Source organism: Bombina bombina, chromosome 10 (assembly GCF_027579735.1).
Source record: "Bombina bombina isolate aBomBom1 chromosome 10, aBomBom1.pri, whole genome shotgun sequence".
Taxonomy (NCBI): Eukaryota; Metazoa; Chordata; class Amphibia; order Anura; family Bombinatoridae; genus Bombina; species Bombina bombina.
This window is the reverse complement of record NC_069508.1, coordinates 24,912,243-25,200,600: the sequence shown is the minus strand read 5'-3', so window position 1 is coordinate 25,200,600 and position 288,358 is coordinate 24,912,243. Positions and strand designations below refer to the sequence as shown.

Genomic DNA, 288,358 nt, shown 5'->3' with positions numbered 1-288,358 from the left:
ATCCAAGAAAACTTTGAACTTGTTTTCTGGAAGTAGGGACAGGCCAATTTACTACAGATTTTATTTTAGTATCATCCATACGTATACCCTTATCAAATATAATATATCCAAGGAATGGTATACTGCTGGCATGAAAGATGCATTTTTCTGCTTTTACGTATAAAGAGTTACTTCTGAGTCTAGTCAATACCTGGCGGACATGGATTTTGTGGTCTGCTAGAGATTTGGAGTATATTAAAATGTCGTCGAGGTAAATGACTACGTAGGTATCCAGGACATCCTTGAAAATGTCATTTATGAGATGTTGGAAGGTGGCAGGAGCGTTACAGAGACCGAATGGCATGACTACATACTCGTATAACCCATAACGGGTACGAAATGCAGTCAGCCATTCGTCTCCTGCCCTCATCCTGATCAAGTTGTAGGCTCCCCTGAGGTCTAACTTGGTGAAGATTTTGGAACCTTCTAGACGCTCAATTAATTCACTGATAAGGGGTAAGGGGTAGCGGTTTTTTATAGTAACCTTGTTTAACTGCCTGTAATCGACAATAGGTCTTAAGGAGGCATCTTTGTTTTTAACAAAGAAAATCCCTGCTGCTGCAGGAGAGGTTGAAGGTCTTATAAAACCTTTTTTAAGGTTTTCTTCGATGTAGGATCTAAGGTGTAACAGTTCTGGTTTAGACAGAGGGAAAATGTGCCCACAAGGAATAGCCGCCCCTGGAAGGAGATCGATTGGGCAGTCATACGGCCTGTGTGGTGGAAGATTTTCTGATTGTTTCTTACTGAACACATCGGAAAACTCTTCATAATCAGGGGGCACCTTTGTTTCTACACCTTCGGGTGATGGTTGAAGTAGCAATTGAGGGTAACAAGTGGTCTTGCAGTAATCTGAAGTAAACTGTAAAGAGAGGGATGACCAAGTGATGGTAGGATCATGTTGCCTGAGCCATTGTAGCCCTAGAATTAAGGGGAAGTCTGGTGACGTAATGACATCGAATTTTATATATTCCCTATGGTGACACTCTGTTGACATTAAAATAGGAATTGTCTCAAACAGAACAGGTCCTGTGGACAAGACCTCACCATCTATTCCTCTCAAATGAACAGGAGACAGTTTCTTGTGCAAGGGAATTTTATTAGTTTCACAAAAACTTTTATCAATGTAAGAGAGGGAGGCTCCGGAGTCAATAATCCCTGAGATGGTCACCCGTGTTTGATCCCACTGTAAAACAAGAGTGGTTTTACAATACTGGTTACATTTGAGGACAGTCTTAATTGAATGATAGTGAGTCAACAGCTTACCCTTTCTTTGGCGGGTGAGGTTGGGGCACTCTCTTATCCCATGCTCTTCAGAGGCACAGTACATGCACAGGTTATGGGTGCGACGTCTTGTTTTTTCCTGGGAACTTAGGGGTCCCCTTAAAAAGGCGATATCCATAGGTTCTGGAGGGGGTTTTGAGTGTGTACTGGGTGGATTGTTTGTGAGTCTGGGCCTAGAGAATGAATCATGGCTAGACCGTTCGTGATGTCTTTCCCTAAGCCGTCTGTCAATGCATATACATAGGTCTATAAGTAGTTCCAGAGTGGGAGGTATTTGGGTACGAGATAACTCGTCCTTAACTGCATCTAACAACCCTAACCGGAATTGGTTTCGGAGAGACAAGTTGTTCCATTGGGTGTCAGGAGCCCACCTCTTGAATTCCGCTATATATTCTTCTACATCTCTCTTTCTCTGCCTTAGGGACCTCATGGCATTTTCAGCTGTTTGCTGCTTAAAGGGGTCCTCATAAAGTTGTGATAAGGCAGAGAAGAAAGAGTCTAAGGAGTTAAGAATGTCATCATTGTGCTCCAGGAAACTATTTGCCCATGCCCTTGGCTCTGCCCTCAGGTAGGAGATGGTAGTCATAACTTTTACCCTATCGGTAGGATATGTATAGGGTTTAAGAGTAAAAAGTAAATAGCATGAATTTTTAAATTCCCTAAACATCTTCCTATCTCCTGAGAAAGGTTCAGGGGAACTAATATGGGGTTCTATGGGAGGAGGTTTTCTATCCACAACCTCCTTGATATAAGTTTTTAAATTATCATTTTCAAGTTTTAAAGCAGTAAGACCTTCAGTTAATATGTCTACTTTGTTACTTAGTGTTTGTATGTGTGTATTCACATCAGTTGGGTCCATTTTGTTTTAGGCTTGGTATTTCTGTAATGTCTGAGAAAAGACAGGAGTTAGAGTGGACCACAGCTACTGACAATTAGGTATATAAATAATATAGGTGTAGCTAAGTGTGTAGCAGGGTGTCACACGGATATTACACACAAGTAATATGTGGCAACCTAGCACACACACAAGAAGCAGTTAATATGTGAAGAAAATAAGAAAACAAAAATAATGATAATAAGCATCTGCACAACACTATTGCTGATAAAATGCAGGAGTAGACTAAACAGCAGTGTGAATAGAAACTTAAGCCTCTTTAGCATGAGTAGTTAATAAACACAAGCTCATTTTATGTTTGTGCACAAAACAGAAAAAATAATGGAGGATGCTTGTTTAACATGAGTTCAGGAATAACTGCGTGAACTTAGGTATAAGTGCAAGTGTGTGAAGCAGAAAATATAAGTGTGTAAATATGAGCAAGGATATATCCCCAAGTACCGGTACCTTGAATTCCTAATTTGCAGGATTGGTTATGAGAGGAACCGCAAGTAGGATAGACAGCGGTAAGCGGTTAGAAGCAGCCGGTCTCGGCAGGAGAGTGGCGTGTGACGTCACAGAGGCGCAATTCCGGAAGCGAAGCAGGTCCTAGCTCTGCTTTGGAAGTAACAGGAACAGAGCTCAGTGAGCGGTTGCTGCAGGAATTACAGGAAAGGTGTGCAGCTCAGGACTGGTCCCAGTAGAGAAACAATACCAAGCAATGAATGAGTGTGAATTGCAGGTATTTATGGTAGTTCCAAGCAGTTAAAGGGGCAGAGCTAATATAGAAAGGAGTATGCATGACAGGGAATATCTCTTCCCCAACAGGAAATGGCAAAGACTACAGCAAAAGCTGTCCATATAGTCCCTCCTAGGCTCCGCCCACCCCAGTCATTCTCTTTGCCGTTGCACAGGCAACATCTCCACGGAGATGGTGAAGAGTATGTGGGGAAGGTTCCACATGTCTCACTTATCCTCAAACCAAATAAAGAGACAGGCATTCTTACATTGTGTAGAAGACCTGTTAAAAATGGGAGTGATACACCCAGTTCCAACCGTGGAACAAGGAAGGGGGTTTTGCTCAAATCTGTTTGTGGTTCCCAAAAAAGAGGGAACTTTCAGACCAATTCTGGATTTAAAGATCCTAAACAAATTTCTCAGAGTGCCATCGTTCAAAATGGAAACCATTCGAACGATTTTACCTACAATCCAGGAGGGTCAATTTATGACTACCGTGGATCTAAAGGATGCGTATCTACATATTCCTATCCACAAAGATCATCATCAGTTCCTAAGGTTCGCCTTTCTTGACAAACATTACCAGTTTGTGGCTCTCCCATTCGGGCTAGCCACTGCTCCAAGGATTTTCACAAAGGTACTCTGGTCCCTTCTAGCGGTCCTAAGACCAAGGGGCATTGCAGTGGCACCTTACTTGGACGACATTCTGATACAAGCGTCGTCTCTTTCAAAGGCAAAGGCTCACACAGACATCGTTCTGGCCTTTCTCAGATCTCACGGATGGAAAGTGAACATAGAAAAAAGTTCTCTGTCTCCGTCGACAAGAGTTCCTTTCTTGGGGACAATAATAGATTCTTTAGAAATGAAGATTTTCCTGACAGATGTCAGAAAGTCAAAGCTTCTAAACGCTTGTCAAGTTCTTCACTCTATTCTACGGCCTTCCATAGCTCAGTGCATGGAAGTAGTAGGGTTGATGGTTGCAGCAATGGACATAGTTCCTTTTGCTCGAATTCATCTAAGACCATTACAACTGTGCATGCTCAGACAGTGGAATGGGGACTATACAGACTTGTCTCCAGTGATTCAAGTAGATCAGAAGACCAGAGACTCGCTCCATTGGTGGCTGACCCAGGATCACCTGTCCCAGGGAATGAGCTTCCGCAGACCAGAGTGGGTCATCGTCACGACCGACGCCAGTCTATTAGGCTGGGGCGCGGTCTGGGACTCCCTGAAAACTCAGGGCCTATGGTCTCGGGAAGAGTCTCTTCTCCCGATAAACATTCTGGAACTGAGAGCGATATTCAATGCTCTCCAGGCTTGGCCTCAACTAGCAAAGGCCAGATTCATAAGATTCCAATCAGACAACATGACGACTGTTGCTTACATCAATCATCAGGGGGGAACAAGGAGTTTCCTGGCGATGAGAGAAGTGACCAAAATCATAAAATGGGCGGAGGATCACTCCTGCCACCTATCTGCGATCCACATCCCAGGAGTGGAAAACTGGGAGGCGGATTATCTGAGTCGTCAGACATTCCATCCGGGGGAGTGGGAACTCCACCTGGAGATCTTTGCCCAGTTGATTCAATTGTGGGGCATTCCAGACATGGATCTAATGGCGTCTCGTCAGAACTTCAAGGTTCCTTGCTACGGGTCCAGATCCAGGGATCCCAAGGCGACTCTAGTGGATGCATTAGTAGCGCCTTGGACCTTCAACCTAGCTTATGTGTTTCCACCGTTTCCTCTCATTCCCAGGCTAGTAGCCAGGATCAAGCAGGAGAGGGCCTCGGTGATCTTGATAGCTCCTGCGTGGCCACGCAGGACTTGGTATGCAGACCTGGTGAATATGTCATCGGTTCCACCATGGAAGCTACCTTTGAGACAGGATCTTCTAGTACAAGGTCCATTCGAACATCCAAATCTAGTTTCCCTTCAGCTAACGGCTTGGAAATTTAACGCTTGATTTTATCTAAGCGTGGGTTTTCGGATTCTGTAATAGATACTCTGATACAAGCCAGAAAACCTGTAACTAGGAAGATTTACCATAAAATATGGAAAAGATATATCTGTTGGTGTAAATCCAAGGGATTCTCATGGAGTAAGATCAAAATTCCTAGGATCCTTTCTTTTCTCCAAGAAGGTTTGGATAAGGGATTGTCAGCGAGTTCTCTAAAGGGACAGATTTCTGCTTTATCTGTCTTATTACACAAACGACTGGCAGCTGTGCCTGATGTTCAAGCTTTTGTTCAGGCTTTGGTCAGGATCAAGCCTGTTTAGACCTTTGACTCCTCCCTGGAGTCTGAATTTAGTTCTTTCAGTTCTTCAAGGGGTTCCGTTTGAACCTCTACATTCCATAGATATCAAGATGTTATCTTGGAAAGTTCTGTTTTTGGTTGCTATCTCTTCTGCTAGAAGAGTTTCTGAATTATCTGCTCTGCAGTGTAATCCGCCCTATCTGGTGTTCCATTCAGATAAGGTTGTTTTGCGTACTAAACCTGGTTTCCTTCCCCAAAGGTTGTTTCCAACAAGAATATTAACCAGGAAATAGTTGTGCCTTCTTTGTGTCCGAATCCAGTTTCAAAGAAGGAACGTTTGTTACACAATCTAGATGTAGTTCGTGCTTTAAAGTTCTATTTAGAAGCTACAAAGGATTTCAGACAAACGTCTTCCCTGTTTGTCGTCTATTCTGGCAAGAGGAGAGGTCAAAAAGCTACTGCTACCTCTCTTTCCTTTTGGCATCATCCGATTGGCTTACGAGACTGCCGGACGGCAGCCTCCTGAACGCATCACAGCTCACTCTACTAGGGCTGTGGCTTCCACATGGGCCTTCAAGAACGAGGCTTCTGTTGATCAGATATGTAAGGCATGATATGTAAGGCAGCGACTTGGTCTTCCCTGCACACTTTTGCCAAATTCTACAAATTTGATACTTTTGCTTCTTCTGAGGCTATTTTTGGGAGAAAGGTTTTGCAAGCCGTGGTGCCTTCCGTTTAGGCAACCTGATTGGCTCCCTCCCTTCATCCGTGTCCTAAAGCTTTGGTATTGGTTCCCACAAGTTATGGATGACGCCGTGGACCGGACACACCAATGTTGGAGAAAACAGAATTTATGCTTACCTGATAAATTACTTTCTCCAACGGTGTGTCCGGTCCACGGCCCGCCCTGGTTTTTTAATCAGGTTTGATGAATTTATTTCTTTAACTACAGTCACCACGGCACCTTATAGTTTCTCCTGTTTTTTCTCCTGTCCGTTGGTCGAATGACTGGGGTGGGCGGAGCCTAGGAGGGACTATATGGACAGCTTTTGCTGTACTCTTTGCCATTTCCTGTTGGGGAAGAGATATTCCCACAAGTTATGGATGACGCCGTGGACCGGACACACCGTTGGAGAAAGTAATTTATCAGGTAAGCATAAATTCTGTTTTTAAACAACTTTCCAATTTACTTTTATCACCAATTTTGCTTTGTTCTCTTGGTATTCTTAGTTGAATGCTAAACCTAGGAAGGCTCATATGATTTCTAGGCCCTTGAAGGCCCCCTCTTATCACATGCTTTTTATTTGCTTTTCACAACAGGGGAGAGCTCGTTCATGTTAGCCATATAGATAACTTTGTGATCACGCCCGTGACTTGTGGCAGACACTGCACTAATTGGCTAAAATGAAAAGTCAATAGATAATAAATAAAATGTCATGTGATCAGGGGGCAGTCAGAAAATGCTTAGATACAAGTTAATCACAGAGCTAAAAAGTGTTGGTTATGCAAAAATAGGGAATGAGTAATAAAGGGATTATCTATCTTTTTAAACAAAAACATTCTGGTGTTGACTGGCCCTTAAAGGGACAGTATACAATAAAATTGTTTTTCCCTTAATGTGTTTCCAATTACTTTTTTTACCAGCTGCAGAGTATAACATGTATGAGATTTGCTTTTTTTAAGGCTTATTTGTGTATAGGAATTAGCTGATTTTGTGTTTTGAAGCCACAACCTAATAGCATGGCCTCAAGGCCAAAAACTTTCAGGATGGGTGGGGATACCACAGGCTAAATAAACTATTTAAAATGCCAATATAAGGTTAATGGAAATACTTGTAAACAATTTAATTAGTGCAAATCATTTGAACACCAGAGACCCTTTGCAGGGGTTTCACACATAGTTAAAAGTAACTTTCGGGAGCTGTAGAGAACTCCCAGCAGGTAAAGTGGATCATTGGGAACAAATTAAAGGGGAGAACATTTTTGAGTAAATTGTCCCTTTAATGAATATATAGAATACACTGTGAAGTGTCCTATTTTAGATGCAACAAAGAGAATACATTACTCTAAAGGGGTATTATAGTGTAAACATAACATGCTATTATTGTTTAGAGTATGTGATGTTAACACCAACAACCCTGCAATGCTGCCGTGTTTTGATATCTGCAAAATGGTTAAAAACATAGTTAAGTCCAGTGCAGAAGCCACATACCGATGGTCACATAGCAGAATTGTGTGACTACCACTGCTAATTAGAACATGGGCCTTGTCAGCTCAGGACCAGGAGTTATCTACAGCTCCTGAAAGTTACTTTTAACTATGTGTGAAACCCCTGCAAAGGGTCTCTGGTGTTAAAATGATGTGCTCTAACAAATTAGTGCATGCAACTTATCCTCTGTAATGTCCCTTTAAAAGCACCCTAACCTAGTCTTCGCTATCACTGCATTGTCACTTGCGTATTAGAGATGGCTTGGCTCTGACATTCTCACAGTGCAGTGTTATTGGGCAGGGAGATCTCCACCCATAACGTCTGTCTGTGACATTTTATTGGCAACTACATTACAGCTACAAAATACAGATAATGTATTATTGTGTTATACACGTGTCGCCTGCTGCGGAGTCTACTAGACTTTTTATGCTTTGTTGCTCCTGTATTGTAACACATTGGTGTGTAGTTGCTCCTTCTGCACACTTGCTGTCGATTCGTACCATTATGGGCGCACATCTTGTATGGCGGTTTGACTAGAGTGCTTTAATGTGAGTTTGTGGAGTCTGGTTCTGTGCTTGATACATTCACATCTCCATCTGGACTTCCAGAACAAAAACAAAACCCCACCACCACAACTTATTTGCAGCCAGGGATAATGAATCCCAGAGGCAGAACTTTTCCTCACTTTCTGCGATAAGAATTTTTTTTTTTATGAAGCATTTTCTCCAGGTCATTTTGAAGTCAAATTCAATTTAAATTAGGCAGTTACACTAAAGCACCAGTTGAATTGCATTTCAAATTATCTGCAGACCACAAACGAAATTTTTAAAATGTTTCTTGAATAAATATATTACCTTTTTTGTGGTCTAACATCACAAGGAAGAAATGTAGTACTAAAAAAGGTGCATTTCTCACAAGAACATCTTCAGAAGTCACAGCTTTACAGACTGGGAATGGCTAGAGGGCGGGGTTGAAAAATGCCTAAGAGACAGTCACCAATCAGTGCGCTGCAGCTTTACAGCACTGATCCATATTTAACTGTTCTCTACAAAAAGCACTTAACTCTGGATGCACTGTGTTAAGGAAAACTTACACAGTGCAGCCAGAGCAAAGCTCTGTTTGAAGAGAACTACCTAATGTGGAGCATTGCTGTAAAGTGTAAGTGCTAACCGTTCCTGCATGTTTCCCACTCTTTTTGCAGGCATGCTGCATTTTCTGCGATTACATCTCAGATCACAGCATGTTCTGCCTTAGAGATGAGTCCTCTGAATTACTGTCTTGAAAGGACCGGTAAACACCTTGCAGTTTTTATATAAAATGTTTAGTTACATTACAAGTATTTCTTTTACAAGATATGACGAGTCCACAGATTTCATCCTTACTTATGGGATATCGCCTCCTGGTCAACAGGAGGAGGCAAAGAGCACCACAGCAGAGCTGTATATATATCTCCTCCCTTCCCTCCCACCCCAGTCATTCTCTTTGCCTGTGTTAGACTAGGAAGAGGTAAAGTGAGGTGTTAGTTTATTTTCTTCAATCATCTTCATTATTGTTGTTTTTTTCCGGAAAACATAGGGGTCAGAAGGCTACGGCTACCTCTCTTTCTTTTTGGCTGAAAAGTATCATCCGTTTTTCATACGAGACTGCTGGACATGATGCTTCTGTTGCACAGACTTGTAAGGCGGCAACTTGGTCGTCTCTTCACACTTTTTACAAATTTAATACTTTTGCCTCGGCTGAGGCTGTTTTTGGGAAAGGTTCTTCAAGCAGTGGTGCCTTCCGTTTAGGTTCCTGTCTTGACTCTCCATTTCGTCCGTGTCCTATAGCTTTGGTATTGTATCCCATAAGTAAGGATGAAATCCGTGGACTCGTCATATCTTGTAAAAGAAAAGGAAATTTATGCTTACCTGATAAATTTATTTCTTTTACGATATGACGAGTCCACGGCCCACCCTGTCATTTCCTAAAACAGGTCTTTATTTGTTAAACTTCAGTCACCTCTGCACCTTGGCTTTTCCTTTCTCTTCCTAACTTCGGTCGAATGACTGGTGTGGGAGGGAAGAGAGGAGCTATATATACAGCTCTGCTGTGGTGCTCTTTGCCTCCTCCTGTTGACCAGGAGGCGATATCCCATAAGTAAAGATGAAATCCGTGGACTCGTCATATCGTAAAATAAATAAATTTATCAGGTAAGCATAAATTTCCTTTTTCATTACATTTATGTTGCCCCCTTTTAATGTAATTTGGCTCTGAATATGAGGGATTTCTAATTCTCAGAAGTTGAAACACACCTGTTAACTTCTCATGGCTAGCACTGCTAAATCTCGGTCCCTAATTGGTTTTCTCAGATAACTGCAAAACAAAGAACTTTATACTACATTTATAACAGCGACAAGCCTTGTTGTCTGGGGACTAAAGCCCTGATTGGCTCCTCCAAATAAGGCAAACAGTGGGTGGTTATTAAAAAATAATTGCAGTAAAAAGGATGTTTTATTTGTTTTAACTTGACTGATATGTTATTCTATAGAACAGAACTGTCTGGTAATAACATGGTGTTTACTGTCCCTTTTAGGAATTCTGTGCACAGGCTAGGAATTAATGGTGCATAAAAGAGAAAAAAGCAAATACTTTGTTATATGCAAGTACTAGTGCAATAGTAAAATGTTCTGTGTGCTTAACCCCTTTAAAGAAACAAGACAATAGGACAAGGTGTTTAGGTAAGCAGCTGATGAGTTGCATTCAAAGCAGCTGCAGAATACGCTTTCAAATAGACTGGGGTCTCTTTCCCACCCCCACTGAAAGGTTGATTTCTGCTGCTGCCTCTTGATTCCGTAGGTTTTCTATAGCCATTACTGCTGTGTTGAAAATGTACGTAAAGATATCGAGCAAATGCAGCTATTTCAGAAGACAAAATAACCGTTTAAATGGACATGAAACCCATTATTTTTCTTTCATGATTCAGATAGAGCCTGCAATTTTAAACAACTCTCTAATTTACTTCCATTATCGTTGTTCTTTGTTCTTTTGGTATCTTTTGTTGAAAAGCAGGTACATATGCTTAGGCGCCGCCCATTTCTAGAGCACTATATGGCATCAGTTTTGCAAGAATGTAATCCATTTGCAAGAGCACTAGAGGGCAGCACTATTTCCTGCCATATAGTGCTACAGATGTCTACCTAGGTATCTCTTCAACACAGAATATCATGGGAACTAAGCAAATTTGATAATAGAAGTAAATTGGACACTTTTTTTTTTTGAATTGGTTTCCTCTGTCGGAATCACAAAAGAACATTTTGGGGTTTTATATCCCTTTAAAACACTTTAGTAAAAAAAAAAATCCCTGTTGGCAACACCAAAAAGGTAAAGGAATTTTTACAATACAGGTAGCCCTCAGTTTACGCCGGGGTTAGGTTCCAGAAGGAATGGTTGTAAATCGAAACCGTTGTAAATTGAAACCCAGTTTATAATGTAAGTCAATGGGAAGTGAGGGAGATAGGTTCCAGACCCCTCTCAAAATTGTCATAAGTAACACCTAATACATTATGTTTAAAGCTTTGAAATGAAGACTTTCAATGCTAAACAGCATTATAAAGCTAATAAAATAATCACACAACACAGACTTAACTTTTTCTGCAAACAGTTCTTTCTATGCATTCTAATCTGGACTGATTTATAGACGGGAAGATCTTGTTCCTTTGAAATCTGCTCGATAGCTCAGGTCTGGTTTAACTGATTCATTTTAGCTTGCTTGGCTTTGCTGCAACACAAGTGGACAGCTCCACCTACTGGCTATTTTAATAAATGCACTGCTTCTCAATGCTTTTCAATAGCAGTCACATGACTGGAAAAAAAGGTTGTTATTCTGAAACGGTGTAAATTGAACAGTTGTAAAACGAGGGCCACCTGTACTACGATGTGTCGTTAAATTTTCAAGGAAAAAAAAAAAAGCATGGACATTTTTTTTCTCTTTTTAACTTTATTGCCAAATTGGGGCACAAGCTCAGTTTTGGTAACAAGAGACAAGAAGCTATAAGGTTCGTATAATTCCGTGCCGCCGCTGGTGGTTTCACATGTGCGTTAGGATGTTGGGTGTACGTGTTTTGCATGATGTGGGACTCCTACAGAATCAGCGGTACCTGCCAGACGATGTAGGATAAACCGGTTTCTCTAGCAAACCTTGTTTTGTCTATCACTGTATTTTTCCTTCAAATGAAACTCACATTTTTATGTTGGTACAAGTTAATATTAAAAATGAAATTGCTTATTTCTGCAGGAATACAATTAGTAATGTAAATGGACTAGAAAGCTAGATAGATAATATAAATATATAGATAGATCAGTACTTTCATAAAAAAGCTGTGAGTTTCTTAGCGCAGAATCCCCTTCCTACAAAACAAAGAAAACCTTTCTATTGCACTAGGTTGTGTTTTTCTCTGTACTAAATATTACATCACATAACCCAGATCTAACAACAGAAACTCTTCCATCAGAAATTTTACTGACAATTATATATTAATTTGGCTGCGATCTGTACTGGCTTTTTAGTAAAGGGACATTCATAATGCAAAAATATTTTTCTAAATCTATTTTTTTTTTTTTGCATTATTAACTGTGCATTTTAACCCCTGCCATAACGTTACACACATGAGTAAAGTTCTGCTGGGGAGGGACCATCAGTGCAGCACCTGAGCAGGACCCAGGTGGTGATTTGGCTTCAGTTCCTGATTGGTTTATGGCTCAAGAGCTGCATTTGGCGGCTGCTGTGCGGAACATTACTCTGGTGTTTAACTCCTTTGTGTGTGTTAGACACAGTTATCTAGGGTTAGGAGCGCACACACACCCACCCTCTCACTCATACTCACCCACTCGCACGCACCCACGTTTCTAAGACTTCCTTATTACTATCGCTTTTCAGGCAAATGTTTTATAACTGCTGGAAAACTAAATCTGTTTTTTAATTCAATTTCCCTTTGATCTGTGTTTGTAGGAACCTGACGGGATCACTTCTTGTTCCTATGCGGCCCCTCAGATTCTCTCTGTGTTGGTGCAATATGTATAGACTGTCCAGTGACTTTTCTTAGTTCCAGGAATCGTTACCGTGTAGTTGGTTGTCAGTATCTGTGAGTTGTAAAATGCGAGCACGGGTACTGAATAGACTGTCACGCGGCCTATCTGTGTCAGTAATCCTTTTACGTGGGAAATCATTATTTATGCTCTAAACCAGGATGTAAATATAATGCAGTCAGGAACTTGCCAGCTATGAAGCTAAGCTTTTTTTTTACTTTCTGCAATGAGATATTAGAATGGCTCAGCTAGATTAAAAAGTAAGTTACAGCGCGTCTTTATTAGAAGTGATCAATTAAAGTCCATCTAAAATATCGCTTAGAATCTGGACCAAATTTTACAACTTTTAAAGTTTACCATCACTTTAAAGGGATAGTGTACTGTAAACTTTTTCTCCCATTAAATGTGTTCCCAATGATTCATGTTACCTGCTAGACTGTAAGAAATTGTGTACAGAGAGCTCCTTTAGCTTTTTTGCCACTTGAAATAGCTGATTTTACCCACTGCATCTGATACCTATACAAAAAAACAAGGTAGTGCAGTTTTCTCTTAGACAAAAATTATATAAACAAGGGGATGCAGTCGAAATTGGCCTCCAAGTGGGGAGTGGTAGAGCCAAGTCCTTTTGAAATGAAGTGGTATTCCTGCAGCTGCTATGAATAAAATTAAAGTGAATGTAAATTTTGATGCTAAAGTGCCCGGTTTTTAAAAATTTGATTAAAAACAGGGGCACTTTAATTTACATTTCACTCGTGTTGTGAAAACAAAATTACCTTTTAAACTTGACAGCAGCTCCAGCTTCCTCCGGTCGTCGCAAGCCATTTCTGATGTCAGAAATGATGGATAGGTCATCCTCCAATCACGGCTTCCCCCCCCGTGGGAATCAGTGTCTGATTCAATGCCGTGATTGGAGGAAGCCGGATTCCTTATTTTAGACCCAGGGAGAGGCTTGCGACGGGTGGAGGAAGCTGGAGCAGCTGTCAAGATTAAAAGGTAAGTATTTCTTCACAGCACAAGTGAAATGTAAATTTTGATGACTTGAAGTGCCCCTGTTTTTAATCAAATTTTTAAAAACCGGGCACTTTAGCATCAAAATTTACATTCACTTTACATTCATTGCCCCTTATATATTTAAATTTGAGTCTAAATGGCCATGATTCAGAAAGAGCATGCACTTTTTAAGAACTTTCCAATTTACTTCTATTTTTAAATGTGCTTTGTTCTTTTGGTATCCTTTGTGTGTGCAGAATGTGTAGAATCCTAATGTAAGGGAGTGCAGGTTACATGTCTGTCTGTCTATCTATCTATCTGTCTATCTTATTGCTTACTACTGAGTTATTTTTGGGGCCCAAACCAAGAATTGCTCCAGGGCTCTCTGTTGAGTGGGTCCTCTTCTGATTAGAAAGTCGTTTATGATGTCACACTCTATCTGAATCTTGAAAGAAATTGTTTGTGTTTTGATGTCCCTTTAATATGATCTTTGAGTTTCTGTGTAAATTCCGCCACGCTGTTTGATCATTTTCACTTCCTGGGTGAAAAATCCAGCTGAGTTGTTTCCTCTTAGTTTTCTTCTGCATTTCTGCTTTTTAATCTATATACTTTATATTTTGCTACTATTTAATCATCTGGGCATTTCACTGGCTAGTTATGTATTTATATTCCTCAAACTGTTATTGATAAATACCCGGTTTTAGTATTGTTTATACACTGATCATCAAACAAGAAAAAAACATTTTATCTTTGCCAAAAAGTTATTTCAAATGCTGCAGAAATGTACATTTTACTACGAGATTAAATATTCAGTAAATCGCTTATTCATTTATTACAATTTTCTGACATTTTTCCCATATACTTTTGAAGTAATTTAAAAAACAGCACAAAAAACACCTTATTTCTCCAACATAGGTGTGTCCGGTCCACGGCGTCATCCTTACTTGTGGGATATTCTCTTCCCCAACAGGAAATGGCAAAGAGCCCAGCAAAGCTGGTCACATGATCCCTCCTAGGCTCCGCCTACCCCAGTCATTCTCTTTGCCGTTGTACAGGCAACATCTCCACGGAGATGGCTTAGAGTTTTTTAGTGTTTAACTGTAGTTTTTATTATTCAATCAAGAGTTTGTTATTTTAAAATAGTGCTGGTATGTACTATTTACTCTGAAACAGAAAAGAGATGAAGATTTCTGTTTGTATGAGGAAAATGATTTTAGCAACCGTTACTAAAATCCATGGCTGTTCCACACAGGACTGTTGAGAGGAATTAACTTCAGTTGGGGGAACAGTGAGCAGTCTTTTGCTGCTTGAGGTATGACACATTCTAACAAGACGATGTAATGCTGGAAGCTGTCATTTTCCCTATGGGATCCGGTAAGCCATTTTTATTCAGACAGTAAATAAGGGCTTCACAAGGGCTTATTAAGACTGTAGACATTTTCTGGGCTAAATCGATTCATATATTACACATATTTAGCCTTGAGGAATCATTTAATCTGGGTATTTTTGTTAAATAATATCGTCAGGCACTGTTTTAGACACCTTATTCTCTAGGGGCTTTCCCTAATCATAGGCAGAGCCTCATTTTCGCGCCGGTATTGCGCACTTGTTTTTGAGAAGCATGACATGCAGTCGCATGTGTGAGGAGCTCTGATACATAGAAAAGACTTTCTGAAGGCTTCATTTGGTATCGTATTCCCCTTTGGGCTTGGTTGGGTCTCAGCAAAGCAGATACCAGGGACTGTAAAGGGGTTAAAGTTAAAAACGGCTCCGGTTCCGTTATTTTAAGGGTTAAAGCTTCCAAATTTGGTGTGCAATACTTTTAAGGCTTTAAGACACTGTGGTGAAATTTTGGTGAATTTTGAACAATTCCTTCATGTTTTTTCGCAATTGCAGTAATAAAGTGTGTTCAGTTTAAAATTTAAAGTGACAGTAACGGTTTTATTTTAAAACGTTTTTTGTACTTTGTTATCAAGTTTATGCCTGTTTAACATGTCTGAACTACCAGATAGACTGTGTTCTGAATGTGGGGAAGCCAAGGTTCCTTTTCATTTAAATAAATGTGATTTATGTGACACTGAAAATGATGCCCAAGATGATTCCTCAAGTGAGGGGAGTAAGCATGGTACTGCATCATTCCCTCCTTCGTCTACACGAGTCTTGCCCACTCAGGAGGCCCCTAGTACATCTAGCGCGCCAATACTCCTTACTATGCAACAATTAACGGCTGTAATGGATAATTCTATCAAAAACATTTTAGCCAAAATGCCCACTTATCAGCGTAAGCGCGACTGCTCTGTTTTAGATACTGAAGAGCATGAGGACGCTGATGATAATGGTTCTGAAATGCCCCTACACCAGTCTGAGGGGGCCAGGGAGGTTTTGTCTGAGGGAGAAATTTCAGATTCAGGGAAAATTTCTCAACAAGCTGAACCCGATGTGATTACATTTAAATTTAAGTTGGAACATCTCCGCGCTCTGCTTAAGGAGGTATTATCCACTCTGGATGATTGTGAGAATTTGATCATCCCAGAGAAACTATGTAAAATGGACAAGTTCCTAGAGGTCCCGGGGCTCCCAGAAGCTTTTCCTATACCCAAGCGGGTGGCGGACATTGTAAATAAAGAATGGGAAAGGCCCGGTATACCTTTCGTCCCTCCCCCCATATTTAAAAAATTGTTTCCTATGGTCGACCCTAGAAAGGACTTATGGCAGACTGTCCCCAAGGTCGAGGGAGCGGTTTCTACTTTAAAAAAACGCACCACTATACCCATAGAAGATAGTTGTGCTTTCAAAGATCCTATGGATAAAAAATTAGAAGGTTTGCTTAAAAAGATGTTTGTTCAGCAAGGTTACCTTCTACAACCAATTTCATGCATTGTCCCTGTCACTACAGCCGCGTGTTTCTGGTTCGATGAGCTAGTAAAGGCGATCGATAGTGATTCTCCTCCTTATGAGGAGATTATGGACAGAATCCGTGCTCTCAAATTGGCTAATTCTTTCACCCTAGACGCCACTTTGCAATTGGCTAGGTTAGCGGCGAAGAATTCTGGGTTTGCTATTGTGGCGCGTAGAGCGCTTTGGTTGAAATCTTGGTCAGCGGATGCGTCTTCCAAGAACAAACTCCTTAACATTCCTTTCAAGGGGAAAACGCTGTTTGGCCCTGACTTGAAAGAGATTATCTCTGATATCACTGGGGGTAAGGGCCACGCCCTTCCTCAGGATAGGTCTTTCAAGACCAAAAATAAACCTAATTTTCGTCCCTTTCGTAGAAACGGACCAGCCCCAAGTGCTACGTCCTCTAAGCAAGAGGGTAATACTTCTCAAGCCAAGCCAGCCTGGAGACCAAGGCAAGGCTGGAACAAGGGAAAGCAGGCCAAGAAACCTGCCACTGCTACCAAGACAGCATGAAATGTTGGCCCCCGATCCGAGACCAGATCTGGTGGGGGGCAGACTCTCTCTCTTCGCTCAGGCTTGGGCAAGAGATGTTCTGGATCCTTGGGCACTAGAAATAGTCTCCCAAGGTTATCTTCTGGAATTCAAGGGGCTTCCCCCAAGGGGGAGGTTCCACAGGTCTCAATTGTCTTCAGACCACATAAAGAGACAGGCATTCTTACATTGTGTAGAAGACCTGTTAAAAATGGGAGTGATTCATCCTGTTCCATTAGGAGAACAAGGGATGGGGTTCTACTCCAATCTGTTCATAGTTCCCAAAAAAGAGGGAACGTTCAGACCAATCTTAGATCTCAAGATCTTAAACAAGTTTCTCAAGGTTCCATCGTTCAAAATGGAAACCATTCGAACAATTCTTCCTTCCATCCAGGAAGGTCAATTCATGACCACGGTGGATTTAAAGGATGCGTATCTACATATTCCTATCCACAAGGAACATCATCGGTTCCTAAGGTTCGCATTCCTGGACGAGCATTACCAGTTCGTGGCGCTTCCTTTCGGATTAGCCACTGCTCCAAGGATTTTCACAAAGGTACTAGGGTCCCTTCTAGCGGTGCTAAGACCAAGGGGCATTGCAGTAGTACCTTACTTGGACGACATTCTGATTCAAGCGTCGTCCCTTCCTCAAGCAAAGGCTCACACGGACATAGTCCTGGCCTTTCTCAGATCTCACGGATGGAAAGTGAACGTGGAAAAGAGTTCTCTATCTCCGTCGACAAGGGTTCCCTTCTTGGGAACAATAATAGACTCCTTAGAAATGAGGATTTTTCTGACAGAGGCCAGAAAAACAAAACTTCTAAACTCTTGTCAAACACTTCATTCCGTTCCTCTTCCTTCCATAGCGCAGTGCATGGAAGTAATAGGTTTGATGGTAGCGGCAATGGACATAGTTCCTTTTGCGCGCATTCATCTAAGACCATTACAACTGTGCATGCTCAGTCAGTGGAATGGGGACTATTCAGACTTGTCTCCGAAGATACAAGTAAATCAGAGGACCAGAGACTCACTCCGTTGGTGGCTGTCCCTGGACAACCTGTCACAAGGGATGACCTTCCGCAGACCAGAGTGGGTCATTGTCACGACCGACGCCAGTCTGATGGGCTGGGGCGCGGTCTGGGGATCCCTGAAAGCTCAGGGTCTTTGGTCTCGGGAAGAATCTCTTCTACCGATAAATATTCTGGAACTGAGAGCGATATTCAATGCTCTCAAGGCTTGGCCTCAGCTAGCAAAGGCCAAGTTCATACGGTTTCAATCAGACAACATGACGACTGTTGCGTACATCAACCATCAGGGGGGAACAAGGAGTTCCCTGGCGATGGAAGAAGTGACCAAAATCATTCAATGGGCGGAGACTCACTCCTGCCACCTATCTGCAATCCACATCCCAGGAGTGGAAAATTGGGAAGCGGATTTTCTGAGTCGTCAGACATTACATCCGGGGGAGTGGGAACTCCATCCGGAAATCTTTGCCCAAATTACTCAACTGTGGGGCATTCCAGACATGGATCTGATGGCCTCTCGTCAGAACTTCAAGGTTCCTTGCTACGGGTCCAGATCCAGGGATCCCAAGGCGACTCTAGTAGATGCACTAGTAGCACCTTGGACCTTCAAACTAGCTTATGTATTCCCGCCGTTTCCTCTCATCCCCAGGCTGGTAGCCAGGATCAATCAGGAGAGGGCGTCGGTGATCTTGATAGCTCCTGCGTGGCCACGCAGGACTTGGTATGCAGATCTGGTGAATATGTCATTGGCTCCACCATGGAAGCTACCTTTGAGACGAGACCTTCTTGTTCAAGGTCCGTTCGAACATCCGAATCTGGTCTCACTCCAGCTGACTGCTTGGAGATTGAACGCTTGATCTTATCAAAACGAGGGTTCTCAGATTCTGTTATTGATACTCTTGTTCAGGCCAGAAAGCCTGTAACTAGAAAAATTTACCACAAAATATGGAAAAAATATATCTGTTGGTGTGAATCTAAAGGATTCCCTTGGGACAAGGTAAAGATTCCTAAGATTCTATCCTTTCTTCAAGAAGGATTGGAGAAAGGATTATCTGCAAGTTCCTTGAAGGGACAGATTTCTGCCTTGTCTGTGTTACTTCACAAAAAGCTGGCAGCTGTGCCAGATGTTCAAGCCTTTGTTCAGGCTCTGGTTAGAATCAAGCCTGTTTACAAACCTTTGACTCCTCCTTGGAGTCTCAACTTAGTTCTTTCAGTTCTTCAGGGGGTTCCGTTTGAACCCTTACATTCCGTTGATATTAAGTTATTATCTTGGAAAGTTTTGTTTTTGGTTGCAATTTCTTCTGCTAGAAGAGTTTCAGAATTATCTGCTCTGCAGTGTTCTCCTCCTTATCTGGTGTTCCATGCAGATAAGGTGGTTTTACGTACTAAACCTGGTTTTCTTCCAAAAGTTGTTTCTAACGAAAACATTAACCAGGAGATAGTCGTGCCTTCTTTGTGTCCGAAACCAGTTTCGAAGAAGGAACGTTTGTTGCACAATTTGGATGTTGTTCGCGCTCTAAAATTCTATTTAGATGCTACAAAGGATTTTAGACAAACATCTTCCTTGTTTGTTGTTTATTCTGGTAAAAGGAGAGGTCAAAAAGCAACTTCTACCTCTCTCTCTTTTTGGATTAAAAGCATCATCAGATTGACTTACGAGACTGCCGGACGGCAGCCTCCTGAAAGAATCACAGCTCATTCCACTAGGGCTGTGGCTTCCACATGGGCCTTCAAGAACGAGGCTTCTGTTGATCAGATATGTAGGGCAGCGACTTGGTCTTCACTGCACACTTTTACCAAATTTTACAAGTTTGATACTTTTGCTTCTTCTGAGGCTATTTTTGGGAGAAAGGTTTTGCAAGCCGTGGTGCCTTCCATTTAGGTGACCTGATTTGCTCCCTCCCTTCATCCGTGTCCTAAAGCTTTGGTATTGGTTCCCACAAGTAAGGATGACGCCGTGGACCGGACACACCTATGTTGGAGAAAACAGAATTTATGTTTACCTGATAAATTACTTTCTCCAACGGTGTGTCCGGTCCACGGCCCGCCCTGGTTTTTTAATCAGGTCTGATAATTTATTTTCTTTAACTACAGTCACCACGGTATCATATGGTTTCTCCTATGCAAATATTCCTCCTTAACGTCGGTCGAATGACTGGGGTAGGCGGAGCCTAGGAGGGATCATGTGACCAGCTTTGCTGGGCTCTTTGCCATTTCCTTTTGGGGAAGAGAATATCCCACAAGTAAGGATGACGCCGTGGACCGGACACACCGTTGGAGAAAGTAATTTATCAGGTAAACATAAATTCTGTTTTTCCTGCTAAAAATTAGCTCAATAAAGCTCTGAAGTAGGACGGCAACACCTGGGGCAAGATTACATATACGGCGCATATATTTCACCCATCGCCCGCAATTTTTACTCCCATAAACTAACACAGAATCCCACATCGCAATATACCTAATAAATGTATTAACCCCTAATCCGCCATTAACCCACAATGCAATAATCCTAATTAAACTATTAACCCATAATCCGCCAAACGACCACAACGCAAGTACTACCCTAATTAACCTATTAACCCCTAATCTGCCAAACCCCCACAACGCAAATAACATTTCATTAATAAGCCCCCTAACCTAACCCCCACTAAATTAACCCCAAATTACATAAAATATACAAAATTATAATCAAAATAGAAAATCCTAACCGTACTTAGAAAAATAAACCCAAGATTAAATTAAAATAAATTAAATTAATCTAAAATGACCAAAAATTAAAAAAAACAAACATTACAGAAAATAATAAACAAAATGATCCAAAATAAAAAAAATTAAACCTAATCCCTATGAAATTAAAAAAGCCCCCCCCAATAAATCTAATGCTAAACTACCAATAAGCAAGCACTATCCAGGGTGCTGAACATAAAATGGGTTGACTCCTAAGCTTTACATTCCTGCTTTTTAAATAAAGATAGCAAGAGAACGAAGAAAAATTTATAATAGGAGTAAATCAGAAAGTTGCGTGAAATTGTATGCTCTATCTGATTCATGAAAGAAAACACTTGGGTTTAGTATCCCTTTAAATAATCAAACTTCAAAGGAGACCTTGCATTCAAATAACAATTTTTTCTAATATATAGTATGTGCGTATATGTGTATGCATGTGTGTTTGTGCGTATATGTGTATGCGTGTGTGTGCGTATATGTGTATGCGTGTGTGTTTGTGCGTGTTTATGTAAAAATATATAAATTTAAAAGAAACCTTTTTAAATGCCAAAGCCCTTTATCCTTCTGTAATGGGATTGCCCTTGTTTCAGCCTTTATTGGATAATGTGTAAGGGGCCGTAATTAGTGCTAAATGATCAGGCTGGCTCACAGCTCCGTGTCTACGTAAATCTGTAATGCTGTAAGCTTTTAATGGGTCAGACCGTCAGACGGGTGGGGCTGTAAAACTGCACTGATCAGTTAGAAACCTGTAAAAGGGTTTATAAATTACACATTCCTTCATACAGATCGCACATAGTCTTAGCAGTTTTAAGGGGTTGAAGACAACCCTAATGATAAGGGTTTTTACCTTTAAATTAAAGGGATTCAGATAGGGCATGTCAATTTTTAAAATGAAGATAAACTTGAGCGTACTTCTAGGATATAGTTTTAAAAAAAGAGTGAGACTTTCATTCATGAAATCTGTAATTTATCCTCCTGATCTTCTTAGATTTTTACATTTTATTGCCGGAACGATAAACAAAGTTCCTCTGCCTGCCATAGTCCTCAATTGATTGAGAGATGACTCCTCTGCAATCCATTAATCGTTGTTTCCCCCCCCCCAGCCCCTTTGCACAAACGTCACGGCCCCAGGGGGAAACAACGATTAGTGGATTGCAGATGAGTCATTTGTCATCAACTCCTCCCGACTATGGCGGTAGGAATGGCGCTGATCTTTCTGCCATTAAAATGTAAAAATCTAAAAATATCAGGATAAATTAGCAATTTCATGAATGAAAGTCTCACTAATTTTATAATTTATAGAGCGAGTACGCTCAAGTTTTTCTTCACTTTAGACAACTTTCTCATTTACTTTTATAATCAAATTTGCTTTGTCATCTTGGTATTCTTTGTTGAAAGCTAAACTTAGGTAGGCTCAAACTGATTTCTAAACCATTGGAGGCCGCCACTTTTGACACTTTTTTTTTTTTTTTTTTTACAGCTAGACAGTGCTAGTTCATATGTGCCATATAGATAACATTGTGCTCACTTGCCTGGAGTTATTTGTGTGTCAGCACTGATTGTCTAAAATCAAGTCTGTCAAAAGAACTGAAATAATGGGTTAATTTAAGTCTCGCTTTATAGACTGTGTGATGGTAACTGTCCCTTTAACGTCTCCCTTACCAAACTACCCAGTGAGTCAGATGTGTCAATACTAATTTACACCCTGCCACATAGACGTATCTCTTTGGTTGAGGATTTGCCGAGATGCACTTTGGTCTGTAGTTTTTCCTACAGAACGCGCAAGTTTAAGGTGACCTGAGTGTCAATATTTAGTCAGCTAAGCAAATCACCGGATTTCTTAAGTGTTTCTTAGTAATGCAGCGACACATATTTAATTTCAGTTTGTTTGCTGCGTACATCAAGTCTGATGCGTTTATACAGTTGGCACATCATTTATTTGAGGGAAGGAACCAAACTTAAATGGACAGAAACCTTATATGTAATTCCCTGTAAAATGTTTAATGATGGTAAAATGGAATTGTATGTCCCTTTTGAGCACTGCCTTACAGTCTATAAGGCCGATTTATTAATGTGCGGACAGACATGATCCGCTGTAGCCATCATGTCCACAGCATACTCTATCGGCATTTATCATTGCACAAGCAATTCACTAGAAATGCTTGTGCAATGCCGCCCCCTGCAGATTTGTGGTCAATTGGCCGCTAGCAGGAGTGTTAATAAACACATAGTTAAAGTAATCTCTATAGCTGCAGTGGGAGATAGCTGAACACGTCTGGTAAGCCAATGACAAGAGACAAATGTAAAGCCACTAAGCACTAGCTAGTTTCCAGTAGTGCATTGCTGCTGCTGAGGATATGTAGGTATGCTTTTCAACAAAGGATACAATGTAAATTTCATAACAGAAGTTAATTTGAAAGTCTGAAAATTACATTCTCTATCTAAATCAGAAAGATTAATTTTGTTAATGCTGTGTGTCTATGTTAAAAGGATCATTTTCCATCTGATGTGTTATCTCATAATCTATATGTAGTAATAATCCAGTGATACATTTAAATAACTCATGTGACTTGCTGAAAACATTCTGTGAATAAGACATTGACACTATTGCAGCATTGTGTGGAGTGAATGAAAAAACAACTTGCACTAAGCACGTCAGATTCATATTGGTTTTTGCCAGTGCCATATACAGTTGTATGCAAAAATTTAGGCACCCCTGATAATTTCCATGATTTTCATTTATAAATTATTGGTTGTTTGGATGAGCAATGTCATTTTGATCTATCAAATAACTGAAGGACACTGTAAAATTTCAGTAGTGAAATGAGGTTTATTGGATTAACAGAAAACGTGCAATATGAAATTAGACAGGTGCATACATTTGGGCACCCTTGTCCTTTTGTTGATTTGAATACCTGTAACTACCTAGCACTGATTAAAGGGACATTATACACATTTTTTTCTTTGCATAAATGTTTTGTAGATAATCTATTTATATAGCCCATAAAGTTTTTTTTTTTTTAAATTAATGTATAGTTTTGCTTATTTTTAAATAACATTGCTCTGATTTTCAGACTCCTAACCAAGCCCCAAAGTTTTATGTGAATACGCTCGACTACCTACTCCAGCTTGCTCCTGTTTGTGTAAAGGGTCTTTTCATATGCAAAAGGGGGAGGGGGGTGGTCTTATTTGCCACTTGCAGTGGGCTTTCCAACTACCTTTTCAACAGAGGTAAACTGACAGCTTCTAAGTAAGTTTTTAAACAGTTTTATACTGGATTTTTATATCAGTATCTGTGCATCTTATTCTTTATAGTAGTGTCTATTACATGCAGTTATATGAAAATGAGTGTATACTGTCCCTTTAATTGAAACACACAATTGGTTTGGTGAGCACATTAAGCCTTGAACTTCATAGACAGGTGCATCCAATCATGAGAAAATGTATTTAAAGGGACAGTTTACTCAAAAATGTTCTCCCCTTTAATTTGTTCACAATGATCCACTTTACCTGCTGGAGTGTATTAAATTGTTTACAAGTAGCTCCTTTACCCTTATATTGGCATTTGAAATTGTTGATTTAGCATGTGGTATCCCCACCTATTCTGAAAGTTTGTGGCCGCACGTACCAGCTATAGATAAGCTTTGTAAACACAACCAGCAGAAGAAATTACACTCCCAGTGGGTTATAGAAGAGATAAGGTAATAAAATGTTGATTTTCCATTGTTCTCTCAAAGTACTGGTGATTGTCTTAAGGACAGATATAAGATAAAGAAGCAGGTATATGTGCACACTGTGATACAGTAATGAGATCTGATTATACCTACAAGCTCAACCCATTTTATTAGGTTGTGGCTTCAAAACACAAAATCAGAGCTTTAATATACACAAATAAGCCTTAAAAGCTCATTTTCATACATTTTTTACTCTGCAGTTGGTAAAAAAAGCAATTGTAAACACATTAAGGGAAAAACTATTTTACAGTATACTGTCCCTTTAAGGGGGCCAATTGCAAGTTGTTGTTCTCTTTGACTCTCCTCTGAAGAGTGGCAACATGGGGGCCTCAAAAAACAACAACTCTCAAATGACCTGAAAACAAAGAATGTTCAACATTATGGTTTAGGGGAAGGCTACAAAAAGCTATCACAGAGATTTAAGCTGTCAGTGTCCACTATGAGGAACATAGTGAGGAAGTGGAAGACCACAGGCACAGTTCTTGTTAAGGCCAGAAGTGGCAGGCCAAGTAAAATATCAGAAAGGCAAAGGATGGTGAGAACGGTCAAAACAGCCCACAGACCACCTCCAAAGACCTACATCATAATCCTGCTACAGATGGTGTCACTGTGCATCGTTTACCAATTCAGCGCACTTTGCACAAGGTGAAGCTGTATGGGAGAGTGATGCGGAAGAAGCCTTTTCTGTACACACGCCACAAACAGAGTCGCTTGAGGAATGCAAACGCACATTTGGACAAGCCAGCTTCATTTTGGAAGAAGGTGCTGTGGACTGATGAAACAAAGATTGAGTTCTTTGGTCATAACAAGGGGCGTTATGCATGGCGGCAAAAGAACACAGCGTTCCAAGACAAACACTTGCTAGCCACAGTAAAATTTGGTGGATGTTCCATCATGCTGTGGGGCTGTGTGGCCAGTGCCGGTAATAGGAATCTTGTTAAAGTTGAGGCTCGCATGGATTCCACTCAATATCAGCAGATACTTGAGAATAATGTTGAGGAATCAGTCACAAAGTTGAAGTTACGCCGGGGCTGGATATTTCAACAAGACAACAACCCAAAACACTGCTCAAAATCTACTCTGGCATTTATGCAGAGGAACAAGTACAATGTTCTGGAATGGCCATCCCAGACCTGAATATCACTGAAAATCTGTGGGGTGAGTTGAAGCGGGCTGTCCATGCTCAGCAACCATCAAACCTAACTGAACTGGAGATATTTTGCAAGGAGGAATGGTCCAAAATACCTTCATCCAGAATCCAGACACTCATTAAAGGCTATAGGAAGCATCTAGTGGCTGTTATTTCTGCTAAAGGGGGGGCTCTACTAAATATTGATGTAATATTTCTGTTGGGGTACCAAAATTTATGCACCTGTATAATTTCGGTTTTTCATATATTGCACATTTTCTGTTAATCCAATAAACCTCATTTCACTACTGAAATATTACGGTGTCCTTCAGTTATTTGATAGATCAATATGAAATTGCTGATCCAAACACCCAATTATTTATAAATGAAAATCATGGAAATTGTCAGGGGTGCCTAAACTTTTGCATACAACTGTAATCCTTGCTGCTCCTAATCCCTCAAGATCACTGTGCACGTCTGCTTCCTATTGGTTTAGACCAATGCCATACACCCTGTCTGCCTCTCTAATCCCTCGGTTTTTGTACAAGCTTGCTTCCTATTGGTTTAGACCAGTACCATAGATCCTGTCTGCCTCTCTAATCCCTTGGTCTTTGTACAAGCTTGCTTCCTATTGGTTTAGACAAGTGCCATACATGCTGTCTGGCCTCTAGTACCACTTACTCTGCACAAGCTTGCTTCCTATTGGTTTAGACTAGTGCCAAACATCATGTCTGCCCCCCTAATCCCACCTACGCTGCACAAGCTTGCTTCCTATTGGTTTAGACCTGTGACATACGTCCTGACTGCCTCCTAATCCCACCTAAACTGCACAAACTTGCGTCCTATTGGTTTAGACCAGTGCTATACATCCTGACTGCCCTCTAATTCTACTTACGCTGCACAAGCTTGTTTCTTATTGGTTTAGACCAGTCCCATACATCCGGTCTACCCTCTAATTCTACCTACGCTGCACAAGCTTGTTTCTTTTTGGTTTAGACCAGTGCCATTTATTCTGACTGCCCCACTAATCCCACTTACGCTGCACAAGCTTGCTTCCTATAATTTTAGACCAGTGCCATTTAGCCTGACTGCCCCCTAATCCCACCTACGCTGCACAAGCTTGCTTCCAATTGGCTTAGACCAGTGATAGTCTTTGGCTACATCTAATCTATCTGCAAAAAAAAAAAGAAAACAAATGACCTAGTATTCCTCTTGTTTGAATTTTATTAGTCCTTATCTGGGGTATCATTTTACTGAACATATGCACCTGTTTTGAGCATTTCCACAACTGAACTCCGCTGTATAACCCATTAGATGTGCATTAGCTCTACGTTTTGAGACAGGACATGCCTTTGTTTTCTTTGGTAAACTGTTTCTCTCTAATAGAAGATAAACAAGTAAAGTGTTTCCTTTTGTATTGTCTTTTCATATTTAGTCATCAGTATGTTCGAAGATTGTGCAGCTTCTGGGGCAAAACGAGGTCGACCATCATCATAAGCAGGTGGTGATGCTGAGTCAAGACAGTTTCTACAAAATATTAACTCCAGAACAGAAGATTAAAGCCCTAAAGGGACAGTTCAATTTCGACCACCCAGGTAAGACGGAATACATGTTTGGGTTGTCATTGTGTAGCATGGGGATGGGTGGGCTAAGCTAGAAGATTATATCTCCCAAGCTTCATGATATGAAGATGTCAACAAAGAAACATTTTAAATTTTTTCTTTTTCATTCAAACACTCTCCAAACTAGCCACGGATAGTTCCTATATAAGTGCTCAGTGTTGTATATTTCCAGGAGAGCAGCAAGGTAGAACCTCATGAAAGTCTCCATAGATAAATAAAGCTTTATGCAATTAGATGTCTCTATTTTCTGTATGTAGATGTTTTGTTGTTTCTCATTACGTTCCTACAGCTGAAACTGGTTGTTTAAAGTGGCGTTTTTACAGCACCACTATTGTATTGTATTGGGTACTTGTAAAGCGCGGCTAATCACCCGTAAGCACCTTAGCTGTATAGTAACTTATAGTGTGAAGTATTTGACTCTTGAGTTTCCAATGAAGTAATCATTAAAGGGATACTAAACCCAATTTTTATTTTCATGATACAGATAGAGCATTCAATTTTAAGCAACCTTCTAATTTACTCCCTATTATCAATTTTTTTTCGTTCTCTTAACCCCTTAACAACATGCGTCGTACAGGGTACGTCGCACACAACCTGGTCTTTAAAGACAAGCGACATACCCTGTACGACGTTGGGGATTAAAGCGGCTGGAAGCGATCCTGATCGCTTCCAGCCGTTTTACGGTTATTGCAGTGATGCCTCGATATCGAGGCATCCTGCTATAACATTTTCCCTCATCCGTTGCAGAGAGAGCCACTCTGTGGCCCTCTCTTCACCGGCATCGATGGCCGCAATCGTTGGTGGCTGGGAGCCGACGTCGGAGGCGGGTGGGTGGCCATCGATGGAAGACTGAAGAGAGAGGGGGGCGGGATCGGGGCGGAGTTGTCAGGAGCGCGCGCGTGTGCACGGGGAGGGAGCGGGTGGGAGGGTTAGAGAGCTGTTTGGGGGGGTATCAGGGAGGTTGGGGGCTAAGGTAGATCCTACACAGCAGCATATGTAAATATGCTATACAATTTAAAAAAAAAACAAAAAAAACATATACCTTTTTATTTTAGTACTGGCAGACTTTCTGCCAGTACTTAAGATGGCGGGGACAATTGTGGTATGGGGGAGGGAAGAGAGCTGTTTGGGAGGGATCCTGGGGTGTGATGTGTCAGGTGGGAGGCTGATCTCTACGCTAAAGCTAAAATTAACCCTGCAAGCTCCCTACAAGCTACCTAATAAACCCCTGCACTGCTGGGCATAATACATGTGTGGTGCACAGCGGCATTTAGCGGCCTTATAATTACCAAAAAGCAACACCAAAGCCATATATGTCTGCTATTTCTGAACAAAGGGGATCCCAGAGAGGCATTTAAAATCATTTATGCCATCCTGGCAAAAGTTGTTTGTAAATAATTTCAGTGAGAAACCTAAAATTGTGAAAAATTGTACTTTTTTTTTTTATTATTTGATCGCATTTGGCGGTGAAATGGTGGCATGAAATATACCAAGATGGGCCTAGATTAATACTTGGGGTTGTCTACTACACTAAAGCTAAAATTAACCCTAGACGCTCCCTACATGCTCCCTAATTAACCCCTTCACTACTGGGCATAATACACGTGTGATGCGCAATGGCATTTAGCAGCCTTCTAATTACCAAAAAGCAACACCAAAGCCATATATGTCTGCTATTTCTGAACAAAGGGGATCCCAGAGAAGCATTTACAACCATTTATGCCATAATTGCACAAGTTGTTTGTTTATAATTTCAGTGAGAAACCTAAAGTTTGTGAAAATATTTGGGAAAAAGTGAACAATTTTTTTTATTTGATCGCATTTGGCGGTGAAATGGTGGCATGAAATATACCAAAATGGGCCTAGATCAATACTTTGGGATGTCTTCTAAAAAAAAATATATACATATCAAGGGATATTCAGGGATTCCTAAAAGATATCAGTGTTCCAATGTAACTAGCGCTAATTTTGAACAAAAGTGGTTTGGAAATAGCAAAGTGCTACTTGTATTTATTGCCCTATAACTTGCAAAAAAAGCGAAGAACATGTGAACATTGGGTATTTCTAAACTCAGGACAAAATGTAGAAACTATTTAGCATGGGTGTTTTTTGGTGATTGTAGATGTGTAACAGATTTTGGGTGTCAAAGTTAGAAAAAGTGTGTATTTTTTCCTCATATTTTATATTTTTTTTATAGTAAATTCTAAGATATGATGAAAATAATGGTATCTTTAGAAAGTCCATTTAATGACGAGAGAAATTGTATACAATATGTGTGGGTACAGTAAATGAGTAAGACGAAAATTACAGCTAAACACAAACACAGCAGAAATGTAAAAATAGCCCTTGTACTTCAGGGAAAGAAATTGAAAAATGGCCTTGTCCTTAAGGGGTTAATATCTGTATTTGAAAAGCAAGAATGTAAGCTTAGGAGTTGGCCCATTTTAGGTTCAGCACCTGGGTAGTGCTTACTGATTGCGGGCTAAATGTAGACACCAATCGGCAAGTGCTACCCAGGGTTCTGAACCAAAAATGGGCTGGCTCCTAAGCTTAAGTTCCTTCTTTTTCAAGTAAAAATAGCAAGAGAATGAAGAAAAATTAATAGGAGTCCGTTAGAAAATTGCTTAAAATTGAATGCTCTATCAGAATTGTGAAAGAAAAAAATTTGGGTTTAGTGTCCCTTTAAATCATTATGACCCATTATGAAGTATCATAGGTACATTTTTTACTTGTTCCTTCTAGTGAGCCTCTATCCATGCTTAAAATTTTATTTTACCAGAAAAACATTTTCACCATAAAATGGGAGGCATAATGCTAATGTAATTAGTGATTGAAATGAATGTGATTTGTTGAATTTGACGTCAGAAAGTCGTCTTTTAATTAGATTTTAAATGATGATGATTGCCTGTTTGGAAATAATTTAGTTTAGTATTTGAAGAGTTAAACACTCTAAAACTATGTCCCACCCTGATTATTTCCTTGTTTCCATGTTCCAAGGCCAGTCTATCACTTTCTCACTGGCATGTGCAGGTTCTTCCATAACTTTATACTATGCCTTCTTTATTGAGGGATCAGTCATGCTGCGCCTCATCGCTTATCCCACTGTTAAATTAGTTGCCCACCAATAGTTTATATCACCACCATATTAATGCCAAATCTCTTATAACTGCTGGCGATTTCCTTGCCAGGCCCTCTGTTCTATATGCATATTCCTTGTAGCCTATCTGCTAGTTAAGCTTCTTACAACAGGTACTTACCACCGGCTTATTTCTTGCTAGTGTTGTTATAAAAACCCATAAGTTGTACCGTGAGTGAATCCTTTACTAGGTTTTGTTACTGCTAGCTAAGCTTCTTACAACAGGTACTTACCACCGGCTTATTTCTTGCTAGTGTTATAAAAACCCATAAATTGTACTGTGGGTGAATCCTTTACTAGGTTTTTTACTGCTAGCTAAGCTTCTTACAATAGGTACTTACTACCTGCTTATTTCTTGCTAGTGTTATAAAAACTTATAAGTTGTACCGTGAGTGAATCCTTTACTAGGTCTTGTTACTGCTAGCTAAGCTTCCTACAACAGGTACTTACCACCAGCTCACTTCTTGCTAGTGTTGTTGTATAAACCCATAAGTTGTACCGTGAGTGAATCCTTTACTAGGTCTTGTTACTGCTAGCTAAGCTTCTTACAACAGGTACTTACCACCGGCTTATTTATTGTGTTTTCATAAAAACCCATAAGTTGTACCGTGAGTGAATCCTTTACTAGGTCTTGTTACTGCTAGTTAAGCTTCTTACAACCGGCACTTACCACCGGCTTATTTCTTGCTAGTGTTGTTATAAAAACATATAAGTTGTACAGTGAGTGAATCCTTTACTAGGTCTTGTTACTGTTAGTTAAGCTTCTTACAACAGGTACTTACCACCGGCTTATTTATTGTGTTTTCATAAAAACCCATAAGTTGTACCGTGAGTGAATCCTTTACTTGGTCTTGTTACTGCTAGCTAAGCTTCTTACAACAGGTACTTACCACCGACTTATTTCTTGCTAGTGTTGTTATAAAAACCCATAGGTTGTCTTGTTACTGTTAGCTAAGCTACTTACAACAGGTACTTACCACTGGCTTATTTCTTGCTAGTGTTATACAAACCCATAAGTTGTACCATGAGTGAATCCTTTACTAGGTCTTGTTACTGCTAGTTAAGCTTCTTACAACAGGTACTTACCACCGGCTTATTTCTTGCTAGTGTTGTCATAAAAACCCATACGTTGTACCGTGAGTGAATCCTTTACTAGGTCTTGTTACTGCTAGTTAAGCTTCTTACAACAGGTACTTATCACCGGCTTATTTCTTGCTAGTGTTGTCATAAAAACCCATAAGTTGTACCGTGAGTGAATCCTTTACTAGGTCTTGTTACTGCTAGTTAAGCTTCTTACAACAGGTACTTACCACTGGCTTATTTCTTGCTAGTGTTATACAAACCCATAAGTTGTACCATGAGTGAATCCTTTACTAGGTCTTGTTACTGCTAGTTAAGCTTCTTACAACAGGTACTTACCACCGGCTTATTTCTTGCTAGTGTTGTTATAAAAACCCATAGGTTGTCTTGTTACTGTTAGCTAAGCTACTTACAACAGGTACTTACCACTGGCTTATTTCTTGCTAGTGTTATACAAACCCATAAGTTGTACCATGAGTGAATCCTTTACTAGGTCTTGTTACTGCTAGTTAAGCTTCTTACAACAGGTACTTACCACCGGCTTATTTCTTGCTAGTGTTGTCATAAAAACCCATAAGTTGTACCGTGAGTGAATCCTTTACTAGGTCTTGTTACTGCTAGTTAAGCTTCTTACAACAGGTACTTATCACCGGCTTATTTCTTGCTAGTGTTGTCATAAAAACCCATAAGTTGTACCGTGAGTGAATCCTTTACTAGGTCTTGTTACTGCTAGTTAAGCTTCTTACAACAGGTACTTACCACCGGCTTATTTCTTGCTAGTGTTGTCATAAAAACCCATAAGTTGTACCGTGAGTGAATCCTTTACTAGGTCTTGTTACTGCTAGTTAAGCTTCTTACAACAGGTACTTACCACCGGCTTATTTCTTGCTAGTGTTGTCATAAAAACCCATAAGTTGTACCGTGAGTGAATCCTTTACTAGGTCTTGTTACTGCTAGTTAAGCTTCTTACAACAGGTACTTATCACCGGCTTATTTCTTGCTAGTGTTGTCATAAAAACCCATAAGTTGTACCGTGAGTGAATCCTTTACTAGGTCTTGTTACTGCTAGTTAAGCTTCTTACAACAGGTACTTACCACCGGCTTATTTCTTGCTAGTGTTGTCATAAAAACCCATAAGTTGTACCGTGAGTGAATCCTTTACTAGGTCTTGTTACTGCTAGTTAAGCTTCTTACAACAGGTACTTACCACCGGCTTATTTCTTGCTAGTGTTGTCATAAAAACCCATAAGTTGTACCGTGAGTGAATCCTTTACTAGGTCTTGTTACTGCTAGTTAAGCTTCTTACAACAGGTACTTACCACCGGCTTATTTCTTGCTAGTGTTGTCATAAAAACCCATAAGTTGTACCGTGAGTGAATCCTTTACTAGGTCTTGTTACTGCTAGTTAAGCTTCTTACAACAGGTACTTATCACCGGCTTATTTCTTGCTAGTGTTGTCATAAAAACCCATAAGTTGTACCGTGAGTGAATCCTTTACTAGGTCTTGTTACTGCTAGTTAAGCTTCTTACAACAGGTACTTACCACCGGCTTATTTCTTGCTAGTGTTGTCATAAAAACCCATAAGTTGTACCGTGAGTGAATCCTTTACTAGGTCTTGTTACTGCTAGCTAAGCTTCTTACATCAGGTACTTACCACCGGCTTATTTCTTGCTAGTGTTATAAAAACCCATACGTTGTACTGTGAGTGAATCCTTTACTAGGTCTTGTTACTGCTAGTTAAGCTTCTTACAACCGGTACTTACCACCGGCTTATTTCTTGCTAGTGTTGTTATGAAAACCCATAAGTTGTACCTTGAGTGAATCCTTTACTAGGCCTTGTTACTGTTAGTTAAGCTTCTTACAACAGGTACTTACCACCTGCTTATTTCTTGGCTTTTTTTCCCCTTCAGATGCCTTTGACAATGAACTCATCTTAAAGACACTCCGAGAGATAATGGAAGGAAGAACAGTTCAGATTCCAGTCTATGATTTTGTTTCTCATTCCAGGTAATTAAAAAAATCCTATTGACAATATGGGGAGTGTCAGTAAGTAGGCTGACATTTTTTTATTGTTTGGTACACAATAGATTATTACAATGATAAAAGGGACACTAAAGTCAATATTAATCTTTCATGATTCAGACAGAACATGCAGTTTTTTTTAAGAATTTCCATTTTACTTCCATTATCTAAATGTGCACAGTCTCTTTATATGCACATTCTGAGGCACAAGCTTCTACTGAGCATGTGCAGAGTTCACAGTATATACGTATAAGTCTGTGATTGGCTGATGGCTGTCACATGATACCGGGGGCCAGCAAATTTGTCAATTTTGAAATCTCTCAGAATAAAAATCTACTGCTCATTTGAAATTCAGATTAAGTGCTATTGCACTGTCTTTTTATTATGCACTTGACAATCATGCAATTCTACCATATTTAATGGTCCTTATAAGCTTGAATTTTATTTTCATTTTCAAAAGTAGAAAAACACTCTAATTGCAATGTCTGTGAACTAATTACTTACGCTGCTGTTTTTAAATAATCAAAACATGATGTTCTTCTGATTCATATTAGAAAGAAAAAAATAAATCGGTTTTATATTCCTGCCCTAATGATGATTCACCAAGAAATGAAATATTGACTTCCCTGGATATCTATGTACCTGATACATTGGGTTTTAGCATTGCGTGAGAGCATTTGTAAGATTATTGAAATTTCCTAAATCATTATACTAAATTTTTTTGTTTTGTTTAAAATTTAAAGAACCATTAAACTGATTGTAAACTATCCCCTTTTTAAAAACAGACCCAGAATGTTTGATATTTTAGATGGAGTTTAATTTGTCAGTTGTAACAAAGATGCTCTATAAATTACTTTTTAATATAGATATGAAATTCTAATGCTCCTCCGCCCACTTCAAAAAACAATTTTTCTGTGAGCTAAAGATTTGAATTGATCTCCAATCAGTGCTCTCCCCATATGGCACTTTTGTTGTAGCTAGAGCGCTTATTGCATAACCAAACCGTTAGCTCACAGAAAAACTGACTTGTGAAGTGGGCGGCGGAGCACAGGGTATTGGAATTTCATATCTACATTAAAAAGTAAGTTATAGTGCAACTTCTTTATAACTGATGAATTTAACTCCATCTAAAATATCACTAACATTCTGGATCAGTTTATAAAAAGGGGAGGGTTTACCATCACTTTTAATCTCAAAATTTCATTCCCCATACAATTTGTGTTTGTTTATAATAAAAATAAACACCTTGAAGGGACAGTAAAACATTTGAGATTAGAATATAAAATGCTTAAAGGGACACTAAACCCAAATTTTGTCTTTCATGATTTAGGTACGGCATGCAATTTAAAGCAACTTTCTAATTCACTCCTATTATCAATTTTTCCTCGTTCACATGCTATCTTGATTTTAAAAAGCTAGACTGTAAGCTTAAGAGCCATCCCATGGTTTTGGTTCAGCACCTGGGTAGCACTTGCTGATTGGTGGCTAAATGTAGCAAACCAATCAGAAAACACTAACCAGGTGCTGAAGCAAAAATGGGCAGGCTCCTAACCTTACATTACTGTTATTTACAATAAAGACAACAAGAGAACAAATAAAATGTGTTAATAGGAGCAAATGAGAACGTTGCTTAAAATTGCATGCTCTATGTGAATCCAGAAAGAAAAAAAATGGGTTTAGTGTCCCTTTAATAATGTATAGTAACACAACTTTGCAATATACTTTAATTATTTAACCCCCCTTTCCTGTTAATGTCTGAAATTTGTGGTTAGTGTTTGACCATTGAAAAACAATTGCATCAAGCAAGATTTTAATCCATCAAATAACTTCAGACCCTGCTGATCTGTTGATCTATTGAAAGTCTAAATAATAATATTGTAATTACAGGGTGTTTTTATTTTATTTTAATGTCGTACAGAAACTTTGAAATTCAGGAATCTACTAATACAATAAGATAACTGGGAATTAATGTATATTTCAAATGGAAACCTGATCACTAAAATGTGACACTGCTGCAGATGCTATACACACAAAGTGAATACACTTCACAGTGGATATAAAAAGTCTGCACTTCAAAAACCTGCAATTTCCTAAGTGTGTAAAGACAGAAATAACAGCACTGTAAATGTATGTCTCTCTCCATCTGTAATGTGATCTTCCAGCACGAAACAAAAATCCAGAGTATAAACAAATACTTAAAGCGACAGTCTAGTCAAAAGTAAACATTCATAATTCAGATAGGGTATGCAATTTAATACAACTTTCCAACTTACATCATCACATTTGCTTTGTTCTTTTGGTATTCTTAGAAATTAGCACATGAAACTTTAGCTTTCGACTAAGCCCCAGAAGGCTGCCTCTTATCTCAGTGCACTTGACAGTTTTTCACAGCTAGACAGTGCTAGTTAATGTGTGCCGTATAGATAACATTGTGCTTGCTCCTGTAGAGTCACTACTTATTGACTAAAATGCAAGTCTGTCAAAAGAGCTGAGATAAGGGGCAGTCTGCAGAGGCTTAGATACAAGGTAATCACAGAGGTAAAAAAGTATATTAATATAACTGTGTTGGTTATGCAAAACTGAGGAATGGGATATATAGGGATTATTTACCTTTTTAAACAATTCAAAATTTGGAGTAAACTGTCCCTTTTATTTATTAGTAACATTTTTAAATAAAAACTACAACACCCAGATTGCATAAGTCTGCACAGCCTTTTATAAAGGGGCTCTAGCTGTGTCTACTGTTAACCAATCACATTTTAAATTATGCCTGTAGGTAAATAGTACCTGCCATCAATTAAAGGGATTTTGATTAAACCCAGATTAGAGTCAGCTGTTGCTGCAGAATTTGCTTTAATGCTTGTGGTTGTTTCCTACTGGTAGAGCCATAGTCCTCAGAGTTGCCAAAGAAACTGCAAGAGCTAATTGTTGAAAAACACCAATCAGGAGAGGGATATAAAATAATATCAAAGGCACTGGACGCACCATGGAGCAATGTCAAAACCATCATCAATAAGTAGAGAAAATGTGGCACCATAAAAGATCAGGACGACCCTCCAAAGTTGATGAGAGGATGAGGAGAAAACTTATCAGGTAGGCGACCAAGGGGCCGACAGCAACGCTGAGGGAGCTAAAGGTATTTCTTGCAGGTACTTGTCACTCCTTGCATGTGACCACTATCTCTCGTATTCTGCACTTCTGAGCTATGGGGTTAGGGTGGCAAGATATAAATCCTTTCTTACAAAGGGAACATCCACGCCCATCTAAATTATGCCAAAAGATTCATTGTCACCCCAAACCATATGGGAAAATGTGCTATGGTCTGACGAGACAAAGGTTGAACGTTTCAGCCTAAATTGTAGAAGATGTTTGTTGCAAAGACAATATAGCTCACCAAACCAGCTTTGTAGCACAGTGATGATCGCATCACTCCTTGGGGCTGCTTCTCTTCAGGGTCTCTTGTCAAGATACATGGGATAATAAGCAGCTCCAAATATCAAGGTTTTTTGGCACAACACCTGCTGGGCTCTGTCAAAAGCTGAAGATGAAGAGGAATTTCACATTCCAACATGACAATGACCAAAAGTAAATCTAAGTCGACCAAGACATGGCTTCAGATAAGAAAACTCAAAGTCTTAGAATGGCCCAGATCTCAATCCCTTTCGGAAACCCCTGGAATGACCTAAAGAGAGCTGTACACAGGAAATCCACGAATGCTGCACTTTTTTACAAAGAAGAGTGGGATAAATTTCCAGAGACTGTGTGTAAAGGTAATAGAGACGTATTCACAAAGACTCGCTGCTGAAATAAATGCAAAAGGTGCCTCCACAAATTATTAGTTGATTTATGCAAACAGGGTGTTGTAGGTTGTCTTTTCTCTTGCAATATGTATCAAGTCCACGGATTCATCCCATACTTGTGGGATATTCTCCTTCCCAGTGGCAAAGAGAGCACCCACAGCAGAGCTGTCTATATAGCTCCTCCCCTAACTCCACCCTCTAGTCATTCTCTTTGCCGGCTCTAAGCAATAAGGAAGGGTAAAGTGATTGTGGTGACAAAATATTAGTTTTATTTTCTTCAAGCAAGAGTTTGTTTTTTTAAATGGTACCGGTGTGTACTATTTACTCTCAAGCAGAAAAAAGGATGAAGATTTCTGCCTAGAGGATGATGATCTTAGCATTTGTAACTAAGATCCATTGCTGTTCCCACAGAGGCTGAGGAGTACAGGAAACTTCAGTTGAGGAACAGTTTTGCAGGCTATGCTGCATTGAGGTATGTTCAGTCATTATTTTCTAGAAAGACTGTGATATTTCCAGAAAAGGGCTGACATTATCCCCATGAGGGGAAGGGTAAGCTGTAATCAAACACTTGGATAGTATTTCAAGCTTACATAAGGGCTAAGTTACTCTGCTGGTTGACACTTATATAATGGAGCAAACGTTTTTTGGAGAAATTGGATTAAACGTTTTGGGACTTTTTATTGAGAGGGTTCATTTGGCTTATTTTTGGGATTTACATCCCACATGGCTGTTTTTAACACTTGAGGTGTCACGTTAAGGCCCAACAGACATCGTGTAAGAGGTGGGTGGGGCCCAATTTCGCGCCTTAGATGCACAGTTTTTATTCATTTTGGACAGCAAGCTGCAACACTGGAGGGTCCTGAAGCTGTTTTGGGGCCAAAATGAAGCTTTATTACCTCAAATTCAACCCCTAAGGGCAGGTAGGCGCCACAGCAGTGCTGTGGCAAGGTGCTGACTGTATTTATTCCAGGGTTTTTTTACTCTTGTCAATCCGGTTTGGGTATTAAGGGGTTAATTTCATTTTTTACTGGTGGTGCAACCTTACTAAGGCTTACTACATATACTGTAAAAAATTTGAAGGATTTGGTGCATTTTTAAGCAGTTTTGCAGAACGTGTACATGTTTTTTTCTCTTAAAGGCACAGTACCGTTTTTTTTAAATTGTTGTTTTACATTGAATAAAGTGTTTTCCAAGCTTGCGTGTCTTATTACTAGCCTGTTAAACATGTCTGACATCAAGGAAACTCCTTGTTCAATATGTTTAGAAGCCATTGTGGAACCCTCTCTTAGAATATGTCCTACTTGTACTGAAAATGCACTTAAAAATGTAGCGCTAGAGGATTCTCAGAAAGAAAGAAATGAGGTTATGCCATCTAGTTCTCCCCAAGTGTCACAACCAGTTACGCCCGCACAAGCGACGCCAAGTACTTCTAGTGCGTCTAATTCATTTACCTTACAAGACATGGCGGCAGTTATGAATTCTACCCTCACAGAGGTTTTATCTAAACTGCCTGGGTTGCAAGGGAAGCGTGATAGCTCTGGGTTAAGAACAAATGCTGAGCTTTCTGACTCTTTAGTAGCCGTATCCGATATACCCTCACACTGTTCTGAAGTAGGGGTACGGGATTTGCTATCTGAGGGACAGATTTCTGATTCAGGAAAGACGCTCCCTCAGACAGACCCTGATATGACGACCTTTAAATTCAAGCTAGAACACCTCCGCTTGTTGCTCAGGGAGGTATTGGCGACTCTGGACGATTGTGACCCTATTGTGGTTCCAGAGAAGTTGTGTAAAATGGACAAATACTTAGAGGTTCCTGTTTACACTGATGTTTTTCCGGTCCCTAAAAGGATTGCGGATATTGTTTCTAAGGAGTGGGATTAGACCAGGTATACCGTTCGCTCCCCCTCCTACTTTCAAGAAAATGTTTCCCATATCTGACACCATGCTGGACTCGTGGCAGACGGTCCATAAGGTAGAGGGAGCTATTTCTACACTAGCTAAGCGTACAACTATACCTATTGAAGACAGTTGTGCTTTCAAAGATCCTATGGATAAAAAAATTAGAGGGTATCCTAAAGCAAATTTTCGTTCATCAAGGTTTTCTTCTCCAACCTATTGCATGCATTGTTCCTGTAACTACTGCAGCTGCTTTTTGGTTTGAGGCTCTAGAGGAGGCTCTCCAGGGAGAGACCCCATTAGATGATATTCTGGATAGAATTAAGGCTCTTAAGCTGGCTGATTCTTTCATTACTGATGCCGCTTTTCAATTGGCTAAATTAGCGGCAAAAAAATCAGGTTTTGCCATTTTAGCGCGTAGAGCGTTATGGCTTAAGTCCTGGTCATCAAAATCAAAGCTTTTGACCATCCCTTTCAAAGGTAAGACCCTATTCGGGCCTGAACTGAAGGAGATTATTTCAGACATCACTGGAGGGAAGGGCCATACCCTCCCTCAGGATAAAACAAATCAAATCAAGACCAAACAAAATAATGTTTGTTCCTTTCGGAACTTCAAGAGTGCTCCCGCTTCAGCTTCCCCTGCTGCAAAGCAAGAGGGGAATTTTGCTCAATCCAAGTCAGCCTGGAGACCTAACCAGGCCTGGAACAAGGGTAATCCTCAAAGCAAAGTGTGGAAAACAGCACCAACAGATATGTGGCTTGTGGGGCACGGAACCCAGGATCTGCCTTATCCTGCAAATACTTCAAGTAGCAAAAAAGATTTGTTCCAGCCACCAATAGTTAAAAAACCTTTATTTCTTCATATAGGGTCTTTTGACAAACATACAACGTTTCAGACCTGCTATAGGTCCTTAGTCATGTATACTGAACATACACTGATTCATCATTTAAATACTTTACACCTGGTCAATTGTTCACCTGTTGTCATGTGACTACTCATTATTGTATCACTGCCATCTTGTGGCCATCTAACATATATATTCCTATTGAAAAAAAGCATTCTGAATAGTCACATTGAAAAGGTTTAAGTATCAAACAATGTTAATAAATAAAATCATATGTACAAAATTAAAATAGAAGAAATCTTACGCACAATATGCAGATATGCCATTGCTGTTTACTTGTTATTTAAATGTTAATTTGGACTCTTTCATTTTAGAGTTGATTTCAAAAAATTGCTGCTAAAGATTATATGGATTACTGTCAATTTGAACACTGTAGGCCTATTTTGAAAATAATCTTTTACTTTTCTCTTTAGTCTTTTTATGTGTAAAGATAATTTTTGTAAAAAAAAATTTTCCAAAAAAATCTCCCTTCAATTTTACTCAGCCCATTAAAAGGGGTTGTTAGAAAATTATTTTAGATTAAAGAAATGCAGGTATCATGATACTCAGCCCATTAGAAAGGGAAGATTTACATATTCATAGAGATGTTTTAGAAAAAACAAATATTTAGTAAAACAAACTCCAATCGAATTCTTTGTTCATACCCTTAGGTATTAAGCTTTCCAATTTGTATATCCAAAACATCTCTCTTGTTTTTAGTATATGTTCTCTATTACCCCCCCTCCTTGGTCTCTCAATCTGTTCAATTATTTGGAATCTGAGCTGGCTGATGTTGTGACCCATAGAGAGGAAGTGAGAGGATACAGGAGCCTCTTTGTTCTTACATCTAATATTGGACTTATGTTCTGTTATCCTCTCCCTTACCTCTCTACAGGTCTCGCCCAAATAGATCAGACCACATGGACACTTGATCAAATAAATACAGTAACATGACCTGCAAGTAAGATATTTATTAATTTTGTATTTTCTACCATTTGTGGGGTGAGAGAAATATTCGCCTTTAATCATTGAACTGCAGTTACTGCAGTTCAAACAGGGATAACATCCATCTCTCCTAGGGCCTATAGTCTTCTGTATGTTCAATCTGTTACTGCCTATATCTGAATGTACAAGGCTATCTTTGATACTTCTATTTCTTCTGTATGCTGTCATAAAATTTTCTTTAAACTCATTCACTTGAGGGTTACAGTCCCTTAGGATGTGCCAATGCTTTCTTAAAATACCATTGATCTTCTGACTAAATTCATTGAACTGTTACAAACACTAGACGATCTGTTTCTTTACTTTTGTACCTTTTAGGTAATTCTTTATTGTTAACTACATCTAGTTGTTCCTTAATTAGTGATATTGGATACCCTCTATTGATAAATTTGTCAGCCATCTCCTCCAACCTTTGCTTGCATCTATTCTCCTCAGACACTATGCGTTTAACCCTTAAAAATTGGCTCTTTGGAATGGCCCTGAAGATACTATCTGGATGGTGACTTCCATATTTCAATATGTTGTTCTTATCTGTATCTTTTGTATGGATATCTGTTTTTAAGAAACCATCCTTAAAGTATACATAGGTGTCTAGGAACTCAATTCCAATTTCACTCATATTCAAAGTGAATTTTAATCCATTGACAGAATTGTTAAGATCTTCAACAAAGGACAATAGGCTACCAACGTCACCCCCCCACACGCCAAACACGTCATCAATGTACCTCCACCAGGAGGCGCCATAGAGCTGGAACAAGCCATGAGGGTACACAAAGTATTCCTCAAAGCTATTCATGAAAATGTTGGCGTATGAGGGGGCAACGTTGGAGCCCATTGCTGTACCCTGTTTCTGCAGATAATATGTATCCATGAACAGAAAATAATTCTGATAAAGAATAATAGATAGAAGTTCTATTAGAAACCAGATATCTGCCTCAGTATAACTCTTACTAGATCTAAGCATATGTTCCACAGATGAGATCCCTGTTGTATGTTTGATAGATGTGTAAAGGCTTGAGACATCTAATGAAAACAAAATACATTTATCACCTACATGTCCTAAGTCCTGTAATTTAGCCAAAAAATCATTAGTGTCCCTAATGTAAGATGTAGTGTTCTTAACTAAAGGCTGCAATACTTTATCCAAGAAGATGGAAATATTAGAAAATACTGAACCCATCCCTGCCACAATAGGGCGTCCTGGGGGATTTCTTAAGGATTTATGTACCTTTGGTAGTACATATATTACTGGCCTAATTGGATCTGTTACATATAAGGCCTCCTTAAACTTGTCTGTTATAATATCTCTTTGTGTAGCCAGAGTTAAGATGTTATTTATCCCTTTATTAATCTGTATGGTGGGATCTCTAGTCAGTATTTCATAAACTTGGGTATCTTTTAGTTGCCTATTGATCTCATCTATATAATCAGATTTGTTTAAAATCACAATGGCCCCGCCCTTATCGGCCTCTTTGATGATTATATTTTTATTCTCTCTCAGAGATCTAACGGCTGACATATCCTCTTTATTATTTTTCCTATTTCTTTGCACCAATTTTCTTTTTTTCTCTCTTTTAAATAAGTTGTCCACTTCCCTCTGTACAAGATTAACATATGTGGCTGCACTATGTGTGGATGCTGGTGAAAAAGTGCTTTTTTTAGATAGACCAAAGTGCCTAATGTCATTAAACTTTATTTTATTAATTGTGTTGGTGTCATTTATGTTATCCCTTTGCATAGAGAAATAAATCTTTAGCCTCAGTTTCCTATAGAACCTCTGTAGATCTTGTTGAATTTTAAATTCATCACAATAATTCTCTAGGCAATAGGATAATCCTTTATTAAGAGCTGTTTCTTGCTCTTTTGTCATTTTCAAATTAGACAAATTAAAAATTAAATTCTCTTCTAAGTGCTGTGTGTTATACTGTGAATTCTGGTGTGTAATATCATGTAATGATTTATTTAAACCTTTAAAAACAATATGTGAATCAACCTGTGCATCAACCTTTTCAACATTAGACATTTCATATCCATTCTGTGAGTCATTAGATACAATAGTGGTATTAGTGTTACAGTCCACATTTGCATATGAGAGTTCTGTGCAGATCCCCTGTTTGGGTGATAGTCCCTTTATAACAGCCATATCCCTCAAGACAGAATGAGATCCATCATTTATACCTTTCGTGCATACATCCATAGTCTCTGTTACAGGATTTTGGTCTATAGGGTTACAGGTCTGGTTATATCCTGGAGCATCTAATGAGCTTAGATAAGATATTTTTTCTCCATGCTCACTAGTTATGTCAAGGCAGCCCAGCCGGTCATTGGAGTCAGTCACTCTCACATAGGAACAAACTGCATGCATGTTATTGGAAAATATTTTCGCATCTCTTACCCCATATTCATTTGTGCCATCCATTCGTGAGGAGCGTCTATACCCATTAGCGTCTTCCGTTTTTACATTCATGCTGAGTGCCTTCTCTGGAACTAGTAGCGATAGTGTCCTCGTTGATTTCCGCGCGTCCGTCGCGGACGCTGTCGCTCTGACGTCATCGGTTGGCGCGGTAGGCTTTCTCTTGTGCTTCCTACCGGCCCGGTGGCATCGATGTCGGAGTCTTCCGTTAAAAAACTCACCGATGATTCGGAGCCACTGTGACCTTCCTCCGGGGTAGATTTTCGTGTGGCCTGACGTTTTTGCTCTCTTGATCTATAATTGAAGCTCCTACCAGTGCCTGTGTTCTGTCGCCACCTATAGACCAACCCATGGCAATAATCCTGCTCATCCCTGATGAACTTAAGACGCTTCCGACTCTCCAATTGCTTCTTATAGTCGTTAACGGATTTTTCTACCTCCATCACCAATTTCTTGTACTCATCTAAAGGTATTTTCTTCACCATTTCTTCTTTCTGTTTGTTAATGGTTCCCTTGTATTTCTCTATTTCTTGTTGGGCATATTCTACTGTCCATGTAATTATATCGAAGGAGCATTTGTTTAAAATACTTTCAAACTTGTCAGTATACTCCTTACGGTCTGCAAATAAAGTAGGACAGGTAGACATTCTTAGCCCCCTGGGAATCCTTTGCACTTTATGGTATTCAGAGAGTGTGATGGCATGTAGCTCCAACACCATTTTCCTCTTGCAATCTTTTTCCAAATTCCTGCTTGAAACATCAGAGGAAGCAATTTTAAGAAAGTCTCTGTTTCCCAGTACTTTAGCATTAATCTGCTGTGCAGTTTCTTCATCATAGCCAAAAGTCTTAGGACCCTTTATTGTATCTGTCATATCTTCAGTCATACCTTCAGCCATAATTTGATGCAAGTATTTCCAATGGCAGAAATCAAATCCTCAAAGCAAAGTGTGGAAAACAGCACCAACAGATATGTGGCTTGTGGGGCACGGAACCCAGGATCTGCCTTATCCTGCAAGTACTTCAAGTAGCAAAAAAGATTTGTTCCAGCCACCAATAGTTAAAAAACCTTTATTTCTTCATATAGGGTCTTTTGACAAACATACAACGTTTCAGACCTGCTATAGGTCCTTAGTCATGTATACTGAACATACACTGATTCATCATTTAAATACTTTACACCTGGTCAATTGTTCACCTGTTGTCATGTGACTACTCATTATTGTATCACTGCCATCTTGTGGCCATCTAACATATATATTCCTATTGAAAAAAAGCATTCTGAATAGTCACATTGAAAAGGTTTAAGTATCAAACAATGTTAATAGATAAAATCATATGTACAAAATTAAAATAGAAGAAATCTTACGCACAATATGCAGATATGCCATTGCTGTTTACTTGTTATTTAAATGTTAATTTGGACTCTTTCATTTTAGAGTTGATTTCAAAAAATTGCTACTAAAGATTATATGGATTAATGTCAATTTGAACACTGTAGGCCTATTTTGAAAATAATCTTTTACTTTTCTCTTTAGTCTTTTTATGTGTAAAGATAATTTTTGTAAAAAAAAATTTTCCAAAAAAATCTCCCTTCAATTTTACTCAGCCCATTAAAAGGGGTTGTTAGAAAATTATTTTAGATTAAAGAAATGCAGGTATCCTGTATCCTCTCACTTCCTCTCTATGGGTCATAACATCAGCCAGCTCAGATTCCAAATAATTGAACAGATTGAGAGACCAAGGAGGGGGGGTAATAGAGAACATATACTAAAAACAAGAGAGATGTTTTGGATATACAAATTGGAAAGCTTAATACCTAAGGGTATGAACAAAGAATTCGATTGGAGTTTGTTTTACTAAATATTTGTTTTTTCTAAAACATCTCTATGAATATGTAAATCTTCCCTTTCTAATGGGCTGAGTATCATGATACCTGCATTTCTTTAATCTAAAATAATTTTCTAACAACCCCTTTTAATGGGCTGAGTAAAATTGAAGGGAGATTTTTTTGGAAAATTTTTTTTTACAAAAATTATCTTTACACATAAAAAGACTAAAGAGAAAAGTAAAAGATTATTTTCAAAATAGGCCTACAGTGTTCAAATTGACAGTAATCCATATAATCTTTAGCAGCAATTTTTTGAAATCAACTCTAAAATGAAAGAGTCCAAATTAACATTTAAATAACAAGTAAACAGCAATGGCATATCTGCATATTGTGCGTAAGATTTCTTCTATTTTAATTTTGTACATATGATTTTATTTATTAACATTGTTTGATACTTAAACCTTTTCAATGTGACTATTCAGAATGCTTTTTTTCAATAGGAATATATATGTTAGATGGCCACAAGATGGCAGTGATACAATAATGAGTAGTCACATGACAACAGGTGAACAATTGACCAGGTGTAAAGTATTTAAATGATGAATCAGTGTATGTTCAGTATACATGACTAAGGACCTATAGCAGGTCTGAAACGTTGTATGTTTGTCAAAAGACCCTATATGAAGAAATAAAGGTTTTTTAACTATTGGTGGCTGGAACAAATCTTTTTTGCTACTGGAACAAGGGTAAACAGGCCAAGAAGCCTGCAGCTGCCTCCAAGACAGCATGAAGGGGTAGCTCCCAATCCAGGACCGGATCTAGTAGGGGGCAGACTCTCTTCGCTCAGGCAAGAGATGTTCACGATTCCTGGGCTTTAGAAATTGTTTCCCAGGGATATCTTCTGGACTTCAAAGATTCCCCCCCAAGGGGGAGATTTCACATTTCTCAAATTTCTGCAAACCAGACAAAAAGAGAGGCGTTCTTTCGCTGTGTAGACGACCTACATTCCATGGGAGTGATTCACCCGGTTCCAATGGCGGAACAGGGGCAAGGATTTTACTCCAACCTGTTTGTGGTTCCCAAAAAAGAAGGAACTTTCAGACCAATTTTGGATCTCAAGATCCTAAACAAATTCCTCAGAGTCCCGTCATCTCCTCAGAGTCCCGTCTTTCAAGATGGAGACTATTCGGACTATTCTGCCACTGATCCAAGAGGGTCAATATATGACCACCGTGGACTTAAAGGATGCGTATCTGCACATCCCTATCCACAGAGATCATCACCGATTACTCAGGTTCGCCTTTTTGGACAGACATTACCAGTTCGTAGCCCTTCCCTTCGGGTTGGCCACAGCTCCCAGAATTTTCACAAGTGCTTGGGTCACTCCTAGCGGTTCTAAGACCGCGGGGCATAGCAGTGGCGCCTTATCTAGACGACATCTTAATTCAAGCGTCAACTTTCAAACTAGCCAAGTCTCACACGGACATCGTGTTGGCTTTTCTAAGGTCTCATGGGTGGAAGGTGAACATAAAAAAAGAGTTCTCTCTTCCCTCTCACAAGGGTTTCCTTCCTAGGAACTCTGATAGACTCGGTAGAAATGAAAATATTTCTGACGGAGGTCAGGAAATTAAAACTCATAAACACCTGCTGAGCTCTTCATTCCATGCTGCGGCCGTCAGTGGCTCAGTGTATGGAGGTAATCGGACTTATGGTAGCGGCAATGGACATAGTTCCATTTGCTCGCTTACACCTCAGACCACTGCAACTATGCATGCTCAAACAGTGGAATGGGGATTATGCAGATTTATCTCCTCAGATGGATCTGGATTAGGAGACCAGAGATTCTCTTCTCTGGTGGTTATCACAGGTTCACCTGTCTTGGAGAATGTGTTTCCGCAGACCAGGGTGGATCATAGTTATGACAGATGTCAGCCTGTTGGGGTGCAGTCTGGAACTCCCTGAAAGCTCAGGGGTTATGGTCTCAGGAGGAGACTCTCCTCCCGATAAACATTCTGGAACTGAGAGCGATATTCAATGCGCTTCAGGCATGACCTCAACTGGCTGCGGCCAAATTCATCAGATTTCAGTCAGACAACATCACGATTGTAGCTTATATCAATCATCAAGGGGAACAAGGAGTTCTCTAGCGATGATAGAGGTTTCCAAAATAATTCGATGGGCAGAGACTCACTCTTGCCATCTTTCAGCAATCCATATCCCAGGAGTAGAGAACTGGGAGGCGGATTTCCTAATTTCCTAAGTCGACAGACTTTTCATCCTGGGGAGTGGGAGCTCCATCCGGAGGTGTTTGCCCAACTAATTCGGCTATGGGGCACACCAAAATTAGATCTGATGGCGTCTCGTCAGAACGCCAAACTTCCTTGTTATGGGTCCAGGTCAAGGGATCCCCAGGCAGTGCTGATAGATGCTCTAGCAATGCCCTGGTCCTTCAACCTGGCCTATGTGTTTCCACCATTCCCTCTCCTTCCTCGTCTGATTGCCAGAATCAAGCAGGAGAGAGCTTCGGTAATTCTGATAGCACCTGCGTGGCCACGCAGGACTTGGTATGCAGACCTGGTGGACATGTCATCCGTCCCACCATGGACTCTGCCGCTGAGGCAGGACCTTCTGATTCAAGGTCCATTCAAGCATCCAAACCTACGTTTTCTGCGTCTGTGGTTTCTCTGAATCGGTCATTGATACCTTGATTCAGGCTCGAAAGCCTGTCACCAGAAGAATCTATCATAAGATATGGCGTAAATATCTTTACTGGTGTGATTCCAAGGGTTACTCATGGAGTAAGATCAGGATTCCTAGGCTATTAGCTTTTCTCCAAGAAGGATTGGAGAAAGGATTATCAGCTAGTTCCTTAAAGGGACAAATATCTGCTTTGTCTATCCTTTTACACAAGCGTCTGGCAGATGTTCCAGACGTTCAGGCGTTTTGTCAGGCTTTAGTTAGAATAAAGCCTGTGTTTAATCTGTTGCTCCGCCATGGAGTTTAAATTTTGGTTCTTAAAGTTCTTCAAGGGGTTCCGTTTGAACCTATGCATTCCATAGATATTAAGCTTTTATCTTGGAAAGTTCTGTTTTTGGTAGCTATCTCTTCGGCTCGAAGAGTTTCTGAGTTATCTGCTTTACAATGTGACTCCCCTTATCTTGTTTTCCATGCGGATAAGGTGGTTTTGCGTACCAAACATGGGTTTCTTCCTAAGGTTGTTTCTAATAGGAATATCAATCAGGAAATTGTGGTTCCTTCTCTGTGTCCTAATCCTTTTTCCAAGAAGGAACGTCTGTTGCACAACCTAGATGTGGTTCGTGCTTTAAAGTTCTACTTACAAGCAACTAAAGATTTCCGTCAAACATCTTCATTGTTTGTTGTCTATTCTGGAAAGCGGAGAGGTCAAAAGGCTACGGCAACCTCTCTTTCTTTTTGGCTGAAAAGCATCATCCGTTTGGCTTATGAGACTGCTGGCCAGCAGCCTCCTGAAAGAATTACTGCTCACTCTACTAGAACGGTGGCTTCCACATGGGCTTTTAAAAATGAGGCTTCTGTTGAACAGATTTGTAAGGCGGCGACTTGGTCTTCGCGTCATACTTTTTCTAAATTTTCCAAATTTGATACTTTTGCCTCTTCGGAGGCTATTTTTGGGAGACAGGTTCTACAAGCAGTGGTGCCTTCCGTTTAGGTATCTGTCTTGTCCCTCCCTTCATCCGTGTCCTAAAGCTTTGGTATTGGTATCCCACAAGTATTGGATGAATCCGTGGACTCGATACATCTTGCAAGAGAAAACAGAATTTATGCTTACCTGATAAATTTCTTTCTCTTGCGATGTATCGAGTCCACGGCCCGCCCTGTCTATTTAAGACAGGTAGTATATTTTATAAAAAACTTCAGTCACCTCTGCACCCTATAGTTTCTCCTTTTTCTTCCTAGCCTTCGGTCGAATGACTGGAGGGTGGAGTTAGGGGAGGAGCTATATAGACAGCTCTGCTGTGGGTGCTCTCTTTGCCACTTCCTGTTGGGAAGGAGAATATCCCACAAGTATTGGATGACTCGATACATCGCAAGAGAAAGAAATTTATCAGGTAAGCATAAATTCTGTTTTTTTTAATGTTCCTAATAATTAACTATTTAGTTTATTTTCCTTAGATTTTGTGTTTGTTGGAAGATCACATTACAGATGCAAAAAGTATAATTTCCACAATATCAATAAGCGTAATTAATGCTCTTCACCTCAGCTTTGTGCTGTACAAACAGGAATTGTTGCAAGCATGGAATTTAGCAAGTAGGTTCTATAGCTTTCTTCTGACCACACTGGGGAAACATAGAGGGCCCCGCAGGACCCAAGAAAATGCACTGATCAACTTTTTCACAATCTCTGTTCAGGATTTATCATTTACTCAAAATATTGGTTTATTCTTTAATGGGTTTTTTTTGTCTTTGGGGGGATTAAAATGTGCCATAGAATAATTACATGCAGCCTTAGATTATTTAAAGCCTATGAATAGAGTTGCATATTTTATACAGTCTGTTTCATTTATTATATTTTGTTTTGTTTTAATGGCGCAGTTGGGTTTTAGGTCTGTATTTTGAAACTTGTACTCTAATCTGTTCTCTTTAATTTTAAATACATTACTTTTGTTTTCAAGAATTTCTCATTAAGTTACTGAAATAAGTTTCCTAAAGTTTAAAAACCTTTTTCTTAATTACAAAACTCTTGGCAGTTTTCTTTTGTTCCGTCACTAATATTTGTCCTAGTTCACCGTAACTCAGTATCCTACTATAGACAAAGCATCTGGCGGCCATCCTGACAGTCTCACTGGTGGGAGCTGGCTCCTGCACCAGAAATAGCTAAACTGTCTTCCCTACACATAAATTTTGTGTCCCAAGACTACCGAACTAGGTATACAGACCCATGGGTTGTCAAACTGTGAACTTTTTTTTCAGAATCAGTATAAACCTAGTGACAGGGAGATCTACAGGGAAATATGTAATTGTGTGTTTAAACAAGGTGACAGTTTAAATAAATACATCAGTATCTCAGTAAATCCCTTTTTATAGTAATATATAGTTAAAATTTCATATATCTCAAAAACATGATGATGTATTATTATTATCCTAGAATTCTGTAAAGATTTTAACCAAGACCTGCAATGGGTAGTAATTGATATTTTTCATATCCTTTTGGGTAAAATGGTGTAGCTAGTCAGGCATGATTAAGGGCAGACTAGTGCAAGACAGTTGTTTTACTTCCCAGACTCAAGGTGAAACAATTAAGATTTTTTTTTAAAAGAAATTGAGAGCAGCAAAACTTTTGTAGATTTTTAAGCCTGGATTTAAACTGATTTTCTATTTCATTTTAATTCAGACAGAAATATTATATTTTTCATAAATATCTGCTGATTTTTGTAGATAAATTCTGTGAAATTTAAAACCATTTTTAGTCATGAAAATGAATCTCTTCTAGTCGTACTTTATCCCATGTTTTTTGCTCTCTTTCTAGGAAGGAGGAGACTGTGACCGTATACCCAGCAGATGTGGTGCTTTTTGAAGGAATCCTGGCGTTCTACGTTCAGGATATCAGGGACATGTTTCAGATGAAGCTATTTGTAGATACTGATGCTGATACACGGCTCTCTAGGAGAGGTGAGAATTGTCAGATGCAAAATGTGTGTGTGTGTGTGTGTGTGTGTGTGTGTGTGTATATATATATATATATATATATATATATATATATATATATATATATATATATATATAAACGTGTGTGTGTGTATATATATATATATATATATATATATGTGTGTGTGTGTGTGTATACGTGTGTGTGTGTATGTATATGTGTGTGTGTGTATATGTATGTGTGTGTGTGTATATATATATATATATATGTGTGTATATATATATATATGTGTGTATATATATATGTGTGTATGTATATGTGTATGTATATGTGTGTGTATATGTATACATATATATATGTGCGTGTGTGTATATATATATGTGTGTGTGTATTTATGCAGGTGTGAAATTCTGTAAAGCAAAAATGGTTTAAAAAATAGAAATGTTAATATTTATTTCTTCTGTTATGTGTGATCAGTCCACGGGTCATCATTACTTCTGGGATATAACTCCTCCCCAACAGGAAATGCAAGAGGATTCACCCAGCAGAGCTGCATATAGCTCCTCCCCTCTACGTCAGTCCCAGTCATTCTCTTGCACCCAACGACTAGATAGGATGTGTGAGAGGACTATGGTGATTATACTTAGTTTTTATGACTTCAATCAAAAGTTTGTTATTTTAAAATAGCACCGGAGCGTGTTATTACTTCTCTGGCAGAGTTTGAGGAAGAATCTGACAGAGATTTTTTACTATGATTTTAACCGGAGTCGTTAAGATCATATTGCTGTTCTCGACCATCTGAGGGAGGTAAAGGCTTCAGATCAGGGGACAGCGGGCAGATGAATCTGCATTGAGGTATGTGGCAGTTTTTATTTTCTGAATGGAATTGATGAGAAAAGCCTGCCATACCGTTAAAATGACATGTATGTATACACTTCAGTATTCTGGGGATGGTATTTCACCGGAACTACTGTGTTAAGGTCACTAATCCTTTTAATAACTATTCTCATGTTAAACGTTTTTGCTGGAATGTAGAATCGTTTACATTGCTGAGGTACTGTGTGAATAAATGTTTGGGCATTATTTTCCACTTGGCAGTTTTTTGCTTTAATTGTGACAGTTTCGTTTCTCTTCACTGCTGTGTGGGAGAGGGAGGGGCCGTTTTTGGCGCTCTTTGCTACGCATCAAAAAATTCCAGTCAGCTACTTTTATATGTCCTGCATGATCCGGTTCATCTCTGACAGATCTCAGGGGTCTTCAAACTTCTTTGAAGGGAGGTAAATTCTCTCAGCAGAGCTGTGAGAATTCTTATAGTGACTGTGTATAAAAAACGTTGTTTTGTTTTTCTTATGTACAAATTTAATTAGTGTTGTTTTTTACTAATGGGAACAAACCTTTGCTAAAAGTTGTGTTGTTTTAAAATTTGATGCAATAACTGTTTTTCAGTTCATTATTTCAACTGTCATTTAATCGTTAGTACCTCTTTGAGGCACAGTACGTTTTTTGCTAAAAAAGATTATAACCAAGTTGTAAGTTTTTTGCTAGTGTGTTAAACATGTCTGACTCAGAGGAAGATATCTGTGTCATTTGTTCCAATGCCAAGGTGGAGCCCAATAGAAATTTATGTACTAACTGTATTGATGCTACTTTAAATAAAAGTCAATCTGTACAATGTGAACAAATTTCACCAAACAGCGAGGGGAGAGTTATGCCGACTAACTCGCCTCACGCGACAGTACCTGCATCTCCCGCCCGGGAGGTGCGTGATATTTTGGCGCCTAGTACATCTGGGCGGCCATTACAGATAACATTACAAGATATGGCTACTGTTATGACTGAAGTTTTGTCTAAATTACCTGAACTAAGAGGCAAGCGTGATCACTCTGGGGTGAGAACAGAGTGCGCTGACAATGCTAGGGCCATGTCTGATACTGCGTCACAGCTCGCAGAGCATGAGGACGGAGAGCTTCATTCTGTGGGTGACGGTTCTGATCCAAACAGATTGGACTCAGATATTTCAAATTTTAAATTTAAATTGGAGAACCTCCGTGTACTACTAGGGGAGGTCTTAGCAGCTCTCAACGATTGTAACACTGTTGCAATACCAGAGAAACTGTGTAGGTTGGATAAATACTTTGCGGTACCGGCGAGTACTGACGTTTTTCCTATACCTAAGAGACTAACTGAAATTGTTACTAAGGAGTGGGATAGACCCGGTGTGCCGTTCTCACCCCCTCCAATATTTAGAAAGATGTTTCCAATAGACGCCACCACTCGGGACTTATGGCAAACGGTCCCCAAGGTGGAGGGAGCAGTTTCTACTTTAGCTAAGCGTACCACTATCCCGGTGGAGGATAGCTGTGCTTTCTCAGATCCAATGGATAAAAAATTAGAGGGTTACCTTAAGAAAATGTTTGTTCAACAAGGTTTTATATTACAACCCCTTGCATGTATCGCGCCGATTACGGCTGCGGCAGCATTTTGGATTGAGTCGCTTGAAGAGAACCTTAGTTCCTCTACGCTAGACGACATTACGGACAGGCTTAGAGTCCTTAAACTAGCTAATTCTTTCATTTCGGAGGCCGTAGTACATTTAACCAAACTTACGGCTAAGAACTCAGGATTCGCCATACAGGCACGCAGGGCACTGTGGCTAAAATCCTGGTCAGCTGATGTTACTTCTAAGTCCAAATTACTTAATATACCTTTCAAGGGGCAGTCCTTATTCGGGCCCGGTTTGAAAGAAATTATCGCTGACATTACGGGAGGTAAGGGCCACGCCCTACCTCAAGACAAGGCCAAAGCTAAGGCTAGACAGTCTAATTTTCGTCCCTTTCGGAATTTCAAAACAGGAGCAGCATCAACCTCCACTGCACCAAAACAGGAAGGAGCTGTTGCTCGTTACAGGCAAGGCTGGAAGCCTAACCAGTCCTGGAACAAAAGCAAGCAGGCCAGGAAACCTGCTGCTGCCCCAAAGACAGCATGAACCGAGAGCCCCCGATCCGGGACCGGATCTAGTAGGGGGCAGACTCTCTCTCTTCGCCCAGGCCTGGGCAAGAGATGTTCAGGATCCCTGGGCACTAGAGATCATATCTCAGGGATACCTTCTAGACTTCAAATTATCTCCCCCAAGAGGGAGATTTCATCTGTCAAGGTTGTCAACAAACCAGATAAAGAAAGAAGCGTTTCTACGCTGCGTACAAGATCTGTTAACAATGGGAGTGATCCATCCGGTTCTGTGGTCGGAACAAGGACAAGGGTTCTACTCAAACCTGTTTGTGGTTCCCAAAAAAGAGGGAACTTTCAGGCCAATCTTAGATTTAAAGACTCTAAACAAATTCCTAAGAGTTCCATCGTTCAAAATGGAAACTATTCGGACAATTTTACCCATGATCCAAGAGGGTCAGTACATGACCACAGTGGATTTAAAGGATGCTTACCTTCACATACCGATCCACAAAGATCATCACCGGTATCTAAGGTTTGCCTTCTTAGACAGGCACTACCAGTTTGTAGCTCTTCCATTCGGATTGGCTACGGCTCCAAGAATCTTCACAAAGGTTCTGGGTGCCCTTCTAGCGGTACTAAGACCGCGAGGGATTTCGGTAGCTCCGTACCTAGACGACATTCTAATACAAGCTTCAAGCTTTCAAACTGCCAAGTCTCATACAGAGTTAGTTCTGGCATTTCTAAGGTCGCATGGATGGAAAGTGAACGAAAAGAAGAGTTCTCTCTTTCCTCTCACAAGAGTTCCATTCTTGGGGACTCTTATAGATTCTGTAGAAATGAAGATTTACCTGACAGAAGACAGGTTAACAAAACTTCAAAATGCATGCCGCGTCCTTCATTCCATTCAACACCCGTCAGTAGCTCAATGCATGGAGGTGATCGGCTTAATGGTAGCGGCAATGGACATAGTACCTTTTGCTCGCCTACACCTCAGACCGCTGCAACTATGCATGCTAAGTCAGTGGAATGGGGATTACTCAGATTTGTCCCCTACTCTGAATCTGAATCAAGAGACCAGAAATTCTCTTCTATGGTGGCTTCATCGGCCACACCTGTCCAGGGGAATGCCATTCAGCAGGCCAGACTGGACAATTGTAACAACAGACGTCAGCCTACTAGGTTGGGGCGCTGTCTGGAATTCTCTGAAGGCTCAGGGACTATGGAATCAGGAGGAGAGTCTCCTTCCAATAAACATTCTGGAATTGAGAGCAGTTCTCAATGCCCTTCTGGCTTGGCCCCAGTTAATAACTCGGGGGTTCATCAGGTTTCAGTCGGACAACATCACGACTGTAGCTTACATCAACCATCAGGGAGGGACAAGAAGCTCCCTAGCAATGATGGAAGTATCAAAGATAATTCGCTGGGCAGAGTCTCACTCTTGCCACCTGTCAGCAATCCACATCCCGGGAGTGGAGAACTGGGAGGCGGATTTCTTGAGTCGCCAGACTCTTCATCCGGGGGAGTGGGAACTTCATCCGGAGGTCTTTGCCCAAATACTTCGACGTTGGGGCAAACCAGAGATAGATCTCATGGCGTCTCGCCAGAACGCCAAACTTCCTCGCTACGGGTCCAGATCCAGGGATCCGGGAGCAGTTCTGATAGATGCTTTGACAGCACCTTGGAACTTCAGGATGGCTTATGTGTTTCCACCCTTCCCGCTGCTTCCTCGATTGATTGCCAAGATCAAACAGGAGAGAGCATCAGTAATTCTAATAGCACCTGCTTGACCACGCAGGACTTGGTATGCAGATCTAGTGGACATGTCATCCTGTCCGCCTTGGTCTCTACCTCTGAGACAGGACCTTCTGATACAGGGTCCATTCAAACATCAAAATCTAACTTCTCTGAAGCTGACTGCTTGGAAATTGAACGCTTGATTTTATCAAAACGTGGTTTTTCTGAGTCGGTTATTGATACCCTGATTCAGGCTAGGAAGCCTGTTACCAGAAGGATTTACCATAAAATATGGCGGAAATACCTATACTGGTGCGAATCCAAAGGTTACTCCTGGAGTAAGGTTAGGATCGCTAGGATATTGTCTTTTCTACAAGAAGGTTTAGAAAAGGGTTTATCAGCTAGTTCATTAAAGGGACAGATTTCAGCTCTGTCCATCTTGTTACACAGACGTCTGTCAGAAAATCCAGACGTCCAGTCCTTTTGTCAGGCTTTAGCTAGGATCAAGCCTGTGTTTAAAGCTGTTGCTCCACCATGGAGTTTAAACTTAGTTCTTAACGTTTTACAGGGTGTTCCGTTTGAACCCCTTCATTCCATTGATATAAAAATGTTATCTTGGAAAGTTCTGTTTTTAATGGCTATTTCCTCGGCTCGAAGAGTCTCTGAGTTATCAGCCTTACATTGTGATTCCCCTTATCTGATTTTTCACTCAGACAAGGTAGTTCTGCGTACTAAACCTGGGTTCTTACCTAAGGTAGTCACTAACAGGAACATCAATCAAGAGATTGTTGTCCCATCCTTGTGTCCAAATCCTTCTTCAAAGAAGGAACGTCTTTTACACAATCTGGATGTAGTTCGTGCCCTCAAGTTCTACTTGCAGGCAACTAAAGATTTTCGCCAAACTTCTTCCTTGTTTGTCGTTTACTCTGGACAGAGGAGAGGTCAAAAAGCTTCTGCTACCTCTCTCTCTTTTTGGCTTCGTAGCATAATACGTTTAGCCTATGAGACTGCTGGACAGCAGCCTCCTGAAAGAATTACAGCTCACTCCACTAGAGCTGTGGCTTCCACTTGGGCCTTTAAGAATGAGGCCTCTGTTGAACAGATTTGCAAGGCTGCAACTTGGTCTTCGCTTCATACTTTTTCCAAATTTTACAAATTTGACACTTTTGCTTCTTCGGAGGCTATTTTTGGGAGAAAGGTTCTTCAGGCAGTGGTTCCTTCTGTATAATGAGCCTGCCTATCCCTCCCGTCATCCGTGTACTTTTGCTTTGGTATTGGTATCCCAGAAGTAATGATGACCCGTGGACTGATCACACATAACAGAAGAAAACATAATTTATGCTTACCTGATAAATTCCTTTCTTCTGTTGTGTGATCAGTCCACGGCCCGCCCTGTTTTAAGGCAGGTAAATATCTTTTAAATTATACTCCAGTCACCACTTCACCCTTGGTTACTCCTTTCTCGTTGTTTCTTGGTCGAATGACTGGGACTGACGTAGAGGGGAGGAGCTATATGCAGCTCTGCTGGGTGAATCCTCTTGCATTTCCTGTTGGGGAGGAGTTATATCCCAGAAGTAATGATGACCCGTGGACTGATCACACAACAGAAGAAAGGAATTTATCAGGTAAGCATAAATTATGTTTTTTATCTGTTAACGGGATATGATACAAAAATGTTTAAAGGGACACTGAACCCAAATTTTTTCTTTTGTGATTCAGATAGAGCAGGCAATTTTAAGCAACTTTCTAATTTACTCCTATTATCAATTTTTTTTCCTTCTCTTGCTATCTTTATTTGAAAAAGAAGGCATCTAAGCTTTTTTCTTTGTTCAGTATTTTGGACAGCAGTTTTTGATTGGTGGATGAATTTATCCACCAATACGCAAGGACAACCTAGGTTGTTCACCAAAAATGGGCTGGCATCTAAACTTACATTCTTGCATTTCAAATAAAGATACCAAGAGAATAAAGAACATTTGATAATAGGAGTAAATTAGAAAGTTGCTTAAAATTGCATGCTCTATCTGAATCACGAAAGAAAAAATTTGGGTTCAGTGTCCCTTTAAGCACTTGGAAGTGATGCAGCATAGCTGTAAAAATCTGACTAGAATATATCACCGGAACATATCTATGTAAAATGTACCTCAGTATTTCAAAGAATATACATATATGCATTTGTGATTGGCTGATGGCTGTCACATGATACAGGGGGAGTGGAAATAGACGTAACTTTGAAATTTGTCAGAAAAAAAACCTAGTGCTACTGCATTGTCTTTTTATCATGCATTTGTTTATTATGCAAATGTACTGGTCCTTTAACTATATATACATTGGAAATAACGCTATATACATAAAACTTTCATTTTGTTATACCGAGAATTGTTCTAGGAGCCCCAGCATCTGTGGTTCAGCTTACTCGTTGGCGTTAGAGTAAATTCAATGGACATAAAAGTGCCAAAAATTAATACTCTGTGATTAACCCCTGCAAAGGATATCAAGAGAACAAAATAAATTGCATAATAGAAGTAATTTGAAAAGTCTTCTTAAATTGCATGCTCTATCCTAATATACAAGTTTGTGTTTGACTGTCATGTCCCTTTAAACACATCTTTACATAAGATCTCACCTGTGTATGTTTCTGCAACCTCAAATACAACTGGGTAATGTGAGACTAGTGACTGACGTGCGTGTTGTCCTACCAGCCGTTCCAGCATAGGCAGGTGACTGTGCATAGTGGGTTATCTGTAAGGATATTATATGGCTCACACACGCATTTCGCTTTGTCACAGATATACTGTGCAGACACTCAACCAATATCCATTTTTATTTTTTGATTTTCTTCTAATCCACTTGCAGTTCTCAGGGATATTAATGAGCGAGGACGGGATTTGGAGCAGATTCTTTCGCAGTACATCACGTTTGTGAAGCCGGCCTTCGAAGAGTTTTGCCTCCCGGTTAGTGATCTGTCTTATCCGTTCTCATTGCATGCTCTATCTTATCCATATGCCACGGGCAAAAGGGACGGTATGTAGTTTGTAAAGGCTTAACAGTGGTTGGCAAGTCGGCAACAATTTCTTTATATACATAGCTAAATGTTTATCTCATGGGACTTCTGCAATGATATTTATTTAGTATTTTTCACTCACTGTCTGTCCCTGTCTGTGTGGGTTTCCCTTGCTGTCTGTCTCTATCAGTCTCGACTCCTCTGCCAGACGTATTCAAATTTAAAGGGAAATTAAACAAAAAAAAATTTATTTTTGTAATTCTACAAAAAGCTTCCAATTTACTTCTGTTATCAAATTGGCTCTGTTCCCATGATATTCTGTGTTGAAGAAATACCTAGGTAGGCATCTGGATTACTTAGTGCTCTATCAAATGGATAACATTCTTGCAAAACTGCTGCCATATAGCGCTCCAGAAATGGGCTGGCTCCTAAGCTTTACATCCCTGCTTTTTAACAAAAGATACAAAAAGAACGAAGGGATATTGATAATAGAAGTAAATTAGAATATTGTTTAAAATTGCTGCTCTATCTGAATCATGAAAGAAAAAATGTAGGTTTCATATCGCTTTTAAGTCTAAAGATATGTGTGAGGCAGGATGGTAATCTGAGTTCTGCTGCCCTTTGTTAACATTAACCTCATTTTTCTATAGTTTTTAGGGGGGCTAACCTATTGCTGTTTTAAGAATATTTTAATTATACATTTATATGAATTTTAGTTTATTCAGATTATTTAGAAAAAAAATTATGAAATTATCTATCTGCAAAAATTATCATTGCTTTTTTTTTTTATTGCAGCCTCACCCCCCCCAAAACCCCCCTCCAAAAAAAATAATCTGATAAGTATTCCTAAAGACACTAGCAAAATAATTCAGCACAGATGTTGATTGAGAACATTTACTTTACAAAACAAAAATAATAATCTTAATTACGTCTCTTTTCCGATTGTTTGGTAGAGCAAGAAATATGCTGACGTGATCATTCCTAGAGGTGCCGACAATCTGGGTGAGTGAGCAGCGTGCGGACGTAGGATAAGAGGTTGCTTTAGGGGAATTGTCACAGTGATCCTGCGTGCACAATCATTTATTTGTCTGACTCAGTTTGCTCTCACGCACAGGCTACTAGGCAGCTCTGAATGCTAGGAGAACTAAAAGGGCAAACATCTCATGCACTGAGCTATGCCCTCTAGCAAATATTCAGCAAGTTTGAATTATGATAAAAAAAGTGTCGGCAAACTGAATGAGCCGTGCAGCTCAGGATGATGTCCTTGTCTACGAGAATTACAGATGTAAAACCCATCAAATATAGATATATATGTGACCTGTAGTGTATTTATATTTAGCAACTTCACAGTTTGATATAAAAAAAACAAAACACAAAAAAAAATCCCTGTTCTTAATAAAAGAAGATCTAACATAAGAATGAACGGAGAATCTGATTGGTAATGACAAGCATGCATGTTTTATGCGCACCAATCAAGTGAAAGCTGTGCACACCAATCACATTCTCTGATATTCGTGTTCGGGAGAGTATAAATGTTTTCAATAATACAATATTGTTAATGCTGCAAACAGTCTTAAAAGGTGCATATAGCCAATTTGGATTGGGGCTTTTTGTTCCTTCTGTGCCCTCAAGTCTTAGAGGAGCAATTCCATTAGAGGCTAAAAAAAATGTTACCTGGTGTGACCCCTGTGATTAGTACCGACCAATCAGTGGCATTTTTAGAGACACCCCAATTACAAGTGGACAGTTAGATTACTTTATTATGAAGCTCCATTTACATTTCATGTAATTCAAGGTTCATTGTTCTATTTACTGTATTTATTATTTTAAGAAAGCTTTTAACGCAGAGTGTACTCACCTTAATTAACACTCCAGTAGTACAAAGTGTAATCGGCAAACCGATCTGGTTAAAAAACAAGGACTTGGTACACAAGGGCTAATTACCCGGCTCTACTGCTAAGAGAATGCTAACGATCTCCGATAATCTCAGATCTATTGCATGTGACTCAGAGAAAATCCCGTCCCCTGTGACGTATCAGTCTGTATTCTGTATAGACAGCTCTGGCGTACACTTCACAAATAACTTAGGCTTTTTTCCCAATATATATACACATACAAACACATATATACACATACAAATACATATATACACATACAAACACATATATACACATACAAATACATATAAATACATAAATATACAAACACATATAAATACATAAATATACAAACACATATAAATACATAAATATACAAACACATATAAATACATAAATATACAAACACATATATATATGTATATATATACACAAACACACACACACACAAATACATATATACACACACACACACATATATATATATATATATATATATATATATATATATATATATGTATGTGTGTGTGTGTGTGTGTGTATATAAATATATATATATCTATATAATATAATATAAACATACGTACATATATGCACACCACCAGGATAAAATATTACAACTCTCTGAAGGCTGAGATGGTGGATAGCATTTTTTAGAAATAATGCTATTGCACACCTAATACCCTACAGTATAGTTTAAACATAACTTTTTTATGCACTGGGAAACAAAAATAATTGTCTGACTCACTTTATTGCTATATTCGCTTTATTGCGGTGGTCTGGGACCAAATCGGCAATATCTCTGAAGTGCGACTGTCTATATCCTCTTCTATCCTTTTTTTTTTTTTTTTTTTTTTTTGCTTTGAAAAACTAATTTTCTTGTCCAGAATAAATGGACACTTCTTCCTCTCCACTAGTTTGGCAGAGACAGTTGTCCTGATTTATTGGGATTTGTAGAGGGTACAAAACTAACACAGTATTTGTTTTTATCTAAGTTTAAATTGCATTTACTTAACATTAATTCAGTCAGAAAAGTATTTTAACCTATTTAAATGCAATTTTTTTTATAAGCATGTTAAAACACCTTTGTATACAATGTCCCTTTTAAGGCTGACATTCATAGGGCGTGTCCTTGGATTGCCCTAAAAGATATATATATATATATATATACTTATTTACACACATACATACTTGCATTATAGCTCAATGGGAAATTCTGGCCTATGACTTAGCAGAGGCCACTTCATTGTGCAGGAAGTGGCTGGCGTTCTGCTGGTAACCTAGATGAGACACTGACTTGTTTTGGCTCCGGTTGGCTTCCAGCAGCCTTATTGGGGACATTGCCAGGGATCCCGGCCAGGGCCTCTGGGATGTGGGCTGAACAGACACAATAACTGAAGTATCTATCTCATTCAGGCCTGTTTTGGTTAATAACAGGGACAGTTCGGCCTTGTCTGTTGCTTGTGACCTTGCAGTCCCTTGGGAGACAAACAATACTCCTCTGACTCTCTGTGTTGTGCAATTAGGATGGTGGGTGAGATCTGTTCACTGTCTACCTCCCAAGGAATGTGCTGAAGAACAGAACTTGTGAATAAAATAGTTTTGTGTTGATTATGTGACTCCGATACGGAGCTCCTGAAACGTTAAACCAAATTTGTACAATTATATATAAGCAGAATAAAAGTGGGTGTTGTCATGTGGCACGTTTGTGTTTGCAGTGTTTCCACTGTTGCTGTCTCTACACATTAATTAGGAAAGGGGATTGACTTCTTTCAGGGTGCTCCTGTACTGAATAAAACTGATTATCATTTTAATGAATGTGGAGGTGTCGTTGTCCACCAATAGCTATCAATCAGTAAGCAATACATCTCCAAGGGTTAGTTATGTAGAAGTGACTAGCCTTGTTGTCTGTAGACTCAAAGCGGGATTGGCTCCTATAGATAAGCCAAATGATAGATGTAGTTTGGCTATTAATAACAAAAATAGTAGTAAACAAGATGTTTGTTTTAAAAATGTTTAGACTTGGCTGATAAGTAATTTTATAGTGACAACAGAAGTACCTTGTACCTACAAAGTATTTACTGTCCTTGATATCTTGTAAAAGGGCTGTTTGGTACATTTTATGTATTTTTTTATGACATCTAGCGTCTTCTAATTGTGGTGAGATCCAATTCTTCCTCTGCATTAATCCAGCATATTTTTTGTTTTCTTTCGTACAGTTGCGATCAACTTGATTGTCCAGCACATCCAGGATATCTTAAATGGTGGTTTAACCAAGCGACAGACCAACGGCTATATGAACGGTTGCACGGGCTCTCGGAGCAGACATCCCTCCGAGTCTAACAGCAGCCGTCCTCACTAAGTGCAGTCCATGCCAGGGATACAGCTGTGGAATATGTACATACTAATACAAAACAAATTAAATACACAGTGCCCCTTCACTCCTGGAGAGCTTAGTGGGTGTTTTCTTTGTCGGAGAATGTTGCCTTTATTGGCCAATAAAATTGTGCCAAGTGCGCTACAGGAAGCTGGGAGATGCTATAACTGGAACCAAACCAAACTCTTACAAGACTTTGCTTATCCATCTGGAAATTGGTTAAAGGAAAAGAAAAATCTTTGAACTAATAATGTGCTGATGCTTTTTTTTTGTGTGTGTTTTTTTTCTACTTTTAATGGGTGTGGGGCATTAAGTGGGAGCCAATGGAGGTTTGACAGACAAACAAAACTTGAAACAGTAACTACTGCAATGATGACATTCAAAACATCACCTGGGAATCCATTATCTTTACATAGAAACAATAGATCTCTATATTTTTTCTCTCAAAATGTCTAATTCTGTAAAATTATTTACCACAAAAGTATTTTACAAGCTTCAGATATTTTTGACGTGAGGCGGATTCTTCATACTCTGTCTAAGAGCTGTAACCGTTATCATAAACTTGAAGACTTTACAAGTTGTTTTTTTTGGGGGTAGGTTGTAAGTGTATTTGGTGTTAGCGGGTGGTTTAGTTTAATCTACTTCACAGGCCAAATGTTTGTTTTCCTGCCAGAAAATGTTTTTGTTTTCCTCGCCCTGCGCCCACCCCGATACTGTAATAGTGATAATTCCAGTTATGAGATTCTTTGTATAAAACAAAATGGTTGCCACACTCTTGTGAAATCGATTTAGACTCAAAAGTGTAATTGTTAAACAGAGAAATAAATCAATTTGTCCTTTATATTGAGGCTTCGGTAAAGGGACGTGAAGTAAAATCCTCATTCAGACGGAGGATATAGTTTAAAACAAAGACTTTCCAATTTACTTTTTATTGTGAAATTTTGTTTTTTTTAATTTAGCTGCTTTCCATGAGAGCATACTGGTGTAGACTCTGTACTTATATGTATAATAGCATTGTTACATTCTTGGGAACTTATCATCTTGTAATGCACAAGACACGTGCACGCTCTGAGCCTAATTTAGTACGCTGTCATGAAAAGGAGTAATGTTTCAACACAGTAGCTCAAAAACAAGGGGTTCATTTAAAGGGACATAAAACCCCAAATTTGCCTTTCATGATTCAGATAGTGCATACAATTTGAAAATTTCAAATCTACTTCTTTTATTGATTTTGCTAAATTCTATTGGCATCTTTTATTGAAAGAGCAGCAATGCACTGCTAAGAACCAGCTGAACACATTGGTAAGCCAATGGCAATAGACATATTTGCAGCCACCAATCTGTAGCTAGCTCCCAGCTCCTGAACCTCCCTAGGTATGCTTTTCTACAAACTATACCAAATGAACAAAGCAAATGAGATAATAGTAAATTAGAAATTTGTTCTAAATTGTATGTTCTCTCTGAAATAAAAATGTTGGGTTTCATGTTCCTTTGATAGAAGTTAATTGGAGAGAGGTTTTTTTTTTTAAATTGTACGCTCTATCTCAATCATGAAGCTATAATTTTGATTGCCACGTCCCTTTAAGCTGAAGTTGAATATTAATCTATTTGGGGTTTCATTTGGACCCAATTTTGTTCAGTGCTTTTCTGCTGTAACTCGCAATACCCTGTGTAAAATATTTTGTTTCATTTGTGCCAAAAGAAAAGTCGTTTGGTGCAGTAAAATGCAGGTATTTGATTTACGAATTAAACAAAAAAATATATTGAATGAAATTGCTCTCAAGCCTTAGCTGTCTAACAATGGCAAAATTTCCATCTTTCTAGAAGTTGCATCAGAGACTTTATCACTTGAGGTGTGAGACTTCCAATGCAAAAAAAAAAATAATAAAAATATTGAAATGTTTATGAAAATGACGTGTTTGAGTTTTCTTTAAAATAAGGAGATTACTGGAGTGTGATGATTTATAGAGCGGCTTTGGATATTCATTGTTCGGTTAAATCCAACCAAATACTGTCATTTAAACAGATACAGTGAAAAGGATAACGACAAATATTTTAAAGCACTTTCTAATACAAAATACTAATTTCTCAGAGTTTTATTATTTTTTTTGCATTACTTACCCTTGCTAAACATATATTGACCTCAGAAGTAAAGGACATAGATACATTCCTGCTTGTAGCTGCAACACATTGCATATCCTATACTTAACTGGCACTACCTGTGTTTTGTACTGGAACTGTAATGTGTTGTCGCTCACAAGTAGACTTTGGGTATGTATTTTTACATCTTTTGCAGGGGCATAATACACTAGTGATAACCATAACATGCTTTAACAAATGAGTGTATTTGTATTAAAATGTTCCTTTAAGTTTTACAATGCATTCAGTGCAGTTTGATTAAAGTCCATCAGAGGTGGGGGCACATTTATTGATGGCCAATTTCCTAAATAGTGTGTTCCGCAGAGCCATATTTTATTAAACAGTAAACATTTCGAGACATAGTGTTGTATTTCAAGTAAAGATTAGCCTTGGAATAATATGTAGATGTGTTTGTACAATTACATTAGCTATTTAAATATTGAAGATATACGTGTAAAGGTTAAAGGGACAGTCTACACGGGATTAAATATTGCCTTGTGCCGTGGACACCCCATGGTTGACAAAATGAAACTTTTTTTTAATCAAATAGTTTGTTCTGCCGTTATGGCCCCATTACCCTTCCAATACAATCAGTGGCACGTCTATGTGTGAGCTGCGTCCAATTAAAAGACTCACTTGTAAAATTGATGATGCACACTCAGTTTTGCGCATGTGCAATGCAACTAAACGTGTGTCTCATGTCCCCTGGATAATGTTGAGCTGTGACATCACCTGCACTGCCTGGAGCGGTTGCTACCAGACCCACAAGGAGGAGGGAGGAGTTTGGGGGCCATATTAAAACGGACAAATAAAGAAAGTTTCCCTACCATACATGATTCACTTTGACTTTGCATGATGTTGCATCGGGTGGTGTGGGGTGTACCTGGGACAGCAATTCATTTAAAGTGCATGTGAGTGTCGTGTAGACTGTCGCTTTAAGTTTTTATAACGTACTATTCTTTCTATAAAGTAACGGGTGCCGCCATATTTAAACTTAACTCTTTCACTGCTAAGCCTTTTTTTCAGCCCTATCAGCCACTATTGAGCTTTATTTTTGCTACTTACATTTAAACACTGTTGTAAGTGACTCTCTAATACCACCATTTGAAAACGCCTCTTTCTAATGAGGTTCTTGGAGGTTTGTGGCTGTTAAGGGAGCTGATATCTAGGTTTTTGAGCAACCTCTCCCCCATCCAGTTCCTTTACCTGCCTGTCACATTCTGGTCCCGCCTCCCTCTGTGATGTCACCACGCATGTTCGTGGTGACATCATCAGTGCTCTTTTGTAGCTCTGAGAGCACCAGCCATCATTACCACCACTGATCAGGCCTGCAGTCCAGGGGATTTCTGATCACAGCATCGGATTGGCGGTTCCCGTTCATGAGTAGAGTGAGTCGTCATGTAATCACAGGCAGAGACTTGCTTGATGACCCATTCTCATCACACACGGAAGCGGTTAGGTTTCCCCTTATCTATTTCCCTCTGTTGAGGACATTTCGGGATGGATATAAAACAGGCAATAAATGAAACCACTAACAAGACTGTGTGGAAACCCTGTTACATGATTACTTTAACAATCCTATGTTTCACACACCCTTATTTGCACAGTCTATTTTATTGCCTTTTTCATTCTTAATATAAGGAGAGTCCACAGAATCATTCCTTACTGTTAGGAAATACTGAACCCGGCCACCAGGAGGAGGCAAAGACACCCCAGCTAAAGGCTCAAATTCCTCTTCCACTTCCCCCATCCCCCAGTCATTCTTTGCCTTTCGTCATAGGAGGATGGCAGAGAAGTGTCAGAAGATTTCGGAGTAGTTACTTAGGAGGGGTATCTGCCCTTCGAAATGGGACTGGAGTTTTAAGTAGTCTTGTTAGCCTCTCAGTGAGAGCATTGACGAAAGTTAGTCTGGAGATGCAGGGAGAGTCTTTCTGTGAACTCATCCAGACTGCCGGCTAACCGCTCCTAAGCAATCAGTGTTGACGAGTTTCACTGCCTGCTTGTTTTTCTCACTCAAGTCCATGTCAGGAGCGATGCTATAAGACTATCACACTTGTGAGGCTGTGTTTCTGTTCCACAGCTTGGATTCTGGTAAGATCGTTTCAATTTTTACATATGTTGAAAACGCTGAAGACAGGGTCACAGTGTGGCTCCTTTTATCTTAATAGAATTATGGGTTAATATCTCCTGAGGGAGATTATTGAACAGTGGGGTTTTATCAAATGTGATGCTTTGATTTTATTCTGCTTTATGTGTGAGATTTTATTGGGCTCATAGGCTGTTTGTTATAGGGTTGGAACGCATAAGTTTTTACTTTCACTTTGAGTGCTGCGCAGCTTGTAGCTTGGTGCGCTTTTTCTCATAGCAGAAGAGGTCCTGCCTTGCGCACCATGTGACCGGGAGTGGTCTCACTTTCATTTCCTCTTTCCTGACCGAGCTGGCTGTCGGAGCAGATGCTATTTCTCTGTATTGTCTGGGTCTAGGAGGTGATGAGTGCTCCAGCCATTGGGAGTATAACTGTGCCGTTTTTTGAGAAATAAAAATCATTTAATTTCTGTGTCCTGCTGTTATTAGCTTAAGCTATGGAGGATTCTGAGATACTAGAGGGTACTCCCTCTATTCCAAATAGTAATACCTGTTTATATTGTGAGGAGGCCTTGGTATACCCGCCCTCTCAACTATGTTCCACCTGCCTTGACAACGTTATTAGGTCAAAGAAGGTTAAACCCTTTAGTACCACTGAGCCATCCACCTCTGAGGACTTGCCGTCCCGTGAGGTGCATACCCAACAGTCATCTTCTTCTACATATGCAGCTTCCCATAGCATGCTTGATCCTCCATCTAGAGGGGGCTTTTTACCATCAGATTTTACCGCACAGTTAAAAACGGCGGGGTGTCTGAGGCCCTCAGTGCTTTACCTCGCCCTGCTAAAAGCAAGCGGAAGATTAAACATAGCTCTCCTGCCCAGGGGTCATCATGTAATTTACTGTATTTCTCTGCTTTGTCGCAGTTATACGAGGATAAGTCGCACTCTGAGGCTTCAGAGGGTGAACTTTCTGGGATGGAGTCTGCTGTCACTAAGCCTCTTGCTTAGATTAAAGATTAAACACTTATGTTTTCTTCTAAAACCAAGCTGCCTGATGAACCTTTGATTCCTAAATTGGACAGAGTTTATGATGACACGGTAGTGCCTTTAACTTTTCCTCTGCATGTAAAGATTGCGAACATTCAGAATGAATGGGACAGAATTAGATCTTTTCCCCTACATCTTCCTTTAAAAAATGATTCCCGGACTCTCAATTGGAGTTGTGGGGTTCCGTCCCTATGGTGGATGGTGCTATCTCCACGCTTGACAAACGTACCACTATCCCGCTTGAGGATAGCTCGTCGTTCAGAGAGCCAATGGATAAGAAGATGGAAACTCTTCTAATAAAGACGTTTCAACATATGGGATACTTGTTTCAACCGGCAGCGGCCGTTGCTGCGGTTGCTGGAGCAGCTACCTACTGGTGCGACTCCTTATCGGAATTGATCAAGGTGGAGGGTCCCTTCGATGTTATCTAGGAAAGAATTAAAGCCTTGAGAATTGCTAATTCTTTTATCTGTGATGCAAACATGCAGATTATTCGCCCAAATGCTAAGGTTTCTGGCTTTTTGGTTCAGGCCGTCGTGTACTCTGGCTGAAGACCTAGTCTGCGGATATGAATTCTAAGTCCAGACTTCTTTCCCCTTTAAGGGAAAGATTTTATTTGGTCCAGGCCTGGACTCCATTATCTCCACGGTTTCAGGGGGCAAAGGTGCCTTCTTACCGTAAGATAAAAAGAGGGACAAAGTTCTAATTTTCGTTCTGATAAATCCCAACGACAGCAGCCCACCACTAAGCCCGAGCAAACCAGGAGTGCTTGGAAGCCGGCTCAGTCCTGGAATAAATCCAAGCAGAGCAAGAAGCCTGCTGAGACTTAATGGACATGAAGGGGTGGCCCCCGATCCGGCGCTGGATCATGTAGGGGGCAGACTGTCGCTCTTATCAGAAGCTTGGTTCAGGGACGGGCAGGATCCATGGGTCTTGGAGGTCAAAGCTCAGGGATACAAGATAGATTTCAAGTGTCATCTACCCAAGGGCAGATTTCTCCTCTTAAGCCGTCTTCCAGACCAGAAAAGAGGGATGCCTTTCTGGGGTGCGTGCGGGATCTGTCCTATCGCAGAAAGAGGTTTGGGATTCTATTCAAACCTTTTTCGTGGTCCCAAATTACGGAACCTTTCGCCCGATTCTGGACCTAAAGTGCTTAAACAAATTTATAAACGTCCTCTCGTTCAAGATGGAGACGATAAGGTTCATCCTTCCTTTAGTTCAGGAAGGACAGTTCTTGACCACTATAGATCTGAAGGATGCCTACCTTCACATTCCAATCCACAAGGATCACTTCCAGTTCCTAAGGTTTGCGTTCCTGGACCAGCACTTCCAGTTCATTGCACTTCTGTTTGGTCTAGCTACTGCTCCAAGAATTTTTACGTAGGTTCTAGGAGCTCTTCTAGCCGTTGCCAGAACCCGGTGTATAGCAGTAGCTCCCTACTTGGACGATATTCTGGTACATGCAGCATCTTTTTGTCTGGCGGAAGACCATTCGGAATCTCTTCACTCTCTTCTTCGATCTCATGGATGGAAGATAAATCTAGAAAAGAGTTCGCTTATTCCAAGCACCAGGGTAGAATTCCTGGGTACTATAATAGACTCCATATCCATGAGGATATTTCTAACAGAGCAGAGATGTTGCGAGCTTTCTTTGGCATGTCTTGCCCTCCGGACCTCCTTAAGGCCCTCTGTGGCTGTGTATGGAGGTGATTGGTCTTATGGTGTCCAGCATGGACATCATTCCCTTTGCCAGGTTCCGTCTAAGACCGCTGCAACTATGCATGCTGAGGCAGTTGAACGGCGATCATTCGGGTCTGTCTCAGCAGATCTCTCTTGACAACCAGTCGAGAGAATCGCTCTCTTGGTAGCTCTGTCCAGATTATATGTCCTGAGGAACATCCTTCTTAAGACCATCCTGGGAGATTGTGATTACAGACGCAAGTCTATCAGGATGGTGAGCTGTTTGGGGTGCCAAGAAGGCACAGGGCCTGTGGTTTTAGGAGGAACGCTCCCTCCCGATCAATTTTCTGGAACTTTGAACAATCTTCAATGTTCTGAAGGCGGCTTGGTCCCTTCTGGGTTCGTCCCGGTTTATCAGATTCCAATCGGACAATATAACCTCAGTGGCTTACATCAACCATCAGAGGGGAACGAGAAGCTCCCTAGCAATGAGGGAGGTATTTTGAATTCTGGAGTGGGCGGAGGCCCATAGCTGTTCGCTGTCAGCAATCTACATTCCCAAGTGGGGGATGCCAGAGATAGATCTCATGGCGTCTCGTCTCAATACCAAGCTACCCAGATATGGGTCGAGGTCCAGGGATCCTCAGGAGGAGCTAATAGATGCATTAGCAATGCCTTGGAGTTTCAGTCTAATTTACCTTTTCCCGCCGTTACCACTTTTTCCTTGTGTAGTGGCCCGCATCAAGCAGGAGCAGGCATCAGTGATGCTGATTGCTCCATCGTGGCCATGAAGGATGTGGTTTGCGGATCTGGTGTGGATGTCATCACCTCCTCCGTGGAAGTTTCCTTGTTGCAGGGATCTGCTGGAACAAGGTCCCTTTGTTCATCAAAATCTAGATTCTCGGAGGCTGACTGTGTGGAGATTGAACACTTAGGCCTAGCCAAGAGAGGGTTTTCTGAGAGGGTGATTGATACTCTCATTTAAGCTTGTAAGCCGGTTACTCGTCACTTCTATCATAAGGTGTGGAGAACCTACTTATTTTGGTGTGAAGAGCGTGGATTTTCCTGGCATAAAGTTAAGGTTGCCAGGATCCTATCGTTTCTCCAGGATGGACTGGAGAAGGGCCTTTATGCCAGTTGCCTGAGAGGATAGATTTCAGCCCTATCTGTTTTACTGCACATGAGGCTCTCCGAGCTTCCCAATGTACAGTCCTTTATTAAGGCTCTGATTAGGATCAGACCTGTGTTTAGATCTAAGGCTTCTCCTTGGAGTCTAAATCTTGTTAAGGTTTTGCAACGGGCTCCGTTTGAGCCTATGCATGAGATTGACAATAAATTGTTGTCCTGGAAGGTTCTTTTTCTACTGGCTATTGTTTGTGCACGCAGATTATCTGAGATTGCCGCCTTGCAATGTGAGCCTCCTTATCTGGTGTTCCATTCAGATAAGGCTGTCTTACGTACTAAGTAAGGTTTTCTTCCTAAGGTCGTGTCAGACCGCAACATCAATCAAGAATTCCTTCCTTGTGTCCAAATCCTTCTTCTGCAAAGGAACGTTTACTTCATAATATAGACGTGGTTCGTGCCTTGAAGTTCTACCTTCAGGCTACTAAGGATTTTAGACAAACTTCATCCTTATTTGTTGTCTATTGCGGGAAGTGTAAGGGACCGAAGTCTCTTCGACTTCCTTATCTTTTTGGTTAAGGAGTGTTATCCGCTTTGCTTATGAGACATCGGGGCATTAACCTGAAAGGATTACGGCTCATTCTACTAGAGCAGTGGCTTCCTCTTGGGCCTTTAAGAACGAGGCCTCTATGGATCAGATTTGTAAGGCGCCTACCTGGTCCTTACATACTTTTTCTAAATTTTACAAGTTTGATGCTTTTGCTTCGGCTGAAGCTGCTTTCGGGAGAAAGGTTTTGCAGGCCTGTGGTGCCCTCAGATTTGTGTCCGCCTCTCTTTTTGTCCCTCCCGTTATCATTAAGTGTCCTCTAAAGCTTGGGTATAAGCTTTCCAACAGTAAGGAATGATGCAGTGGACTCTCCTGATATTAAGAAGGAAAACATAAATTATGCTTACCAGATAATTTAATTTCCTTCTGTATAAGGAGAGTCCACGGCCCCCGCCCATGTTCTCCAATGGGCGGCCCTCTAAATTATATTTTTTTTCTGGCACCATTTATACCCTGATATTTCTCCTACTGTTCCTTGTTCCCTCGGCAGAATGACTGGGGAATGGGGAAAGTGGGAGAGGTATTTGAGCCTCTGGGTTGGCTGGGGTGTCTTTGCCTGCTCCCGGTGGCTGGGTTCAGTATTTCCCAACAGTAAGGAATGATGCTGTGAACTCTCCGTATACAGAAGGAAATTATCTGGTATGCATAATTTATGTTTTTATATATGTTCCCTATTGACCTCAGCAGGAGCGATAGATGAGAGGAAAACCTACGTTTAAATATGGCGGTGCCCATTACTTTAAAGAAATTCAGTGTCATTTAGAAAACAACAATTTTCAGTTATATTATAGGAAAAGGGGACAAAATAAATAATGAAAGTATGTTTCTAAATTTAACGAAACATATTTGAACATTTTAGATTAATCTCATATTTTAAATATCCCTTTCCTGGCTATTATATTCACAATAATAATAATATCAGTGGCACAGAGCTTGATTTAAGTAAGGCTGCATGTCTGCTGTTTTCCCCTCTGGAGGGTCTTTTTGAGTTGTGGAAACCTCCTTTGCCCACCAGAAAGGCCTATAGCTTTTTCATGGGGCTACAAAAACTACAAGACACTTTCCAAGTTCTGTTTATCCCCCTAGGGGACACAAAAACTAGTGCAGAGGGCCCTTGAAGCCTTCAGGCTCCCAGCTGACCATACCTGCCCTAGATCAAAAATGTCCTAACCAGTTTGGCCATCAATGAATTACATGTGGCCCTCTCTGAACCAGTGCCATATCTCAGTGCACATTGCTTAAAGGGATAGTAATGTCCAAATTAAACTTTCATGATTCATATAGGGCATGTAATTTTAAACAACTTTCTAATTGTATCATAACATTTGCTTTGTTCTCTTGTTATTCTTAGTTGAAAACTAAACCTAGGTAGTCTCGTATGCTATTTTCTAAGCCCTTGAAGGCCGCCTCTCATCTAAATTAATTTTACATTTTTTCACAACTAGAGGGCGTTAGTTCATGTGTTTCATATAGATAACAGTGTGCTCACGCAAGTGAAGTTATTTAAGAGTCAGCACTAATTTCCTAAAAAGATCTCAGATAAGTAGGCAGTCAGCAGAAGCTTAGATACAAGGTAATCACAGAGGTAAAAAGTATATTTCTATAACAGTGTTGGTTATGCAAAACTGGGGAATGGTAAATAAAGGGATTATCTATCTTTTTAAACAATAACATTTTTGGTGTTTACTATCCCTTTAAGAGCAGTATTCCTCTGTAAATAGCAAATATGCACCGGTAGAGAATGTACTAAAAAATAAAAGGAACAACCATAAAAAAACTAATGCATTTTGAGAGATTCTCTTTTATTTGGAACAAACGTCATTTTATTAAAATGTCCCTTTAAAGGGACACTGAACCCAATTTTTTTTCTTTCGTGATTCAGATAGAGCAGCAATTTTAAGCAACTTTCTAATTTACTTCTATTATCAATTTTTCTTCATTCTCTTGGTATCTTTATTTGAAATGCAAGAATGTAAGTTTAGATGCCGGACCATTTTTGGTTAACAACCTGGGTTGTTCTTGCTGATTTGTGGATAAATTCATTCACCAATAAGTGCTGTCCAGAGTTCTGGACCAATAAAAAAAAGCTTAGATGCCTTCTTTTTCAAATAAAGATATCAAGAGAACAAAGAAACATTAATAATAGGAGTAAATTAAAAAGTTGCTTAAACTTGCTGCTCTATATGAATCACCAAAGAAAAAAATTGGGTTCAGTGTCCCTTTAAGTGCAGATCGGTTCCCTGCAGCTGGAGTCTTCCCTATGTGATCTATAGTGTAATATCTGTGTTTCTTTAATAGATATATCCTGATACTGCGCATTTCACCTCTATCCTGGGTACGCGTCTTCTCCGTTTATAGCAAGTTTTTTACGCACTGGGTGTCGTTAATGGTCACACGTTGTTGAATGTGTCCTCGTTGTGTAATTGCTAGTAAAACTGCAGGTGCCGGGCACTAGTGGTGACACATAATAGCCGAAAAATGACATGCTCTAATTTGTTAAATCGCGCAAGACTAGCGACCTTAGACTACTGTGTTTAACCCCCACATTTTTTAACTATTATGGCCCTTTAAAACTTCCTAACACACGAGAACCACGGATTAGTATTTTAGAATTTATAAAGGGACATGAAACACAGTTTTTTTTTCTTTCATGATTCAGAGCAATACAATTTTTTACTTTTTTTTTTTATTTTTATCAAATTTGCGTTGTGCTCATGTTTTTCTTTGTTGAAGAGATATGTAGATAGGTAGCGTGCACATGCCTGGGGCATTACATGACAGGAAATAGTGCTGCCATCTAGAGTTCTTGCCAATGTATAACATTCTTATAAAACTGCTGCCATCTAGTACTCTTGCTAATGTATAACATTATTATAAAAACTGCTGCCATCTAGTGCTCTTGCTAATGTATAACATTGTTATAAAACTGCTACCATCTAGTGCTCTTGCTAATGTATAACATTGTTATAAAACTGCTGCCATCTAGTGCTCTTGCTAATGTATAACATTATTATAAAACTGCTGCCATCTAGTGCTCCTGCTAATGTATAACATTATTATAAAACTGCTGCCATCTAGTGCTATTGCTAATGTATAACATTGTTATAAAACTGCTGCCATATAGTGCTCTTGCTAATGTATAACATTGTTATAAAACTGCTGCCATCTAGTGCTCTTGCTAATGTATAACATTATTATAAAACTGCTGCCATCTAGTGCTCTTGCTAATGTATAACATTGTTATAAAACTGCTGCCATCTAGTGCTCTTGCTAATGTATAACTTTGTTATAAAATTGCCGCCATCTAGTGCTCTTGCTAATGTATAACATTATTATAAAACTGCTGCCATCTAGTGCTCTTGCTAATGTATAACATTATTGCAAAACTGCTGCCATCTAGTGCTCTTGCTAATGTATAACATTATTATAAAACTGCTGCCATCTAGTGCTCTTGCTAATGTATAACATTGTTATAAAACTGCTGCTAGCTAGTGCTCTTGCTAATGTATAGCATTGTTATAAAACTGCTGCCATCTAGTGTTCTTGCTAATGTATAACATTATTATAAAACTGCTGCCATCTAGGGCTCTTGCTAATGTATAACATTATTATAAAACTGTTGCCATCTAGTGCTATTGCTAATGTATAACATTGCTATAAAACTGCTGCCATCTAGTGCTCTTGCTAATGTATAACATTGTTATAAAACTGTTGCCATCTAGTGCTTTTGCTAATGTATAACATGTTATAAAACTGCTGCCATCTAGTGCTCTTGCTAATGTATAACATTGTTATAAAACTGCTGCCATCTAGTGCTTTTGCTAATGTATAACATTGTTATAAAACTGCTGCCATCTAGTGCTCTTGGTAATGTATAACATTGTTATAAAACTGCTGCCATCTAGTGCTCTTGTTAATGTATAACATTGTTATAAAACTGCTGCCATCTAGTGCTTTTGCTAATGTATAGCATTGTTATAAAACTGCTGCCATCTAGTGCTCTTGTTAATGTATAACAGTGTTATAAAACTGCTGCTAGCTAGTGCTCTTGCTAATGTATAGCATTGTTATAAAACTGCTGCCATCTAGTGTTCTTGCTAATGTATAACATTATTATAAAACTGCTGCCATCTAGGGCTCTTGCTAATGTATAACATTATTATAAAACTGTTGCCATCTAGTGCTATTGCTAATGTATAACATTGCTATAAAACTGCTGCCATCTAGTGCTCTTGCTAATGTATAACATTGTTATAAAACTGTTGCCATCTAGTGCTTTTGCTAATGTATAACATGTTATAAAACTGCTGCCATCTAGTGCTCTTGCTAATGTATAACATTGTTATAAAACTGCTGCCATCTAGTGCTTTTGCTAATGTATAACATTGTTATAAAACTGCTGCCATCTAGTGCTTTTGCTAATGTATAACATTGTTATAAAACTGCTGCCATCTAGTGCTCTTGGTAATGTATAACATTGTTATAAAACTGCTGCCATCTAGTGCTCTTGTTAATGTATAACATTGTTATAAAACTGCTGCCATCTAGTGCTTTTGCTAATGTATAACATTGTTATAAAACTGCTGCCATCTAGTGCTCTTGGTAATGTATAACATTGTTATAAAACTGCTGCCATCTAGTGCTCTTGTTAATGTATAACATTGTTATAAAACTGCTGCCATCTAGTGCTTTTGCTAATGTATAACATTGTTATAAAACTGCTGCCATCTAGTGCTCTTGGTAATGTATAACATTGTTATAAAACTGCTGCCATCTAGTGCTCTTGTTAATGTATAACATTGTTATAAAACTGCTGCCATCTAGTGCTTTTGCTAATGTATAACATTGTTATAAAACTGCTGCCATCTAGTGCTCTTGGTAATGTATAACATTGTTATAAAACTGCTGCCATCTAGTGCTCTTGTTAATGTATAACATTGTTATAAAACTGCTACCATATAGTGCTGCAGACAGGTGCACACTCCTGAGCTTAAATCCGGCTTTTCAACCAAAAATAAAACGAAGAATATTTGATCATAGAAAAAACAATTTTAAAAAACTTTCCAATTTGCTTCTATCTGAAACACGAAAGAAAACATTTTGGTTTTATGTCCCTTTAAACAACTTTCTAATTTACATCTGTTATCAAATTTTCTTCAGTCTCTTGGTATTTTTTGTTGAAAATCAGGGATATAAGCTCAGGAGCAAGCACGTGTCTGGAGCAGTATATGGCAGCAGTTTTGCAAGAATGTTTTCCATTTGCTAGAGCACTAGTTGGCAGCACTGTTTCCTGCCATATAGTGCTCTAGATGTCTACCTAGGTATCTCTTCAACACAGAATATCATGGGAACGAAGCACATTTGATAATATAAGTAAATTGGAAAGTTGTTTAACCCGTTCACGTCGGATCTAAATTGTCTACAAATTGAAATCACCCTATCGTGCATACGATTGCGGGATTTCAATGTTGGGATCGGGTCAGGGGGCGACCCTATGATGCTAGGCACACCATCCATGCCGTGATCCCAATCTGTAAGCGACGTTGGCTTCAGTTCCATGCCGTTCTAATGGCGCTAAAGCCCAGCACAGATAGGACGGCATGGAACGTCCTAACGGCGGGAAAAGGTTAAAATGGTCTGTTCTGTCTGTAGCTTGATAGAAAATATTTAGTACTAGAGTATTAGCCACAAGTAATCAATACACATTAGATGTTTTCAGAGATTGTATTGCAGTTACAATGAACTCTACGTTATTTTATCTTGCAGTGTCCCTTATAAACAACTGTTAGTTTACCTTGAGCCACTGCACACATTTTTATTTTAAATTTTCTTGCACATCACTGGGTTTTGCATAACCCAATAAAACTGCGCAGAAATCACAGGGAAATATTGAAAGTAACTTTAGCCTATTTATGTCTTTTTTTTATTTCCTCAAAACAAATTGTAAAAGGAAGTGGACAACATGATTAGAATAAGAATTAAATAATATATCAGGTTGAATCCACATTTGTTATTTCATTAATTGCTTTGCCTATTTTATCTGTAATCTACCTCTTTCAATTGTCATTTCCACTTTACCAAAAAGGCTACAGTGTATCCTGCAGTTTGCATAATTCTAACCCCTATAACCCTCTACACAGTGATTGGTTAGTAAAGGGACTCCTCTATATCTTTCTCCAGCTAGCCACAGCAAATGAAAAAAAGATACTCAAATTGGTCTTCAAGGGGTGTATCCCCGGGCTGCAAAAAATGCGAATTTTACTTACAAAAGGACAGTTCCAATGTTTTTAAATTTATTTTCTATGCAGACATTTTGTAATGCCTTGCTGCTAATATATACAATACAAGGTACACTTTAGGTAATCGTTTAAACCAATTATGTTTTAATATAAAGAAAAAAAAATGAGTTAGGGTTTTAAAGAGGCAAATTAAATGAGCAAGTTCAATAACGAGTAAACAATAATCACTTCTATTGCATTCTAATGAGCATTTATATGCATGTGTGAATGTGCATATATGACTCCAGCCTCAAGCCTTTGTTTCTCCAGTGTTAGTGGCCTGAGCTTCCAATCATTACCAGAGCCACTATTTGCTGTGGTAGAAGCAAAGCTGGAGGATGATGCTTGTTACTAAGGGGATGTTGCTAGGACTGGTCATGTGCTTCTGTGCTACAGGAATTGTATAGAGTAACATGAACCACACTTGCATAGTAGAACATCTCTGGTTTGTTACTGCTGTGAACATATTCCAGCTCTGGGCCTCTGATTGGCTGCATCTCCCCAAGCGCAAAACAATTTGTCTAATGCAGGTGACCCGAAAAAACGGCATAACTGGCTAATTTAAAGGGACAGTCAAGTCATAAACTTGCGTTTTAGATAGGACATGCAATTTTTGCAGTTGAAGGCCGCCTCTTATTTTTGTATTTTGATAGGTTTACACAGCTAGACAGTGCTAGTGTATGTGTGCCATATAGATAACATTGTGCTTATTCCTGTGGAGTTATTTATGAGTCAGGACTGATTAGTTAAAATGCAAGTCTATCAAAAGCACTGAGATAAGGGGGAAGTCGGCAGAGGCTTAGATTCAGGGTAATCTCAGAGGTAGAAAGTGTATTAATATAACTATGTTGGTTGTGCAAAACTGGGGAATGGGTAATAAAGGGATTATCTATCTTTTTAAACAATACAAATATTTTACATATATATGACTGATCAGAGCAGGTTAGCTGCATGTTTAAGCAGAAGTGAATAAGAGATGGGCTATATGTCTGACTGGACCTAGGGCTGCATAACTTATATGAACAACAGTATATGTGCAAAAGTGATAATAAGAATCAAAGGGATTTTTTATATACAGTATGTAGTGTTGCTTTATATATATATATATATATATATATATATATATATATATATATTTATATACAGTATGCAGTGTTGTGTGTGTATATATATTTATATACAGTATGCAGTGTTGTGTGTGTATATATATTTATATACAGTATGCAGTGTTGTGCGTGTATATATATATATATATATATATATATATATATATATATATATATTTAGAAGCAGTGTATACAAGGTAGTGTTGTTGTGTTTATAAATATATAACTTGTTCTTATGATTGTGGGGTGTGTCGTCCATGAGAGTTTATATTACCAGCCAGCGAGATTTGTTGAGTGTAATTTTCCCAATAAAAGTACTTCTAGCTGCAGGCGGATAATTGCAAAATACCTGTGTTTAACTGTCCAGTAATAAAATATTTTAACTGAAAAGTTAAAAAAACAAAAAACAAAACTACAAGTCAGATTTCATAAACTGATTGATTTAATAAGCTGTCTACAATTATTTTCCCGCTCGGGCTGTGCCTATAATTACATGAGCTTGGGTGCAGTAAATTAAAGGGACACTCAACATCTAATCTCGCCATAAAACAGCAGTGCAATATATTCTGCTGTATCTCTATAAAGTGAGCTTGCTTCAGACAGAGCCTGTACTTTTATCACTAATGATGCTACAACGCTTTGTTTTTAACCCCTGCAACGTGGTAAAACACATAGTTAAAGTATCACACAGTATCTGCAGCTGTAATGACAAGTTCAAAGCAGGGATGGGGAACCTTGGCCCTTCTGATATTTCAAAGCTACTTTTCCCAAGATGCTCTACTGGCGTTCAGAGGGCCTAAGCATCATGGGTAATGTAGTTCTGAAACATAAGGAGTGCCAAGGTTCCCCATCCCTGATTTAAAGCGATAATGTATTCAAAGCAGCTCATAAAAGTTTTGGCTGGGTTCTCTCTCCCATCCCAGTGGGACGATCATTTCTATTGCTTAAAGGGACAGTCTAGTATAAATTAAACTTTCATTATTCAGATAGGACTTTTAATTTTAATCAACTTTCCAATTTATTTTTATCATCAAATTTGCTTTTTTCTCTTGGTATTCTTAGTTTAAACTAAACCTAGGTAGGCTCATATGCTAATTTCTAAGCCTTTGAGGGCCGCCTCTTATCACATGCTTTTTAAATCTCTTTTCAACACAAAGAGACAGAAAGTACACGTGGGCCATATAGATAACACTGTGTTCAGGCACAGGGGGTTATTTAAGATTTAGCACAATACAATGCTAAATTTAAGACAATAGACAACGGTCACAGTCATGTGATCAGGGGGCTGGAAGAAGGTTCCTAGATACAAGGTAATCACAGAGGTAAAAAGTATATTAATATAACTGTGTTGGTTATGCAAAACTGGGGAATGGGTAATAAAGGGATTATCTATCTTTTAAAACAATAACAATTCTATGGTAGACCGTCCCTTTAAGTGTCTACACAGCTTTTCTATAGAGAATACTGCCGTACTGAAATTCTTGGTATAGTAGCAGCTTCAACAGGCAAAACAGCCATTTGTATTGACAAAATAAAGATAAAGGATGCATTTTTTATTTATTTTTTTAAAGACTTGAATACACTCCAGCAAGTGTATTGGACCATTGGGAATATATTAAAGGGAAGAAACATTTAGAGTACAATTTCAGTATATTTTAACTTCCTACTGATAATTCCAATATAAATGTAAATAGATTTGCACTTAGGCAACGATTGTACCCAGTAATCTGTGATTACAGGACACAAATGAATCATGTGATTTGTTTTTACATAAACAGAACTGAAAACCGGTTGCTCACTTTTTATGTTGCGCAGAATGGGACATAAAATTAGTTTAAAGTGTTTCCTGCTTTGCTGATATAGTCAGACCCCACATGAGAGCTGAATATTCTGGTGATGTAGCGCCATCTAGTGGGAAGAGAGGGTTCTGTTCAGTAAAATCACTCAATATATCAGTAGTTGTAGCCTCAGAGTGCAAACACATTATTCCACTGATTAGAAAAACAACTGCCAAACAAACAAACTGTTTCTGCTTGAAGGTGTGAGGAAGTGATGAAGAAAAAAAGTTAAATGTATTTTTTTGCTTAGTTCTCTTTGTATCCTTTGTTGAAAAATCACACCTAGGCAGGCTCAGGAGCTTGGATCTAGCAGGTGATTGGTGGCTGCACATATATGCCTCTTGCCATTGGCTTAGCTATGTGTTCAGCTAGTTCCTAGAACAGATGCGCCTTCATCACAAAATTCTAATTTACAAAACAAATATCCGAATAAATGCAACAACAAAAGTAAAGAAAATGAAAACATACAGACAAAAATCATCAGTATTCATTTGTTTACTATATTATTATTTTTTAGCGCTTAATACTTACCTTAAAGGGACACTAAACCCATATATTTTCTTTCATGATTCAGATAGAGCAGCAATTTTACTACTATCATCAATTTTTCTTTGTTCTCTTATCTTTATTTGAAAAAGCAGGAATTAAAGTTTTGTAGCCAGCCCATTTTTTGTTCAGCACCCTGGATAGTGTTTGCTGATTGGTGGCTACATTTAGCCATCCAATCAGTAAGCGCAACCCAGGTGCTGAAGCTTTAATTCCTGTTTTTTCAAATAAAGATACCAAGAGAACAAAGCAAATTGATAATAGGAGTAAATTAGAAAGTTGCTTAAAATTTCATGCTCAATCTGAATCACAAAAGAAATTTTTTGGGTACAGTGTCCCTTTAACGTACTCTCCAAGCTCTGGAAAGCGAATTAAGGTAAGTACTGTAGCTACAGGGGAACTTGGTAGCTTTGCAGTATTTATATTTGTTTTAACAAAAACTAATGTAAATGTTTAACGAGAATTTTATTTTTGTTTCATTTTAAACTAAACAAAAACAGAATAGTGCAGCAAATTAATATTTGGGAAATAAATTCCCTGAATGTCTGTAAAGAGAGTCTCACACAGTGGCCCCCCCCCCCCTTTGGCGAAACCTTCAAGATGAGCCCCTCCCACCATTGATGTTACTAATTTTTTTTAACAAATGTGCATTGAATTGCTTGTAGTTTATTATTAAAATTGCAGGATTATGATGATGTAAAGAAATATCACACACTTACACAAGCACACTCACACAAGCGCACACTCACACAAGGACACACACTCACACAAGCACACACACTCACACAAGCACACACAAGCACACACAAGTGCACACACACTCACACAAGCGCACACTCACACAAGCACACACACACTCACACAAGCACACACACACACTCACACAAGCACACTCACACAAGCACACTCACACAAGCGCACACTCACACAAGGACACACACTCACACAAGCACACACTCACTCACACAAGTGCACACACACTCACACAAGTGCACACACACTCACACAAGCGCACACGCACACTTACACAAGCACACACACACTCACACAAGCGCACACTCACACAAGCACACACACACTCACACAAGCACACACACACACAAGCACACTCACACAAGCGCACACTCACACAAGCACTCACACAAGCACACTCACACAAGCACACACACACTCACACAAGCGCACACACTCACACAAGCGCACACACACTCACACAAGCGCACACACACTCACACAAGCGCACTCACACAAGCACACACACACTCACACCAGTACACACACACTCACACAAGTACACAAGCACACACACACACACTCTCACAAGCACACACACTCTCACAAGCACACACACACTCATACAAGCGCACACACTCACACACACACTCACACAAGCACACACACACTCACACAAGCGCACACACACAAGCGCACTCACATAAGCACACTCAAACACTCACACAAGCGCGCGCACACACACTCACACAAGCGCACACACACACTCACACAAGCGCACACACACACACAAGCGCACACACACTATACGTTTAACCCTCCAATACAACAGGTACATTTTAGCCTCCCTTCAGACAGTATACATCCCTTTATTTTTTTATGTGTACTACATAATAGCACCCCAGTCACTATTACTGGCCCCAGAGAAGACTACCCAGAAGCACAATTAATACGTTGTCTTTTCCTTTTGACTAATAACTTTTGTCAGAAAAAATAAAAATCATTTCTGTAATTTTTAGATGTAGGAAGCTTATGTCTCATTATGCACTCTTCAGGGAAGATTGTCTTTCTTTTTTGTGATCCAAGTGATATTTATGTGAATGCAACAAAAATACTTCTTCAGATGTACATAAAAGTTAAAAGATCATTTATAATATTGACATTATTGAAGAAACAGTTAAATGGGTGACTTCATTGTAATATTAACATTTTAACCCTGTTTATTACAATAAAACACATTCTTATGGGTTGTGTATTAAGATTTGAATCTCTTGCCCTGTTTTTATACAATAAAATGTATGTTATGTTTCTGATCTGACCATTTGTACTTACGGCCACACAACGATCTTCACTGCACTGCAGTCTCGTTCAGGATGCAGACAGGCGCCAAAAAAATGTTGTGCACACTCTCCTCGCAGCGCTGCAAACTCTGGAAGCTGTCAGGTGCCAAAGAAATGTTATGTTTAAAAAAAACACAAAAAACACTTTGGCTCCTGCTCCCGCACCTCCCCTTAAGAGCTCTGGCACCCCCAGAGTTTGGGAACCGCCGATCTATCTATATATCTCTATCATCTATCTATTTATCTATCTATATTATGCATCTATAAAATTACTTTAGTATTCTCTAAAGCAGTGTATGGTCATAGATGTTTCATATTTGCAGGTTTTAAAATAAAATAGCATACACTACTTTTACAGCTATTTAAGTTGCTTCCTTTATGGCTTTATTTTTCTTCACCCAAAAGCTGGGACAAAAGCATTAAATAGGCTGTCAGTACAGCAACCATTTTAAAACATTTGTTACATATACCTGGTGCATGACATGGGTCTGCTCTTTCTGACACATTTATTGGTTATAGTTAGGGTGACCATATTGCTGCTTTAAAAAGGGACACATATGAAAAATACATATGTCAGGGTTCTTATACAAAACATTTCTTTAAACAGCCCTGACATATGTATTTTTCATATGTGTCCCTTTTTAAAGCGGCAATATGGTCAGCCTAGTTATAGTGTACAAAGGAAATAGCGAGGGTCAGCTTGTTTTATTTTCTATTCCAGCCACTGAGAGGCACCAAAGTACAGGTCTCGCAAAAATATTCCTTTGTGATACAGATTAGGCATCGGTATTCAAAGGGTTCATTATCACCTGAATACAGAAAAAGGCGTCGCTCGCACCATTAGTCTTTTTCGTAGCCAAATTTATTTTTGCGAAAGTGCAGCACAATTAGATCCATCTGTAGAAATCCAGATCTTGGTGTTGACCAAAGACGAAATCCGTCTCCGGAAAGAGCCTAAATGCGACTCGCGGCCACCTTCCTCTGCAATCGATTATTCAATACAAGCTCTCCTTAAAGGGACATGAAACTCAAAATTTTACTTTCATGATTCAGACAGAGAAAACAATTTTTAAACAACTTTCCAATTAATTCTATCATCTAATATGCTTCATTCTCTTGGTATCCTTTGTTGAAGGAGCAGTAATGCACTACTGGGAGCTAGCTGAAAATCATTGAGAGGTATATATGTACCGCCAACAATCAGCAGCTTCTGAGTCTACCCAGGTATACTTTTCAAAAATGGAAATAAAGAGAATGAAACAAATTAGATAATAGAAATAAATTGGAAACTTATTTAAAATGGCTCTACCTGATTCATGAAAAAAAAAACATTTAGGTATAACGACCCTTTAAAGGGTCAGTACACATCTTGAGATTTTTATAAGAAATATTTAGTATGTGTAATAAAACTATTCTGCTGTGTACTTACATATTGTTTGCCCATTTCATGTAATTTAGCACTGAAAACATTGAAGATTTTCTAATTCTCAGAACTGGAAATACACCAACTACCTTCTCAAGGCTAACCATGCTACATATTTTGTATCTGTCTTCTTCTGATAGCAGCTGTAAAACAATGATTTAATACAGCCATAATGACAGTTACTCGCCTTGTCTGTGGATTAAAGCCCAGATTGGCTCCTACAAATAAGGCAAATGGTAGAGTTTGATTATTTTAAAATAATTGCAGTAAAAAGTAATTTGTTTTAGAACCAATTGGATTTAGCTGATATGTTATTTTTTAGCAACACAACAGAAATGTAATTACTAGGTGCTTACTGACCATTAAAGGGACACTGTGCTGAAATAATGTTTCCTTAAGTGCTTCCAATAACTTGTTATTTTAGCTGCTATGTATAGGAAATGTAACATTTGTGTCGTATCTGTAGTCTGTACCGTCCATTCACCTAGTACTATCATTTACCTGCCTACTACAAGTTTATTCTCACCCATTCATCTGTCTAGCCATATAATATTATTCTGTTGCTGATGTATATTGTTATTATTAATCTGTTGCTGATGTATATTGTTATTATTATTCTGTTGCTGATGTATATTGTTATTATTATTCTGTTGCTGCTGTATATTGTTATTATTATTCTGTTGCTGCTGTATATTGTTATTATTAATCTGTTGCTGATGTATATTGTTATTATTATTCTGTTGCTGATGTATATTGTTATTATTATTCTGTTGCTGCTGTATATTGTTATTATTATTCTGTTGCTGCTGTATATTGTTATTATTATTCTGTTGCTGATGTATATTGTTATTATTATTCTGTTGCTGATGTGTATTGTTATTATTATTCTGTTGCTGATGTATATTGTTATTATTAATCTGTTGCTGCTGTATATTGTTATTTTTATTCTGTTACTGCTGTATATTGTTATTATTATTCTGTTGCTGATGTATATTGTTATTATTAATCTGTTGCTGCTGTATATTGTTATTTTTATTCTGTTGCTGCTGTATATTGTTATTATTATTCTGTTGCTGCTGTATATTGTTATTATTATTCTGTTGCTGGTGTATATTGTTATTATTAATCTGTTGCTGCTGTATATTGTTATTATTATTCTGTTGCTGGTGTATATTGTTATTATTAATCTGTTGCTGCTGTACATTGTTATTATTATTCTGTTGCTGGTGTATACTGTTATTATTAATCTGTTCCTGATGTATATTGTTATTATTATTCTGTTGCTGGTGTATATTGTTATTATTAATCTGTTGCTGATGTATACTGTTATTATTAATCTGTTGCTGCTGTATATTGTTATTATTAATCTGTTGCTGCTGTATATTGTTATTATTATTCTGTTGCTGGTGTATATTGTTATTATTAATCTGTTGCTGCTGTACATTGTTATTATTAATCTGTTGCTGCTGTATATTGTTATTATTATTCTGTTGCTGGTGTATATTGTTATTATTAATCTGTTGCTGCTGTATATTGTTATTATTATTCTGTTGCTGCTGTACATTGTTATTATTAATCTGTTGCTGCTGTATATTGTTATTATTAATCTGTTGCTGCTGTATATTGTTATTATTATTCTGTTGCTGGTGTATACTGTTATTATTATTCTGTTGCTGCTCTATATTGTTATTATTATTCTGTTGCTGCTGTATATTGTTATTATTATTCTGTTGCTGGTGTATATTGTTATTATTAATCTGTTGCTCATGTATATTGTTATTATTATTCTGTTGCTGGTGTATATTGTTATTATTAATCTGTTGCTGCTGTACATTGTTATTATTATTCTGTTGCTGATGTATATTGTTATTATTAATCTGTTGCTGCTGTATATTGTTATTATTAATCTGTTGCTGCTGTATATTGTTATTATTATTCTGTTGCTGGTGTATATTGTTATTATTAATCTGTTGCTGCTGTACATTGTTATTATTATTCTGTTGCTGATGTATATTGTTATTATTAATCTGTTGCTGCTGTATATTGTTATTATTATTCTGTTGCTGATGTATATTGTTATTACTAATATGTTGCTGATGTATATTGTTATTATTATTCTGTTGTTGCAGTATATTGTTATTATTATTCTGTTGCTGCTGTATATTGTTATTATTAATCTGTTGCTGATGTATATTGTTATTATTATTCTGTTGCTGATGTATATTGTTATTATTATTCTGTTGCTGCTGTATATTGTTATTATTATTCTGTTGCTGATGTATACTGTTATTATTATTCTGTTGTTGATGTATATTGTTATTATTATTAATCTGTTGCTGCTGTATATTGTTATTATTAATCTGTTGCTGCTGTATATTGTTATTGTTATTATTATTCTGTTGCTGATGTATATTGTTATTATTAATCTGTTGCTGATGTATATTGTTATTGTTATTATTCTGTTACTGCTGTATATTGTTATTATTAATCTGTTGCTGCTGTAAATTGTTATTATTAATCTGTTGCTGCTGTATACTGCTATTATTAATCTGTTGCTGATGTATACTATTATTATAAATCTGTTGTTGATGTATACTATTATTATTAATCTGTTGCTGCTGTATATTGTTATTATTAATCTGTTGTTGATGTATACTATTATTATTAATCTGTTGCTGCTGTATACTGTTATTATTAATCTGTTGCTGATGTATACTATTATTATTAATCTGTTGCTGCTGTATATTGTTATTATTAATCTGTTGTTGATGTATACTATTATTATTAATCTGTTGCTGCTGTATATTGTTATTATTAATCTGTTGCTGCTGTATACTGTTATTATTAATCTGTTGCTGCTGTATATTGTTATTATTATTCTGTTGCTGCTGTACATTGTTATTATTAATCTGTTGCTGCTGTATATTGTTATTATTAATCTGTTGCTGCTGTATATTGTTATTATTATTCTGTTGCTGGTGTATACTGTTATTATTATTCTGTTGCTGCTGTATATTGTTATTATTATTCTGTTGCTGCTGTATATTGTTATTATTATTCTGTTGCTGGTGTATATTGTTATTATTAATCTGTTGCTCATGTATATTGTTATTATTATTCTGTTGCTGGTGTATATTGTTATTATTAATCTGTTGCTGCTGTACATTGTTATTATTATTCTGTTGCTGATGTATATTGTTATTATTAATCTGTTGCTGCTGTATATTGTTATTATTAATCTGTTGCTGCTGTATATTGTTATTATTATTCTGTTGCTGGTGTATATTGTTATTATTAATCTGTTGCTGCTGTACATTGTTATTATTATTCTGTTGCTGATGTATATTGTTATTATTAATCTGTTGCTGCTGTATATTGTTATTATTATTCTGTTGCTGATGTATATTGTTATTACTAATATGTTGCTGATGTATATTGTTATTATTATTCTGTTGTTGCAGTATATTGTTATTATTATTCTGTTGCTGCTGTATATTGTTATTATTAATCTGTTGCTGATGTATATTGTTATTATTATTCTGTTGCTGATGTATATTGTTATTATTATTCTGTTGCTGCTGTATATTGTTATTATTATTCTGTTACTGATGTATACTGTTATTATTATTCTGTTGTTGATGTATATTGTTATTATTATTAATCTGTTGCTGCTGTATATTGTTATTATTAATCTGTTGCTGCTGTATATTGTTATTGTTATTATTATTCTGTTGCTGATGTATATTGTTATTATTAATCTGTTGCTGATGTATATTGTTATTGTTATTATTCTGTTACTGCTGTATATTGTTATTATTAATCTGTTGCTGCTGTAAATTGTTATTATTAATCTGTTGCTGCTGTATACTGCTATTATTAATCTGTTGCTGATGTATACTATTATTATAAATCTGTTGTTGATGTATACTATTATTATTAATCTGTTGCTGCTGTATATTGTTATTATTAATCTGTTGTTGATGTATATTGTTATTATTAATCTGTTGCTGCTGTATATTGTTATTATTAATATGTTGCTGCTGTATATTGTTATTATTATTCTGTTGCTGCTTTATATTGTTATTATTATTCTGTTGCTGATGTATATTGTTATTGTTATTATTCTGTTACTGCTGTATATTGTTATTATTATTCTGTTGCTGATGTATATTGTTATTATTATTCTGTTGCTGATGTATACTGTTATTATTAATCTGTTGCTGGTGTATACTGTTATTATTAATCTGTTGCTGGTGTATATTGTTATTATTATTCTGTTGTTGATGTATATTGTTATTATTAATCTGTTGCTGCTGTATATTGTTATTATTATTCTGTTGCTGCTGTATATTGTTATTATTAATATGTTGCTGATGTATATTGTTATTATTATTCTGTTGCTGATGTATATTGTTATTATTATTCTGTTGCTTATGTATACTATTATTATTAATCTGTTGCTGATGTATACTGTTATTATTATTCTGTTGCTGATGTATATTGTTATTATTATTCTGTTGCTGATGTATATTGTTATTATTATTCTGTTGCTGGTGTATACTGTTATTATTATTCTGTTGCTGATGTATATTGTTGTTATTATTCTGTTGCTGATGTATACTGTTATTATTAATCTGTTGCTGCTGTATATTGTTATTATTATTCTGTTGCTGATGTATATTGTTATTATTATTCTGTTGCTGGTGTATACTGTTATTATTAATCTGTTGCTGATGTATATTGTTATTATTATTCTGTTGCTGATGTATATTATTATTATTAATCTGTTGCTGATGTATATTGTTATTATTATTCTGTTGCTGATGTATATTGTTATTATTATTCTGTTGCTGATGTATATTGTTATTATTATTCTGTTGCTGCTGTATATTGTTATTATTATTCTGTTGCTGATGTATATTGTTATTATTATTCTGTTGCTGGTGTATACAGTTATTATTAATCTGTTGCTGCTGTATATTATTATTATTCTGTTGCTGATGTATATTGTTATTATTATTCTGTTGCTGCTGTATATTGTTATTATTAATCTGTTGCTGATGTATATTGTTATTATTATTCTGTTGCTGATGTATATTGTTATTTTTAATCTGTTGCTGATGTATATTGTTATTATTATTCTGTTGCTGGTGTATACTGTTATTATTAATCTGTTGCTGATGTATACTATTATTATTAATCTGTTGCTCCTGTATATTGTTATTGTTATTATTCTGTTACTGATGTATACTGTTATTATTATTCTGTTGCTGATGTATATTGTTATTATTATTCTGTTGCTGATGTATACTGTTATTATTAATCTGTTGCTGCTGTATATTGTTATTATTATTCTGTTGCTGGTGTATATTGTTATTATTATTCTGTTGATGTATACTGTTATTATTAATCTGTTGCTGATGTATATTGTTATTATTAATCTGTTGCTGATGTATACTGTTATTATTAATCTGTTGCTGCTGTATATTGCTATTATTATTCTGTTTCTGATGTATACTGTTATTATTATTCTGTTGCTGGTGTATATTGCTATTATTATTCTGTTGTTGATGTATACTGTTATTATTAATCTGTTGCTGATGTATATTGTTGTTATTAATCTGTTGCTGATGTATATTGTTATTATTAATCTGTTGCTGATTTATATTGTTATTATTAATCTGTTGCTGCTGTATATTGTTATAATTAATATGTTACTGATGTATATTGTTATTATTATTCTGTTGCTGATGTATATTGTTATTATTAATCTGTTGCTGATGTATATTGTTATTATTATTCTGTTGCTGGTGTATACTGTTATTATTATTATGTTGCTGCTGTATATTGTTATTGTTATTATTCTGTTACTGATGTATATTGTTATTATTATTCTGTTGCTGATGTATATTGTTATTATTAATATGTTGCTGATGTATATTGTTATTATTAATCTGTTGCTGATGTATATTTTTATTATTAAAGGGACACTAAACCCAAATTTTTTCTTTCATGATTCAGATAGAGCGTGCAATTTTAAGCAACTTTCTAATTTACTCTTATTATCAATTTCTCTTCGTTCTCTTGCTATCTTTATTTACAAAGCAGGAATATGAGGCATAGGAGCCGGCCCATTTTTGGTTGAGAACCTGGGTTATGCTTGCTTATTGCTGGGTAAATGTAATCCTCCAATAAGCAAGTGCTATCCATGGTGCTGAACCTAAAATGGGCTGGCTGCTAAGATTTACATTCCTGCTTTTAAAATAAAGATAGCAAGAGAACGAAGAAAAATTGATAATAGAAGTAAATTAGAAAGTTGCTTAAAATGTCATGCTCTATCTGAATCAATAAAGAAGAAAATTGGGTTCAGTGTTCCTTTAATCTGTTGCTGATGTACAGGGAGTGCAGAATTATTAGGCAAATGAGTATTTTGATCACATCATCCTCTTTAAGGCATGTTGTCTTACTCCAAGCTGTATAGGCTCGAAAGCCTACTACCAATTAAGCATGTTAGGTGATGTGCATCTCTGTAATGAGAAGGGGTGTGGTCTAATGACATCAACACCCTATATCAGGTGTGCATAATTATTAGGCAACTTCCTTTCCTTTGGCAAAATGGGTCAAAAGAAGGACTTGACAGGCTCAGAAAAGTCAAAAATAGTGAGATATCTTGCAGAGGGATGCAGAACTCTTAAAATTGCAAAGCTTCTGAAGCGTGATCTTCGAACAATCAAGCGTTTCATTCAAAATAGTCAACAGGGTCGCTAGAAGCATGTGGAAAAACCAAGGCGCAAAATAACTGCCCATGAACTGAGAAAAGTCAAGCGTGCAGCTGCCAAGATGCCACTTGCCACCAGTTTGGCCATATTTCAGAGCTGCAACATCACTGGAGTGCCCAAAAGCACAAGGTGTGCAATACTCAGAGACATGGCCAAGGTAAGAAAGGCTGAAAGACGACCACCACTGAACAAGACACACAAGCTGAAACGTCAAGACTGGGCCAAGAAATATCTCAAGACTGATTTTTCTAAGGTTTTATGGACTGATGAAATGAGAGTGAGTCTTGATGGGCCAGATGGATGGGCCAGTGGCTGGATTGGTAAAGGGCAGAGAGCTCCAGTCCGACTCAGACGCCAGCAAGGTGGAGTACTGGTTTGGGCTGGTATCATCAAAGATGAGCTTGTGGGGCCTTTGCGGGTTGAGGATGGAGTCAAGCTCAACTCCCAGTCCTACTGCCAGTTTCTGGAAGACACCTTCTTCAAGCAGTGGTACAGGAAGAAGTCTGCGTCCTTCAAGAAAAACATGATTTTCATGCAGGACAATGCTCCATCACACGCGTCCAAGTACTCCACAGCGTGGCTGGCAAAAAAGGGTATAAAAGAAGAAAATCTAATGACATGGCCTCCTTGTTCACCTGATCTGAACCCCATTGAGAACCTGTGGTCCATCATCAAATGTGAGATTTACAAGGAGGGAAAACAGTACACCTCTCTGAACAGTGTCTGGGAGGCTGTGGTTGCTGCCGCACGCAATGTTGATGGTGAACAGATCAAAACACTGACAGAATCCATGGATGGCAGGCTTTTGAGTGTCCTTGCAAAGAAAGGTGGCTATATTGGTCACTGATTTGTTTTTGTTTTTGAATGTCAGAAATGTATATTTGTGAATGTTGAGATGTTATATTGGTTTCACTGGTAAAAATAAATAATTGAAATTGTTATATATTTGTTTTTTGTTAAGTTGCCTAATAATTATGCACAGTAATAGTCACCTGCACACACAGATATCCCCCTAAAATAGCTAAAACTAAAAACAAACTAAAAACTACTTCCAAAAATATTCAGCTTTGATATTAATGAGTTTTTTGGGTTCATTGAGAACATGGTTGTTGTTCAATAATAAAATTAATCCTCAAAAATACAACTTGCCTAATAATTCTGCACTCCCTGTATATTGTTATTATTACTCTGTTGCTGATGTATATTGTTATTATTATTCTGTTGCTGCTGTATATTGTTATTATTAATCTGTTGCTGATGTATATTGTTATTATTAATATGTTGCTGATGTATATTGTTATTATTATTCTGTTGCTGCTGTATATTGTTATTATTATTCTGTTGCTGCTGTATATTGTTATTATTATTCTGTTACTGCTGTATATTGTTATTATTAATCTGTTGCTGCTGTATATTGTTATTATTATTCTGTTACTGCTGTATATTGTTATTATTAATCTGTTGCTGATGTATATTGTTATTATTATTCTGTTGCTGGTGTATATTGTTATTATTATTCTGTTGCTGCTGTATATTGTTATTATTATTCTGTTGCTGCTGTATATTGTTATTATTATTCTGTTACTGCTGTATATTGCTATTATTATTCTGTTGCTGCTGTATATTGTTATTATTATTCTGTTACTGCTGTATATTGTTATTATTAATCTGTTGCTGATGTATATTGTTATTATTATTCTGTTACTGCTGTATATTGTTATTATTAATCTGTTACTGCTGTATATTGTTATTATTATTCTGTTGCTGCTGTATATTGTTATTATTATTCTGTTGCTGATGTATATTGTTATTATTAATCTGTTGCTGCTGTATACTGTTATTATTATTCTGTTACTGCTGTATATTGTTATTATTAATCTGTTACTGCTGTATATTGTTATTATTAATCTGTTGCTGATGTATATTGTTATTATTATTCTGTTGCTGGTGTATATTGTTATTATTAATCTGTTGCTGATGTATATTGTTATTATTATTCTGTTGCTGCTGTATATTGTTATTATTAATATGTTGCTGATGTATATTGTTATTATTATTCTGTTGCTGATGTATATTGTTATTATTATTCTGTTGCTGATGTATATTGTTATTATTATTATTCTGTTGCTGGTGTATACTGTTATTATTAATCTGTTGCTGATGTATATTGTTATTATTAATATGTTGCTGCTGTATATTGTTATTATTATTCTGTTGCTGATGTATATTGTTATTATTATTCTGTTGCTGATTGTGAGTGAGGGATGCCCTGCATTTGTACCTAGGATTGTGAGTGAGGGATGCCCTGCATTTGTACCTAGGATTGTGAGTGAGGGATGCCCTGCAGTAGTACCCAGGATTGTGAGTGAGGGATGCTCTGCATTAGTACCTAGGATTGTGAGTGAGGCATGCCCTGCATTAGTACCCAGGATTGTGAGTGATGGATGCCCTGCATTAGTACCCAGGATTGTGAGTTATGGATGCCCTGCAGTGTTACCCAGGATTGTGAGTGAGGGATGCCCTGCATTAGTACCCAGGATTATGAGTGAGGGATGCTCTGCATTAGTACCTAGGATTGTGAGTGAGGGATGCCCTGCAGTAGTACCCAGGATTGTGAGTGAGGGATGCTCTGCATTAGTACCTAGGATTGTGAGTGAGGCATGCCCTGCATTAGTACCCAGGATTGTGAGTGATGGATGCCCTGCATTAGTACCCAGGATTGTGAGTGATGGATGCCCTGCAGTGTTACCCAGGATTGTGAGTGAGGGATGCCCTGCATTAGTACCTAGGATTGTGAGTGAGAGATACCCTGCATTAGTACCCAGGATTGTGAGTGAGGGATGCCCTGCATTAGTACCCAGGATTGTGAGTGAGGGATGCCCTGCATTTGTACCCAGGATTGTGAGTGAGGGATGCCCTGCATTTGTACCTAGGATTGTGAGTGAGGGATGCCCTGCATTAGTACCCAGGATTGTGAGTGAGGGATGCCCTGCATTAGTACCCAGGATTGTGAATGAGGGATGTCCTGCATTAGTACCCAGGATTTGAGTGAGGGATGCCCTGCATTAGTACCCAGGATTGTGAGTGAGGGATGCCCTGCATTAGTACCCAGGATTGTGAGTGAGGGATGCCCTGCATTAGTACCCAGAATTGTGAATGAGTGATGCCTGCATTTGTACCTAGGATTGTGAGTGAGCGATGCCTTACATTTGTACCTAGGATTGTGAGTGAGGAATGCCCTGCATTTGTACCCAGAATTGTGAGTGAGGGATGCCCTGCAGTGGTACCCAGAATTGTGAGTGAGAGATACCCTGCAGTGGTACCCAGGATTGTGAGTGAGGGATGCTCTGTATTAGTTCCTAGAATTGTGAGTGAGGGATGCCCTGCATTTGTACCTAGGATTGTGAGTGAGAGATGCCCAGGATTGTGAGTGAGGGATGCTCTGCATTAGTACCTAGGATTGTGAGTGAGGGATGCCCTGCATTAGTACCCAGGATTGTGAGTGAGGGATGCCCTGCATTAGTACCCAGGATTGTGAGGGAGGGATGCCCTGCATTAGTCCCCAGGATTGTGAGTGAGGGATGCCCTGCATTTGTACCTAGGATTGTGAGTGAGGGATGCCCTGCAGTAGTACCCAGGATTGTGAGTGAGCGATGCCTTGCATTAGTACCCAGGATTGTGAGTGAGAGAGACCCTGCATTGATACCCAGAATTGTGAGTGAGGGATGCCCTGCAATGGTACCCAGGGTTGTGAGTGAGGTATGTTCTGCATTAGTACCTAGGATTGTTAGTGAGGGATGCCCTGCATTAGTACCCAGGATTGTGAGTGAGGGATACCCTGCATTTATACCCAGAATTGTGAGTGAGGGATGCCCTGCAATGGTACCCAGGGTTGTGAGTGAGGTATGTTCTGCATTAGTACCTAGGATTGTTAGTGAGGGATGCCCTGCATTTGTATTAGGATTGTGAGTGAGGGATGCCCTCCATTAATACCCAGGATTGTGAGTGAGGGATGCCCTGCATTAGTACCCAGGATTGTGAGTGAGGGATGCCCTGCATTAGTCCCCAGGATTGTGAGTGAGGGATGCCCTGCATTAGTCCCCAGGATTGTGAGTGAGGGATGCCCTGCATTTGTACCTAGGATTGTGAGTGAGGGATGCCCTGCATTAGTACCCAGGATTGTGATTTTGGGATGCCCTGCATTAGTACCCAGGATTGTGAGTGAGGGATGCCCTGCATTTATACCCAGGATTGTGAGTGAGGGATTCCCTGCAATGGTACCCTGCATTAGTACCTAGGATTGTGAGTGAGGGATGCCCTGCATTTGTACCTAGGATTGTGAGTGAGGGATGCCTTGCATTTGTACCTAGGATTGTGAGTGAGGGGTGCTCTGCATTAGTACCTAGGATTGTGAGTGAGGGATGCTCTGCATTAGTACCTAGGATTGTGAGTGAGGGATGCCCTGCATTAGTACCCAGGATTGTGAGTGAGGGATGCCCTGCATTAGTACCCAGGATTGTGAGTGAGGGATGCCCTGCATTTGTACCTAGGATTGTGAGTGAGGGATGCCCTGCATTAGTACCCAGGATTGTGAGTGAGGGATGCCCTGCATTAGTACCCAGGATTGTGAGGGAGGGATGCCCTGCATTAGTCCCCAGGATTGTGAGTGAGGGATGCCCTGCATTTGTACCTAGGATTGTGAGTGAGGGATGCCCTGCAGTAGTACCCAGGGTTGTGAGTGAGCGATGCCCTGCATTAGTACCCAGGATTGTGAGTGAGAGAGACCCTGCATTGATACCCAGAATTGTGAGTGAGGGATGCCCTGCAATGGTACCCAGGGTTGTGAGTGAGGTATGTTCTGCATTAGTACCTAGGATTGTTAGTGAGGGATGCCCTGCATTAGTACCCAGGATTGTGAGTGAGGGATACCCTGCATTTATACCCAGAATTGTGAGTGAGGGATGCCCTGCAATGGTACCCAGGGTTGTGAGTGAGGTATGTTCTGCATTAGTACCTAGGATTGTTAGTGAGGGATGCCCTGCATTTGTACTTAGGATTGTGAGTGAGGGATGCCCTCCATTAATACCCAGGATTGTGAGTGAGGGATGCCCTGCATTAGTACCCAGGATTGTGAGTGAGGGATGCCCTGCATTAGTCCCCAGGATTGTGAGTGAGGGATGCCCTGCATTAGTCCCCAGGATTGTGAGTGAGGGATGCCCTGCATTTGTACCTAGGATTGTGAGTGAGGGATGCCCTGCATTAGTACCCAGGATTGTGATTTTGGGATGCCCTGCATTAGTACCCAGGATTGTGAGCGAGGGATGCCCTGCATTTATACCCAGAATTGTGAGTGAGGGATTCCCTGCAATGGTACCCTGCATTAGTACCTAGGATTGTGAGTGAGGGATGCCCTGCATTTGTACCTAGGATTGTGAGTGAGGGATGCCTTGCATTTGTACCTAGGATTGTGAGTGAGGGGTGCTCTGCATTAGTACCTAGGATTGTGAGTGAGGGATGCTCTGCATTAGTACCTAGGATTGTGAGTGAGGGATGCCCTGCATTAGTACCCAGGATTGTGAGTGAGGGATGCCCTGCATTAGTACCCAGGATTGTGAGTGAGGGATGCCCTGCATTTGTACCTAGGATTGTGAGTGAGGGATGCCCTGCATTTGTACCCAGGATTGTGAGTGAGGGATGTTCTGAATTAGTACCCAGGATTGTGAGTGAGGCATGCCCTGCATTAGTACCCAGGATTGTGAGTGAGGGATGCCCTGCATTAGTACCCAGGATTGTGAGTGAGGGATGTTCTGCATTAGTACCCAGGATTGTGAGTGAGGTATGCCCTGCATTAGTACCCAGGATTGTGAGTGAGGGATGCCCTGCATTAGTACCCAGGATTGTGAGTGAGGGATGCCCTACATTAGTACCCAGGATTGTGAGTGAGGGATGCCTTACATTTGTGCACAGATATTGGGGGGTAGCTCTGCATTCATTCCCAGGTATTGATGTAAAATGTAGCCCTTTATTAATGCCCAATACCTCTAAGTATTACAAATATGGCCCTCACAAAAGGACAAATGCGCTACACATAGAGTATTTTGTATTATTGGCAGCCAAAGAGGGGAAAATAATGTTTTATGTGTTACTGACAGTTACATGGATGTTAAAACAATGTTTTTTTGTGTGTTCCATAAAGACACTGGAGTAAAACCTCTGCTCTGTGTGTCTCACTGAAGCAGGTGAGGGTCAAATAGCGACTCTGCATGATACTGACAGTCACAGAGGGACAATCATTGATTTGTCTATTACTGGCTGCCTAGGGGATAATATTACTGCTCACTTGTGAAAAATATATAAGGTGTAGCTTTGGGGAAACGTAGAAACAGAATTTGACAGTAGATAATAACCAAAAAGGCTCATCATAGACTTATGTGTGTTGCTGTCATTTTTGGATTCTTTTACAGTCCTTGACTAACCTCATCTATCACTTACAGATTGTCCAGAATGTTTGCAGAAGAATCTGGCATCCCTATCCTGCTATAAAATTCCTTTTGAGAATCCAGGGTGGGCGCTTGTTTTACATTCCAGTCATTTAGATAATCTTATCTAGGTGGTGAATTTATAGAATCTTATAGAATGTTCCGTTTGATGTGAGTGGGGTTTAGCATTAGAGGCCTAAAATATTGTGGCCCTCGTGATATGTCTTGGACGAATCTGTTCTTCAAAATTTGCTAATTGGAACAAAGAAATGTTGAAGGTAGCACCCCCTTTTCATGTTCTTGGTTTGAAATGTCATTAATTTTTTCCCATAGGGCCGTTGTTAGAAGTTTCACATGTTCTGTGACATTTAAATGCCTGAAAAAATAAATATGGTTGTATGCTATTAGAACATTCCCTGGTAGTAGTTGTCATGGAAACGTAATGTATTTAATTAAATAAAACATGTTTTGCCCTTACAAGATGCCTATTCCATCCCTATTTCTCCACAAGAAGGTATCTATGCACTTTCAAGGCTGCATTCAATAAGATTTTTGTTGAAATTATTAAAAATGTATTTGGTTGCAAATAAACCAATTATAATAGTTTATGGTGTTTATTTTACAATGATTGGAGTGAAATGAATGGTATTCTAGGGTCATTTGAACTGTCGTGTACTTGTGTTCTGATGTTTAAATGTAATTTGATGATAGCTTTTTGTTGAATAAAGGGAGAAAATTCTTTCATTTTTTAGTGAATATCAATTTTGCATTAATTTTTGTTAACTGTGTTTAACCCTCTCCTGCCTGGGAGCTGCGACAAATTGTAGATCCTAAAGCAGGACATAGGGCCCAATGATATAAAGGTCTCTGGGCTGGTGAGATTATTAAGGAATACTCACCAGTACATCTATTTCCCTGGTGAAATTATCTAAAGCTTCTTTTTACCCTGAAAGCAGGGTGTCTCGCTAAGGGGCGTATACTGCATTTTCGAATTGGAAGCAGATGCATAAAGTATAAAACTGAACAATAAAATTTGTAATTTAAATATCTGACAAAATGAATAATTGAACCATTCACACAAAAATATGCAGAAAAAAATGAATTGTTAAGGTGCATCAAAAATCATAACAAAATTCTTCATCAAAAACGAAAAATGTGTATGTAAATTACACAGGAATAAATCGTATTAAATATTAACAGTGTAAATCACAATTTAAGTGCACTGAATGCTCAGAAAGTTGTTCTTATAAGTACAAAATACAAAGTGTAATTGTTGTTTTTTTTGTAAAATGGGCTGAATATGGGCGTTTCAGGGGCGTATATGAAATTGTCTCTCTTATCCAGCGGAATTCGGTAAAGATTTTCGCATTAAATATCTCATACCTTTTTTCTTGCAAACTAAACAATGGGGATTTTTTCTTAAAACACTCAAAATACAATTAGCCCTAATAGAAAAAAATGCATTAGAAAATGTAGGTGATTGTAAGATGCTATACGCAGAAAACAATGTTAATGTCATTTATATTGGTTGCAGTTTTTAATTTTTAAAGTGCGTCCCCTGCTCACTGCTAAAAACCGGGCACTGATTCATCAAACATGACATTCACTTTAAGCTCAGGAGCGTGCACGTGTCTGGAGCACTACATTGCAGCAGTTTTGCAAAAATGTTATCCGTTTTCAAGAACACTAGATGGCCGCGCTATTTCTATGACTCCATATCTCATCCGTTAAAGTGAAGGGAATAGTAAATCCAAGCACCTTGTTTCTGTGGTATCTGTAAACTTGTAAACAGCTTCTCTAAATCAACGCGTTTCACCCAGAAGGGGCTTCCTCAAGATAAGGTGAAGCTAGAATCTATTATGTCTTTTAAACCTTATACTTGTATTTGATTGGTTCTATTCCAAAATGAGGTTCTGCTTTCTTAAAGGTTGTATCAGTATCGACTAGTCTGTGATATGATTTTACAGGATCAGTATTTCCATTTAAAGGGACAGTCAACTAATAAAACTGTTATTGTTTAAAAAGACAGATAATCCCTTTATTACCCATTCCCCAGTTTTGCATAACCTACACAGTTATATTAATATACGTTTTACCTCTGTGATTACCTTGTATCTAAGCCTCTTTTGACAGCCCCCTGATCACATGACTATTTATTTATTTATTATCTATTGACTTGCATTTTAGCTGTGTTATGCAGAACCCACGGGTGTGAGCACAATGTTATCTATATGGCCCACATGAACTAGCAGTCTCCTGTTGTGAAAAGCTAATAAAAAAGCATGTGATAAGAGGTTGTCGGTAGTGGCTTAGAAACAGGCAGACAGTTAGAGGTTTAAATGTTATAAAGTCTATTAATATAACAATGTTTGTTGTGCAAAGCTGGGGAATGGGTAGTAAAGGCGTTATCTAACTTTTTAAACAATAACAATTTTTGTCTTGACTGTCCCTTTAAGGTGGTATTTTCTTACTTTAAAGTTTATAATAATCTTCGGTTTGCTTTTCCCCAGTTTTGATTTAAGACATTTAATGCATCTATTCTTGTTCACTTCAGAATTCTTTTAGTATATCTTTTTTTTTTTTTTTTTTTTAATCTTTCTGATAGACTTTCTTTCTAACACACTTTTTAAACTATTTCCATCCTTTCTTCTCGTTCTTTTGTTATTCTTATGAATTCTGACATTTACTGTACAAATTACAGGAAACATACAAGGAAATGCTATTAAATGTATTCTATATGGATATGTTCAGCTATCTACTTTTAGTTATTCATTGATAAAAGGGACAACATCTAATTCAGAGTTTAGTCCTGCTGGAAATAGTGTTTTTATTTTATAAATATATTCTGCTTCTTTTTTTAAAAGCTTATTCTCAGAGTTATCACCCTCCATTCATGTTTAACTGCAAATGATAGGTCTTTTAATCTATTCTGATGTACTTCGCTAAAATGTTTATATAGATGGGTTTCTTTGTTCCCGTTTTCTATAATACATAGATGTTCTCTTATCCTTTCACGTAAAGTTTTCGAGGTTTGGCCTATGTATTGTTTTTTACAGCTACACTCTATTATAAAGATTACACTTCTATCAGTGCATCTAATTGTGTCATCCTATATTAAAAAAGGCCAGGTACGTAAGAAACAGGGTCCGGCGATCAGAAGGGGACTGCGCGCATGCTGTGAGGCTCAGTAGTGTCTGCGCGAGAAAGGCCGCAAGGGCTTACGTGGGTGGGTTAGGAGGGAGTTGGGTGGGCAGATCATCGCTGGAGGGGAGCGGGTGGGACCACTATGTGGCTAAGTTGGTGGCGTGGGAGGGTTATGAGGGAGGCAGGTGGGCGGATCATTGCTGGAGGGGGGGCGAGAGCAGGTGGGATGCTATGCGGCTAAGTTTGCGGCTTTGGAGGGTTAGGAGGGAGGGGGTGGGCGGATCATTGCTGGAGGGGGTCGGGAGCGGGTGGGACCGCTATGCTGCAAAATAAAAGTTGAGAGCGGCTGGGAGGGGGGATGAGGGAGAGGTGATTTTGGCCCGTGTAACAAGCTTTAAGACTAGTCTAGTGTATTATAATAGACCTTCCTGTTTGACTTGCAGTAAATTCTTTAATCTTTTTACTGTAGTGGCATGGCCTAAAACAGAATCAGGGATAGCATCTTTTTACCTCTTTGTCAAACAGGTCCAATTAATTCTTCTTGGCTACATTCATTTTAAACTCACTCTGAGCTAGAATACTTTTAATTTGTTTAGATTGTTTTGGTTTGGATAAAGGTTTATGCCCTAGTTCTTTAAAGGGCTAGATTTCGTCTCGCTCAGTCTTGTTTTACTAAACTTCCTGACATTTAGAGTTTTGTTCATACCTTAGCCAGGATCAGGCCTGTGATTAAGCCAATTCCTCCTTCTTTGAACCTTGCTTGGTTTTAGGAGTTTTTCAGGTTTCTCCATTTGCTGCACAATTTGGATATTCAGGTTTTGTCTTAGAAGGTTCTGGTTCCTTTAGTAATTTATTCTGCTTGAAGAGATTCTGAATTGTCTGCTCTTTCCTGTAAGCCACCTTATCTGGTTTTCCATCAGGATACAGAGCGTTTAATAACTATTTGATATCTTGCCTGAAGTGCTATCTTCTGGCAATATTGATTGCAAAATTGTTGTTCCTTCCTTTTTGTCTTGTGGACTCTCACCACCTTTATGAATGAAAATATAATTTATGCTTCTTTGATAAATTTCTTTCTTTCATGGTGGTGAGAGACCACAAGACCTGCCCATTTTTTTCTCATTATATTTTTTTCTGGAAGCAATTCAAGTGTGCACCTCTTTTTTTTTTATCCTTTTTTCTCTACATGAGACTAGATTACCAGTGACGTGGGAGGGTTTACCTCCTCCTATTAGCCAGGAGTAGAATTCCCTGGAGTAATAGCTTGTGGACTCTCACCACCATGAAATAAATACATTTAAGCATAAATGATATGTTTGCAGTTGACAATGTAATTGCTGATAATAACTATCCATATATAAAGACATTTCCCTTTAAGTCATACTGGGCTAGATTCAGCCTCTCCAGTCTGTTTAGTTGCTTCAGTTATTGTTATTCTGTGCAGTTTTTCACATGACAGGTTAGAGGGCGCTGTCCGTTAGTCAGCTGCAAACTATATTTAAATGACATAATCAGCAGGACATGTGACCTTACTTTTTATTCTTTTACACAAGTTTTAACACGTTTTGGCTACAAAAAAGTTGGATAAAAAAAAAGTTTGACACTAACAAGAAATGTATGTATGACTGCTCACTGTCTGATAGACAGAACTACTGCTGCTTTATTTATTGGTAGCGGCGCAACACAGGCGTAACAACTAAAAAATGTGCTCAATACAGCAACATACACACAAAAGCTACTCTCTTTTAGAAAACATATTTAAATTGTTGATATATGCTAAGAGGCCTATTTATTAATGTACCAACGGACATGATCCGATATTGAGGATCATGTCCGCTGCACATCGATAAATGCTGACAGCATACGCTCTCGGCATTTATCATTGCACCCGCAGTTCTTGTGAACTGCTGGTGCAATACCGCCCCCTGCAGATTTGCGGCCAATCGGCCGCTAGCAGGGGGTGTCAATCAACCCGAACGTATTCGATCTGGTTGATTTCTGTCCACCGCCTCAGAGCAGGCGGACAGGTTATGGAGCAGCGGTCTTTAGCCTCGCCGGAAACACGGGGCATCAACCTCCATACGGAGCTTGATAAATATGCCCCTAAACATAAATATTGTGTGTATGTATGTGCCCACTGTGTGTGTGTATTGTGTGTATGTATGTGCACACTGTGTGTGTATTGTGTGTATGTACGTGCACACTGTGTGTGTGTATTGTGTGTATGTACGTGCACACTGTGTGTGTATTGTTTGTATGTATGTGCACACTGTGTGTGTATTGTGTGTATGTACGTGCACACTGTGTGTGTGTATTGTGTGTATGTATGTGCACACTGTGTGTGTATTTTGTGTATGTACGTGCACACTGTGTGTGTGTATTGTGTGTATGTACGTGCACACTGTGTGTGTGTATTGTGTGTATGTATGTGCACACTGTGTGTGTATTGTGTGTATGTACGTGCACACTGTGTGTGTGTATTGTGTGTATGTATGTGCACACTGTGTGTGTATTGTGTGTATGTACGTGCACACTGTGTGTGTGTATTGTGTGTATGTACCTGCACACTGTGTGTTTATTGTGTGTATGTACGTGCACACTGTGTGTGTGTATTGTGTGTATGTACGTGCACACTGTGTGTGTATTGTGTGTATGTACGTGCACACTGTGTGTGTATTGTGTGTATGTACGTGCACACTGTGTGTGTGTATGTGCACACTGTGTGTGTGTTGTGTGTATGTACGTGCACACTGTGTGTGTGTATTGTGTGTATGTACGTGCACACTGTGTGTGTATTGTGTGTATGTACGTGCACACTGTGTATGTATTGTGTGTATGTACGTGCACACTGTGTGTGTATTGTGTGTATGTACGTGCACACTGTGTGTGTGTATTGTGTGTATGTACCTGCACACTGTGTGTTTATTGTGTGTATGTACGTGCACACTGTGTGTGTGTATTGTGTGTATGTACGTGCACACTGTGTGTGTATTGTGTGTATGTACGTGCACACTGTGTGTGTATTGTGTGTATGTACGTGCACACTGTGTGTGTGTATGTGCACACTGTGTGTGTGTTGTGTGTATGTACGTGCACACTGTGTGTGTGTATTGTGTGTATGTACGTGCACACTGTGTGTGTATTGTGTGTATGTACGTGCACACTGTGTGTGTATTGTGTGTATGTACGTGCACACTGTGTGTGTATTGTGTGTATGTATGTGCACACTGTGTGTGTGTTGTGTGTATGTACGTGCACACTGTGTGTGTATTGTGTGTATGTATGTGCACACTGTGTGTGTATTGTGTGTATGTATGTGCCCACTGTGTGTGTGTCTGTGTATTGTGTGTATGTATGTGCCCACTGTGTGTGTGTGTGTGTATTGTGTGTATGTACATGCACACTGTGTGTGTGTATTTATGTGCACACTGTGTGTATTGTGTGTATTTATGTGCACACTGTGTGTGTGTTTTGTGTGTATGTACGTGCCCACTGTGTGTGTATCGTGTGTATGTACGTGCACACTGTGTGTGTGTGGACTGTGTATATGTACATGCACACTGTGTGTGTGTATGTACGTGCACACTGTGTGTGTATGTACGTGCACACTGTGTGTGTGTATTGTGTGTATGTATGTGCACACTGTGTGTGTGTATTGTGTGTATGTACATGCACACTGTGTGTGTGTATTGTGTGTATTTATGTGCACACTGTGTGTGTGTGTATTGTGTGTATTTATGTGTACACTGTGTGTATTGTGTGTATTTATGTGCACACTGTGTGTGTGTTTTGTGTGTATGTACGTGCCCACTGTGTGTGTATCGTGTGCATGTACGTGCACACTGTGTGTGTGTGGACTGTGTGTATGTACATGCACACTGTGTGTGTGTATGTACATGCACACTGTGTGTGTGTATGTACGTGCACACTGTGTGTGTGTATGTACGTGCACACTGTGTGTGTGTATTGTGTGTATGTACGTGCACACTGTGTGTGTGTATTGTGTGTATGTACGTGCACACTGTGTGTGTGTATTGTGTGTATGTACGTGCACACTGTGTGTGTGTATTGTGTGTATGTGCGTGCACACTGTGTGTGTGTATTGAGTGTATGTACGTGCACACTGTGTGTGTGTATTGTGTGTATGTACGTGCACACTGTGTGTGTGTATTGTGTGTATGTACGTGCACACTGTGTGTGTATTGTGTGTATGTACATGCACACTGTGTGTGTATTGTGTGTATGTACGTGCACACTGTGTGTGTGTATTGAATGTATGTATGTGCACACTGTGTGTGTGTATTGTGTGTATGTATGTGCACACTGTGTGTGTGTATTGTGTGTATGTACGTGCAATCTGTGTGTGTGTGTATTGTGTGTATGTACGTGCACACTGTGTGTACAGTATATTGTGTGTATGTACGTGCACACTGTGTGTGTGTATTGTGTGTATGTGCGTGCACACTGTGTGTGTGTATTGTGTGTATGTACGTGCACACTGTGTGTGTTTTGTGTATGTAGGTGCACACTGTGTGTGTTGTGTGTATGTACGTGCACACTGTGTGTATTGTGTGTATGTACGTGCACACTGTGTGTATTGTGTGTATGTACATGCACACTGTGTGTATTGTGTGTATGTACGGGCACACTGTGTGTATTGTGTGTATGTACGGGCACACTGTGTGTATTATGTGTATGTACATGCACACTGTGTGTGTTGTGTGTATGTACGGGCACACTGTGTGTGTTGTGTGTATGTACGTGCCCACTGTGTGTGTTGTGTGTATGTACGGGCACACTGTGTGTGTTGTGTGTATGTACGGGCACACTGTGTGTGTTGTGTGTATGTACGTGCCCACTGTGTGTGTTGTGTGTATGTACGGGCACACTATGTGTGTTGTGTGTATGTACGGGCACACTGTGTGTGTTGTGTGTATGTACCGGCACACTGTGTGTGTTGTGTGTATGTACGTGCCCACTGTGTGTGTTGTGTGTATGTACGGGCACACTGTGTGTGTTGTGTGTATGTACGGGCACACTGTGTGTGTTGTGTGTATGTACGGGCACACTGTGTGTGTTGTGTGTATGTACGGGCACACTGTGTGTATTGTGTGTATGTACGGGCACACTGTGTGTATTGTGTGTATGTACGGGCACACTGTGTGTGTTGTGTGTATGTACGGGCACACTGTGTGTATTGTGTGTATGTACGGGCACACTGTGTGTGTTGTGTGTATGTACGGGCACACTGTGTGTATTGTGTGTATGTACGGGCACACTGTGTGTGTTGTGTGTATGTACGGGCACACTGTGTGTATTGTGTGTATGTACGGGCACACTGTGTGTGTGCATATTGGGGGTAGCGGATTTCTCTCTCACACTCTACCCTCTCTGTCACTATCTCCCCTTCGCTCTTTCTCACCCCTCCCTCCCTACCTCTCTCTACACCACCCTCCCCCCTCTCTCTTTCTCTTTCCACAGTTCACACCCTCTCTCTCACTCTGCCCTCACACCCTCCCTCTATCCCACTTTCTCTCCACTCCCTCCTTCTCTCTCTCCCACTTTCTCTCCACTCCCTCCTTCTCTCTCTCCCACTTTCTCTCCACTCCCTCCTTCTCCATCCCCACTCCCTCCTTCTCTCTCCACACCCTCCTTCTCCCTCCCTTCCCACTCCCTCCTTCTCTCTCCCACTTTCTCTCCACACCCTCCTTCTCCCTCTCCACTCCCTCCTTCTCTCTCTCCCACTTTCTCTCCACACCCTCCTTCTCCCTCTCCACTCCCTCCTTCTCTCTATCCCACTTTCTCTCCACACCCTCCTTCTCCCTCCCTTCCCACTCCCTCCTTCTCTCTCCCACTTTCTCTCCACACCCTCTTTTTCCCTCCCCACTCCCTCATTCTCTCTCTCCCACTTTCTCTCCACACCCTCTTTATACCTCCCCAATCCCTCCTTCTCTCTCTCTCCCACTTTCTCTCCACACCCTCCTTCTCCCTCCCCACTCCCTCATTCTCTCTCTCCCACTTTCTCTCCACACCCTCCTTCTCCTTCCCCACTCCCTCATTCTCTCTCTCCCACTTTCTCTCCACACCCTCCTTCTCCCTCTCCACTCCCTCCTTCTCTCTCTACCACTTTCTCTCCACACCCTCCTTCCCCCTCCCCACTCCCTCATTCTCTCCGCACCCTCTTTCTCCCTCCCCACTCCCTCCTTCTCTCTCCACACCCTCCCTCTATTCCTCATTCTCTCCACACCCTCCTTCTTCCTCTCCACTCCCTCTTTCTCTCTCTCCCACTTTCTCTCCACATCCTCCTTCTCCCTCTCCACTCCCTTCTTCTCTCTCTACCACTTTCTCTCTACACCCTCCTCCTCCCTCTCCACTCCCTCCTTCTCTCTCTCCCACTTTCTCTCCACACCCTCCTTCTCCCTCTCCACTCCCTCCTTCTCTCTCTACCACTTTCTCTCTACACCCTCCTTCTCCCTCTCCACTCCCTCCTTCTCCTTCCCCACTCCCTCATTCTCTCTTTCCCACTTTCTCTCCACACCCTCCTTCTCCCTCTCCACTCCCTCCTTCTCTCTCTACCACTTTCTCTCCACACCCTCCTTCTCCCTCCCCACTCCATCATTCTCTCCGCACCCTCTTTCTCCCTCCCCACTCCCTCCTTCTCTCTCCACACCCTCCCTCTATCCCTCATTCTCTCCACACCCTCCTTCTTCCTCTCCACTCCCTCTTTCTCTCTCTCCCACTTTCTCTCCACATCCTCCTTCTCCCTCTCCACTCTCTCCTTCTCTCTCTACCACTTTCTCTCTACACCCTCCTCCTCCCTCTCCACTCCCTCCTTCTCTCTCTCCCACTTTCTCTCCACACCCTCCTTCTCCCTCTCCACTCCCTCCTTCTCTCTCTACCACTTTCTCTCTACACCGTCCTTCTCCCTCTCCACTCCCTCATTCTCTCTCTACCACATTCTCTCTACACCCTCCTTCTCCCTCTCCACTCGCTGATTCTCTCTCTCCCACTTTCTCTTCACACCCTCCTTCTCCCTCCCCACTCCCTCATTCTCTCTCTCCCACTTTCTCTCCACACCCTCCTTCTCACTCTCCACTCCCTCCTACTCTCTCTACCACTTTCTCTCCACACCTCCTTCTCCCTCCCCACTCCCTCATTCTCTCCACACCCTCTTTCTCCCTCCCCACTCCCTCATTTTCTCTCCACACCCTCCCTCTATCCCTCATTCTCTCCACTCCTTCCTTCTCTCTCTACCACTTTCTCTCTACACCCTCCTTCTCCCTCTCCACTCCCTCCTTCTCTCTCCCACTTTCTCTCCACACCCTCCTTCTCCCTCCCCACTCCCTCATTCTCTCCACACCCTCCCTCTATCCCTCATTCTCTCCACACCCTCCTTCTCCCTCTCCACTCCCTCCTTCTCTCTCTACCACTTTCTCTCTACACCCTCCTTCTCTCTCTCCACTCCCTCCTTCTCTCTCTACCACTTTCTCTCTACACCTCCTTCTCCCTCCCCACTCCCTCATTCTCTCTCTCCCACTTTCTCTCCACACCCTCCTTCTCCCTCTCCACTCCCTCCTACTCTCTCTACCACTTTCTCTCCACACCCTCCTTCTCCCTCCCCACTCCCTCATTCTCTCCACACCCTCTTTCTCCCTCCCCACTACCTCCTTCTCTCTCCACAGCTTCCCTCTATCCCTCATTCTCCCCACACCCTCCTTCTCCCTCTCCACTCCCTCCTTCTCTCTCTCCCACTTTCTCACCACACCCTCCTTCTCCCTCTCCACTCCCTCCTTCTCTCTCTACCACTTTCTCTCTACACCCTCCTTCTCCCTCTCCACTCCCTCATTCTCTCTCTCCCACTTTCTCTCCACACCCTCCTTCTCCCTCCCCACTCCCTCATTCTCTCTCTCCCACTTTTTCTCCACACCCTCCTTCTCCCTCTCCACTCCCTCCTACTCTCTCTACCACTTTCTCTCCACACCTCCTTTTCCCTCCCCACTCCCTCATTCTCTCCACACCCTCTTTCTCCCTCCCCACTCCCTCCTTTTCTCTCCACACTCTCCCTCTATCCCTCATTCTCTCCACACCCTCCTTCTCCCTCTCCACTCCTTCCTTCTCTCTCTACCACTTTCTCTCTACACCCTCCTTCTCTCTCTCCACTCCCTCCTTCTCTCTCCCACTTTCTCTCCACACCCTCCTTCTCCCTCCCCACTCCCTCATTCTCTCCACACCCTCCCTCTATCCCTCATTCTCTCCACACCCTCCTTCTCCCTCTCCACTCCCTCCTTCTCTCTCTACCACTTTCTCTCTACACCCTCCTTCTCTCTCTCCACTCCCTCCTTCTCTCTCTACCACTTTCTCTCTACACCCTCCTTCTCCCTCCCCACTCCCTCATTCTCTCTCTCCCACTTTCTCTCCACACCCTCCTTCTCCCTCTCCACTCCCTCCTACTCTCTCTACCACTTTCTCTCCACACCCTCCTTCTCCCTCCCCACTCCCTCATTCTCTCCACACCCTCTTTCTCCCTCCCCACTCCCTCATTCTCTCCACACCCTCTTTCTCCCTCCCCACTACCTTCTTCTCTCTCCACAGCCTCCCTCTATCCTTCATTCTCTCCACACCCTCCTTCTCCCTCTCCACTCCCTCCTTCTCTCTCTCCCACTTTCTCACCACACCCTCCTTCTCCCTCTCCACTCCCTCCTTCTCTCTCTCCCACTTTCTCTCCACACCCTCCTTCTCCCTCCCCACTCCCTCATTCTCTCCACACCCTCCCTCTATCCCTCATTCTCTCCACACCCTCCTTCTCCCTCTCCACTCCCTCCTTCTCTTTCTACCACTTTCTCTCTACACCCTCCTTCTCCCTCCCCACTCCCTCATTCTCTCTCTCCCTCATTCTCTCCACACCCTCCTTCTCCCTCTCCACTCCCTCCTTCTCTTTCTACCACTTTCTCTCTACACCCTCCTTCTCCCTCCCCACTCCCTCCTTCTCTCTCTCCCACTTTCTCACCACACCCTCCTTCTCCCTCTCCACTCCCTCCTTCTCTCTCTACCACTTTCTCTCTACACCCTCCTTCTCCCTCTCCACTCCCTCCTTCTCTCTCTCTCCCACTTTCTCACCACACCCTCCTTCTCCCTCTCCACTCCCTCCTTCTCTCTCTACCACTTTCTCTCTATACCCTCCTTCTCCCTCTCCACTCCCTCCTTCTCTCTCCCACTTTCTCTTCCCACCCTCCTTCTCCCTCCCCACTCCCTCATTCTCTCTCTCCCACTTACTCTCCACAACCTCTTTATACCTCCCCAATCTCTCCTTCTCTCTCTCCCACTTTCTCTCCAAACCCTCCTTCTCCCTCCCCACTCCCTCATTCTCTTTCTCCCACTTCCTCTCCACACCGTCCTTCTCCCTCCCCACACCCTCCTTTTCCCTGCCCACACCCTCTCTCTCACTCTCCCACTTCCTCCCCACACCCTTCTTCTCCCTCCCCACACCATCCTTTTCCCTCCCCACACCCTCCTTTTCCCTCCCCACACCCTCCTTCTCCCTCCCCACACCCTCCTCCCTCCCCACACCCTCCTTCTCCCTCCCCACACCCTCCTTTTCCCTCCCCACACCCTCTCTCTCACTCTCCCACTTTCGCTCCACACCCTTCTTCTCCCTCCCCACACCCAATGGCGTTCAGTGCTTCTAATCTGAGTCTTGTACGAGTCACTGTGGCATCAAAATGTGAGTGAAGCTTCTGTTCCAAAAATCATATGATTAAATGTACCATGAGACTGTATTACCCAGAGCTGTGTGAGTATAATGTGATATAACATTACTTTATTGCTGTTTTTGTGCCAATTCCAAAACCCTCCAATACAAAAAGCAGCTGATCTTAACTGAGGATGGGGAAATGTATCACTTTAAATTAATAATAGATGAGCCCATGGTAATTAACATTCATGATTCCTTTTAGGGAAAGAATAGGATGGTGTGGGTAACAGATACCCCCCCATCCTGACACACAGCTGGTGTACTGGCTGTCATTATAGTCCTGGGGTAATTAACTCTTCCTGTGCCAGAGAGGCCGCAGTACATTTCTGGAAGGTCTAGTAGAAATGCCTGAGGGAAAAAAAACAGATGATTGTTAGAGACATGGATAAAAGGTGCATTGTTATATTAGATGATGAAGAAAATGGATTGGTGAATAGATATGATAGAAGATAGGTAGATAGATAGATATATAGATAGATAGATAGCGAGAGAAAGAAAGAAAGAAAGAAAGAAAGAAAGAGAAAGAAAGAAAGAAAGAAAGAAAGAAAGAAAGAAAGAAAGAAAAGGAGGGAAAATAAATAGAGAGAGAGATGGATGGATGGATTGATAGAGGGATAGATAGATAGATAGATAGATAGATAGAGTGGGATAGATTGATAGAGAGAGAGAGGGAGGGATAGATAGAGAGAGGGAGAGAGGGAGGGATGGATAGAGAGATAGATAGATAGATATATAGAGTGAGATAGATTGATAGAGAGAGGGATAGATGGATAAATAAAGGGATAAATAGATTAATAGATAAATAGATGGAGTGGGATAAATTGATAGAGAGAGAGAGGGATAGATTGAGAGAGAGATAGAGAGAGAGAGAAAGGGAGAGATAGAGGAAGGAAAAGATAGATAGAATTGAGTGGGATAGATTGATAGAGAGAGAGAGAGAGAGAGGGATAGATAGATAGAAAGATAGATAGAAAGATAGATAGATGGGGATAGATAGATAGGTGATAGATAGATAGATAGATAGATAGACAGACGAACAGGCAGACAGATAGATAGAGAGAGGGAGAGAGAGAGAGAGAGAGAGAGAGAGAGGAAGGGATATATAGATAGATGGATGGATGGATAGAGAGAGAGAGAGAGAGAGAGGAAGGGATATATAGATAGATGGATGGATAGATAGAGAGAGAGAGGGAGGAAGGGATAGATAGATAGATAGATGGATGATAGATAGAGAGAGAGAGGGACAGAGAGAGAGAGGGAGGGATAGATAGATAGATAGATAGATAGATAGATAGATGGATGATAGAGAGAGGGAGAGAGAGAGAGAGAGAGAGAGAGAGAGGGGAATATATAGGGATATATAGATAGATATACAGATGGATGATAAATAGAGAGAGGGGGAGAGAGAGAGAGAGAGAGAGAGAGAGAGAGGGAGGGATATATAGATAGATAAAATAAAGAATTTTATAATTAAACTCATTCCTGTTCTTATCCATCATCCTTTGTCTTTATAGGAGTCTAGACTTAGAATAAGCGAGCCTTGGAGGTAAAAGCTAAACAATATATTTTTATTAATTGGATGATAGATAAATCTTACCCATACAACAGGAGCTATTAGGATAATGTGAGTGTAAAGTCACATAAAAGGATCTAACAGGACAGGACCCATACTGTGCAGCAATTGGATCGTGGTTTTTATGGCATTGGACAGAAAGGCTCTTAATATATTGCATGCAATAGGTGTCTGACCGTATAAATACCAAACTCTCTAGAAAACCCTTTGCACGTTATGTACAGATAAACGTTAGGGGACTGAAGTTTTTGCCTAATAACTCTATCTGGTGAATAACAGGTTAAACAACTTTTAACATAATATGCTTAATTATGCAGAAAACAGAACCTTTCCATTATATTTACGTTATTTATTTTGTCCCCTTTCCTGACATTTATCTCAGAAAATTGTGGGGTTTCCAGTTCTGAGATATGGACGTGTTCACTACATATTTCACAAGCCTAACCCTGCTATATATCTGTTCCTTATTGTATTCAGCAGAGGAGATTACATTTTGCAAATAACAACAATTTTGCAAACAAGATGATTAAAATAAAAAAGCCCCCCAAAATAAAAAAAAACCCTAGCCGAAACTAAGCTACCAATAGCCCTAAAAAGGGCCTTTTGTGGGGCATTGCCCCAAAGTAATCAGCTCTTTTACCTGTAAAATAAAATACAAACAACCCCCTTAACAGTAAAACCCACCACCCACACAACCAACCCTCCAAATAAAATACTATCTAAAAAAACCTAAGCTCCCCATTGCCCTGAAAAGGGCATTTGGATGGGCATTGCCCTTAAAAGGGCAGTTAGCTCTTTTGCCACCCAAAGTCCCTAACCTAAAAATAAAACCCACCCAATACACCCTTAAAAAAACCTAACACTAACCCCCTGAAGATCAACTTACCGGGAGACGTCTTCATCCAAGCCAGGCGAAGTGGTACTCCAAACGGGCAGAAGTCTTCATCCAAGCCGGGCAGAAGTCTTCATCCAAGCCGGGCAGAAGTGATCCTCCAGACGGCATCTTCTATCTTCATCCATCCGGCGCGGAGCGGGTCCATCTTCAAGACATCCGACCCGGAGCATCCTCTTCATCCGACGACTAACACAGAATGAAGGTACCGTTAAGTGACGTCATCCAAGATGGCGTCCCTAAGATTTCGATTGGCTGATAGAATTCTATCAGCCAATCGGAATTAAGGTAGACAAAATCCTATTGGCTGATCCATGAAGATAGAAGATGCCATCTGGATGAAGACTTCTGCCCGTCTGGAGGACCACTTCTGCCCGGCTTGGATGAAGACTTCTGCCCGTCTGGAGGACCACTTCGCCCGGCTTGGATGAAGACGTCTCCCGGTAAGTCGATCTGTATTGGGTGGGTTTTATTTTTTAGATTAGGGTTTGGGCGGTAAAAGAGCAATGCCCCGCAAAAGGCCCTTTTAAGGGCTATTGGTAGTTTAGGCTAGGTTTTTTTTTGGGGGGGGGGGCTTTTTTATTTTAATAGGATTATTAGATTAGGTGTAATTAGTTTAAATTTCTGTAATTTGTTTATTATTTTCTGCAATTTAGTGTTTTTTTTTTTTTTTGTACTTTAGATAATTTAATTAAATTTATTTAATTGTTTTTAATTTATGTAATTCATTTAATTATAGTGTAGTGTTATGTGTTAGTGTAACTTAGGTTAGGTTTTATTTTAGCTAGGTAGTTATTAAATAGTTAATAACTATTTAATAACTATTCTACCTAGTAAAAATAAATACAAACTTGCCTGTAAAATAAAAATAAACCCTAAGCTAGCTACAATGTAACTATTAGTTATATTGTAGCTAGTTTAGGGTTTATTTTACAGGTAAGTATTTAGTTTTAAATAGCAATAATTTAGTTAATGATATTAATATTATTTAAATTATATTTAAGTTAGTGGGTGTTAGGTTTAGGGTTAGACTTAGGTTTAGGGGTTAATAACTTTAATATAGTGCCGGTGACGTTGGGGGCGGCAGATTAGGGGTTAATAAATGTAGGTAGGTGTTGGCGATGTTAGGGCTGGCAGATTAGGGGTTAATAATATTTAACTAATGTTTGCGAGGCGGGAGTGTGGGTTAATATGTTTATTATAGTGGCGGCGACGTTGGGGGCGGCAGACTAGGGGTTAATAAATATAATGTAGGTGTCAGTGATGTTGGGGACAGTAGATTAGGGGTTCATAAGTATAATGTAGGTGGCGGCGGTGTCCGGAGCGGCAGATTAGTGGTTAATAATTATAATGTAGGTGTCGGGGGTGGAAGATTAGGGTTAATAAGTGTAAGATTAGGGTGTTTAGACTCAGGGTTTATGTTAGGGTGTTAGGTGTAGACATAACTTTTATTTCCCCATAGGAATCAATGGGGCTGCGTTAAGGAGTTTTACGCTGCTTTTTTGCAGGTGTTAGATTTTTTCTCAGCCGGCTCTCCGTTGATTCCTATGGGGAAATCGTGCACAAGCACGTACGACCAGCTCACCGCTGACTTAAGCAGCGCTGGTATTGGAGTGCGGTAATGAGCAACATTTTGCTCAACGCTCTCTTCTAGTCTTTTAACGACGGGTTTCTGAAAACTCGTAATACCAGTGCTGTAGGTAAATGAGCGGTGAGAGAAAACTACTCGTTAGCACCACATAGCTTCTAACGCAAAACTTGTAATCTAGGTGTTTGTTATTAAAAGCAGATCAAATAAGTATTACACGTACAATAAACATAACACAAGAGTAAAAAGACATATATACTAAATCATCTATACACAGTGTATATTCCAAATTAGAAAGTGGAGAAATTATGTAATTATCAGTTTATTACCCAAAAATGTCCAAAAAATGTGCACAAATTGATAATATATACAAAAAGTGAAAAAATGTGTACAAAAAGTTTTTTTTGTATTTAAAGGGACATAAACCCCAATTTTTTTCTTTCATGACTCCGATAGAGCATACAATTTTAAACAACTTTCCGATTTACTTCTATTATTAAATTTTCTTTGTTTTTTTGGTATCCTTTGTTGAAAAGCAGAAAGGTAAGCTCAGGAGTGTGCACGTGTCTGCAGCACAATAAGGCAGCAGTTTTGCAACAATGTAATGCATTTCCAAAAGCACTAGATGGCAGTGCTATTTCCTGTCATGCAGTATTCTTTATCTGAATTATTAAAGAAAATTTGGGGGTTTTACGTCCCTTTAATATACATTATCCTTTTGTGTACATTTTTGGATATATACTGTGTATTGATAAATTAATATATATGCGCATATTACTATTTTTACTTTTGTATTATTGTGTGTATTGTATGTGTAATACTTTGACTGGATTGTAATTAATGTATTAACCCTTTCACACCTAAGCCATTCTCTCTATCGCTTCCTTATATATAATCTAATACTAGCTGTGCCTAGTCAAGTAACAACTCTGGATTGGCTCCTACAAATAAGGCTAGTGGTGGGTAGAATTGGCTATAGAAATAAACTGCAGCAAACAAGGTGTAAATGCATTAAAAAATCACACTCAGCTAATATGTAAATTTGTTGAGCAACTGCAGAAAATCCTTGTAATAAATGGTGTTTACTGTCTATTCTACCACCATACCTGTATTCAGTATTCTAGTCATTCTTTTTAATCACACATTTTAAATATCTTTGCAGTGTAGTTTGCTGATTTATTTTGCAGCCTTTCCCTGTAATTTTGTATTTTCCACTACCCCTTAGTGAGGTTGGATTGCATCCTGCAGGATTTAAAACATACTATACAGTGATTACTTAATCAGTGTTGCAGCTGATTTTTACCTGTCTGCAGATAGCCACATCTGCTATAATAAACATACTATACAGTGATTACTTAATCAGTGTTGCAGCTGATTTTTACCTGTCTACAGATAGCCACATCTGCTATAATAAACATACTATACAGTGATTACTTAATCAGTGTTGCAGCTGATTTTTACCTGTCTACCGATAGCCACATCTGCTATAATAAACATACTCAACTGACTTTTTTTTAAAGCGTATGTCCTTGGCGTGCAAAATTATTTTGCTAGCAAGTATATATCACTGTTTAATAGATCAGGCAAATATGAACAAAAGTGTTGAAGTATGGGGTTTGGGGATAGCAGATTTCCTAGAGCAGCACAAAAAATAAAATAAAACCCTGGATTGTAGAATGATCTTGTGTTCGATTGGCTGTGCTGATAGCCGTGTTACCAACACATGGAAAAGAAAACTAAGGATTGCCAACTGCATCATTTTAGTGCAGCTTTATTTGCCTATGTCTTGCTGGGGGTATTTTTCTCCCTCTTGATTTATATTGGGAAAGCTGATCAAGTGGAAACTAATACTACAGTATAGGTTTTGCATTTCCTACTCATTTTCATTGACTGATAAGGCCACTGTTTCCACTTTACAGATGGAAGGGGCCACACCTCTGAACGTTTTATTCAGGACAGGAACAGGATTCATTTAAATAACAATAATATTGAAATAAATTTTGAAATGCTCCTCTTAGTACAATGTTCCTTTAAAGGGACAGTCTAGGCCAAAATAAACTTTAATGATTCAGATAGGGCATGTAATTTTAAACCATTTTCCAATTTACTTTTATCTCCAATTTTGCTGTGTTCTCTTGGTATTCTTAGTTGAAAGCTTAACCTAGGAGGTTCATATGCTAATTTCTTAGACCTCGAAGGCCACCTCTTTCAGATTGCATTTTAACAGTTTTTCACCACTAGAGGGTGTTAGTTCACGTATTTCATATAGATAACACTGTGCTCGTGCACGAGAAGTTATCTGAGAGCAGGCACTGATTGGCTAGACTGCAAGTCTATCAAAAGAACTGAAAAAGGGGCAGTTTGCAGAGGCTTAGATACAAGATAATCACAGAGGTTTAAAGTATATTATTATAACTGTGTTGATTATGCAAAACTGTGGAATGGGTAATAAAGGGATTATCTATATTTTAAAACAATAAAAATTCTGGTGTAGACTGTCCCTTTAATTGTAGTATAAAAAGCAGAGTCGTTGTGCTCTGGATGCTTTGCCTTAGAGGACAGGCTTCAGTACAAATATTTTTTAAAATTTGCTTCTGAAGCTTGCCCTTTAAAGGTAAAGTAAACACACAGGCGCCCATTTAACAAGCTCCGTAGTGAGCTTCTGGGCACGTGTTTCTGACGAGCCTTCAGACTCACCAGAAACAGTAGTTATGAAGCAGCGGTCACAAAGACCGCTGCTTCATAACCCTGTCTGCCTGCTCTGAGCAGACGGACAGACATCGCCGGAAATCAACCCGATCGAGTATGATCGGGTTGATTGACACCTCCCTGCTGGCGGCCCATTGGCCGCGAGTCTGCAGGGGGCGGCGTTGCACCAGCAGCTCTTGTGAGCTGCTGGTGCAATGCTGAATACGGTGAGCGTATTGCTCTCCGCATTCAGCGAGGTCTTGCGGACCTGATCCGCACTGTCAGATCAGGTCCGCAAGACCTTTAATAAATAGGCCCCCAAATATGTTATTGTTTAAAAATATATAGATAATCCCTTTATTAGCCATTCCACAGTTTTGCATAACCGACACTGTTATATAAATATACTTTTTTACCTCTGTGATTACCTTGTATCTAAGCCTCTGCAGACTTCCCCTTATATCAGTTCTTTTGACAGACTTGCGTTTTAGCCAATCATTGCTGACTCTTAAATAACTCCATGGGCGTTAGCACAATGTTATCTTTATGGCACACATGAACTTAATAGCTGTGAAAAACTGTCAAATGCATTCAGATAAGAGGTGGCCTTCAAGGGCTTAGAAATTAGCATATGAGCCTACCTAGGTTTAGCTTTCAACTTAGAATACCAAGAGAACAAAGCAAATTTGATAATAAAAGTAAATTGGAAAGTTGTTTAAAATTACATACCTTATCTGAATCATGAAAGTTCAATTTGGATTTTACTGTCCCTTTAAGACAAAGCATTTGCAACACAATAATTCTCTTATTTTATCAAGATCTAGAGTTCATATAGTTCCACTGAAAAGCTAAACAGATAGATACTCTGTGCTTTATGTGGAAATTCTGAAGCGTACGTTGAATGTGAAGCTATTCTCTAATTAAAAAACATTGTTTGCGTTGCTACAAAGACCATATCAAACACTATAAATATGTTGTGTTTTAGTATAATCTGTCTTTCATCCATGATCATGAAAAAGAAAATTTTCATCAAATGAATTATTCATGCCGTTTCAGAAATTATTATTCTACTTTCATGTTTCCAGTTCTTGGTATTTATTCTTACTGTATAAATCTATATGTTCAGGGGGGCTGGGATAGGTAAATTATAGCTTTCCTGAATTCTAACCTAGACGCAAAACAAGAATACGTTTATGCACCAATAGTAGAAGTCACCATCTTTACTGATACGCCAGGAATCTTATATTTGCCAAAATCCTTATGGCTGTCAGCTCTCCGAGCGCAAACTTGTGGCTAGAATGATCTAAGTGGGAATCTCAACTATAGAGACATTTTGCCAACCATGACATAATGCTGAAAGGTTGTTGTGATAGATCAATTCAATGTCAGAGTAGTTGTGTGACATTTTGGCTGATAGTATTAAAGGGACATGAAACCCCAAATTTTTCTTTCATAATTCAGATAGAGCAGCAATTTAAATTTTTCGTTATCTTGGAATCTTTATTTGAAAAAGCAGGAATCTAAGCTTAGGAACTGGTCCAGGAGAAACAATTCACTACTGAGAGCTCGCAGCTGATTGGTGGCTGCACATGTATAGCTCTTGTCATGGGCTCACCAATGTGTTCCGCTATCTCCCAGTAGTGCACTGCTGCAGATTTTGACTTTAAAGTCCCTTTTAATGACATATTCAAGAAAAAAACAGATGAATCCCTAAGGGGGGTTTATTATGGCGTTTCACAGACCCTCATTGCACAAACGATTATCACATAAATGGAAAGTAAACCACAACAGATAATTAAGTCAATATTGATCATGGGGATTGCTAATTTGTTTAAATATAGTTAATTAATGACGTTCAGATAAGAAATGGAGAGGAAAACTGAAGCAACGGCTATTTTACAAGGAAAAAATGGAATACGCTTGTGGCAATAACTAAAAAGCATAACTTTTTATTAATCATAATATTAAGGGCCAGCTTATGAGTGGAGTTCTAACAGTTACGCGCAAGCGGTAAGGGGTTTATCTTGATTTTATGCACTCGTCAGGTTTACCGCGGGTATTACAAGTTGAAAGTAAATGTGATTGCTTGAGCGCAATCGTGATTTACGCTTGAATGATTACCGTTTCCTCAGAGCTGTGGTTAACTGTTTCCCAAAACAAAAAAGTTGCATAAAACAAATTAAAAATACATTACATAGTACAGTTACTCTCATAATAACACCATCTAATAAAAAATATTATTATATATATATAATATATCTGTTGTTTTTAATTTAATTTGTTGACTCACTACCTTATTTAAATGACAACGCAATAATGGTATAATGGTATAAAAATCTTGTTTGCCGCATCAGCGGTGTGTAGTGTAAGCGATCTAGCCATACCGGCTATACTAGAAACTTTGATTAATCATAGGTAACACAAATATGGGATCAGACTTATTTTGACCAATATATTACCAAAGATATTTACAAAGCCATAGAAAAAACAAGGTTAACTTTATTTACGGTATTATAAGTGGTATCTATAAGGCAATATTGATGCAAAGGCCTGATCTCCTTGAACCTAGATACTAAATAGTGATATTCAATAAACGGTCTAAATGAGGCAACTCACTGTCAGAGTTTATTAGTAAACTCCTTATAACGATACTCATGGAAACCAAAGTATAATTTATCACGGTATTAATAGGTACAACAAGGAGTTTATCAGACTTCTTACTCTCTATAGTATCGTAGGTATCACAATATTTACCTCTATGGATCTATATATTTATCAGTAATGACAAAAACGGTAATAAAAGGTAACCTATATATTTATCAGTGATAATTTAAATGGTAACAAAAGGCAACCCAATATCAAACTGACTCTTTACCACAATACCTAAGTAAACCCAAGTTTAATTTTGTGTGGTATTAACTGGTAATAACAAAGAGGTTACAAGACCTCTTACTCTCTAGAGTATTGTGGGTAACATAATATTTATTTAAAATCACAATTCACTGAGTCAGGTTTTGCAAGGCTAGATTGTTTATTTAAACCTACACGAATAAGAGACTATCTGTACTCAGAATAATATACCAAGGGATAGCCTTGTCATTTGATTTATAAGGAGACCATACATTAACCTAACGTGGGTGTGTGTCTCTATTAGCCAGTAACGATATTATCTGGCGAACAGGTAGTGGATCCAAATTTCTATTTTTTTTAAAAATGTTTGTAAATCCCCTGTTTTTAATTTGATCTAATAAAAGTTACATTTTATATTTCTTTCACCTCCTGTGATACACAAATACATTCACTGAGTGCTACATTTGTACCCCTTTTTTCAGTTTCTTAATGATTTTCTGTAAAAGTTACCCATAGGTACAAGCACCTATCCCTATCAGACATATTATATTGGAGTATACAAATACTAAGTATACTCATCACTGTATGAATTAGTAGGGGAATGTAAAAAACACACTAATAAACTGAGTAGTGCCATTGTCTCCCTCTTTGTCTATATATATATATATATATATATATATATATATATATATATATATATATATACTGTATATATGTGTGTACATTTGTATTTATGTGTGAATTAATGTATTTACAGACATAAATACACATATAAACACATAAATACAAATGTACACACATACAGACATAAATACACATATAAACACATAAATACAAATGTACACACATACAGACATAAATACACATATAAACACATAAATACAAATGTACACACATACAGACATAAATACACATATAAACACATAAATACAAATGTACACACATACAGACATAAATACACATATAAACACATAAATACAAATGTACACACATACAGACATAAATACACATATAAACACATAAATAGAAATGTACACACATACAGACATAAATACACATATAAACACATAAATAGAAATGTACACACATACAGACATAAATACACATATAAACACATAAATACAAATGTACACACATACAGACATAAACACATAAATACAAATGTACACACATACAGACATAAATACACATATAAACACATAAATACAAATGTACACACATACAGACATAAATACACATATAAACACATAAATACAAATGTACACACATACAGACATAAATACACATATAAACACATAAATACAAATGTACACACATACAGACATAAATACACATATAAACATATAAATACAAATGTACACACATACAGACATAAATACACATATAAACACATAAATTCAAATGTACACACATACAGACATAAATACACATATAAACACATAAATACAAATGTACACACATACAGACATAAATACACATATAAACACATAAATACAAATGTACACACATACAGACATAAATACACATATACACACATACAGACATAAATACACATATACACACATACAGACATAAATACACATATAAACACATAAATACAAATGTACACACATACAGACATAAATACACATATAAACACATAAATACAAATGTACACACATACAGACATAAATACACATATAAACACATAAATACAAATGTACACACATACAGACATAAATACACATATACACACATACAGACATAAATACACATATAAACACATAAATACAAATGTACACACATACAGACATAAATACACATATAAACACATAAATACAAATGTACACACATACAGACATAAATACACATATAAACACATAAATACAAATGTACACACATACAGACATAAATACACATATAAACACATAAATACAAATGTACACACATACAGACATAAATACACATATAAACACATAAATACAAATGTACACACATACAGACATATATACCGTATATAAGTGCAGTGCAGCCCTTTGCAGTCAAGTAGATGAAAACATGTAAAACTATATTTATGCAATATTCATATTTAATTAAGGTTTTTACTATATATTTACTGTAAATATTTCACATTCCAATGTTCTGCACATAGAATATGTTCTTTGTATTTATAAAATAGATATTCCTACATATATCTGAATTCATTAACATAATGGTGGAGATAAAAATCTGCAATTAAAATCCTCCATGTCACTAAAGTAAATCAATATAAATTGTTGCACAGGAAATTAGCACATCTAGGCAAGTGTCCCCGCTTGCTTTCACCCAGAAACACTCCATATACACTGTTGCCAATGCACAAGAGGATTCTGGGTGAGATATGCAAATTAGATATACAACATATCAACACTTAATTGCTGTGTGTTAACACAGTATTGGAGCAAAAAATCTGAGATGTTGTATATCTAATTTGCATATATCACCCAGAATCCTCTTGTGCATTGGCAACAGTGTATATGGAGTGTTTCTGGGTGAAAGCAGCGGGGACACTTGCCTAGATGTGCTAATTTCCTGTGCAACAATTTATATTGATTTACATATATCTGTTTATATTGTACCAAAATACCATCAGATATATGTATAAATATGTATTTATGAATAAATAGAACATATTCTTCTATGTGAAGAACATTGAAATGTGAAATATTCATATTTTCAGGTCAGGATAGCGCAGTTCTGAGAACTGGAAGTATACACCAAACCCTGCTAGATATCTGTACCTTATTGTGCTCAGTAGAGTTTATCTGTTAACAAACTGCAAAACAGACATTTTGCTAACAAAGGCGTAGATCGTAATCCTTTAGATAAATTTATCAAATTATTTATTTACAAAAATCTCCTTATATTTTAATGGTGAATTTGTTTGAAAAATGATTAGAAAACCTGGTGTAAAGGATTCTGGTTGACCCCAAAATGACAGTGTCTAGCTATGTGTACTCCAGTTGCAAATCTGAATTTGCTCTTCCAAGTAAAGCAAAAAGTGGTGGGTGAAAAGGGGTGAAGTGTTTAAGAGACATAAAACACAGTGTTTCCCCTCTTATGATTCAGGTAGAGCATACAATTTTAAACAACTTTTCATTTTACTGCTATTATCAAATTTGCTTCATTCTCTTGGTATCCTTTTTTAAAGAAGCTGTAATGCGATTGGGTAAGCCAATAACAAGAGGCATAAGGACAGTAACCAATTAGCAGCAAGCTCCCAGTAGTGAATTGTGCCTATCTAGGCATGCTTTTCAATAAAGGATACCAAAAGAAAAAAGCAAATTAGATAAAAGAATTTAATTGAAAAGTTCTTTAAAATGATATCCTCTATCTGAGTCATGAAATAATTTGTTTGGGTTTCATATCCATTTAAAACAAGTGCAGCAAACAATGTGCTAATGTGTTAAAGAAAATCACATATTATGTTCATTTATTGTAACAGCAGAAAATCTAGAGATTACAAGGAATCTACTCTTCATATGAAATGAGTTTTGACAAAAATGTTAGCAATGTAAATAGACAAAGTTAGAAACAAAATGCAATTCAAGGCCAGTTAAAATGAGGTCTCAAGGGGGCAAGAAAATATCAAACAAAGCCATTTTTTTTAAATATGAAATCATTCACCAACTTTTAAACCCTGGATGTGGTTTAAAATCAGCTATGAAAATATACAGCTAGGGAGACAAATTCTTTTGAATAATGGAAATTCTATTGCAACCTCATAATTTCTTTTTCTCTCTCTCTCCTTAATATAAAATGTAAAACTTCTCCCCTGTCTAACCTTCCCCAGAGAAACATTTATTTCCCAGATGAACATCTCAGCACTTGCTTTTAGCTAATGTGCTATTGCAACATGATTGGTCATATCCTTTTAGTGTCTTTGAGATCTGATTACACCTTAAGTGACTTCAAAACCCTCTGAGTATAGCCACTTCTCCATCTTCATCTATGTGAGCAATTTAACAAATTCTTTAAATGTCTTTAAATTGATGATAAATACTCCTCCCTCCTTTGATTGAAAGTGTAGTATAGTCAGGCTTTCCCAATACCAGCTGAAATGTCTCTTCAGGATTTCTCTCTCTTTTAAGTTTGATTAGAGAAACATAATAAATAAATCAAAGCTAACAAAGTGTCAGAGAGAAACAGTTGAACACAGACAAAAATACTTTGGTTACAAAACAACATTATTTTCAGCACCATAGACAGTTCCTCAGAAAAGATAATTATATATATATATTCTTGTGTTTATAGTCTGAAATATTTTGTAGCCTTTATAGTCACACTTTAGCAGCACAAAAATACCCCAAATAGAATGTTTTCATTTATTTCACTGCATCTGCATTGTTAAAGCCACCTTTTTTTAGACAAACAACAATAAAAATAACACTGTTCTTTCAAACAACTAGTTTAATCTTTTCCTACATATCTATCTGATTTAATTTTATTTTTAAGGCGGTAATATCTTCAGGTTTGCTATTATACATCACAGACTGATATTACTATTTAGTAAAAACTTGGCTCTTGTCCTAAAAATTAATTTAATTTGAGGGAAAGTGTTGAACGTTCTAACCTCAATTAAATATATTTTACCTTGTTAGTATGAAATGTCAGTAACACTTAAATCAGAATCAATTTATGAGATATTTTATTCTCAAAACATATTAGCCAACTTTGCATGACTAACTTGAATTTACTGTAGGAGATGTGTAACCATCATATAGCATAGCTTGTTTTAGAGAATATTGATACTTTAAATCCCAGATCCATTAAGCCATGGGTTTTTTTATACTTAAACTGTTATCATTAACCATTGCTTGTAACGAGCCCTTAAAGGGATATACAACACAAAATGTTTCTTTCATGATTCAGATAGAGCAACAATTTTAAACAGCTTTCTAATTTACTTATATGATCAATTTTTTTTCTTTTGTTATCTTTTGTTGAAAATCAGGGATATATGCTTAGGATGCTTAGGAGCACGCCCATTTCTGGAGCACTGTATATCATCAGCTTTGCTAGAATGTTATCTGTTATCTGTTACCTGCCTATTTAGCTTTTTTAGCGCCGACTCCCGCCTCTATTATTTGTATATCTTTTTTCAGTGGCGTCACTAGGGTTGGTGTCACCCGGTGCGGTAAGTTATGGTGTCACCCCCCCCCCCCCCCCCCCCCGGAAAGCAGACACACACAAAAACACAGGCACACACACATACAAACACTCAGACACACTTAAAAACATACTCAGATGCACACACAAACACTCGGAAACACACTCAGACACACACACACACAAAAACTCAGACACACACTTACAAAATATGTAAACTGCACTGCATTCATTATAAAGCGCATGCCTAGAGCTGCTCCCTGGCTCAGCAGAGCATCAAATGAAAGATAAACAGAGCACTCTAAAAATAAATCACTAAAGAAAAGGTTTAGGCGCAAACTATGAAAATTCTGCTCTCTGACTCTGTTCCAAGCCTGTCAGTGCACAGCCCCGGGCCGCGTGCCTACCGCTTCTTATGGCCAATCACCTCTGCACTCTGCCCACCCCCAGACCCCCGCCCGCCCTCCTACCTGTTCAGTGTGCACTTAGTGTACCGTAACCGTAATGGTCTGGTGGGCATCATACGTGGCTCCTTCACTTTAAAGACAGTGTCAAACAGTCATGCGGTCAGGTGCCAGGCATCCCCTCATGATTTGCCAGTTCCCGTTTAGAGAGACAGCACAGCAGTGAGTGACTCCACTGCTCCACATGCCACTGAGCAGTGAGCACAGATAGGCAGGCAGGTTTAGGCTAGCAGCGCAACTTTGCAAGCCCCACGGCATGCCCACAACATTCATAGCGAAATTGGGCAGGGGAGAAGCAAAGTACAAACAAGCAAAAGCAGCCGGGAAAACTATTTGTTGAAATTGCAGCACTGGCTCAAGGGGCAAAAAAATTGTGTGTCTACAACTTCCCCAGTCCCACCAATGTTCACAAATGCCAGCCCCTCTAATAAAAAAAAAAAAATCTATACATTGTATTTCTTTGAATTTCAATAAAATTAAAAAAAAAAAAAAAAAAATTTTTTTTTTGGTGTCACCCCCTTGAGGGTGTCACCCGGGTGCGGCCCGCCCCCCCCCTAGTGACGCCACTGTCTTTTTTCAGTCTGCTACCGTACTGATCTGGGATCAGGCTTTAGGCTGTGCCACGTGCGCTTAGGACATCCAACACCTTTTTTTCACTAGAATGTTATCCATTTCACAAGAGCACTAGAGGGCAGCACAATTTCCTGCCATGTAGTGCTCAGATGCCTACCTAGGTATCTCTTAAACACAGAATATCATAGGAACTAAGCAAATTTGATAATAGAAGTACATTGTAAACTTTTTTTAAATGGTCTGTTCTGTCTGAATCACAAAATAATTGAGTTTCATGTCCCTTTAAGTTCAATAGTGTGTGCACTGTTTTAAAAAGAATAGAGCACCTAGTGACTTGAAGTTTAGAATACTTACAGTAAAAGATAAAGTATAGTATATGGTGCCTATTTCTACATACTTGTCATACAATATGCAATGGGACTAAGCATTGGGTGATTCCTTTGGGACAAGTCTTGCACAGTGTCAATGAAATATTGTGCACACATAAGATGGTAATAAAGCAGTTCACATATATAACTTCATAGAACTAAGATAAACAGCAATTAAAGAACATCAGTCTGGTATCCACATTTTAATAGAAGTCCAAATTTCACATTTGCCGTGGACTGATTATAATAACCCTCACTCAGTTGCTCATGTGGAGCTCTTCTGCTTTAAAGGGACAGTAAAGTCATAATTAGACATTCATGATTTACACAGAGCATACAATTTTAAACAACTTCACAATTTACTTCTATTATTTAATTTGCTTTATTCTCTTGTTATCCTTTGCTGAAAGGTTTATCTAGGTAAGCTCAGGAGCAGCAAAGAACCTAGGTTCTAGCTGCTGATTGGTGGCTGCATATATATATATATATATATATATATATATATATATACCGATTGGCATTGGCTCACCCATGTGTTCAGTTAGAAACAAGTAGTGCATTGCTGCTTCATCAACAAAGGATACCAAGAGAATGAAGCAAATGATAATATAAGTAAACTGGAAAGTTTTTTAAAATTGTATGTTCTTCTTAAATCATGAAACAAAGCTTTTGGGTTTCATGCCCCTTTAAGCAGCACTGTGACTAAATTGTGTTTGAGAAATCATGGAACTAAGTCCCACAATGCAAAGTTCTACAGTGCAGTACAGGGCCAGATAGCTCATTATTGCCAATTGCCTAGGGGCACCAATAGCAAACTGTATTGGGGAATATATATAGCGCTGCGGAATCTGTTACAAATAACCGATAATAATAACAATACTACTACTACTACTACTAGTAATACTAATAATACTACTACTACTACTACTACTACTACTACTAATAATAATACTAATAATAATACTAATAATAATAATACTACTACTAATAATAATAATATTAATAATAATAATAAAAGTAATAATAATAATAGTAATAATAATAATAATAATAATAATAAAAGTAATAATAATAATAGTAATAATAATAATAATAATAATATAATAGTAATAATAATAATAATAATAATGTAATAATAATAATAATAGTAGTAATAATAATATAATAGTAATAATAATATTAATAATAATAATAATAATAAAAGTAATAATAATAATATTAATAATAATAATAATAATAATAAAAGTAATAATAATAGTAATAATAATAATAATAATAATATAATAGTAATAATAATAATAATAGTAATAATAATAATAATAATGTAATAATAATAATAATAATAGTAGTAATAATAATATAATAGTAATAATAATATTAATAATAATAATAATAATAAAAGTAATAATAATAATATTAATAATAATAATAATAATAATAAAAGTAATAATAATAGTAATAATAATAATAATAATAATATAATAGTAATAATAATAATAATAGTAATAATAATAATAATAATGTAATAATAATAATAATAATAGTAGTAATAATAATATAATAGTAATAATAATAATAGTAGTAATAATACTACTACTACTAAAAATAATACTAATAATAATAATATATTGACTCTTTTAAAGAGGAATACTAAACATACAAAACACAACTTTGCTGGTCAGTTTTATCCTTTACCAGAGACTAAACACATTGGGGCCCATTTATCAAAGGGCTTGCGGACCTGATCCGACACTGCGGATCAGGTTTGCAAGACCTCGCTAAATGCGGAGAGCAATACGCTCTCCGCATTTAACATTGCACCAGCAGCTCACAAGAGCTGCTGGTGCAACGCCGCCCCCTGCTGACTCGCGGCCAATCGGCCGCCAGCAGGGAGGTGTCAATCAACCCGATCGTATTCGATCGGGTTGATTTCCGGCGATTCCTGTCCGCCTGCTCAGAGCAGGCGGACAGGGTTATGGAGTAGCGGTCTTTAGATTGCTGCTTCATAAATTGTGTTTCTGGCGAGTCTGAAGACTCGCCAGAAACACGGCCCTTCAAGCTCCGTACGGAGCTTGATAAATGGGCCTGATTGTGCTCAGGGGATGTTGCTTAATATAAACTGCTTTGACAAAACATTACTGTTCATTTTTTTCTCATGTTTATTTTTGTGCCTGTCAGTGATGAGTCCTCAAGTTACTGGGGACATCTCAGGACCCTGGGGTGAGTTAAAAAGCCAGAACAGGTCTAATTAATCTGTACTAAAGGGTCATATAACAATAAAGGGAGCTTAAACTAAACATGAAACTCCTTATAAAATATGTAGTTCTGCATAGTGAAAACCACCTAAGTAATGCACTTTCATGATTTATTATGACATTGTCACCTGTCATTTAACATGAAAATATTTTTTTCTCCCTATTTCCCTTAAGAAGTTGGAGTGGATTCTCTAAACTTAAAGGGACAGTCTACCATAGAATTGTTATTGTTTTAAAAGATAGATAATCCCTTTATTATCCATTCCCCAGTTTTGCATAACCAACACAGTTATATTAATGTACTTTTTACCTCTGTGATTACCTTGTATCTAGGAACCTTCTTCCAGCCCCCTGATCACATGACTGTGACTGTTTATTATCTATTGTCTTAAATTTATCATTGTTTTGTGCTAAATCTTAAATAACCCCCTGTGCCTGAACACAGTGTTATCTATATGGCCCACCTGTACTTTCTGTCTCTTTGTGTTGAAAAGAGATTTAAAAAGCATGTGATAAGAGGCAGCCCTCAAAGGCTTAGAAATTAGCATATGAGTCTGCCGTTTAGTTTAAACTAAGAATACCAAGAGAAAAAAGCAAATTTGATAATAAAAGTAAACAGGAAAGTTGATTAAAATTAAAAGTCCTATCTGAATAATGAAAGTTTAATTTATACTAGACTGTCACCCTGCAACATGCTACAGAGTGACTGATCAATGCAGAAGATCATTATATCTGTCCCTAATTGCCCACTCCAACAGAAATAAGATAAAAATACTCATGAGGCATTTCAAAAAGGGGTATGTCCATGGACTACAAAACTGAAGATTTTACTAAGTAAATGAAAGCTTTTGATTGTTTATAAAAACTAATAATTATTTTGTATGCAGATCTTATACAAAACAATACTGAAGTGCTGCTGTGTGTGCATAAAATACAGATTTTAATCCTTTAACACAACATAGTGTGCAAGACTTGTATAGATATCATATGTGTTTGCACCTTAGGGAGACAGCCCCTTCTGTACAACTATTAGGATTGATATCTCTAATACATTATTATTGGCTTTACACTTGGAGATGTTTTATGAGACATGGGTGCAGGGATTAAATAGCTATATTTGTAATAGCATGGAAAACCAGCTTTGTTTCCCCCATGGGGATCATATACTTAAAAAGAGAATTGTACTGCAGCTAGTTGAAAGAAAATATCGCATTTAATAATGGAAAAGTGTTAAAGTCATATTTTGTGAAGGTTTATACGGATAGGAAAAATGCACAGCTTGATATTGCACTAATATTACAAAATCTGCGATTGCTAGAATCGCCCCACAGTGCAAGTAGGACAGAGATAATGAGAGCGCTACCAACCCCTCCCCCCAAAAAAAAAACCAACACAAAGTGCAGAGACCCCCAACACCTAATTTTATCTCATCTTTAATTTGGTACTAAAGCTCAAAATATCATAATGTAACCCCAGGCTGCCAAAGAAGTCTGCAATGCTTTGCTATAGAAATAAAACTTCAAGATGAGACATTCATGAACCATTGAGTGCATTGATGGTCATAGAGGTGGAGACTAAAAAAGTGCTGCACTGTGCTGCAGGATAAACATGTCAGATTAGGCATTTGTCATGCAAAAACAACAGTCATACGGTGAACTATTTTACTATATATATATATATATATGTGACAGAAGCAAACACTCACTATGAGAACATTTAACCAAATATAGAAGAACGCTAACGCCTAGATCACGAGTTTTGTCGGTAAGGCTGTGTGGTGCTAAAGCTCCTTTTTTTCTTACGGCTCACTTAAGCCAACGCTGGTATTACAAGTTTTCTGCAAGCCGGCGTTAGCCTCAGAAAAGTGAGCGTTGAGCAAAATTTAGCTCCACATCTCACCTCGATACCAGCGTTGCCTACGGTAGCGGTAAGCTGGCTAAACGAGCTCATGCACGATTTCCCCATAGGAAACAATGGGGCTGAGCGGGCTGAAAAAACCTAACACCTGCAAAAAAGCAGCGTTCAGCTCCTAACGCAGCCCCATTGTTTCCTATGGGAAAGAAAAGTTATGTCTGCACCTAACACCCTAACATGAACCCCAAGTCTAAACACCCCTAATCTTACACTTATTAACCCCTAATCTGCTGTCCCCGACATCGTTGCCACCTGCATTATATTATTAACCCCTAATCTGCCGATCCGGACTTCGCCGCCACCTACATTATACTAATGAACCCCTAATCTGCTGCCCCTAACATCGCCGAACCCTACATTATAGTTATTAACCCCTAATCTGCCCCCCCAACGTCGCCACAACTATATTAAATTTATCAACCCCTAATCTGCCGTTGCCAACGTCACCACCACTATAATAAAGTTATTAACCCCTAAACCTAAGTCTAAACCTAACACCCCCCTAATTTAAATATAATTTAAATACATCTAAATAAATTTACTAAAATGAAATAAATTATTCCTATTTAAAACGAAATACTTACCTATAATATAAACCGTAAGCTAGCTACAATATAACTAATAGTTACATTGTAGCTAGTTTAGGATTTATTTTTATTTTACAGGCAACTTTGTATTTATTTTAACTAGGTACAATAGTTATTAAATAGTTATTAACTATTTAATAACCACCTAGCTAAAATAAGTACAAAATTACCTGTAAAATAAATCCTAACCTAAGTTACAATTACACCTAACACTACACTATCATTAAATAAATTACCTAAACTACCTACAATTAATTACAATTAAATTCATTAAACTAAATTACGAAAAAAACCACACTAAATTACAGAAACAATTTTTTTTACAAGAAGTTTAAACTAATTACACCTAATCTAAGCCCCCTAATAAATTAAAAAAGCCCCCCAAAATAATAAAATGCCCTACCCTATACTAAATTACAAATAGCCTTTAAAAGGGCCTTTTGCGGGGCATTGCCCCAAAGTAATCAGCTCTTTTACCTGTAAAAAAAGAATACAATACCCCCCCCAACATTAAAACCCACCACCCAAACACCCAACCCTACTCTAAAACCCACCCAATCCCCCCTTAAAAAACCTAACACTACCCCATTGAAGATCACCCTACCTTGAGCCGTCTTCACCCAGCCGGGCACAAGTGGTCATCCGATCCGTCCAGAAGTCTTTATCCGATGGGGCAGAAGAGGACATCCAGACCGGCAGAAGTCTTCATCTTATCCGGGCAGAAGAGGACATCTGGACCGGGAGAAGGCTTCATCCAAGCAACATCTTCTATCTTCATCCATCCGACAAGGAGCGACTCCATCTTGAAGACATCCGGCGCGGAGCATCCATCCAGCACGACGACTAACCACGAATGATGGTTCCTTTAAATGACGTCATCCAAGATGGCTTCCCTCGAATTCCGATTGGCTGATAGGATTCTATCAGCCAATCGGAATTAAGGTAGGAAAAATCTGATTGGTTGATTTAATCAGCCAATCGGATTGAAGTTCAATCCGATTGGCTGATTGGATCAGCCAATAGAATTGACCTCGCATTCTATTGGCTGATCCAAACAGCCAATCCGATTGAACTTCAATCTGATTGGCTGATTAAATCAACCAATTGGATTTTCCTACCTTAATTCCGATTGGCTGATAGAATCCTATCAGCCAATCGGAATTCGAGGGACGCCATCTTGGATGATGTCATTTAAAGGAACCGTCATTCGTCGTTAGTCGTCGTGCTGGATAGATGCTCCGTGCCGGATGTCTTCAAGATGGAGTCGCTCCTCGTCGGATGGATGAAGATAGAAGATGCCACTTGGATGAAGCCTTCTCCCGGTCTGGATGTCCTCTTCTGCCCGGATAGGATGAAGACTTCTGCCGGTCTGAATGTCCTCTTCTGCCCCATCGGATGAAGACTTCTGGACCGATTGGATGACCACATGTGCCCGGCTGGGTGAAGACGGCTCAAGGGGTAGTGTTAGGTTTTTTTAAGGGGGGATTGGGTGGGTTTTAGAGTAGGGGTGTGTGGGTGGTGGGTTTTAATGTTGGGGGGGGTATTGTATTCTTTTTTTACAGGTAAAAGAGCTGATTACTTTGGGGCAATGCTCCGCAAAAGGTACTTTTAAGGGCTATTTGTAATTTAGTATAGGGTAGGGCATTTTATTATGTTGGGGGGCTTTTTTTTATTTATTAGGGGGCTTAGATTAGGTGTAATTAGTTTAAACTTCTTGTAAATTATTATTTTTTTTAATTCTGTAATTTAGTGTTTTTTTTTCTTCGTAATTTAGTTTATTGAATTTAATTGTAATTAATTGTAGGTAGTTTAGGTAATTTATTTAATGATAGTGTAGTGTTAGGTGTAATTGTAACTTAGGTTAGGATTATTTTTACAGGTTATTTTGTACTTATTTTAGCTAGGTAGTTATTAAATAGTTAATAACTATTTAATAACTATTGTACCTAGTTAAAATAAATACAAAGTTGCCTGTAAAATAAATATAAATCCTAAGCTAGCTACAAATATAACTATTAGTTATATTGTAGCTAGCTTAGGGTTTATTTTATCGGTAAGTATTTAGTTTTAAATAAGAATAATTTATTTAATTTTAGTAAATTTATTTAGATGTATTTAAATTATATTTAAGTTAGGGTTAGGGTTAGGTTTAGACTTAGGTTTAGGGGTTAATACCTTTAATATAGTAGCAGCGACTTTGGGGGTGGCAGATTAGGGGTTAATAAATGTAAGTAGGTGTCTGCGATGTTAGTGCAGGCAGATTAGTGGGTTAATAAAATTTAACTAGTGTTTGCGAGGCGGGAGTGCGGCTGTTTAAGGGTTAATACATTTATTAAAGTGGCGGCGATGTCCGGTCGGCAGATTAGGGGTTAATAATTGTAGGCAGGTGGCGGCGATGTCGGGGGCGGCAGATTAGGGGTTAATAAATATAATGTAGGTATCGGCGATGTTAGGGGCAGCAGATTAGGGGTTCATAGGTATAATGTAGGTGACGGCGATGTCCGGTCGGCAGATTAGGCCTCGGTTTAGGGGTTAATAGGTAGTTTATGGGTGTTAGTGTACTTTTTAGCATTTTAGTTAAGAGCTTTATGTTCCGGCGTTAGCCCATAAAACTCTTAACTACTGACTTATATATGCGGTAGGAGTCTTGCCAGGAGAGGGTCTACCGCTCACTTCTTCCAAGACTCGTAATACCGGGGTTAGGCAAATCCCATTAAAAAGATAGGATACGCAATTGACGTAAGGGGATTTGCGGTAGCCTCAAGTCACAGAAGAAAAGTGAGCAGTAGACCCTTTCCTGCTTGACTCGTAATACCAGCGGATGTTAAAAAGCAGCGTTGGGACCTCTCAACGCTGCTTTTTAAGGCTAACGCCAAACTCGTGATCTAGCCGTAAGACTTTTGGAGGTCAGAACACATCAGTATACTGAAGTGTTTCCACTCATATTGTGCTGGACAAATATGACCTAATAACCTCAGTTTCAGCTAAGGTTTGTAGTTTGACATAGGGTGAGTCCTAGGATTTGTGTTAGGGTTATAATGGCACATAAAACATCTATTACATACTTGCCAAATGTCAAATCTTTCTTGATATATTAACACCATTTGCTGCAATTCTTTTTCATTTCTCCACCTCACTTGCCAATGTAGACTTTTTACTGTAGTAGAAAAGGTTTTATTTTGTTAGCAAACTTGCATTATTTTGCAGAGTGTTATTTTATCACCTCTCTTGAGACCAATTAGGGACAGATATGTAGCATATTTAAAGGGGATATCAAACAGTAAATACATAATGATGTATTCAAAGCAAAGATTAGCCTGATAATAGTATGTAGGGGTATTTTCTTTTACAACTCTATAAGTTTAAATATTGAAGATATACATGTAAAGGTGTAGTTGATATAAAATACTCTAGTTGTAAAAAGTAAAGGGTGCTGCCCTATTTAATCTTACATTTTCCCCCTTATCTCTCTCTCCTGCTGAGGGCAAATAGGTATAAAACAGGAAATTAAAAAGACTGTGCAGACAAGGCATTGTGGAAGCCCTGTTAGATAATTACTTTAACAATTTTACTGTATTTGCTACACAGCCTTGTTTGCACGGTCTCTTTTATTGTCTGTTTTATAGCTGTCCTAAAATTGTCCTCAGCGGGAAAGAGGGAGATAAGGGTTAACATTTAGGTTTAAACATAGCGCACCCAGTAATTAACAGAAACTCAGTGGAATTTAGAAAAACAACAATTTTCAGATTTAAATAATGAAAATATATTGCAAACTTACAATTTCCTACTGTGAAGTCTGCAGTGTATGAAAGGGTAAAGGAGATAATGAAAACAGGAAATAAATGATGTATATTGCAAAGATTTTTGTTTTTTTATTGCATATAATTACAATTACATTTTTTTATATTACCATTTCAAAGTATTTTGTGCCCCTTTAAGGTTTGAATTATAGCCATCACTAATATAATATTAATGTACACCACCAGAGAATTATTTCATGAGTAGGTCTTTAGCACTGGCTGTTACTAGTGGTGCTACAGTTTTGACTCTGATTAAGGTTAGGCAAATGGTTAGAGTTTACCTTTAGGCATTACATTAAAGGAACGTGAAACCCCAATTTTTCAATTTATTTCTATTGTCTATTGTGCTTAGTTGCCTTGTTATCATTTGTTAAAAAACATGCCTAGGTAGGCTCAGGAGCAATGTGCTAGCTGCTGATTGGTTGCTGTACATATATGCCTCTTGCCATTGGCCTACCGATGTGCTCAGCTAGCTCTTAGTAGTGCATTGCTGCTTCTTCAATAAAGGATACCAAGAGAATTCAGCAAAATTGATAAAAGAAGTAAATTGGAAAGTCTTTGTCTGAATCATGAAAAACAAAATATTTTTATACCTGAATAAAATGTTAATGATATTGTACAGTAAAATGTCTCAGTAATGTGTTCCCAAAGATCCATTTAACTTGCTGTATTATTCTTTTTTCTTTCTACAATTAGCTCCTTGATCTTTATTTGTGAAATAGCTGAGTTTGCCTGTTCAAACCGCCACCTATACTGAAAGTTTCATTACTGTGGTACTGGCTATAGACAAGCTAATTAAACAAGATGCAGTAGCAGAAATCAGCCTCCCAGTGTAGGTTGGGAAAGAGTATCCGGCCCATTTGAAAGGGGGTTCCTGCAGCTGTTTTTAATAAAATGAACCCATCAGCTGCTTGCTAGAGTACACCCTTTAAGTTAAAGGAACAGTCTACACCAGATTTTTATTGTTTTAAAAAAGATCCCAGATTACCAGTTTTGCATAACCTTCACTATTATAGAAATACAAGTTTTACCTCTGTGATTACCTTGTATCTAAGCCTCTTCAGACTGACCCTTATTGCAGTTCTTTTGACAGACTTGCATTTTAGCCAATCAGTGCAGACTCATAAATAACTCCACGTGAGTGAGCACAATGTTATCTATATGTCACACACATGAACTAGCGCTGTATAGCTGTCAAAATACAATGAGATAAGAGGTGGCCTTTGAAGGCTTAGAAATTAGCATATGAGCCTACCTGGGTTTAGCTTTAAGCAAACAATACCAAGAGAACAAAGCAAAATTGATGATAAAAGTAAATTGGAACGTTTTTTTAAAATAACATCCCCTATCTGAATCATGAAAGTTTAATTTTGACTAGACTGCCCCTTTAAAGCCATCTATTTAGATTTTGCAACTAACAGGAAGTGTAAGCCTGTGTACAGCTAGACCTTAAGGACTGATTGCTCACTGGCTAACAAGGAAAACTCCTGCTGCTGTATTGCTGGACGTGCCTCTCAATACAGGAAAACCCCTTGTACAAAAAAATCTAAATTGTAACAAATTTTAAAATGACTTTTTTTTAGGTGCAGCAAGGAAAATGAAATATTTTTCAGTCCCTTTAGCAATAGAGTTAGGGTTAGGAGTAAAATACCATTCTGGATGCAAGAGAAGACTACTGCCCTCCCTGAAAACATTCAAGTGTACCCAACTCAGGTGACATTGCAGGGGTCACACTATGTTGCATTATTTCTGGCAGCTGAGATTCTGATGAGAAGAAAAATGAATTTATACATCTTTATAACCTGCAAACGTGCTGACACACATGGATGTAAGTTTCTTGTATTCTTTTTTGTTTTTGTTTTATTTTTTTTTAAATAAAAATCCAATTTGAAAAATGTCAAAACATATTTTTATGAAGTAAAGGAAAGTCTTAAGGTGAAAAAACAAACAAACATGCATTTAAACAATTTACAGCGTGAATACAAAATCGTTTTTAAGTTCTGTTTCATGAGACAGGTGAGGCATTATTGGTGATTGTTTATACAATGGGATACCCGGTCCTGTGTCATTTTGAAGTAAGATATTTGTGTGTTTGCAGATTGTGCTATATCTCAGACCCAGTAACAGGAACACATTCCAGGCTCTGGAGCGGTGGCGTACTTAGGTTTTGTGCTGCCCTAGGCACGCAAACTTCTGCTGCCCACCCCCAGGTTTTAGGGATTTTTATATAATATTTTTGGTGAGGGTGTAAGGTGACTTTTTTCATGGCATTTCCAAAGTTAATGTTCATGTTCAAGTGCGTGCTTGTATGGTGAGTTTGTACTGCAGTGTGCATGTGTAGTGCAGTGTGAGTGTGTATATGGTAAATCTGTGTGTAGTGCAGTGTGTGTAGTGCAGTGTGAGTGTGTATATGGTAAATCTGTGTGTAGTGCAGTGTGTGTAGTGCAGTAAGTGTAGTGCAGTGTGTGTAGTGCAGTGAGTGTGTAGTGCAGTGTGCGTGTATGAGTGTCAAAAAGTGCTGCCCCCTTAAATCTGCCACCCCTTATGCCTGTGCCTTGTTTGCCTTGGCAAAAATATGCCCCTGCTCTTGAGTGTGACCCCTGTGCTCTCTGGGGCCTTATTCTCTAAAATCCTTGTGCATTAGGGAACTCATCACTCTAACCCTCACATGGCCAGACCTCACTCAATTCTCTAAAAAAGGGTCTGATCCTGGAAGCCACCGAGACTGGCAAGCTGCCTCCCACAGAAAGTACTGAGGGTCTCTGGAAAAGAGAATATCTCATGGGACAGTAAATGTGATATGGAGTGCCTGACACTGCTAATTAAAGGGACAGTAACACAGTGTAATTACAAAACATTTCTGTTGTGTTGCTATAGAATAAAATACCAGCCAAGTCTTAATGCTTTTAAAACAAATTAACATTCTTTTTACTGCAGTTATTTGCCTTGAGAAGTCAGCAGGTGCATTTCAAGTTCTGAGAATTAGAAATTGCCTTATTGTCAGAGGAGAGCTAAATTACATGAAAGGGGCAAAATAAATAAGTATATTGCAAAGATGTTTCATTATGCACACCTAAACAATTTATATTAGAACTCTAAAGGTGTTTACTGTCACTTTAAGCAAATTATGTTTTTTTTATGTATATTTACAATGTATGCTTACTTCTAGTATCACATACTTGCTTTTTTCTATCAGTGTATTGAGTATTTTTAGACAAACTCATCAGCTTAAAGTGAAAGTAAATCCTAGCGTTGTACAAACGCTAGGATTGACTTTTGAAACAAATAAAGGGCACTTTCATTCATGAAGTATAAGATACTTCCTGTAGAAAGCTCCTTTATTTGTTTTAACCAATCACTGTTTTTAGCTGCTACAGCAGCCCCAAGGCTAAAAAATGTTTTGCTAAGAGGTGACGTTTCCGTTTCCACCTCTTAGCCAATAGCCGTGCGGTAAATCCGGCTCCCATGGGCGCCAAGCCAGATTTATCGCACGGCTATTGGCTATAGGATTTACTTTCACTTTAATTCAGTGAGAGCTTCAGAGGAAAATACTGATATTTGTGAAAGAACTTTCTGCCCATGGAACGTACCGGTTCAGCCCATGCACCGCGGCAGTGCGTACACTCTGAATTTTATACTTTTTGGTACAATTGTAGCTTAAAGGGATGTGAACCCCAAAACATTTATTTTGTGATTCAGACAGCGCATACAATTTAAAAAAGTTTCCAATTTACTTCTATTACCAAATTTGTTTTGTTCCCTTGTTATTCTTTGTTGAAGAGATACCTAGGTAGCATCTGTTGCACTAAATGGCAGGAAATAGTGCTGCCCTCTAGTGCTCTTGCCAATGCATAACTTTCCTACAAAACTGCTGCCATATAGTGCTCCAGAAATTGTCAGAGTTTACGTCCCTGCTTTCAACAAACGATGCCAAGAGAATGAAGACAAACTGATAATAGAAGTAAACTAGTAAGTTGTTTATAATCACATGCTCTATCTGAATCATGAAATACAAATGTTGGGTTTCATATCCCTTTAAGAGGATTGGGTCCTGGAGAAGTATTATTGTGGGATCAGAATGGATAAATTTCAGTTTTTTGTAATATACATGTTCTGTACATCTAATAAAAGCTGTTTCAAAAGTGTATTTAAGTATTTTATACACAGAGCTTGCACAGAGAGCCTAAGGTGCTTGTCCCATATGGTAAGGACTCAATTTGTTATTAGCTGAAATTAGACAAGCCCCACTGGCACACTGAGCAGCTGCAGTATATAAAATGCTGGTGCACTGAGAATATCTAGCTATGCTTCACATGCACGTGCAGAGACAAAGCTAATACTAAAACACATAACTTTTACTAGAAGCATTTTTGCCAGTACTTGTATATAGCCAATATGTTTCTATTCAAACATGTAATTCATCTATGTGCATCTAAATTTTGACTGCAGTGTCCCTTTAAATGGGACTTTTTTTCCCAAAAGGAACAGTAAACATAAACACCCTGAGATAATGTTTAGTTATGCGTAATTAAACAACTTTGCAATTATTTTTATTATTTCTTTTGCCCCATTTCATGTAATTTAACTCTGAAAATTGATCAATTTCTAATCTCGGTGCATGAAAAGCACCTGCTGACTTCTCAAGGCTAACCCTGCTACATATATATCTCTAAGTGGCAAATACAATGCATTTTATACTAACTAGGCCATGACTAGCCTAGTTCTCTGCAGACTAAAAACCAGATTGACTCCTCCATATAAGGCAAATGGTAGGGGGAGTTTGGTTTTTGAAAAATAACTACAGTAAAAAGGATGTTCATTTGCTTTAACCCCTTCCATGGACGTTCCATGCCAACCTAACAGCGCTGGGCTTAAACGCCAAAGGACGGTATGGAACGTCCTACCGTATAAGGTGTCCTACAGCCTTCCCTTTTTGACAAACTCAAGATCAGACTGGGGGCGCGCCTAGCAACATTGGCATTCCCCCACAATCCGATCCTGGCCTTGAAATCACGTGATCGCATCGACGCTCGCGTGATTTCCTTTTTGCAGTAAGTGTTTACATCAGAACTTTGTTCCGATGGTGAACACTTGTGCCGGACATGAAGGGGTTAAAAACATTTAGACTTTTCTGATATGTTATTCTATATCTGCACAACAGAAATGTCTTGTAATTACAAGGACTTTACTGTCCCTTTAAGGGCATATAAGGTGTTGTGTACGCATATTGCTTACAAATCCTTTAGAAAAGCTAATCAAGTGATTTATCTACTAAAATATTCAAATGGCGAATTTGTAGACAAAATGATTAGATACATTTGTTAAAGGATTGTTATCAACCCCATAATTCTTTTCAAGGGGTGTGCTCCTTCAATACAATACAATGCAACTTTTGCAAACAAAAGAACAGTTTAAATGTATTTTTTTTTTTTTTAACATTTATGCAGATCTTTTGCAATACAGTAATTCATTTCTGGTGTTTAAATGAAATATCAATATAATGACTCATTAAAGGGATATGAAACCCATTTTTTTCACGATTCAGATGCATCATGCAATTTAAAAAAAAAACCTTGTTTATTTATGTTATATAATGTGCTTTAATCTTTTGGTATCCTTTGTTGAAAATCATACCTCGGTAGCCTCTTATTGGCTCACCTGATATGTTCAGCTAGCTCCCAGTAGTGCATTTCTGCTAATTCAACAAAGGATACCAGGATAATAAAGCAAATTTGATAATAGAAGTAAATTACAATGTTGTTTAAAATGGTATGTTCTATCTGAATCATGAAAGAAAAAAGGTGTGTTTCATGTCCCTTTAAGGTTCTGTATTGGCCATATGTGTTTAAACAAGGATAGAAGTAAATTCAGGTCTGCTAGACAACAACTGAGCCAAGATACTCCTCATACATCAACGTATGGAAATCAGTTTACGCTGACCAGAAAGCAGAGATGTTGTTGTGCAGAGATTGTATAGGATCCATGAAGGCAAATATAGAAAGTAGCAGGAGGCAGAGGGTGAGGACAAACAGATAAACCATAGAAATAAATCTCTAGAGGAAAGGGACACAGAAAAAGAGTTTCATGAGGAAGAACTGAAATAGAAAGAAAAAGAGATCTAGTTTAGGGTTGTCACCTTTAGTTCACACCAAACCCGAACACTCTTTCTCTCTCACACACACAAAGACACTATCACTCTCACACACTAACACATCTCTCTCACACACTATCTCACACACTAACACACTCTCCCACACACTAACACACACTCTCTCACACACTAACACACTCTCTCACACACTAACACACTCTCTCACACACTAACACACACTCTCACACAGTAACACACTCTCTCACACTCTCACACACTAACACATCTCTCTCACACACTCTCTATCACACTAACACACTCTCCCACACACTAACACACTCTCTCACACTAACACACACTCTCACAAACTAACACACTCTCTCACACACTAACACATCTCTCTCACACACTATCTCACACACTAATACACTCTCCCACACACTAACACACTCTCTCACACACTAACACACTCTCTCACACACTAACACACACTCTCACACACTAACACACACTCTCACACACTAACACTCTCTCACACAGTAACATACTCTCTCACACTAACACACTCTCTCACACACTAACACTCTCTCTCACACACTATCTCACACACTAACACACTCTCTCACACACTAACACACTCTCACACACTAACACACTCTCTCACACACTACCACACTCTCACACACTAACACTCTCTCACACAGTAACATACTCTCTCACACTAACACACTCTCTCACACACTAACACACTCTCTCACACACTAACACTCTCTCTCACACACTAACACTCTCACACACTAACACACTCTCTCACACACTAACACACTCTCTCACACACTAACACACTCTCTCACACACTAACACACACTCTCACACACTAACACACACTCTCACACACTAACACTCTCTCACACAGTAACATACTCTCTCACACTAACACACTCTCTCACACACTAACACTCTCTCTCACACACTATCTCACACACTAACACACTCTCTCACACACTAACACACTCTCACACACTAACACACTCTCTCACACACTACCACACTCTCACACACTAACACTCTCTCACACACTAACACACTCTCTCACACACTAACACACTCTCTCACACACTAACACACACTCTCACACAGTAACACACTCTCTCACACTCTCACACACTAACACATCTCTCTCACACACTCTCTCTCACACTAACACACTCTCCCACACACTAACACACTCTCACACACTAACACACACTCACTCGCACGCACACACACACTCTCTCTTTTACTCACACATATACACTTATTCTTTCACACAGAAACTCTAACACACAAAGACACCTACACATACAGACACACTCCCACACTCAGACAGACTTCCACACAAGAGAGAAATAACTAGGCATGTGCAGTATGTTGCACAATGTTGCCTTTTCTAGCTGAAGCTGTTTCCCACCAAACCCGGACATTTGTACGTTCTGGTCTGACTCAGCTTCAAACCCAGACACACAAATGGAAACCTGAACTGTCCGGTGGCAACCCTAGATCTCATTTCATACTGCTAAAAAAGTACTATGAGGACCAGGGCTGGGCTAAAACAGTGGTTCCTTTGTGGCAATTATTTTAGCACATTCCAGAAGGTATTATATGATGTTAAGTCTGATTTTGCTATTGTTCCCTTTCACAGAAAGCCCAAATGTTGTATAAGCCCTTAATATTTCCATTACATTAATGGGTTGATCTAGAATATGGTTTCCTGGGCCAATCACCATTTATTTTTTAAATCCCGCTGAATTTAGCACAGAGCAGAGAAGCCAGGTGTGTGGGGGGGGGGGGGGGTCTATATTGATACCAAATTATACATTTCCCAGATCTGCATATTGTGCACTAATGGTTACAAGAGAGAAACTGAAAAGATCAACGTCAATAAATTATTTCAACTAGAGTTTTTAACTTCTGTTTGGCCACAGGCACTAAGAAACATGTTTTTGTTTTTTTCCAATCAAAAGCCATTTGCTTTTAAATAATTGACATAAATACAATATAGAAAATGTGCACATGATAAGTTATCCAAAATCACAGCAAAGAGTTTAGTAGCCTTGTAACCCCATATGTAGTCTTTGTAAGTCAGAAACATCTTGAGGATTTGCATGTGCTAAATAGTCCATCAATAAAAAAATGTGTAGAGTTCTATTTTGGAGGGATAACTATCACAGGTTGTCCTCGTTTAGGCCTCCACATTAAGACCTGAGCATCGTTAGCATTAGGTTTTATGAGTGCATTGGGTGGGATAGTTTCCATACGACCTAAAATCCTTGGCTGCTCCTGCTGAGTCCTCCCAACTAATCTGGCTCGTTTGCCAAGCACCTGAGATGGGTCCACTTCAATGTCCACTCTCATCCTCCACTTTATAGTCTGCAAAATGATCTTCTCCTTAGTGGTGACATTCATAGCAACCAGCCAAGTGGTAAAACTTTGGTCTCTCTTGATCCTGGTGAGCAAGGGCACATTACTTTCACTGACAGGTACAGCCCACGTCACACTGGGGTAGAAGTTGTCATTCATGCTAACAGAGAACCTGGAGATTTTGTTAGTGGGTCCCATCAAGGTCACAGTTTCAGTAGTGTTACCATACCAAGGATAGCTGACTCCGTCTGAGTCGCTGATAGCTTTTACTCTTCCTTCCCGTAAATCTGGAAGCTCCCAGCTTGACCTATCAAACAAAGAGGATAAGACAGTATGGTTAGAAAACACACAAAGTACAAAAAACACTTTATATTCAAATTTATATTTTCTTCTTTATAATAGAAAAAAACCCACAATGAAATAGAAGATTCAGAAAACGCAAAGGCTTATTTATAAAATCTTCTCTAATTGTCTATGAGGAAGAAGCCTTTGGGTTTCCAAGTGGCTGTTGCTTATCTATAACTGATTCTTTAGTTGTTCTTTTATAGTGCCCAGACTTCTTTAGAGTCACCTAGCACAGACTCCACCAGTTCCAGGCGGAGGATGGATTAATCATGTGACTATAAGCAACAGTGTACTGTAGTATTACTGTAATATTCCCTCCATGTTTCCAATGGTCTATTTTACCTGCTGGAGTATATTAATTAATATACATATATATATATTTTCCGAATAGCTCCTTTATCTTTATTTTGTAATGCTGAATTGCTACTTTTCCTATTGAAACACACAAAAAGTAAGGACTGCAGTAATAGCTACAGAAAAGATATTTAAATAAGATGCATTAGTAAAAGAACCTCAGGGGTAGGAGAGACACAGAGATAGACCAGCACTTTTTAAAGGGTGTTCTTGCACCAGCTTTAAATATAGTGAACTCGTCTCTGCTCCTTGAAAAAGTACACTGCCCTTTTAACAAAATCACTGTTATTTAAGTTTCTATAATAATGTTAATATAAAAATATTGCAGCCCATCAAATATTCATTTAAAGGGACAGTCTACACCATATTTTTTTTTATTTAAAAAGATAGAAAATCCATTTATACCCATTCACCAGTTTTGCATAACCAACACAGTTAAATTAATATGTTTGACTTCTGTGATTACCTTGTATCGAAGCCTCTGCAGACTGCCCCCCTATCTCAGTGTTTTTGACAGACATGCAGTTTAGACAATCAGTGCAGACTCCAAGGGAGTGAGCACAATGTTATCTAATATGAACTAGTACTGTCTAACTGTGAAAAACTTTCAAAATACTCTGAGCTAGGAGGTGGTTTTCAACGGTTTAGAAATCAGTTTGAGCCTTCCTAGATTTAGCTTTTAAAAAATACCACCAAGGGAACAAAGCAAATTTGATGATAAAAGTAATTGGAAAGTTGTTTAAAATTGCATGCCCTCTCTGAATCATGAAAGTTTTTATTTTTACTAGACTGTCCCTTTAAGCGTGTTTTTTAAAAACTGTGATTCCCATGCCTATTAGGGATGAAGGAAAATGTTATTACATTTGTTAAAAATATAATTTTGTTCAGTCTAAATAAAAGAGAGATTGATTGAACATTGCAAAAAAACTTGTCTTTATTGAATGTAAAATGAATATGATTCTTTATATGCTTTAATGTTTATACTAATAGATTTCAATGCAATTCTGTGGGGATGTTGAAATGTTACAAGCGGTCTCTTCTACTGCCTGTTTTATATCTGCCCCTAACTGCTCTCAGCAGGAGAGATCGATAGAAAACATGACAGCACTAATTAATTTATAGAAAGTCAATGGAATTTAGATATTTTGTTGGCCAAGCACACACACTGTAATTTGTGGCATCCAAAAGTTTTGGGTTGGTATTTTTTTTGGAGAGCACCAGATAATAGTGTTATATTAGCACCTGAAACCAACTCTATTTCTACCTGAACAAATCTAGCATTACTGTGGCGGGTTTCCACTGAGTGAGTCAAAGAGTTGCTTTGAAGAGGAAAACGTAAACGTAGTACATAATCTGCCATCAGTTCAGGATAATAAATCGCCTAAACCATAAGACTTTATGCATCTAAATAAAAAACGTATTTTATATATTTGAGAATGGCCTGGATATATTTTTATTTAGATATAGATATGGAATAATCCCAAGAGGAGGCATTTAGGTTTAAGTCCACCTTTAATTGCATCATATTAAAACAATGTAGCTACAGCACTCACATGTAGAGGAAAACAGCTGACACGTTTCTTGACTATTGCACTTCATCAGAGCGTATTTTTCATTTAAAGGGACAATCAATTCATAATTAAACTTTCATGATTCAGCTAGGGCATGCAGTTTTAAACAACTTTCCAATGTACTTTTCTCATCAAATTTTCTTTGTTATTATTATTCTTTATTTATAAAGCGCCAACAGATGCCGCAGCGCTGTCCATGGGTAACAAAGGTAAAAAGGACAGTACAATATGAGACACCAGACAAAATTTAGCAAACAAATACAGGGGGAATTGGGAATTGTTCTTTTGGTATTCTTTGTTAAAAGCAAAATCTAAGTAGGCTCATATGCTAATATCTAAGCCTTTGAAAGCCGCCTCTTATCTGAATGCATTTTCTAGTTTTTCACAGTTAGACATCGCTAGTTAATGTGTGTCATATAGATAACATTGTGCTCATTCTTGTTGAATTATTTATGAATCAGCACTGATTTGCTGATTTGCTAAAATGCAAGTCTGTCAAAAGAAATGAGATAAGGGGCAGTCTGCAGAGGCTTAGATACAAGGTAATCACAGAGATAAAAATTATATTAATATAACTGTGTTGGTTGTGCAAAACTGGGGAATGGGTAATAAAGGGATTCTCTATCTTTTTAAACAATAAACATTTTCAAGTAGATTGCCCTTTAACTGTATAGTATTCAGGTGTTGTACAATGTCATTTCTTACAAGAACTGCTGGAATCATAGGCCTGATAGCCATAACATAATCAATAGGGATATTAATAGTCTACAAGGAGGATGCATTTAGGTAATTATGGGGTTAATTCCAATCTTTTAATCGTGTTTATTAACTGTATTATTTGGAATGAAATGGCCACAATCCAAACAATAACACCATTTCTGAATTGGGAAAGAGTGTAGCAGATATGAGCAGATATCAGAAAATGCACCCATACTATGTATGTACAACATCAACACTCACCCCCCCCCACACACTCTCACACACTCACTCTCTCACATAAACACACACACTCTCACACAAACACACACACTCAAACGTACACTCTCTCACACACTCTCTCACACTGTCACACTCACACACTCACTCTCTCACACACACTCACACACTCTCACACACTCACTCTTTTACACAAACACACACTCTCTCACACAAACACACACACACACACTCTCACACACACTCTCTCTCTTTCACACACATACACACACACACAGACACACACACAGTCTCTCTCTCACACTCTCTCACTCACACACACACACTCTCTCTCCCTCTCACACACACACACTCACACACACTCACTCTCTTACACACACTCTCTCACACACTCACACACACACTCTCTCTCTCTCACACACACACACACACACTCTCTCACACACACACTCACACACACACACTCACTCTCTCTCACACACTGACACTCTCACGCACACACACACACACTCTCTCTCACACACACTCACACACACTCTCTCACAGACACACACTCACTCTCTCTCTCTTACACACTCACACATACACTCACACACACTCACACACACACACTCTCTCTCTCACACACACACTCACATTCTCTCACACACACACACACACACTCTCTCTATCTCTCACACACACTCACAAATACTCTCTCACACACAACCACACACTCTCTCACACACACACTCACAAACACTCACACACACTGACACACGTACCCGCACATACACAAACACACACATGCATGCACATACAAGCACACACACACACTCTCACACATACACACACAAACACACACCCATAAACACACATGCACGCACTCACAGACATATACATACACAAACACCCATTAACACAAACACACCCATAAACCCACACAAGCACATGCATGCACACACACACACATAAATACACATACTGTACCTGTAAACACACACATGTACATGCACACACATACACATAAACAAACTCACATTAACATACACGCACACACACACACCCTCACACACACACAAGCACACTTCTGTAAACACACACATATGCACGCACACACAAAAACAAAATGGACACATAACATTTCTGGCATGTCTAAGAGTATTTCAAAATGATTTCAAATGATCCAATGACCTTGCAAATGTGCAATACATTCTGAAATAGCCACAAATGCTATTCTAGATGTATATATGAATAAACGTTGTCACTTAGCGCTTTCACCATTTTCAATATGAGAGCTGTTAAAATATAGAAATTGTATACAGAAGATGCAAGAGGTTGTGGCCACTTTCCTATGAAAATTAATTTCCCACACTGTTCTTTATTTTAGATAACAAATCTCTCCAAAACAGGAAACGAGGTATGAATAAAAAACATTAAAAAAATAATTTTAAGATACTAAAAGTTTTTAAAAAAACTATTGAGCAAATATTCCTAATATATCCATCAAGGCTATATCTGCACCCATTATCGTTAGTTCGGGGTGGGAAATTGAATTTTGTGACATTTATGTAGCGTTGCTATTTTTGAATTGGAAAGATTATGTTTGCTTTGTTAACAAAAAAATAAAATGCCCATTCCCATTTTATAACAATGAATATAATGAATGTATATTGCAAATTTGTTTCATTTTAATTAATTAGTTAATTAATTTAGAGGGAATTTAATTTTGAGTTTAATATCCCTATAACCAACTATTTAAATTCACAATATATGGAATTAACATCATAAAGGTTTGACTAATTTTATAATTATTATTTTTTAAGCGCCCAACACTTAATTGTAATCATAAATTAAAGGGACAGTCTACACCAGATTTTTTATTGTTTAAAAGATAGATAATCCCTTTATTACCTATTCCCTAGTTTTGCATAACCAACACAGTTATATAAATACACTTTTTTCCTCTGTGATTGCCTTGTATCTAAGCCTCTGCAAACTGCCCCCTTATTTCAGTTCTTTTGACAGACATGCATTTTAGCCAATCAGTGCTGGCTCCCTGGAACTTCACGTACGTGAGCACAGTGTTATCTATATGATACACATGAACTAACACCCTCTAGTGGTCAAAAACTGTCAAAATGCCATGAGAGAAGAGGCGGCCTTTAAGGACTTAGAAATTAGCATATGAACCTCCTAGGTTTAGCTTTCAACTAAGAATACCAAGAGAACAAAGCAAAGCAAATTGGAAAATTGTTTAAAATTACATGTCCTATCTGAATCATGAAATTTATTTTGGACTTGACTATCCCTTTAACGTTCTGATGATCCGATTTTCATTGTGTACAAAGTATGATTTCAGTCATTTTTTATTTTTTATTTTTTTATTAAACCAAGAAATAATGGTGTCAGAAAAAAAAACGTGAGAAACGTTGCACAGCTAGTTTGCGAAATCTAACAGACCGCCATTTTTGGTTGATTTTCCTGTGTCAGGATGTTAATTGCTACCAATTCCACATTAAGACAACCTATCCAGTAAAATGGTATATTTTCTCATTAAAGGGACATAATTGTGTACAAATTAAATGATCTTTTTCAGTAGAATATTATAATTTTATGCAAATTTCTATTTTTTATTGTGTGTTTATTACTTCAAGTGAGTTAAATACATAGTAAAATGTGTGTGTGATTAAGTGAGAATGCTACAAACACTGGCAGTATCTTTATCCGAAGCAGCAATTTTGGAGTGCAATTTTGACTCAATTAGCAGGAGTTAAACAAATACTAAAAAAATAATTTGTTGACAAATAAAATGCTCAAATAAAAAAGAGAGTATCTATATATTTACAGGGATATCCCTTTAAGCATAACCCACAGAGCAAGACTCTTGTTTTTAAATATATTTTCAACCTATAGATTGTTTTTTGTACATATTAAATCAAGCTTTTCAAACCATCTTAAACACATGTTCTAAATGACAGCACGACTAAGCTCATTTAGTGTTCATTTAGTTGTATCCATTCTGACGCACTTTCACTTTGTATAGAGTGTCAGAGGCAGGTTAATGCATCAGAGAGCTAGAATGTGATCTGAAAAACCAAGGTGCTTTCTTTTTCAGCTGTTGACTGCTGAGATAATGTGGGATGCACATGTAGTTTTACACAAGGCCAGGCCATATATGTGGGAATATTTTATCTGTAATATACTAGAATCCCCCATCATATGATAAATGCATATTTTCTTTTTTATACTAAACAGAGATCAGCAAAGGACAGCTCCATATTCTCCCTATAGAAGCAGCGATCAGCAAATGATTCCCTTGTTCGTAATTTCACATCTCGGCAGCCAGTAAGTGGCCCCCTCCCTGCTATCTAATCAGCTGTTGGATCAACTTCTTGTACTGAGCAGCTATTTATATCTTCAGACAAACCCACCTGCACATAATCTCCCACAATTAACAAGTAATAAGGATGAGAGTTTAATGCCATAAGGACTGGAGAGGGGGAAATCAAAGCTCCCACACTGAAGGGTTTAAAGGGACATTTTACTTGAAAATATTCTCTCATTCATATGAAACTGCAGAATTTAAACTTGTTGATATTTTTATGGTCTAATGAATAATGAAGTGTCTACCAGCTAATTAAATATAAACTAATATCTAGGTATACGCTGTACACCTTATGCTCAAGGAGAACCTGTCAGCCAATGAGTATTAGTAGGAATTACCTGTCAGCCAATGAGCAGTAAAGGAAGTGACTAACAATAAGCATTAACAGGAAGGCGCTATCAACCAATGAGCATTAGTAATAAGTGACTAGCAGCCAATGAGCATTATTATGTATTACCCATCAGCCAATAAGCATTAGCAAGACGTGTCTAAATGAGCATTAGCAGGAAGTGACTATCACCCAATGAGAATTAGCAGGAATTACCTATTAGCCAACCAGCATTAGAGGAAGTGACTAGTAACCAATAAGCATTAGAGGAAGTGACTAGCAGTCAATAAGCATTAGAGGAAGTGACTAGCAGCCAAAGAGCAAAGAACATTAGAGGAAGTGTCAATCAGCCAATAAGCATTAACAAGAAGTGTCTATCTACCAATGTGCATTTGCAAGAAGTAACTGTCAACCGATGAGCATTAGTAGGAAGTACCTATCAGACAATGAGCATTAGCAGCAAGTACCTATTAGCCAATGAGCATTAGCAGCAAGTACCCATTAGCCAATGAGCATTAGCAGCAAGTACCTATCAGCCAATGAGCATTAGCAGCAAGTACCTATCAGCCAATGAGCATTAGCAGCAAGTACCAATCAGACAATGAGCATTAGCAGCAAGTACCTATCAGCCAATGAGCATTAGCAGCAAGTACCTATCAGCCAATGAGCATTAGCAGCAAGTACCAATCAGCCAATGAGCAATAGCAGCATATAACTATCAACCAATGATCATTAGCAGCAAGTGACTATCAGCCAATGATCATTAGCAGCAAGTTACTATCAGCCAATGATCATTAGCAGCAAGTTACTATCAACCAATGATCATTAGCAGCAAGTGACTATCAGCCAATGATCATTAGCAGCAAGTGACTATCAGCCAATGATCATTAGCAGCAAGTTACTATCAGCCAATGATCATTAGCAGCAAGTGACTATCAGCCAATGATCATTAGCAGCAAGTTACTATCAGCCAATGATCATTAGCAGCAAGTGACTATCATCCAATGATCATTAGCAGCAAGTGATTATCAGCCAATGATCATTAGCAGCAAGTTACTATCAGCCAATGATCATTAGCAGCAAGTGACTATCAGCCAATGATCATTAGCAGCAAGTGACTATCAGCCAATGATCATTAGCAGCAAGTTACTATCAGCCAATGAGCATTAGCAGCAAGTAACTATCAGCCACTGAGCATTAGCAGCAAGTGACTATCAGCCAATGATCATTAGCAGCAAGTGACTATCAGCCAATGAGCATTAGCAGCAAGTGACTATCAGCCAATGAGCATTAGCAGCAAGTACCAATCAGCCAATGATCATTAGCAGCAAGTAACTATCAGCCAATGAGCATTAGCAGCAAGTGACTATCAGCCAATGAGCATTAGCAGCAAGTGTCTATCAGCCAATGAGCATTAGCAGCAAGTGTCTATCAGCCAATGAGCATTAGCAGCAAGTGACTATCAGCCAATGAGCATTAGCAGCAAGTGACTATCAGCCAATGAGCATTAGCATCAAGTGACTATCAGCCAATGAGCATTAGCAGCAAGTGACTATCAGCCAATGAGCATTAGCAGCAAGTGACTATCAGCCAATGAGCATTAGCAGCAAGTGACTATCAGCCAATGAGCATTAGCAGCAAGTGACTATCAGCCAATGAGCATTAGCAGCAAGTAACTATCAGCCAATGAGCATTAGCAGCAAGTGACTATCAGCCAATGAGCATTAGCAGCAAGTGTCTATCAGCCAATGAGCATTAGCAGCAAGTGTCTATCAGCCAATGAGCATTAGCAGCAAGTGACTATCAGCCAATGAGCATTAGCAGCAAGTGACTATCAGCCAATGAGCATTAGCATCAAGTGACTATCAGCCAATGAGCATTAGCAGCAAGTGACTATCAGCCAATGAGCATTAGCAGCAAGTAACTATCAGCCAATGAGCATTACCAGCAAGTGACTATCAGCCAATGAGCATTAGCAGCAAGCAACTATCAGCCAATGAGCATTAGCAGCAAGTAACTATCAGCCAATGAGCATTAGCAGCAAGTGACTATCAGTCAATGAGCATTAGCAGCAAGTGTCTATCAGCCAATGAGCATTAGCAGCAAGTGTCTATCAGCCAATGATCATTAGCAGCAAGTGACTATCAGCCAATGAGCATTAGCAGCAAGTGACTATCAGCCAATGAGCATTAGCAGCAAGTGACTATCAGCCAATGAGCATTAGCAGCAAGTAACTATCAGCCAATGAGCATTAGCAGCAAGTGACTATCAGCCAATGAGCATTAGCAGCAAGTGTCTCTCAGCCAATGAGCATTAGCAGCAAGTGTCTATCAGCCAATGAGCATTAGCAGCAAGTGACTATCAGCCAATGAGCATTAGCAGCAAGTGACTATCAGCCAATGAGCATTAGCAGCAAGTGTCTATCAGCCAATGATCATTAGCAGCAAGTGACTATCAGCCAATGATCATTAGCAGCAAGTGACTATCAGCCAATGAGCATTAGCAGCAAGTGACTATCAGCCAATGAGCATTAGCAGCAAGTGACTATCAGCCAATGAGCATTAGCAGCAAGTACCTCTCAGCCAATGAGCATTAGCAGAAAGTTACTATTAGCCAATAAGCATTAGCAGCAAGTAACTATCAGCCAATGATCATTAGCAGCAAGTGACTATCAGCCAATGATCATTAGCAGCAAGTGACTATCAGCCAATGATCATTAACAACAAGTAACTATCAGCCAATGAGCATTAGCAGCAAGTGACTATCAGCCAATAAGCATTAGCTGCAAGTTACTATTAGCCAATGAGCATTAGCAGCAAGTACCTATCAGCCAATGAGCATTAGTAGCAAGTGACTATCAGCCAATGAGCATTAGCAGCAAGTGACTATCAGCCAATGAGCATTAGCAGCAAGTGACTATCAGTCAATGAGCATTAGCAGCAAGCAACTATCAGCCACTGAGCATTAGCAGCAAGTGACTATCATCAGCCAATGAGCATTAGCAGCAAGTACCTATCAGCCAATGAGCATTAGCAGCAAGTACCTATCAGCCAATGAGCATTAGCAGCAAGTACCTATCAGCCAATGATCATTAGCAGCAAGTGACTATCAGCCAATGAGCATTAGCAGCAAGTGACTATCAGCCAATGAGCATTAGCAGCAAGTGACTATCAGCCAATGAGCATTAGCAGCAAGTGACTATCAGCCAATGAGCATTAGCAGCAAGTGACTATCAGCCAATGAGCATTAGCAGCAAGTAACTATCAGCCAATGAGCATTAGCAGCAAGTGACTATCAGCCAATGAGCATTAGCAGCAAGTGTCTATCAGCCAATGAGCATTAGCAGCAAGTGTCTATCAGCCAATGAGCATTAGCAGCAAGTGACTATCAGCCAATGAGCATTAGCAGCAAGTGACTATCAGCCAATGAGCATTAGCATCAAGTGACTATCAGCCAATGAGCATTAGCAGCAAGTGACTATCAGCCAATGAGCATTAGCAGCAAGTAACTATCAGCCAATGAGCATTAGCAGCAAGTGACTATCAGCCAATGAGCATTAGCAGCAAGCAACTATCAGCCAATGAGCATTAGCAGCAAGTAACTATCAGCCAATGAGCATTAGCAGCAAGTGACTATCAGTCAATGAGCATTAGCAGCAAGTAACTATCAGCCAATAAGCATTAGCAGCAAGCAACTATCAGCCACTGAGCATTAGCAGCAAGTACCTATCAGCCAATGAGCATTAGCAGCAAGTGTCTATCAGCCAATGAGCATTAGCAGCAAGTGTCTATCAGCCAATGATCATTAGCAGCAAGTGACTATCAGCCAATGAGCATTAGCAGCAAGTGACTATCAGCCAATGAGCATTAGCAGCAAGTAACTATCAGCCAATGAGCATTAGCAGCAAGTGACTATCAGCCAATGAGCATTAGCAGCAAGTGTCTCTCAGCCAATGAGCATTAGCAGCAAGTGTCTATCAGCCAATGAGCATTAGCAGCAAGTGACTATCAGCCAATGAGCATTAGCAGCAAGTGACTATCAGCCAATGAGCATTAGCAGCAAGTGTCTATCAGCCAATGAACATTAGCAGCAAGTAACTATCAGCCAATGAGCATTAGCAGCAAGTGACTATCAGCCAATGAGCATTAGCAGCAAGTGTCTATCAGCCAATGAGCATTAGCAGCAAGTGACTATCAGCCAATGAGCATTAGCAGCAAGTGTCTATCAGCCAATGAGCATTAGCTCACGTTTTATCTTTAAAAAAATAAACATATTTAGATGTTGCTGTTTCATTTGGATGACAGAATATTTTTTCAGTATAGCTTGCAAGTTGCTGGGGAGTTTGCTATTATGCTCAGTGGATGCTCTTATTGGGCACGATTATGTCCTCCAATAATTATTGCAGGATCACTCACTTCTCACAGCTGTCAGAGACCAATCAGTAATAGACTGTAAGCTCTACAGTGCAGGAACTTCTTGTTTTATGTATCTGCATTTCTGTTTTTTATTAGACACTTTGCAAATAATAATACAGTCATTTTTTATATGTTCTTTGCTCTAATTGTGACAAAAAATAGACATTTTTATGAAGTATATTTAACATAAACAATGAAACAGACACAAGAAGGAAGGGAAAAGCACACAAACAAAATATAAAACAAGGACATCATAAGAGAATATCGGCGTACAAATAACAAAAACTCTCTATAAATTTCTATATAACATTATGTTAATCAAGTAATTTCCCATTTTGGCTCTACTCCTTTATCATCATCCTTAAAGGGACACTGAACCCAAATATTTTATTTCATGATTCAGATAGAGCAGAAATTTTAAGCAACTTTCTAATTTACTAATATGATCATTTTTTCTTCATTCTCTTGGTATCTTTATTTGAAAAAGCAGGAATGTAAGCTTGGGGCTGACCCATCTTTGGTTTAGCACCTGGGTAGCTCTTGCTGATTGGTGGCTAAAATGTAGACACCAATCAGCAAGCGCTACCCAGGGTGCTGAAACAAAAATAGGTCGGCTCTTAAGCTTTTTTCAAATAAAGATACCAAGAGAACTAAGAAAAATTGATAATAGGAGTAAATTAGAAAGTTGCTTAAAATTGTATGCTCTATCTGAATCATGAAACAAAACATTTGAGTTCAGTGTCCCTTTAATCTATAACTTCAAATCAAGGATGCCGGTCCCTTTACAGTGTTGATATATTTTACTAGTAGAAAATGAGAAAAATATAATGTAGCAGGTTGCTATAATTACAATAGATATCTTTCTTATATGTAATATGAACAAGGGGTATAAATAATTACAACAACAATATTACAACCAGTTATGTAGAAATAGGAATATAAAATAAAATCAGCTATAAGTAGTATGAAATGATTCCCCACCCCCCAGGAGCACCTGCCACTAGTGACATAGTTTCCATTCCAACACTTTGCAAGGGGCATTCTAGTGTAGAGCATTTTATTTGTAACCAAATTCCTTTATTTTACAATATCTTTAACTCCTGCAAAGGTAACACATAGTAAAATGTGTGGTCCTATGTCACTTCAGATGAGGATACAGCTGGTGATCCAATGAGAAGCAGCCATACCTGCAAATGCACAAATCATTGGTCCTATGCACATTTGGAGCAGAATAGGGGTGTTCCAAGATTGCAGAAGTTACTACATTTTGAAGGAGATAAGCACAATAAAATAAGTATTTTTTTTTAAAGATAAACAGCTATAATACAAAGGAAAATTGTATGTTTACACCAGAATGTCTGTTTTTCACTAATTAATGTGTAGCCCTTTGTACATTATAGTGCGTTATCTCTCATTTTATGTGTCTTCCCCTACTCCACAATAAGACTTTCCCAGCCAGGTTGTAACACCAGCCCCTAAAACTATAGCCCCTGATTATTCACTACCTCACTATAACACACACATTCTCCCTGATACCCATGTATTAAAGGGACAGTCTAGTCCCAAAAAAACTTTCATTATTCAGATAGAGCATGTAATTTTAAACAATTTTCCAATTTACTTTTATCACCAATTTTTCTTTGTTTTCTTGGTATTCTTAGTTGAAAGCTTAACCTAGGAGGTTCATATGCTAATTTCTTAGACCTTGAAGGCTGCCTCTTAAGAATGCATTTTAACAGGTTTTTCACAACTAGAGGGTGTTAGTTCATGTTTTTCATATAGATAACTCTGTGCTCGTGCACGTGAAGTTACCTGGGAGCCATCACTGATTGGCTAAACTGCAAGTCTGTCAAAAGAACTGAAATAAAGGGACAGTCTGCAGAGGCTTAGAAACAAGATAATCACAGAGGTAAAAAATATATAAATATAACTGTGTTGGTTATGCAAAACTAGGGAATGGGTAAACAAGGGATTATCTATCTTTTAAAACAATAACATTTCTGGTGTAGACTGTCCCTTTAAGCAGAAGGTCCTCTCCACCCACATAACACAGAGCTTCTCCCTATCATAACACTATAAGACATAATGTCTCCCTGAGTTCACACTCAACAAAATACAAGGCCATATATTCACTAAAAAGCTCTATCTAGATTTTATATCCTTTTCCCTCTCTACAGCTCACTTGTTTCCTTAGTGAATCAGATACACATAGTGACCTTTACCCGGTACCTCTCTTCATGGGATTAACCCTTTGGCTGCTAAGCCATTTCCCACCTGTGTGCTAAGCTGGTTTTTAGCTTTTTGTTGCAGTTCATGTTTAAACACTTGTAGAAGTAAAGTTTGTGTGAATAAACTATACAAACTATATATTGGGTTTTTTTCAGTAGACCCCGCAGATTTAAAATATACCATTATTATATGTGTATGTATCATCAGGTTTAAAAAATAGTGCGTAAAATGTGAAAAAAGTGTATTTTTTTTTACTCCTGACTCAATAAGTAATAGAATGTAATTTTATTTTTCTAAGCTCTATCATCAGAACTTGTGGGGATAATTACTTGTAGTAGGTAACCTGTCTGAAATAAGCAGAAATTAAGAACATTTCACTGTTTTTTTCCACTGTTTTATTACAGGCATATCAATTTGATAAATTATCAAAACAGCATCTTAGAAATTAGAATTTACTGTACTGTTTTTAGCAATGAAACAGTTCTAAATTACACCCCTTGGTGCATCAAATGAGGGGCTAAAAGTATTAATAGCATGAATTTGGGGCATGCAGATATTAATGGAATAAGTTGCATTGTTAAAAAAAAAAAAAAAATCTAAGCAAAGAGCCATATTCCACTTAATATTATATTGTCTATTTTTGTGCTATCGATACATGTATCCCCTCGTTTGATACGCCAAGGGGTGTACTTTCCAAAAATGTGTACTTTATTTAATGTATCTTAGTTTCCCAGGTATCGACAGCTGTCTGTTTGCAGACATAACCCATAAAAGTTGAAAGGCTATTGCATTGTGTTTTTATTGTGCATTTGTTGATTGTGCAAATCTAATGTATTTACTGGTCCTTTAAATGTTGAATTTAAAACAATAATATTGCTCTAACCTATTGGGGGGGGGGGGTTATATGTGGCACATTAATTATAAACAAGGAATGTTGGCTACATTTGTTTGTTTTTAAGCACTTTTCTAATGTTAATTTCTCTATTTTAAAAGTAAAACCTGATTTAAAGTCATAGAAAAATGAGCACAGTGAGTGCAGCATTTCCAATTGGATAAGATGCATTTTTGCTATATGGATAAAATATGTGTTTTATAAATGATCACTTTCTGTGTACATGTAACCTGCTGGCAACATCATATAAGTTGCTCTATAAGCAAACTCCCAGGACCATGTTATCATTCTAATCACGCACAGGATCCATAGTGGGTCGAATGAAACAATAAATCTTATCACTAAATCATTCATAACTTGTAAAAGAACCATTGGTGCAAACACAGAAAATATAACACACTAGAGCGTTTAAATCAAGCTGTTATGCGAGGTACATGAGAAATCTGATATAACCGATATCTGTTAAGTACAGTAAGAGAAACAAAATCGTACAATGCGCCTCTCTTGCGACCTGGATACCTCACTATGTGCTCCTGATAGAGGGAACTAAATTGTAAATCACAGGTTTAGATTGAAAGATCTGAGCTTCATTTCTGTGCACAGTGAGCTGACATTAATGCCGTGAGTTAGTAGTTGTTGTACATGAAAATGGGAATATTAAAGGGCCATTATACATTCATTTTTTCTTTGCATAAATGTTTTGTAGATGATCTATTTATAAAGCACATAAAGTTGTTTTTTTTTAAAAAATGTATAATTTTGCTTATTTTTAAATAACATTGCTCTGATTTTCAGACTCCTAACCAAGCCCCAAAGTTTTATTTGAATACCGTCAGCTACCTTCTCCAGCTTGCTCCTGTTTGTGTAAAGGGTTTTTTCATATGCAAAAGAAGGGGGAGACGGGAGTGTCTTATTTCCCACTTGCAGTGGGCTTTCCAACTGCCTTTTCAACAGATAGTAAAGGGATAATATATATTTTTAAACAATAAAAATTCTGGAGTAGACTGTCCCCTTAATCTATACTTAAAAGGGACAATCTATTTAAAATTAAACTTTTATGATTCATATAGGGCAATTTTAAACATGATCAATCATCAAATTTGCTTTGTTCTCTTATTATTCTTTGTGGAAAGCTAAAGCTAGGTAGGCTCATATGCTAATTTCTAAGCCATTGAACTGCCTCTTATCTCAGTTATATCAGTTTTTTACAGTTAGACATCATGCTCACTCCTGTGGAGTTATTTATAAGTCAGCACTGATTGGCTAAAATGCATGTCTAGCAAAAGAACTGAAATAAGGTGCAGTCTGCAGAGGCTTAAATACAAGGTAATCACAGAGGTAAAACATTTATTAATATAACAGAGTTGGTTATATCAAACTGGGGAATGGGTAATAAAGAAATTATCTATATTTTTAAACAATAAAAATTCTAGAGTAGACTGTCCCTTTCAGAATAGATAATGATATCACAGAAAAAATCAGCTATGTCAGATGTCGAAATAAAGTAAAACAAGCTATTTGTAAACAATTGAATACACTCCAGCAGGTAAAATGGTTTATTGAAAAAAAATTAAAGTGGAGAAAAAATTAGGGAAAACTGTCTTTTTTAAACCTAATGTCATGCAGTTATTTGTCTCCATGCACTATGTATATCTTTGTTATCTCTATGTATATGTCACATAGGAGCACTCATGCTTTTACCGTATGAACTTAATACAGCTTAAAGAGACAGTATACACCAATTTTCATATAACTTCCACTTCCTGTCCACTAACTCCTTGCTTGACCCCCTGCAATCTGGATTCCGCCCCAAACACTCAACTGAGACTGCCCTTACCAAGGTTACTAACGATGATCTTCTCTCTGCTAAAAATATTGGCCACTACTCTATACTCATCTTACTTGACCTCTCAGCTGCCTTTCGACACAGTTGACCACCCCCTCCTCCTACAGACCCTTAGCTCTTTTGGTCTCTTTGACACTGCTCTTTCCTGGATTCACTCCTATCTTTCTCACAGGTCTTTTTCTGTGTCATTTGCCGGCGACTCCCCCTCCACAATGCCTCTGTCTTTTGGAGTACCTCAAGGATCTGTTCTGGGTCCTCTACTCTTCTCCATTTATACTTCTTCACTGGGTAAATGTATCAATAGTTATGGGTTCAAATATCACCTCTATGCTGATGACACCCATATCTACCTCTCCAACCCTGCTCTCTTTCCCTCTGTCCTTTCTCGTGTAGACTGCTTGTCTGGTATTTCTTCCTGGATGGCTTCTCACCACCTAAAGATTAACATGTCCAAGACTGAGCTCCTTCTTATCCCCCCCTAAAGCTCTACACCGACTTCTGACTTCTCTATCCCTGTTGACGGCATCACCATTTCCCTATTGCCCCAAGTCCGCTGCCTCAGAGTTACACTTGACTCAAATCTATCCTTCGTTCCCCTCATCCAATTGCTTTCTACATCCTGCCGCAACCATCTACGCAATATTTCAAAGATTCACCCTTTTCTGAGCACTAACACCACAAAGCAAATAATGCACTCCCTTGTTATTTCCCGACTTGACTACTGCAATAAACTACTTACTGACCTTCCTCTTTTCCGCCTCTCCCCCCTTCAATCCATCCTAAATGCCTCTGCCAAGCTGATCCACCTTTCCCGTTGCTCTGTATCTGCTGCTCCTCTCTGCGAGTCCCTTCATTGGCTCCCCATTCACAGCAGAATTAAATTCAAAATTCTCACCCGCCCACTAAGATCCAACAATGACCTGCTCCTTGCACCCGCGACTGTCACCTCTTCTCATGCTAGACTGCAGGACTTCTGTCGTGCAGCACCTACCCTCTGGAACACTCTCCCTCATCTTGTCAGGCTTTGCCCTAATCTTTCTTCCTTTTAATGCTCCATGAAGACTTTTTTGTTCAGAGAAGCCTACCACCCAACTCAATAATAAATTAATTTCACTTACCTAACAACATTTCTCTCATCTAACTCTACATTAACATCTTTCTCAATCATGCAGTCCTCACCTCCTGTTTCTCAACCTCCTACCCTTCTAGATTGTAAGTTCCCACAGGAATAGGGCCCTCAATTCCTCCTGTATGTGTTTGTCCTGTCTCTTAAAAGTTTTATATCATTGTTTTATTTAAATTAATTGTATCCATGAACAGCGCTGTGGAATATGTTGGCACTTCATAAATAAAGTTTAATAATATAACTGCGTGTAATAGACACTACTATAAAGAATAAGATGCACAGATACTGATATACACATCCAGTGTAAAACCTTTTAAAAACTTACTTGGAAGCTTCCAGTTTAGCTCTGTTTAAAAGGTTACTGGAACACCCACTGCAAGTGGGAAATATCAGACACTCCCCCCTCCCCCTTCCTCTGCATATGAAAAGACCCTTTACACAAACAGGAACAAGCTGGTGTAGGTATATGTCGGTATTCTCCTAAAACTTTGGGGCTTGGTTAAGAGTCTGAAATTCAGAGCAATGTTATTTAAAAATAAGCAAAACTATCCATTTTTTAAATACAACAACTTTATGGGCTATATAAATAGTTAATCTACAGAACATTTATACAAAGAAAAAACAAGTGTATAATGTCCCTTTAAGCATGTGTGCTTAAAGGGACATTATACACTCCATTGTTCTTTGCATAAATGTTTTGTAGATTATCCATTTATATAGCTCATATAGTTTATTTTTATTTTTTTAAATCTATAGTTTTGCTTATTTTTAAAAAACATTGCTCTGATTTTCAGACTCTTAACCAAGCCCCAAAGTTTTAGGAGAATACCGACGTATACCTACTCCAGCTTGTTCCTGTTTGTGTGAAGAGTCTTTTCATATGCAGAGGAAGGGGTCTGTGTTTGATATTTCCCAATTAAAGTGGGATTTCCAGCTACCTTTTCAACAGAGCTAAACCGGGAACTTCTAAGTAAGTTTTTAAATGGTTTAATACTGGATTTTTATATCAGTATCTATGCATATTCTTCTTTATAGTGGTGTCTATAACATGCAGTTATATGATAATTAGTGTATACTGTCCCTTTAAGGGAAGGGCTCTGTATATTGGCATGTGGGCTCTACTCATGCAATAATGCCTCAGTATGTATATGCAAAACATTTATAGTCACTGGATTGCACCTGGCACCAAAACAATGTTTAATATTAATATTATTATTAATATTATTATTATTAATATTATTATTATTGTTATTTGTATTATTATTATCATTGTTATTATTATAATTATTATCTTTTTTTGTAATTTGACGTCAGATTCTATAGAGCTATATAGGAGTAAAACAAGTAAAGACTCATGCAGAAGTATTAGAGGGCTCTACAGAGCTTACAATCTATACGCTAGTTGTTTACAGAAGAGAACTAAGTATCTGTGAGCACTAATTATAAGCCATGGTTAGATGAGGATGATAAGTGTCCAGTTTATACAGTTGACCTTAAATATGAATATAAATATAACAAGGTCTGCTACTATTAGTCTCTGAAGAGGGGGTTTTGAGAGAGGAAATAGTGTAACACAGGGTTCTTCAAACCAAGGGTCAGAATCTATTACTGGGTCTCAACACCGTGTTTAGTGGGTCGCGACTTGTGTTTGTGTTGTTGAAGAGTGTGTGTGGTGTGTATGTTGTAGGAGAGTGTGTGTGGTGTATGTGTATGTGTGTTGTATGACTGTGTGTGTGTTATATGAGAGTGTATGTGGTGTGTTTTATGTGTTGTATAAGAGTGTGTATGTGTGTGTGTTATATGAGAGAGTATGTGTGTTGAATGACAGTGTGTGTGTGTATGAGAGTGTGTGGTGTTTGTGTTGTATGATAGTGTGAGTGTGTGTGGTGTGTGTATGTTGTATGAAAGTGTGTGTGGTATGTGTGTGTTATATGAGAGTATAAGTGGTGTGTGTGTGTTGTATGATGGTGTGTGGTATTTGTGTTGTATGATAATGTGTGTTTTATGAGAGTGTGTATGGTTTGTGTGTTGTATGATAGTGTGTGTGTTATATGAGAGTGTGTGTTGCGTGTTGTATGAGAGTGTGTGGTGCGTGTTGTATGAGAGTGTTTGTGCATTATTACCTTTTTCAACACTTTCACGTTTGACTACAACCAGGAATAAAGTAAACACACTTTTTAGTCACTTTTACAAAAATTTCAGATATTTTAATACTACACTTAAATTGGTGTTTTAAGCTTGTCACCATGTCTTCTAAGCCTCATTATGCCTTCACAGCCTCACCATGTCTTCTCAGCCTCACCATGTCTTCTCAACCTCACCATGTCTTCTCAGCCTCACCATGTCTTCTCAGCCTCATTATGTCTTCTCAGCCTCACCATGTCTTCTCAGCCTCACCATGTCTTCTCAGCCTCACCATGTCTTCTCAGCCTCATCATGTCTTCTCAGCCTCATTATGTCTTTTCAGCCTCATCATGTCTTCTCAGCCTCATTATGCCTTCACAGCCTCATCATGTCTTCTCAGCCTCATCATGTCTTCTCAGCCTCATCATGTCTTCTCAGCCTCATCATGTCTTCTCAGCCTCATCATGTCTTCTCAGCCTCATTATGTCTTCTCAGCCTCATCATGTCTTCTCAGCCTCATTATGCCTTCACAGCCTCATCATGTCTTCTCAGCCTCATCATGTCTTCTCAGCCTCATCATGTCTTCTCAGCCTCACCATGTCTTCTCAGCCTCACCATGTCTTCTCAGCCTCATCATGTCTTCTCAGCCTCATCATGTCTTCTCAGCCTCACCATGTCTTCTCTGCCTCACCATGTCTTCTCTGCCTCACCATGTCTTCTCAGCCTCATCATGTCTTCTCAGCCTCATCATGTCTTCTCAGCCTCACCATGTCTTCTCTGCCTCACCATGTCTTCTCTGCCTCACCATGTCTTCTCTGCCTCACCATGTCTTCTCTGCCTCACCATGTCTTCTCTGCCTCACCATGTCTTCTCTGCCTCACCATGTCTTCTCTGCCTCACCATGTCTTCTCAGCCTCATCATGTCTTAACAGTCTCACCATGTCTTCTCAGCCTCATCATGTCTTCTCTTCCTCACCATGTCTTCTCATCCTCACCATGTCTTCTCAGCCTCATCATGTCTTCTCTGCCTCATCATGTCTTCTCATCCTCACCATGTCTTCTCTGCCTCATCATGTCTTCTCATCCTCACCATGTCTTCTCAGCCTCATCATGTCTTCTCAGCCTCACCATGTCTTCTCTGCCTCATCATGTCTTCTCAGCCTCACCATGTCTTCTCTGCCTCACCATGTCTTCTCAGCCTCATCATGTCTTCTCTGCCTCACCATGTCTTCTCTGCCTCACCATGTCTTCTCAGCCTCATCATGTCTTCTCTGCCTCACCATGTCTTCTCAGCCTCACCATGTCTTCTCTGCCTCACCATGTCTTCTCTGCCTCACCATGTCTTCTCTGCCTCACCATGTCTTCTCTGCCTCACCATGTCTTCTCTGCCTCACCATGTCTTCTCAGCCTCATCATGTCTTAACAGTCTCACCATGTCTTCTCTGCCTCACCATGTCTTCTCTGCCTCACCATGTCTTCTCAGCCTCATCATGTCTTAACAGTCTCACCATGTCTTCTCAGCCTCATCATGTCTTCTCTGCCTCATCATGTCTTCTCATCCTCACCATGTCTTCTCAGCCTCACCATGTCTTCTCAGGATCATCATGTCTTTTCTGCCTCACTATGTCTTCTTAGCCTCACCGTGTCTTCTAAGCTTTATCATGTCTTTTCAGCCTCATCATTTTTGCTCTCTCTCTCTCTCTCTCTGTCACTGTCTCTCTCTCTCTCTCTGTCTCTCTCTCTGTCTCTCTCTCTGTCTCTTTCTCTCTCTCTCTCTCTCTCTCTCTCTCTCTCTGTCTCTCTCTGTCTCTCTCTCTCTCTCTCTCTCTCTCTCTCTATATATATATATATATATATATATATATTTATATATATATATATATATATATATATATATATATATATATATATATATAAAAATATATACAGAACATGCACACAAACACAAATGCACAATTCCAATACTATTCCATTACTAGAGTTTACAACAAACATTTCATTGTAGATTCCTATGTTTACTTCCTATCAAAACGTCTTTCTCATTGCATGCTTTTTGAAACTCTGTTCTTTTCCATTAATAAATACTAAGATAGGCTGAGGAGTGTGCATGTGTCTCCAGAACTATATGTATAACATTGTTACAAACATTGTAGCAAATGCATGCATGCTTTGTTTTACAGAAACAAGGGATATCAGGATACATAAGTAAATCTGATAATAAAGGTGAATTGGAAGGTATGTTTGAGTATATACGCTTTGTCTAAATCATGGAACCTTAGTACTGATTTTCATATCACAGTTTTCAGTAGTAAGCTGAATTTATGATTAATGAAAATAAACCCTTAGTTACTTTGTTAAACAATATATAAATAATAGAAGGTGGGTAGTGAGATTAAATGACAATGACATTTATATGTTACCACTGTCCCTCTCTATAGTAGCAGATGCCAGTCTTATGTCAGTTGGAAAAATCCCTCAGTATACCCATTCATTTGCTGCTGAAGGTTTATGTAACTGGAGACCAGCTAAGATGTGGGAGTACAACAAAACAAAATTTTTTGGGATCAAAATACTTCAAATAAACAAGCACTCAAGACTCCAAGTATATTACTAAAATATTACTAAAAACAGGAGAACAATTTGGCAATAAAATAATAAATGTCCTTGTTTATAGCAGCAGAATAGTTAATCTACACAGGGGCTTTGATGGATGAAATCACTTTTCTGCATCAGTACTAGCGTTAACCCTTTCTGTCAGCCAAGTGAGCTTGGTGCAAAGCCTGTGTTTGTAAGCTAGTCTTTGCCTGAAGGGGTTAAGCAGATACCCTAGTCTGGCTGTATTCCCTGGCTTCGTGTTTATCTATCCTTCTGGTTTTTATCAAGGGCATAGGAAAGAGATGTCACTTAAGTGCCCAACAAGGCATTACCACTATCTGTGCCACAGGATATTGATGTCATTCAGAGAGCAGTGTGTAAGTGACAAGCAATATGTTACGCTTTTTTCTGTGCACCTGCAGAAACTGCCGGCTCTGCGTAACAAATTATTTTAATGAAAGATAAAGGGACACATGCCTCTGTACTTTGTGCCAAACATATATATAAAAAAACAGATGTGTAACATATTTGTATGTTTAAAAAAAAAAAAGTTTAAGTAATATCTGTTTAAATTGTAGATGAGACTTCCATGAAGCGCAAAATTAAGTACAAGTCCTGAGACTATATTGCTCACTGGCTGACAACTACCAAAAGTCAATTTTTGCCATAACTTTTGATATATTATTACCTTTTTAGATAGACCAGTAAAACGTTTGGGTATCATATCCCTTTTAGGATCAATTTCATGCAAATATCTATTTAAATTCATAATATTATGTTATAAGATCTTTTAGTAAAATCTATTTTAGAGCTTTAGGAAATAACTGAAAAATACATAATCTGAAACACACTCGGTAAGATTACGAGTTTTGTGTTAGGCTTAAAAAGCAGCGTTAGCCGGTCCTAATGTTGCTTTTTAATGCCCGCTGGTATTACGAGTCTTGCAGGTACAGGTGTACCGCTCACTTTTTTGGCCAGACTAATTGGCAATACCGCAAATCCATTTACGTCAATTGCGTATCCTCTTTTTTCAATGGAACTTTCATAGCGCCGGTATTATGAGTCTGCCAAAAAGTGAGTGGTAGACCCTCTCCTGTCAAGACTGGTACCGCATTTTAAAGTCAGTAGTTAAGAGTTCTACATTACAACGCCGTAGCATAAAACTCTTAACTAAAGCGCTAAAAAGTACACTAACACCCATAAACTGCATATTAACCCCTAAACCGAGGCCCTCCCACATCGCAAACACCTAATCTGCCGAACCGGACATCGCTGCCACTATAAGAAATATATTAACCCCTAAACCGCTGCACTCCCACCTCGCAAACACTAGTTAAATATTATTAACCCCTAATCTGCCGTCCCTAACATCACCGCCACTATATTAAAGTTATTAACCCCTAAATCTAAGTCTAACCCTAACACCCCCCTAACTTAAATATAATTAAAAGAAATCTAACTAAAAATTCCTATAATTAACTAAATTATTCCTATTTAAAACTAAATACTTACCTGTAAAATAAACCCTAAGCTAGCTACAATATAACTAATAGTTACATTGTAGCTAGCTTAGGTTTAATATTTATTTTACAGGCAAGTTTGTATTTATTTTAACTAGGTAGAATAGTTATTAAATAGTTATTAACTATTTAATAACTACCTAGCTAAAATAAATACAAATTTACCTGTAAAATAAAAACCTAACCTAAGTTACAATTACACCTAACACTACACTATAATTAAATAAATTAACTAAATTAAATACAATTAAATAAATGACATACAATTAGCTAAATTAAATTATCTAAAGTACAACCCCCCCCACTAAATTACAGAAAATAATAAACAAATTACAGATATTTAAACTAATTACACCTAATCTAATAGCCCTATTAAAATAAAATAAGCCCCCTCAAAATAAAAAAACCCTAGCCTAAACTAAACTACAAATAGCCCTTAAAAGGGCCTTTTGCGGGGCATTGCCCCAAAGTAATCAGATATTTTACCTGTAAAAAAAAAAATACAAACAACCTCCCCAACAGTAAAACCCACCACCCAAACAACCAACCCCCCAATAAAATACTATCTAAAAAAACCTAAGCTCCCCATTGCCCTGAAAAGGGCATTTGGATGGGCATTGCCCTTAAAAGGGCAGTTAGCTCAAAGTCCCTAACCAAAAAATAAAACCCACCCAATACGCCCTTGAAAAAAACCTAACACTAACTCCCTGAAGATCGACTTACCGGGAGACGTCTTCATCCAAGCCGGGCGAAGTGGTCCTTCAGACGGGCAGAAATCTTCAACCAAGCCGGGCAGAAGTGGTCCTCCAGACGGGCAGAAGTCTTCATCCAGATGGCATCTTCTATCTTCATCCATCTGGCGCGGAGCGGGTCCATCTTCAAGACATCCGATGCGGAGCATCCACTTCAGCCAATCAGCCAATAGAATGCGAGCTCAATCGTATTGGCTGATTGGATCAGCCAATAGGATTGAACTTTAATCTAATTGGCTGATTGCATCAGCCAATAGGATTTTTTCTACCTTAATTCCGATTGGCTGATAGAATTCTATCAGCCAATTGGAATCTAAGGGACACCATCTTGGATGACGTCACTTAAAGGTACCTTCATTCTGTGTTAGTCATCGGATGAAGAGGATGCTCCGCATCGGATGTCTTGAAGAAGGACCCGCTCCGCGCCGGATGGATGAAGATAGAAGATGCCGTCTGGATGAAGACTTCTGCCCATTTGGAGGACCACTTCTCCCGGCTTGGATGAAGATGTCTCCCAGTAAGTCGATCTTCAGGGGGTTAGTGTTAGGTTTTTTTAAGGGTGTAATGGGTGGGCTTTAGTTTTAGATTAGGGTTTGGGTGGCTTTTCAGGGCAATGGGGAGCTTAGGTTTTTTTAGATAGTATTTTATTTGGAGGTGGTGGGTTTTACTTTTGGGGGTGTTGTTTGTATTTTTTTACAGGTAAAAGAGCTGATTACTTGCAATGCCCCGCAAAAGGCCCTTTTAAGGGCTATTGGTAGTTTAGTTTAGACTAGGGTTTTTTTTTATTTTGGGGGGGACTTTTTTATTTTAATAGGGCTATTAGATTAGGTGTAATTAGTTTAAATTTCTGTAATTTCTTTATTATTTTCTGTAATTTAGTGTTTGTTTGTTTTTGTACTTTAGCTAATTTAATTTAATTAATTTAATTGTTTTTAATTTATGTAATTTATTTAATTATAGTGTAGTGTTAGGTGTTAGTGTAACTTAGGTTAGGTTTTATTTTACAGGTAAATTTGTATTTATTTTAGCTAGGTAGTTATTAAATAGTTAATAACTATTTAATAGCTATTCTACCTAGTTAAAATAAATACAGACTTGCCTGTAAAATAAAAATAAAACCTAAGATAGCTACAATGTAACTATTAGTTATATTGTAGATAGCTTAGGGTTTATTTTATAGGTAAGTATTTAGTTTTAAATAGGAATAATGTAGTTAATGATAGGAATATTTATTTAGATTTATTTAAATTATATTTAAGTTAGGGGGTGTTAGGTTTAGGGTTAGACTTAGGTTTAGGGGTCAATAACTTTAATATAGTGGCGGCGACGTTGGGGGCAGCAGATTAGGGGTTAATAAATGTAGGTAGGTGGCGGTAATGTTAGGGCCGGCAGATTAGGGGTTAATAATATTTAACTAATGTTTGCGAGGCGGGAGTGCGGCAGTTTAGGGGTTAATATGTTTATTATAGTGGGGGGTGACGTTGGGGGGGGCAGATTAGGGGTTAATAAGTGTAGGTAGGTGGCGGCGATGTTGGGGGCAGCAGGTTAGGGGTTCATAACTATAATGTAGATGTCGGCTATGTCCGGAGCGGCAGATTAGGGGTTAATAATATAATGTAGGTGTCGGCGATTTCGGGGCGGCAGATTAGGGATCAATAAGTATAAGATGGGTGTTAGGTGTAGACATACATTTTATTTCCCCCTAGGAATCAATGGGGCTGCGTTAAGGAGTTTTACGCTGCTTTTTGGCAGGTGTTAGACTTTTTTTCAGCCGGCTCTCCCTGTTGATTCCTATGGGGAAATTGTGTACGAGCATGTTACACCAGCTCACCGCTGACCTAAGCAGTGCTAGTATTGGAGTGCGGTAATGAGCAAAATTTTGCTCAACGCTCACTTCTAGTCTTTTAACGACGGGTTTCTGAAAACTTGTAATACCAGCGCTGTAGTTAAGTGAGCGGTGAGGAAAAACTGCTCGTTAGCACTGCACAGCCTCTAATGCAAATCTCGTAATCTAGGTGACTGTGTTTTAATAGCACATGAAACTTAACGCTGAACTAACTTTCTTTCTTTCTCTCATCTCTCTCTTTCTCTTTTCTCTCTTTCTTTCTCTCTCCTCTCTCTCTCTTTCTCTCTCTCTCTCTCTTTATCTCTCTCTCTTCTCTCTCTCTCTTTTCCTCTCTCTCTCTTTCTTTCTTTCTTTCTTTCTTTCTCTCTTTCCTCTTTCTCTCTCTCTTCTTTCTTTCTTTCTTTCTTTCTTTCTTTCTCTCTCTTTCCCCTTTTCCTCTCTCTCTCTTTCTCTCTCTCTTTTTCTTTTTCTCTTTTTCTTTCTTTCTCTCTTTCTCTCTCTCTCTCTCTCTTTCTTTCTCTCTCTTCTTTCTTCTCTCTTTTCTCTCCTCTCTCTCTCCTTCTCTCTCTGTCTTTCTCCTTTCTCTCTCTTCTCTCTCTCCTTCCTTTCTCTTTCTTTTCTTTCTCCTGTTTTCCTGAAACGTATCTCTGAAAATGCCCCAGATAGTATGTTTTGCAACCTTTGGCCTAGATTTGGAGTTTGGCGGTAGAAGGGCTGTTAACGCTCCGCGGGTTTTTTTCTGGCCGCACCATAAATTTAACTCTGGTATCGAGAGTTCAAACAAATGCTGCGTTAGGCTCCAAAAAAGGAGCGTAGAGCATTTTTACCGCAAATGCAACTCTCGATACCAGAGTTGCTTACGGACGCGGCCAGCCTCAAAAACGTGCTCGTGCACAATATCCCCATAGGAAACAATGGGGCTGTTTGAGCTGAAAAAAAAACCTAACACCTGCAAAAAAGCAGCGTTCAGCTCCTAACGCAGCCCCATTGTTTCCTATGGGGAAACACTTCCTACGTCTGCACCTAACACTCTAACATGTACCCCGAGTCTAAACACCCCTAACCTTACACTTATTAACCCCTAATCTGCCGCCCCCGCTATCGCTGACCCCTGCATATTTTTTTTTAACCCCTAATCTGCCGCTCCGTAAACCGCCGCAACCTACGTTATCCCTATGTACCCCTAATCTGCTGCCCTAACATCGCCGACCCCTATATTAGATTTATTAACCCCTAATCTGCCCCCCCTCAACGTCGCCGACACCTGCCTACACTTATTAACCCCTAATCTTCCGAGCGGACCTGAGCGCTACTATAATAAAGTTATTAACCCCTAATCCGCCTCACTAACCCTATCATAAATAGTATTAACCCCTAATCTGCCCTCCCTAACATCGCCGACACCTAACTTCAATTATTAACCCCTAATCTGCCGAGCGGACCTCACCGCTATTCTAATAAATGTATTAACCCCTAAAGCTAAGTCTAACCCTAACACTAACACCCCCCTAACTTAAATATAATTTACATCTAACGAAATTAATTAACTCTTATTAAATAACTTATTCCTATTTAAAGCTAAATACTTACCTGTAAAATAAATCCTAATATAGCTACAATATAAATTATAATTATATTCTAGCTATTTTAGGATTAATATTTATTTTACAGGCAACTTTGTAATTATTTTAACCAGGTACAATAGCTATTAAATAGTTAAGAACTATTTAATAGTTACCTAGTTAAAATAATAACAAAATTACCTGTAAAATAAATCCTAACCTAAGATATAATTAAACCTAACACTACCCTATCAATAAAATAATTAAATAAACTACCTACAATTACCTACAATTAACCTAACACTACACTATCAATAAATTAATTAAATACAATTCCTACAAATAAATACAATTAAATAAACTTGCTAAAGTACAAAAAATAAAAAAGAACTAAGTTACAAAAAATAAAAAAATATTTACAAACATAAGAAAAATATTACAACAATTTTAAACTAATTACACCTACTCTAAGCCCCCTAATAAAATAACAAAGACCCCCAAAATAATAAATTCCCTACCCTATTCTAAATTAAAAAAGTTACAAGCTTCTTCTATGGTCTTCCATCCGGAGCGAAGCGGCAGGATCCTGAAGACCTCCAGCGCGGAACATCCATCCGGACCGACGACTGAACGACGAATGACTGTTCCTTTAAGGGACGTCATCCAAGATGGCGTCCCTCAAATTCCGATTGGCTGATAGGATTCTATCAGCCAATCGGAATTAAGGTAGGAATTTTCTGATTGGCTGATGGAATCAGCCAATCAGAATCTAGTTCAATCCGATTGGCTGATCCAATCAGCCAATCAGATTGAGCTCGCATTCCATCAGCCAATCAGAAAATTCCTACCTTAATTCCGATTGGCTGATAGAATCCTATCAGCCAATCGGAATTCGAGGGACGCCATCTTGGATGACGTCCCTTAAAGGAACAGTCATTCGTCATTCAGTCGTCGGTCCGGATGGATGTTCCGCGCTGGAGGTCTTCAGGATCCTGCCGCTTCGCTCCGGATGGAAGACCATAGAAGATGCCGCCTGGATGAAGACTTCAATCGGATGGAAGATCCTCTTCTGCCCCGCTTGGATGAAGACTTTGACCGGATCATGGACCTCTTCAGCCCCCCGCTTGGGCTTGGATCAGGACATCGGAGGAGCTCTTCAGGACGGATCGGTGAACCTGGATGGTGAAGACAAGGTAGGAAGATCTTCAGGGGCTTAGTGTTAGGTTTATTTAAGGGGGGTTTTGGGTTAGATTAGGGGTATGTGGGTGGTGGGTTGTAATGTTGGGGGGGGGTATTGTATTTATTCTTTTACAGGCAAAAGAGCTGAAATTCTTGGGGCATGCCCCGCAAAGGGCCCTGTTCAGGGCTGGTAAGGTAAAAGAGCTTGTAACTTTTTTAATTTAGAATAGGGTAGGGAATTTATTATTTTGGGGGTCTTTGTTATTTTATTAGGGGGCTTAGAGTAGGTGTAATTAGTTTAAAATTGTTGTAATATTTTTCTTATGTTTGTAAATATTTTTTTATTTTTTGTAACTTAGTTCTTTTTTATTTTTTGTACTTTAGCAAGTTTATTTAATTGTATTTATTTGTAGGAATTGTGTTTAATTAATTTATTGATAGTGTAGTGTTAGGTTAATTGTAGGTTAATTGTAGGTAGTTTATTTAATTATTTTATTGATAGGGTAGTGTTAGGTTTAATTATATCTTAGGTTAGGATTTATTTTACAGGTAATTTTGTTATTATTTTAACTAGGTAACTATTAAATAGTTCTTAACTATTTAATAGCTATTGTACCTGGTTAAAATAATTACAAAGTTGCCTGTAAAATAAATATTAATCCTAAAATAGCTAGAATATAATTATAATTTATATTGTAGCTATATTAGGATTTATTTTACAGGTAAGTATTTAGCTTTAAATAGGAATCATTTATTTAATAAGAGTTAATTTATTTCGTTAGATGTAAATTATATTTAAGTTAGGGGGGTGTTAGTGTTAGGGTTAGACGTAGCTTTAGGGGTTAATACATTTATTAGAATAGCGGTGAGCTCCGGTCGGCACATTAGGGGTTAATAATTGAAGTTAGGTGTCGGCGATGTTAGGGAGGGCAGATTAGGGGGTTAATACTATTTATTATAGGGTTAGTGAGGCGGGTTAGGGGTTAATAACTTTATTATAGTAGCGCTCAGGTCCGCTCGGCAGATTAGGGGTTAATAAGTGTAGGCAGGTGTCGGCGACGTTGAGGGGGGGCAGATTAGGGGTTAATAAATATAATATAGGGGTCGGCGGTGTTAGGGGCAGCAGATTAGGGGTACATAGGGATAACGTAGGTGGCGGCGCTTTGCGGTCGGAAGATTAGGGGTTAATTATTTTAAGTAGCTGGCGGCGACGTTGTGGGGGGCAGGTTAGGGGTTAATAAATGTAATACAGGGGTCGGCGGGGTTAGGGGCAGCAGATTAGGGGTACATAAGTATAACGTAGGTGGCGATCGGCAGATTAGGGGTTAAAAAATTTTAATCGAGTGGCGGCGATGTGGGGGGAGCTCGGTTTAGGGGTACATAGGTAGTTTATGGGTGTTAGTGTACTTTAGGGTACAGTAGTTAAGAGCTTTATGAACCGGCGTTAGCCCAGAAAGCTCTTAACTCCTGCTATTTTCCGGCGGCTGGAGTTTTGTCGTTAGAGCTCTAACGCTCACTTCAGAAACGACTCTAAATACCGGCGTTAGAAAGATCCCATTGAAAAGATAGGATACGCAAATGGCGTAAGGGGATCTGCGGTATGGAAAAGTCGCGGCTGAAAAGTGAGCGTTAGACCCTTTAATCACTGACTCCAAATACCAGCGGGCGGCCAAAACCAGCGTTAGGAGCCTCTAACGCTGGTTTTGACGGCTACCGCCGAACTCCAAATCTAGGCCTAAAGGATTAAGAAATCTTATCATTTAAAATGTTACATGGTGATTGCTTGATTATTGCAAGAGCTTATTTCTATCTATCCCTAATTGGCTACAGTAAATTGGATATGATAGATAAAAACATTAAAAAAAACTGTTCAAAGAATGTGTCTCTGGACTGCAAAACACCACAAATATTTCTTACAAAATGACTGATTTTAATTGTGTATGTAGGATATTATAAAATAACTGCAGCTTTATTTAGTCTTTATTCAGCTGAAAAAAAATAATTGTATTTTACTTGAAACATTGAGTTCATGCAAAAGAAGTATTTAGATCTGAAGCAATTTGAAATAAGATACTAAATATTAATTTCCACTCAAGCTGAGACCAAAGGGAATTGCCTGGATAAAGCTTTTTTGCAGTGTTTGCCCTAATTTTTAAACATTTTGATGACAAAATCTTTAAAATCTTTTAACCCTTTGACTTCCAAGTCAATAGCTTCATTTAGATGCTCAAGGGTAATAAATACTATATATATATATATATATATATATATATATATATATATATATATATATATATATATATATATATATACACACACACACATATATACGTGTGTGGGTATATATATATATATATATATATATATATATATATATATATATAAATATATATATACGTGTGTGTGGGTATATGTATTTATATATATAAATATATATGTGCGTGTGTATATATATATATATAAAATATAACAATATTACTTTAAACAGATGTTTTAGCAATTTTACTTGTATTGCTCCAGTCAAACAATATTTCTGCTGAAAGTTGAATATTATGAGGCCTATTTATCATATGTCTGATCCGACAGGCATCGCTGAATGCGGAGAGCAATACGCTCTCCGTATTCAGCATTGCACCAGTAGCTCTTGTGAGTTGCTGGTGCAACGCCGCCCCCTGCAGACTCGTGGCCAATCGGCCACCAGCAGGGGGTGTGAATTCCGGCGATGTCTGTCCGCTTGCTCAGAGCAGGCGGACAGGGTTATGGAGAAACTGCTGTTTCTGGCGAGCCTGCAGGCTCACCAGAAACACGGGGCATCAAGCTCCATTCAGAGCTTGATAGATAGGCCCCATTGTTTTATGTCATATTCAATATTCGATAACAAATGTAAACAAATATTTGGATATCACATTCAAAATAGGCTAAATAACACTTATCCTATATAATAAAAGGCCAGGTATGTTTGTCAGATGCAGTCATGCGCAGTAGAGACTGCACGAGGACAAACATACCTGGCCTTGAGTGCGCACTGTGGAAGCTGCCTGTTGGGGACGTGGCCTGGGTGTGACATGATTGGGTGTGACCGGGCATGCCATGATGGGGCGTGGCTGGGCGTACCATGATGGGGGCATGGCCGGCGAGCGTGGCGAGAGGGCGTGGCCAGGCGGGAGCGCGCGTAAAGGGGAGTGGCCGATGGGAGCAGCTGTGCTGACATCAGCATGGTCAAGTGAGAGAGAGCAAAAGAGAGGGGGAGAGAGAGAGAGAGCGAGCAAAAGAGAGGGGGAGAGAGAGAGAGCAAAAAAGAGGGTAGAGAGCAGAAGAGGGGGGAGAGAGCAAAAGAGGAGGAGAGAGAGAGCAAAAGAGAGGGGAGAGAGAGAGCAAAAGAGGGGGAGGGCGCAAAAGAGGGGGAGAGAGAGAGCGCAAAAGAGGGGGAGAGAGAGAGCGCAAAAGAGGGGGAGAGAGAGCGCGAAAGAGGGGGGAGAGAGAGAGAGAGTAAAGAGGGGGGGGGGGAGAGAGCAAAAGAGGGGGGGAGCAAAAGAGGGGAAGAGAGAGAGAGCAAAAGAGCGGTGGAAAGAGAGAGCAAAAGAGGGGGGGAGAGAGCAAAAGAGGGGGAGAGAGTGCGCAAAAGAGGGGGAGAGAGAGATTGCAAAAGAGGGGGAGAGAGAGAGCACAAAAGAGGGAGAGAGAGCACAAAAGAGGGTGAGAGAGAGCTTAAAAGAGAGGGGGAGAGAGAGAGCGCAAAAGAGGGGGGAGAGAGAACACAAAAGAGAAGGGGGAGAGAGAGAGCAAAAGAGAGGGGGAGAGAGAGCAAAAGAGAGGGGGGAGAGAGAGAGCAAAAGAGAGGGGGAGATAGCGCAAAAGAGAGGGGGAGAGAGCACAAAAGAGAGGGGGGAGAGAGAGCAAAAGAGAGGGGGAGAGAGAGCAAAAGAGAGGGGGGAGAGAGAGAGTCAGATGCAGTCATGCGCAGTAGAGACTACACAAGGACAAACCTGGCCTTGAGTGCGCACTGTGGAAGCTGCCTGCTGGGGATGTGGTCTGGGCGTGATGTGATTGGGTGTGACCGGGCGTGCCGTGATGGGGCGTGGCTGGGCGTGCCATGATGGGGGCATGGCCGACGAGCGTGGCGAGGGGGCATGGCCAGGCGGGAGTGTGCGTGAAGGGGCATGGCCGATGGGAGCAGCCATGCTGACAGCAGCATGGTCAAGTGAAAGAGAAAAATAGAGGGGAGAGCAAAACAGAGGGGAGAGAGATAGACCAAAAGAGAGGGGGGAGAGACCAAAAGAGAGGAGGGAAAGAGCAAAAGAGAGGGGGGAAAGAGAGAAAGTGAGCAAACGAGAGGGGGAGAGAGCAAAAGAGGGGGGAGAGAGAGAGAGCAAAAGAGAGAAGAGAGAGAGCAAAAGAGAGAAGAGAGAGCAAAAGAGGGGGGGAGAGAGCAAAAGAAGGTGGGGAGAGAGAGCAAAAGAGAGTGGAGAGAGAGAGCAAAAGAGAGGGGGAGAGAGAGAGCAAAAGAGAGGGGGAGAGAGAGAGAGAGAGAGAGAGAGCAAAAGAGGGGGGAGAGAGAGCAAAAGAGAGGGGGAGACAGAGAGAGCAAAAAAGAGGGGAGAGAGCAGAAGAGGGGGGAGAGAGCAAAAGAGGAGGAGAGAGAGAGCAAAAGAGGGGGGGAGAGCGCAAAAGAGGGGAGAGAGAGCGCAAAAGAGGGGGAGAGAGAGAGAGTAAAGAGGGAGGGGGAGGGGGGAGAGAGAGAAAAGGAGGGGGGAGCAAAAGAGAAGGAGAGAGAGCAAAAGAGGGGGGAGAAAGAGAGAGCAAAAGAGAGGGGAGAGAGCAAAAGAGGGGAGAGAGAGCAAAAGAGAGGAGGGAGAGAGAGAGCAAAAGAGGGAGGAGAGAGAGAGCAAAAGAGGTGGGGAGAGAGAGAGCAAAAGAGAGGGGGAGAGAGAGAGCAAAAGAGAGGGGGAGAGAGAGAGAGAGAAAAAGAGGGAGGAGAGAGAGAGAGAAAAAGAGAGGAGAGAGAGAGCAAAAGAGGGGGGGAGAGAGCAAAAGAGGGGGGAGAGAGCAAAAGAGAGTGGAGAGAGAGAGCAAAAGAGAGGGGGAGAGAGAGAGAGAGCAAAAGAGAGGGGGAGAGAGAGAGAGCGAGCAAAAGAAGGGAGAAAGAGAGCAAAAGAGGGGGGAGAGAGAGCAAAAAAGGGGGGAGAGAGCAAAAGAGGGGGTAGAGAGCAAAAGAGGAGGAGAGAGAGAGCAAAAGAGGGGGGAGAGAGAGAGCAAAAGAGGGGGGAGAGCGCAAAAGAGGGGAGAGAGAGCGCAAAAGAGGGGGAGAGAGAGAGTGCAAAAGAGGGGGAGAGAGAGAGCGCAAAAGAGGGGGAGAGAGAGAGAGTAAAGAGGGGGAGAGAGAGAGAGCGAGCAAAAGAGAGGGGGAGAGATAGAGCAAACGAGGGGGGGAGCAAAAGAGAAGGAGAGAGAGAGAGAGCAAAAGAGGGGAAAGAGAGAGAGAGCAAAAGAGGGGGTAGAGAGCAAAAGAGGGGGAGAGAGTGCACAAAAGAGGGGGAGAGAGAGAGCACAAAAGAAGGGGAGAGAGCACAAAAGAGGGTGAGAGAGAGCTTAAAAGAGAGGGGGAGAGAGAGTGCAAAAGAGGGGGAGAGAGAGAGATCTCAAAAGAGAGGGGGAGAGAGAGAGCGCAAAAGAGGGGGGAGAGAGAATGCAAAAGAGAGGGAGAGAGAGCGCAAAAGAGAGGGGGGAGAGAGCGCAAAAGAGAGGGGGGAGAGAGCACAAAAGAGAGGGGGGGGAGAGAGAGCAAAAGAGAGGGGGAGAGAGAGCAAAAAAGAGGGGGGGGAGAGCACAAAAGAGGGGGGAGAGAGAGAGCAAAAGAGGGGGGGAGAGAGAGCAAAAGAGGGGGGGAGAGCAAAAGAGGGGGGAAAGAGAGAGCAAAATAGGGGAGAGAGAGCAAAATAGGGGGAGAGAGCAAAAGAGGGGGAGAGAGCTCTCTTTTGTGCTCTCTTCCGTTTCAGGCGGATCTGAAACAAACAATGTGGCTCCGAAGCAGCATTCGCTGCTTAATAAATGGACCCCAAAGTATTTATTAGCATTTAAGTAATACAGTGTATAATATTTCCATATGAAAAAATGTAACGTTTTTTAAAACAGTTATTTTATTAACAATGTTGTTTTGCTTATCCTTTGAAAAGTATCTACAGTATGTTTATCTCCTCTGCTGGGGCCAATTAGGGACATTTAATAAATAAGATCCTACACTGTGTATTAATTTTGCAGGGTCAGTTTCTGGGCCATGCATAACACACTTCAGTCTTTCTGGGAAAGTTACAAAAAAAACACACACACAATTTTCAGAGTTAAAACAGTAACATCTGCAAAGTTAAAAATTAAAAAAAACATACAACACAGTTATGCACTTAAAGGGACACTAAACACCTTAGAGAACAAAAAGTGAATTATGTGACCTGCAAATCAAATAGCTGGTTTAGACAATTTGAAAACTTAGGTTACAGATTTTGTTTTTTCTGGTCTCTCTAGTGAGCGAGGGATAAAGCACAACCAGCAATACGCTTTTAGTGTACCTTTAAAATATACTATTTAAATCCAAAGAAGAAAAATGCCTTTAATCCCATTTAATGCAAGTAAAGGCACAGTAATCTATATTTATCTACACTGTAGCCTATTTATATATCTTGAGATTGTAAACCTGCTGCTCGGGCTTCCCCTTTAGGGAATAACAGGACATATGAGGAATTCCTATCTTGTAAATGTGTCTGGTATAGCACAGGTGTAAGGTGTCAGGGAGGGGGGATTGTACCATTTTGGACCAGTGGCTTAAGATAAAGTACTTACTACTATTATTGTATAATTTATACAAGTTGAACTAATTGTTCAACAATTGGCAGCACTCACATTAGATATGAAGGCAACAGCTTGTAAAAAGATTTTAGCTCCACATAAATGTCTGTCCCAATCAAAATTTACGGCGAGATTACGAGTCTTGCGTTAGCCTTAAAAAGCAGCGTTGAGAGGTCCCAACGCTGCTTTTTTCCTAACACTGGTATTACGAGTCTTGAAATGTCAGGTGTACAGCTCACTTTTTTGGCCAGACTCGGTAATACCGCAAATCCACTTACGTAAATTGCGTATCCTATATTTTCAATGGGACTTGCATAACGCTGGTATTACGAGTCTTCCAAAAAGTGAGCGGCACAGCCTCTCCTGTCAAGACTGGTACCGCATTTAAAAGTCAGTAGTTAAGAGTTTTATGGGCTAGCATAAAACTCTTAACTAAAGTGCTAAAAAGTACACTAACACCCATAAACTACCTATTAACCCCTAAACCGAGCCCCCCCCCCCACATCGCAAACAATAAAAAAAAATAACAAAATTAACCACTAATCTGCTGAACCGGACATCGTCGCCACTATAAAAAATATATTAACCCCTAAACCGCCGCCCTCCCGCATCGCAAACACTACTTAAATTTTATTAACCCCTAATCTGCCGTCACTAACATCGCCGACACCTACCTACATTTATTAACCCCTAATCTACCGCCCCAAATGTCGCCGCAACTATATTAAATGTATTAACCCCTAAACCTAAGTCTAACCCTAACCCTAACACCCCCTAAATTAAATATAATTTAAATAAATCTAAATGAAATAACTAACATTAATTAAATTATTTCTATTTAAAACTAAATACTTACCTGTAAAATAAACCCTGAGCTAGCTACAATATAACTAATAGTTACATTGTAGCTACCTTAGGATTTATTTTTATTTTACAGACAACTATGTATTTATTTTAACTAGGTAGAATAGTTATTAAATAGTTATTAACTATTTAATAACTACCTAGCTAAAATAAATACAAATTTACCTGTAAAATAAATCCTAACCTAAGTTACAATTACACCTAACACTACACTATAATTAAATTAATTACCTAAACTAAATACAATTAAATACAATTTAAAAATATTATCTAAATTACGAAAAAAAACAAACACTAAATTACAGAAAATAATAAAATAATTACAATTTTTTGAAAACTAATTACACCTAATCTAATCCCTGTAATAAAATAAAAAAGCCCCCAAAATAATAAAAAGCCCTACCCTATACTAAATTACAAATAGCCCTTAAAAGGGCCTTTTGAGGGGCATTGCCCCAAAGTAATCAGCTCTATTGCCTGTAAAAAAAAGTACAATACCCCCCCAACATTAAAATCCACCACCCACACACCCAACCCTACTCTAAAACCCACCCAATCCCCCCTTAATAAAACCTAACACTAACCCCTTGAAGATCACTCTACCTTGAGAAGTCTTCACCCAGCCGGGCCGAAGTCCTCAACGAAGCCGGGCGAAGAGGTCCTCCAGACGGGCAGAAGTCTTCATCCAGGAAGTAAGGTAGAAAAAATCCTATTGGCTGATGCAATCAGCCAATAGGATTGAAGTTCAATCCTATTGGCTGATCCAATCAGCCAATAGGATTGAGCTGGCATTCTATTGGCTGATTGGATCAGCCAATAGAATGCGAGCTCAATCCTATTGGCTGATTGCATCAGCCAATAGGATTTTTCTACCTTAATTCCGATTGGCTGATAGAATTCTATCAGCCAAACGGAACTGAATGGACGCCATCTTGGATGACGTCATTTAAAGGAACCTTCATTCTTCAGTTGGACTTCGTTGGAAGAGGATGCTCCACGTCAGATGTCTTGAAGATGGAGCTGCTCTGTTCCGGGTGGATGAAGATAGAAGATGCCGCCTGGATGAAGACTTATGCCCATCTGGAGGACCACTTCGTCCGGCTTCATTGAGGACTTCGGCCCGGCTGGGTGAAGACTTCTCAAGGTAGGGTGATCTTCAAGGGGTTAGTATTAGGTTTTATTAAGGGGGGATTGGGTGGGTTTTAGAGTAGGGTTGGGTGTGTGGGTGGTGGTTTTTAATGTTGGGGGGGGTATTGTACTTTTTTTTACAGGTAATAGAGCTGATTACTTTGGGGCAATGCCCCGCAAAAGGCCCTTTTAAGAGCTATTTGTAATTTAGTATAGGGTAGGGCTTTTTATTATTTTTGGGGGCTTTTTTATTTTATTAGGGGGATTAGATTAGGTGTAATTAGTTTAAAAAATTGTAATTATTTTATTATTTTCTGTAATTTAGTGTTTGTTTTTTTCGTACTTTAGATATTTTTTTTAAATTGTATTTAATTGCATTTAGTTTAGGTAATTAATTTAATTATAGTGTAGTGTTAGGTGTAATTGTAACTTAGGTTAGGATTTATTTTACAGGTAAATTTGTATTTATTTTAGCTAGGTAGTTATTAAATAGTTAATAACTATTTAATAACTATTCTACCTAGTTAAAATAAATACAAAGTTGCCTGTAAAATAAAAATAAATCCTAAATTAGCTACAATGTAACTATTAGTTATATTGTAGCTAGCTTAGGGTTTATTTTACAGGTAAGTATGTAGTTTTAAATAGGAATAATTTAATTAATGTTAGTTATTTTATTTACATTTATTTAAATTATATTTAAGTTAGGGGGTGTTAGGGTTAGGGTTAGACTTAAGTTTAGGGGTTAATAACTTTAATATAGTGGCGGCGACTTTGTGGGCGGCAGATTAGGGGTAAATAAGTGTAGATAGGTTGCGGCGACATTGGGGGTGGCAGATTAGGGGTTAATAAATATAATGTAGGGTTCAGCGATGTTGGGGGCAGCAGATTAGGGGTTCATAACTATAATGTAGGTGGCGGCGGTTTCCGGAGCGGCAGATTAGGGTTTAATAATGTTATGCAGGTGTCTGCGATTTCGGGGGCGGCAGATTAGGGGTTAATTAGTGTAATATTAGGGGTGTTTAGACTCGGGGTTCATGTTAGGGTGTTAGGTGTAGACATAAAATGTGTTTCCCCATAGAAATCAATGGGGCTGCGTTAGGCGCTTTACGCTGCTTTTTGAAGGTGTTAGGTTTATTTTCAGCCGGCTCTGCCCCATTGATTCCTATGGGGAAATCGTGCATGAGCACGTTTAACCTGCTTACCGCTAATGTAAGCAGCACTGGTATTGAGGTGAGATGTGGAGCTAAATTTTGCTCTACGCTTACTTTTTTGCGGCTAACGACGGGTTTCTAAAGACCCATAATACCAGCGTTGTCTGTAGGTGAGCGGTGAGGGAAAACTGCGCATTAGCCCCCAAGCCTTACCGACAAAACTCGTAATCTAGGCGTTAGTTTCTAAAAATCTCTTACTGCATCAGAAACATATATACAATATTCCATATGAATACAGATAAAACACACTTCCCTACAACATATCACACACAATGGGGTAGATTTAGTATGCTGCGGATGCAACTGTTTCCGCACTGCTCTTTAACTCATCCGCCACCTCTAAAGGGGCGGACAGCAATCATCCCGATCGGAGAGTGGGCGATTGGCTGCAAATGTGCAGGGGGCAGCATTGCACAAGCATTTCACCAGAAATGCTAGTGCAATGTTAAATGCCGACAGCGTATGCTGTCAGCATTTAACGATGTCGGGCGGACATGATCCGCTACAGCAAATCGTGTCCGCCCGGCACTTGTTAAATCTACCCCAATGTCACAAGCTCTCACACAAGACACTACAATGTCTCCCCTACACATGGTTGCATATATACAGTATATATATATATATACAGTATATATACTGTATATAGTCCCAAAAAGGTCACTTGCAAATACTGTATCACATAGGGTCTCATTTAATCTGACACAGACTTGTGTAGAAAAACTGACTACAAAAATCTCTACAAACTGTCACACATAATGCTTTACATAAGGTCACATACAGTATATTTTTCATACTTATACTTTACATCCTGTAGCATACACACTAAACAGATATACACACATGCACACATACTACACACACAACACACACAGAATACAGACACAAACAGGCACAGACACTAAACACACCAAACACATACATACAGATATACACAGACTTCACACATGTGCACAGACTACACACACACACACATATACACAAACTACAAACACACATAAACTACGCACCTTACACACACATGCAAAAACTAAACACACTACACACATACACACATATACACAGACTACATACACACATACACACACATATACACAGACTACACACACACACACACATAAACTATGCACCTTACACACACATGTACAAACTAAACACACTACACACATATGCACAGACTTCATACACCCATGCACACTCATCTAAACAGACTACATACACACACACATACACATAAACTGTGCACCTTACACACATACACAAACTAAACACACTACATACATACACACAGACTACATGCACACACACACATAAACTATACACCTTCAACACACATGCATAAACTAAACACACTACACACATACACACACGTATACACAGACTACATACACACATACACACACGTATACACAGACTACATACACACACATATACACAGACTACACACACATATACACAGACTACACACACATATACATACACACATATACACAGACTACACACACATACACACACACACAGACACATATACACAGACTACACACACATATACACACACACATATACACAGACTACACACACATATATACACACACACACATATACACAGACTACACACACATATACACACACACATAAACACAGACTACACACACACATACACACACACACATATACACAGACTACACACACACACATATACACAGACTACACACACATATACACAGACTATATACACATATACACACACATATACACAGACTACACACACATATACACACACACACATACACACACACACATATACACACACACATAAACACAGACTACACACACATATACACAGACTACACACACACACACACAGACACATATACACAGACTACACACACATATACACACACACACATATACACAGACTACACACACATATACACACACACACATATACACAGAGTACACACACATATACACACACACATATACACAGAGTACACACACATATACACAGACTACACACACATATACACACACACATATACACAGACTACACACACATACACACACACACATATACACAGACTACACACACATATACACACACACATATACACTGACTACACACACATATACACACACACATATACACAGACTACACACACATATACACACACACATATACACAGACTACACACACATATACACACACACACATATACACACAGACTACACACACATATACACACACATATACACAGAGTACACACACATATACACACACATATACACAGACTACACACACATATACACACACACACATATACACAGACTACACACACATATACACAGAGTACACACACATATACACATACACATATACACAGACTACACACACATATACACACACACACATATACACAGACTACACACACATATACACACACATATACACAGAGTACACACACATATATACACACACACATATACACAGAGTACACACACATATACACACACACATATACACAGACTACACACACATATACACACACACATATACACAGACTACACACACATATACACACACACATATACACAGACTACACACACATATACACACACACATATACACACACATATACACACACACATATACACACACATATACACTGACTACACACACATATACACACACATATACACTGACTACACACACATATACACACACATATACACAGACTACACACACATATACACACACACACATATACACACAGAGTACACACACATATACACACACATATACACAGACTACACACACATATACACACACACATATACACAGAGTACACACACATATACACACACATATACACAGACTACACACACATATACACACACACATATACACAGAGTACACACACATATACACACACACATATACACAGACTACACACACATATACACACACATATACACAGACTACACACACATATACACACACACATATACACACACATATACACTGACTACACACACATATACACTGACTACACACACATATACACACACACACATATACACAGACTACACACACATATACACACACACACATATACACAGACTACACACACATATACACACACATATACACAGAGTACACACACATATACACACACACATATACACAGACTACACACACATATACACACACACATATACACAGACTACACCCACATATACACACACAAATATATACACAGACTACACACACATATATACACACACATATACACACACACATATACACAGACTACACACACATATACACAGACTACACACACATATACACACACACATATACACAGACTACACACACATATACACTGACTACACACACATATACACTGACTACACACACATATACACACACACACATATACACAGACTACACACACATATACACACACACACATATACACAGACTACACACACATATACACACACATATACACAGAGTACACACACATATACACACACACATATACACAGACTACACACACATATACACACACACATATACACAGACTACACCCACATATACACACACATATATATACATAGACTACACACACATATATACACACACATATACACACACACACATATACAGAGACTACACACATATATATACATACATTAATGTTAGTCATTTTATATTTTGTATTCTGTCCATCTCTTCGTAGGGAACATAGCTCACTGGCCAACAAGAAGAGGTTTGAATGAAAGTCAGATAGGCATCTTATTATATCTGATGTGAGAATCCAGCGGAGACACATAAATGTGTGTGAGAGCTTGTTATATGGCAATGACTCTAAGGTCAGCCAAGGACACCTCACTTAACCACCTGACTGCCAGAGGGCTATGCAAAGCACTTCAGTCTGCTGCGTATCCTTCTGATCGTGAAATAGTTAAATCCACCCTTCCCCCTTTCTATCCTCTGATAACACAAAATAACCTGATTTATTGTGTTAACTGCATCAGACGAGCAATTTGTTAGATTTTTTTTGTTCCAAACAAATGCTCTGCTCATGGAATTCTCTCTCATTTAAACAGCAGCACAATAGAAAAATTACATTCCACAAAGGATGCCCCTGTCTGTCAGGCACATTTACAGTTAACCCAATAGTGACCATGTATAACTGACCCATTGCATTGTGGGAGGTTAACATCACTTTTGACATTAAAGAGACAGCAACATCTTTTTTTTCCTTCAATACATGCATAAAATATTTCAACAATTACACATGGCCCAGCAAAAACACTGTGGAAAATCCTTAAACAATCACTTAAAGGGTCAGTCAAGTCAAAATTAAACCTTCATGATTCAGATAGGGCATGCAATTGTAAACAACTTTCCAATTGACTTTTATAATCAAATTTGCTTTGTTCCCTTGGTGGTATTTTTGAAAAGCTAAACCTAGTTAGGCTTAAACTGATTTCTAAATCGTTGAAAACCGCCTCCTAGCTCAGAGCATTTTGAAAGGTTTTCACAGTTAGACAGTACTAGTTCATGTGTGTCATATAGAGAACATTTTGCTCACTCCCGTGGAGATATTTTGGAGTCTGCACTGGTTGGCTTAAGTGCATGTCTGACAAAAGCACTGAGATAAGGGGGCAGTCTGCAGAAGCTTAGATACAAGGTAATCACAGAGGTAAAAAATATATTAATATAAAAGTGTTGTTTATGCAAAACTGGGTAATGGGTAATAGAGGGATTATCTATCTTTTGTAAACAATAAAAATTCTAATGTAGACTATCCCTTTAATGGGTACAAAACTCCAAAAAGCATTAGTGAATTCCTGCATGAAATGCAAATATTTTATAAGCTTTGGATTTACATAATTTGCAGGATTTCACAATGTCATTGCATTCCAAGCTTACACTCCTTGAAATCCTCTTAAAGGGACACCGAACCCACATTTTTTCTTTCGTAATTCAGATAGAGCATGACATTTAAAGCAACTTTCTATTTTACTCCTATTATCAAATTTTCTTTATTCTCTTGGTATCTTTATTTGAAATGCAAGAATGTAAGTTTAGATGCCGACCCATTTTTGGTGAACAACCTGGGTTGTCCTTGCTGATTGGTGGATAAATTCATCCACCAATAAAAGAGTGCTGTCCAGAGTTCTGAACGAAAAAAAAAGCTAGATGCCTTCTTTTTCAAATAAAGATAGCAGGAGAACGAAGAAAAAATGATAATAGGAGTAAATTAGAAAGTTGCATGCTCTATCTGAATCACAAAAGAAAAATGTTGGGTTCAGTGTCCCTTTAAGTATGTTTACCTATCTCCTTTGCAGAGTAGAGATGTTATAGAGCTCCTGTACTGATCTAAGCAACCAATGTGTAACACACCTCTCAACATTTATCAGAGGCTTTCTGGGTCACAGAGGTGAAAAGAACCTGTTAGTAGTAGACTAGTGGATTTTTGTGGGCAGAGCCATAGTAGGATTAGTGAAGCCAGTGAATTTGTCGTGGGTGGGTCATGTATGGGGTTGGTTGGGGGCGTGTTACAAGTGGTGCATAGAGCAGTGTTTTTTAACCAGTGTGCCGCGGCACACTAGTGTGCCATGAGAGATCCTCAGGTGTGCAGCGGCAGACTGACAACAGTGTGACATATTTTTTAAATTTTGCTTGTTTTGATGTGACAGGCTCATCAGGCAGACAGGCAGGCATCATTTACAGCCATGACATATTGACATTCATTCACAGACAATCATTATGATTGTTTGTGAATGAATGTCAATATGTCACATATATTTTGTAGGAGGCATGGCATGACAGTACAGTACAGTATGTGTGTGCGTATATATACAGTATATATATATATATATATATATATATATATGTATGCTGTATTAGGCTACAATGTGTGATTTTTTTGGGATGGTGGTGTGCCGCAGGATTTTTTAATGTAAAAAAGTGTGCCACAGCAAAAAAAGGTTGAAAGTCACTGGCATAGAGGACACTCTCCAGCCTCTATGGGGCGATGGAAAAAACACAATTAGCACTGGTAAATTAAAAAAAAAACAGTCAAAATAAATAATAACCACTTTTTAAGAGTAATGTCCCTTTAACAGACAAATAAAGGACAATATTCTTCATATATTATTATTTGTGGGAGGTTAAATAAGACAAATACTTTTGCTTTAAGATTCATAGCTAAATTTGTGACTATTCATATCAATAAAGTAATATAAACAAAGTATTTTTCACGAGTTTGCCGTATAAAACAGGAAAGAATCCCATATGATATTCTTTGGATGTCTCCAAATTTATTAAGATATTAATTTAACTGCTGCTCCTGATTGGCTGACTGATTGTGCCCTAGAGAGACATAACCTGAACCCTGGGAATTAAACACATAGGGCTAGCTTAAGAGTGGTGAGCTAACAGTTGCGCTCAAGCAATAACGATTTTATCGCGGGTGTTTGCGCGCGTCAGAAGTATAACGCATATTACAAGATGAAAGTAAACGCATTTGCTCAAGCGCAATTTAATTTAACGTGTGTTCGTTTAGCGTGACTTCAGACATCTGGTTAACTGTTACACTTGAATAAAAAGTTGAACAAAATACATCACAAATACATTACAAAGTACAGTTAAACTTATAATAACACTAATAAAATTATTTAAAAAATGACATTAAAAAGTTATAAGGGTTCAAAGACATGAGGTCTCAGGTGTTAGAAAAAAAGTCATGCAAAGGGCATTAACATAGAGATACCCTATTCCTTCACATCTAATACCTTCTCTGTCTCCCACCCTCACTCCAGCTCTTACTCACATATTCAACCTATCCCTTTCTACCTGTTCATTCCCTGCCTCCTTCAAACATGCAAAAGTCAACCCATCCTCAAAAAAACCCCTACCTTGACCGTAACTCTCCTGCAATCTACCCCCCCCCCCATATCACTGCTCCCGCTAGCTTCAAAAATCCTTGAAAAACTAGTTGTCGATCGTCTAACCCACTTCCTGTACTCCAAGTAATTGTTCGACCCCCTGCAATCTGAAACTGCCATCACCAAGGTTACTAACGATCTCCTTTCTGCTAAAAACAATGGCTACTACTCTATACTCATCTTACTTGACCTCTCTGCTGCCTTTGACACTGTAGACCATCCCCTTCTCCTATGGACTCTCAGCTATCTTGGTCTCTGTGACACTGCCCTCTCTTGGATTCACTCTTATCTCTTTAACAGATCCTTCTCCGTCTTATTTGCTGGTGACTCCTCCTCTCCATTGCCTCTGTCTATTGGAGTACCTCAAGGCTCTGTCCTGGGTCATCTGCTCTTCTCTATTTACACTTCTTCACTGGGTAAACTCATCAACAGCTATGGCTTCAACTATCACCTCTATGCTGATGATACCACGATCTACCTTTCCACCCCTGCACTCTCTCCTTCTGTCAATTCTCACATCAGTTACTGCTTATCTGGCATTTCCTCCTGGATGGCCTCTCACCATCTAAAAATAAACATGTCCAACACCGAACTTCTTCTAATCCCCCCTCTAACTCTACTCCAGTTTCTAATTTTTCCATCACTGTTGGCAGCACCACTATCTCCCCATCACCCCAGGCTAATCCACCTCTCCTGAAGCTCTGTTTCTGCTGCACCTCTCTGTGAGTCCCTTCACTGGCTCCCCATTCACAGCAGAGTTAAAATCAAAATTCTCACCCTGACCTGCAAAGCCCTCACCAATGCTGCCCCACCCTACCTGTCCTCACTCATCAACAAATATACTCCATCCCGCGTCCTCTACCATCACCTCCTCTCATGCTAGACTACAGATAGATAGAACATATTCTGCTATGTGAAGAACATTGGAATGTGAAATATTTATATTTCATGTCAGGTTAGCGCAGTTGAGAAAATGCGATCAGGTTTGCGCCCTTTCCGGTAGCCGATGGGTTAACATAAGATATGTATTGTAAAATATCATGGCACAAAGACACACAAATTACAGACTCTTAGGCATCTGTCTGTTTAGTGGAAACAAACTTCTCAAAATAAGACAAACAAATGTTTTGCTACCTTGGCAATGTATCAGTAAATATGTTAAAGGTACAGTGAAATCACATTTAAACTTTCATGATTCAGATAGAACAGCAATTTTAAGCAACTGTCTAATTTTCTTATATTATTATTCATTTTTCTTCGTTCTCTTGGTATCTTTATTTGAAAATGCAAGAATGTAAACGGACCATTTTTGGTTCAGCACCAGGGTAGCACTTGCTGATTGGTGTCTAAATGTAGCCACCAATCAGACAGCTCTATACAGCTTACATTCTTGCTTTTTCAAATAAAGATACTAAGAGAACAAAGAAAAATTAATAATATGAGTAAATTAGAAAGTTGCTTAAAATTGCATACTTTATCTGAATCATGAAAGTTTAATTTTGACTAGACTATCCCTTTAACTAATTTTCATGAGAACATACTCAGGTAGGATAAATATGGCTATAGCACAATATTTAAAATAAAACACTGTCTATTTACATCATTTAAAACCAACTGTTACAGGATATTTGAGGCATTTAGGTACAAATGAATTTGCAATTATGTCACTGACGCATTGCAGGCCCTCCTGATGCTTTCTCAAACATCCCTAGTCAAAAAGGATGATCTTCCTGGAGTTATTCTGAAGTAATCTATGACTCCAGACTAGTCATCAGAAGCCATCCTGAAGTATGCCCACAGGCCGAAATATTTAAATGAGATGACTCTAAAATCATTCACTGGCTGTTCATGCTTGTGATGTAATCAGTAAGGTAATCTGCTAATCATTGTGATGTAATCAGTAAGGTAATCTGCTAATCATTGTGAATTAATCAGTAAGGTAATCTGCTAATCATTGTGAAGTCATCAGTAAGGTAATCTGCTAATCATTCTGTTGTAATCAGTAAGGTAATCTGCTAATCATTGTGATGTAATCAGTAAAGTAATCTGCTAATCATTGTGATGTAATCAGTAAGGTCATCTGCTAATCATTGTGATGTAATCAGTAAAATAATCTGCTAATCATTGTGATGTAATCAGTAAAATAATCTGCTAATCATTGTGATGTAATCAGTGAGGTAATCTGCTAATCATTGTAATGTAATCAGTAAAGTAATCTGCTAATCATTCCCATGTAATCAGTAAGGTAATCTTTTTATCATTGTGAAGTCATCAATAAGGTAATCTGCTAATCATTGTGAAGTCATCAGTAAGGTAATCTGCTAATCATTGTGAAATCATCATTAAAGTAATCTGCTAATGATTGTGATGTAATCAGTAAGGTAATCTGCTAATCATTATGAGGTCATCAGTGAGGTAATCTGATAATCACTCTGTAGTAATCAGTAAGGTAATCTGCTAATCATTGTGAAGTAATCAGTAAGGTAATCTGCTAATCATTGTGGAGTTATCAGTATGGTAATCTGCTAATCATTGTGTAGTAATCAGTAAGGTAATCTGCTAATTATTCTGAAGTAATTAGTAAAGTAATCTGCAAATCATTGTGTAGTAATCAGTAACGTAATCTGCTAATCATTGTAAAGTAATTAGTAAGGTAATCTGCTAATCATTGTGAAATAATTAGTAAGGTAATCTGCTAATCATTGTGAAGTAATTAGTAAAATAATCTGCTAATCATTGTGAAGTAATTAGTAAGGTAATCTGCTAATCATTGTGATGTAATAAGTAAGGTAATCTGTTAATCATTCTGAAGTAATCAGTAAGGTAATATGCTAATCCTTGTGCAGCAATTAGTAAAGTAATCTGCTAATCATTGTGAAGTAATTAGTAAGGTAATCTGCTAATCATTGTGAAGTAATCAGTAAAGTAATCTGCTAATCATTGTGAAGTAATTAGTAAGGTAATATGCTAATCATTGGGAAGTAATTAGTAAGGTAATTTTCTTATAATTGTGTAGTAATCAGTAAGGTTATCTGCTAATCATTGTGTAGTAATCAGTTAGGTAACCTGCTAATCATTGTGATGTAATCAGTAAGGTAATCTGCTAATCATTGTGATGTAATCAGTAAGGTAGTCTGCTAATCATTCTGAAGTAATCAGTTAGGTAATCTGTTAATCCATGTGTAGTGATTAGTAAAGTAATCTTTTTATCATTGTGTAGAAATTAGTAACCGACTAATTATTGTGTAGTAATTAGTAAGGTAATCTTTTTATCATTGTGTAGTAATCAGTAAGGTAATCTGCTAATCATTGTGATGTAATCAGTAAAGTAATCTGCTAAGCATTGTGTAGTAATTAGTAAGGTAATCTTCTTATCATTGTGTAGTAATTAGTAAAGTAATCTGCTAATTATTGTGTAGTAATTAGTAAGGTAATCTTTTTATCACTGTGTAGTAATCAGTAAGGTAATCTGCTAATCATTGTGATGTAATCAGTAAAGTAATCTTCTAATCATTCTGAAGTAATTAGTAAGGTAATCTGCTAATCATTCTGAAGTAATCACCCAAAATATTTGCTCTGAATCATGAAAGAAAAAAAATGTGTTTCATATCCCTTTAAAGTCATGCGATGCAATACAATGTAAATCTATTTTACTCTTAGTATTTTATAGTGTCAGTCTAAAAGTAAACTGTTCACAATAATGCCATAAAGGAATCAAAGCTAGTATATGAATAATTGATTTCAAGTGACATCATAAATGCCTTTCTTTTACTATGTGTTTAACTCCATTGAAATGTTAAATGTAAACACATAATCAAGGTTGCACTCCTTGCAAGCTACACCTGTATGTGTAATTTGTCATACTGAGGGATAACAGGCTGTAGCCTACCAGTAATGAAGGGGTTACTCATTATCTCCAGTTTCTTGGATGCCCAGAATCAGCTGGTGGCTCCGGCGCTGGCCGAATGCTGAAAATGCTTTGAATTCTTGTTGCTGCCAAATATCATCCTATTAGTTTTTTTTAACATCTGAGTAAAGATTATTCCTCACACTGCTAGAGCTGGGAAGACAGATAAATAAAAAGATTAATGCTGAGAGACAGGGACAAAACTTACAGGGAATGCGATAGCAGGAGAGAATATCAAACTATATGTAAATGTGCAATGGCCTAATCATGAATGCAGAAACAAATGGTGTTATTGGTATATGTCTGCTGAAGATCTGAGTGCGCCTCTGTAATTTATATCAGCTTGAAGAGAGATTCCTCTCTCATACCTGTGTAGGTGAGCAATGCTAGACTTCACAGTTGGTGTAGAAAAAGAGGTAGATGCAAGCTTGTGCCTATCTGTGAGTGTGTATATATACTGATACAAGTGTGTGTGAGTACATAGTGAGTGTGTATATATACTGATACAAGTGTGTGTGAGTACATAGTGAGTGTGTATATATACTGATACAAGTGTGAGTGAGTACATAGTGAGTGTGTATATATACTGATACAAGTGTGTGTGAGTACATAGTGAGTGTGTATATATACTGATACAAGTGTGTGTGAGTACATAGTGAGTGTGTATATATACTGATACAGGTGTGTGTGTGAGTACATAGTGAGTGTGTATATATACTGATACAGGTCTGTGTGTGAGTACATAGTGAGTGTGTATATATACTGATACAGGTGTATGTGTGAGTATATAGTGAGTGTGTATATATACTGATACAGGTGTGAGTACATAGTTAGTGTGTATATATACTGATACAGGTGTATGTGTGAGTATATAGTGAGTGTGTATATATACTGATACAGGTGTGAGTACATAGTGAGTGTATATATATACGGATACAAGTGTGTGTGAGTACATAGTGAGTGTGTATATATACTGATACAGGTGTATGTGTGAGTACATAGTGAGTGTGTATACATACTGGTACAAGTGTGTGTGAGTACATAGTGAGTGTGTGTATATATATATATATATATATATACTGTATATACTGCTACAGGTGTGTGTGAGTACATAGTGAGTGTGTATATATACTGATACAGGTGTGAGTACATAGTGAGTGTGTGTATATATATATATATATATATATACTGTATATACTGCTACAGGTGTGTGTGAGTACATAGTGAATGTGTATATATACTGATACAGGTGTGTGTGAGTACATAGTGAGTGTGTATACATACTGATACAGGTGTTAGTACATAGTGAGTGTATATATATATATATATATATATATATATATACTGTATATACTGCTACAGGTGTGTGTGAGTACATAGTGAGTGTGTATATATACTGATACAGGTGTGAGTACATAATGAGTGTGTATATATACTGATACAGGTGTGAGTACATACATAGTGAGTGTTTATTTATACTGATACAGGTGTGTGTGTTTGTGAGTACATAGTGTGTGTGTATATATATATACTGATACAGGTGTGTATGTTGAAGAGTACATAGTGAGTGTGTGTGTGTGTGTATATATATATATATATATATATATATACACACTGATACAGATATATGTTTGTATACATCTATTAAGCTCCATGTAAAATTAGTAAGCAGCTCTGGAGGGGTGTACCAGCAGCTAATATCATAGTAATAGATTAAAACAATGTAACAGCAACTTTGTTAAACATTCTACTAGAACCTAATAGCCGTATTGCCTTGTTTTGTGTGCCTTTAATGTATAAGTCTAATGTTCCTGCACCTTTAGTAAAGCATATGGTGCCTTTCAGTGAAATCTCATCTGTTTGGATATTTCATTTAGATAAATTACTGTATCCACCACCAAGCTCTGTGATGTCCCTAACTGAGGCAGGCTTGAGCATGTGGCTGCATTTGCAAATATGTGAAGGACAGTGAACATAATAAAATCTAATTACAGGTATGCAGTGGCCCCTAAGGGCCATACTTTATAGAAACAGACTAGAATATGTACTTGAACCCACTGGTTGAGACACAGCATTGTCTCTTTGCCTAGTGAATTGTTTTAACCCATTGACTCCCAGAAAGACTTGCAAGTGGCAGTGACCCCCAGCTGCTGAACAAGAATGTGCTAGTTAACAAGAAGAGTATTATTAAGAGGATTCAGAATGTCATTATAGAACAACACCACTTTCAGCTGATTATGAACCATATTTTAGAATCCAGTGATACCCCAGCAAGAACTGTTTCCCTAATTAACGTATGTTATATCCTTGCTAGCTGGTTACCATGCAAGCGCTGTTACTGTGCCAACAGCAGTCTATGCCTAGTGATGAAGATGCTCAGAGCTTCTCGTAATATGAAGGAATAGAATGGAATTTTAGACAATTTAAAAGATCCATATGGTGTATGTATCAGTCACCAAGAACAAATACATACAGAAATGACACCGGACCACTCTCTGGATTTTCTATGGAGCTCACATCTAATTAAAGCAATGTCACAGGTGCAGTTAGAAGACATTATTGACGGGACATAAAAGTGCAAATGGAAATGCGTTATTGTAATAGAACATTTTATTTTTGCACTACTTTTTGTATATGACAATGGCTTTAATCACAATCTATTGGCTGAGGCCTTTTTAGATGGTTTTCTTTACGAGAAGGCCACTTTTCGACTCAACACGATCACAATAGCTAATTTTTAGGCCGCACCCATAAACATGTTTTCGGATCCTTGCTTAAAGCACTTCATTTCATATTTGGCTGAAAAGTTCTTAGTGTTCACAATCCATTTTTAAACTGAAAAACAAAATACAAGGGCAACTCTTTGTTTAGACTCAGGGGAAATACAACATGCAAGAGATGGATGTTACTATCAAATAGATCACACTTCAAAAACCAGTAAATCTTGTATCTAAAACAACAAAACAGAACATGCCCCCTTCTAGGGCAATATTTGTGTCCTGGACTCAAAGGCACATTCCATATAATGAACAAAGATACTCACAAATATAAAACACCTGTTGAACTGGGTGCTTAACATGCAGGCTGATGACTTTGAAGGCCACCGGGTATATAAATGTATTTAATGAAGAACCAGGTACATAAATTAATTTAATGAAGCCCACCAGGTATAGACATTTATATAGTGAAGCCCACCAAGTATATACATTTATTTAATAAAGGCCACCAGGTATATAAATGTATTTAATGACGACCACCAGGTATATACATTTATTTAGTGAAGGCCACCAGGTATATACATTTATTTAATGAAAGCCACCAGGTATATACATTTATTTAGTGAAGGCCACCAGGTATATACATTTATTTAATGAAGAACCAGGTATATACATTTATTTAATGAAGGCCACCAGGTATATACATTTATTTAGTGAAGTTCACCAGGTATATAAAATAATTTAATGAAGAACCAGGTATATATATATTTATTTAATAAAGCCCACCAGGTATATACATTTGTTTAATGAAGAACCAGGTATATACATTTATTTAATTAAAAACCAGATATATACATTTATTTAATGAAGAACAAGGTATTTACATTTATTTAATGAAGGCCACCAGGTATATACATTTATTAAGTGAAGCCCACCAGGTATATACATTTATTTAATGAAGAACCAGGTATATACATTTTTTTTTAAATCTTTATTTTCCATATAGTTAATAAACAATAGGTAAGAGACGCATGTAGTTAGAAATAGAGGACATTCCCCTCTATCAACATTAGAACAAAGAAAACATAATTATTACCATAAGTCTTCAATCCTCTTTTGTTACACCTTATACATAACTTTCATATACTAAACGTTTATAGAATTCTGTTCCAATATACATTTAGACCCTACCCCAGGGTTACTGTTACATTGTACTCTTCAATCATTTCTAATTATATTTTAAATTGCTTTTATACTAAAAAAATAAATAAAAATAATAATTAAAAAAGGTAAAAAATTCCGTAATTTAACTAAAATTTCCCCTCTCTCTCCCTCACCCCTGCTCCCCATCCTCAGGGGTGAAGAGCCATTCTCCCCTTAACCTACAGTTTCCAATATATATTGTATTTTCAAATGTTTTAATTAGTAATTTTTGTTCTTCTAGTTCTAGGGTTTAATCCATTTTTCCCATTTTTGAAAAACCTTTCGATATTAGCTTCTAGTTTAAACCAAATATCATATTGTTTTATAAGGAATTGCTTGTGTATGGTCTGTTTAAAGACTTTAAATGAGGGTGCATTCCTACTCTTCCATCCCTTCAGAATAAGGTTCCTTCCAATTAAGATTGCCATGGTCAGGAATTTTCTCTCTTGTTGATAATTTGTATCATAATTAAAAAAGATAATCTGCTCCCGATGTAAATTAATTTGGATATTAAGAATCTTGTTAAGACAAAAGTTTATCATTCTCCAAAATTTTTGTACCTTAGGACATGACCAAAGGCAGTGTAACAAATTTGCTCTTTTTTGTCTGCATTTCCCGCAAAACATTCCTTCCCCTATGGTTCCCCATTTGGAATTTTTTTCAGGCGTAATATACGCCATCCATATAATCTTAATATGTTGTTCTCGCATAAGTGTTGAGAGTGATACCTCCTCTACTCTTTCCATGCTTTTCAATACTATTTGTTCATTAAGATCATCAAAGTTCTAATGCAATGTTAAAAATTAGGGGAGAAAGGGGGCATCCTTGTCTTGTGCCCCGTAGTAGCGAAAAGTATGAAGTTGTATTATTATTTATAACCAATGCAGCTTTAGACTTCCTGTATAGCAACTCAATCATATTAAAAAAATTACCAAAATATCCAAACTTGTTAAGGGATGTAAGAAGGTGATCCCATGTGAGTGAATCGAACGCCTTACATGCAACTAACGATATTATGGATGTCTTTTGATTATCTCTCTTTTTATACTTCTTATTATACCAAAAATCTAAGATGGTTAGGAAAACTTTTCTTAAATTAGTATTGGATGATTGCCCTTTCATAAATCCTGTTTGGTCATTATGAATGATTGTACCTAAAGAAACCTAAAATCTCTTTGCCATGATACTTGTTATGATCTTGTAGTTGATGTTTAAAAGTGAAATTGGTCTATAAGAATCGATTAAACTAGGGTCTTTCCCAGGTTTAGGAATAACAATAATTGTGGATTAATTAAAGTCATCTAGAGGTATAAGGTCACCAGATCAGAATCTGTTTAAAAGTAGGGTAAGGGTAGGAGTAATTTCTTCTATAAGTATTTTATAGAATTCTGACGGAAGGCTGTTTATCCCTGCGGCTTTATTATTGGCTAGATGTCTAATTGTTTGTTGTACTTCTTTTTCTGAGATAGGCTCGTTAATTTTATCTAGTTGTATCTTATCTATCCTCGGAATTTCAATAGAATCACAAAATTCTTTCTTCTTAGTCTCATCAACTAATTGTGCTGAATAAACTTCTGAGAAGTGTTCAAAACATATTTTCTGTATATGTTTCCGGTTAGTCCATATAGCCCCCTTTTCTTCTATTTTAGTTATAAATCTAGTTTTTTTCTGATTTTTCACTATTTGAGCTAAGAATTTACCCGCTTTATTTCCAAATTTATAATACTGCGAACATGTCTTCATGTTCTCTTTAATTTCGTTTTGCACAAATAGTTTATCTCTATTTTCTTTAGCTTGAACTTACTTCTTCCAACTTTCTGTACTTTTTTTGTTTATATATTTGGCATACATATTTATTAGGCATTTAGTCAATTGTTGTTTGTGATAATTTATCTTTTTCCTCATTTTTCTTAAAAAAGCTGCAATTTCTCCTCGTAATACCGCCTTAGCAGCATTCAAATATATGTTAGTTTTATTAAGATAATTGTTATTAAATTTATCATATTCTGTCCACTTTTCTTTTAAGAAATCTTTAAATTTGATATTGTTTAATAAAAATGTAGGAAAAAAGAATTGATTAGACTTTTTGCCTTTATTCGTAAGGTTCAGAGAAATAGAAATGGGGCATGGTCTGAGATAGTAATAAGATCAATACTCGCTTCTTAAATACTATCAACTAGTTTATCCGAAACCAGAAATAAGTCTATCCTTGATAACGATTTGCTAGATTTAGATAAGCAGGTATATTCCCTGTCATCTGAATGTATAATTATATAGATATCCTGAACTCTTAAATCTCGCTGTAGTTTAACGATGATGCCTTCCCTTTTCCTTCTAACCTGTAAGTTTCTATCAGAGGCTGTTTTACCCTTGAGTAAATCTTGATTTCCTTTACACTTGTCTAATATCCTATTAGGAGTGAGATTAAAATCTCCGCCCAGATTTAGATAGGTATCTGAATATATAATTAATTGATCTCGTAAGTTCTGCCAGAAACCCGTATCTTCCTCTTAAGCACTCATGATTTTAACCTTATCTTGAAAGTTTAGTAGTTTCATAATGACTGGCCTATTGATTCTTGTGCCGTCATTCGCCTTCCTTTCTGGGCCTATTCTGTGTATTTGTTCAATTATTATTACCTGTTCCTCAGTTTTGATATTAAGTATATTCATTAACTCTGTTTCAGCAAATCTTTTAAGATCTTTTTCAGTTATTTCTTCAGTTAGACCTATTATTCGTAAATTATTCCTCCGTGCCCTGTTTTCTAAATCATCTAATTTTGGTTTCATAATTTCTATTTGTTCTGACATAGCCTGTGTGGTCTGGTCTCTTTGTGTCTCCCTGTCTTCTACATCTGAAATTCTTTGTTCAGCGAGAAAAAGTCTTACAGCAAATTATTTAACCTCGTTTGCTAATAAAGTTATATTATTTTGAATTAAATCAAATTTGGGTGTGAACAGTGCATCCAATTGTTTCATTAAATCTTCATTATTTGTGTTCTGTATGTGCTGTGTGTTGACCTCTTCATTAACTCCAATCAGGGTCTCTAGTGAGGATCTATTAAAACATTTTCCCTGATTTTTACTTCTAGAAGTCATATTTGGTGAATTCAATTTACTTTTAGTTATATATCTATCCATACAAAAAAGTGAAAATGAAAGAAAAAAGTGAGTGGCGTAACAAGTAAGTAGCAGTACCCAATGCCATGATTTATTTGGTGTATATCCCTAATATTAGCCAAAAAAAAATTTCTTTTTTTTTTTTTAGTTGCAAACAATTATAAGCATTTTATACTTAATTTACCCATTTAATCTTTTAAGCAAAATATCCATACACAATTTTTGTCTTCAAATTAATTAATTATGTTCCACCAGTATGCAGGCTTAGAACTATAGCTTCTAGGTCTCCTGGCTTTTTTTTTTTCCTCCTTACCCTTCCCTCTTTCCTTTTTCTTTTTTTTCCCCTTTTCTTTTGTTTGACAAGGAAACAGCAAAATTATTCTAATCAGAGGTCAGTACCTTAGTATAGAATCATTTGTATGTATCCGTATTCAAATTTAAACATATCTGTATCAGAAAGCATATAAGAAATAGTTCACACACAGATCTACATCAATAAATACCCTTAGTTTTAACTGTTTGAGACCTGTTTCCAGATCCTATACATCCCTGCATAAACTTTTTCCCTTTAAATTCAAATGCTGCCCAAAGGTGTATATGTCCCAGATACAAATATTTAAATGACTATACCTCTTAGGCCGCTCAATTAATAACTTCAAACCTTTATAGCCTGCTCAAATATTTATATATGCCCAGTTTTCTTTTTTTTAAAGGAATAAAATAAATTTAACTTGGGGCTATCATTTCTTATGTATTAACATATATTCTGGTCTTATTTTAAGCTTCAGTGGCCAGTCGCCCTGTATCTGGGCAATTTAGAAAAATAAATAAATAAATAAATGAGAAAAAATAATTGTCCTATGTTTATGTATTCACAAGAGTATTTATCATTACCAGATTCTTATCCCACCTCAGCATTAAGGCATATACTAAAATTTCAAAAGTGTGTGTTTTAACTCCTAAAACTTATAAAGTGAGTGCCATGTGGGAGTTATTTCCTCACAAGACCCTATTTAGGCATATTTCACCTGTAAAATGAATAGTTAGCTATCCATGCAAATACTTTCTGTAATTACAAAATTTAGAGGCTTATTACTACATAGCTACTCATATACATAAATGTTATCCATAATAAATGGACCATTTATACCACTTTGATTATATATGTGTCCGCTCTTATGTACCACTCCCTAAGGGACAATAATAAACTTGTATATAGTCTCCATACTTATGCTTGGCTCCCACTTCGCAGGGTGACAATTCAATGTAATTAACTTATGGCTAGATTACGAGTTGTGAATTAGGCTGAAAAAGCAGCATTAACAGGTCCTAATGCTGCTTTTTCCCTACCGCTGCTATTGTGAGTCTTGCAGGTTTAGGGGCACCGCACACTTCTTTGGCCTTACCGCAAAAATGACTTACGTAAACTTCGTAAAGTCTTTTTTCTATGGGACTTCCATAGCGCCTATATTATGAGTCTGTCCTGGAAGGCCAAAAAGTGAGTGGTACATCCTCTACCTCCAAGATCCCTAACGCATTTAAAAGTCAGTAGTTAAGAGTTTTATGGTACAATGCCGTAACATAAAACTCACAACTAAAGTGCTAAAAAGTACACTAACACCCATAAACTACCTATTAACCCCTAAACCGAGGCCCTCCTGCATTGCAAGCACTAAAATACATTTTTAACCCCTAATCTGCCGCTCTGGACATTGCCGCAACTATAATATGCAATCAGCCAATAGGATTGATTTCGCATTCTATTAGCTGTTCCAATCAGTCAATCGAATGCAAGCTCAATCCTATTGACTGATTGGATCAGCCAATAGGATTGAACTTCAATCCTATTGGCTGATTGCATCAGCCAATAGGATTTTTGCTACCTTAATTCTGATTGGCTGATAGAATTCTATCAGCCAATCGGAATCTAAGGGACGCCATATTGGATGACGTCACTTAAAGGAACCGTCATTCAGTAAGAAGACTTCATTTGAAGAGGATGCTCCGCGTCAGATGTCTTGAAGATGGACCCGCTCCGCGTCGGATGGATGAAGATAGAAGATGCCGTCTGGATGAAGACTTCTGCCCGTCTGGAGAACCACTTCACCTGGCTTGGATGAAGACTTTTCCCGGCTTCGTTGATGACTTCGGCCCGGTTGGATGAAGACTTCTGCCTCTTCCTTGAGGATGGATGTCCGGTCTTCAGAACAGTAAGTCGATCTTCAGGGGGTTAGTGTTAGGTTTTTTTAAGGATGTATTGGGTGGGTTTTATTTTTTAGATTAGGGTTTGGGCTGCAAAAGAGCTAACTGCCCTTTTAAGGGCAATGCCCATCCAAATGCCCTTTTCAGGGCAATGGGGAGCTTAGTTTTTTTTAGTTAGTATTTTATTTGGGGGGTTGGTTGTGTGGGTGGTGGGTTTTACTGTTGGGGGATTGTTTGTATTTTTCTTTACAGGTAAAAGAGCTGATTACTTTGGGGCAATGCCACGCAAAAGGCCCTTTTAAGGGCTATTTATAGTTTAGTTTAGGCTAGGTTTTTTTTTATATTGGGGGGGCTTTTTTTATTTTGATAGGGATATTAGATTAGGTGTAATTAGTTTAAATATCTTGTAATTTGTTTATTATTTTCTGTAATTTAGTGGGGGTTTTTTTGTACTTTAGCTAATTTAATTTAATTTATTTAATTGTTGTTAATTTAGTTAATTTATTTAATTATTGTGTAGTGTTAGGTGTTATTGTAATTTAGGTTAGGTTTTATTTTACAGGTACTTTTGTATTTATTTTAGCTAGGTAGTTATTAAATAGTTAATAACTATTTAATAACTATTCTACCTAGTTAAAATAAATACAAACTTGCCTGTAAAATAAAAATAAACCCTAAGATAGCTACAATGTAACTATTAGTTATATTGTAGCTAGCTTAGGGTTTATTTTATAGGTAAGTATTATTTTTTAAATAGGAATTATTTAGGTAATGATAGTAATTTTTATTTAGATTTATTGTAATTATATTTAAGTTAGGGGGTGTTAGGGTTAGGGTTAGACTTAGGTTTAGGGGTTAATACATTTAGTATAGTGGCGGCGACGTTGGGGGCGGCAGATTAGGGGTTAATAAATGTAGGTAGGTGGCGGCGATGTTAGGGACGGCAGATTAGGGGTTAATAATATTTAACTAATGTTTGCGAGGCGGGGTGCGGCAGTTTAGGGGTTAATATGTTTATTATAGTGGCGGCGACATTGGGGGCGGCAGATTAGGGGTTAATAAATATAATGTAGGTGTCGGCGATGTTGGGGGCAGCAGATCAGGGGTTCATAAGTATAATGTAGGTGGCGGCAGTGTCCAGAGCGGCAGATTAGGGGTTAATAAATATAATGCAGGTGTCAGCGATGTTGGGGGCGGCAGATTAGGGGTTAATAAATGTAAGATTAGGGGTGTAGACTCGGGATTCATTTTAGGGTGTTAGGTGTAAACATAACTTTTATTTCCCCATAGGAATAAATGGGGCTGCGTTACTGAGTTTTACGCTGCTTTTTTGCAGGTGTTAGACTTTTTCTCAGCCGTCTCTCCACGTTGGTTCCTATGGGGGAATCGTGCACGAGCATGTACGACCAGCTCACCGCTGACTTAAGCAGCGCTGTTATTGGAGTGCGGTAAGGAGCACAATTTTGCTCAACGCTCACTTTTTATCTTTTAACGCTGGGTTTGTAAAAACCCGTAATACCAGCGCTGCATGTAAGTGAGCGGTGAGAGAAAACTGCTTGTTAGCACCGCATAGGCTCTAACGCAAAACTCATAATCTAGCCGTTTGAAAGGTGTGCTCATGTAGTTGACCCAGAACCAAATTATATCAATGCCTTAGAAAATAATGTTCCACATAAAGTATCTGCCTTAACGTATCCCATTAAAGATTACTTTCTGGGGCAAGGACGTCAGATACAGTTCAGGCTATATCACTTGATATGCGTAGCCATTTTGTCCCTTCATGGTTTTAAATCTTCAAAAAGTCTCTGTTTTAACCCTTCTTAATTGGGAAGTGTGGGAGTTTTATCAGGGTATAGTTAAAGTTATGCCGGTCACCAGTCTAAGAGGTAGCTCTAAGGGGGATTTTTCACTCTCTAGGTCCTACTTCCGCAGGAACTCACTTATCCATTTTAGTCCCTCTTGGTAAGGAGTTATACACCTAAAGTTATCTCCCTTATAAGTATTCAATTGTTAGACTGTGCATAGGAAGAACTATTTACAGAAAGGCTGTACTTATCTTGCTCTTTTCCGTTGCTGTTCCAGCATGTGGATAAATTTATCTCCCCAGCTGCTCATCTGGAATCCCCTTTCAAATTGTGGGCTTGACGGTGAGTCCTTTTCAGGCTTTATATCTGCCTGTGTGTTGGTACCTTACTCCCCTTGTTATGAGGCAGTGCAAACCGGCGCCTGCGGAGTGCTCCTACTAACACTGCTCGCCACTCCTGTGTGGGTCCTGGTGGGTAGTGCACTCTTGCGGAGTGGGTGATGTCCCCTGGATGTTGTTGGGGGGTATTCCCTTTCCCCATAGTAGCTTTCCCGAATGGCGTCAGTGATGTCTCCCTCTCTCACGGCTTGGATGTATCCTCAACCTGGCCGATTAGGCCCCGCCTATAGGAACTTTACACCGTGGCTTAGACACAGGCCTCCATTTGCTGGGAGTGTATTAACACGCTCCTTTCCTCTTGGCCACACTCACCGGCAGGTATGTACATTTTTTTAATGAAGAACCAGGTATATACATTTTTTTAATGAAGAACCAGGTATATACATTTATATAGTTTTTATATCCAGAATTCACTTTGTTAACACCACTTTTTGAGATTGGATACTGTGATGTGGGCCAAGCAAGCTGGTGGGCTTTAAAGGTATCAGCCTGCATGTTAAGCACCCAGTTCAGCAGGTGCTTTATATTTGTGAGTACTCTTTGTTAATTATATGGAATGAGCCTTTGATTGCAGTACACATAGGAAGGAGCGTGTTCTGTCTTGTTGTTTAAGATACAAGATTTACCGGTCTTTGAAGTGGGATCTATTTGTGTTTAACAGCTATCTCTTGCATGTTGCATGTCCCCTAGTTTAAGTCAGAATCACACAGAAGCTTTCAACCCCCTATTACCAAGGGTTGGACTCTACTGTATTTGGACCACATTCTAAATTTCACATAAACTTTACCAGGGGAGTTTGTTGTTTACCATTGTGTGTATTCTCTGAAAAGAAATAGGTAGGGATAGTGCACTCCCTCTCATAATTGGTTTTGACTTCTCAAATTTGAAGCCTCAAGGCACTTGATAAGTCCTAGAGAGGGCAGGTTGGACGTCTTTGCAATAGTTTGATTATAACTCCAAAGCTGAAACCAAAAGTCTGTATTGATAGCTGTATATTGTAATCCTAAGTAATATGAGCTGAGGAAGAGGTAGAGTTTTCAGCAATGGTGTATTTAGTTTTTATGCTGCCCTAGGCACTGGGAGAACTGCAGGAGTAGACAATATGTCCCGTAGGCTTAGCTACAGCTTTATTCAAAGCAATGAGTGAATATTACAAGATGTAAAATTACCCAGAACTTTATACCCCCAACAAACACGGACAGACTGACATCAACCAGGGCCCCAGGCAAAATTTAGGGAAGGGCCCCCACTGTCTCACACTGACCCAAAATGTATTCAAATGTATGGAAATGAACATGGTAGCCTCCCTGCCCTTCCCCCACCAGACCCCCAGACTCTATTACCAGGATCCCCAATGTCAAGGGCCAAAGATAGGGCGCCCAACCTCCAGGGCCGGACCCCACACTCCATAAACCTCACAGCAACAGACCCCCAACAGGGCCCCCCAAGCAACAAACCCCACATAATGGGCCAGGGCCCCCACTAAATCCACACTTAACTGCTTAGTTAATGATAGGGCAGCAGTCAGCCCCAGGTTAAGCAGCACACCAGGAGCCATGGAGATGCCATTTGTGGATCTCCCTACATTCTGGGCCCTCTGTCCAGGTCCTATACGTATGCCCTGCTGATCAGTCCGCCCCAGCCAACAAATTAACTTTGATATATTTCTCACAATCGGAGGCCAGGGACACATGAAGGGGTCATGCACCTCCAATAGACAACCAGTGATTATTAGTTTGTACTAGAATTAATTAACCCCTTAAAGACACGAACATACCCTCTACATTATGTGTCCTTAAAGGGACACTAAACCCAATTTTTTTTTATTCATGATTCAGATAGAGCATGCAATTTTAAGCAGCTTTCTAATTTATTCCTATTATCAATTTTTCTTCGTTCTCTTTATATCTATATTTGAAAACGAAGGCATCTAAGCTAAGGAGCCAGCATTTTTTGGTTCAGACCCCGGACAGCACTTGTTTATTGGTGCTGTCCAATCAGCAAGGACAATCCAGGTTGTGAACCACAAATGGGCCGGCTTCTAAACTTACATTCTTGCTTTTCAAATAAAGATAGCAAGAGAATAAAGAAAAATTAATAATAGGAGTAAATTAGAAAGTTGCTTAAAATTGCATGCTCTATCTGAATCACAAAAGAAAACATTTGCGTTCAGTGTCACTTTAAGAGGTTTTTAGTCCTGTAATACTTAGGATTTTGCTGTTGGTGAGAGCTGCACTATTTAACCCCTTATAGTAGAAATTACAACTGGCATTAAAGGGACATGAAACCCAAAACTTTTCATTCATGATTTAAATAGATAATACAACTTTAAACAACTTTCCAATGTACTTATTTTATCTATTTTGCTAACCTAGATAGGCTCAGGAGCTGGGAGATAACTCCTGATTGGTGGCTGCACAAATATGCCTCTTATCATTGGCTACTGATGTGTTTAGCTAGTGCCCAGTAGTACATTGCTGCTCCTTTAATAAAGGATACCAAGAAAATGGAGCAAAATTGAAAACATAAATACAATATTATTATTATTATCTGTTATTTGTAGAGCGCCAACAGATTCCGCAGCGCTAGGAAAGTTGTTTAAAATTGTAAGCTCTATCTGAAAAAGGTAAGGATAATTATGGGTCTCATGTCCCTTTAAGAGACTAAAAAACATTTGGAGAACATAGAACTGCCTCTGAAAAATGTGTTGCCCCTAAATCATGGTGCTCTCGGCATGGACCTAGTTGGCTTAAGCCATAATACACCCCTAATTTGTAGGAAAAAGCAGGGAAAACGTACATTTTGTATTTTTATTGAAACATTTTGTGACTATTTAATCAGAGTTTAACGGGCCTTTAAAGGGACAAACAGTGAACACCTTGTAGTTATAAAAAAAAATTGCAATAAATTAACATTTCAGCAGACTCTGAAAATTATTAGAACCAGTTAACACCATGTTTGCTGCAATAGTTTATCAGTGGTCAAACTCCATCCACCACTTATTTGGAAGAGCCAATCCATACTTGAGTTTGGAGATGAGAAGGCTTGCCACTGTCATTATGTTAACAAAGTAGTTATTGTTTGGCTTCAGCCGAAATGATAAGATAATAAACTATACATTAGGGGAGATAGGCTTCTGAAGCTGCTATGTGCTTTTTTCAGTTTTCAGGACTGGAAAAGCCACAACATTCAGACTTAAAGGGACAGTCTACACCAGAATTTTTATTGTTTTAAAAGATAGATAATCCCTTTATTACCCATTTCCCAGTTTTGCATAACCAACACAGTTATAATAATATACTTTTAACCTCTGTGATTATCTTGTATCTAAGCCTCTACAAACTGACCCTTTTTCAGTTCTTTTGACAGACTTGCAGTCTAGCCAATCAGTGCCTGCTCCCAGATAACTTCTCGTGCACGAGCACAGTGTTATCTATATGAAATACGTGAACTAACACCCTCTAGTGGTGAAAAACTGTTAAAATGCAATCTGAAAGAGGTGGGCTTCAAGGTCTAAGATATTAGCATATGAACCTCCTAGGTTAAGCTTTCAACTAAGAATACCAAGAGAACAAAGCAAAATTGGTGATAAAAGTAAATTGGAAAATTGTTTAAAATTACATGCTCTATCTGAATCATGAAAGTTTATTTTGGCCTAGACTGTCCCTTTAATTTACAGAAGAAGAGATAAAATAAAATAATACAAGTATATTCCAAGAGTTGTTTTACTATGTATTTTATATGACAGTCTCAAAGTGTTTAATGTTCCTTTAGTAACTTTTCAGAACTCTGTAAGTTATTCTGCTTCACAGCAATAACAGATCTGGCATTAGCAAAAAAAGCTTTAATAAATCTGATTTGGTGAGATTATGATCAAATCATCCTCTGCTGTATCAAATATCTAAATTTAGCCAAACCAAATGATCATTGTACCAGACAGGAAATGCTGCTTTATTGGAGTGATTAAACCATAATTGTCTTTCTGTGCAGTGTTAAAATAAGGGTATATAAAGGATATTTCCCCTCCCTCTTTCAAGTTTGCAGAGTTAATTACAGCGTGTATATATTAACATGACAGGCAGCTGCTCAGGGGTGGGGCAGGAGCTGGGCGCTAGGTAACAGCAGCAGTGCAGTAATTACCATTTGCACTTCCTTAAATAATCCTTTGCCATTATCACAGTGAGTAAGCTTGTAGGGGAAGTACTGGACACAAAACAATTCAGCTGGTTGTTCTTTTAAAGAGACATTGTACTGAAAAATGGTTCTGTTCCATCTGAAAAAAGACATTTTAAAAATACATTGCAGCATTTTTTATTATTATTGAGTTTGAAGTGCTAAATAACCATTTTTTCTGATGGAGTTGTCTCTATTAGCCAACATCCAATAGACAGTTGTACTCAGATGTGCACACCCTGTTTGTTTCACTTCAAATTTGTACAGCTTTCATGTACATATATTTCATATACATTAAAGAACAACATTTGAGTAGTATGCCCCATGCCCCTTTAATTAACTATTCATTCTTCTGCTTGCTTATAACAATACAAAGCAACCCATTTCTGTGTTTTCCCAAAGCCCACTATAAAGGTACATGATTTAGTTGGAAAATTAACATCTCCAAAGCAGTAAATAATTGTATCTTCTATTAAACAACATCAATTTTAATCAAACAAATCTTAAGCACTGTAATACAATTGTGCCATAGGAAAGGAATAAAGCTAAGCAGGATTTTAAAAAATGATATCAAAACCAGGGCTTAGCCAATTGTCAAGTTGTCCTGCATATGAACTGAGAAGGTGATAAAGGGATTTGAAAAGGTTGCCTAATAATTGGGATGAGATTTGGCTGGGCTTGCCACATAAGAGTTAGAGTGCTCCATAAAGAGGTGGAGTTTGGTCAGACAGGTGTAAAGTGAGTGTAGTTTGGATGGTCAGCTGGATATGAAGGCAGGGCTGGGGAACTGACTTCACAAGTTAATACTGCCCCACTAAACATGTAACAGTTAGCAGGTAAATAAGTATACTTTACCAATAATATAATAATTATAATAATTATACATTTAATTATACTGCATGCATTGGGAATGGGGTACAATTATTATCAGAAAACAAATGTCATAAAGATGTGTCTGACTGCAGCATTAGTGTCATGTGCTAGTGCCTTAGCTACCATTTGAGTATGTAGAATCATCCTGTAATATAACCCAGGTCACTTGTAAATGAATCTGCTATATTTTTCCTTATCTGGATACCCATGTAAACACACTCACACACTTATAGAAAATGAAGATAAGCTGCCCAGGCTAAGGGTTTGTGTTGTAAGATTGCGTATGAAAGAGAAGGGAAGAAACAGGTAATCAAACACACCCATAACAGAGTAGTCTAAGTATAGTCTTCACCTCAGAGGCTTTCTCTTTTGTTCAACATATTCTCTTTTACAGAGGATTACCTTGCCACACTACATTACACAGATTTCACCCAAGAACGACTGTTCAACCACATAACACAAAGCTATACCTCTATGAACAACAAGAAACACACTGACCCCAGACACATGCTTCAATCCTTATGAGCCTCTTCAGTGAAGTGCTGCCATACCTATCTCGGCACACTGGGCAAGTGGTCTTTGTTTGGTTGTCCCATCACCCTTAGAGAGACAACCCAGAAAACACAATTGTTTGTTCTGTTCTTAGCCCTCACTTGAGGTTCAACCACTTTAACCCAAATGTGCCTTTAACAGAGAAGCTTCATGCGAAATATATGCTTGGTCCCACCTAAAAAATGACTTTTTAGCCCAGATATACCATCAATCTTCCTGTGAACAAGAGACATGGCAACACCAGATCTACATTTCAGGCTCCTGTGAGCTTCATCAGTGAGATTTAGCTATGTGCCCAATTGCGTATTGAGGAAGGAATCTACATCTGACCCTTTTACTCTTTTACTGATCCCCAAAGGTCATAATTTGCATATATAGTGATACATAAAAGTGCTTAACCAGGTTATGAGCAAGACCACAATATCTTAGTCTATGGTTAGAACCCAGGAACAGTCAATTTAGCCAAAATGTACATTGGTTGCCATATCACTTGTTCTGGTATTTTGGGTCTTGACTATCTTTATTCAGGTAGAACTCGACTGATATAGATAAAAAATGCTATCCTCTGTGAATTGCACAGTTTGGGAATAAGAATATGATGCAGGATGGTGACTATTCACAGAATACTCTAGTATGACTGTTAGTTCCATCGCTGAACGATTTTCTGTTAGCAGAAGCAAATTCTGACGCTTGGAGATAAATTTCCCTCAGTGACTACTAGATGTGTTCCCAATGACAGGTGTGTCGAGAAGGGTATGTCTGCACCTTACAGATGGCTGATATATACATCTGGGGGTGCCTGGTATTTTTTGGTCTAGACTGCTTTTTTCAGGTGGGATCAGACTAAATTACTGCAGGAAAAATCTTCTCTATGAAAAAGAAACATTCCTGGCAAACTCCCGGGCTGTTCTTGGGAAAGGCACTATCCCGGTTTGCCTGTCTTATTGAATGAACCCCTCTCTTTATCAGTACATGTGCTATAAAGTCCCCCATATTTTTTCACTTGCTAAATACAGACTGTTGCTTGCTGTAATTTGTATCTGCAAGATAATAAATAAGTACAATTACTTACACAGCACTACTGCAACAGAAATAAACTAACCCTGTTGATCTGCTGCCACAAATCCCCATGGAGATATCCAACCTGTCACACTGGGCCCTGACAATACTCAACATATCAGACATTACAATTCCTGTGATTCATAACCAATGTAGGGGGTAGCTGGTAACATCACATAATACACACACAGCTGATACATACAAGATCTTTACTTAAAGGGACATGAAACTCATTTTTTTTCTTTAATTATTCAGATAGAGCATATCAGTTTAAACAACTTTCCAATTTACTTATATGATCAAATTTGCTTCATTCTCTTGGTATCTTTTTTTAAAGGAGCAGCAATGCACTACTGAGAGCTAGCTGAACATAACTGCTGAGCCAACGACAGGAGGCATACATGCACAGCCACCAGCAGCTAGCTCCTAGTAGTGTGTTGCTGCTTCTGAGTCTACCTAAGTATGCTTTTTAACAAAGAATAGCTAGAGAATTAAGCATATTAGCTAACACAGGATCAACAAAAATAAAATCTCTTTTTAGTTGCCAAGGATGTTTGAATGGTTTTAGGATATTTTTGGGGTGCTGAATCCAAAAATGACATCCGGTTTTGCCAAATTGGCTCTGAGTCTATTTTTTTAGATAATTGATACCTCTAATGTTATGATTTTACCCCAACACGACCTGTGGTTACTGACATATGCAGTAGGGTTTTGTCTTTTTTACTCTATAACATTGTTTTTTATCTAATGTGATCTTTAATCTAATCTTATCTTTAACATTGTTTTGCTAGTTGTTCCCATTGCCTATTGCTCTGCTATCATGAGCACCAGTGGTCTGTTTGTGTTGATCTAAAGATGGTGATACATTAAGTACCCTTGTTTCTTCTTCCTGTGGGATAATATTGGAAAAAAGTAACATGGCCTTCAAAGGGAAGACATGACTGTAGGTGCAGTGAACACCATTAACGAGTCACTGGTTGACAGAGAAAAAAAAATCATTCTCCCACCAACCCTTATCAAGCTTGAACTGATGAAGAAAATTTGTTAAGGCCTTAGACAGAGATGGTGATTGCTTTAAAGGGACACTAAACCCACATTTTTTTTCTTTCATGATTCAGGTATAGAGCAACTTTAAGTAACTTTCTAATTTACTTTTATTATCATTTTTTTGTTCTCTTGTTCTCTTTATTTTAAAAGCAGATATGTAAAACTTAGGTCCAGAACCTAGGTTACACTTGCTTATTGTCTCAAAAAACGAGAAAGAGGGCAAACCCAAAGAGAAAGAAAAAGAAAAAGAAAGGGGGGGGGAGAACAGAACACAATCTGAGAAACAGAACAAGATGGGGGTACAGGAACAACGACAAAACCAGGGAGGATTGGTCGAGATGACCGAGATGGTGAACTCAGACACATTAGAAATAATTAACCTGTCGGACAGAACCCTATCCCCTCAACATCAAAATGTACTTGGTAGAGGACTATCCTTCTCCCCTTCTAACAATCCTGATTTCTTTGAAATAATTAAAGATATCAATCTCTTTGCCAGAAAACTCGCACTCAAAAAAATGTACACAAAGCACAATTACAGTGATGATGAAACACAAGCCATTATGCAGGGCTCAAAATTTCAGGTCGTAAGCTACTAGCCATACCAAAATTTTACTCGCCACTTCTGATCCTGCCGACTGCCTGCCCACACCAGACAACTACTACTCCACCCCCTCTTTGCATATGTTTAGCCATTGTGAAACTTTAGCCATTGTGAAACACATTATTGTGTAGCCATTTTTAATATTTTTTTTTTTATACCTTAACAAATTAAATAATGCTACATACACTAATAGATTATCAAAAATAAGTGCAATGCAGTTAGCAACATCAACTTGGTGGTTCTGGGTAAGACAACAGCTGGATAGAAATAGGAAGTTGTTGAAGTGAGAGAGTAGAGAAAGTGACTGACAGTCATGAAAGGTGATAGCAGACCTGGGGATTTTATTAATTATAATCTCTCCCTTAACTATCTTTCCCCCTCCCTCTTCTTTTCAATCTCTATTTTTACCCTCTACCTTATCTCTCAACATTCACTCACTAACTTTCACTCGCCACCATTAAATTTCCACTCGCCAATGGCTAGTAAAGAGTGGAAATTTTGAGCTCTGCATTATGGATCTTGTGACATTACTTGAGGACAATGAAACGGCAACATCTAACACCTCAGATTGGCACAAGAAGCTCACAAAAAAGTCTACATTTATGCCACAGCTTTCCTTTTATCCACAGATAGAAATATTCTTAAAAGTAGTCTGCAGAGATATTTTGAACCTGAGAGAAAAGGATTGGAGTAATCTAAGCAGAGCAGAAAAGTGGGCACTAAATGATATTCAAAAATGGGATGACGTGGTCATTAAGCCATTTGATAAGGGAGGTAACATTGTCATCTGGCCGATAAAAATGTACATCACGGAAGCAATGAAACAGCTAGAAGACACAAAGTGTTACAAATTTCTATGGAGTAACCCCAGTGGGGACTACCTGAAAATGTATGAAACCCTAATCATGGATGCCAAAAAAGATAGCCTAATAGATGAAAAAGAAGAAAAAATTTTGAAGGTAGATAATCTTAAAATTGCTACCTTCTATTTACTACCAAAGATACATAAAAACAAACAGACACCCCCTGGCAGACCAATTGTGGCAGGAATTGGTAGTCTCTGTGAACAGGCATCTAGATATTTGGATCTGCGACTAAGAAATATTGTTCTAACACTTCCCTCATATACAAGAGACACAATGGATGTACTCAGTAAAATAGAGGACATGACATTAGAAGATGATATGTTCTTAGAAACCTGTGACGTTGAGTCGCTCTATACATCAATTGAACATCACTGGGGCTGCTATGCAGTCAACTATTTTCTCCAAATGGAAACAACAGAACATACCCCCAAAAATACATTCCTAGTGAAATTACTCAAGTTTGTACTGAGTCATAATTTCTTTGTCTTCAATGACAAATTTTTCCTGCAAATTCGAGGAACAGCGATGGGTACAGCGTGTGCCCCCACCTACGCGAACATATATTTAGGGTGGTGGGAGAGAGAATTTGTTTTTGGAATGGACATGGAAAAATATGCGGACAACATTGTCCTGTGGCTCAGGTACATAGACAATGTCTTCCTGATTTGGAAAGGAGACATATCTCTATTCAAAGAATTTATTGGAATCCTGAATACCAATCACCTGAACCTACGTCTAACATATGAAATTAATCACGAAAGCGTTACATTCCTCGATTTGAAGATATCGAGAGATATGTTTGGTGGAATTAAATCAGACCTCTATAGGAAGGAAACTGCCACGAACTCAATACTAAGTTTCCAAAGTGCTCATCATCCAGCAACTAAGAAGGCCATTCCTTTTGGGGAATTTCTTAGATTACGGCGCAATTGTTCTGACATCAGTGATTTTAAAAATCAGGCGATGGACATGAAAAAGAGGTTAAAAGCCAGGGGATATCCAAACAGTATCCTTAAAAAGGCATATCATAGAGCCCTTTATACGGACAGATCACACCTGCTAAAACCTAATTCCAAAGCTAACATGGATAATAAAGTACGATTTGTCAGTACCTTCAATACAGCACATAAGGAAATAAGGGACATCCTCAACACTCATGTACATATTTTAAAAACAGATGAGGATTTATCCCAGTGTATTGGAGATAAAATTGCAATGAGTTGGAGACGAGCCCCTACAATCAGGGATAAGATAACGAAGAGTCATTTTGTTAAAATGACTCCCAAGAAAAGAAAGGATTTCATGGGAACATATGCATGTGGGACATGCAAATTCTGTCCATACATGCTAAATGTAAAACAGATGAACATCTTCCCATCTGGCACTATCATGATGAATGACTTCTATAACTGTAGGAGCAAAAATATTATCTACTGTATTGAGTGCAATTGCAATAAGAAGTATGTGGGAATGTCGACACGTGAATTTAGAAGACGTTTGGGCGAACACATATGTAACATCAAAAATGCAAGGAATGACTTGGAACATGACAAAGAGCTGACCACAGTGGCAAGACATTTCTTAGAAAAACATGAATGTAAACCAGAACTACGAAGTTGGATCCTCCAGAAAGTATCACTAGGAATAAGAGGGGGGAATATTGAAAACGCACTCCTCAAAGCAGAGACTAAATGGATTTTTAGATTACAAAGTATGAGTCCCAAGGGGCTCAATGAAACATTAACTTTCAGTGCATTTTTGGAGTAAAAACAAATAAATATGATGAATAATGAGAAATTAACATATCAACTACAATTCACATCTCTCAATAGCCTATACATGATTTTTATCCTATACAAAATGTCTAAACAAATACCACTTATTATCTTAGTGATCTCAGGATAATAGTGAGACCTGCAGAATGTACAAGTGAGACCTGCAGAATGTACAAGTAATATATGAAAATTTGAGTGGTTGCAAATTATGAAATATAATCCTTCTCTCATAACTAGACAAATAGGATGAGGTGTTAAATTTAGACTACCATTAAAGTTTGTAATTGATTTTGTGGTTATAGTTGGGAAATTCCCAATATATATATGAATGCTAATAACATCTAGAGCTCTTGGAACGTTCTGTTCAATTGTATAAACAATCACTGACGTTACATTAGGCTTACTGTAACAAATTACTACAGATGAGGACCAGCAGTATGTGGATATAATATACTGTAGGTTAATCTGTTTTTCCCTGATGATGAACATCAAACCAGGCATAGGAAAAATAACAAACCGGTTACAATATGGGACAATATATGTAAAAACCCATTGAAACAAAGAAAAGATGTTCTTCATCATAAACTTTACATGTATAGTTCTTGACAGTTTGAATACAAGAATGGTACTTTTATGTGATGTGTATTAGTAAGCCAATGCATACACAATAATGAGTTATGAATTAGCCCAAAATCTATATACATATGAAATGAATGAGCTAAGTAACACATAATGTAACAAATGAATAAATGCACATTTATAAATTGTGGAAAATAGGATCGTATGTGCGGCTTCTATATTGATATAACTGAATAAGGATTGCAGACATGTTTAAACACATGTCGATCTATTTCTATTACTGGCACACAGTGCCTGTTTTTAAACATCTCACTCTTTCAAGACAGGCCGTTCATAGTCAGCACCGGAACGTAGCGATGTGACAGGGGGCGTAGTCACGCCCACATCAGTTCCTCACTGCACACTATTGGACGACCGGTACACACCCTCTGCTCTAGCCAATAGCGCATGACCTCATGCGATTGGATTATCACATCTGTCAGTGAAATTAGTGGACAAGGATTGGTCAGTGGATCTTTAAAAGGAAACCCCGGGTGGTGATCGGGTTAGCCTTTGAAAAAGCGTATGCGAAACGCGCGTTAGGCCGTTCGCACTGCGCTCTCTGTCACAATTGTTTTTTAAAAAAATTAGTTTACCGGGTACTGGTTTAATTATTTAAATATTGGCTAAACGTTGGCCCTCTTTTAGGGCACCTACTTAGGTGTAATTACACAGCTTAGCTTACGATAAGGAAAGTGTGGAAACTGAGAATAGTGTGACTACCGCTTAAGGCAATAGAATCAATTTGGAAAATAGTAACGTTTCCTACACTTCGCTCTAAGCTTGCTGCAGTTTATAACAATAAGTATAGCCTATTTATACATATCTACCCTGGTTTAATATATACTAAGTTAATTTTGATATGATAGGAGGTTACTCCTATAACAGAGAGCTCACAGTGCATTTATTTTTTGTTTTTATTTTTGTAATACATTTATTTTGATTTATTATTTTTTGGTTTAAGATTAGTGATAAAATCTGTTTTTATTTAAAAGTGGCATGGTCCACAATATTGATAATATTTTATCTACTCCTTAATAAACGTTAAGTTTTAATCAATACACTATATCACACTACATAATCACCTACCCTTCATGTATGAGAGGACAATCCCTTTAAGTGTGCCATATTAATGCCCCTGTTCTTTTTCTAATTTTTTATTACTTGCTTATTGGTGGCTAAATGTAGCCACCAATAAGCAAGGGCTATCCATGGTGGTGAACCTAAAATGGTCCGGCTTCTAAGCTTCACATTCCTTCTTTTTAAATAAAGATGACGAGAGAACAAAGAAAAATTGATAATAGGAATAAATTAGAAAGTTGCTTAAAATTGCTGCTCTATTTGAATCATGAAAAAAATAAAAGGGGGTTTAGTGTTCCCTTAAGTACATTTGTAGATTGTTCCTTGGACTGAGTTAGGAAAAATTAAAAGCAGGAATCTTTGATGTTGCTCAAATTTGTAAACTGATCAACCATTTGAATTTCACAACATTTATAAATGAAATTGAAGCTTTGCCTGGTGCTTTTATGTCTTAGTTGTCAAGAACTTCTTGGGTAATAATCACAAAGCAGACAATTATGAAGACCTGGTGCAAAACGTACTCTCCCTAACTTTACAAATGTGGGTATTAATATGAGCATGAAGGCACACTTTCTGCATAGCCTCTTAGACAGATTTCAAGATAATCTTGTTGGTGATTAGTGAGGAACAAGGGGAGAGGTTTCATCAGGATATAAAAGTGATGGAGGAAAGATATCAAGGCAGATGAGACAGACACGTGATGTCAGACTACTGCTGAAGCCTCCAACGTGATTGTCCTGATGAAACACATAAAAGAAAAGCGTACAAACAGCATTTTTCTATGCATTAAGTGTGATTATCTGAATCAGCTTCCTTTGTTTTTATGTTATTGTACTGAATACAGCGCCATTAGGCATTTGTATGATTGGAAAAGGTGGTAGTGATCACAGCGCCAAAAAGGCTAAAAAGGTAATTACACACAAGTGAGATTGGATTTAAAATTATATTTATTTAGTGTAGTATAAAACAATGTTGGTTAAAATAATCTCCTAGGAAGATTAAACCAGATAAAATAGACTAGTTATTTTAAAATTTTTGCTGCGTTAGCAACAATGTTACCATTACAAAACATAAAGTAACTCAAAATGATATTGAATGTAATAATGTAAAACTCAAAGGTAGCTTTCTATTAGACCCTGTCCCAAAGCACATGGGTTGGAATAGGGTATAATTAACCTCCCTAAACACGGTAGGAATAACTAAAAGTACAAATCTTGATGGTACTGTTCTATAGGCTAAGGGACTGATAAATAAGGTGCTAAGAGTCAGAGCACGGTATATATCAGTGGAGCTATGGATCCATAACAGTGTAGCAACCGCAGTATAGGATTCAGAAGAGGGAGTGCTTGACAAACGCCGCACTCGATTGAGAATCTTTAACACTAACCCCTTGTTACAAGGGTAGCTGCGGTACAAAAATGAAATATATATATATATATATATCACAAATTCGTAATTGTGTATCACAAGTTGGTAAATATATACTGAAGGACAATCATAACAAGAGTGTCAACGATCTGTGCAACACTTAGGTTGGGAAACAAGTGCAACTGTTATGTGCAGATGTGAAAAGCATAAAATCAATACATAAAAAATATAAATATAAAAATCAAAAAACGACAGTGTCAATCCTATATGATAAAAGCAAAAATATGAAACATTAAGTGAGTGACAAGTAGTAAGTGTAAAAATGTGTAATAAAACAATATCACATGAAAAATCGTGCGTGAACGCTAAAAAACTGTGCGTGGACGCTAAAAAACTTGACTTTTAAAACCTTCTAAAAATATATATAACAGTCCAAAAAACGTTCATGGTGATATAAAGTTAGTGAAAAAATAAATTCCTTAAAGACAGAAAGTACAAAATAAAAAAGTCAAATTATCCAACAAGGTGATTATGGGTGAAATCTTATTCCCTGTGAAAAAAACTTTTTCCAATTGCTGGTGAAGGATCGTCCAAAGGAATCCTTTTGGGGATATCAGCTGGGTCTATGAAGTATCGGTGATCCCTAAAATCAAAGATACAACATAGTGTAGCAGAATTTTCCAAAAAAGAATAATCAAAAAGATGCTTACCAATGTTGTCTACGCGTTTCGGTCCATACAAGACCTTTTTCAAGACTGATTCATTGGTAAGCTGAGCATCTTTATATAGGCCTACTAATTGTTTGACCGGAAATGGATGAATTTACTTCCGGTTTTCGATATTATTATAAGTTGTCTTTGTAAGTTTGTGTTTATATTTAGAGTATCTGTAAATTTTAGGTAATGTTAGTAACTGTTTTTCAATTGGTAGATTATATGTGTATATATCCTTAATCTTCAGCAGTATTTAATTTCATTGACATCGATATCCTGATGTCACTTCCGGTTAATAATACCGGATGTAAACAAACCCGGCTTTATTTCCGGTTGTTCGTTGCTAAGGTCAAACTCGGTGACACTTCAATTTGTTTATGGTAGTGTCTCAAAGTTACTCCATTCTTATATTTTGCACAAAGGCTTAGTTTAGTGACATCGATTTCCTGATGTCACTTCCGGTTAATAATACCGGATGTAAACAAACCCGGCATTACTTCCGGTTGTCCGTTGCTAAGGGCAAACCCGGTGACACTTCAATTGTTATTTTGGTTGTTAGGGATGGTATCTCAAAATTGCTCTATTTTTTATTCTGTGCAGAGACTAATGATAGCGTAATTTAAACACTTATCTTCATTAAAAGGACCCAAAGGACTAACTTATATAAAAAATTCAAGCCAAACAACTATATAAATTTTTTTTAAAAAAGTGTAAAATTATAAAAGATCTTTAAAAGGTTTTAATTTTAAAAATAGTTTATCTATAAATGATATATAATATATAATATATAGTATATCCATATATAAACCAAACTAATGATCGAGGGATTGGTTCATATCTCGGATAGTTGTTACTCCTTAGAGAACATCAATTCTGATCTATGGCTGAACTTAGTATAGCACATAGAGACATATAACTCCATTGTTATTAGAGGTTTGTTGCCCTAGTTTCTGAGATTGAATTTCAAGAGTTTAAAAATGGCTAAACGGTTAAATTCTATATCTATGTGTGATTTTCCTTAAATCCTACAATAGTAACGTTGTTCTTAATAGGATTAAGAACTAAACTAATATTTGGAGGTTCATAAATTGGTAGTCGGATCATGATTCTATAGGTTGTGTCGTATTTTTGAGATGTGATTGTGGGTAGGGTACGTCTGATCAATACATTTTTTTGCATTCTTTATGCTTATCAATGGGGACATCCATTATCTCTAACATTAGAGCCAATCTAGAAAAGAACGATTCCATGTTCCGAATCAGCTACACGTTTCCCTAAATCAATTTAAGATCATTGCCAATAAAATCAGCATTGATCTATGTAATAGAAGTAAATTTAAAAGATGTTTAAAATTGCATTCTCTGTCTGAATAATAAATGTTGTCTTTATTTTAATTTTAGTAATCAAACAAGACAGCAAAAAGGAAATGAACCTATGCTTCATAAAGTTGCATCTAAGTTATTGTTGTACACCTGTTCAAAACAACAATCAATCACCATAAACTGCCCAGTATTCATGTACCAGGAATATGGTCACTGAAATCTTGCTTTCACGTGATTATATTGTTTGTATTTATTTTGCTCCACCCTCCATTTAAATCAACCTACTTGCATATTATAATACTAACATTGCCACTTCTGAAAGGAACAATAATGCTATTTTAATCAAATGGAAAATTAGATTTTGTAAATCTCTTACTTTTGTTAACACCTTGTTTTTGTAATACCTTGCTTTTGTAAACACTTTGATTTTGTAAACACATTGCTTTTGTAAACACCTTGTTTTTGTAAATACCTTGCTTATGTAAACACCTTGTTTTTGTAAACACCTTGCTTTTGCAATACCTTGCTTTTGTAAATACCTTGCTTTTGTAAACACATTGCTTTTGTAAACACATTGATTTTGTAAATAAATTGCTTTTGTAAACACCTTTCTTTTGTAATACCTTGCTTTTGTAAACACCTTGCTTTTGTAAGCACCTTGCTTTTGTAAAAATACCTTGTTTTTGTAATACCTTGCTTTTGTAAGCACCTTGCTTTTGTAAACACATTGCTTTTGTAAACACATTGATTTTGTAAATAAATTGCTTTTGTAAACACCTTTCTTTTGTAATACCTTGCTTTTGTAAACATCTTGCTTTTGTAAGCACCTTGCTTTTGTAAAAATACCTTGTTTTTGTAATACCGTGCTTTTGTAAGCACCTTGCTTTTGTAAATACATTACTTTTGTAAACACATTGCTTTTGTAAACACATTACTTTTGTAAACACCTTGTTTTTATAAATACCTTGCTTATGTAAACACCTTGTTTTTGTAAACACCTTGCTTTTGCAATACCTTGCTTTTGTAAACACATTGCTTTTGTAAACACATTGATTTTGTAAATAAATTGCTTTTGTAAACACCTTTCTTTTGTAATACCTTGCTTTTGTAAACACCTTGCTTTTGTAAGCACCTTGCTTTTGTAAAAATACCTTGTTTTTGTAAACACATTGCTTTTGTAAATACATTGCTTTTGTAAACACCTTGCTTTTGTAATACCTTGCTTTTGTAAACACCTTGCTTTTGTAATACCTTGCTTTAGTAAGCACCTTGCTTTTGTAAACACCTTGTTTTTGTAAATACATTGGTTTTGTAAACACCTTGCTTTTGTAAATACCTTGCTTTTGTAAATACCTTGCTTTTGTAAAAACCTTGCTTTTGTAAATACCTTGCTTTTGTAAACACCTTGTTTTTGTAAATACCTTGCATTTGTAATTTCTTGCTTTTGTAAGCACCTTGCTTTTGTAAATACCTTGCTTTTGTAAATTCCTTGCTTTTGTAAACACCTTGCTTTTGTAAACACTGTGCTTTTGTAAACACCTTGCTTTTGTATTACCTTGCTTTTATTAATGCCTTGCTTTTTGTAAATACATTTCTTTTGTAAACTCCTTGCCTTTGTAAACATATTGCTTTTATGAATGCCTTGCTTTTGTAAACTCCTTGCTTTTGTAAACACCTTACTTTTGTAAACACCTTGCTTTTGTAAATACTTTGCTTTTATAAACACCTTGTTTTTGCAAATACATTGCTTTTGTAAATACCTTGCTTTTGTAAACACCTTGCTTTTGTAAACACCTTGCTTTTATTAATGCCTTGCTTTTGTAAATACATTTCTTTTGTAAACTCCTTCCCTTTGTAAACATATTGCTTTTGTAAATATCTTGCTTTTGTAAATACCTTGCTTTTATGAATGCCTTGCTTTTGTAAACTCCTTGCTTTTGTAAACACCTTACTTTTGTAAACACCTTGCTTTTATAAATACTTTGCTTTTGTAAACACCTTGTTTTTGTAAATGCCTTGCTTTTATTAATGCCTTGCCCTTGTAAACACCTTGCTTTTGTAAACTCTTTGCTTTTGTTAATACCTTGACTTTGTAAACACTTTGCAGTTGTAAATATCTTGCTTTTATTAATACCTTGCTTTTGTAAATACCTTGCTTTTATAAGTACCTTTATGAGTACCTTGTACCCCCTGATTAATTTCTGCTTAAAAATATATTCTCTTGAACTCAAAATCATTTTATTCACATGTCAAAAATATTTATTTTTGACCCAAAAAAGTGTTAAAAGGGATATACTAAATCCAATTATTTCCTTTCACGATTCAGATAGAGAATGCAATGTTAAGCAACTTTCTAAAATTGCTGTTCTATCTGAATCATTAAAGAAACATTTTGGATTTAGTGTCCCTTTAAGTAAAAGCTATTTAGATATAAAGTGAAGCTGATAATGCAGTTTAGGTTTTTACTTCCTACTAATTCTCACTTGCTTTTAAGGACAACACAAACATTAATTTATTCACAACAGGAACATGAGGTCTAAAAAAAGAAAATTATTTTTAAACTCTCTCTTTTACACAAAACAAATATTAATAGTTAAATGTCATATTTCTTAAATAAAGCTGCAAACATGACATTGGTGGGATGTGGCCCTTTAGAACATATACAAATAGCTGGTGTCACAGCTGCCACACTGCTGACCAAAACCTCTTGATTTTACTGAGATCTAAACACTCCAGTCCAGGAGGCCCATTTATCAAGCTCCGTATGAAACTTGAGGGCCCGTGTTTCTTATGGAGCAGCGGTCTAAAGACCATAACCATTCCACCTGCTCTGATGAGGCGGACAGGAATCGTCACAATTCAACCTGATCGAGTACGAGTTAACCCCTTGGATGCCAGGAAGGACTACTATACATTGCAAGGATATTAGTAGTAGCAGTCAATGGCAACATGAGTTACTTTGAGTTTCTCTCCAGGTGGTAAAGACACCTGTGACATTGTGACATTGCTCAGGTGACTGCATCCCAGTGGCACAGCTGAAGTTGTTTTGGCTACATTATGTCTATAGTGATATTATGGCAACAGTGAATTTGCTGTAGTGGAGAAATTCTTATGAGCACTCAAACAGTACAGTTTAGTATTTTTTGTCTCATATTATGAACTAGACATTTGTGCTGTAATGAGAATATGCTAGATGAACAAGAACTGGTGCCGTAGGCGTCATTAACTTCTATATCTTTAATTAATGTATTTTTTTCACCTAAGCCAAGATCATTTTCTATAGAATTACAGTCAGTTTCTCTATTATAAGCATATATAATTAGAACTTGGCTATTAATATAAATGCTTTGATCTCTGTGACCATAAAAACAATGTCCATTAAGGATTTGCAAATGGAAGTGATCCATAATGTTTTCGCTGTTCCTAGTCACCCTGGGGTGACGTTCATTAAAAATTGTGTTTGACCTTTACTTGCTTGAATTCCTGGAGTGCAGCTTAATTTTTATGCATCTTGCTAAATTTGAAATCATCAGGAATTAACTTTAAATTAACTTTTTGAAACATAAGATACTGGATGGAACAGTCATCTACTGTATCATAGCAACAAGTCAGCATAGTGATACAAATTAGCATACTGCTAAATTATTAATAGAATTTAATCACTCTGTACTGTAGTACTCTTACAATAAATATATTTTTTAGACATTATAAGCTTTAAAAACAACACTGTGGTCCAAAACTTTATATTATGTATACAGACAAACCTGTTTATAAATACGTTGTAGGAAAAATTGTTAACTAAATTCTAGTAGAGTTGCAATTCTACAGCTCAGGTATTTGTTTAAAGGGACATGAAACCCAAACATCTTCTTTCATGGTTCAGATAGAACATACAATGTTCAACAACTTTATGATTTACTTCCGTTATGAATTTTGCTTCATTCTATTGATATTCTTTATTGACGGAACAGCAATGCACTTCTGGGAGCTAACTGAACACAACTTTAAGCCAATCACAAGAAGAATATAAATGCACCAATCAGCAGCTAGTTCCCAGCTCCTGAACCTATCTAGGCATTCTTTTCAACAAAGGATACCAAGAGAAAAAAAGCAAATTTGATAATAGAAGTAAATTGGAAAGTTGTTTAAATTTGTGTGCTCTGTCTGAATTGTGAATTATTATTTTTTTGTGTTTCATGTCCCCTAAGTTTTGGATAAAACACTGCTTGTATCCTCTTAAGTCTCACAATTGATTTAGAATTAGAGAATATTTTTCCCCATCCCTCTGGCCATCAATACTCAATATTACTTGTTCCTGATGGAGGATGAACTGATATTACTGCAGGACAAGCCATTTTCTAAAGTACCACTTATGTAGCTGGTACTGTTGTTGTAAGAATTCCAGAGATATGGATATAGCCAATTAATTAAGGGTTCATCTTGTTTTTGTTTTCCGTGCTATCTATTTTCCCAATAGAAGATCCTAAAAATCGGTGTTTCCTCTGTCTCATCTCTCCTGTATGGGTGTTGAGCTTGTGTGTTGCCCTTGGCACAAGAAAATGGTATGCCCCTGAAACCTTCCCCCCACACTATTTGTATCCTTATTAGATATTGCACTCCCACAAGATATCTAGAGATCATAATTCCTATTAATTACCGTATTGTCCCGAGTATGGGCCGCACCCGATTATAAGCCACACCCTTAAAGTTTGGTGCCATTTTAAAGAAAATTAATTTTTAAAGAAAATATACGCATTAGTAGAACAGTAAAACAGTATTTTATTTCATTAACAGCAACACATGTACCGTTATTTTGAACACTTTTGGTATTAATTATGCAGTTAGTTCTGCTTTTGACAACATATGTTATATGCTCTCAGAAATACGGCAGCTGTACTGTTTTTCTCAAAACCATCATTGAAACCATTATCCCCTTTGAAAAAAAAGACTTGAGAGCAAAAGTGATTAATTAAAACTATGGTTACAATCATTCATTCAATTAACAACACACGAGTGCATAGAAACAAAGATAAAAACTTGCAGTAATATTCCAATTGCAGCCAAAGGCATCAAAAAAACAAACAAAAAGAATATTTGAAATAGCATAATCGAATGCAACAGCCGTTAATAATATCAAAGGACATCGGACGCGGTCGATAACATCCCGATTAAATTAGGGGAAGAAAGGGCAGTCTATACTCAGGACAATACGGTATATACTTTATTATTAAAGGCCTGCAACAGATCACAACTAATTTCGTGTGATAAAAAACAAATGTTAGTGAGTTTCGATTTCTGCTACTATGGGGCCTATCTATCAAGTTCCGAATGGAGCTTGAGACCCCGTGTTTCTGGCGAGCCTGCAGGCTCACCAGAAACACCAGTTATGAAGCAGTGGTCTAAAGACCGCTGCTCCATAACCCTGTCCGTCTGCACTGATGAGGCGGACAGGAATCGCCGGAATTCAACCCGATTGAGTACGATCGGGTTGATTGACACCTCCCTGCTGGCGGCCGATTGGCGGTGAGTCTGCAGGGGGCGGTGTTGCACCAGCAGCTCACAAGAGCTGCTGGTGCAATGCTGAATACGGAGAGCGTACTGCTCTCCGCATTCAGCGATGTCTGTCGGACCTGATCCGCAGTGTCGGATCAGGTCCGACAGACATATGATAAATAGGCCTCATAATGTTTAAAAGTGACAAGACTTAAACATTAGAACATTTTAAATGAATGCTTGTGCTTAAACACATAAATAAACATAGGGCCAGTTTAAGAGTTGAGCGATAAGGGGTATATCTCCATTTTTTCGCTCGTATTAAAAGTGGAAAGTAAACATGATCGATTGAGCGCTCTGTGTAACTGTTTTGCGAAACCAAAAAGTCTCACAAAATACATAAAAATACATTGCAAAGTACACATGCACACACACACACATATATATATGTATATATATATATATATATATATATATATATATATATATATATATATATATATAAATAGGTATATACTGTATATGTGTACATATGTATTTATGTATTTATATGTTTACATATGTATTTACCGACATATATACACATATAAACACATAAATAAATATGTACACATATATAGATGTATATAGAAGTGGATTGGAACAATTTACAGTTAAGTAGATGAAAACAAGAAAAAACATATTTATGCAATATTCATTTTTAATAAAGGTTTTTAACTGAGTATTTAATGTAAATATTTCCCGTTCCAATGTTCGGCACATAGCAGAGTATGTTCTAAGTATTTATAGATATTCCTATATGTATCTGTTTATATCTATATATAATCATTTATATATATATGTAAAACTAATTTAATTGAATGAGCACTGTGAGACACAGTACAGAGATCCATTTAGATATATACACAAAAATCAATGCTATACCTAAAAGCTTATCAGTTAGTGTAAACAGAAATAGTGTGTACAACAGCACTAATCTAGAATAGATACTTCAATCAAAGGGATAGTCCGCAGAACTAAAAAGTCTATTAAAGTCTGAGGGACAGGTTCCAGTGTGCCCCAGGTCTCAGTCTGCAGCTTTGTCGGATACGGAGTGTTTCTCTTTAGCTGAGGTTCCTGAGCTCCATAAAGATTCTGAAAGAGTACAAGGATGGACAAGCGCACAAGAAGGCTCTCCTAGTGTAATATGTCTTAACTCAATGACACGCATAAAAAAAGAGACAATTGCGCGCTCACTTGATTTAACCTCATCCAGTATGAGGTATATACACAGCTCGGGAGTAGAGATGGTGTCTGTTATGCATTCTCTTGCAAGAAGTTGTTTCCTCCCTTTGTGCCACAATATAAAAAGTAGCTTATAGATATGCTGTTTGCAAAAGACCCCACTATTAGGTGTGAGCAGGTAGTAGATACAGTGGACGGATAACAGCAGTAGGTGTAAAAACAATGTATTTAATCTTTGTAACAATGTATATAACAATACACGTCTGCAATCCACTTTCCAATGCAGCAGTAAAATTCTTAACAGCAATAAAATGACCCCTAAACGGGATAAAAACCATAAAACCATAGGCCTTTATAAAGGCTATTCTAAGGAGCGTAAGCGTAACAACACTGAATGTGTGGTCATTCACAACAGCTTGTCCACTCACGCTCTGTTTTACAGACAATACATGGAGTGGATTAGCGGACAAGCTGTTGTGAATGACCACACATTCAGTGTTGTTACGCTTACGCTCCTTAGAATAGCCTTTATAAAGGCCTATGGTTTTATGGTTTTTATCCCGTTTAGGGATCATTTTATTGCTGTTAAGAATTTTACTGCTGCATTGGAAAGTGGATTGCAGACGTGTATTGTTAAAAACATTGTTACAAAGATTAAATACATTGTTTTTACACCTACTGCTGTTATCCGTCCACTGTATCTACTACCCGCTCACACCTAATAGTGGGGTCTTTTGCAAACAGCATATCTATAAGCTACTTTTTATATTGTGGCACAAAGGGAGGAAACAACTTCTTGCAAGAGAATGCATAACAGACACCATCTCTACTCCCGAGCTGTGTATATACCTCATACTGGATGAGGTTAAATCAAGTGAGCGCGCAATTGTCTCTTTTTTTATGCGTGTCATTGAGTTAAGAAATATTACACTAGGAGTGCCTTCTTGTGCGCTTGTCCATCCTTGTACTTTTTCAGAATATATATATATATATATATAAGTAAAGAAAAAATAACTCATTGTGTAGTTCATTAACAAATCTAGACAGGCCCAGAGGCTTGTTTACCCACAGAAAACCTCTGGATTACATTGTTTCCGATGCAGCAAAGGATTCTGGGTAAGATATGCAAATTAAGTACACAATGACACACCTTTTTACTTCAGTCTGCTTTTCAGCAGGTTCCCTTTACGCCAAAGTATCGCTGTTCACACAGCTTATAAACTTAGCTAGGATTAGTGCAGTGATTCATAACCATCCCAGAACAGCTGTTTCATGGTTTTTGCCACTCATCAGCTGGGAGTAGGTTAGAATCACTGCTGGGTGAAGTTGATTCCGGGCAGAAAACAACAACATTTTAAATTAGGGGGAGATAAAAGGTGAGTTTAAAATCCTCCACTACGCACAAAATATAGAAAAAATAACTCATTGTGTAGTTCATTAACAAATCTAGACAGGCCCAGAGGCTTGTTTACCCACAGAAAACCTCTGAATTACATTGCTTCCAATGCAGCAAAGGATTCTGGGTAAGATATGCAAATTAAGTACACAATGACACACCTTTTTACTTCAGTCTGCTTTTCAGCAGGTTCCCTTTACGCCAAAGTTTGTTAATGAACTACACAATGAGTTATTTTTTCTATAGTTTGTGCGTAGTGGATGATTTCAAACTCACCTTTTATCACCCCCTAATTTAAAATGTTGTTGTTTTCTGCCCGGAATCAACTTCCCCCAGCAGTGATTCTAACCTACTCCCAGCTGATGAGTGGTAAAGACCACGAAACAGCTGTCCTGGGATGGTTATGAATCACTGCACTAACCCTAGCTAAGTTTATAAGCTGTGTGAACAGCGATACTTAAAACAAGCCTCTGGGCCTGTCTAGATTTGTTAATGAACTACACAATGAGTTATTTTTTTCTATATTTTGAGCGTAGTGGAGGATTTTAAACTCACCTTTTATCTCCCCCTAAATTAAGATGTTGTTGTTATATAAGTAAATATATATTGTACTAAAAACATCAGATATATATATATATAGAAATATGTGTTTATGAATAAATAGAACATATTCTTCTATGTGAAGAACATTGGAATGTGAAATATTCATATCATGTCGGGTTAGCTCACATGAGAATATGGGATAGGGTTTGTGGCATTGACTTCTATGGGGGAATAGGTTATCACACACGCAATTTGTGCAATTTGTGCTTGTCAAGTTAGCATGCGCACAAACACATTTTACTTTCAACTCATAATATGAGTGCAACCCTACGCGCCCAAAAAAATACTTCTAGTGCAGTTAACACTCGAGCGGAAGTGTTAAATAATGCTTGCTTCATAATCTGGCCCATAGTTAATTAAGTATTAATCAAAACTCACTTGAATCTGCTTTTTATTGCACAAAATTTGGTGACATCCTTTGAAGGCATTTAATAAATACATCAAATACACAATTTATGGAAACAATATTTATATATTAATTCTTCATTTACCATGCACTAGATACAGTTTATAGTAGAGTTTCGCCATAAAAGGTTGGCACAGAAGGTATGCCACGCAGCAGGCTGACACAGGAGCAGATGGGAGTGAAATCACCACTTCACGTGATTTGTACGCCTGCAGAGCTGTGTATCAAATGCATGACATACGCACCATATGTGTGTATTATACGTGTATTGAATCGTTACAAATTTATCTTGACTACAGTAACATGTTGCACTACTGTACCGAGGATGCAAACACAGAATTCAACATAACCCTCGTTAAAAAGAACTGGAACTCTAAATTTTTCAACCATACTAAAAACTAAACTTCCATTATTTTAAGACACACCCTTAAAGGAACATAAACTACTTTGGTCTAGACATGGAAAATGCAAGCGGTATGGAGCGTTAATATTGATGGTGCACAATCCGTACCACTTGTATTTTTGTTCACAGGTTACATGGATAATATATATTTTATGCATGGTAGCATAGTGCACACTACAGTATTCATGTTGGAAAAAGCAGGTGCATCATTTTTTTCATATAATAGATTTCTATAAGGACTTGCACTAAGATGACGACTGAGCACAAAATTGTTGAATCGCAAAAAATTTGAGCAAGTAGTGAGGAGTTTTCATTAAGTTCTTTGCTGAACACTTTTGTTGAAAATGTTACTTGTAAGACTTAACACACTCACATTTATACACACACACAAACACATATACACACATACGCACTTACACACACAAACACATCCACACATAAATACATAAACACGCACACATATAGACATGCGTACACACAAACATATATATATATATACACACATATACAAATACACACACACATATACATGCAAACACACACAAAAATATATACACACACATAAACACACACACAGATATATACATACACACACATACACAAACATATGCACACATACACACACACATATACACACATACACTCACAGACATAAACACACATATAGACAATGTGTATGTGTGTGTATGTATGTGTATGTGTGTGTGTATGTATCTGTATGTATGTGTATGTATGTGTGTATATGTGGGTATGCATGTGTGTATGCCTGTGTGTATGTATATGTGTATGTATGTGTGTGTGTGCGTGCTTGTGTATGTATGTGTGTGTATATGTGTTTGTTTGTATGTATGCATGTGTATGTGATTGTGTATGTGTGAGTGTGTATGTGTGTGAGTGAGTGTGTGTCTGTGTCTGTATATATGTGTGTATGTGTCTGTGAATGTGTGTTTAGGTATGTGTATATGTTTGTATGTGTGTGTGTATGTATGTATGTATTTATGTGTGTGTGTGTATATATGTATGTATGTATGTGTGTCTGTATGTGAATGTGTATGTATCTGTGTGTGTGTTATGTATGTATGCGTATGTATGTATCTTTGTATGTATGTAAATCTGTGTGTATACGTGTGTATTAATGTGTGTCTCTGTGTGTCTGTATGTATGTGTGTGTATGTATGTATGTATGTGTGTGTATGTGTGTATGTATGTATGTATGTGTGTGGGTTATGTATGTGTGTGTGTGTATATATGTATGTATGTGTGTCTGTATGTGAATGTGTGTGTGTATGTATGTATCTGTGTGTGTGGGTTATGTATGTATGTATGTGTGCATATGTATGTATCTATGTTAATGTGTGTGTATACGTGTGTATTAATGTGTGTCTCTGTGTGTCTGTATGTATGCATGTGTGTGTGTGTATGTATGTGTGTGTATGTATGTATGTGTGTGTATGTGTGTATGTATGTATGTATGTATGTGTGTGGGTTATGTATGTGTGTGTGTGTATATATGTATGTATGTGTGTCTGTATGTGAATGTGTGTGTGTATGTATGTATCTGTGTGTGTGGGTTATGTATGTATGTATGTGTGCATATGTATGTATCTATGTTAATGTGTGTGTATATGTGTGTATTAATGTGTGTCTCTGTGTGTCTGTATGTATGCATGTGTGTGTATATATGTATGTGTGTTTGTATGTATGTGAATGTGTGTGTGTGCATGCGTGTGTAGGAATATATGTTTGTGTGTTTATTTTTGTGTTTGTGCGTTTGTATGAATGTGTTTGTGTGTGTGTGTGTATGCTTGTGTGTATGCAATAGGTAGCAGATACAAAATATCCTTGAGCACAGCCCTGAAGCACAAGAAATTCTCAGAAATAAAAGAAGATAAGATGTTGTATCTAAATATACAGACTGATTTGAACAAAATTACAGGTGCAGAGTGTGTGTAGTTGATAAATAGGTAATTAGCAATTCACCTGATGGTGAAACAGTAATTTAAATTATGAATGAATAAATTAAACTGTTTTGTCTTGCTCTGTTTAGATTAACAGGTGTTAGAGGGTAACGTGACCTGAGAGGTGGAGAGACTGTAAAATCCAAATACAGCAACATCCCACGTCTGCAATCTGTCTAAATATCTTATAATACTTTGTTTATAAAAACAAGAGACATCTTGAAGCACAAGAGCTTGTGCCAAATAGGGCAGATGAACACTTTTCCCTCGACATACGATTCCTCTTCGGCTAAGCATTCTGGGTAATAAAATGCATATTAGGTTTTTAATTCAACATTGTCATTTTTAATGCACTTTACTAAGGATCTTTAGTATAAAACTATACATAAAGGATGTGCAATGTTTTCCAATCAGAAGCCATTAGCACTACTTATTGCTTTGTAATCTGGTGAATATCATTTGCAAATACTGTCAAGATAAAAATATATACTTCACTAAAAATACATTGCAAATATGCTATTGTTTTGTATATGCACCAAAGTATTTATTTTAATGTAAATAGTACACACATAGTGGTAGAGCATTGTGGGTGGAGGAAGATTAGAAAAACAAAACAATTAAGGACCTCATTGTATTACCTTTCCCTTATCAACTGCTGAAAAATCATCAGTAACTAGCCTCAGTTTATGGCATGCTGCAAAATTGTCCCTGAATGCTGTCATGCTGAGTGTCACAGCTTTATTTGTGCATGACTGATTTGTGCAACACGATCAGACAACTAAACACAATGGGCCAGATTACGTTCATATACTTGTCTAAATATGTTTATGTCTGTGTATACTGTATATATATATATATATATATATATATATATATATATATATATATATATATATATATATATATATATATATAGTATATGTCAATATGTGTGTACAAATGTATTTATGTATTCATTTGTGTATATATGTATTTACAGATGTATATGCACATATACACACATAAATACATATGTATACCTATAAAGACATATATACAGTATATATATATATATATATATATATATATATACGTATATATACGTCCAGACAGTGTTATAGCACTCCAGGTAGCATAACAAGTTTTTGTTTGCCCGGGGTGCACCTCAGAATTATCAATATGCAGCAAGTTAGGAAGGCACCCTCCGGTCTTAACTTCATAATATATTTTATTAGCTGTGAGGTTTCGGGGTTGCCCCCATCATCAGACAAATATTACCTATTATTTACCTATTATATTTGTCTGAGGACGGGGACAACCCCAAAACGTCACAGCTAATACAATATATTATATATATATATATATATATACATACATACATATATATATTTCCAATCAGTTGAAAACCCCCACCATATTGCCAGCTACCTCAGTGCAGATATGAAATAACGTACAGAAAGAAATGCACTCTCAGGGTTTTTCATATAATCACATAACAAATGTGTATATTTACAATGCTGTTGTTGCTATGGTTACCATCATAACAAAACATGCTTTAGTGTCAATGGCTTCTATGACCATGGCTCATAATTACACTGAAATCGATCATGAGAGTCATCAAGCATTGCCTGCAATTATGAACTCAAGCACATCATATACTTGAACACTTCATCTCATGCAGGTTTGAGTTCTCATATAAGGCCATAGTGTGGCTTATACCATGGTTTCCAATTGAACATTTCAGCACAGAACTTTAGCATGTTATCATTTTCTATGTGCTTTATATCATGTAAGTATTCATCCTGTACAAGTAAACCTATCAAAAATACAAAATCAGAAAGACAGCATCTTTCACAGATGTACATACACACTGAAGATAATAGAATACATCTCATTATTTGCATCCTATGTACAGTATCTCACAAAAGCGAGTACACCCCTCACATTTTTGTAAATATTTTATTATATCTTTTCATGTGACAACACTGAAGAAATGACACTTTGCTACAATGTAAAGTAGTGAGTGTACAGCCTGTATAACAGTGTAAATTTGCTGTCCCCTCAAAATAACTCAACACACAGCCATTAATGTCTAAACCGTTGGCAACAAAAGTGAATACACCCCTAAGTGGAAATGTCCAAATTGGGCCCAAAGTGTCCATATTTTGTGTGGCCACCATTAATTTGCAGCACTGCCTTAACCCTTTTGGGCATGGAGTTTACGAAAGCTTCACAGGTTGCCACTGGAGTCCTATTCCACTCCTCCATGACAACATCACAAAGCGCTTCCCACCTTCCGTTTGAGGATGCCCCATATATGCTCAATAAGGTTTAGGTCTGGAGACATGCTTGGCCAGTCCATCACCTTTACCCTCATCTTCCTAAGCAAGGCAGTGGTCGTCTTGGAGGTGTGTTTGGGGTCGTTATCATGTTGGAATACTGCCCTGCGGCCCAGTCTCCGAAGGGAGGGTATCATGCTCTGCTTCAGTATGTCACAGTACATGTTGGCATTCATGGTTCCCTCAATGAACTGTAGCACCCCAGTGCTGGCAGCACTCATGCAGGCCCAGACCATGACACTCCCACCACCATGCTTGACTGTTGGCGAAACACACTTGTCTTTGTACTCCTCACCTGGTTGCCGCCACACACGCTTGTCACCATCTGAACCAAATAAGTTTATCTTTGTCTCATCGGACCACAGGACATGGTTTCAGTAATCCATGTCCTTAATCTGCTTGTCTTCAGCAAACTGTTTGCAGGCTTTCTTGTGCATCATCTTTAGAAGAGGCTTCCTTCTGGGATGACAGCCATGCAGACCAATTTGATGCAGTGTGCGGCGTATGGTCTGAGCACTGACAGGCTGACCCCCCCAGCCCTTCAACATCTGCAGCAATGCTGGCAGCACTCATACGTCTATTTCCCAGAGACAACCTCTGGATATGACGCTGAGCAAGTGCACTCAACTTCTTTGGTCGACCATGGCGAGGCCTGTTCTGAGTGGAACCTGTCCTGTGAAACCACTGTATGGTCTTGCCAATTGTACTGCAGTTCAGTTTCAGGGTCTTGGCAATCTTCTTATAACCTAGGCCATCTTTATGTAGAGCAACAATTCTTTTTTTCAGATCCTCAGAGAGTTCTTTGCCATGAGGTGCCATGCTGAACTTCCAGTGACCAGTATGAGAGAGTGTGAGAGCGATAACACCAAATTTAATACACCTGCTCCCCATTCACACCTGAGACCTTGTAACACTAACGAGTCACATGACAGCGGGGAGGAAAAATGGATTATTGGGCCCAATTTGGACATTTCCACTTAGGGGTGTACTCACTTTTGTTGCCAACGGTTTAGACATTAATGGCTGTGTGTTGAGTTATTTTGTGGGGACAGCAAATGCACACTGTTATACAGTCTCTACACTCACTACTTTACATTGTAGCAAAGTGTCATTTCATCAGTGTTGTCACATGAAAAGATATAATAAATTATTTACAAAAATGTGAGGGGTGTACTCACTTTTGTAAGATACTGTATATAGGTATGTAAGTCCTATTGTTTCAGATCACATCCATATATACATGAAGCACTACCGTTGTGTTCCTTATTGTGGACCTATGTGCATAAGTGGGTGACAGCTTTATGAATCAGATATGGTCCCATCAGGTAACCTCAGAGGAATATAATCCCCAAATATTAACCAAATAGAGTATCATTACCAATGCCAACAACCATCCAAAGATGTTATCCTACAATTAAATTTCTCTTGGCACCACTCTGATATAAAAGGCACCCCTGGTGTGTTGCAGATTACCACATTCTAAATCAGACGTTTAAGGTTTGGTACAGAATTAAGTCCCCCTGGATGTATTGTTCCAAGTCTGTATATCCTTTGTGCCTCACAGATCAGCAACAGTTTATCCCTGTTGCCTCCCCTGTCCAATTTTGGGACATGGTCGATAAGGACATATCTGATTGAGGAAAACGGGTGTGCCATTCCGGCACAATGTCGTGCAATAGGCGTTCAGACTGTCCTTTGTTAAAGGGACAGTCAACACCAGAATTTTTGTTGTTTTAAAAGATAGATAATCCCTTAATTACCAATTCCCCAGTTTTGCATAACCAACACAGTTATAATTATAGATGTTTTACCTCTGTAATTACCTTGTATCTAAGCCTCAGCAGACTGCCCCCTTATTTCAGTTCTTTTGACAGACTTGCATTTTAGCCGATCAGAGCTGTCTCCATGGTAAATTAATGTGCATGAGCTCAATGTTATCTATATGAAACATGTGAACTAATGCCCTCTAGAGGTGAAAAACTATCAAAATGCATTTAGATTAGAGGCAGCCTTCAAGGTCTAAGAAATTAGCATATAGACCTCTTAGGTTTAGCTTTCAACTAAGATAACCAAGAGAACAAAGCAAAATTGGTGATAAAAGTAAATTGGAAAGTTGTTTAAAATTACATGCCCTATTTAAAACAAGAACGTTTTTTTGGACTTGACTGTACCTTTAAGGGCTTGTCTTATTGCCATCTATGGTTTGCCATCCTCTCCTTTAGTGTGCCTTTCAATTTTTTCACATAGAAACGGGCACATGGGAAATGTAGGAGGTACACCACATGTGTGGTATGGCAGGACATTGAAAAGCGTGTTCTTTATATCTTGTTGTTATGTGGGTGATGACATTTCTTAGTGGCTATCAAGCCATTACAAGTTTTGCACCCCAGTCATCTATAGCATCCCTTCATGTTACTTCTAGGTTCATCCCTGTAACACAGTTTTGGATCAGTCTTTACAAGTAAGTCCCATAAGTTGGATGGTACTCTTCCTGAACCCCACCACTGGTTTTAAATCTTGGTTAAAACATAATTTTGGATCTGAGGCCAGAATTGGCCAAAGTTTTTTCACAATTTGACCAGTGTTCGTCGTGTTGGTTGTGAATGTTGTCACAAAAATTAGATTTTTGACATCTGTGTTTCTTTCTTCCTCTTGCAATTAGGTCTTCCTGGGTGTATTATTGTATTTCTTCTTTTATGGAATTGACCATTCTTGGTTTATAGCCCCTCTGTAGGAATTTTTCTTTTGTTGTTCCCAATTGGGAGACCTCCATTTCTTTGTCTGAATTATTTCTAACAGTTCTAATCATCTGTAATTTTATAATGCTCTTTTTCAGGGAAGGTGGGTGACAACTGTCTGCCCTCAAAATGGAGTTCCTATCTGTGGGTTTGTTGTATAGGGTAGTCCCTAATATATTATCAACAATATATATACTCAGATCCAAGAAATTAATTATTTGTTCCTCAACTGTTAGTTTAAATCTGACTGTCGTATCAATATTGTTGATAGTGTTAAACCATGTGTCCAATGAGTCTCGCCCACCTCTCCAGATTAGAAAGACATCATCTATAAATTGTCTGTAGAAGATAATAGATGATTCATTTTGCCCCCATAGAAATTTGTTCTTAAAATAGGACATAAAAATATTTGCATATGCCAGGGCCATATTTGACCCCGTTGCTATCCCTGCAGTCTGGAGGTAGAACTGCTTCTCAAACCTGAAATAATTTTTATTCAGACAGAATTCGATCAATGAAAGCAAGTATTCAATGGGTGATCCCTTGTAGTTAGGGGTTCTAAGTAAGTGGTCTTTTATTGCTGTCCAGTTTGACCTGTTTTTTTAGGAAAAATCCTGAGAGTGCATTTCTTTCTGAACACACATATATATATATATATATATATATATATATATATATATATATATATATATATATACATATGTATGTATCTATACCTATATATATAATCAACTGTATATATAGGTATAGATATATATTTGTACCAAAATACCATCAGATATATGTAGAAATATGTATTTATGAATAAATAGAACATATTCTGCTAAGTGAAGAACATTGGAATGTGAAATATTCACATTTTCATATTGGGTTAGTGCACTTGAGAATATGCTGTTGGGTGTTCAATCAAGTAGGGTGTTAGGTTATTTCCCCCACTTTTTTAGCTCCCTTGACTTTTATGGGGAAATACGTGAACTCAATCACTATACTCGAAGTTTGGATTTTTACACATGTCGGGTTAGCGCGAGAGTGAAAACGTTTTACTTTCAACTTGTAATACGAGAGCTAACTGACGCGCACAAAAAGCTTACTTCTAGCAGAGTTAGCGTGAGAGCGGGAGCGATAAATAGCACTCCATTTGTAATCTAGCACTATATGTGGTACCACTCACCTAAACAGTGGCAAGTAGCTGGCTATCAATGTCACTTTTATTGTGTTGTATAAAAAAGACTATAATGCTATATAAACAACATTAAAATCGCTCAAGTTTTGTCAGTGCTTTCCGTGTAGAAAACGTATCAGTGCAATAACTGTTACACAAGTCTATGATTATTGCAGAAAGTCTATAAAAGCATGTCCCCCTCTTGCCCAGCACTTAGGTCAGAGAAAATAGAAATGACAAATTGGTAATTGATAAAAAAAAGTACATATGAGATCATGACACAAGTCCCTCCTTTTAAAGGAATAGTAAACACGTGTTTGCTTGTCACATGCTCCATAAACCTAGGTTTTTATAATGCTGAAGATTGCCTAAACCAACTATTTGCAGGTTATAGAATTTGTCTTTTAGGGAGCAGAGAGCAAATACAAATTTACACAAAAGTAAGAAATGTTTAATATCCATCCAATGACAGTCAATTCAATATCCTTCATTGTGGTAATATAGTATCATTAAAGGGACATTAAACACAACATTTTCCTGTCATAATTCAGATAAAGAATGCGGTTTTAAACAATTTTCCAGTTTACCCCTGCTACTAAATTTGTTTCATTCTCTTTGTATCCTTTACTAAAAGAGAAACAAAGTACTGATGGGAGCTATTTGAACACATCAGCTGAGCCTACCTAGGCATGGTTTTTAACAAAGGATACAAAGAGATTGAAGCAATTAAATCTGCTGCCTTCTCTTTATATAAGTATAGCTTGCAGCATGCGATTCGGTTATAATTCATGTGAGATGACTTAAACTTCATGTCACTTACTGACTGGGGTATGGGGTGCATCGTGTAGACACTCACAAGGTCTACAAAGCCAATACATTTGTCTTAGTTTATCAGTTATCTCTTAAAGGGACAGTCTAGTCAAAATTAAACTTTCATGATTCAGATAGGGCATGTAACTATAAACAACTTTCCAATTTACTTTTATCATCAAATTTGCTTTGTTCTTTTGGTATTCTTTGTTGAAAGCTAAACCTAGGTAGGCTCATAAGCCAATTTCTAAAGCCCTTGACGGCCGCCTCTTATCTCAGTGCATTTGTCAGTTTTTCACAGCTAGATAGTGCTAGTTTATGTGTGCCATATAGATAACACTGTGCTCACTCTCGTGGAGTTATTTATGATTCAGCACTGATTGGCTAAAATGCAAGTCTGTCAGAAGAACTGAGATAAGGGGCTGCAAGGTAATCACAGAGGTAAAAAGTATATTACAATAAGTGTTGGTTATGGAGAACTGGGGAATGGGTAATAAAGGGATTATCTATCTTTTTAAACAATCAAAAATTCTGGAGTAGACTGTCCCTTTAAATGAAATACACTTAGCAACAACCTGTATATGTTTTACTAAGAATTTCCAACATACTGTTTCTGCATTTGTGTTAAAAAGACATAAATACTGAGAGTAATTATAAAAATAACACGCCTTTGCTTTGCTTCATACTTTAATATCTAATGTGCCCCTTTTCCTGTAATTTAACAGAAAATTGCTGGTTTTCCTATTCTTAAAACTGGAAGTGCACAAGGCAGACTCCAGAAGCCTAAACCTGCTATAAATCTATCTGTGCCTGGAATCAGCAAACGTGAGACGCTAAATAAAGGAACAAAATGACAGTGGCTAGCCTTGTACACACTTGTACCAACTCCAGACTAGCAAAAGGTGGGAGGAGTTTGAGCATTGAGAAACAATTGCAGCAAACAAGATGTTGATCAGATAGTTTTCACACTCGACTGATGTTAATTTATTGCAAGACAACAGAAAAGGTGTTTTATGTCCATTTAAAGAACTAATTTTTGAATAACAAAGTCTTCCCTTGATGCCACGGTAATCAATACATTTTCTTCACACTAACCGCTTTAGAGAACCAGACACGTCACTAATAATATACATATTTTAAATTTCTTTTTAATATAACCATGCATCTAAAATTGCTTATTATGTAACTATATTGATTAATAACCTTGAAGCTATCTTGTAAATATTTTAGTAACATGACAGTTTCATTTGGCTGAACTGTCTAATAAAATAGATCCCACGTAAGCAGAAAATGCTGTCCTGAATGGATCAAGAAATGTTTATTATTCTAAAGTATAATTTTTATTTTTGTGCATTTATTTTTCAAATGTTTGGGGGTTTCTGTGGCATCATATAAGAATGTCTCCAATAAACTACAATAAAAACAAAATAAATATTTTTTTAAAATAATAAAATAGGGTTTAAACAGTTTTGTATGCGTTTCCTGGAAATTCCTGTCGTGTCTGTTGCTCTGTGTTTTGTATTATAGTCATGTAACTTGCTATATGTATATCAGGCATCTTATATCATGTTAACAGGTAAAATAAACATTAGACCACAGCGAGCAGTGAAGAAAATACATCTTCAAGAAGAAGCAAGGATCCGTATAAGAAAGAAGTATTTTCTATAATATATTATGATTTTTATTTACACTTTTCCATACTCTTGTAGGTAAGTTCCTGTCCATTAACAAAGCCGAGGGCTTTATTCTGATCATCCAATAAGCAATCAGTGCCTATGGATCACTTGTACACAAACAGACATTTCCTATTCAATGTCTATTTAAAAAGCTTTAACTTAACTTTTATAGTTAAACAAATAAATATTTGGATTGTTTAATTGCTAAAAGTTTTTTTTATACAATTGTTTTAGTGTAATGTGTGTTTCAAAAGCTTAAAGGGACACTGAACCCAAATTTGTTCATTCATGATTCAGATAGAGCATGCAATTTTAAGCAATTTTCTAATTTACTCCTATTATCAATTTTTCTTCGTTCTCTTGCTATCTTTATTTAAAAAAGAAGGCATCTAAGCTAAGGAGCCAACAATTTTTTGGTTTTGGACCATGGACAGCACTTGTTTATTGGTGCTGTCCAAACAGCAAGGACAACCCAGGTTGTTCACCAAAAATGGGCCGGCATCTAAACTTACATTCTTGCTTTTCAAATAAAGATATAAAGAGAATGAAGAAAAATTGATAATAGGAGTAAATTAGAAAGTTGCTTAAAATTGCTGCTCTACCCGAATCACAAAAGAAAAAAATTGAGTTTAGTGTCCCTTTAAAACTTTGGTACAGCTTTAATAGATTTGGATAAAATTTGGTACAACTTAAGACTAGGGGGGAAATTTATCAAAGCGTCAATCTCAGTGCATTCGCCGGGGTCAATACCCTCGACAGACATCGCTGACGCGGATCCACATACGATCCCCTTATTTATAAAAAAAAACGCCAAAAACACGCGCCAAGTATGGTGCGATGAGCATTGGACTGTTGTTAACTAACAGTTATCGATGTTGCAGTTATTCGGGTTTATTTATACCATTTCATTACTGTCCATGAACAAGCACATTTCTCTAAAGCTAATCTTTTATTTTTCATCTGTTAATGTCCAAGAAATAGATAGATTTATACCTCAACAAACTATATCTCATAGAAAGTTATTTCTATATTATTTTATATTTATATGATACTTTCACATAAATTAATGCGTATTTGTATTTCTAGAAGTCATGATATGCTTTTATCTCATGTTATTTTTTTTATAAATGATTATTAATGCTAGAATTTGTACATATATCTTTGCACATATATATATATATATGTCAGAAATCTTTTGCAAACATATTTACATGTTCCTTTTTTTGTTCTAAACAATGTTGTCTGTCATATCCCTTTGTTTATTATTATTCTGAGCAGGAATTATTGCGAATATAGCATGTAATCAGGGTATCATATGCATTTATTTGCAATCAATGGATATTGATGTGTAACCCCTCCTGATTGCAATCTAGTTTTAAAAACAACCCCTTCACAGGTGTTATAAAATGGGCTGGCATATTAGATAACATTTCTTACTGAAAAAGAAATTCAAGCGAAGGAAGAAATACACTGAAAATAGCATGACAGTAAAGAGGTGATTTTAATTTCTGCTGTATCTGAATCATGACAGTTTAATGTTAGGTGGGCTATCCCTTTGAGCTATAAGTTTAAGGTTATATTGAATCAAACATCAATTTGAATTTTAAAATCATTGTCTAAAATATTACACTGTGTGTCCTAATGTCAGTATCAATGTTTATCTTTAATACTAATTTCACATATACATACTTTCAAAGTATACTACACAATGTAACAAATGGCACTTACAAATTCTGATGAGTGATCAATGACACAAGTATCGAGCAATTTGATTAGTTAGTGATAGTTTAAAATGTATATTTGAATCAGATTGGCTGATGTCATAAATCATGTGATTATGCATATTCCAATCAAAAGTGGTTGAAAAATTCACTAGTCAATAGTGTAAATATATTTACCAGTCTAAAGTTTAAGGGGCCGAATTATTAAGCTCCAAATGTAGCTTGATGCCCCTGTTTCTGCGCGACCCTTCAGGCTCGCCGGAAACAGTAGTTATGAAGCAGCAGTCTAAAGACCACTGCTCCATAACTTGTCCACCTGCTCTGAGGCTGCGGACATCAATCCGCCCGATCTTATACGATCGGGCTTATTGACAACCCCTGCTAGCGGCTCTGCAGGGTGCGGCATTGCACACGCAGTTCACAAGAACTGCTTGTGCAATGATAAATGCCGACAGCATATGCTGTCGGCATTTATCGATGTGCGGCGGACATGATACGCTACATTGTATCATGTCCGTCTGCACTTTAATAAATCGGCCCCTAAATATGGACACACCGAATATTAGCCATCAAACTATAAAATACAATAAATAGAATTATGCAGTGACTAAAAGATAAAAAAATTCAAACCATCTCATATTTTAGATTCTTCAGAGTAGCCACCCTTTGCCTTGATAACAGCTTTGATATTCTCAGAACCAGTTTAATGATGTTGCCACCTGAGATGCTTTTCGAACATTCTTATATACTTGGTTCTTCTAGGCTGCCTTTACTTCCCTCCCTGGGCAAAGTCATCTCAAACCATGTCTATTAGCTGAGGTTACTGATGAAGCCACAGCATCTGATTATCATTATTATTATACTTTACTTATGAAGCGCCATCATATTCAGCAGCGCTGTCCATGGATACAGTTAATTTAAATAAAACAATATACAACTTCTAAGAGACAGGACAGAATTTACAAACACATACCGGAGGAATTGAGGGCCCTATTCCCGTGGGAACTTACAATCTAGAAGGGTAGGAGGTTGAGAAACAGGAGGTGAGGACTGCAAGTTTGAGAAAGATGTCAATGCAGAGTTAGAGGGAAATGTTAGGTAAGAGAACTATTATTGAGTTGGGTGGTAGGCTTCTCTGAACAGAAGAAGTAGTACTTTATCCCTCTCCTTCTTTGTCTATAGCTATTACACAGCCTGGAGGTGTGTTTTGTGCCTATGCCCTGTTGACAAAAACATAGGACAGGCCAACTAAGAGTAAACCAGATGGGGTGGCTTGTCACTGCAGAATGCTAGTTAAGTCTAGCTTCACCCATAGTATTACCACCACAGCTCCTTCCTCACATTTCACTGTAAGAACCACACATTCAGACATTTACCTTTATGCATTTCATGAAGATACAGTGGTTGAAACCAAGAATATCAAACTGTGAATCATTAGAAAAAGGGCAGATTTCCCTTGATCTGGGGCGAGATTACATATGCGGCGCAGGCACCGCCCGTAATTTCACCTTGCACATCAGGGAATCACATAAACCCTGCCGCAGTTCATAAAGTGCCGTAGGTCGGATAAACTAGCGATGTCCAGAAATGTGAGTAAATACACATTTCTGGAGTCGCCAGTGAGTAACGGCACTTTAACCCTTTGAGTGCTAAGCACTTTCCCACCTGGGTGCTAAGATTTTTTTATTTTTAACAATTTCTTTTTAAACTTTATTACACTGTTAGAAAGGTTAGGCGATTACCTTTCAAATGGTGGGTCTTGGGGGTCTTTAGCTGCTTAGATGCCTGAGATACAGGCTTCTAAGCAGCATGCCCCCTGCTCCTATACTTAACATTGTTAAGTATAAATAAAGTTGGCAAGTGACGTCATCACGCAAAACGGAAAGCCCCGGCGATGCCTGTCACTCTACAGGCACAATCGCCAGGGTTGGAGCGGGTGGGAGCCCCCAGATCTCCCTCAAGGTGGGAGAGTGCTAGTGACGGCTCTGAGCCGTCATTACCACCAGAGTGGGAAACTCTGCGACGGCTCAGAGCCGTCATTAGCACTCAAAGGGTTAATAAATAAAAATAAATAGAAAATCTCCAGTAAAAGTTTAACCCGCCGACACGTCAAAACCCCTATATCTGCCATCACCCCCATATCGGAACTAATAATAAATGTATTAACCCCGAATCTGCCATTCACCCACATCGCAATAAACCTAATAAATGTATTAACCCCTAATTTACCATTCATCCACATTGCAATAAACCTTATAAATCTATTAACCCCTAAACCGCCAAACCCCACCTTGCAATTAACCTAATTAGGCTATTAACTCCTAAACCGCCAACCCCCCACCATGCAAATAACTAATTAAATTACTAAGACCCATAAACCGCCTAAATTAACCCTAATTACCTAAATTAAAAAAAAATTAAGATACAATTAAAAACCTAACCTTACTTTAAAAATAAAAAAACTAAGTTTAAATTAATCTAAAATTACAAGAAATAAAAAAGTCTAACATTACAGAAAATAATAAACCAAATTATCAAAAATAAAAAAAATTAAACCTAATCCCTATGAAAATAAAAAAGCCCCCACAAAATAAAAACACCCCCTAATCTAATACTAAACTACCAATAGACCTTAAAAGGGCTTTTTGTAGGGCTTGCCCTAAGTTAAACAGCTCTTTTGCATTAAAAAAAAGTCCCCCCCCTAACAGTAAATCCCCCCACCCACCAAACCCGTTGTGGAGGTTGGCGGTTTAGGAGATAATAGCTTAATTTGGTTAATTGCATTGTGGGGTTTGGCAGTTTAGGAGTTAATAGTTTAATTAGGTTAATTTCGTTGTGGGGTTTGGAGGTTTAGGGGTTAATAGATGTATTAGGTTTATTGCGATGTGGGTGAATGGCGGATTAGGGGTTAATAGATTTATTAGGTTTATTGCGATGTGGGTGAATGGCGGATTGGGGGTTAATACATTTATTAGGTTATTGCGATGTGGGTGAATGGTGGATAAGGGGTTAATACATTTATTATGTTTATTGCGATGTGGGTTATTGGCGGATTAGGGGTTAATAGTTTTATTAGTTATTGCGGTGGGGGTTGGCGGTTGACAGGTAGATAGATATTGCGCATGCGTTAGGTGTTAGTTAATATTTTCAGGGAGTTATGGTAGTTACGGTGCTCACATTTTCAGCACAAGGCTTGCTGTGTCTGCCTATGTGTGGCGAGGTGAAAATGGAGTAAAATGTCTCAATTTTCGCCGCGTAAGTCCTTGCACTGAATATGTCATACCGATTTGTGACGCGGTTCTATGTTAGCTTATGGGAGTAAAAATAGCGGGCGACGGGTGAAATATACGCGCCGCATTTGCATGCGGCGGCGTATATGTCATAGCAAAACCGCGTAAAAACCAGAGCCGCCGGCTTTTGTGGAAGATGCCGCATATGTAATCTTGCCCCTGATGTCTGCTGCCTGCCTTTCTTGGCCCAAGTCTTGGTTTATTTGCCACCTTTAGTAGTTGTTTCTTTGCAGCAATTCTACAATAAAGCCCTGATTCACACTGGCGAGCTCTGTCTGATGCTTCAAAAATACTCAGTAAAAATGTCTTTAGTATAAGGTGCTGTTAATTGGCTTCTGAGGCTGGTAACTCTAATAAACATATTTCCTGTGCAGCAGAAGTAACCAGTGGTCTGCCCTACCTATAGTGATCCTCATGAGATACTGGTTCATCACATTGCTTAATAGTTTTTACCACTGCACTTGAAAACCCTTTTAAAGTATTTCTAGTTGAGTTGTTGTTGCCATATTATACATTACTATTAACTCTTTACCAATCATGGCTATTTAAGTCTCACTCTATCTTGTCACAACAAAACTCTTTAGGATTAGCCATTAATGAGAATAGAAATTCCAAAAATAAAAAGAATAATAACTTTTAAAGGCACCCACATATTTACTATGTGCACTTTAAAATGATAATTTTAAGGGACAGTCTACTCCAGAATTTGTATTGTTTAAAAGGATAGATAATCCCTTTATTACTCATTCCCCAGTTTTACATAACCAGCTCTGTTATATTAATATACTTTTTACTTCTGTGATTACCTTGTATCTAAGTCTCTGCAGACTGCCCCCTTATCTCAGTTCTGTTGACAGACTTGCATTTTAGCCAATCCGTATTGAATCATAAATAACTCCCCGGGAGTGAACACAATGTTATCTATATAGCACACATGAACTAGCACTGTCTAGCTGTAAAAAATGTCAACATGCACTGAGATAACAGGCAAATTGATAATATAAGTAAATTGGAAAGTTATTCAAAATGTAATGCTTTACCCAATCTATTTAAGTTTAATTTTTCTTTTTTCCAATTAAAATGTTTAACTTTACTGTCCCTTTAAACAGGTCAATCTCACCTCTCTTAGCCAGTTTAGTAAATCTGGCCAGACTGGTGACAGAATGCTATTTTTAAATACATCAAAAACAAATAAATTAACCTTTATTCACAGCTCATTAAGACCTTATTGCATGAAACAGTCAGTGTGTCCCTAATGTTAAAGGGACAGTATACACTAATTTTCATATAACTGCATGTAATAGACACTACTATAAAGAATAAGATGCACATATACTGATATAAAAATCCAGTATAAAACTGTTTAAAAACTTACTTAGAAGCTGTCAGTTTGGCTCTGTTGAAAAGGTAGCTGGAAAGCCCACTGCAAGTGGTAAATAAGACCCTCCCCCCTCCCCCTTCTTTTGCATATGAAAAGACCCTTTACACAAACAGGAGCAAGCTGGAGTAGGTAGTCGAGCGTATTCACATAAAACTTTGGGGCTTGGTTAGGAGTCTGAAAATCAGAGCAATGTTATTTAAAAATAAGCAAAACTATACATTAATTTAAAAAAAAAACTTTATGGGCTATATAAATAGATCATCTGCAAAACATTTATGCAAAGAAAAAATGAGTGTATAATGTCCCTTTAACCATATTTCAGATCAGTTGAGACACACAGCCGAGATCCGCTGAATCAAAGAACAAACTATAATAAAGTAATTTGTGAGAATGTTTAAAATACAGTAATATGAATAGTAGTTAGTTAAGATATATAACTGTTCTATGTATGTTGTTCTATTATTATCAGTTATTTGTAGAGCGCCAACAGATTCCGCAGTGGTTGTCACCGGGAGAAAAATGCTTCATTGTAATTTCATTGTATTTGAAAATGAATAAAAACTTTAAAAAGATAAAATGATGTCCCTGATATACTATTTTAAAAATTTGTCATTGTGAGCAAAACATTATAGATTAAAGTGTTTCTGCCCGAACCCCATGTGTAGGGGTTAACTTAGTGTGCACAGTCTGAAGAGGGCAGCTCAGCTGCAGAAGCGTAAGATGCAGGACCTGCTTATATAGCAAAAATGACTGGCGAGACTGGGTCTAGCAGGTTCCTAACTTTCCTGTAGAAAATCTCAGACAATATTTTAGAACTGGCATGTCTCTGTCAAAATATAAATATTAAATACACGGCCTTTAGTGAAAATAAAAGTTGAGCGAGTTAATAGTGCTCCCTCCATTATTATCTATTAAAAGTATACGATGCACTAAAAAAAATAATCAGCCGCTCTATGATGCTCTGGTTAAACTTTTTTGCATCCACTTGTAATGTGCGAGACCAAGTGATATTAACGCACCCTGCTCTCTCAATTGCGCACCACATCGATTTGTGTTGTTACATCGATGCCAATTTCCCTCCCTATATTATACAAATTGTGCTAGACAGAAAAATAGATGGAAATCTAATGAATTATTCAGGGATATATTCCAATGTTTTTCAGTGAGTTTCTTGCACAAGTTAACACATCCCAATCCATAAACAAAAAACAGAATTTCGAATGGCTTTCAAATGACTTTACTAATCAGATACTTACCATGAAGACACCTTACAACCCTTATTCCAATCTGTGAGAAAGCACTTTTCCAGCATTTATTGCATATGATTTTTACAAATATTTTTCAAGATCTTTACACTGTTGAAATCAATTTTAACCAGCATTTATTAGCACACCAGCACAAATAGTTTGAATTTAAAGGTACAAATAATTGACACCAAAACTGACTGTTTGCACACCAACTTCATAATACGTACCTTTGGACTGACAGTCTATTACAGGGCAGTTTTTATTGTGTGGTCTACTATAACTTTAATAATTCTCAGGTAACAATTAAGTGCACAATTTGAACCAACCAATGAGATTGTAAGGAGGTGTTTAAAGCCTCCCAGGTGTAAGAGACATCAGTGTCTATGAGTAATGCCACTTGAGGCCGAAACGCGTCAGACTAGTCTGTCAAGTCTGTGCCTTTTTTTTATTTTCAACTTTGTGAGCCATGTTTTAACTTTTTCAAATAAAGGAAGCTTTTTATTTATCCGTTTTTTCTGACCATTTTCATTAAATATGTAAAACATGTTCACAGATAAAATCTAAATATTAGAATGTTTTATTATTATTGCAATTGGGTATTTGGTCATAATAAAACATATACTCAAACACTGACATGAAATGATAAAGAAAGGGTTAACTGCATATCATAACTTGAGTTTGCTACATGACTTTACCAACCTGCAAGCAAATGCGTAAAGCTGCTATTAGAAACTATCTACTAGTTTTTGATGATGTTCTCATTTTCTATTGGCTGTTTAGTTTTTGCTTCTGTATATGTCAGTAAAAGCCTGGGAAAAATAATTTATCAAGTCAAGATACTATTAGTGCTGTATACGGGACAACCTTAAACATACGTTTTTCACAGAAATCAGAATACTGGTCTGAAAGTTCACCTTCCAACAGGACAATGACACTAAGTACACAGCCAAGACAATCAAGAGCGGCTTATGGAGAACTGTAAATGTCTGTGAGAGCAGCCTATCCAGAGCCCGGACCTGAACATAACTGATCATCATATTGGGCTGTAATTACTGCCAAAGGTGCTTCAGCTTAGTACTGAGTTAAAGGTCTAAAAACTCATGTCAACGTGATATCTCAGGGGTTTTTTTTAAATAAATTTGCAGTTATCAAAAATCTGTTTTTTGCTTTGTCATTTTTAAAAATAATTTAATCAATTTTAACATAAGGTTGCAACATAACAAACTGAAAAAATGAAGGGGTGTGACTTCTTTCTTAATGCACTGTATATATGTGTGTTTATATGTGTTTTATATATGTAGCTATGTATGTGCACACATACATTCAAATATATATATATATATATATACACACACACAAACATATATACACACATATATATATATATATACACATATACACACACACACACGCATATATATATATACACACACACACGCATATATATACACACACACACACACTTTTGAGCCCTTAATAGAAACACTTAAAATACCTTTGTTCTCCACTTAGAAGAAAATGTTTATATATATATAGCTATAGATATATTAAATATATGTATGTATGTACTACATATATATATATATATATATATATATACACACACTATACAGTATATATATATATATATATATATATATATACACACACACATACACAGTATATATACAGGGAGTGCAGAATTATTAGGCAAATGAGTATTTTGACCACATCATCCTCTTTATGCATGTTGTCTTACTCCAAGCTGTATAGGCTCGAAAGCCTACTACCAATTAAGCATATTAGGTGATGTGCATCTCTGTAATGAGAAGGGGTGTGGTCTAATGACATCAACACCCTATATCAGGTGTGCATAATTATTAGGCAACTTCCTTTCCTTTGGCAAAATGGGTTAAAAGAAGGACTTGACAGGCTCAGAAAAGTCAAAAATAGTGAGATATCTTGCAGAGGGATGCAGCACTCTTAAAATTGCAAAGCTTCTGAAGCGTGATCATCAAACAATCAAGCGTTTCATTCAAAATAGTCAACAGGGTCGCAAGAAGCGTGTGGAAAAACCAAGGCGCAAAATAACTGCCCATGAACTGAGAAAAGTCAAGCGTGCAGCTGCCAAGATGCCACTTGCCACCAGTTTGGCCATATTTCAGAGCTGCAACATCACTGGAGTGCCCAAAAGCACAAGGTGTGCAATACTCAGAGACATGGCCAAGGTAAGAAAGGCTGAAAGACGACCACCACTGAACAAGACACACAAGCTGAAACGTCAAGACTGGGACAAGAAATATCTCAAGACTGATTTTTCTAAGGTTTTATGGACTGATGAAATGAGAGTGAGTCTTGATGGGCCAGATGGATGGGCCCGTGGCTGGATTGGTAAAGGGCAGAGAGCTCCAGTCCGACTCAGACGCCAGCAAGGTGGAGGTGGAGTACTGGTTTGGGCTGGTATCATCAAAGATGAGCTTGTGGGGCCTTTTCGGGTTGAGGATGGAGTCAAGCTCAACTCCCAGTCCTACTGCCAGTTTCTGGAAGACACCTTCTTCAAGCAGTGGTACAGGAAGAAGTCTGCATCCTTCAAGAAAAACATGATTTTCATGCAGGACAATGCTCCATCACACTCGTCCAAGTACTCCACAGCGTGGCTGGCAAGAAAGGGTATAAAAGAAGAAAATCTAATGACATGGCCTCCTTTTTCACCTGATCTGAACCCCATTGAGAACCTGTGGTCCATCATCAAATGTGAGATTTACAAGGAGGGAAAACAGTACACCTCTCTGAACAGTGTCTGGGAGGCTGTGGTTGCTGCTGCACGCAATGTTGATGGTGAACAGATCAAAACACTGACAGAATCCATGGATGGCAGGCTTTTGAGTGTCCTTGCAAAGAAAGGTGGCTATATTGGTCACTGATTTGTTTTTGTTTTGTTTTTGAATGTCAGAAATGTATATTTGTGAATGTTGAGATGTTATATTGGTTTCACTGGTAAAAATAAATAATTGAAATGGGTATATATTTGTTTTTTGCTAAGTTGCCTAATAATTATGCACAGTAATAGTCACCTGCACACACAGATATCCCCCTAAAATAGCTAAAACTAAAAACAAACTAAAAACTACTTCCAAAAATATTCAGCTTTGATATTAATGAGTTTTTTGGGTTCATTGAGAACATGGTTGTTGTTCAATAATAAAATTAATCCTCAAAAATACAACTTGCCTAATAATTCTGCACTCCATGTATATATATTTAACATTAAAAAGAAGATTTTCTTCTACGTGAAGAACAAAGTTGTTTCAATTGTTTCTTTACCCAGCTTCAGCTTTGGCGCAGTTGTCCTAGCGTACCTTCGGGTTAGCGTGTGAGCGAAAGCCAGAAGAGGCTTTTGTAGCATTCCCTATAAAAGTCTATGTGGAAAGTTAGTTATGGTGGTCACGCTGTCTGACCTCCAGATGTTAGTGCACTTGAGTCTTATCGGTGGCGCAGAAGCATTTTGCTTTCATCATGAACGCAAGAATAAGAGCACTACTGATTTAACTTGAGCGGTGTTAGTGCTCAATAGAGCTAATATTTTTGCACTTCACTTGTATTCCAGCCCAATGTCGCTTAATATTTTTTTCTGAAAGGGACACAGCAGCTGACCTACTACAATTAACTATTTCATTAGATTCTAATCCAGTTCAGTTCTCCTCTCAAGATCTACAAAAAACTAATATTGAAAGGGTGACAGGGTAACATTAAAAACAGAATATTTACATTATTTCAGCATAAAATGATTAAAGTTGCAACTCAACAGACATTTATAAAATTAGATCCTTAATCACTAAATGCTACACCACATATAACATTGCAGAGAATACACAGAGATGTATACAACAAGGAGGGATCAGAATATTGCAGGAGATAAGTAAACAAGGATTTTTGGGAGCGTACTTCATTTCTTGCTTTGGCATTTACCATGGCAACAAGTCTTCATTTAAAAATATGTTGCAATGCCAGAGATCCTGGCAACCACACCAGATAACAGAATACACTGAGAAGCTATCACTGAATCTTCTCTGTTAGGATTTTATTCTTTCTCACATTGGATTCTATGGGGTCTATTTATCAAGCTCTGAATGGAGCTTGATGCCCCGTGTTTCCGGCGAGCCTTCAGACTCGCTGCTCCATAACCTGTCTGCCTGCTCTGAGGAGGCGGACAGAAATCAACCCGATCGAATATGATTGGGTTGATTGACACCCCCTGCTAGCGGCTGATTGGCCGCGAATCTGCAGGGGGCGGTATTGCACCAGCAGTTCACAAGAACTGCTGGTGCAATGATAAATGCCAACAGTGTATGCTGTCGGCATTTATCGATGTGCGGCGGACATGGTTCGCTATAGCGGATCATGTCTGTCCGCACAATGATAAATGGACCCCTTCCACTTTTCTTGAACTGCACTGAATTTACTGAATCTACTCAACATGACACATAGGGGCCTATTTATTAATGTGTGAGCGGTCCTGATCTGATATTGCGGATCATGTCCGCCGCATATTGATAAATGCAGACAGCATACGCATTCACAAGAATTTCTGGTGCAACACCGCCCCCTGCAGATTCGTGGCCAATCAGCCGACAGCAGGGGGTGTCAATCAACCTGATCGTATTGGATCAGGTTGATTTCCAGCGATGTCTGTCCACCATCTCAGAGCAGGCGGACAGGTTATGGAGCAGTGGTCTTTTCCATAAAAAACACACTTCCAAACAATCCCTTCAGGGTGGGTACTCACACAGATGACCTCAATCAGTATGAGGTAAGTAGAATGCGTGTTTTACACAAAGGTGTAATAGACCGGTGTGCTGCAGATGGAACCCAACCATATATGTCCGTAATATGGTAATCCTCACTGAGTTGTTCCAAAAGAGGCAGCCCAGTCTTAGTGGCAGAAGAACCAAGTGGCCGTCAGCAAAAAAGTTGATATGTCTCAAACAAATATCGGAGCTGTGTATACAAAGTGCTACAGTGTAGCGTGTATCCCGATCAGCGTCCTGCTCCGTGGCATAAGATGGGTGTGGCCTAACACGTTTCACAGAATAGTTCTGCTTCATCAGAGGCTGTGTGTATATATGTCTGTAAATACATATATACACATATAGATAGATAGGGGTACAAAAGTAAGTACACCCTTCACATTTTTGTAAATAGTGTATTATATCTTTTCATGTGACAACACTGAATAAATGACACTTTGCTACAATGTAAAGTAGTGAGTGTACAGCCTGTATAACAGTGTAAATTTGCTGTCCCCTCAAAATAACTCAACACACAGCCTTTAATGTCTAAACCGTTGGCAACAAAAGTGACTACACCCCTAAGTGGAAATGTCCAAATTGGGCCCAATTAGCCATTTTTCCTCCCTAGTGTCATGTGAATTGTTAGTGTTACATGGTCTCAGGTGTGAATGGGGAGTAGGTGTGTTAAATTTGGTGTTATCACTCTCACACTCTCTCATACTGGTCACTGGAAGTTCAACAGGGCACCTCATGGCAAAGAACTTTCTGAGGATCTGAAAAAAAGAATTGTTGCTCTACATAAAGATGGCCTAGGCTATAAGAAGATTGCCAAGACCCTGAAACTGAGCTGCAGCACGGTGAGCAAGACCATACAGCGATTTCACAGGACAGGTTCCACAAGAAGTTAAGTGCACATGCTCAGCGTCATATCCAGAGGTTGTCTTTGGGAAATATATGTGCTGCCAGCATTGCTTCAGAGGTTGAAGGGGCGGGGGGGTCAGCCTGTCAGTACTCAGACCATACGCTGCACACTGCATCAAGTTGGTCTGCATGGCTGTCGTCCCAGAAGGAAGCCTCTTCTAAAGATGATGCACAAGAAAGCCTGCAAACAGTTTGCTGATAACAAGCAGACTAAGGACATGGATTACTGGAACCATGTCCTGTGGTATGATGAGACCAAGATAAACTTATTTGGTTCAGATGGTGTCAAGCGTGTGTGGCGGCAACCAGGTGAGAAGTACAAAGACAAGTGTGTCTTGCCTACAGTCAAGCATGGTGGTGGGAGTGTCATGGTCTGGGCCTGCATGAGGGCTGCTGGCACAGGGAAGCTACAGTTCATTGAGGGAACCATGAATGCCAACTTGTACTGTGACATACTGAAGCAGAGCATGATTCCCTCCCTTCAGAGACTGGGCCGCAGGGCAGTATTCCAACATGATAATGACCCCAAACACACCTCCAAGACAACCACTGCCTTGCTAAAGAAGCTGAGGGTAAAGGTGATGGACTGGCCAAGCATGTCTCCAGACCTAAACCCTATTGAGCATCTGTGGGGCATCCTCAAACGGAAGGTGGGGGAGCGCAAGGTCTCTAACATCCACCAGCTCCGTGATGTCATCATGGAGGAGTGGAAGAGGACTCCAGTGGCAACCTGTGAAGCTCTGGTGAACTCCATGCCCAAGAGGGTTAAGGCAGTGCTGGAAAATAATGGTGGCCACACAAAATATTGACACTTTGGGCCAATTTGGACATTTCCACTCACTTTTGTTGCCAATGGTTTAGACATTAATGGCTGCGTGTTGAGTTATTTTGAGGGGAAAGCAAATTTACACTGTTATACAGGCTGTACACTCACTACATTGTAGCAAAGTGTCATTTCTTCAGTGTTGTCACATGAAAAGATATAATAAAATATTAACAAAAATGTGAGGGGTGTACTCAGTTTTGTGAAATACTGTACATACATATACATATTTAGACATGTCTATGTATGCATCTCTATGTTAAAGCCCTTTTTTTCTAACACCTGAGATCTCATATCTTTGAGCGCTTATAACTTTTAATGCACTTTTTTAAAAACAAACAAACTAAAAAAAAAACAGTGTTATTATTAGTGTAACTGCATTGTGTAATGTATTTTAATATTTTTTGTGCAACTTTGTTGTCTCTCATAACAATTAACCAGAGCGTTTACTTTCAACCTGCAATACACGTGCTACTTCTGATGCGCGCAAAGAGTTGCGATAAACCCTTTTTCGTTTGTGTGCAACAGTTAGCGCACCACTCGTACTCTAGCCCTAAATGTTGTGGACGCTCACATTGTTGGCAGCTTTGGGTACATGATTTGCCCTTTGCAGCATTTTAGGGGCGGCTAATGACATCTTATGTATAGCATGAAATGGCCATTATTATGTTACTTGCCTCAGCTGGTCCATAAACCTGACTCTGCTTAAAAACAGACTACAGAAACGCAAGCACTAATTTCCTGATTCTAATTGGTGGGTTGTGCTGAGCAAACAGTTCTGCAACACACAAAATTAACTGGACGCACAATTGTGAAATTGGCTTTCACTTAATGTGTTTCCAATGACTTGTCATACCATTTGCAGTGTATAAAATTGAAGGTTTATTTTTATATATGAAATAGCTGCTTTTTCTCATTGAAAGTACAACCCATTCAAATGGACTGAGCTTACAGGGAGAACAGAATATGTTACATTATCTCTCTATATCCACAACAGCCTACTTATCTTTTATTTGTTTGTACACACCCAATACTTTTAAAGCAATTGAAAATTAACATTTTAACTCCTATCTCTCCCACTCCTACAAGGAGTGTGATTTATTTTGCTGCCTCTTGTTTACATTGTTTTGCATAGTCAGTACTGCAGTATTGAAATGCTCAGTGTAGTTGGTGGTTTCAATAGGCAAAAAGCAACTATCTCAAATGATAAAATAAAGGTAAATAATTTGTAAATAAATTTAATTCACACCATCAAGTAAAATGAATTATGAGTGGAGCATTATTTATGGCTTCTGCTTGTGCATGCATTTCACTAGAAGTAAGCCTTTTTTTGCGCTCTTACTACAAGATAAAAGTAAAACGTTTTTCGTAAAAGTGGTAACCCGACATGCACAAAAAGACAAACTTCTAATATCGCAACCACGTTAATATTAGGGGCCGATTTATCAAATGTCTGTCCGACATGATCCGCTCAGCAGATCATGTCCGACAGACATCGCTGAATGCCGACAGCATATGCTGTTGGCATTTAACATTGCACAAGCAGTTGTGGTGAACTGCTTGTGCAATGACGCCCCCTGCAGATTTGCGGCCAATTAGCTGCTAGCAGGGGGTGTCAATCATCCTGATCAGAGGCAGCGGACCAGTTAAAGGGCCACTAAACCCAAAATCTTTCTTTCATGATTCAGATAGAGAATAAAAATTTAAACAACATTACAATTTACTTCCATTATTTATTTTGCTTAATTTTTTAAATATCCTTAGTTGAAGAAAAAGCAATGCACATGGTGAGCCAATCACATGAAGCTTCTATGTGCAGCAACCAATCAGCAGCTAGTGAGCATATCTAGATATGCTTTTCATCAAAGAATATCAAGAGAATAAAACAAATTAGAAAATATAAGTAAATTAGAAAGATGTTTAAAATTGCATTCTCTTTCTAAATCAAAAAAGAAAAAATGTTGGTGGCATGTCCCTTTAACCCCTTAATGACCACATCACTTTTCCATTTTCTGTCCGTTTGGGACCAAGGCTATTTTTACATTTTTGAGGTGTTTGTGTTTAGCTGTAATTTTCCTCTTACTCATTTACTGTACCCACACATATTATATACCGTTTTTCTCGCCATTAAATGGACTTTCTAAAGATACCATTATTTTCATCATATCTTATAATTTACTATAAAAAAAATTATAAAATATGAGGAAAAAATGGAAAAAAACACACTTTTTCTAACTTTGACCCCCAAAATCTGTTACACATCTACAACCACCAAAAAACACCCATGCTAAATAGTTTCTAAATTTTGTCCTGAGTTTAGAAATACCCAATGTTTACATGTTCTTTGCTTTTTTTGTAAACTATAGGGCCATAAATACAAGTAGCACTTTGCTATTTCCAAACCATTTCTTTTCAAAATTAGCGATAGTTACATTAGAGCACTGATATCTTTCAGGAATCTCTGAATATCCATTGACATGTATATATTTTTTTTTAGTAGACAACCCAAAGTATTGATCTAGGCCCATTTTGGTATATTTCATGCCACCATTTCACCGCCAAATGCAATCAAATAGAAAAAATTGTTCACTTTTCACAAATTTTTTCACAAACTTTTGGTTTCTAACTTAAATTATTTACAAACAGCTTGTGCAATTATGGCATAAATGGTTGTAAATTCTTCTCTGGGATCCCCTTTGTTCAGAAATAGCAGACATATATGACTTTGGTGTTGCTTTTTGGTAATTAGAAGGCCGCTAAATGCCACTGCGCACCACACGTGTATTATGCCCAGCAGTGAAGGGGTTAATTAGGGAGCATGTAGGGAGCTTTTTGGGGTAGTTTTAGCTTTAGTGTAGTGTAGTAGACAACCCCAAGTATTGATCTAGGCCAATTTTGGTATATTTCATGCCACCATTTCACCGCTAAATGCGATCAAATTAAAAGAAACGTTAATTTTTTCTCAATTTTAGGTTTCTCACTGAAATTATTTACAAACACCTTCTGCAATTATGGCACAAATGGTTGTAAATGCTTCTCTGGGATCCCCTTTGTTCAGAAATAGCAGACATATATGGCTTTGGCATTGCTTTTTGGTAATTAGAAGGCCTCTAAATGCCGCTGCGCATCACACGTGTATTATGGCTAGCAGTGAAGGGGTTAATTATGTAGCTTGTAGGGAGCTTGCAGGGTTAATTTTAGCTTTAGTGTAGAGCTCAGCCTCCCACCTGAAACATCAGACCCCCTGATCCCTCCCAAACAGCTCTCTTCCCTCCCCCACCCCACAATTGTCCCCGCCATCTTAAGTACTGGCAGAAACTCTGCCAGTACTAAAATAAAAGGTATTTGGCCCTTTTTTTTTAAAAAAAAAGAAGCATATTTACATATGCTGATGTGTAGGATCCCCCCTTAGACCCCAACCTCACTGATCCCCCACCATACTGCTCTCTAACCCTTCCCCTCTGCAATAATGGTCGCCATCTTGGGTACTGGCAGCTGTCTGCCAGTACCCAGTTTTGTAACAAAATGAGCCTTTTTTTTTTTTAAATTCCCTTTTCTGTAGTGTAGCTTTCCCCCCCCACCGAGACCAACCCCCAACCCCTTCCAAAACCCTTAGATTGCATTTAAGTTTTTTTTTTTTTTACTTTTTAACTTTTTTTTTTCTGTAGTGTAGCGGTTCCCACCCGCTCCCGCCCCGTGCACGCGCCCCGCCCACCACCCCCGTGCACGCGCGCGCTCCCGTGCGCGCCCCCGTAGCTCCCGCCCCCCCCGATCCCGCCCCCCTCCACTCCACATAGCGCACCGATGGCCGCCACCCGCCTCCCACGTAAGCTCCCACCCACCAACGATACCGGCCATCGATGTCCGGTGCAGAGAGGGCCACAGAGTGGCTCTCTCTGCATCGGATGGCCAAGGGGGGTTATTGCAGGATGCCTCCATATCGAGGCATCACTGCAATAACCGGAAAGCAGCTGGAAGCGAGCAGGATCGCTTCCAGCTGCTTTCCAGACCAAGGACGTACACCACACGTCCTCGGTCATTAACTGACTTTTTTTTGAGGACGTGTGGCGTACGTCCTTGGTCGTTAAGGGGTTAAGGAGCAACGGTCTTAAGACCGCTGCTTCTTAACTGCTGCTTGCATCGAGCCTTAAGGCTTGCACGGAAACAGGGGCATCAGGGGCCATTCGGCTAGCAAGGGGTGTCAATCAACCCGATCGTATGCGATCAGGCGGATTGATGTCTGCCACCTCAGAGGAGGCATACGAGTTAAGGAGCAGCGGTCTTAATATATTCAGGGTCATTGGGCCCTTGTTAAATCGGCCCCATAGAATGAACACTGTATGAAAGCCACATTTTTTCTTTTGTGATTTAGACAGAGCATACAGTTTAAAAAAAGTTTCCAATTAACTTCTATTATCAAATTTGCTTAATTCTCATGCTATTCTTTGTTGAAGAGATACCTATGTAACATCTGATGCACTGCATGGCAGGGAATAGTGCTGCCCTCTAGTGCTCTTGCAAATGAATAACATTCTTACAAAACTGCTGCCATTTAGTGCTCCAGGCACGTGCACACTCCTGAGCCTATATCCCTGTTTTTCTTTCAACTAAAGATACCAAGAAAGTGAAGAAAAAAATGACAGTAGAATTCAATTAGAAAGTTGTTTAATATAGCATGCTCCTTTTGAATCACAAAATAATGTTTTGGGGTTTCGTGTCCCTTTAATACAAATCAGGGCCCTTAAAAAAACACCACACTTCTATATTTGTATGCAGCTAATAATGAATTAGATTAAGGAGCTTGCATGTTACATGCACTGTATTTTAGCATCCTGGGGTTGGGTTCACATTTACATTATTAACTAAAATAACATAGAGCTCTCATTTTAGAAACACTGTCTATGTCATGTGATCATTTGTAGATATAAAAACTCAGCTGTTGTTTAAAAAAATAAAAATCTGAAGGTGACAGCAAATTCCAAGGATTCTTTAAAATTCCTAGAATTTTTTTGAACTTGTATGATGCCAGAGATAGCTGTAATGAATTGCATGGAAACGCTCTGTTACCCTGCCTGGTAGCTAAGGGTTAAAGGTCTTATACATTTTTCATCAGATATATTCCTGCCACATAACCCAGGAATGCTCTGTTTTGTTTTGTTTTACTGTTTTTTTTTTTAAAATAAAAAATATGCTACTTTTAAGTTTTATAAAAAAAATCAGATTCATTTAAAAAGTTAAAGGACCAGTAAATACATTAGATTTGCATAATCAACAAAAGTGTGATAAAAAGACAATGCAGTAACACTGAGTTTCAAATGAGTACTAGATTTTTTTCTAACAAATTTCAAAGTTATGTTCATTTCCACTCCCCCTGTACCATGTGACAGCCATCAGCCAATCACAAATGTATACACTTTATTCTGTGAATTCTTGCACATGCTCAGTAGGAGCTGGTGACTCAAAAGGTATAAATATAAAAAGACTGTGCACATTTTGTTAATGGAAGTAAATTGGAAAGTTGTTTAAAATTGCTGCTCTATCTGAAACACAAAAGTTTCAGTTGACCTAAGTTTGCCTTTAAAAAGAAAGTGTTAAATTTTTTGCTAAAGTTTTAATATTGAAATAGCGTGTAAAATTATATATCTTAGTTAATAATATAGGGCCAGATTACGAGCTGAGCACTAACAGTTACGCGTGAGCAATAAGGGGTATATTGTGTGTGCGTGCGTGTTTTTTTTATCACATTACAAGTTGAAAGTAAACACGATAGCTTGAGTGCAATTTAAGTTAATGCTCGTCGGGTTAGTGCGTCCTCAGATCTGTGGTTAACTGTTCCGTGAAACAAAAAGAGTGTCACAAAACACATCAACAATATATTACAAAGTACAGTCATAATAATTCCATCTAATAAAAAATGTTTTTAAAAAAATATTGCACAAAAACGTTATAAGGGCTCAAAGATATGAGATCTCCGGTGTTAGAAGAAAAAAAAAAAAGCAGGCAAAAGGCTTTAAAGGGACAATTGTTATTGTTTTAAAAGATAGATAATCCCTTTATTACCCATTCCCTAGTTTTGCACAACCAACACAGTTATATAAATACACTTTTTTACCTATTTGATTATCTTGCATCTAAGCCTCTGCAAACTGCCCCTTATTTCAGTTCTTTGCATTTTAGCTAATCAGTGCTAGCTCCTAGGAACTCTACATGCGTGAGCACAGTGTTATCTATACGAAACACATGAACTAACACCCTCAAGTTGTGAAAAACTGTCAAAATGTCCTGAGAGAATAGGCAGCCTTCAAGGGCTTAGAAATTAGCATATGAACCTCCTAGGTTTAGCTTTCAACTAAGAATACCAAAAGAACAAAGCAAAATTGGTGATAAAAGCAAATTGGAAAATTGTTTAAAATTACACGCCCTATCTGAATTGTGAAAGTTTATTTTCGACTAGACTATCCTTTTAACATAGAGATACATACATATACATGTCTAAAGATGGATATGTATGTATATATCTACATATGTGTACATATGTATTTATGGACATATATACATATTTACACATAAATACATATGTACACATATATAGACATACTGTATATATATATATATATACAGTATATTAGTGCATTGGAGTTCTTTGCAGTTAAGTCGATAAAAACATGTAAAAACATATTTATGCAATATTCATATTTAATAAAGTGTTATACTGTGTATTTACTGTAAATATTTCACATTACAATGTTCTGTACATAGAAGAAAATGTTCTAAGTATTTATAAATAGACATTGCTATATATATCTGTCTGTATATATCTATACCTATATATAGTCATGTATATAGATAAATAGATAGATAGATAGATATTCTACCAACATATTATCAAATATATGTAGAAATATGTATTTATGTATAAATAGAACATTCATGTCGGGTTAGCGCACATTAGAATATGGGATCGGGTTTGCACGCAGGTTGGGTGCTTTTTCCCCCACTTTTTTTTCCTTCATTGACTTCTAGGCGGAAATAGGTTATCATGTGCTTTTTGCACTCGTCGGGTTAGCGTATGAGTGAAAACAGTGTACTTTCGACTCATAATACGAGCACAACCCGACTCACGCAAAAAGCTTACTTCTAGTGCAATTAATGCTCAAGCAGGAGAGTTAAATAGTGCTCCACTTGTAATCTGGCCCATAATGTTTTCAACATCAGCTGTTGCAGATCATTACTCTCCCTGCAGCCTAAATAGATCATCACCCCTTAAAGATCATATACCCTCTCCCTGCACCCCTCATAGACCCCTCATATTTCATCATCACTTACAGATCATGCACCACTCATAGATTGTTACCCTTTACAGATCATACATCCTTTCTCTGCACCCTTCATAGTTCTTCATCTCTTACAGATCACGCACCCCTCATAGATCATCACCCCTTACAGATCATATACCCTCTCTCTGCCCCTGTTATACATCATCAACCTTACAGATCATACACCTTATCCCTACCCCCTCATAGATCATCACCCCTTACAGTTACCATACATCCTCTCCATGCACACCTCATAGTTCATCATCTCTTACAGATTATATAACCTCTACCTGTACCCCTCATAGATCATCACCCTTACAGATCATATACCCTCTCCCTGCACAGCTCATAGTTCATCATCTCTTACAGACTATATACCCTCTCCCTGCACCCATCATAGTTCATAATTTCTTACAGATTATATAACCTCTACCTGCACCACGTATAGATCATCACCCTTACAGATCATATACCCTCTCCCTGCACCCCTCATAGATCATTACCCCTTACAGATCATATACCCTCTCCCTGCACCCTTTATAGAGCATCACCTTTTTAGATCATACACCTTCTCTATGCATCCCTTACAGATCATCACCTCTTACAGATCATACACCTTCTCCCTGCACCCCATTGATCATCATCTCTTACAGATCATACATATTCTACCTTCACCCCTCATGATTACTACCCCTTACAGACCACACACCTTCTCCCTGCACCCCTCATAGATCCCTACCACTTACAGACCATACACCTTCTCCTACACACCTCATAGATCACTACCCCTTACAGACAATAAACCTTCTCCCTGCACCCCTCATAGATTACTATCCCTTACAAACCATACACCTTGTCCTACACACCTCATAGATCACTACCCCTTACAGACCATAAACCTTCTCCCTACACCCCTCATAGATCACTACCCCTTACAGACAATACATCTTCTCCCTGCACCGCTCATAGATCACTACCCCTTACAGACCATAAACCTTCTCCCTACACCCCTCATAGATTACTACCCCTTAAAGACCAATAACCTTCTCCCTGCACCCCTCATAGATTACTACCCCTTAAAGACCAATAACCTTCTCCCTGCACCCCTCATAGATCACTACCCCTTACAGATCACACACCTCCCTGCACCTCTCATTTATCACTACCCCTTACAGATGAGATCATACACCTTCTCCCTGCACCCCTCATAGATCACTACCCCTTACAGATCACACACCTCCCTGCACCTCTCATTTATCACTACCCCTTACAGATGAGATCATACACCTTCTCCCTGCACCCCTCATAGATCACTACCCCTTACAGACCATAAATCTTCTCCCTGCATCCCTAATAGATCACTACCCCTTATATACCATAAACCTTCTTCCTGCACCCCTCATAGTTCACTACCTCTTACAGGTCATACACCTTTTCCCTGCGCCCCTCATAGATCACTACCCCTTACAGGTCATACACCTTCTCCCTGCACCCCTCATAGATCACTACCCCTTACAGACCATACACCTCCTCCTACACACCTCATAGATCACTACCATTTACAGACCATACACCCTTTCTCTGCACCCTTTATAGATCATCTCCTCTTTCTGATTATTCCCCTCTCCAGCAGTAATACAGCTGCACCTTCTGTTTTGCTAACAATGACTGTCTTTAACATATGTTTCAGCCAATGCCACATTTAGATCTGGCATAATATATTTATTTTTTTAAGTAAATGAATATTTTTCTTGAGAGATGATATTTAACCCCAATATTTCCTGACACTGAAATCAATCTACAACAATTAATGCTATTCTGAATAATTACAATTTTTGTTCAAAACATTCTACTCCCAATTCACAGACATTTGGTTTAATTTAAAAACAAACAAACAAAAGAAGCTCTTGAATATAGATGCTTCACAGCTGATGAATGCTTTGTGCAGTTTGGTTAATATGATTATCGTTTTTTTATAAAGTACCAGCATATTACGCTGCTCTATAACATAAGTGGCTCATTTTTTCATTTTCAAGAAGCTGTGATGCGTGTTCTATTGAGAATCACGGTGCGCTTAAAGGGACATGGAAACCATTTTTTTTCTTTTATAATTTAGAAAGAGCATGCCATTTAAAACAACTTTCCAATTTTCTTAAATTATCTAAATGTCTACATTCTCTTGGTATCCTTTGTTGAAAAGCATATCTAAATAGGCTCTGTAGCTGGTGACTCACGTAGATGCCTTATGTGATTGGCTCACCCATGTGCATTGCTTTTCTTCACAAAGGATAGCCGAAGAATGAAGCAAATTAGATAATCGAAGTAAATTGGAATGTTGTTTAAAATTGTATTCTTTCTGAAGAAAATGTTTGAGTTTCATGTCCCTTTAAGATGTCCTCAATCAGCCTCTGCTGTAACATGTCTCATTAGACAAGACCCATAATACTACAAGAGCCGTCACTGCGGATTTTACTTAACCTTTTAACGCTGTTATGCCGTTCTAGTCCGTCATAATTACACTGGGCTTTAGTGCCGTTATGACGAAATAGAATGTCATAATCGTTGGTTGTCCTAAAGCCAACTGCGCTTCCGAAGATGTGATCGCGGTCTGGAGGGCGTGCCTAGCATCACAGGGACGCCCCCCTGACCCGATCCCATCATTTAAATCTCGCGATCGCGTGCACGATCACAGGATTTCAATTTCTTTACATCGGAACGTTGTTCTGATGTAGACAAATTAACCCTGTCATCAAAGGGTTAAAGGTAGTGTGTTGTGCACATTCATACACAAGAGGTAAAGTGTTACAATTTCTGATTGGCTGTAGCACTTTGGTTTTTGAAGAAGGAAAAAAACAGGCTGCAGAGATGGGAGAAATGTGTGTAAAGTAAATAAGTGAAATAGGGGAGGGGGGTTATTTTATTTAAAAAAAATAGATGAAGAAGACAACTTTTTAGTATTGCAGGAAATTAATGCTAAGACATTACAAGTAATTTCCCTTTAAAAGCTTAGTGGAGAAACGGATAATAAAAATGAATGTTGAAAGGTGTCAGAATATTGTACAGGCTACAATCACGTTTTAACTATAAAACTAAGCAGCTAGACCTGTTTCTGTACAGCCAAAAGCTAAACATTGTTTTAAATTTTTAAATAGCTGAAACAAATCCAAAGCAGAAAAATATTCTGTGACGCACAAATTATTTGAAATTCAAATTTCTGTGTCTACAAATAAAGTTTTATTAAAATACAGCGGCTGTTATTGTTTTATGTAATGTCTATGGCTGCTTTAGCGCTACAGGGTTGGCCGTATGTGGCGCTTTAACTCTTTGCTTCTCAGTGCACTATATGCGCACATAATATTCACAACTCACAGTAAAAAAACAGTCAGAAAGTTTTGAAACAAAATCTCATCACAGCAGAATTTCATCACAAATATCAGCAATGATAATGAGGCAAGAACTGAAGGACATTTTTAAGTGGCATTTTTTGTCAGATGTTTTAAATTTAGTCAATAACAATTTGTGGAAATTTGTTTTCTCTCTTGTTACAGAAGTGACTACATAATATCCTCAATATCACCTTTTAGCAGCAAACCTAAAATATTAAGGAATAGATTACAAGTGGAGTAATACAACCTCGCATTGCATTGCACAGAAGCATTGCGCTCATGAGAGTGCTCTTCCATAGGCTCAAATGGGAGCCACGTTCTCATGCTGTCAGAAACGTCATGAAAACCTAGCGCATGGGTAAGTTGCACAGCGATGGGCAGCAAATGTTACATACATATTTATGTGTTAATATTTGTATATACACATAGTAAGACATAAATATATATGTATATACACATAATAACACATAAATATATATGTATATACACATAAATATATATGTATATACACATAGTAACACATAAATATATATGTATATACACATAGTAACACATAAATATATATGTATATACACATAGTAACACATAAATATATATGTATATACACATACTAACACATAAATATATATGTATATACACATACTAACACATAAATATATATGTATATACACATACTAACACATAGATATATATGTATATACACATAGTAACACATAAATATATATGTATATACACATACTAACACATAGATATATATGTATATACACATAGTAACACATAAATATATATGTATATACACATACTAACACATAAATATATATGTATATACACATAGTAACACATAAATATATATGTATATACACATACTAACACATAGATATATATGTATATACACATAGTAACACATAAATATATATGTATATACACATACTAACACATAAATATATATGTATATACACATAGTAACACATAAATATATATGTATATACACATACTAACACATAGATATATATGTATATACACATAGTAACACATAAATATATATGTATATACACATACTAACACATAAATATATATGTATATACACATAGTAACACATAAATATATATGTATATACACATAGTAACATATAAATATATATGTATATACACATACTAACACATAAATATATATGTATATACACATACTAACACATAAATATATATGTATATACACATAGTAACACATAAATATATATGTATATACACATATAAACAGTCATAAATATATATGTATATACACATACTAACACATAAATATATATGTATATACACATAGTAACACATAAATATATATGTATATACACATAGTAACATATAAATATATATGTATATACACATACTAACACATAAATATATATGTATATACACATACTAACACATAAATATATATGTATATACACATAGTAACACATAAATATATATGTATATACACATATAAACAGTCATAAATATATATGTATATACACATACTAACACATAAATATATATGTATATACACATACTAACACATAAATATATATGTATATACACATAGTAACACATAAATATATATGTATATACACATAGTAACAGATAAATATATATGTATATACACATATTAACACATAAATAAATATATAAGCATACTAACACATAAATATATATATATATGTATATACACATGATAACACATAAATATATCTGTATATACACATATTAACACATGAATATATATGTATATACACATAATAGCACATAAATATATATGTATATACACATAGTAACACATAAATATATATGTATATACACATAGTAACACATAAATATATATGTATATACACATAATAACACATAAATACATATGTATATACACATAGTAACACATAAATATATATGTATATACACATATTAACACATAAATAAATATATAAGCATATTAACACATAAATATATATATATATGTATATAAGCATACTAACACATAAATATATCTGTATATACACATATTAACACATAAATATATATGTATATACACATATTAACACATAAATAAATATATAAGCATACTAACACATAAATATATATGTATATAAGCATACTAACACATAAATATACAGTAAATATGTATATAAGCATACTAACACATAAATATATATATGTATATAAGCATACTAACACATAAATATACAGTAAATATGTATATAAGCATACTAACACATAAATATATATATGTATATAAGCATACTAACACATAAATATACAGTAAATATGTATATAAGCATACTAACACATAAATAAATATATAAGCATACTGACACATAAATATATATATGTATATAAGCATACTAACACATAAATATACATTAAATATGTATATAAGCATACTAACACATAAATAAATATATAAGCATACTGACACATAAATATATATATGTATATAAGCATACTAACACATAAATATACATATGTATATAAGCATACTAACACATAAATATACAGTAAATATGTATATAAGCATACTAACACATAAATAAATATATAAGCATACTGACACATACATATATATATGTATATAAGCATACTAACACATAAATATACAGTAAATATGTATATAAGCATACTAACACATAAATAAATATATAAACATACTGACACATAAATATATATATATGTATATAAGCATATTAACACATAAATATACAGTAAATATGTATATAAGCATATACATATATATATTTACTGGGAACACACAGTTCCATTAGAAAGCAATGTAATGGTACTTTTCAGTTCCTTTTTTTTCCTCACACCCGTCACGTTTAACCCCATAAAGCTGCTTAGTGCATTTTTTAATTATTTTTTTTAAAGATGGTCATATTTTTTATTTTATTAAAGGCACTACACATTTTTATTTTATTAAAGGCACTACACATTTTTTTATTTTATTAAAGGCACTACACATTTTTTATTTTATTAAAGGCACTACACATTTTTTATTTTATTAAAGGCACTACACATTTTTATTTTATTAAAGGCAATACACATTTTTTATTTTATTAAAGGCACTACATATTTTTTATTTTATTAAAGGCACTACACATTTTTTATTTTATTAAAGGCACTACACATTTTTTATTTTATTAAAGGCACTACATATTTTTTATTTTATTAAAGGCACTACATATTTTTTATTTTATTAAAGGCACTACACATTTTTTTATTTTATTAAAGGCACTACATATTTTTTATTTTATTAAAGGCACTACATATTTTTATTTTATTAAAGGCACTACATATTTTTATTTTATTAAAGGCACTACATATTTTTATTTTATTAAAGGCACTACATATTTTTTCTTTTATTAAAGGCACTACATATTTTTTCTTTTATTAAAGGCACTACACATTTTTTTTTGGTGGGGCAATAGGGGGACATTAAAAAAAATTGAGCGCTAATTGCTACCACAAGCAGTAGCAATACCCAGACACTTGTAATGACTGGTATTTTATCACGTGCCCGTAAATGGGCGAATTTGAGCTCCACGTGTAATCTAGCCCTTATTGTCTATCCCTTTACAGAACAAGTTTGCCAACGCTCGTCTGGAATTTTGAACAACAATTTTGAACAGCTATACTATTTGCTTCTATTATCAAATTTGCTTCTTTCTCTTGGTATCCTTTGTTTAAGAATCAACAAAGCACTACTGGCAGCTAGATGAACACATCTGGTGAGACAATGACAATAGGTATATGTGTAAGACCACCAATCAGCAGCTAGCTCACAGTAGTGCATTGCTGTTCCTGAGCCTATTCATGTATTCTTTTCAACAAATGATAAAAAAGGAAGAAATCTAATAAGCCACTAGAAGTCATTTGGAAAGTTGCTTAAAATTGTATGCTCTATCTGAAACATAAAAGTTACATGTTTAAATGACTGTCCCTTTAAGTAATTGTCATTTACATGGACCATGTGATATCTACCGGGTCAGGAGAACCCTCAACTGAAAGCTGAAACTGGTCTTTATGCAGAGAGGGCTCAGTTGTATGTTGGTTTATTTTTCGGAGCAGGTATGGTGTAGTTTACTTGCTTCTGCTTTTGATTACATTAAAGATGTTGTCTTGCAGGTTTTGAATGTATCAGTTTGACCATCTGATTTCTAAAGCACCATGTGACCCAATCATTTGTAAGAGGAAATTCACCCTTTTGAAAATGCAGCCTTTTAAATGTGCACATTTATATCTTTTAGATGATGTCTAGTAGATTAGGAAACACTTTCCACATTAATCAGTTGATAACTAGAGATTATTCTTAAACTGATTATGGGTTTCATATACCTGCATTAAAATGACATTAAACTAAACATCTAATTCTCTGTAAAGTAATTACTAAAAAGAGCTCAATTACATTTGCCTTTAACTATGGCAGGAGAGATAAGATATACACACATAATGGTATGTCCCTGAACTGTAAAACAATGAAAACTTTGCTAATAATATCCTTGTAAAATATTTTATTAATTATGTACGCAGATAATTTGCAATGCAGTTCTTCATTAATTATATATATATACTGTGCATGTAGAACTATAACTGTCTTTTTAAGGAACACTTTGCAGACATAGATGAGTGGGCATTTTCCTCTTGCACCCCCTATGGATGATCATGTAAATACAATTTTTTTTTTCCTGCAGGTTTCCAATAGATTAATATATCAGCAGAGTCTATATGTTGTTAGAACAGATTGACACTTTGTTTTCTATTTTTCTTTTAATGGTCAAACTCCACCAGACTGCCCCTTATCTCAGATCTTTTGAAAGACATGCATTTTAGCCAATCAATGCTGACTCTTAAATAACTCCACAGGGGTGAGCACAATGCTATCTATAATTTATTACACACATGAGCTAGCACTGTCTAATTGTCAAAAACTGTCAAAATGCACCGAGACAAGAGGCGATTAATGGCTTAGAAATTAGCATATGAGCCTACCTAGGTAGAGCTTTCCACAAAGAATAGCAACAGAAGGGAGCAAAGCAGATTTGATGATAAAAATAGATTGGAAAGTTGTTTAAAATTGCATGCCCTATTGGAATCATGAAAGTTTAATGTTTACTAGACTGTCCCTTTAAGCATTTTTTATTACAATTAAAAAAGTTTTTATAGTCACTTTAATTAAAGGGACACTGAACCCAATTTTTTTCTTTCGTGATTCAGATAGAGCATGAAATTTTAAGCAACTTTCTAATTTACTCCTATTATTAAATTGTCTTCATTCTCTTGGTATCTTTGTTTGAAATGCAAGAATGTAAGTTTAGATGCCGGCCCATTTTTGGTGAACAACCTGGGTTGTCCTTGCTGATTGGTGGAAAAATTCATCCACCAATAAAAAAGTGCTGTCCAGAGTTAGGAATAAAAAAGAAAAGCTTAGATGCCTTCTTTTTCAAATAAAGATAGCAAGAGAACGAAGAAAATTTGATAATAGGAGAAAATTAGAAAGTTGCTTAAAATTGCTGCTCTATCTGAATCACAAAAGAAAAAAAATTGTGTTCAGTGTCCCTTTAACTGTGTATATCACAGAGTGCTGCACCACTTCCTGGCAGCAGGCTATTGGTTACACATCTGCAGCTAAATCCTACATTCATATTCCTCCTTCTCATTAAATCTAAAAAAGGCATAAGAGCAATATATACATGTAGTATAGAATAAAGCTCAGACATAAGAGCATTATATACACATGTAGTATAGAATAAAGCTCAGACATAAGAGCAATATATACATGTAGTATAGAATAAAGCTCAGACATAAGAGCAATATATACATGTAGTATAGAATAAAGCTCAGACATAAGAGCATTATATACACATGTAGTATAGAATAAAGCTCAGACATAAGAGCAATATATACATGTAGTATAGAATAAAGCTCAGACATATGAGCAATATATACACATGTAGTATAGAATAAAGCTCAGACATAAGAGCAATATATACACATGTAGTATGGAATAAAGCTCAGACATATGAGCAATATATACACATGTAGTATAGAATAAAGCTCAGACATAAGAGCAATATATACACATGTAGTATAGAATAAAGCTCAGACATAAGAGCAATATATACACATGTAGTATAGAATAAAGCTCAGACATAAGAGCAATATATACACATGTAGTATAGAATAAAGCTCAGACATAAGAGCAATATATACACATGTAGTATAGAATAAAGCTCAGACATAAGAGCAATATATACATGTAGTATAGAATAAAGCTCAGACATAAGAGCAATATATACATGTAGTATAGAATAAAGCTCAGACATAAGAGCAATATATACATGTAGTATAGAATAAAGCTCAGACATAAGAGCATTATATACACATGTAGTATAGAATAAAGCTCAGACATAAGAGCAATATATACACATGTAGTATAGAATAAAGCTCAGACATAAGAGCAATATATACACATGTAGTATAGAATAAAGCTCAGACATAAGAGCAATATATACACATGTAGTATAGAATAAAGCTCAGACATAAGAGCAATATATACATATGTAGTATAGAATAAAGCTCAGACATAAAAGCAATATATACACATGTAGTATAGAATAAAGCTCAGACATAAGAGCAATATATACACATGTAGTATAGAATAAAGCTCAGACATAAGAGCAATATATACACATCTAGTATAGAATAAAGCTCAGACATAAGAGCAATATATACATGTAGTATAGAATAAAGCTCAGACATAAGAGCAATATATACACATGTAGTATAGAATAAAGCTCAGACATAAGAGCAATATATACACATGTAGTATAGAATAAAGCTCAGACATAAGAGCAATATATACATGTAGTATAGAATAAAGCTCAGACATAAGAGCAATATATACACATGTAGTATAGAATAAAGCTCAGACATAAGAGCAATATATACATGTAGTATAGAATAAAGCTCAGACATAAGAGCAATATATACATGTAGTATAGAATAAAGCTCAGACATAAGAGCTATATATACATGTAGTATAGAATAATGCTCAGACATAAGAGTAATATATACATGTAGTATAGAATAAATCTCAGACATAAGAGCAATATATACATGTAGTAGAGAATAATGCTCAGACATAAGAGCAATATATATATACATGTAGTATAGAATAAAGCTCAGACATATGAGCAATATATACACATGTAGTATAGAATAAAGCTCAGACATAAGAGCAATATATACACATGTAGTATAGAATAAAGCTCAGACATAAGAGCAATATATACACATGTAGTATAGAATAAAGCTCAGACATAAGAGCAATATATACACATGTAGTATAGAATAAAGCTCAGACATAAGAGCAATATATACACATGTAGTATAGAATAAAGCTCAGACATAAGAGCAATATATACACATGTAGTATAGAATAAAGCTCAGACATAAGAGCAATATATACACATGTAGTATAGAATAAAGCTCAGACATAAGAGCAATATATACATGTAGTATAGAATAAAGTTCAGACATAAGAGCAATATATACACATGTAGTATAGAATAAAGCTCAGACATAAGAGCAATATATACACATGTAGTATAGAATAAAGCTCAGACATAAGAGCAATATATACACATGTAGTAAAGAATAAAACTCAGAAATAAGAGCAATATATACACATGTAGTATAGAATAAAGCTCAGACAAAAGAGCAATATATACACATGTAGTATAGAATAAAGCTTAGACATAAGAGCAATATATACATGTAGTATAGAATAAAGCTCAGACATAAGAGTAATATATACATGTAGTATAGAATAAAGCTCAGACATAAGAGCAATATATACACATGTAGTATAGAATAAAGCTCAGACATAAGAGCAATATATACATGTAGTATAGAATAAAGCTCAGACATAAGAGCAATATATACACATGTAGTATAGAATAATGCTCAGACATAAGAGCAATATACACATGTAGTATAGAATAATGCTCAGACATAAGAGCAATATACACATGTAGTATAGAATAATGCTCAGACATAAGAGCAATATACACATGTAGTATAGAATAATGCTCAGACATAAGAGCAATATATACACATGTAGTATAGAATAAAGCTCAGACATAAGAGCAATATATACATGTAGTATAGAATAATGCTCAGACATAAGAGCAATATATACATGTAGTATAGAATAAAGCTCAGACATAAGAGCAATATATACATGTAGTATAGAATAAAGCTCAGATATAAGAGAAATATATACACATGTAGTATAGAATAAAGCTCAGACATAAGAGCAATATATACATGTAGTATAGAATAAAGCTCAGACATAAGAGCAATATATACATGTAGTATAGAATAATGCTCAGACATAAGAGCAATATACACATGTAGTATAGAATAATGCTCAGACATAAGAGCAATATACACATGTAGTATAGAATAATGCTCAGACATAAGAGCAATATATACATGTAGTATAGAATAAAGCTCAGACATAAGAGCAATATATACACATGTAGTATAGAATAATTCTCAGACATAAGAGCAATATATACATGTAGTATAGAATAAAGCTCAGACATAAGAGCAATATATACACATGTAGTATAGAATAAAGCTCAGACATAAGAGCTATATATACATGTAGTATAGAATAAAGCTCAGACATAAGAGCAATATATACATGTAGTATAGAATAAAGCTCAGACATAAGAGCAATATATACATGTAGTATAGAATAAAGCTCAGACATAAGAGCTATATATACATGTAGTATAGAATAATGCTCAGACATAAGAGTAATATATACATGTAGTATAGAATAAATCTCAGACATAAGAGCAATATATACATGTAGTATAGAATAATGCTCAGACATAAGAGCAATATATACATGTAGTATAGAATAAAGCTCAGACATAAGAGCAATATATACATGTAGTATAGAATAAAGCTCAGACATAAGAGCAATATATACATGTAGTATAGAATAAAGCTCAGACATAAGAGCAATATAAACATGTAGTATAGAATAAAGCTCAGACATATGAGCAATATATACACATGTAGTATAGAATAAAGCTCAGACATAAGAGCAATATATACACATGTAGTATAGAATAAAGCTCAGACATAAGAGCAATATATACACATGTAGTATAGAATAAAGCTCAGACATAAGAGCAATATATACACATGTAGTATAGAATAAAGCTCAGACATAAGAGCAATATATACACATGTAGTATAGAATAAAGCTCAGACATAAGAGCAATATATACACATGTAGTATAGAATAAAGCTCAGACATAAGAGCAATATATACACATGTAGTATAGAATAAAGCTCAGACATAAGAGCAATATATACATGTAGTATAGAATAAAGCTCAGACATAAGAGCAATATATACATGTAGTATAGAATAAAGCTCAGACATAAGAGCAATATATACACATGTAGTATAGAATAAAGCTCAGACATAAGAGCAATATATACACATGTAGTATAGAATAAAGCTCAGACATAAGAGCAATATATACACATGTAGTATAGAATAAAACTCAGACATAAGAGCAATATATACACATGTAGTATAGAATAAAGCTCAGACATAAGAGCAATATATACACATGTAGTATAGAATAATGCTTAGACATAAGAGCAATATATACATGTAGTATAGAATAAAGCTCAGACATAAGAGTAATATATACATGTAGTATAGAATAAAGCTCAGACATAAGAGCAATATATACACATGTAGTATAGAATAAAGCTCAGACATAAGAGCAATATATACATGTAGTATAGAATAAAGCTCAGACATAAGAGCAATATATACACATGTAGTATAGAATAATGCTCAGACATAAGAGCAATATACACATGTAGTATAGAATAATGCTCAGACATAAGAGCAATATACACATGTAGTATAGAATAATGCTCAGACATAAGAGCAATATACACATGTAGTATAGAATAATGCTCAGACATAAGAGCAATATATACACATGTAGTATAGAATAAAGCTCAGATATAAGAGAAATATATACACATGTAGTATAGAATAAAGCTCAGACATAAGAGCAATATATACATGTAGTATAGAATAAAGCTCAGACATAAGAGCAATATATACATGTAGTATAGAATAATGCTCAGACATAAGAGCAATATACACATGTAGTATAGAATAATGCTCAGACATAAGAGCAATATACACATGTAGTATAGAATAATGCTCAGACATAAGAGCAATATATACATGTAGTATAGAATAAAGCTCAGACATAAGAGCAATATATACACATGTAGTATAGAATAATTCTCAGACATAAGAGCAATATATACATGTAGTATAGAATAACGCTCAGACATAAGAGCAATATATACATATGTAGTATAGAATAAAGCTCAGACAGAAGAGCAATATATACATATGTAGTATAGAATAAAGCTCAGACATAAGAGCAATATATACACATGTAGTATAGAATAAAGCTCAGACATAAGAGCAATATATACATGTAGTATAGAATAATGCTCAGACATAAGAGCAATATATACACATGTAGTATAGAATAAAGCTCAGACATAAGAGCAATATATACATGTAGTATAGAAAAAAGCTCAGACTTAAGAGCAATATATACACATGTAGTATAGAATAAAGCTCAGACATAAGAGCAATATATACACATGTAGTATAGAATAAAGCTCAGACATAAGAGCAATATATACATGTAGTATAGAATAAAGCTCAGACATAAGAGCAATATATACATGTAGTATAGAATAAAGGTCAGACATAAGAGCAATATATACACATGTAGTATAGAATAAAGCTCAGACATAAGAGCAATATATACATGTAGTATAGAATAAAGCTCAGACATAAGAGCAATATATACATGTAGTATAGAATAAAGCTCAGACATAAGAGCAATATATACACATGTAGTATAGAATAAAGCTCAGACATAAGAGCAATATATACATGTAGTATAGAATAAAGCTCAGACATAAGAGCAATATATACACATGTAGTATAGAATAAACATCAGACAGATCCCATAACAATGAGCCATGATTCCAAAAAGAGTCAATGTGTGTGTACTAGTATATAACCATCTAAACACCAGACACTATTACAGCTATAATAAATTATACATATCCTTTCAAAGATTCATTCTGAGGGATGAGAAGTTATTTTTGGAGCTGTGTGCAAAACACTATCATATTTGTTGCTTTATATTTCTCTCTTGTCTCATAATCTATGCATTATTAACTACTCTCTTTAATCACTTTAGGAGGAGAAAAAGACCGAAGAGATGTGTGTGGCTGGCACAGTCATCTCATGTTTATAACAAGGAAAAGAATGAACCTTTAAATACAGTGAATGCTAGAACAAGAGGTGTTGATATGAAGTTAGAAAGATATCTATCAATCTATTTAATTTACTATCTATCTATCTATCTATCTATCTATCTATCTATCTATCTATCTGTTTGTCTGTCTGTCTATCATCTATCTGTTGTCCTATCACCTATCTATATATCTTACTATCTATCTGTCTATCTATCTATCTATCTATCTATCTATATGTCTATCATCTATCTATACAGTATCTATTTATTTATATATCTGTCTTCCTATCATCTATCTATATATCTTACTATCTATCTATCTATCTATCTATTTATCTATCTATCTTTCTATCATCTATCTATATATCCTACTATCTATCTATCTATCTATCTATCTATCTATCTGTCTGTCTATATCTATCTAGCTATGTTTATTTCATTACTCACACACAGCGTACAATTTTACAACTTTCCAATTAACTTCTATTATTATATTCATCTCATTCCATGGCATCCTTTTTGAAAAGCATAGCTATAGTCTCATGAGCAGTATATTTTGCAACATTGCTTTCAACAATGTTATACATTGTGCATACACTGATTCCATCTAGCACTCAAAAGCATTCTCGCAAAACTGCTGCTGTAGGGTGCACCAGACACGTGCACAATATCTACCTAGGTATTCTCTGCAACAAAGAATACCATGAGTACAAGGTAAATTTGAAAATTGAAGTCATTTGGATTATTATTATTTTGATTTTATGCTCTATCTGAATTATGAAAGATTTTTTTAGCTTCATGTCCCTTTAAAACATGGAATTAGCCTCTAACAGAGGTGGCAGTGTTTATTATCGAAAAACATTTCAAATAGAGAAGAAGAACTAAAAATAGATTTTGCTCTGTAAAGTAGATGGGGAAATGAATAAACGTGATGGGTCAGGCTGCTATATTGTAGAGCTTTATCTGTGAGGGGGGCTGAGTATGTGTGCTCTCTTAAGTGCTCTGTGTAAATGATATATGGTATCTGTCTCTAGAGTGTTCATAAAATGCACAGGGATGTGTGTCTGATGGGATCCAGCGATTCAGGATGAGCTGGAAAATACAGAAACATTTAGGGGTAAAACATAAAGCACATAATTAACACCAGGAAAACAAAACATTTCTCCAAGTTTTAGTAAACATAAATAACTGAATAATTTGTCAGCTCTCAGCTGCGAAATCTGTAATAATAATGACAATAATAATAATTCTAGTAATTGTTATTTGTACTACAATCTACATATCATTTTGCAAAACAGATGTCTCGGCTCCCAAGAGCTTACAATCCGATTGCAGACAAACATGTATTTATAGTTTTAAACACCACTCCAGTTTGTAACTGTAAAAGGAAATATCTAATGAGGTCATTGTTCATTTTTACATCACCCACATATATATGGATGATCAAGTGACCCTTCATTTGCAGAAAAGCCCCTTCTCTTCCTTATATTGTGAGGTTTCATTATGTGCATGGCTTTATTTTCTTAAAGAAGGGGTTGTCATTCCCTTTGGCCAATACACTCTACTTCTCTAAACTTAGTGTCTAAGGGATTTAAATAGCCAGAATTTCCACCCACCATATTGGAGCCACAGGGTCATATTATTCCTCATTTGAAAGATGAGTCTGTTATCTTTATCTGTCACATGAAGGCATAGACTATGTTATTTGCTGAGAAAGAAACAGTATTAATTTCATACCCTTATATCACTCTAAGCTTGGGTTAAAAAATAAATTTGTTTAAATTAGCCAGATCATTTTCATAGTGTAAAATGTGCATCTAAATTGTATAGGAACTGAGTTAAATTGATAATCTAGTGTAAAAAATAAATTGTTCTATTTTGTTACAGAATTTTATAAATAAACAAATTCCCTTATTTTATTATGTTCTAAACCTATGTAAAGGGGTTAGAGTAGGAAACAGCTGGAGAGCCAGTAAACAGTAGGGATACAGGAGTATGCACCAATCATTTTTATGCTTATCTGGAGCAGACTGTTGGTGTTCTAAGAGTGTACCATTAACTATGTGTTTAACTCTTTTGAAGGAATTAAACTCATAGTAAAAGAAGGGAATTATATATATTATAAATCTCAAAATAGAGCAATTTATTTTTAAACTAAAAGGGTCCTAGGATAAGACTCTAGCCATGTGTCAAAGCTAAGGGGAGGTATTTGCTCCCTCTCTGACCCCCCTCCAGAAACCTAAGTCTATTACCCAAAAATGTAGATGGCATTTAAACACAGGTTGAAAATAGCAATAACAGTTGGGGCATTACATAGAGTTCTGATCAATCACTGGGCTCCTTGCAATTATAAAAATATTATCTGATATATACAGAAAGGCAAATAATATGGACAATCTGGTTTTATGAATTTAATTTTAAATATCCTTAAAGGGCCATTATATTCTAAAAATGATAACTGCTGGTTCCAAGATGAAACTACATTTGTGCCAATCATTGGTAGTTGTGACTATTGCTGCGGACTGTGTCACTGGCAGTTTCTGCTCTGCAGCTCCTGAGTTGTACTTTAACTATGTGTTTAGCCATTTTGCAGGATTTAAACACCTAGATTTGAAGATTTAATAGTGATAAAATAATATAGAGCATTTCATTGTTCCACTATAATATCCCTTTAAGAAACAAAGATTTTTTATTATACAGACATTTGCATAACTAACTGGAAAGAATAATAGAAAGATAGATAAGTTTTAGCTTTATTTATCCATAATAATTACTATTGCTATTTAACCCCTTGACTGTAAAATATATATTTTTATTATCTTTGGCAGCCAGTAGATTAAAACATTAATTTGTTTCAATTTAAAAATACGATTGTATGTCTTAGAAACATAATATTACTTTAATTATATTGTAATTTTGTTTAAAAATATTTTAAATGAAACAAAGTATTTAATACAGATTCTGCAAAAATGTAATCAATTTCATGTGTGGAAATATGTAAGAGGTCCCCAATACAACTATACAACATGAATATCATCTCATGTTTGGTACAATCCAATATTTATTCAGGCTTGATAACTCTGCAAGGCTAATTTAATAGTAAATTACTCACAGAAGCTAATGTCATCCAGTAACTAATCTAATTGCCTCTCCAAAAATACACTATCTCACTAGCTTTGTCCTTGACATCTCTGTAGATTATATGAGTAATACATTGATATTGAAATAGTTATATATTTCAGCTTTTAATTATTCTGTCATACCAAAAATAAAATGACACGTGTCTCAATAAAACCTATAAAATCAATATATGTTATACTTGTTATGGATTAAACAGATATACACATACATAGACACTGATACACAAACAGGATATATATAGATAGATATAAATAGATAGATGTACAGGCAGATAATTAAATATATAGATAAAGACACAAACATACACATTGATAAAAATAAGCTAATACATCTGTGTCTTGTAATAATGTCCTAAAAGACTAATAACGTTAGGGAACACTTTGCTATTACACCATTGAATTCCTCACTTGAAACAAGACTGGAGTGAAGATCCTATACTGGGACAACACGGTTGTGGGTACTTACATGCCCAGGTCACTGTAGATGTTAAAGAATTCCATCTGGTTGCAGGCTTGTATCCATCCCACCACCCAGGTTTCATTTCTGGGTAAGGGCGGCATGACCACTCTGGCAGATGCTTTGAAGTAAGGGGTCTTGTACCTTAAGACAATGGGTGAATTCTCCTCTATGGTAGTGGGGCACTGGTCTATGGTGGCACTAACATCATACACTGTGATATTCTCCCTTCTGATGCGAGACTTGCAAGTCAGGCTCTGCAGACAGCCCATGATGGGGGTGCTTCGTTAATGGGGGGCAGAAAGGCAGAGGCATCAATAAAACCAAACAGGGCAATTTTAATGGAAAAATGGGACGTGTGTGGGATTTGCAGCAACACTCCGCATCCTGCGTAAGGTAAAGCCACAAAGCAATTTGTGCAGAATATATTTTATCTCCAAAAATGAAGCAGGGGATGAGTCTTCTGAGCGCTGCAGCTTCTTCCTATGGATCTTCCCAGGCAGATGGTAATATTATCCAGCACACTGATGGATGGATACCCCCTCCCTGTTCCTCCTCCTCCTCTTCATCTTGATTTCACTACCATGCTGTTTTTCCAATGCCACCTGCCTCCCCTGCCCCCTCTCCACCTCTGCCCCCTACCCCAGGTCAGTTCTAGCCTGTCCTCCTCCTGTCTTCTGCTGGGGTGTCCAGGGCTTGTCATGTCCCAGGTGACCAGGAACTGTGTGCCCTGGCAATATCAGCTTGTGCTCAGGTTGCAGCCCCTGTCTTTGCTGCTGAGTGGGGATTTCTCAGTGTGATGCTTCCACCCACTGTGCTGTCAGAATACCAGGGAGGAGATGAGGGGAGACCCCTGGCACAACCAGGCGGTGGATCCCAATGCGCTGCATGATCTTACCAACATCCACCTCTCTGTGTGTATCAGGCAGGGGAGGGGGCTTGGGTATCTCTCACATGAAGGATGTGTGTGCTGGAGCTCCCTGCATCCTCATAATACCATCCATTGTCATCCATCCTTTCAACCTCAGCCTGATTCCTAAACACCCACTGCATTTAATCTATTAATACAATATAAAAACGCCTTACAGCAGACACTAGTGTGTCCCTTCCCGGCTACAGTAAGATTACCCAGGTTTAAATCCCCTGACACTATTACATATGCAGTTTGCCTAAGCCTAGGGAATCACATATGCAGATAGATCAGTGATTTATTGGTGTTTATTGCATTGTATGTAAGTGCCCTGATATTATTTTATTCATACACAAAAGCAACAAACAGAATTATTTTATACACAAATCATAATAAAGATGTATCTATCAGACACATTCATAATAATAATAGTAGGATTGTGTCCTTATTTTGTAGACATCACAAAGCAAAATGAATTACTTATACAATCAGGTAAAGCAGCAACAGTGTATGGGTACCCATTTTGTACAAGAAGAGCTTGCAATCTATTTTTATTTAATATATACTTTCCTTATAACTACTGTATTTATTACATGTCTTTTTGTGGTTAAACAGTTTGCTGTCAATATTTATGTATTGCAGCAACATCACTCCAAAAATGCTTTAAAACTTTTACTGCAACCTCATCAGAAGGGACTGAGGTGCTTGCTCATGCGCTTGCAAAAAAGTTTGGAAATATATTTTATGAAGGTTACAGCAATATCTTAATATATTATGTTTATTTGCTTGGTGAGACCCGTGGTTCTGGATCAAAGCAGGTTTTTATACATTTCAATGCATAAAAGCCTTAAAATAAATAGTTTAATACACATTTTAAACATTATTATTTACTAACAAAATGACAGATGCAAATGTTTTTACTACATTTATTTTGTATACAAATCTTTGCAATGCAGTGCTTATAGGGATACTAAACCCAATTTTTTTCTTTCATGATTCAGATACAGCCACCAATCAGCAAGCGCTACCCAGGGTGCAAGTCTTTCTAACCCCCACTGTATAGCAGTTTTCCATTTTGTAATAATAATGCCTAGTAATTAAGCCATTAGATGCTTTTAGACAAGGGTAAAATGTGTTTTCAAGTGAGATCAGAATGAATTCCCCAAGAGATTTGTCTGTGCTAAATAAACATTTTAAATGAAGATTTTTACATTAATGCAAATGTTTAAAAAAAGTCCTAGGCTTTTCATTATCAGGATTCATATAAGCAATGTGTGTGTAAGTATGTATGTGTGTGCATGTTCATATGTGTATATTTATTTGAATATCAGCATGTGCATATGTGTGTTGGTATAGTTATGTATGTGTATGGACTGTGTGCATGAATGTATATGTGTGTGTGTTAGTGTGAACTGTGAGCATTTATGTGTGTGGTATGTGCAGTGTGATCAAGTATGTGTGTGTTTATTTGTATGTGTGTGTATGTATGTACCATTGTATATATGTGCGTGCATGTGTATATGTGTTGGAATGTACCTATGTATATGTGTGTGTGCGTGTATGTTTATGTGTGCATGTATGTGTTTGTATGTGGGTTACCTGTGTGTTTATGTGAGTGTATGTGTGTGTTTTTATGTGAGTGTATATGTGTGCATTTGTGTGTGCATGTGTGTATATATGTATATATGTATATATGTGTGTATGTATATGTATGCATGCATGGTATATATGTGTGCATTTGTGTGTGCATGTGTGTATGTATGTACATATGTATATATGTGTGTATGTATGTATATGTATGCATGCATGGTATATATGTGTTTGTATGTGGGTTATTTGTGTGTATATGGGTGTGTGTATATTTGCATGTACATGTATGTGCGTGTGAGCTAGCATATTTGTGTGTGTATGTGTGTGTGTATTTGTGTGTGTGTGTGTTTGTATATGTGTGTGTTTGTATGTGTGTATGTGTGTGCATGTATTTGTGTGTGTATTTGTTTGCGTGTGTGTATGTGTGTGTTTGACTGTATGTGTGTGTATGTATGTGTGTGTATGTGTGTGTTTGTATGCGTATGTATGTATTTGTGTGTGCATGTGTGTGTATGTATTTGTGTGTGTGTATATTAGTATGTGTATGTATTAGTACGTGTGTGTTTGTATGTGTATGTATGTATTTGTGTGTGCATGTATGTGTGTGTATGTATTTGTGTGTGTGTATTAGTATGTGTATGTATTAGTATGTGTGTATGTGTGTGTTTGTATGTATGTGTGTGCATGTATTTGTGTGTGCATGTATGTGTGTGTGGGAATTTGTGTGTGTATGTATTAGTATGTGTATGTATTAGTATGTGTGTATGTGTGTGTTTGTATGTATGTGTGTGCATGTATGTGTGTGTGGGTATTTGTGTGTGTATGTATTAGTATGTGTATGTATTAGTATGTGTGTGTATGTGTTGGTGTGTTTGTGTGTATAAAATGATTAGAGGAACTAACAAGAAGACACTAATATACAACAGCTAAATTGGGAGACAGGAATCCTTACTGTGACTTCAGACAGGGTAAAAATAGTCCTGGAATTTGCCACCATATCTGATACATGTCCTGTGCCAAACTGCTGTGCAATAAGCAGTGTTAGCGACACACTGACTAAAGCTGAAGCACAAATCTCAATTGAGGATTTCATATGGAGAGCAATTGCTGTTATTATGATGATGATAAAGAAACTAATATTGAAACTTAGATTTTTTTAAATTGCAGATAGGAACCTGCATGCACAAATAATCTGCCTGCCTTATAGGTAAATAAAAAGTTCAGATTTATTTAAAGGTACAGTGACATAAAACTTGAAAGGGACACTAAACCCACATTTTTTCTTTCATGATTCAGGTAGAGAATACAATTTTAAACAACATTCCAATATACTTCTATTATCTAATTTGCTTCATTCGTTAGATATCCTTTGTTAAAGAAATAGCAATGCACATGGGTGAGCCAATCACACGAAGCATCTATGTTCAGCCACCAATCAGCAGCTACTGAGCCTATCTAGAGGATGAAGCAAATTAACTAATAGAAGAAAATTAGAAAGCTGTTTAAAATGCATAATCTTTCTAAATCATGAAAGAAAATTTTTGGGTTTCCTGTACCTTTAACCCCTTAACGACCGAGGACGTGCAGGGTATGTCCTCAAAAAAAAGGCAGTAAACGCCTGAGGACGTACCCTACACTAAAGCTAAAATTAACCCTTCAAGCTCCCTACAAGCTACCTTATTAACCCCTTCACTGCTAGCCATAATACGTGTGATGCGCATTTAGCGGCCTTCTAAGTACCAAAAAGCAACGCCAAAGCCATATGTGTCTGCTATTTCTGAACAAAGGGGATCCCAGAGAAGCATTTACAACCATTTGTGCCATAATTGCACAAGCTGTTTGTAAATAATTTCAGTGAGAAACAAAAAGTTTGTGAGAGAGGGAACTTTTTTTTTTATTTGATCGCATTTGGCGGTGAAATGGTGGCATGCAATATACCAAAATGGGCCTAGATCAATACTTTGGGTTGTCTGCTACACTACACTAAAGCTAAAATTAACCCTACAAGCTCCCTACAAGCTCCCTAATTAACCCCTGCACTGCTGGGCATAATACACGTGCGGTGCGCAGCGGCATTTAGCGGCCTTCTAATTAACAAAAATCAATGCCAAAGCCATATATGTCTGCTATTTCTGAACAAAGGGGATCCCAAAGAAAAATTTACAACCATTTATGCCATAATTGCACAAGCTGTTTGTAAATAATTTCAGTGAGAAACCGAAAGTTTGTGAAAAAATTTGTGAAAAAGTGAACGATTTTTTGTATTTGATCGCATTTGGCGGTGAAATGGTGGCATGAAATATACCAAAATTGGCCTAGATCAATACTTTGGGATGTCTTCTTTATTTATGGCCCTATAACTTGCAAAAAAAAGCAAAGAACATGTAAACATTGGATATTTCTAAACTCAGGACAAAATTTATAAAATATTTAGCATGGGTGTTTTTTGGTGGTTGTAGATGTGTAACAGATTTTGGGGGTCAAAGTTAGAAAAAGTGTTTTTTTTTCCATTTTTTTCTCATATTTTATAATTTTTTTATAATAAATTATAAGATATGATGAAAATAATGATATCTTTGGAAAGTCCATTTAATGGCGAGAAAAACAGTATATAATATGTGTGGGTACAGTAAATGAGCAAGAGGAAAATTACAGCTAAACACAAACACCGCAAAAATGTAAAAATAGCCTTGGTCCCAAACGGACAGAAAATGGAAAAGTGCTGTGGTTATTAAGGGGTTAACTTTGACAGTCACTTTAAGGGAACACATTTTCGTGATTCAAATTGAGCTTGTAATAAAAAAAATATCCTTCCAATCTACTTGTATATTATCACATATTGGTTAAGACCATGTGCACGCTCCATTTGGTTACTACAAAGCTAGCTTGGGGTTAAACCACAGGATAGTATTTCTCAATGAGAAATCATTTTTTTTTTAAATATTTCAAATTCCCTCCAAGGTACTCAGCAGAACATAGAGGTCATTGGTGGTGCATGTATGGCAAATGTGTAGTACTTTAATTCTGTTGTGACCACAAATAATCTACAATATTTCTACCATATTATCATGGCTGGACATTAAACTCAAAATGTAACTCCCAATAGAGTATTCTCTTAAGCATTAAAAAATGTTATATTGTACTTCGTATTATTATGTTCCCTTGATATTCTTTGTTGAAAGCTAAACCTAGGTAGGCTCATATGCTAATCTCTAAGACTTTGCAGGCCATCTCTTATCTCAGGGCATTTTGACCGTTTTTCACAGCTAGATGGTATTAGTTCATGTGTGCCATATAGATAAAATTGTGCTCATGCATATGGAGTTACCTAGGAGTCAGCACTGGTTGGCTAAAATGTATGTCTGTCAAAAGAACTAAAATAAGGGGGCAGTCTGCAGAGGCTTAGATACAAGGTAATCACAGAGGTAAAAAGTATATTAATATAACAGTGTTGGTTATGCAAAACTGGGGAATGGGTAATAAAGGGATTATCTATCTTTTTAAACAATAACAATTCTGGAGTAGACTGTCCCTATAATTGGCCAAAGCAAATGATAAATGCAACCTGGAACTGTCAAATAATAAAAAATTAAAAGACTACTGCAAAATTCTACTTAGCTGGTTTTACTATTTATAGGTGTTTGAGTAAAATGAACATTTTTTTTTTTTATAAACTACTGACAACATTTCACCCAAATTGATTTATTTGCAGAAAATGACAACTGGTCAAAATAACAAAAAAGATGTTTTCAGACCTTGATTAATGTACAGAAAATAAGTTCATTTTCGTTTTTTAACATTTCATTTTTAAAAAATATTTTGACATGGATTGGAAAACCACTGTCAAATTATTGCACTATGAAAATGACATGGAGGTGAACATGATCTCCTTTCCAAGAAAGCATCCCGAGGCAGCCTCAGGAGCATGCATGTGTTTTGTGCACTACATGACAGTAGTGTTTGCAACATTCGGCTAGATTACGAGTTTTGCGTTATGGCTCATAACGCTGCTTTTTCACTACCGCTGGTATTGCGAGTCTTGTAGGTATAGCTGTACCGCACACTTTTTTGGCCATCACGCAACGTAACTACCGCACCTTTCAAAAAGTCCTTTTTCAATGGGACTTCCACATTGCCGGTATTTGCCTGTCCAGCCAAAAAGTAAGCGGTACAGCCCATAAATACAAGATCTGCACCGTCAACTGAAAGTCAGTAGTCATGAGTTTTAAGTTACAGAGCTGTACCATAAAACCATAACTAAAGTGTTAAAAAGTACACTATTACCCATAAACTACCTATTAACCCCTAAACCGAGGCCCTCCCACATCGCAAACACTAAAATAAAATGATTAACCCCTAATCTTCCGCTCCGGATATCACCGCCACTATAATAAACC

The 288,358-nt window shown here is 37.7% G+C and overlaps 2 protein-coding genes across 4 annotated transcripts in view; one reads left to right on the top strand and one right to left on the bottom strand.

Moving 5' to 3' along the window:
* The window catches only part of UCK2 (uridine-cytidine kinase 2), a 130,863-nt gene extending 66,205 nt beyond the window's left edge, over window positions 1–64,658 (top strand). For both annotated transcript variants that reach the window (XM_053693875.1, XM_053693876.1), the window contains exons 2-7: window positions 26,929–27,088; window positions 33,243–33,339; window positions 50,687–50,829; window positions 58,346–58,443; window positions 59,447–59,495; window positions 62,590–64,658. In XM_053693875.1, the coding sequence (XP_053549850.1) occupies window positions 26,929–27,088; window positions 33,243–33,339; window positions 50,687–50,829; window positions 58,346–58,443; window positions 59,447–59,495; window positions 62,590–62,732 (690 nt within the window). In that variant the 3' untranslated portion in view covers window positions 62,733–64,658. The remainder of the gene's footprint in view (window positions 1–26,928; window positions 27,089–33,242; window positions 33,340–50,686; window positions 50,830–58,345; window positions 58,444–59,446; window positions 59,496–62,589) is intronic.
* Window positions 64,659–135,571: 70,913 nt separating this feature from the next.
* FAM78B (family with sequence similarity 78 member B) lies at window positions 135,572–282,471 on the bottom strand. 2 transcript variants are annotated; one of them, XM_053693873.1, is made up of 3 exons: window positions 281,471–281,561; window positions 193,897–194,067; window positions 135,572–144,321 (listed from the first exon to the last, which is right to left on the bottom strand). In XM_053693873.1, exon 3 carries the CDS (start codon window positions 144,210–144,212, stop codon window positions 143,799–143,801), a length of 414 nt encoding a protein of 137 aa, XP_053549848.1. In that variant the 5' UTR covers window positions 144,213–144,321; window positions 193,897–194,067; window positions 281,471–281,561; the 3' UTR covers window positions 135,572–143,798. The 2 variants fall into 2 exon arrangements, with proteins under 2 accessions (XP_053549848.1, XP_053549847.1); XM_053693872.1 differs by lacking the exon at window positions 193,897–194,067 and having other exon boundaries at window positions 281,471–282,471.
* Window positions 282,472–288,358: the final 5,887 nt, after the last annotated feature.

Coding starts and splice junctions, on each gene's coding strand:
- FAM78B (XM_053693872.1), bottom strand. CDS start 281,733: ATGGGCTGTCTGCAGAGCCTGACTTGCAAGTCTCGCATCAGAAGGGAG. Junction 144,322..281,470: donor ATCTACAGTGACCTGGGCAT/GTAAGTACCCAC, acceptor TTTGTTTGATAG/GTCAAGCTGGGAGCTTCCAG.